Genomic DNA, 284,554 nt, shown 5'->3' on the forward strand with positions numbered 1-284,554 from the left:
CACTGTGAAAGTGTTAAGAGCAGAGCTTGGAAATTATCAGCTGGTCTGCAAAGCAGGACCATGGTAGGACCTGAGAAATAAAGGCCCTTTTGGGCATTAGGACGATGAGATGCATGGCTTTGTGTTCAGGGAGCAGCAGTGGGAATGGGAGACACTAAAACCTGTCAAAGACAGGCAAAAGCAAACACTTGCCTAAATAATTCTCAGTTGTTCCAGCTGCTCTCCATTTAATCACATTGACTTCCCTTCGTTAAGGGCCTCTTGAGCAGAGAAGTCCATCACTGGGAATGGAATCAGACATCACTGAGCTTCTGGTGAGCAGGCGGGGTTCATGGCAGACTCTCTGCTGTGACCCCACAGCTGTGCCCACTTTCAGGACAGCTTCCAGGGGACATAATTCTGCTTGCACCATGCACAGTGTTTAGCTGGCCAGCCACACACCTTACCTGTTGCATGGAGCCTGGGAGAACAAGAAAGCAGCATCGTAGCATTGTAACCCATTGGTCGGGTGACTCCTCTGAAGGTGTTCTAGAATATTTAAGTGTATTTTGTTATTATCACGCACAAAACCCAGGTTAAATAGTTAATTAACTTGTGAAGCAATACAGCATCTTCACCAACTCATAGAAGTGCTGGTGGAAGGAACCTCTGGAGGTCTCCAATCCATCCACTTGCCAAAACAAGACTTACGCCAAAAGATTTCCCATGGTTTTGTCTGCCTGAGTCTCCAAAACCTCCAAGGATGGAGATCCCACCACGTGTCCAGGTCATAAGATTTCTTTAAACAAAGTTCTGGGTTTAAAAAGAAACTCAAGAAGCGGAAGAAAACCAACCAAGGTCCGCACAATCATCTCAGCTCCTTCAGTCCAGCCCTTGCATTGGCACTTTGACCCTCCAGTTCCATCCAGTGTTTGGCTCCAGAAGGAGCTCTGCTGTCAGCAGCACAGGCTGCTGTAGGATGAGAGCCAGTTAAACATCTTGGCCTGTCCCCTCTGTTCCTCTGCCTCACTCCTGTCACAGCGTCCAACACCTCAGCCTGGCACAAGAGGGGGAAACAGACTGTGGAGCAACGTCCTAAGGGCTGGGATGGAGAGCAGAGCCTGGCCTCAGTCACCACCCCGTGTCCCCAGCCAGACCTCAGCCAGACCTGCTCTTTCAAAGCTTACCAGGACACTCTCAGCACCAAAGGTCCAAGATGACCTGAATACCCCTGACAACACATGAAAAGGAGAATTGGGGCCCGTTAACCCAGCTGAGTCCAGCTGGCCAGGAGGTGAGTGCTGCAGGCACTGGTTCACTCCCAGTGCTGTGCTCTGCAGGCAGGACACTCACTTCTCCTGCTGGCACCTCTGCCTTCCCTTCGCCTTTTTGTCCCTTGTGTATAACATCAGGTGGGCCAGAGAAGGATTTCTTGGAGCATATGACACCATGGACTGGAAGGGCAAGTATCCAGCTCTAATTACACGATGAGCAAGACCCAAGACTGTAACCAGAGCAGCACACCACAACTTCAGGGCTTGTCTTATGCAGCTATCACTAAGAAATCAGAGGAGGCAGCACAGAGCTGAATTTATCTGTTTCACTTTAATTTCTGCCATTTGGTCAGCCAGATCCCTCCCCAGAACCCATGACAAGCAAGAAAACTGTCTCCAGCTCCCCTGGAAAAGGTCCTCAGCCCCCCTTCCCTGCGGCGGCTGCGTCGTCGCGGGTGCTGGGGTGACGGCAGACGGCGTGAGCTGTTTATCAGCTCTGAACACGTAGAAATTTCATAACTACAGAGGAAACGGGGGCGGCACATTGTGGAATGGGGGAATAATGGGCTGAAAGAGGCAGCGGTCTGCCCTGCAGGGATGGTCCCCAGGGCAAAGGGTGCACAACTTGTCCTAGATTTTTTTTTCTTTTTTCTTTTTTTTCCTGAGATTCAAATGTATAATTGCAGGAGGGGACAAGGGGGAAAATGAGCCGAAGACTCGTAACTGCAGAGGCCGGTCCCTGTGAGCAAAGGGCCACATGTCTCCTTTTATCGCCAGCCATAATTCCCTCCTTGGCTCAAAGGCGGCTGTGAAAAGAGCAGGACTGGTTCAAACTTCCTTGGGGTCTCCGTGGCAACCAGCCCTGCAGGAGCCTTTTCTTCCTTTCCCCTCTTTCCTCTTTTGTTGTTGTTGTTGTTGTGTCATTAAAACTTCCCGGATTGAATCCCCACCAGGCTGCTCTGCAGGCAGAGCTCCAGACCTCCTGCCTGCCTCCAGCCAGCTGCCCTCGCCTTTTCTCATCCCCTGGACCAGCTCAGACTCAGCCCAGTCCAAACTCAGCCCCAGCCCAACAAAGCCCAGTCCCAGCTCCAGCTCAGCAAAGCCCAGCCCAGCTTCTCCCCCGTTCATCCCTCCCCAGCATTTCGTCTTCTTACAGAACATCCTCATGGTGATCAAGCAAAACTTGTGAATCCCTGATCTTTCAGGCTGGGCTGTCTCAGGAGGGCTCAGGACAACCCAGACCCGGCATTGCTGCTCTGCCGTGCCGACACGTGGCTGAACCAGGCCAAGTCTGAGCAGAGCTCCTCTTGCATCAAGTGTTCAGGCACAGCGAGGGCTTCCAGGGACCTGTCAAACACTGTGCCCATGGACAGTCAAAGTCTTGGCCACACACAGCAGTGCCAGATCCAGCGCACGCCTCATACCCACTCTGTGAATGCAGGTGACAACCCAAGATGCCAGGAAGACTGAGGTCTGTGCTATCAATCCCGACCTTTGGCAGGATAATGAGCACCTGGGGTGCATCTCCTTGTGTAAAAATGCAAAAATATATTGTTTATCCCTGCTTTGTGTTGGTTGTGCTGGACTATGACGCTTCCCTGTTGGCATGCTCGGGACTGGGGTGTGAGTAGATGGGGACATTACAAATGGGCACTGCAGCCTGTTCAGGTGGAAAAGCCCCAGTAAGAAAAAGGTCTCCAGTCCAGCATTGCTCCCCTGGCACGGCTGGCCAAACAGCCCAGGAGGTACGCAACGTTGACATGAGTGCATGCAGCTCCTTTTGCTCCAACAGCACAAGCACTTGCCTGCATCAGAGGGCCCCGTGATTTCCAGCTACATCATGGAAAGTCATAGCCTGAAGCAAAAAATATCTGGTCTCATTTTTTACCATGTATTTTCCAGCCTCCAGGGTATTGCTAGGCTGGAGTCCCGGGGAGGAAGGAAGGGAGAGGAATGACTCTGCTCTCTTTGCTCTCCACTCCTTGCCCCCGTCCCTGGGATGCATTCCTGCAGGTGTCAAAGTAGACAGAGCTGTCTTCAAACAAGCCCAAGACCTGGGGCAGAGTTTCTTCATATGCTCAGCTAGTCCAATTAGTCAGATTTACTGCAGTTGTGAAAGGCATCTCTGCCTCTCCCTTAGAGCAAGGCTGGCCTCAAACACAAGGTGTAAAATTGCCCTGTGCTACAGAACTTCAGAGAGACAATGTGCACTCACTGTACAGTGCTTTTTATAATGGACACGCTTCCCAGAAGTGTCTCGGACTTGCCTTGAGGCTGCTTCCCAACCAGCAAAGCCTTGTCTACCTATGACCACTGGTCCACACATGCTTAACCACCCTCAATCGTCTAGTCTTGCTCACATTCACCTGTGTGTAGACCACATACACATACAATGGCTTTACACATACCCAGCCATTCTACTCATACTTCACCTGTATCCTTATCTATCACTTCATAATGATGAAAAAAATTACATCAATGTGCAAGAAACCCTTCTGAGACCTTTTCCACTGGGCGTTAGCCTGACAAATCTGCTCGGGTGAAGGCTGAACGGAATCCTAGAAGTTGTCTGGGAATAATTGTCCCACTGATAACTGGTGGCTGATGGGACAGGTGCTCTATTCTACCAGACTCACATCTCCCATTACTTCAGAAGACAAGTAGGGATGACTTGGACAGAGGAATAGAAGGTTAACAGAGAAGACTTCAAAGCTTCATCACAAGTACTGCCTCTTTTTAAGTCTATTGCTGAAGTAGTGTCCCCACTTGCTGCAACATGGTATGACACTATTTCAGGCAAAACTGTGCCAATCAAACATAATACTTACGTTGTTTTATGTACTGAAGTTTGAAATGGGCTTCATTGCTAGCTCCGTGTTCCAAGTTGTCATAGCCACTAAACAAAAATGCATCATTAGGTGACTTTCTCAACATCTCCATGGCAAGACAGTGTGATCTGAAAATCTAACCAGAGTTTGAACTGTGAGGTGCTAAAAGAATTTAAGCAAGTTCCAGTGAAAGAAAGAGGTTTTTATTCAAAGTCTGTGACAGTTTCAGTCCAATGGCACCCGGCACTGAGACAAGGTGTCCTTAGAGAATTTCTGACTTACTGGCAATGGTGGAGGAACCAGCACTCAGCATCTCACTTCACATATTTCCTGTGACCCCCCTGACCATAGAACAAGATATATATGAATAAAAAGAAGAAAAATTAAACCATGAGAGGCACTATTTATCATTCACTCTGCCCTTCACATGCAAGGACGGAAATTCCAGTTCTGCTCATACGTTCAGTAGTAGTGGTGCTGTTAATAAGAAGAAATGTTTTGATTATTAGGTCTGTGATTCATAGCTGTCCCTTGATGTTCTAGCTCAGGTCTGCACAAACAGAAGGAGAGACACTTTCCTCCTGAAGGAAACAACAGGACACACATAGAAGCAGTTATTTCCCATGTTTTACAAGCAAGAAATACAGGGACAGATAAGGAACCTTAGCCATCAAATCATATGAGGAGTCATTGGTAAAGCTGAGAACACAACTCAGGTTTCCTGAGTTTGGATATGACATCAGGCACTACAGCAGCTTACTCCACCAGAGCTGCAAAAATGTAAAATGAGAAGTCTCAGTCCTTAACCACAAGATCTTCTGGGATATTGCAGCAAAAGTTTGATTCGTAGGAGTTACTGTCATCACTGGAAGACAAAATATCCTGAATGCAGGATTTCTAAACCGTGAGCTTAGAATATTTTAAAAAAAAAATACATATATATATATATAAAAAAAGAGTGTTGTAAGGATATTTTCAGGGGGAAAAAAGCCATAAAGCTATTCCTAAAACACTAAAAACAATGCTAAAGGGTTTTGCTGAACTCAGAGCTTTCTGTTACCATCTCCTCCACAGCCATTAGACCTCCTGCTAAAGCCTGACTTTGCTTCATTGCTGTGTCTTCAGCAAAATAGAATTAAAAAAAAAATAAAGTAAAAACAACATCATGGTGCTCATCTGAACAGCTGAAGATCCATTTTCCTATGACAGTGGATACTTCCCCCTGTGGCCACCTCTCCTGTAGGAACCTACCACCCTGACACATCAACTGCTCCACCGGACTTACAGGCAGGAAAACGTGAGAGGCACATTCCCTCCACCCCGCATCAGCCACGAGTTTTAATACATAGGTGTTTTTGGACTAAACATGGACATGAGGTACCTAACAGGAGTGAGAGGTATGCAGGCTTGTCTGTGCAATGTCAACGTGCTGGAGTGTACACCCCCTGATCATTGGTGACCGAGCACGTCAAGAAGATACCTGGAAATAATGCTGTCCAAAGAAGATCAGAGGTCATGGAATACTCATTGAGGTCCTTCTTTACATCACGTGGCTCAGGTGTCAATATGGGATTGCTGTTGCCCCATAATGACTGCCTTGGTGTGCCCAGTTAACATGAACTGAGATGAGAAGAACCAGAAAGCACAGAGTCTGTTGGAGCCAGAGGGAACGTAAGGATCTAGGAGACAGGAGATTTGGCCAAGAAAACTATGGAACAGGTAAGTTTAGAGAGAAATGTTAGGGTTACCAGTTGTACGTTAGCAACAAACACAACTCTCAGCAACATGCAGGTTTTGAGTAGTTTAAGGTGGGACTCATACAGCTCATTCATGCTTTTGGGAAGGATTTCTTCAGCTCTTTACATTACTTTTTCGTAATGGTTTACTCCAGGACTATTGGCTAGAGCCATTGAAGAAGAAATTCGCTATTGTGCCTCCACTTCAGATACTAAGACCAAAATTTAGGTCTCCAAAACAGCGAACTGAAACCCCCTAAAGGATCATGGTCTGGAGGGATCCACCTTCTCAGTTTCTGTTTCTGGCCATGCCTAGAAGTTCCCAAACATGCAGTTCAACATCTAGCACACAGCTAAGCCACCCTCCACCACTGAACCGGAGTCAACGTGCAAATCAAGTGCTCTGATACCATTGCTTAGTGCTGCACCAATGGACCACAGGTCATGTATGTTCCATGCCTTCCCCAACACACTGAATCATGCATCTAAACCTCCTCTGTCATGTCATCCTGGGTCATCCATCTATTGCCCTTTGCTGTACAGTTTGAGTCATTCACATCACATTGACCATGGGGTGATTCCACCAAGGACAGGTCAGCTCACACTCATCAGTGAAACACACAGTGAGAACAAACCCAGGAGACTCCATGGTCCCATCACCTTCCCCAGGCATTCAATTTCTTCCTGCTGGTGGAATCTGATGGACAAAGGAAGAAAGGCTAAAAGAAATAAAAGTGACAAAAGTTAGAGCACCGAGGGGAAGGAGAGGCATGTTTCCAGTGTAACTACAACGCTCCATTGCTGCAGTGTCTTTAGAATAAACCAAAGGATCCCTTCGGACACTTTGGCACCTACAGTGGTTGAGTTTGCAGTGGTTTGTGTGTTAGCACAATACAGAAGGACCTTTATACTGACATTGAAAAGGCAACAAGACTTTTCTTGCGCGGCCAAACCTCTAGTTTCCTCATTTTTTTTCATTTCTGGGCATCTTGAAGCAGTCTATAAGAGTCAATATTGCCAAACTAGACAGACCAATGTGATTGAAAAGACCCTCAGTAAATAAAACTGTCAGTCAGCAGCACAAGAAGGTATCTATGTGTGAAATTTTGAAATCACAGTCTTTTGGGTAACTGTCATTTGCGCTTAGAAATTACATTTAAAATTAATGTTTGCTGTAGAACCTATAAATATTTGTTCAGGCTAGCATGAAATATCCCCAGGATAATTTTAGCATGTACGCATCGGATTTTCATTTTGCAGTAGAGAAGACTGAAAGTAAGTCTGTCCATTTCATAGACAACCTAGTCTTCATCCCCGTGAGATGGGTCATGCTCCTGGGTGAGATATGCCTGCCATTTTAAGGCTTCAGGGATCTAGGCTGACACAACTGAAGACACAACTGAAACCTGACATTGTTTTTCTAGTCATCTTTCTACCCATTTCAGTGGGAAAAACTTAGAGCCAAGAGTCACTGCAAGTCACACATGAACAGGGTTGGAGACAACAAGTATCTTCTACTTAGCTGCTGGACAATGTCTGGAAGAGGCTATGAAGTTGGTGAAGGTTTGGAGGGGAAGCCGTATGAGGAGCGGCTGCAGTCCCTGGGTTTGCTCAGCTGGAGCAGAGCAGACTGAGGGCAGAGCTCATGGGCTGCAGGTTCAGCAGGAGCAGGAGGGGCAGGGTGAGCTCTGCTCTGTGACAGTGACAGAGCCCAGGGAACGGCAGCAGATGAGCCAGGGAGGGTCAGTGGGACATGAGGAAAAGGTTCTTCACCCAGAGGTGCTGGACACTGAACAGGCTCCCCAGGGAGGTGTCACGGCCCCAACCTGACAGTGTTCAACAAGAGACTGGACAGCGTCCTCAGACACACGGGGTGACCTGTGGGGTGTCCTGTGCAGGGACAGGAGTTGGACTCCATGATCCTTGTGGGCCCATCCAGCTCAGGACATTCTATGACTCCATAATTATATGATTCCACTCACAGGATCCCACAGGATCTCCACGCCAAAGCAACTGCAGACACACTCAGGTCACGGCCTCTTCCCAAAAGTTAGGACAACAAGAATTCCTCATGATGATGGGACAAACAGATCATGATGTGCAGAGCAGACAAAGAGAGCAATGGGTGGGTGAAGTTAAAAGGTGTGGGAGGACAGGGAACTTGTGAAGCTTCGTCAGACACCTGTCACAGCCTATTGAGAGCATGCCATCGATTTCAGTCTGCTTGGGATCAAATCTTTACCAACAAGCTGCTCATCTTTCACAACCTGTCTGTGGCCACATCAATATGATGTTGGGAGGTTACTAGGGTGTGGGTTGGGTGCTTTAGCATCTCTGCAGCACTTCCTGAGGCAACAAACACTGAGATCTCTGCCCAAGGCACAACAGCAAATAAAATCTCTGGGGTTTGGGTCTTGGGTCACTTTCCCCCACTTGACTGTCTGCAGAAGCAGAATTTTGTAGCTTGTTTTTGGCTTGATTTATAAATCCTAGCATCCAGAAGTGGATAAAGAGCACTTCGTAATGCTCCTCAGCATCTGATGTACAGGAACATCCCAGCCACCAAGACCTTGATGATGGAGAAATCCTTTTTCTCTGTTGCTGTCTGAGTGTCCACCCACAGTCCAACCAGTCATTCAATTCAGAATCCAAAAGCTCTCCTCAGTAGGATTTCTGCAATGTTAGGGCTTCTTTGTCCTTTTCTGTGGGATGCCAGTCAACTGTAGTATCACCTCAGCTATCTTCAGTCCTTCCTTTGCTGCCTCTTTAACAGTTCAACATGGTAATGATGAAAATGTTTTTGCTCAGTGCTTTTAATCCTTATTCTGTTTGTGCAGCTCCAAAAAGTTGAACAATAGAGATACAAGTCTGTGTAACAATTTAAAGTCTGCTTTTGCTAGATAGACTTATAGATTCTTTAGTGGCTACTCACGTATTCCATCACTTTAACCAGTGAGTTAAAAGTGCCTATGATCATTTGCTGGCCCTGGACCCAGAGAGACAGGGACACAGGACCACCTTCATCCATCCTGCTAAACTCAACCTCCAGAAGGGGTGCATCTCATCTTAAGAGTCTATTTGGAACAGTTTCTGTTCCACACTAACCCTAAATTGTGAGCAATATTCCTTCAGGTCTGCACAAGTTGGCCAGGCCAAGCCCATGCCAGGTTCTGTGCTTCATAGCTAAAAACATGGACAATGAGTTCAAGATCTGGGGAAGATTTCCAGGTAGGGCCTAATTTAGTGGAACAAATAAAGTCTGTCTCCAAATGCTCATTTGAAAACCATCACTTTCTTGAACACAAGTGATTGTTTCAATAAAACATAGCTGGGTGTCAGGTAAGAGATTTGCCAGGATAGACTACACCAAGTATACCTCTTGGGATTTGAGATCACACCAGAAGAACAAGCCATGTTTAACATCTATGATGGGTCACAGGGAGCTGGGAAACCCATTGCACTAAGCCTGGAGAAGCCTGGGTTCATAGTCCTTGCAGTAGATGCAGAGACTGATGAAGAGGTGCAGAGGGACCAGCGGGAGGATGTCATCTCTTGGAGGCATGATGGCCAGGAAACCAACTACCATTTATGAAAACAGCTCCGCACTGAGTGTCCAAATACACTAAAATCTATAAGAACGGGGAATCCAGAAAGACGGAGGCGTGAGGCATGCCAGTAATTAGACAGCAACAAGGAATGTGTTTGTACCCAGGGCTTTAGTATCAGGAGAAGGTCTAGAACTTTCAAAACCAAGAGATGCACCAAGCTGCCCAAGGTGGGACCTTGGGCCTCTGTTAGAGCCACTGATCTGCAATAAATCGATTTGCTGGCTACTCCTAAAGCACCTCATCTCCAAGTGATTGCAAACCAAGCAGTTCCACTGCAGGCAACAGAGCCGGGACTGTCAAGTGCTCTTCAAGAGCAAAAGCACCTTTTTGGGCTTCTCTTTGTCCTGTTCTGTGGAGTCATCCCCTGGGTCTGCTACTCTGGCACAACAGCTCCTGCAAAAACAGCATCTCTGTGCAGTAACAAGGATTTTCAGGGAAAATCTTTGTTGGGTCTATTTGCAATATGCAGCCTCTATAAAGTGACAATGCTTGTGATTTTTTATTATTATTATTATTATTATTATTATTATTATTATTATTATTATTAGTGTGGTTTTTTGATAATATTTTCATCTTTTGGCACCCAAAGATGTACTTCACAAGAAATTAATTAACAGGACACCTTCCCATCTGTCTGCTCCACTCTCACCATGACATGGCATTCTTTCCTCAATAGAAAACCCAGCTGCCACTGTTTCCCCGCTCCATCCATCCATCCATCCATCCATCCATCCATCCATCCATCCCACCCACGCGCTTTCAAAAACCTGGGCAGTGTGCAGATTTCATTTCAAGTTTATAACCGGCTCTGCCCGCATGCCTCACATCAACACTTTCAGAGGGTTATTCTGCCTCTTTGGTGCTCCCATTATCTCCGTCTCCAGCAAGGGTTAATGTTCACCTCCCTTTCCATCCAAAGAATAAGTTGCCTATCTCACCCCCACCGTGAGATTAAGCGCAATCGCATTCACCCTTCGTCCTTACCTTGCAAAGTCTTGGCATGCCAAGCCAGAAGCAGGGTCTGTGCATCCTGGGTTTCTAAGTGAAATTTAAAAATATATATATATAAATATAGATAGATATATTTAAAAAAAAAAAGAAAAACCACAAAACTCCAAAAATCTCACTGCCCAGCGAAGTCTCCTGCAAAGAGGGTTGGTCTGTGTTAGCGAGGGTTAGGAACAAAGTTGTGGGGTGGAGGGGGAGGAGAGCGTGATTGACAGCCCTGAGCTGAGACTCATCCCTCACCTTGGGCCATGCGGTCTGATTGGCTGCCTGCTGACATCCCCAAGCCCTGCACTTTTTAATAGACGCTTTTGGATGATCTACAGGGAAAAGGCTTGGAGAGGTGTGTTTCTGACAAGCCAGAAAGTCACCCGCACTACCAGGGACTTTGTTCAACTCTTTTTTTTTGTTGTTTTTTTGTTTTTTTTTCTGTAAGGAGGGGGATTCATTCTTCGCACTTAATGTTTTTCTGCAAACTTCGCTGAGATTTTCCCCTTGGACTAATGGATTACCACCTGCTTGGACTAATTTTATCTTTTCTCTTCAATGGCACAAAGGTCTTAGCCGGTTACCCAATTTGGTGGTAAGATTTCTTCCCCCCCCTTCCCTCGTTCTATGATTGATTAATGAATTAATTAATTATTAGCTATGGGATTTGTGTGTATGCGTGTCTCTTCCTTTTCACCCTTCGCCCTGCTGAGCTGGCCACGACCGAATGTTCGATTCTTAGCATAATTTCTTCAGATTTGGCTGGTAATTAATGACAAGTTTGGGGATTATTTTTAAAGGGCAATGTCTAGGCTTCCCTTTGCACAAATGGAGTCTTCCCCACCACTCTTAATTTCTCCATTTTCGTCAGTGTAGCAATAGGCATTTGTTTTCGATGTGAAAGGATGCGTATTTATTTCCTTGTGCAATAGGAATTCTGTCTGTTGCATGGCTGTGTAGCAGGTATTTTCTTCCTTTCCACTAAACTGTAATCGATCCTTTAAAGAAAACATTTAATTCTATTTTCTTTTTGGCTGCTGCAGTTTTTGGACTTCTTTCTCTTCTTTTGTTGCATTCTGTCTTGTGAATTTAGTCTGGCAAATAAGCTGAGAACGCAAATGGCACCTGAGAAAATATGCATTGGTAAAATTCCTCAAATCATGGATTTTGTTGTTTTTAATTACGGAAATGTCACTTGAATCCTTGCACCAACAATAAAAATATTTTTTAAAAGAATTGGTTGTATCCTATAACGTGGTTGATAAGAAACCTGAGTTTCTTATTTTAAAAATAAATATAACAGTACATAAAGAACTACATTAACAAAATACAACTGGAAGCACTTTAGAACAAAAAATACAGAATAAAACATTTCATGTCATTTAAAAGCAGCAGACAGCGAGTTGCATAACAGAATATTTCGGTTAATTTATGTGTTTATCATGTAGGATTTCTCGCTGGAATCTGTCTTGTTAAGTTTCTGTATGTGCCAGGTAGGGTCTGTGTAGCCTCATGATCCATAGGGCAAAGAGGGAGATGTTGGAATTTGGTGCTACTGAGATTCTTGGGTTATTTTCACCTTTCCAGAAAAGTCTATTTTTTTTTATTATTGAATTAGATCCTTTCAGTGCCAACATGGAGATGGAAAAGTGGGAGTGAACTTGGAAATGGACTGCCATGTCTGCGAATATTTAGAAATCAGAAGGGAGAAGCAGCATTTTCTTTAATAATTCACTTATTACCGTGGACTTTGAGAATGAAAATGTGCCGTTCCAGTAGAGAAAGACTGTGAACACAATGAGAAGTCCACGCTCAGGAAGCATTTAAAAGCCACCCAGGTTCATGAAATGGCTAAATCACAGCATGTTTTCCCGAAGAATTAGATTATTTCCTCGCCCTGAGTGTGGCTGCGTAACTTCAGCATCCACGCCTGGGGCAGCTGAGCCAACCGAAATATAGACAGTGTCACTTTGATTCCTTACGTCCCTTTTCTTCTTCATCTGGGCACCAGCGGGTCTGAATGGGGGTGGGTTGTGGAACAGGTCAGGATCTAAAGACAAGGATCTGCATGGGGCAACGGTACCCGGTGGTGACATCAGCTCTCCCAGGGTCTCATCAGCTCCTGACCTGCCTCAGGCTTTGATATAAATCGGGATTTAATGCCTGAATCAAGGAAGGTTTCAACTCTCGGAGTGAGGAACCGAAATCTTGACAAAAAAGGTCCGTGAAGCGAAAATGTCCCTGTAGGCAAAACGTCCCTCCCTGTTTTCAGGAGAGGATGCTGAGACAAGTGTATGCCCCATGTCCTTGCCTTGTCCAAAATCCCTTCAAGTTCACTCAAAATGAACAATACAGAGGATACGTCACATGTGAATAGCAGGGGCATGGCAAGCAGCATCCATGGGGAAGGAGGGAGCTGAACAAGCTATTCGCAGAATTTCATTCAGTAGATCCGTGCCTTGCGTATTTTTTGGACATTCTGTCAATACCAAAATTCCAGAGAGTCTCTGTCACGCTGAAGGGATGTGACAAGATGCCCCACGTAGACATCGGAAATGTCAGGGATGTTAGGGGCTTCTTGAAGGCCGAGGGACCAGAAGGGCAGAAATACCTGGGCCAGGGCTCCCCAACTGCTCAGGCAGACAACGCTTCCCATAGCACGCAAAATCAAATACCGCTTTCTATCCTGCTGAAGGCCTTGAATATCTGCTCTGTGGAGCTGAGGTCTTGCCTACCATGTGCTCTAGTATGATGTGATCCACACTCTTAAGAAAAAAACATCCTCTTCTGGTTGTCTTCCTGATTCTCTGATCTTCAGGCAGAGTTTAGGGGATGAGTCCCACTCCCAGGGTTAAACACGCTCTGGAACAGAGGGAGGGAAGCAAACATGGGGCACAGTGTCAGCCCAGGGTCCTGTGCTGGGTTCCTGCACTTCTCCAGGCCAGGCTGGACCTGAGATCAACCAGTGCTTCTTTACCCTTAGTTAAACCCATTTCTCCTAAACATGAGACCTTCAGGAAGAATACTTATCTTGCAGGATCCCAAGGCTGCCGACAGATAGTGCTTGGTCCTGCTGGTGCAACCATCCTGAGTGTTTTTCTACTGTGTAGGGAACAATTTGTTAGCAAAATCAAAACAGACTATTTCTGGTTTGGGGCATAAATGGGAAAAAGGGTTATTCCTGTAGCGGAAAGTGTCTGAATGCACCGAAGGGAAAGAAGTGCAATGAAAACAGGGTCTCAGCACCTTGTAAATGGGTTTAGGGTTGGCTGGAATAATCCAGCCGCCCCCCAGTGCAGTCAGACAATAGTTGCAAGCACAACATCGATGACAGCGCAGTGCAAGGGATAAAAGCAAAAAGATGAAGCTGCTGAGGGTTTGCACTGAGTTGTATTTTTATTGAGGCACCAGGGAAGGACACTGGCCATCCGGTTATGTTACCTGGAGAGAGCATAATGTGACAGCAACCCTCCAGCTTGCACGCTGTCACGTTGGAGGGTGGATCCAGACCTTGGCCTCAGTGGTGAAATGTTATATACCCGACAGTGAGGCTCAAGCTATCAGCTCTTGGCATGGGGAGCAGTCTGGACCGACACCTGCAAAGGGACAGATTTCAGGGTGCAAACACACCTGCAGCATCCAGGCTCACTGGTGGCAGCGGGAAGGTGGAACCACTGGGCTGCAAAGCCAAGACAGGGGGTTGCAGTCCAGCCTGTTTGGTTGCTGGCAGCTCCTTGGCATCATCCTGTCCCTGAACAACCAGCATCTTCCCAGGCAATGCCTGAGCGTGGTCCAGGGGTGGCACAGACTGCAGATGTAACCTTCAGTGAGCAGGGCTGGTGTTTTGCCATAGGTGTAGCCCTTCTTCACATGCTTCTGTCTTATTACAGCAATGAAAAGGAACAAACGGGGCACAGATGGGAAAAGGTCATCTAAATGCTGCCTGCGAGAGTGCTGGCAAGAGCAGTTGAAGCCAACAAAAGCTTCCTCAGTTCTGTGTCCAGCACTTATGCTTTCTGAGTTACTACGGCTAAAAGAGCGTCAGAGGAGAAAGGGATGTGGAGATGTGGTGAGGCCATGGAGACCAGGACTGCTGCTCCTCCTGACCCTTCAGGGATGGCACGGGTGGAAGCAAAGTAGGCAGCAGTCATGGGTCATGCCAACAGCCCTTTTCAGTGCCTGGCAGAGGGGATGGTGATGACACCAATCACACCCGCAGTCATTTTTTTAATCCCAAATACCCTAATGACAGAATGGACAACAGAACACGTCTGAGTCATTGGGTTGGGGGGGAACGAGGTGTGAAAGACTGCTCAAAGCAGCATATAGACAGACTGATGGATGGGCCCAGAGCTTTCTGGTAACATCCTAAATCTAGATTAAAATCTAGCTCATGGCCAGAGCTGTGCCAGTGCAGGCCAACAGAGATATTGTGGCCCGGGAAACAGCTTGAAACCACTGCCAGTATGATAATACATGTGCAGGGGCTGAAGAAGACAATCAGGGAGACTACTCCACCCATGAACTGAGAAGAAACACCAAATGCTTTCTTCTTCCATAAGTGTAATTCACCAAGAAGTCTTGAAAACCCCTGGTGTGTCACTAGTCTGGAGAAAGGAGACAGATTTGAAGTCCTTAGTGTAAACAGGGACTAAAACATTCAGCCCCACTTCTCTCATGATTCCTCAAGACACAGTATTAACAGATCACTGCCCATAACTGTGACTCTCACCAAGTGCATCTTCCCATCCAGCATTCGTTGGCATCTAAGCAGACAATTTGGCAACTGGAAGAATGGCTTTGTCCATCATGTATTATTAAATTTTACTTCTATCCCTCAGAAATGTTTTCAGGGGATGCTGGAGGCTTTGGCAGCTGACTGAAGATCCCAGTGGCCTTGGGCCCCTAGCAAGAGGCAGATAGAAACTTAAAAACATGTTCTCACTGGTCTCACAGCAGCTTCCTCATTAGGAAAAACCTGTGTGTGAAAACCATTTGCATGTAGATGTGGTCTGAGTTGACATGTAACTCGTCTTCTTTGGCTTTCAGTGTCTCACCTTGCTGGGATGAATGGGACACTTGATTCTCTTGGCAGTCCTTATTTTTCATTTTCTGGAGGTTGAAAACATTTATATCCTGTAGCCCTTGTTTTTTCATAGGCATCTGCCCCTTAAAGCTTTATTTAAAAGGAATAAGATGGCAGTAAGGCATCAGACTATGAGAGTGGATTTCCTGATGCAAATCCAGCTGCTGTATCGCTACAAAGGAAGAAAACAATCCCACGTAGAGATTTCCTACAGCTTAAAATGTAGCCAGTTCTGGAGAAAGATGACTAAGTTAATGATGGAGCTTGTCAGTGGCAGAGCCAACAGCAGCTGCCCTGCAAGTCCAGAGGTGCTGCTCTGGCTGCTGCTCTGGCACACGAAGCCAAAGCTGCTCCACCAGCAGCCTGCGCTGGCATGTGAAGCTCTGAACTGGAAGAGCTGACGCATAGACCGGGCGTCACCTTCTGCTGACGCCGCTGGAGGGTGTCACAGCCCGCTCCCCAGACGTGACAAAGCTCTGCCTGCCGGGGCGGCGGGTGAAGCTGCCTGGGGACGCAGTGACGGCAGAGGTGGTGAGGAGAGATGCTGGGGTGACGTGTGACTGCTCATGGAAACAGCTGTCAGTAACCAAATAGCTGCAAGCATTCAGGATCTTGTGGTTTCAAAGGCTGTCTTCAGCATTCTCCACAGCCAGGCATGGTCTGTGGGGATCCCTATGCCCACCTTGCCAAATGGGATGGGTAGTCCATGCCATGAAAGAAAGAGCTTCCCACAGTCAACCTGAATTTGGGATGGGATGGGTAGTCCATGCCGTGAAAGCAAGAGCTTTCCACAGTCAACCTGAAATTTGGATGGGATGGGTAGTCCATGCCGTGAAAGCAAGAGCTTTCCACAGTCAATCTGAAATTGAGATGGGATGGGATGGGATGGGATGGGATGGGATGGGATGGGATGGGATGGGATGAGATGGGATGGGATGGGATGGGTAGTCCATGCCGTGAAAGCCATGAGCTTTCCACAGTCAACCTGAAATTGGGATGGGTTGGTTAGTCCATGCCATAAAAGCAAGAGCTTTCCACAGTCAATCTGAAATTGGGATGGGTTGGTTAGTCCATGCCGTGAAAGCCATGAGCTTTCCACAGTCAACCTGAAATTGGGATGGGTTGGTTAGTCCATGCCGTGAAAGCAAGAGCTTTCCACAGTCAACCTGAAATTCAGATTCATTGTCTGTCCTGTACAGCAGACACACGTGGGCAGCCCCAGTCATTGCCAAGGGAGCTTCTGAGGATGTAAAGCCCGGTGAACCTCAATGTGCCCGGCTCTTGGCAGTGTCAGCTTGGCCAGGCAGCACCTCTGGTTGGTTTTCCCTCTCCTCTGCATGGCAGAGTGTGGTGCAGGGGAGTCCTGAGATCAGTGACAGCTTCAAAATGCTACTAGAAGACAACAGTAAAGAGCAGTAAGAAATCTACACATGTGCCTAAACATCAGGAAGCCTCATTCCTTCGATTGAGGTTGAAGGAACTGGGGCTGTTTGGCCTTGAGAAAAAGAGGCTGAAGGGAGATCTTATCATTGTCTACAACTGCCTGAAAGGAGGCTGTAGCATGAACAGTGTTGGTCTCTTCTCCAAAGTAGCAAGTGATAGGACAAGAGGAAATGGCCTCAAGTTGTACCAGGGAAGGCTCAGATTGGATATTAGGAAAAAATTCTTCACTGAAGGGGTTGTGAAGCACTGAAACAGGCTGCCTGGGGAAGTGGTGGAGTCACCATCTCTGCAGGGGTTTAAAAGGTGTATAGACAAGGTTCTCAGGGACAGGATTTAGTGCTAGAGTTTGGGTTATGGTTGAGTGTGTCTTCCACCCAGAATGATTCCACGATTCTGTGAAAACTAACCACTCATATCTCCTGGAGTGTCCCAGCCCCAGGGATACACTCTGTCCTGCGGAGCCAACACAAGCCTGGAGACAGATGAACATAAGGAGAAGGGCTTCAACTCACATAAAGACTTAGAAGTGTTTCTGCCATTAAGCCAGAAATCTCTGTTACCATTCCTGTAACTAAATTAAGAAGTAAATGTAAGTGGTCATAATGAGTTTTTAACAGGTTGTTGCAAACTGATTGATTTTAATTTGAATCCTTCATTAACAGCAGCATTTGACAAAGTGAAGCACCTGCCTAAGGGACCCCGTGCAAGAGCACTGCAAATTGAGGGAGGATGCTGCAGGGAGTGGAGCATCTCCCGTGTGAGGAAAGGCTGAGGGAGCTGGGGCTCTGGAGCTGGACAAGAGGACACTGAGGGGGGACTCATTCCTGGGGATCAATATGGAAAGGGGCAGTGTCAGGAGGATGGAGCCAGGCTCTGCTGGTGACAACCAGGGACAGGACAATGGGCAGTGGGTGCAAACTGAAACACAGGAGGTTCCACTTAAATTTGAGAAGCAACTTGTTGGGGGTGAGGGTGGCAGAGCCTGGCCCAGGCTGCCCAGGGGGGTTGTGGAGTCTCCTTCTGTGCAGACATTCCAACCCGCCTGGACACCTTCCTGTGTAACCTCATCTGGGTGTTCCTGCTCCATGGGGGGATTGCACTGGATGAGCTTTCCAGGGCTCTTCAACCCCTGACATTCTGGGATTCTGGCCACCTGGTACTCTTAGCCCAGGGCTGGCTTTGTCATGTTGGAGATGCTGGAGGCCATCAACAAGCAAATTCACATACCAGCCATGGTGAATGCTGGCTTGCTTCCCCAGCTGTATGTAAACGCACATCTTGATGTGGTCAGGTAGACACTTTGTACCCCAGTGGCACAGCCGTGTGTACACAGGCGGGGAAGCAGTGACACTGGTTACCAGGGGGAATATGAACCCACCGTTGTGCTCAGCCCAAAGCAAATGTTGGGCTACGCTGGGAGGAGTGTGCTCAGCAGATTGAGGGGAGCTGTCACCCTCTGTTTGGCATTTGGGGCACTTATAATACTGTGTTGGAAAGTGGCTCTCCCCCGTCCCCATCTCAATAAGGACGTAGAGAAATGTGAGAGCAGCCAGTGGGTGTTTAACAGATGGGCCTGGGGCACATGGCTCACCAGGAAAGACGATGAGACCTGAGCCCATTTAGTCTGGCCAAGAGGAGACTGAGGGCTGTTCAACAGCAACCTATGGATTCCTGAAGGGATCTTACAAATATGATAGAGCAAATATTTCCTCTGTAGTGCCAAACAATATAGAAAAGGGCAATTGCCACAGGCTGGGACTCCAAATGTTTGTGCTTGCATGAGGAAACTGCTTGCTGCAGGGTGTCTGGAGTGGGGTGCCTGTGGGGGTGAGGAGGGTCCCTCCTTGGACATTTTCAGGACTCCACTGCGCAACGTCCTGGCCACCATGGCTGGTGCTGGGGAGTGTCCGACTCTGAACAGGTGCTTGGACCAGGCACCGCCAGGGAACCTCTCAGCCATGATTTTGGTGAGATACCCTTTGCTGAGACCAGCAGCAGTGCTACAAAGATGCAAAGTATCAGACAGGTCTTGGATCACTCAGTCCACAGTGTATGTCTAATGGGCAATGGGACCTTCATTAGCACCCTGAACACAACTAAGCAACTATTGGGGGCAGACTTCTGAGCAGGACCTGTTGTGAGAGGACAGGGGGTGATGGTTTGAAAGTAAAGGAGCGAGATTCAGGCTGGACATGCGGAAGGAATTGTTGTCCCTGAGGGTGATGAGAGCCTGGCCCAGGTTGGCCAGAGAGGTGGTAGCTGAACCATCCCTGGAGACATCCCAGGCCAGGCTGGACGGGGCTCTGAGCACCCTGAGCTGGTGAAGATGTCCCTGTCATGGCAGGGGGGGGCGCTGGATGAGCTTTGAAGGTCCATTCCCACCCGAACCATCCTGTGATTCTGTGAACTCTCATCCATGTGAGAAATGGCAACATACAGCCCAACACACAGGTACCAAGGAGAAACCCGATGGTCACTCATGTCACTCCTATATATGCTACACATCTTCTGTGTCCAGATATGAGTCATTGTCACTCCAGAGAGTTCATGACAGGTGTTTAGCTAATGCTTTCTCACTGCATTTGTCCTGGCTATGTTGCTCTCCAGCTCCTGCACCACAGTCACTGCTCACCTGGGTGTGTGAGCCAAGGAGAGCTGCAAGAAAGCCTTCAGCCCTTCCTCCCTGCAGGCACAGCATGGACCTGGGCAGCTTGAACCCTCAGAGGACATGACTCTAACATCACTAAATCACTTCTGACTTTTAAAATATATTTCTGTTATTTAGTTGACGCTCTGAAGGCATTTGATTTGCCCTGATGTCCTGGAGACCCCGTGCACACTGCCCACATACCCAGCAGGGCTGGTAACCAGGAGGTAGAAGGTTATCTTCCACCTGACGTTGGTGACAGGGTCTTGGTGATGCTCATCAGGCCTTTCCACTGCCAACTCAAGCAGTTCAACCTAAACTAGTGGCTGGATTCTGTATGGAAAGGCTGGAAAACATCCAAGTAGCCCATTTTAAAGAACTAAAAAGCAAACCTTAAATATGAAATAATAAAGATTAAAGAATTGTGCTGTGTGTTGAAAATATGCTGATAAAATGCACAGCACTTTCAGTTATCTCTGTCAGCTATTCAACTGAAAAACGTCTTCATCTGATGTGTGCTACAAATCTCAGTTTCTAAGGCTTACCAGTGATAGGCCAGTCACCTAGAGATACATGTCATCTACTGTTCAGAGAAGCTGTTGGTCCATCTGCCAACAGAAATGTCAGTGTGAAGAGGAGTGCAATACCCCTCTTGCACCATGAGAAGCAAGCTGTATAAATCAATGTATGCTTATCATACAAAAATCATCATCACTTGGGTTAGCAATGGTATTTGTTTAGGTATGTCTCACTGCTGGCACTCTCAGCCTTGTAGATCCAATTTGCATGAGTTGTGTTGAGCCAAAGTAGTATCTATGGCAATTTGGCTCAACTTGAGCCTGTTCTGAAATTTTTGCCAGGCCTGAGTGAAAGATCCTAGGCACATCTAGTAGGAATCTTAGCAGTTGCTAGTTACTGTCTTCCTGTGGACTGGTGTTTGGCTCGTTTTAAAATGTGATGGCATATCAAATATGGAATATTTTTGAGCATTAAAATAGAAAATATTCTGGATTCAGAGTCCAGCCATTCACCAGTGTGAACACACCCAAAGTCCTCGATTGAAAGTCAAGGCCTTTGTGCATCAAATGAATCCTGAATTATCATTTTTATAGCATTGTGAAGCTCATACTGAAGGCTTTTTGAAAATAGATTCATGGATTTTATTTGTGTCTATATGGACAGGACCTTGTCTCAAGAGATACAGTCAAACATGGAAATAAAAATCCGGTAGGCTGACATTCCTTCTTTAAGCACACTCTTACTCTCAGTTTTCCGAGAGCAATGGCTCTAAATGGAACTTGTAATGGAAATCGTGCCCAAGCTGGCATAGTTCTGAAAGATCATAAGGTACTTCTCAAAATAATTGTCTATGGCAAGAGAATTGTAATGGGATTTGTCTCCTGGAAGGGTAGGATCCTGCTGTATGCACCTCACCAAGGCACCGTCTGCACCTGATGGAAACACGCCACCTCTCTATAAGGCAGACCTGCGGAAAGTCTGTCTTAGGTCTGATCTAGGGAAGAATGAAATCAGCTGGTCCCTTTCTTCTGTTGGTACATGGAGCCCCCCAATGACTGCAGACTAGACACCTGTTTTCCACAGGCTGTTGTTGGGATGAGACAAATCTGATGCTGACCAGCTCCTGAATAAATCCATAATCTCGTTCTTCTTCAGTGCCCAGTACCACTCAGTGGATCAGTGATCTCCCTAAAGGATCTGAAATGGGAAGGGCGTGTTAGGAACTTGGCTGTGTAATTTACGTATCCCATATATAGACAGTTATAGCTCATATTGTTTATACTCAAAGTTTGATTTTAACCTTCTATTGGCAGATACAATCTGATTTTTGCTGACCTGATCTGAGGTTCATTTTGTATCTACAAATGGAAGTCTTTTAATATCACTCAAGTTTGGAGGCAATATTATCATGATACTGAATGTAGTGAAAAGCTTCTGATATAGAGGGGTATCAAGTGATATTATTTAAGTTTGTTTAGTGGAAGTTTCAGGGTAAAGACCGTATCAGGAGTGTGACATGGTGAAAACCACATCTTAGGACTAACCATGGGGCACAGGCTGAGAAACATTGTGTTATAGTTAACAGTGTCTGTGCATGTGAATTTACAGCTTTTCCTATTATAACACCTGGAGAGAAATCTTAGGACAAGACATGTCTCAAAGGTCCCCTCTCTCACAGCCCAGGAGCACTGTGTTTCTTACTATTTACCCTGGACTATCTACCAGGACTGTTAGTGTAGTCACTTTGCCATGTTTGAAAATGTGAAAGAACGATGCTTTGGTGAGCAAATTTGCCATGATAATGGAGCCAAACTCTTTCTAATTCCTTTTCTAGAGATGGGGTTCCTGATCTGCTGATTTGCTAATTTGTCTTTTTCACAATTCTCTGAACCTGCCTGGGTTTAATTAATCCTACAAATCTGATCAAGTCTAACTGGCATCTTTCCCAGTACTTACACCTTTAATTTTTGAATGAGAAACACTTTCTTTGAACCACTCAACATTGCATTTGCTCAGATACTGGAGCTCTTCCTCCACCTTTTCAGCAAATATAGTTAAAACTGAAGGAGTTAGTGATAGCTGATAAACTCTTGATTTTTTTATTTTGGCCCCATTTCTGTCTCATAGTCATTCAGTTTTCCTGCAGTTTCTTTCTGGCAATTGTGAAGAGTTATAAATAAGAGATTCAAAGTGATCCCTGAAAACTGTCCCGGGGGCTTTTTGCAGCTCCAGTTCAGCCCTAACAAGTGCCACTGAACTCTTTACTCCCTGTTCCTCTCCTCCCCTTGGACATGTCTGCACAACAGGTCGCTCCATCTTGGATAGTTACCTTACTGACAATAGCACATTTTCAGGACAGGTTTTACCTGCAGAAGTCTAAAATAAGTGCTTCTTTTGCTCCTTGGACTATAGTGGCAGACCAGGACAATGGTCTCAGCCGAAACGTCTGCAGTCCATCAGATGAATCCCATCATCTGCATGTACAACACCGCTGGGTCCAGACTGCAAACCCACAAAATTACTTATTTTCTTGTAGGATTTACCATTTCAGCCTCCAACCCAGATTTCAGCCAATAGCACAAAAACTCCATGCTCCAGCTGTGCAGTTTCCTCATCGCTGATCTGGTTTTCACCTGATTTCCCAGTATGTGCTTCCCATGATTGTTGATGCTTTCAATAGTTTTGTTTTTCTTTCATTTTTGTGCTGCAAAGTATTTTCAATTGTATTTTTAAATTCTAACTGATTGTACTTCCTCTGGCCTAATTATCCCTGGTAACAACCAAATCACCTTTAATAAGTTTTTAATGAAATCCATCTGATTTATTTTTTACAAGTAGCTCATGTGGTACACCGAGTTATGGTCATCAGTTTATTTTCTACTTTTCATTTCAGTTTGCTCATTTTTCCCTGCAAATCTCCTAAAAATGAGATCTCCAGAAATTAAGACCTCATTTGTGGCATTTGTGTGGCAAAGCCTGTTGTTTCTGTTTGGTTAAGTGAGAAAGCTGAAAGAGTCTGGGAGCTGATATAAGCCCTTACAAAAAAGGAGCATTTGCCTCAAACTAAGGCAACAGTGGTGCAATGTTCAGGATTATGGTTTTGGAGACTTAAGTTCTACCAAAAGCCCTGAAGGAGTCTCACCCCATGTCTGCTGGGGCCGTGTCTGCAGTCTCCACAGTCTTATCATGAACAGTGGCCTCATACCTTGGGGGCAACCCTTATTCAACCCTTGATCAGATAAATGAGAGTTTGCACAAAAGCAGTGCAGGGAGAATTAGGAAGAGCCAGACTATAGGGAGACACCTTGGTGATAGCACTATCACCTGCACACTAAGTGGTGCAATTCTTTAAGTTCTTTTAAAATCAGCCTTTTATACCCAGAGGACACAGATGAGTCTTCCTAGGTGTTCAGAAATGATGTTACTCTAACACAGCTGTTTCCAGAGCATGGCCATGGTGGTGTCTCCCACCACAATACTAATGCTAATCCACTTGCCTAAACTGCAATAATGGCTTTGTTTAGTCCCACCTTAGAGGCTGAGCTCAACGGATTGTAGTTACATTCATAACAAAATGATCAATACAGTATCCACGGTCTTAATGGTCTACAAGTCCTTGGTGTCCAGCCCTGCCTGAGGTTTAGTTGTGCTTCTCTCTTGTTCCATTCATCCCAGCAGCCTTGTAACCCAGGGACTGTGAATCATGGCTTGGTGACAGCTGGGGAGGCTTGTCCGTGGGTTTGCTGAAGGAACTCGAGTTCTACTTTGAGCTTTTAGACCTTGGTTATTAAATGTGCGTTGTTTTTTCTGCACGGGTGCAAACCATACACAAACTGGAAAAACAACTTTCTTCTGTGGTTTTGAATATTGTGAATTCGAGGCTCGCTGGTAACCCATGAAAAATTAACAACGTGGTGTAGAAAATCTCCTTTGAGTACTGTAATGACTTACATTAGAAAACTTTTCTGTAGGAAAGGATGTAGATGTTCAAATAACGTTTGCTTGGGGGTGGTGTTTTCAGCCTGTGTTTCTTGAGTCATATGAGGCTCCAGTGAATGAATCTTCAGTAATAAGTCAACAGCCCATTCTGTATGGCCTTACACATTATATCACCTAATAGAAGGTCCCCATCCCTCCACCCAGTTCCCCAAGAAAAGGTGTAATTTTTTCATATTGATTCTTCTCTACTCCTCTACTCTAGGAGAAGAGGATATTTCCCATAACTCCAAATCAGATTATTGGTTTAAAGATATGGAAAAGGTAATTTTTTACATTGGTAAGGAGCTGGCAATAGAGTTTTGCTAGGACATACACTGTCCAACATATTGAAAAGGACTGTAGTGGGGGAACAGTGATGTGACGAGGTTTGCAAACGTAACACATTGCTCAGGATGGCCCAACGTAAAGGTGACCAGAGAAGACAGGAATGGATGACACTCAATGGATAATAAAAAGGCAGATCCACTGCAAATTGGGAAAACAATCCCAAATCTTCACAGCTTTGATATAGGTTAGACTTTCTATTACAACCACCTTGGAAACAGACATTATTAAGAACGGTTCTTTGCAGTTGGTGGGTCAGTGCTCAGTAACCAACATGTGCAATTGTACAATTGTACAAGCTTTGCACACGGCTGCTCTTTCCCTTGCCCAGATTTTTGGGACCATGTTGTTTGAAAGGTGATAGAAAAGATCTGTTAGGAGCTGTTGTTGGATTTGTTCTCAAAATGGAAAATATCAGCATGCCATTATTTATTTTACTATTGCGTCCTGGGGTCTGTTTGCAATCTGATCATTGCATTTCCCAAAATTGTGATAAAATGAGAAAAGTACATAAAAAAGCCAACAGCAACAAGGAACTAAAAGGGCCTTCATACAAGGATACAGTATTCAGATATGCATCTTGGAGAAAGACAATTATGAGTGAATACAATACAGATCTTGCAGATAATGAATGATGATAAGAGTGTGTCTAGGAAAAGATGTTTATTTCTCAGGATATAAGAACCTGTTGTGGGTTAACCTTAGGCAGCTCGGCACCACAGAGCCACTCGCTCCCTGACAATGGGATGGGGAGATAATCAGAAGAGTAAAACTACAAAAACTCATGGGTTGAGAGGAAGTTTCATAGATAAAGCAAAAGCTGCATGCACAGGCAAAGCAAAATAATGAATTCATTCAGTACTTCCCATTGCCAGGCAGTTGTTCAGCTCTTTCCAGGAAAGCAGTCATTGTGGTTAATTGGGAAGACGAATTCCATAACTCCAAACGTCCCCCACTTCCTCCTTCTTTCCCCAGCTTTTCAGTTAATTTATCAGACAGTGGGACCTCTGCAGCATGAGTCACCTCCCCAGCTGATGCTCCACATTTCTGCCTTCTTGATAGTCCATGATCGCTTCCAGGATTCCTGGGTCATCAGGGTTTCAAGCCCGTGATCAGTGCAACCCACCAACTCCATGTAGTGCCAGCTGCCCCGTGCAGAGAGGACCCTCCCGTTGAACATCCAGCCCAGCAATTGAGGTGCCAAGAGCAGCGGTGCTTCAGCACCAGGCACTTTTGAAATGGCTAAAAATGCTTCACCAAAGTCTCTTTCTCATTTGGAGAGTGTAAATCAGGTTTCTCACATCTTGTCCTGTCTGGACTGGTCAAAGGGCTACTGCACAAACTGTCTCCTGATTAATTGGTTCATAGGTTTATTGCTGCTTCCCGGTGAAATTATTTCCCCTTGAGTTTAAAATTAAGAGAAAAAAGTGTGCAATTAAATTGTGGAACTTTTTCACAGTAAGGACTGTGGAGGTTATATATATATATATATATATATACACCATGGGGTGAGAAGCAGTTTCAAGAAAATTACTGAGAATCACTCCACTGGTGGTTCTTAAGCACAATATTCCAGAGATAGCCTTCAGCTCAGGAAATCCCACAGCCCATCACGGCTGGAACCTGCACATATGGGGTAAAGCCATCTTTTACCCTTGCCTTGTTTCTCATGGTGTTTCCCTACATGGCTGAGATGGCTTGTGAAGGAGGCAGAACACTGGCCACAGTGACCTTTGGAGCAGACTGAGCGTGGCAGTCAGTTCAATACTTTCTGCAATATTCACGGTAGTTTGTGTCTCACATCTTTCTGGAGCCCAGCATCCCCAGCTCTGAGTCCCACTTCGCTCTCCATGGAAAGAGGATAGCAAAGGCAGAACTTTTCACCACAATAAACCAACAGGACTAATTCCAGATCTGGTTTCCAGAATATACAATTTGGCTTTTCCATGTTGTATCTGACACAAAACACTTTAAGATCCAGTTCATCCAGGTGAGACAGAACTGGGTGCCTTAGTTTCAGCTCTGCTGCCCAGGATGGATAGAGCCGAGCTTAGTGTGAGACCATGGCAACCACTGCCTCCTCCTAGGTCAGGGCACATCCTTCTTGGGGTAACCTCAGGCTGTTTATAGGAGCAGAATCACCCTTGTTATCTTCAGTTGTGGTCTCAGGGCACAGTGAAGGACTCTCCAAAGAGAGGCAGCCAAGCTGTCCACCTTAGATCACACCCCAAACTACGGAACAGCTGGGTGGATGTAGTCATTCTCATCCACAGTGTCCAACTGGATGTTCCCATAGCACCTGAGCACTGGGCAGATGCTTTCCAGTGCCAAAGTTGCTCGCTCGTAGTGGGTAATTTCCAGACAGTTGTCACTGACTATTTATTGAGGTTAGCCGCCACCAAGGTGTCTCCAAAACAACACCCCAAACTGGAGGCATGTGGAGAGGGCTCGGCTGACCAACGGGGATTGACCAGCATCCCCACTGGCCTGGGTGAGGAGGTCTCCTTTCCTTCCCTCAATTTCTGTGATGCTCCATTCTGCATTGAGTGTCCCATCACCTCCTCCTTCCTGGTAGGAAATGTTTCCCTCCATTGGTGCCAGCTTTGGGAAGGAGCAGGAGAGGAAGGCGAATCTGGGTGGGGGTTATTGCTTTGCTGGGAATGCCTCGCAGGCAGCGCTGGCAGCAGAAGGGATGGGGAAGGGGCAGTGGCACTGACAAATGCAGTGGCCTTGGTTGCTCATGGTGCATAAATAAATCTACCGTCCTGCCAGGACTCGCTGGTATGGAGCGAGCAAGTCTGCAAACGAATTTCAGCATCTCTCTTTAGAGGAAAGATTTTTCAGGGCTGAAAATCTTGCTGTGTTTATTGCGGCCACAGCCTGGAAACCTCCATTTGCATATGCAAATCATATGCATTTATGTAAATTCCTGGGCGAATAATATTATCACAATCTCTGCAGAATAGGTTCTCTCCCATGGCAAATCACTTGATTGTGTTTTCTAAACTGAGAGTGACATTGCTTTGACCAGGCATTACTGAACATAACATTTATATCTGATACATGGGACAATAAAGGAGCCCTGTTCCCGGACACACACCCTTGTCAGCAACTTTATTCAGGCTGTGTTTGTTAGGAGGAGAAGCAGACTCCAGCTCCCAAGCCCCGTTCCTCCCTGCCCCCCCATCTTTCCAGCATTTGCTGGCAAAATAAGCCAGAGCCGAACCGTGTGTGATGCCAAGACAAAGGGGTGGAGGCAGATGCCAAATCACTTTCAAGCCCATGACAGAGCCCTGAGTCACCCAAACTGGAGCAGCTCTCCCAGAATGGGCTCATCTTACAAAAGTGCTGTTGCTGCAGCAACACTAATCCACACGCCGGTGGGCAGAGAGATAATGCGAGGGATGCAACCGCAGATTCGTTTGCTCAACGCCATGCTTAGACAAGGGGAAATTATAGTAATTTAGAGGGATCTGTTTGCCCTGTTGTGAAGCCCTTTGTTGTGGGGACTCCTTGGGCAAAGGGTTTCTGACATTGGAGGGAAATGGTCTTGGTGCAGGTGAACAGCTCAGGTCTGACCCCAACCTCTGGCTGGGCAATCCCACAAAAATGAGAGGAGGGATTTAGAATTACAGGATGGTTTTGGTGTAATGGACATTCAAAGCTCCCCCAGTGCCCCCCCTGCCATGAGCAGGGACATCTTCACCAGCTCAGGGTGCTCAGAGCCCCGTCCAGCCTGGCCTGGGATGTCTCCAGGGATGGTTCAGCCACCACCTCTCTGGCCAACCTGGGCCAGGCTCTCACCACCCTCAGGGACAACAATTCCTTCCTCATGTCCAGCCTGAATCTCCCTCCTTTACTTTCAAACCATCACCCCTTGTCCTATGGCAACAGGCCCTGCTCAAAAGTCTTTCCCCATCTTTTTATCGACCCCTTTCAAGTACCAGAAAGGCCACAATAAGGTGTCTCCAGAGCTTTCTCTGTCAGTTTGACAAAGCTCCCTCCTCTATTTGGGTTGGGAGAGGAACTTCTCCACAAGGCCACTTGAGGTCCAAAGGTCTCAGCTGGACTGTGAATCATATCCAGTCTGATCCAAGGAGCATTCAGGTCCTGTCCTTGGATCCCCCCAGCAATCACTCATGTCACCAGCAGGCTCCAAAGCCATCAGTGCTGCAGCCATGACCCCTCTCTGCTGACCCTCTTGTCCTGCTCTGCTCCAAAGGTCCTTCTAGGGCCAGGGAGGCAGTGTGGTCACCATCACCAGATCCTGGTAAGTGGGGTAATACGAAAAACATACGCAAACGTGAACATTGTCTGATTGAGTCAATTGAGGAAACACCTCAGGAAGTTCCACAAGATTTGGAGGTGGGTTAATTGTGCCTCTTGCTGCCCGCTCACTCACCCCACAGTCAAGCAGGGCATTAAAGCCATTTGTCACAGTAGTGGGGCTGGAATTGGACTTTGCCAGGGCTCAGGCGTGCCCAGCTCAGAAAGGAGAAGCAGGTCTGGGGAGGAAGCAGCAGTCACTCAACAATAGCGAAAAACAATCCTAAGAACAGAGTGGCTGGTGATGTGTTAGTGTGGAGACACGGAGCATGGTGGATGTGGATGGATCATGCAGAAAGAGATGGGCTTCAGGGGAGTAAAGGCAATATGGACACTGCAAAGAGGGTTGACAGTAGCAAAGGACATGTGGCCAGGTTGTCCCTTCAAGGATGTGGGCACAACAGCTGAGGATAACGGGAGGGGACAAGGCTCATGACACAAATGGCAAGAGGTGCATGAAGACCAGGAGAAAGAAACATTACAGTACCTGAAATAGGGCTTGGAGGCAGAGAAGGAAGGGAAAGGATGGTTGGGAAAAGAAAAGCAGAGGCGTTGGTGACATGAGAAGGGATAGTTAAGATTACAATAGGAGGCAAGAGGGTTGCAATGAGTAACAGATCAAAGGGAAGGAGGAAAGTCCACGGCTGGGAGGTTTGTGGAGGAAGAAAGCTGTGACTGAGTGAAAGGAGTGTGAATGGAAGACGTTTTTGGGGTGAGACCTTCTCCCATCAGAAAGATAATGTCTTTTAGGGTCAGATTTTCAACAGTACCCAAACTGGAAACAACAGCCTTTCTAGGTCAGGTATTAAAAAAGCATGAGGTTAGGACATTTGAGATTTTTGCCTTGACAGTTCCCATCTCAGGAGTGACCAGGGAGGACACAGGAAGGAAAGAAGAGAAATGAGAGATGGGGAGGAGGGTAAGAAGAACTGCCCCAGCATTTGTGCTGGCTCTGGACAGGCACATGACAACTCCAGCTCCCAACTGCCTAAGAAATCTCAACCAGGCAAATGGGTAGGAGCGATTGCAAGAATCATTGTCTCTGTGGCAATGGCATTCAAACCATCTAGTATATCCTTTTTCTCTTTGTGGTCTTTCCCCTTGCCACCCCACCCTGTGTCTCTCCATCCTCCCCTCATAGCATGATGAATCCCAGGGGTGCATCAGTCAGATTTGTCCCAAAAGCCCCACAGCGATGATTTTGGTCTTTCAGCATTAAACCTGTGGTATGTTGCTAAAGAATTGAGTATTTAGTCATAGAATCAAGGAACAGCTGAAGTTGGAAGTGGCCGCTGGGGATCATCTAGTTCAACACACGTGCTCAAAGCAAGGTGAAATAGAGCAGGTTGCCCAGGACTGTGTCCAATTGGGTTATGAGTATCTCCAAGGATAAAGTCTCCACCAAGCTCTCATGTAACCTGTTCCATTGTTCAGCCACCCTCACAGTAAAAAAGAATCTTCATATGTTCAGACAGAATTTCATGTGTTTCGGTTTGTCCCCGTTGCCCCATCACTAGACTTTAGAGGCATCTCACTGCATCTTCTCCACTGTCTTCCACCACTTAAGATCTCTCCAGGGCTTTATTTTCTCCTGGCTACACAGCCCCAGCTCTCACAGCCTCTCCTCGTATGTCAGATGCTCCAATCCCAAAACATCTTTGTTCCTCCATCAGCTGTACAGATGTTTCACAGCTCCGCACAGGCCAAGTACATCATTTAAATGCTCCTTAGTCCCCTCACCTGCCCACACCGTATCTAGGATTGCAAGACAGAGCTAAATGTTCACTGCCTGGACCCCTTTAACTCCATTCCTTGTGTCATCCTCTGAATCTGCTCGTCTTAATAGAAAAACTCCTTCTTGCCCAGAAGCTCAAATGCCACTTCACTTACTGACATATAACTGACCTGCACAAGCACTTGTGTGTGCAGAGGAGGGTGTACTGTGGTGGTACTCACAGTGGTACCACCAATAGTGGGACCCAGCTCATCCCTGGGCAAGTCTGTTGTCTGAGCATTATTATTTCTGTTATAGCCAAACCCTCTCTGAGCAATGAGAAATAAACAGCACCGTCCATGACCATCAAGATTTTCTGAGTTGCTCTGTGAATAGTGGGCAGGCTTCTGGCTTTCACAGGGCATCGCGGTGGATAAGGTACACGTTCCTGTGCTAGCTTGTGTGAGAAACTTCTCTGTGGCTTTTCTAACAGCATATTGGCTTCTCCTGCCCTGCCTTTTAGAAGATAATGCACCCTTCATGGTTTGTGCTTGCAGTCTCATCCAGCTCTGTTGGGGGTGAAAAGTCAGCAAGTGCCATCTGAGCCAGATGTGTAGGCACGATTTAAAACCAAGTGTCTAGACCACATGTCTAGACTGCAGTCCAGAGAACCTCATCGAGAGCTAAACAGGTAAAACAGGTCAGTGGCTCATGTTCTTAAAGCACATGATTTTCCTCATTTGTTATGAAGGGAGCCTGAGTGACTTGCTTAGGTGGAGATGGCCATAATGGGGACACCTAAGGGTTAGTTCACTATGCCAGCCATCTCTTCAACATGAATTGATCGATGAGGCATCAGTGCAGGTGGGTCAACCTCCAGTCTCAGGTGCTTTTCATGCAGTGCAATGGAAAGTAACTTCCCATATGTGCCTGTTCTCTGTTGACTGGAGAAGGAACCAGCACAACCAGCTGCAATTTTGACAACTTGCTTTTAAATATCTACAGTTGGGAGAAAAGCATCCATCACTATGAACTTCACAGCCACACTCTGAGTGGGTGACCATGCCAGGCTTTGTCAGTGCTCATCGAATCATAGAATAATTTAGGTTGAAGGGATCATTTGTTGGTCTCTGATCTGGATGACCTACTCAAAGCAGCCCCTGACCATCGTGGTGGTCTCCACTGGACTCCCACCTGTATGTCCATGTCGTGCCTGTACTAGTGAGCCCCAAACTGGACATGGGATTCCACATGTGGCCACGCAAGTGCTGACTAGAGGGGAAGAAGGGTAACAAATCTACATTTATTCAGGGATTCCGGTTGGCCGTTAGGAAACACTTTTTTCTCAAGGAGATGGCACAGCTCTGGGACAGGTTCCTGTGGAGGTGGGCCATCTTCACCCTTGGAAGTTTACAAAATTTGGCTTGTCAAAAGCATCACCAACATACTCTAGTATTGGTGGTTGCTGTACTTCAAGTCTGGTTGCCCTGCATCTACTTTCTAGTATGAAAAGTACCCCTATTTGTTGTTTTAACTAGATGAAAGTCATAGACCTCAAACTGAGGGGATATGAGAAGTTCTTAAATTGCTCTACAGCAGTCAGACTACACGTTCCAATTGTTTCTTCTGATCTGTTAATTAAGGATTTTCTGGATGTTGTAGTATTCTTCTCTAGAGGTCATTTTAAACCATTTACCAAATGCAATTATAATCTGACAATCCTACTTTATACATACGTGCAATCTTACAATATCTCATTGTTGCAGGGAAATTAATATTAATTAATGCTGATAGACTGAGTGGTTTTATAACCTCCTTCTTCCAGCCTTGTTATTTCTTGCTTTTGCCACTTAAGACACTGCGATGTCCAGCAACACAGTAATTCTGCCTCTAAAAAGAGCTGCTGGCAATGAGGGGGTTATCTTCTTATGCTGTGCAATTAAGACTCCTGTGCATAAGTCATTTAACAACCAACCAACATCTTTGTCGTCCTTGTCTCTTCCTTCTGTGCTTGATACAAGCATATTACTTTCATTATTTCTTTAGCTATCAACACGCTTTTAGGGAACTGGAGTGATGTTCGCTACTGAGTAATTCAGTGTGACTTGAGGAAGAGTTTATATTTGTACAATGAAGAACATTCCTGAGGATCAGGAATCAGTTTTGTTTTACTTAGGAGTCTTCTCACTCCAACAAAGTGCAACAGGAATTTAGTACAAGTTGCAGGAATTCCTGCCCAGGACATAATTTTGCCATAGTATTTTCTCAGTAATGGTGCGTAGCGCTCTCCATCGTCTTGTGAGAAATTAATCTCTGCTTCTCGGACAAAAAAAACCATGGATCTTCCTCAGATCTACAGCAACATCAGCAATGAGCTGTTGTTCCAGCACATACAGGTGCCTGGACTCCTCTTAGGAGTGCACAGCCATGTACTCCTGGCTCCACAATCCACAATGGTCCATATCACCTAAAAGGAGACAAGCGAAATCCTGATCTGACATCGATCTCCTATACAAATGGCTTTACCCACTTGGGAAAGATTTAAAAGCAGCTGTGCAAATGGGGTTGAAGATGCTACTGGCCCAGCTTGATACACAGGACTGCTCTAGGCCCTGTAGCATAATTTGTGTCTGCTCTTGAGCCATTAGGACTCAAATTCCAGCTGAGACTGTGAAAAGGGTGCTGAGAAGACAAAAACTGCAGGACACAGGAGGGAACGAGCCGGTCACCTGGGGTGGTGGGAGCAGCTCCCAGCTTTCCACTGGTGTTTGCAGACTGGGGCAATACTGCAGCATCATGTGCCATTGCACTGGGAGGGTGTTCAGCACAACCATTTGGGGAACCCAGGATCCTTCCTCCATCCCCTGCACTAGGGACTCTCAGTTATCATAATGCTATTTCACATTACTGAGTTGGCTTAAAATTGTTCCGTACAGTACTCCTATGTCCTTCCATGTGCATCACCTGATAATTTAAGGGCATCTTAATGAATGCTGATGGAGGAGTCAGCCTTTGTTTAGAGAGGGAATCACAAAATCACACAGAATCCCAGGATGTCAGGGGTTGAAGGGCCCTGGAAAGCTCATCCAGTGCAATCCCCCCATGGAGCAGGAACACCCAGATGAGGTTACACAGGAAGGTGTCCAGGCGGGTTGGAATGTCTGCACAGAAGGAGACTCCACAACCCCCTGGGCAGCCTGGGCCAGGCTCTGCCACCCTCCCTGAGAAGAATAAGGAACACTGATTTCCCCGGAGCCCCCCCTTACACTACAGCTGGATCCAAGCTCCTCTAATGCTGCCCAAGCGCATCCTCCTCCTTTTGCTGCTTCTGTCAGTGCAGTCACTACTGATATGTGCAGAGCACCATTACGGCAGAAATCACAATGAGACACGGGCCGTGTGGTCACGAATTCAGAGGACAGGGGAAAAAAAACCCTCCTTGCAAAGCCAGGCAGGGCTGTGTACTGCAACCACTGAATCCAATCCTTTTACCCCAAGAGTGAGGAATTCATTTGTATTGGCTCAAACAGTTCTTTTCAGAATTTGAAGACCCTCAGAATTACAGAATCTGCAACAAGTGTTGGACATTTGTCTTTTTCTTTGAAACTTGTGCCTTTGCATTCTGCTGGTCTGAATTCCCACTCACCAGCCATTGTCTTGCCCTCTTCTGCTGGACGGAGTGTCTTAATCTTCCCCTTCTTCTCACTGTAACTAAATAATCTCTCAGAAGTCTTTCCAATAGACTAATCAAACTGTCAACATAAGCCACTGCCTCAGCTCACTGCTATTGCTCTTTTGTCCCCTTTCCATGTTTAACATCCTATTTACAACAAGAAGGAGGCTTAAAACACTCCAGTTTCTGCAGTAATGGCTGCAGCATCCTGTGCTCTTGACCGAACAAGGCAGCACACACTTCACCAGAACTCAATGAAGGCAACAGAAGTACAAAACCATCCCTAATATACCCAGGAAGGAAGCCGTAGGCAAACCTCAGAGCCTGGGAGCTGAGTAATCCAATTTCATAAACATGACACTGACTTCTTTCCCCTTGGATGTCTTATTTAACTTTGCTGAATGTCAAAGGAGATGGTTGCATTCTCATGGAGATACCATTGTAGATGGCTACGACTCACAGCCCACACCAGCTTCATTAAAGTGCTGTGTGGCTGTTGCGTGAGCAGAGAAGTCACATTTGTCACCAGGCATTGACGTGCCCCAATAGTACATGTGCACTGCAGTCTTGAGTAGATGCTCTTACATCAACAGACGTATCAAAAAGGGGTGTTTTGTGAAAGGTGCAGGCCAGGCCCCAGTAGCATCAGGGGTATCCTGGGCTGCTGCCCATGGTTTTGGTCAGTGCCAGGGAGTCACGATACCTTAAGCCTGATTCTGGCTTGAGCCTCATCTTGGAGCTGGCCACATCCTAACTCAGTTCATCCTACTACTTCCTAACTCAGTTCATCCTACCTTCTGCCTCAAAAATGGGGGAAAAGAGAGGTATTGTCACTGCAAGGGGAAAGCAGAGTGCCACAGAGGGCAGCTGGGCAGCCACGGGCGGGTGGTGGCCTCCAATAAGATCATTCTTGAAGAGCTTTATCCTTTGGCATTCTGCAGTATCTTTTGCCTTTTCAATAGGTATTCATGGGCTTAGCATATTCCAAATGTAATTGCATTACCTAAAGGATGTACACTGAAGTTCAGATCAGGTGTCCTCCAGGGGTTTTACATTTCTTCAGCCAAATTCAGCTGATTTCCACCTAAGGGATGAGCTCCGTGATGCAGCAAAGTCAGTCTAACAACTCACCCATCTCAGAAAGGGGCAGACCTGCTGTTCCACGTCCCTTTGCCAGCACCTGGTGCTCCCCACCAAGCACTCCCCCACCCATTCCCTTGTGTCAGGTGTGGCATCTCTTTTGATCAAAGACAAAACCAATTTGACTTGCTAAATTGTCAGAACACTAACTCAGCAAAACCAAAAGCAGAGTCAGTGGCAGGGGGAACATCTGGGTCTTGGGTCAGGACAGGTGAGGCACTTTATTTTATTTTATTCCAGCCTAGCTACAACCTGGACTGTGAAAACTGCCCTGAGTAGTGGCAGAGGGGATGCAGGGATGTGTGTGATGGGTGGCAAGCTCAAACATAGGAGTGCAGCTCGTGCCATGCCTACGGGACAAAAGAAGATAAGGAAAAGAAATGAATAAAACAACAAGATTTAATTCAGTTCATGTGGCAAAAATCTCACTGCAGATCTTGATCAGATCTTGGAGGTCTGCCCTTGGCCATTCTGCTCTGTAGTCAGCCTTTACCCAGTAAAGCCCACGTGCATTGCACTGGGACTCAAAGGTGGGTTAATCTCACCTAATTTGAGAAGTCCTTCCCTAGTTCTCTGTGAAGTCAATAGAGTTTTTCTGGACTGTGATACCTCACCTCTACAGTAACTTGACATGGACTAGATCAACTGTGCCCTATCACTGCCTGCTTTTCTCCACCAGTTACCCAGGAATTCTGGATTACAACCACCCGGGGTTTAAAGTGGAGAAGAGAACCTGGTCCCAGTGACAGGGAGGTCACATCAGTTTGGCATCAGCCATGCTCAGGTTAGGAGGAAAGTTAAGAAATCAATGTCTTCTGAAACTCTGACACTGGGTAACAGCACCAAACATGTCCTGGCCCTTGCACTCATCTCATCACCCAGGTGAACCTTCACCCATCGAAGCCACTTCTGGTCTTAGTCTGGACCTGTTTGTACTGGTAATATTTGCATAAAATCTTTCACATCAAAGAACTTAAACTCTTCTGGTAGCAATCCCTGCGAGGCACTGATCCCACCCAGAGCCCACAGACCTCGTTGTTCCTGCCCCACAGACCAAGTGGTGCACAAACGGATTCACAGTAATTCAGCCACGCTCAGGTTAATTGCAGCATTCTGCACATTTCAGAGCTGGCTGTTAATTTTCCATGGTCCTGTCTGAAGAAGGATACTTCTCATAGATGATGGTTGCCATCTCCAGCCCATCAGAGGACACAAGATTTGAACAAGTCTCTGCAAACAGGCTAGTGTGTGAATTTGCTGTGTCCAGCCAACAGCTCTCATGCATGTGTAAACATGAGGTTGTCTTCTGGTGGAAATGCAGCCTGCTAGTTTGCCTTGGCAGCAAACACAAGGAATGGGCGGATATCACTGAAATGCTGACCCAAAGCACAATCGTGCTGTAGTTCTCTTGTAGCTTGTGTCTGTGTAGCTGTTGAGGTACGGATGTTTGCAATTTTCATCCTGCTCCCAGGAGATGTGCTCGCCCATCATCCTCCCTCTCAGTCCCAGGTTGTGTCCTGTCCCCCTCATGCAGCCCCTGCCAGCATTGTCCTTCATGTCATGCCACCAAGGGGATGGATTCTTCCCCCTCTGCCCCAAAATCGGAGCCTCTTACGCCAAGTCACAGCAGAGCTGGTGGCAAGGGACACTTATGGGTCTGTAGTCCAGCATCCCTTGGAGCAGAGCCATCCCCAGCACCATCCCAGGGCAGCAGGGGATTTGCTGAGCTAAACCCCACAAACTCCCATGGATGAGACCCCCTCCCACTTTGCTGGGCACCTGGAATGGGAATTTTTACTAATGCCCAACCAAAACTTCCACGCTCTACCTGTTTTCCTTTATATCATCCAGTACCACTGGGAAGAGTTGGCTCCATCACATTTACAAGTGCCCTACAAGTAGTTGCAGGTTGTTATTAGACAACTCTCAGCCTCCTTTCCCATATACTAATCCAGCCCAGCTCTGTCCACCTCTACACAGCCGTTCAACCCCTGACCAGCATGGTCACATCTCTTGGACACTGTCCACTTTCTACACATCCCTGTTCACCAGTGGATCTAAAACTGGATGCAGAGTTCCCAATCTGTGTCACCACCACAAGGACAAGTGGACAATATGTGCTGACCCCACACTGACACAGCTCAGTAAGTGGTTTGCCTTGTTGATGTTGAGAGAAACCACTGATTTGGGTTCAAACTAGGCATGTTCAGCCATTTCACCGTAAGAAATTGTGAATGAAACTTGTATAAAGAAACAAATGGTCCCCAAAAAAATTCAAATTATTTAATCAAGAGTTTAAAACACGTTTTAGTGGTGCAAGGTTAGGGGTCTGTGGAGCAGGGAAGATCTTGTTGTTGACATGCTGGAGAATCTACACTGAGCATTGCTCAACACAGCTGGGTGGACGGTAGCACAGTCTTCTTGGGCAGCATCACATTAGCATGGAAACCTGATGGTTTTGCAGGCCAGTGGATCAGGAATGGTTGTGGGATCAGAAACAGCAGTAAATGTGAGGTTTTTCACCCTGGAAGAGCTGAATCCTTTTCACTACAATGATTGTGGTGAAGTGTGAAAAGGAAGAAGTGTGACCAGCAGGTTGAGGGAGGTGACTCTCACCCTTTACTATGCTCTCGTAAAACCCCATCTGCAGTGCTGCGTCCTGCTCTGGGGCCCCAACATGAGAAGGACATGAACCTGCTGGAGCAAGTCCAGGGGGGGCCATGAAGATGACCAGAGGGCTGAAGCACCTCCCCTGTGAAGACAGACTGAGAGAGCTGGGGTTGTTCAGCCTGGGGAAGAGAAGACTCCCAGGAGACCTGATTGCGGCCTTTCTGTACCTAATGTGTGCCTACAAGAAAGCTGGAGAGGGACTTTTCACAAGGACCTGTAGTAACAGGACAAGGGGTGATGGCTTTAAACTGAGAGGGGCAGATTTAGATTAGATATAAGGAAGAAATTCTTCCCCATGAGGATGGTGAGGCTCCGGAACAGGTTGCCCAGAGAAGCTGTAGATGCCCCATCCCTGGAAGCGTTCAAGGCCAGGCTGGACAGGGCTTTGAGCAGCCTGGTCTGGTGGGAGGTGTCCCTGCCCATGGCAGGGGGGTTTGGATGAGATGCTCTTTAAGGTCCCTTCCAATCCAAACCATTCTGTGATTCTATGAAAACACCCTTCGCAACTGGACACCTTCAACTTCTATTCTGCATTTGCTCTTCTCCTCTCAACCCCAAAACTCCCTGAGTCTTTGAGCAAGAGCTCAACCACTCTCTGCACCTGCTCAGATTGATAGCAGGCCATTGCTTCCTCCCACGCGCACCAGAGTGGGGCTCCCTGGGGTGCCGTGCGTCAGGGAGGTCTGTGAACTCCCTCTGAGCCTGTTCCAGTGGTTTCAGAGCACAGGGGTTCCTATGACACGTTTTGCTCAGGCCAGACCCAGGGGCACTGGTTCATCATATCCAGGAGCCGCACGGGCCAGCGCTCACTGAGGGTCAGGTCTCACATTTGGAGGTGTTTTAGATGGAGATTATGGCATGGCAGTAAATAAGTTCTTCCTGTGTAAGATGGCTCCTTAGCCTAAGGGAGGGAACGTGACTGCAAACAAGAGTCAACCTCACAGGTAGAGCACACCAGGCTTCAGTGGGGGAAACACCAGGTTCACAAAGCCTGCATGCTTGGAAGCAACTTCAGAAAGAGATGGTCCTGCCCCAGAATGACTGTCCCACCACTGGGACAGCACCCTGAGGAACCAAGCCTGTATCTCCTTGTCAGAGACAGGGTTCAGCCAGGCGTTTCTCACACGCCGTGTGCTCATCCCAACCCAAATGTGCTCAGCTGAAGAAGATCCCACGGGCTCACCCTGGTGTGGGTGTGAGCTCCTTGTGGCTGCTCGTGACAATCAGTCCAGCAGAACTGAATTTGGAGATAAGCACCCCTCTGCCATGTGAGCAGCAGCAGACATCTGCAAAATTCAGGCATCTGAGAGGGTAAAGGTAGCACAAATTATTTGGTACATCAGTGGGAGATTGAAGACAACACATCTGGGGCTCAGACATTGAAAAAAGTTACCACACCATCCATGTCTAACTCCTACTTTCAGCTAAGAAACCACCTCATGATATAAGCCCTGACCAAATGTTTGGGTTTTTTAATTATGCATCTCCCCTTCACCCTATGTGTCCCTACAGCTTCGTTAAACCTGCCCAATATGGATGCACGTTATAAAGGTAAAGAGGGAAACCACATCCCACTGACGATACTGACTTTTATAGAAGAAAATAAAACACAAACAAGATGATGCTCTTTAGGAGGGATGCTCTGTGGTTACTGAGCATCTTTTGGCAATGTTTTTCATGGTTGAAATCACAGAATGAGAAATACATAAAATGATGGCAAATACCCCTGAGTGTAAACACTCACAGAGACCCATCCACACTGAGCAGGGCAAGCTGCTCCCCAGCTGCCCCCTTCCAACGCTCACCTTGATGCTTCCTTGAGCCTCATCCTGGCTTTTTCCTGCTCTGGCTTTCCCTTTTTGCCATATCACTGCACCCGTTAACTTCCTTCCCATTCATGTCTCTCAGGGATTAAATGCTCAGAGTTTAAAATAAACCAGCCTCTGCCAGTCTACCTACAGGACGAGCCTCTTCCCCCTGCTCTGCCGCCCGTGCGCTCGTGGGCACTTGGTTTTCCTGCAGTGATCTGGACAAGGCTTCTTGAGCCTTAGGAAACTGGCTGGGGACCCCCAACTCAGGGACCTCAGAGGGTGGCCTGGCCAGCCCCGGCATTGGCATCAGGAACTGAGCCAAGAGCTGAGATCACCCGTTAGACTTTGAGTGGCCAATGCAGGGTCTTTGCAGGTCACTCCTTCCCTTTTCCAACAGACTTGAGGAGGGGATAAGTCAGTGAGGACTTTCCAGATGGCCACACAACCACTGCTGGCAGTGGCAAATCCATCTAAAAAGTCTGTTTCCACCTTTCTTCTCGGTCCCTTTTAAGTCTGGAAAGGCCGCACTAAGGTCTCCCTGGAGCTTCTCTTCTCAGCTGAACACCCCAACTCTCTCACCTGTCCCCCAGCAGAGCTGTTCCAGCCTCGGGTCATTCCTGTGGCTCCTCTGGCCCCTCTCCAGCAGGTCCATGTGTGTCCTGTGCTGAGGACCCAGAGCTGGACCAGCACTGCAGGGGGGGGTCTCACCAGAGTGGGGCAGAGGGGCAGGATCAATTCCCACCTGTTGTCCACACTGCTGTTGATGCAGCCCAGGTTACAACTGACCTTCTGGGATACAAGCACACATGGCCAGGTCATCTCCAGTCTTTCACCCACCAGCACCACCAAGTTCTTCTTGGCAGGGCTGGTCTCCATCCTGGTATCCCCAGCCTGGATTGATAATGGAGGTTGCCCCAACCCATGTTCAGGACCTTGCACTTGGCCTTGTTGAACCTCATGAGGTTCACATGGGCCCACTTCTTGAGCTTGTCCTTCTGGATGGCATTCTATCCCTTAGGTGTGTCAACTCCACCACTCAGCTTGGTGCCACCTGCAAAATTGCTGAAAGTGCACTCGATCCCAATGTCTATGTCATTGATAAAGACATTTAAAAGTACTGATCATCAAGTCCAACTGTTAACACTGCCAAGTCCACCACTAGACCAGAACTAGACTAGACTAGAACCTCATCTCCACATCTTTCCAACCCTCCAGGGATGGTGACTCCAGCACTGCCCTGGGCAGCCTGTTCCAGTGCCCCACAACCCTTTGGGGAAGAAATTGTTCCCAGATCCAAACTCAACCTCCCCTGGCGCAACTTGAGGCCGTTTCCTCTGCTCCTGGTGCTTGTTCCTGGGGAGCAGAGCCCGACTCCCCTGGCTCCAAGCTCCTTTCAGGCAGTTCAGAGATCAGAAGGTCTCCCCTCAGCTCCTGTTCTCCAGCTGAACCCCCCAGGTCCCTCAGCCGCTCCATCACACTTGTGCTCCAGCCCCTCACCAGCTCCATTCCCTTCTCTCCACTCGCTCCAGCACCTCAAGGGTTTTCCTGGCGTGAGGGGCCCAGAACTGCCCCAGCATTGGCGGTTTGGCCTCCCCAGGTCCCAGTACAGGGACGGTCGCTGCCCTGGGCCTGCTGGCCACACCAGTGCTGGTACCAGCCAGGATCCTGTGGCCTCTTGGCCACCTGGGCACACGCTGGCTCATGTTCAGCTGCTCTCACCAACACTCTCAGATCCTTTTCTGCCGGGCACTTTCCAGCCGCTCTTACCCGAGCCTGGAGCGTTCATGGGGTTGTTTTGACCCAAGTCCAGGACCTGGCACTTGCCCCTTATTGAACCTCAGACAATTGGCCTCAGCCCATCAATCCAGCTGGGTAGATCTCTCTGCAGACCCTCTACCTTCCAATAGATAGACACTCCCACCCAGCTTGGTGTCATCTGCAAAGTTACTGAGGGTGCACTTGATCCCCTCCTCCAGATCCCACAGGTGTGGGAACACCTGTGTCCTGAGGTGCTTGGGGAAGGATTAAGCCCTCCTAGAAGAGGTTGCTGGAACAGGGCCCTGCAGCTGCAGGTAGGAGACAAACCATAGAGAAGGCACTACTGGGTTGCATGGACAATAAAAATTACCCAGGACCTACAGGGGTATGAATACCCTGAGCTGTCTCTTCGGAAGAGCTCTCAGTGGGATGCTTAGCCTATTTCTAAGCAGTCACAAGTTTGGGAGTGATTCCGAGGTGAACTTTTGCCTTTATGAATGTTTTAGAAAGGTTTCTAGCCCTTAGGTGTGACTAAATTAAGGGAGAATCTTAATTGGACAGAATCTGGCCTTGTGGGCTGCTGAATTTTATGCAGATCATGCAATTTATACACAATATTTAATGAGGTAATTTTCAAACACATCAACTGGAATAAAAGCTCCTGTGTTCAAGAGGTCACAATCCCACTGGTGTGTAAAGTCTACAGAGTCTTTTCAGAGCAGTAACACAGCAAAACCTTGCACCCATGCTCATGTCCATGGGACTCGCCCTTGGATGGGGATCAGACTCTAATGCTTAGGCAGTTGAACCTCTTTTTAAAAGTAAGAAAGAAAAATCCTGTCTGTTTTGTAGACCACACAAATGGTTGCAAAGTTCAGTCAAGAGTCTGGGGTAACGGTAATACACATGGGCCACCACTCTACAGAAAAGCTCAACACTCAAGACAGGTTCAGTAGAGGTTAAACAGTGTGTGATTTATGAGCAAAAGCATGGGATTCATTAAAGTTATCCAGCTCCCCAGTAAACTACTATGTTCCTTATTTGAATTCTGTCATCTTTTTGTCTGATCTCCATATTCACTCAAGACCTGGCATTTCTCAAGCTCATACGTGCATATATATTGCATGCTTTGACTTGCAAAAATTTCCCTCTTGCTGCTCTTGATCTTCAGACAAACCCAAGAATTTGTGTCTTACCCTGTTCACAAAGGGCTGTAGTCAGCAAATTACAAGAATTAAAATACATTAATATTCTACCAGGTACTGTACCCCCTCAAAGGTCAGACAGCAGAACAGAGTCAGAACAGAGGCACTTGTTCACCTCTAAGGACACCTCTGACAAAGTTGGGGTGAGCTTCATGATCTCTGAGTGTAGAATCATGGAATAGTTTGGGTGGAAGGGACGTTCCCAGCTCCCCCAGTGCCCCCACTGCCATGAGCAGGGACATCTTCACCAGCTCAGGGTGCTCAGAGCCCCGTCCAGCCTGGCCTGGGATGTCTCCAGGGATGGTTCAGCCACCACCTCTCTGGCCAACCTGGGCCAGGCTCTCACCACCATCATCCTAAAATAATTTCTTATGTCCAACCTAAATCTACTCTTCTTCAGTTTAAAACCATGACCCCTTTTCCTAACAAATGAACATCTGCCGCTCGGTAAAAACACTTTGGCCATTGTATCAGGCTGAGCCAGGCAGAGTTTAAAATGCACCATAATGAAATGAACAGGGTCTGTCTCTCCAGCTGGGAGGATTTTATTCAACCTCTTTATTGCAACCTCCGCTTGCAATGATTTTGCACAGCCCTTTACTCACCTGAGAAGCAAGTGTGTGTGTGATGGTGCCTCTGCAAGGAAAGGGGGAAAGGGCAACATTTGTGAGAGCTGGGAAAGGCTCATCTAGCACTAAATAAAGAGAAAGAGGCAGCATGAAAACTCCTGGCTCCCGATGTGCATTTCAATGTATCACCCCTGAACCACTCTGCACTGCAGAACAGTGGGATGCCAGCCTGTACAATTGTCCATTTTAAGCAGAACATGGCCCAGAACTGGAAAATGCCAAATATGTCTAAAAATAGTACAATGAAAAACCTTGCAGGCAGAGAAAGGTTTTCTCCAAGACAGCGGGTGGCAAACAAGATCTGAACTGTGATCTGGTTTTCTCCTGCTGATTCATAGTTTTCCCAATGCATTGTAAGAATTGCAGGATAGATATGGGGCCTGGACAAGACATTAGAGGGCACAAGCAGGACAGACGTTTGCCTTGTGACATTATGCAGCAGTGGGAGGAAATATCATGGTTTAAAAGAGCCTCATTTCTACCAGATCCTTGGAGCCCTCCAGGAGTGTTGCTAGCTGTGGCTCTCAAGGTATTTAGGAAGAGCGGTTGTTATTTAATTGATGCAGAGAAAAAGAGAGAAGGTGATGGTGTTGTGACCATCCAGCACTCACATAGCAAAGCCCTGAAGGGACCTGGCTCTTAGAATCACAGAATCACAGGATCATTTTGGTTGGAAGAGACCCTTTAGATCTCCGAGTCCAACCATAACCCATCTCCAGCACTACCCCGTGTTCCTGAGAACCTCATGTCCGTCTGTCCAGCCCTCCAGGGCTGGTGACTCCAGCACTGCCCTGGGCAGCCTGTTCTAATGCCCCACAGCCCTTTGGGGAAGAAATTGTTCCCACATCCAACCTCAACCTCCCCTGGCGCAACTTGAGGCCGTTTCCTCTGCTCCTGGCGCTTGTTCCTGGGGAGCAGAGCCCGACCCCCCTGGCTCCAAGCTCCTTTCAGGCAGTTCAGAGATCAGAAGGTCTCCCCTCAGCTCCTGTTCTCCAGCTGAACCCCCCAGGTCCCTCAGCCGCTCCATCACACTTGTGCTCCAGCCCCTCACCAGCTCCGTTCCCTTCTCTCCACTCGCTCCAGCACCTCAAGGCTTTTCTTGGCATGAGGGGCGCAGAACTGCCCCAGGGTTGGTGGTTTGTCCTCCCCAGGTCCCAGCACAGGGACGGTCGCTGCCCTGGGCCTGCTGGCCACACTGTTCTTGATGCACACCAGGATACTCTTGTTACAGTTCTGCTCCAGCTCTGGGACAAGAGGGAGCCCAAGGAAAGCTGAGTCTGTGAGCCCATGGTACTCACTAACCTGCGTGTCCCATAGGCACAGCGGTTGCTGTGACCTCCCTCCATCACCGGAGTCACCACCACCAGCATCTTCTGTGCAACGCTCACAGCTGTGTATTTCTGTGTGGATCTCCAGGTGCACTGAGGGCTCCAGAGATGATAACGTAAAGCTCTTTCTAACAATTTTGTCAAGGGAAATGGCAGAGTGAGGTACAGGATCCCTATGGCATGTCTACACTTTTGTAGGAGATCCCTCAGGAGGGGCAAGAAGAGTTGCAACACAGGGAATGTCCAGCTCTGTGGCACAAGATGCACCCTTGGAGACACACAGATCTATAGCCTGGAGCTCTCCTGCCACAGGGCTGGTGGTGTCCTCGATAGGGTGGGAAAAAAGAAAAATTGCTATTCAGATTCATCTGCTTGCAGCTGCTGAGTTTAGAGCTACAATACAGTCCCTTAGCAGCACATCCCAGAAATTTTCTCCCCATATTTGTAAGTCAAAAGCTGCAACACTGGCCTCAGGTAGCGATAGCAAGCACAGATGCTGCCCCGCTTTGGAGCTCGTTGGAGGTTGTAGTACACCTGTCACACAAATGTCGATGTTTTCTAGGGCTGAGATAGGAAAATAACCCCAGGTTTCTGTCTGTCCAGCTGGGCTCCCAGGATTCATGAAAGATGGCAACAAGTTTATGGGATTGCAGAAGGAAGGGGAAGGGGTGGCCACACCAGATTGTTTCCCAGGAAGCTGTTGCTCTCCTGGCACTTTCCTTTTTTTTAATTATGAAAGTGGAATGTGAAATGTGTGACCAAACCCTCTGGATCAGCCCTGCACACACAGCAGAGGAGGGATACACCTCTTCCCAAGCAGAGCATCACCCCAGCGGAGATTTCAGCCCCTCTGCTCCACGGAAGGAGCAACTCATGGAGGTGGGTCTCTGGCTGGTAAAGCCCAGCTGGGGTGGGCAGCCCAGTCCCAGGGGCTCTGAGCTGTGCCACTTCCAGTCTCCTGATGAAGAAGAAATGTCCTACCAGCTCTTGCTCTCACTGGCAGGAAACCTTTCTTAGTGTTCATCCTCAAAACTCCTTTTTGTATATCTTGGCACAGTTCTAATCTGGCTAAATTCTGCTACTCTCAAATACTGCCGGGTCTAATTTCTCTTGATACCGTGTGTCTTTCCAACCAGCAGCCCAAACAGAAGATGAGTTTGCTGGCCATCTCTGTAGGAAGGATGAAGCTGGGAGGGTGGGCACAGTATCTTCCACGCTGAGGCAATGGGAAGACATGAGTCACCTCTTCAAGATGCCCCCGCCAGCAATTGCAGAAAGGGAATCTGCTCCAAAAGCTCACGCCAGACCAATGGGAACCACAGAGAGTCAGCTCGAGGCGGCTGGATCCACGGCTCTGCTGTGTCTGGCACTATCAGATGGGAACAAAAGGAGTCACTGGCCTGACAGACAGTGTCGGGACTCCTGAAGGATTTAAGGGATTAGGCAGAGAAAGAGAAAAGGGATTTCCCATGTGTTTGCCATGGGCACTCGTGCTCCTTGTGTTGCGCACTGCACTCGCGCGCACACACAAAAGCCTACCTTTATGTGCACATCTGTCTGCTCACACTTGGACACGCGGCGATGAAAGGAGGCTCCAGCCAAGCAGAGCTGTCTCGCTTTTACAGCTCCTGCCCTCGCGTGTGCGAGCTGATGCTGGGAAAACGTGTCCATCACCTTCCATGGGTAAAGCTGGGGCAGTGGAGCCAGGATACGAAGTGGCTGTTTCCCTTTGTTATGATGGGAAAAGCACAAGGTCAGGCAGCAAGCAAGGATGCTGGCATTGAAAGGAAGACAGGGGAGTGTGGGGTCTGTCACTCCTGCAGTTGGCAGCCTTGGAGTTGTGTTTTGTGCTTTAAAAATTGTTCATGCCCTCCGTCTAGCCCAAAATTTCCGCTGTGATACCTCCTCTCTTAGAGTATTTGCTTCCTCCCCGTTAGCACATGTGACTTGTGTGTTAGAGCCAAGATGTGCCCTGTGGGTCCCTGACCTGGATTTCAAATAGGTTCTGTTTCATCTTCACATCTCAGCCATCATATAAGGAAATTGTTGGTCCATGAGACCCAGGAGGTCAAAGCAGAGCTGCAACACTTCAGCCACAGCACCCTGACCTGTGTGTCTTCCCAGGACTACCGGGTAGACGGGGCTGATGGGCCAAGAGGAATAAGATTTCTGATATATGTCTAAGAGGGTTCAGCAGTGGGAAAATCACAAGTTCATTGACATGAGAACAAAAAACAAAATTAGGTGATTAATGGAGACAAGGTGCTCTCAGTAATCATCAACAAGAAAAATGAAGAGCAGACACTAAGGAATTATGGAGACCTTGCAAGAGAGGAAGAAAAGGTGGGAAAGCTTGGACTGGGTCATCAAAAGCAGAGAGATGCCTGTACCTGGGTAAGAAACGTCACCAGCTGGGTGTGTGACCACGTGCAACCAAGAGCAGCCTCCACCCTCCCCAGGGACTTCTCTCATGGAACAGATCACAACTCCAACCTCAAAATAGATGGACCAAAACTGAATGCACATCTCTGGTCATGCCTTCCAGGCAGAGAAGTCTGTTGTGAGATGGCTTGGGGGTTTGAAGAAGGCATTTGACCAAGTCTGGTTGAATGGGAGGAGGGATCCTCACAGGAGTTCCTCAGAACATCGTGGGAAGCCCCAGCTCTTACTACCTTGGGGCCACTGCTGCTTTATGTGGGCTCCCTGAGGGACTGAACTGCTCATCCACATAAAAAAATTAAGACAGGTTTAACAGGTGAGCTATGGCATAACTAACCTGCATGTACGGCATGGTGTGGAGCTCATGGCCAGCACACCAGGCCAACCCTCCACCACCACTGCTGTGAGAAGCTGCTGCTGCAGGTACATCCTTGTGAACTCTGACACTGACTATGAACTTCACCTCCACCACTGTGCAACCCCGGGCAGGAAAAAGCATCTCACAGCGTGTCACCCCCGAGGCTGCAGTCTGTCTGCGAGACGGGGGCATTGTCCATCCCCGTGCGTACGGTGAGTAGGAAGACCAGCCTGTCTGAACAGAGAGGTTCGGCTGGAACTCAGCAAGGAAAGGAGAGTTTATGACCTTTGGAAGAGGGACATGTGACTCAGGAGGACTACAAAGATGTCATTATGTTATGCAGTGAGAAAATTAGAAGGGCCAAAGCCCAACTAGAACTTAATCTGGCTACCTCTGTAAAAGGCAACAAAAGTGTTTCTATAAATACAGGAGCAACAAAAGGAGAATGAAGGAGAATCTCCATCCTTTGATGCGTATGGGGGGAAAAACACAGTGACAAAGGATGAGGAAAAGGTCGAGGCTGAGATAAAGCCTCCTTTGCTTCAGTCAACCAGTTGTTCTGCAGGTACGCACCCCCTGAGCTGGAAGAGAGGGACGTGGAGCTGAATGAACCCACATAATCCAAAGGGAAATGGGTGGTGACCTGCTACACCACTTAGACACACATGGGTCTATAAGGCCAGATGGGATCCACCCAAGGGTGCTGAGGGGTGCTCACCAGGCCACTTTCCATCATTTATCGGCAGTCCTGGGAGGTCCCAGTTTAATGGAAATTGGCAAATGTGACATCCATCTATAAGAAGGGCTGGAAGGAGGATCCAGGGAATTAAAGGCCTGACCTCAGTGCCGGGGAAGGTTGTGGAGCAGATCATCCTGAGTGGCATCACAAGGCACATACAAAACAATCAAGCAATCAGACCCAGTCAGCATGGGTTTATGAAAGGCAAGTCCTGCTTTACCAACCTGATCTCCATCCTTGACAAGGTGACCCACTTAGCGCATGAGTGAAAGTCTACTTGGGTCTTGTCTACCTGGACTTTAGTAAAGCCTTTGACACTGTATCCCACAGAGTTCTCCTGGAGAAGCTGTAGCTCATGGCCTGGGTGGGTGTGTCTGTGATGGATAAAGAACTGGCTGGATGGCCAGTCCCAAAGTGTTGTGGTGAATGGAGCCAAATCCAGCTGGTCACAACTGGTGTCCCCAGGGCTCAGCATTGTGGCCAGTTCTGTTTAGTCTCTTTATCAATGATCTGGAGGAGGGGATCGAGTGTACCCTTAGTAATTTTGCAGATGACACCAAGTTGTGTGGGAATGTCGATCTGCTGGAGGGTGGGATGGTCATACAGAGGGATCTGGACCAGCTGGATCGTTGGTCTGAGGCCAATTGTCTGAGGTTTAACAAGGGCAAGTGCTGGGTCCTGGACCTGAGTCACAACAGCCCCATGAACACTCCAGGCTCAGGGAAGAGCAGCTGGAAAAGGCCCTGGGAGTGTTGGTGAGAGCAGCTGAACATGAGCCAGCGTGTGCCCAGGTGGCCAAGAGGCCACAGGATCCTGGCTGGTACCAGCACTGGTGTGGCCAGCAGGCCCAGGGCAGCGACCGTCCCTGTGCTGGGACCTGGGGAGGACAAACCGCCAATGCTGGGGCAGTTTTGGGCCCCTCATGCCAAGAAAACCCTTGAGGTGCTGGAGCGAGTGCAGAGAAGGGAATGGAGCTGGTGAGGGGCTGGAGCACAAGTGTGATGGAGCGGCTGAGGGACCTGGGGGGTTCAGCTGGAGAACAGGAGCTGAGGGGAGACCTTCTGATCTCTGAACTGCCTGAAAGGAGCTTGGAGCCAGGGGGGTCGGGCTCTGCTCCCCAGGAACAAGCGCCAGGAGCAGAGGAAACGGCCTCAAGTTGCGCCAGGGGAGGTTGAGGTTGGATCTGGGAACAGTTTCTTCTCCAAAGGGCTGTGGGGCATTGGAACAGGCTGCCCAGGGCAGTGCTGGAGTCACCATCCCTGGAGGGCTGGACAGATGCAGAGATGTGGTGCTTAGGGATGAGGTTTAGTGACTTTGCAGTGTTTGGGTAACAGTTGGACTTGATGATCTTAAGGCTCTTTTTCAACCTAAATTATTCTGTAATTCTATGATTCTATAAATCCACCAGCACATCAGCTCAGATCAGAGCTGCATCTAGAGGCTGATGTCTATCATGGTGGAACCACGGTGGTTCAGTTTCTACTGGGAGCATGTGCACAGATGTCAGGACAGCCTGGTACGTGTGGCATTGACATGACTGACCCCAGAGCAGCCCCTCTCCAGTAAATGGTGATCCCTCTTCTGATGAACTTGACAATGGACAGGACACTTCCCACCTTGTGCACAGTTCAGAAACCCTCACTCAGTGTTGCCTGACAGCTGAGAGACCCCAACCTCCAGGTGTTCTGTCCTCAGATACAGCTCCTTGCAGGTCCTTTGTCAGATCCACCAGCCCCGTGGGGATGTCTCAAACACTTGGGAGTACATGGAATGGCTCTGGGTTCCTCCATGTGAGGAGCTGAGTCCCTCCTTCTGTGCCACAAAGGACCAGAGTGTCTCCTGGTGTGAAAGCCCTTTTCACATTGTTGCTATTCAGTAGGAAGTCTCTTATTTTCTTATGAAATCCCTCTTTTCAGCACTTTATCTCCCTCAGCTATTGGTTCACCTTGGCTCATCACATTCCCGCTGGGACTGTCGCAGGGACAGGATGGGCAGTGCCGGCTGGTGTCCCAAGCGTCACGCTCTCGTCTCTCGGTTGCAGGTCTCTCGCTCTAGGTCAGCAGTACAGCTCCCTGGGGTCCCAGCCCATCCTCTGCGGCTCCATCCCCGGCCTCGTCCCCAAGCAGCTCCGCTTCTGCCGCAACTACATCGAGATCATGCCCAGCGTGGCCGAGGGCGTGAAGTTGGGCATCCAGGAGTGCCAGCACCAGTTCCGGGGCCGCCGCTGGAACTGCACCACCATCGACGACAGCCTGGCCATCTTCGGGCCCGTCCTGGACAAAGGTAAAGAGCGAAGCCAGGGGATCGTGGGGGAACGGGTTTGCCAGGGTGGGTAGAACTCTCACCTCTCCACTTGGCTTTTGGACACACCATGAGTGTCTCACTGGGACATGTTGAGGAAAGGGTCAGATGTCCCTAATTTCAACACTAATTTCTCCAGTTCCTATTTTCTGTTGGTTTTTTGGTGTGTTACATTGAGAGGGGTAATGTGAGAAGGGTCTGCTTCCATCACGGGAGCTCTCAGTAGGGCCAGGTAGGTTAAAGAGCAGGAAGGGGAAGGTTTAGCTCCATGAAAGCTCACACGCCATGGAATCGTGGGCTCCATCCTCCCTGCCCAGAGCAAGCAGCACATTCAAACAACAGGGCCCAGCAGACCCAGGGGAAAAACCAGGGAGAAGGGTTGTGGTCAAGTTCCTTGGGACCAAGACAAGTCTGCAGCATCCCCTGCCTTCCCCAGGAAGCCAACAGGCCAGATTTCCCACTAACACTGAGAAGCCACAGTTGGAATTCTGACCATGTTTAGCTGGGATTTCAACACAGCTTTTCACAAGTGAGCCCAAAACTGTCCGAGCTGAGAACAAACGGGAGAGAACCAATGTAATTTCCCTCTTCTTTCTCCAAACACACGTGCTTGCTCCTCTTTATCACCCCCTCCTCAAAGGCCAACTTTCTAGACCCACAGGCACACTGGAAGCACGTTAATGAAACATGATAAAGTTGGGATTGCCAATGAGGTCACAGCCTGGGCGTTACACTGAGAAAAGCGAGATGTTGGGCCCCAAGACAGCTGGGCCTTCAGCCAAACATGCCCTGAAAGGAGGGTGCTGGGGGACATTGGCGACCAACAACCTACCTTATGTCTCAGATGTCCAGTTAGCAAACCAAGACCTTACATTAAAAGGCATTCCCATGAAACTGACTCACGTGATGGATAAGAAACGTGCCTCCCCTCCATCCAGCCCCATGGATTTTGTTGACTCCACGCTGAGTTCAGCACGAGGGACGTCTGCAGATATCGTCTTGGTTTCACAGCTCCGTAAATGCAAGCAAAACCATTTCCAAAGCTTAACTTCTTCGGCACTGACAAACATTGAGTCTCTGTAGTCCAATTAAGCCTGTTTATCTAAAAGAAATTATTCTTTCCAGTGACACTTTGGAAATGGGTATCTTAAGGTACAGTCTGTCAGAAAATTGAGATATTAGGGATGAAAGCCAGGACATTAGATTGTTTCCCAACAGTCTCCTGGCATGTGCATATCTCCCAGTGAATCTTTCTTATAAAGCTGTAATATTCTGCATATAAACAGTTCATTATATTTTTTTTCAAGCCTCAGCCTTCTAATAATGGTACAGCTTCCTGAAACATCAGCAGTATATTTCAGTGAAAATGACTCATTTGGGTTAAAGTGATTTCTTGCAGAAATCAGGATCATAAAGTCATATTAGAGTGCTAATAGGGACGTGAGATTCAATTCCCTTCTGTTTCACCAGGATGTATTTTGAGTTAGCTGCTGTATTTACTGTCAAAAAATTTGTCACCAAGGCTTGCCCAAACTTCAGCACCTACAAGATCTGAAATTTTCCTAAAAACTATAATTAAAAGCTACTGTAAAAAATTTCAAACACGTTATGAAAGAACTGCTATGGCATTCAGGCACTGAATATCTCTCACCACCATTTCTGTCAGCATGAAAGCACTGAAAAATTGGATTTGAACCATCCTCCCCATAATGAGCAAACTTAACTTTGAATTTATGAAGAATATTTTAAGATCCTTTCAGCTGCAGACTAGAGCAAAGACCCATGCATGGACATGCCTCAACACTGCTGTGCACTCCGGGCTGACAACGTAAAATATCACCCATAGCTCTGAAACTCTTCTGACAGATGGAGAAAAATTATCGAGCACATTTGTTATACAGCTCTCCCGATCAAACCCTGACGCATCGATACTCTCCGAGACAGCACTGTCAGGCAATTAGCTTCAAAAATGTATTTATTATGGTGTCTCAGTAACCAGTAAGTAGAACAGTTAAAAATAAACAGTATCATCTGCAAATAGCGATACATCAAAGTCCAACCCATTTGATTGTGGTTATTATTTACTTTCTAAAATGTGCTAATGTCTTTTCACCGCTGCCTCGAAAATTAATGAGCGGAGACGGGGTTGGTCTCATTTCATCTATGCAGGAATGTCTAACACCAGGAAAGCCTTTGCGATTCCCAAAGTTCGCTTTCTCAGCTGAAGGAAGAGAGAATGTTGGCAATAAATGGTCTTTTCTCCGGCCCTGATAGATCTCGTTAGCTGTGATGAATCTGGGGAGCAATGCGGCTCATCCCGGCTTGGGGGGATGGGGTCGCTGGGCACTCCTGTCACAGCATCAACTGAGCTGTGGCCCCGTTGTCCTTGGTTGCAGCCACAGCAGAAATTGAGGAGTTTGAGCCCAAAACCTGGAACTGGGATCTGCGATCACCCCGGCCGCGTGTTTTACATCTGTCCCAGCCCTGAGCCGTGTCAGCTGTGGCTGTGCTCACTCCTTGGCTTCCAGGACACATGGAGGGGTGTAACCCCATAAACTAAGAATCATTAATTCATAGTGAGACTCAAACTATGATGAGAATCACTCTTGCAGTTTGCGCTGTGCATTAGGCCGACAGGCATGAAACACTAAGCCCAAAATAGCCAGTATTTAAGCTATGATAACTACCTGGATGAAATCACCTCTAAGTATCAAAGAGCAACATTTAGGTTAATCTCATCTACTGCTCCCTTAGGTAGATTGAAGTTACTTTGGAAAAAACTTCAAAGGCGTAGTTCTCGCTACAATAGCACGGAAGAATCATTTCTAATACAGCTTGAAAAGAAATTGAGGATAATTTCATTTTAAAGGAGTTGCAAAAACGTTAATCACAGTTGCTTCAATTCAGAGATTAGTCTGAAGAGCGACGTGTGGGAAAGAGAGGGACCCTCTCACGGCACAAGGGTTCAAGCCTTTCTTGGTTCCTCTTGGGCACATCACCCGGCGCCGAGGGCTGGTGTCAGCGCGGGAGCCGGGGGCATCGCCCAGCACCACCTGCAGGGATCCTGCCTCCGGTCCTGCCACCACGTCCTCGTCTCACTGCTCTCACCAGCTTCTCCGTGCGCCTCCCATCTCTCCTCTCGCACCCTCTTGCGCGGCTGCAAACTCAGAGCAAAGCCATAAACAGCAAATACAGCACAGGGACTGAAGCGGGGGCTGCTGAACACCCCCCTGGCTTAGCCCTCCGCCTGGCCCAATTCCCTCCCCGGTGCCCTACCCAAAATTCAGACAAGGTTTTTGCATGAAACGTGTGGCAGCTGTAGCTGGTGAGACTTTGGTTTCCTAGGGCCGCTGATTATCTTCCTGCAGGTTTTCTTTTGTGCGTGTCTTCTCCTAACCTGGGCTGTGGAAAAAAGATTAAAAAAAAGAAAATAACCCCAGAATGTGGGGTAAGATCATGTTTTTACAAGCAAATTCTCCAAGATGATTTATACTGCAGGTGTGCAGTCTGGGACAAGGAGGGAAGAAAAACCTGCTTTCCCCCCTCTCTTTTCTCCCTCCCTTTTCTTTTTAAACTAAGGTCAGTTTTTATTAAAAGACAATGTCTCTTCCAGCCAAGTCCTACCCCAAAGCCAAGGTTGAGCCAACATCCAGGTGACTTACTGCTGCTCCGCATGGGTGAGCAATTACCATTCTCTGCGTCGGTGATAAAGACTGGGATTTTGGTTCAAGTATGGTGCCCCGAAAGAGCTGTCTGTGAGTGCAGGAGGCAGGAACACCCCACAGGCATCTGGAGACCAACTCCTGAGACAGAGAAAAGGTCCCTGAGCTGCAGGCAGGACGGGACCTGCAGGAGCCTCAGCAAGATGAGACATTCCCCCACATCTTGAGCGAAGGGGAACGGCTCTTCCCCGGCCACCTCGCAACCCGACTGCCCTTGGCTCTCTCTCCAGCAGGACCACAGAATCATAGAATCACAGATGGTTTGTGTTGAAGGGACCTTCTCAGCCCCCCCAGTGCCCCCCCTGCCATGACAGGGACATCTTCACCAGCTCAGGGTGCTCAGAGCCCCGTCCAGCCTGGCCTGGGATGTCTCCAGGAATGGTTCAGCCACCACCTCTCTGGCCAACCTGGGCCAGGCTCTCACCACCCTCAGGGACAACAATTCTTTCCTCATGGCCAGCCCAAATCTCTAGTTTAAATCTAGTTTCAAACCCTCACCCCTTGTCCTATCACAACAGGCCCTGCTCAAAAGTCTGTCCCCATCTTCCTTCTTGGCCAATGTAAGTATAAAAAGGCCGCACTAAGGTCTCCCGGAGCTTCTCTTCTCAGCTGAACACCCCAACTCTCTCAGCCTGTCCCCCAGCAGAGCTGTTCCAGCCTCGGATCATTCCTGGGGCTCCTCTGGCCCCTCTCCAGCAGCTCCATGTGTGTCCTGTGCTGAGGACCCAGAGCTGGACCAGCACTGCAGGGGGGGCTCAGCAGAGCGGGGCAGAGGGGCAGGATCCCCCCAAACCTGCTGCCCACGGGGCTGGGGATGCAGCCCAGGGGATGACCGACCTGCTGGGCTGCAAGATGCTACCAGTTCTCCAGAAAGGTCCCTCCCAGCCCCATTGGGGCTCCAGCCTTTGCCAGCGGCGCCGGCCGGGGCCACGTCTCGCCGTGCGCGGCTGCGAGGAGCGCGACGGCCGCGGGGCAGGTGCAGGACGCGCAGCTGGGCCCGCGCTGCCTCTCGGGGTCCTTGTGTGCTGGGCTAAGCCCCTGACACGAGCTGTGAAAAGGCAGACCCGCACCACGATAACCCATGGCTTTTCTCAGCCATGACACTCGCAGTCATTTGCATCTAAACAGGGGTGTGTGGGATCAGGGGCTGTCTTGATATAAACTCAACAGCTTAAAGGGAGGGGGAGGGAAAGGAGAGAGGGAGAGAGAAAAATAAGCCTATACTGATGAGAAAGAGCTAAGCTTCCTCCCCTACTGTGAGGCAGGGCGAGCGATACCATCCCAGCGCCGCAGTCGTTTCAAATCGCTGCCGCATTCACACGCCCTTTAGCCATTCTGATCCGGTGGCGGGGGGCTGGGGAGAGCCATCAATAGGGATTTCCCAGCCGGGCTGGCGGGATTGGAGGGTGACGGCAGGACAGGGGAACATTGCCCCGTTGCTACGAGGTGCTCCTGGGGAATGCCAGTGCTCTGTGCCGTGGGTACGCTGGCCGGCGGAAACATTCCGTATTATGCTGGTAATACAGTGTGACACCGCGGGAACAATGGCAAATTGAGTGTCCCAGCAGGTAACGGGCCCGGCTGGGAGACAGTCGCAGTGGTGCACTGTCAAGACGGCTCTAATCCTCCCTCGCCAGCCCCTCCCCTGGTTCTGGGAACGCTGCTCCCGCATTTCGTCTCTGGGAAATTCTCCCGGCTCCTCGCCCAGGCCCAGGGGAGGATTTCAAGGCGTCTGTGTGCGCAGCTCGCTCCCCCCGGCCCGGCACCGCGCCCAGAGCTCGCCGGGCAGACGCGCGGTCACGGGGGTGCCGGGGCAGCTGGACAGGGCTGCGGCCCCCGGCGCGGCTTCACGGCGTCTGTGCCCGCGGCAGCACCGGCCCCGGCGCAGCTCCCGCCCCAGCATCCGCGCTCTGAGCAGGGACTCACAAAACACGGCTGCCCATCCCGTGCCCGTCGCTCTTTCACACCCGCGGGATGGAGAGCGAAGGCATGTCAGCACCGAGAGCGGCTCGTGTCCTCCCCCTCTGCCCCCGAGCTGTCCTGGTCTGAGGCCAGAAGGGCTCGCTGGCTCCTCTAATCTGATCTGCTTTAGATCACAGGCCACCCAAAGAGCCTTTGTCAGGCCGAAACGCTCCACTTGGAGCAGCGATCTCCAACCGGTGGCCCACAGCCCCCAGTGGTCCCTGTGTAAGCTGAGGGTGGAAGGTACCTAAGGAAAACCTCCGTAGGTAGAGGCTGGATCTCTGCTGGCACATGAGAGGTGGGGAGGGCAAGGAGGGAAGAGTTTCAATTAAAAGAAACTAAAAGCCATAGTGTGGTCCCGCTGGCAGTGACAGGGTTGAGCAGCCCCGGTTTAGGGTCACGTTTGGCACCTAGAGCCGAGTTCCTCACGGTGCAGCAGAGGAGGGACGCGCGTCTCTGCAGCTGGCACGTCCGCACGAGCTGCCTCTTCTGATTGCCAGTACGGGGTGAAATCCGGTGGGTTTGAGACTCCTGATTTTTGGATACTACATCCCATCTCTGAAAAGAGGCCAAGGAGCAGGACCTGGTGCAGCAAAGACCTTCCTGGAGCACGAGGCGAGAGCGGGTGAGGGGTGCGCAGGAGCCGAGAGGACGGGTCATGGCTCCTACTCGGGACAAGGGGAGAGTCTCCAAGGTGGTCTGAGTCGGGGGAACATTCTGGCTTCATCCCACGTCCACTGATGACTGTCCTGATCATTTGGTGCAGCTACACCCACCAGGCAGCCGGGACCACCTGCAGCAGCGGTTCCCCAGCACCATGGCCCCTGATCTTCAGCACCTCCCCGGTCTCCGGCCACAAGGCTGGATGGGCTCAAACATCTACTCTGAATTGAAACACCTAAAGTCTCCATCTTTATAAGATGTCACGCAGGGTTGAAGCACTGCAGTGTCATTCACCAGGGTGCTGCATGTCTGCAGAATGCGGCACACCGGGACACATGGTTCGACCAGAGAGACTCTGAATCAAAACTCGTCCCCAAGGAGAAAGTTGAGTGAGATGTTATTTTGCACGTGATTGGGAAAGTCTGTATTTAGTAAAGACCTGCTCAAGTCAGTGGCCAAACTCCTGTTGATTTCAAAATGAGTAGAATTAGTACAACACTGCCTGCCATAAATAGAGATGATAGAGATGATGAGATAGAGATTAGAGATAGAGATAGAGATAGAGATAGAGATAGAGATAGAGATAGAGATAGAGATAGAGATAGAGATAGAGATGATAGAGATAGAGATGATAAAGATAGAGATAGAGATACAGAGATAGAGAGAGATAGAGATATAGAGATGATAGAGATATAGAGATGATAGAGATAGAGATAGAGATAGAGAGAGAGAGAGAGAGATGATGAGATAGAGATAGAGATAGAGATAGAGATAGAGATAGAGATAGAGATAGAGATAGAGATAGAGATAGATAGAGATAGAGATAGAGATAGAGATAGAGATAGAGATAGAGATAGAGATGATAGAGCTAGAGATAGAGATGATAGAGATAGAGAGAGAGAGAGATAGAGATAGAGACAGAGATAGAGACGGAGATAGAGATGGAGATAGAGATGAGATAGATAGAGATAGAGATAGAGATAGAGATAGAGATAGAGATAGAGATAGAGAGATAGATAGAGATAGAGACAGAGATAGATATAGATAGAGATAGAGATAGAGACGTAGATAGATAGATAGATAGATAGGTAGATAGATAGATAGATATAGATAGATAGATGATAGATAGATAGATAGATAGATAGATAGATAGATAGATAGATAGATAGAGACAGATAACAACAAGGAAGCTTTAAGACCATCCTGAGCAGGGCTCTGTAGCTCAACAGCCAGGCCACTACTGCAAGAACCCACACTCCAAGTCCAGGGACCAAAGTTTCTGTCAGAAATTCTGGCAGAATTTGTTTCTCCTCACCTTTCTGGAAAGAGGAATCAAACCCCAGCACAGATGGGCAGCCGGGCTGGTGGGTGTAATGGACGTTTCTGGAAAGACTTAACAAATGTTGCTCTTCAACCACAATAAAATGGAAGTTTTGCTTTCTGCAAGCACTAAGGAGTAAATATAGAGACCATTAAAAGCTACTTGAAGATGGAAGTCAATGTGAGCAGAGGAACAAATTGGATGGGCTTTAATCTGGGTTGAATATGCAAAGTTGTTACCATTGTCCTGCTTTCAAACCAGTGGAAGAGCCACCCATGAGAGCACCAGCAAGAAGACCAGGGCGGTTCAGAGCACGTCACAACTTCTGCAACGATCTCCTGAAGAGTTAATATACCAGGACGTACAACACAGGAAACACCCTTTCCATCTCACCATGTTTTGTCCACTCTCAGACAGAACACAGGACTCCCAAAAACATGTAACTGAACTCACAGACCTCACAGTAGGGAAACGCCACCATATTAAGTGGGCAAGGTCATATCCTTCCGTCCCCTCTAAAGCCAGGTCTAGGTGTCCTCACAGTGCTGGTATTTTGTGCTTCTAGTATCTCAGAAGTTCCGTCTGGTCGTAGCAGAGCAATAAAATCTGCTTTGACGGCTCCACGGCCACTGTGGGTGTGGGTGTGCGGTTTGGAACAGCCCCTACGATGCCATTTCAGGAGACTTTCAACTCTGGGCTTGGGTCATTTCCATCCAGAACAGCCCACCCTGAATTAGATGTTCCTATGTTCATGGCAACCACCGTGTGGTGGAGGGTACGGTGGCGGGAGGGTTTGGGTCACGATGAAGAGCAGCAGGTCCCTGGTTTCAGGCACTTGAGGCGAGTCTGGAGGCTCCAGGCACAGAGCAGGCGGCTCTGGTCTGGTTTCCCACCCATCCCACGTGGCCTTGTCCTGCGCAGACCCGGCTGCCTATAACATCCAGCCCATGTAAACATCTTTATTACTCCTGGTGCTTTCCCCACACCCACGTGCATTTTGGCTGCTGCCGCCCAAAGTCCAAGTCAGGGCCCCGCAGAATGAGCAGGGAAGGGAAGGGATTGACAAAGGTGAATACTGTCGCAGGTACCCAGAGAGGTGGTGGCTGAACCATCCCTGGAGACACCCCAGGCCAGGCTGGACGGGGCTCTGAGCACCCTGAGCTGGTGCAGATGTCCCTGCTCATGGCAGGGGGGGCAATGGGGAGCTGGGAATGTCCCTTCAATACAAAGCATCTGTGATTCCGTGATTCAATGACAGTTGGAAGAGGCGATGGACGGAGATGCTCCAGTTCAGCAAACCCACTGCACCTCCACCTTCACGTGGATTTTCTGCTTTGTCCCCACCCCCTGCCCGGGTATCTTTGTTCTGCCGAGACATTTTCTCTATCTGAGCACGGAAGATCCACACATGTTCCCAGCTCCCAGCCCACCTGGGCATCCTGGGCAAGTTACTTCATCCTTTCTTCAGCATTCAGCGCTTTAAGGACTTTCTCCAGCTTTGCTCCTTTCGGCCTGTCAAAATCTATTGATGCCGATAGTTAGAGACTTGAGTTTCATCTGTTGTCCTCCAGGATTGTTCGGTAATTAATGACCAACTTCCTTGTTATTGTCACACTCTCCACTGGTTTTATTCTATTGCTGTAAAGTCACTAGACGTAGTTTAGTCTGGATACATTTAACAGTAATTACTCTCTCTTAGGCTTTTTCTGCCATCACCCGTCCTGCGTCACCTGAAACCTGTCCCCGTTTCAGCACATGTATGAGCTTCTTCATCTCCCCTTGGACTAACTCCAGCCATGGAGTCCCTCTCTGGGCTTCCAGACCAGGAATTACTCCCGTAATTCTCTTCTGAGGCCCCTCAAGCTCTCACCAACACTTTGTGCATCCAAGATGAATCAAATCCTGCACCCGCTGTATCTTCATTCGTGACACACAGAGCTGGAATCACTTCTCTCCCACCTACTTCCATCTGCATCCTCCAAAGGGCGACACCCGCAGCACCCGGTTCAGAAAAAGTTAATTGAAAAATTAATAAAATAACAACTTTTTTTTGCTTTTTAATGAGGTTTAGGTGATGCTGAAGGGGGTTGGGAAGGAAAATAAAAGTGTTGCCTTGACCGATAACCCCATGACTCTGTTTATCTGCAGCCACGCGAGAGTCCGCCTTCGTCCACGCCATCGCGTCGGCCGGGGTGGCCTTCGCTGTCACCCGCTCCTGTGCCGAGGGCACGTCCACCATCTGCGGCTGTGACTCCCACCACAAGGGACCTCCGGGAGACGGCTGGAAATGGGGGGGCTGCAGCGAGGACGCCGACTTTGGCGTGCTGGTGTCGCGGGAGTTCGCGGACGCCCGGGAGAACCGCCCGGACGCCCGCTCGGCCATGAACAGACACAACAACGAGGCCGGCAGGACGGTGAGTGCTCGGAGGGGACAGAGCTGGGGGTGTTGGTGGGGACGGCCCAGTCTGGCTCCCCATGACGTAACGGGACCACGATAACGCCCGGGCACGAGCTTTCAAGGGTTATTTTCCAGGGCGCAGCGTTTCCACCCCCCAAACAGACGGCTGGGGGTTGAGAAGAGCTAAACACGCCTTGATTCCAGTGCAAACATCTCCCACGTCACCCTGTAGAAACCCAACTCAACCGCCCAAGACCCCGGGTCAACGGCAAAGAGCATGTTCCACCCAAGCTGCTCTTTCCTGTGTGCTCCCTGTTGTAACCTTGTCCCACCCAATGAACCGTGGGACCAGATGATCGTTGTAGGTCCCTTCCAACCGAAATATTCCCTTCTGTTCTGCTGTCAGCAGGTACCTGGGCCACCGCCCACTCTAGGTCATTGGCAAACCCAGCGTGCCTCAGCTGTGTTACAGGGAAGCTGTTCAAACGGTGCTTGAAGCAAACACTAGATATTGCCTTTCCACACCCCTGCAGGCAGAGCTGGAAGGGTAGAAGCTTGAAACTCTAACTTGTGTTGACGACAGTTTCCTGTTTAAAAAAAGACTCCATATATATATATGAATTTTAGCAAAAATCAGTGATTGTTTTGCTCCACACAAAGTTTCTGAGGTTTCAGCATCATGTCCTTGTATTCACAACTTCATTTACTTTCTAGTGCAAACTGCCAGACTCGGCGCATAAAACGAAGGGTTGTTACCAAAGCTGGGACAAGGGGGTCAGTCTGCATCTACATGTGTCAGAGATGTTCTCCAACCCTCAACTTAGAGAATCAAGAGGGGTTTGGGTTGAAGGGACATTCCCAGCGCCCCCAGTGCCCCCCCTGCCATGAGCAGGGACATCTTCACCAGCTCAGGGTGCTCAGAGCCCCGTCCAGCCTGGCCTGGGATGTCTCCAGGGATGGTTCAGCCACCACCTCTCTGGCCAACCTGGGCCAGGCTCTCACCACCCTCAGGGCAACAATTCCTTCCTGGGCTCTGATTGTCCACACACACACACACACACACACAACGATCCATTGAAAGGGTCAGACTTTGGGATTAGATTGGATTGGTTTGGACTGGTTTGGATAGATGATCAGAGCAGCTGCCCATCTCAGGTTTTTCCAGCGCAACGTCCCTGTCTAGAGATGTTTCTGCCACACACCCAAGCTCCCACACACTTACAACCAGCCGACGCTTTCCAGACTAAGCTCAGATCAGACATTTCAACCCAGGTAGCAAAAGCGGGCAACCAAAACCAAACGCTGGGCATCATAAACCCCTGCTGACCTTGTTTTCTCTCGCCCGCACAGACCATCCTGGACCACATGCACCTGAAGTGCAAGTGCCACGGTCTCTCGGGAAGCTGCGAGGTCAAGACCTGCTGGTGGGCCCAGCCCGATTTCCGGGCAATTGGCGACTACCTGAAGGATAAATACGACAGCGCTTCTGAGATGGTGGTTGAAAAGCACCGTGAATCTCGGGGATGGGTGGAAACTCTTAGGGCCAAGTACGCTCTTTTCAAGCCGCCAACGGAGCGGGATCTGGTCTACTATGAGAACTCCCCCAATTTTTGCGAGCCCAACCCGGAGACGGGCTCCTTTGGGACGAGGGACAGAACGTGCAACGTCACCTCCCACGGGATCGACGGCTGCGACCTGCTGTGCTGCGGCCGCGGCCACAACACCAGGACTGAGAAGCGGAAGGAGAAGTGTCACTGCATCTTCCACTGGTGCTGCTACGTGAGCTGCCAGGAGTGCGTACGCGTCTACGACGTCCACACCTGCAAGTAAACGTGGGTAGGTCTCCAACCGACGGGACGTTGCTCCAGAGCAGGGCCGAGGGGCCCATGGACCCTGTGACCAGCCCCTCCATGGTGGCCTCACACTTCAGAGGATGGTATCAAACAATCCCAGTGCCCTTGGTCAAGGCAGATACCCCAACATAGCCCAAACCAGCGCTGTGCGGAAGGATCCCAGCATCTCACCCACACGAGGTGGTCCAAGGCTGGACCCAGCGCTGCAGACACGTTAGATCATCCATTCGCTGACTTTTTTTGGCATGACAGCCTGTCTGGGGAGCAGCGGGGACAGCGCAGGTCCCGCGGGGCACAGCCACGCCAATGTGCTGCCAGTGCCCCCCGGGGTCTGGCCCACGGAGGTGCCAACATGGGGCTTCAGGGGGAAATTAATCTTATGCAGCGAAAGCCGAGCAGATCTGGGCTGCCCTGCCCGGCGCGCGGCCACCCTGGTGCCAGCAGATGTGGCGAGGAGGAGGAAGGAGCCAACCCCTCCATCACCGGCCAGGCTCCCTCCTGCCTCCTCTAGGATGGAGGAGAAACAAACCCCTCTGAGCACAGGAACGGAGCCTTAGAGCCGCCTCTCCTCCCACCTCTGCCCGCTCTGCTCCCACAGCCCCAAATCTTCTCCTTTAACCCCCTCAGGGGTCAGCAGGACACCGGAGCCCAGAGCTGATCCTCTGGCATTTGGCCCACGAGAGGTGACAGTGGTGAGGCCACCACCCCTCACATGGGGACGAGCTCCAGCCGCCTCCTGGCCCTGCAGCTGCCACAGAGGGTGTTCTTAAGGACCTGGGCAGATCCGCCCCATTGATGCACCTGTTCACTAATTGTTCCCTAATACGACTTCATGTCCCAGAGTGAGCCCAGAGCATCTCTCTGGGACAGGGTACCCGGCAGGTGAGCTGCTACACCAGCTCCGAGCGTCAGTAACGGACGGGGAGACAGAAGCCACGGCAAGGGGTCATTTCTGCCCAGGCTTCCTCTTCAGCCTTTCCCCTCCAGACTTGGTCAAACCATTTCCAGAGAGACAAGGGCAGAGGGGACAGGAGAACATCATCCACCAGCACAACCCCAGGCAGACCCTCTTCTCTTCTCTTCCTCTTCTCTTCTCTTCTCTTCTCTTCTCTTCTCTTCTCTTCTCTTCTCTTCTCTTCTCTTCTCTTCTCTTCTCTTCTTCTCTTTTCTCTTCTCTTCTCTTCTCTTCTCTTCTCTTCTCTTCTCTTCTCTTCTTTCTCTCTTCTCTCTTCTCTCTTCTTCTCTTCTCTCTTCTCTTCTCTTCTCTTCTCTTCTCTTCTCTTCTTTCTCTCTTCTCTCTTCTCTCTTCTCTCTTCTCTCTTCTCTTCTCTTCTCTTCTCTTCTCTTCTCTTCTCTTCTCTTCTCTTCTCTTCTCTTCTCTTCTCTTCTCTCTTCTCTTCCCCTCCCCTCCCCTCCCCTCCCCTCCCCTCTCCATCTTCTCTCCGTCTTCTCTCCATCTTCTCTTCCTCTTTTCTCCTCTTCCCTTCCCTTCCGGGCCCCACATCCCACAAGCCACCTCAGCGCAGAGGAATCAGTGCTTGTCCCTCCCCAGGCCACGTCCCCTCCTCAACCACATCCCCCACATCTCGGGCTGGCATCCTCATGGCATATCAAACCTTAAATATTCTCTCTGTCCTGGTGGGCTCCTCTGCAGGTGACGAGGAGCAATAACCACGTTCCAACACGGCTCCTCACGCACCAGTGATTTAACACAGAAATAAGTCCAACCCACTAAAGCTGTGTCTTTACTCCCCCCACTTCTCTGTCCCTGGGAAGAGCAGCGCACGGCGCCGCAAAGAGCAATAAAACGGGTGCAAAACGCCCGGGGTGGAGCACAGGACACGGTCCCGACCCCGACCCGCGCTGGAGGGAATCGGAGCCAAGTTCTGGGTCTGAGGAGCCGCCGGGTCCAGCGGCCGCGGGAATCGGAGACCCCAGGAGAGCCTCGGGAACCCCCGGCCCAGAATGAGCTCTTCCAATATGCATTCTATTTAAAACTATATATTAAATCCTGTGTCTGGAAAGACTCCAAGTACCTGACTTCAAACAAAACCCCTTCTTTGTTTGTTTGGTTTCGTTTTTGTTTTTTAATCAAGAAAAGGTATTTAATATTAAATAGAACATTTATTGCCTTGTAATTATTTTACTGTAGCCAGGTATTCTAGCACTGAATGGAAGATCTTTTTCCACCAATCTGCTGTATCCAAAGTTTTGTATAAAGCTGTAGAAGTCAATTTCTTTTTTATTTTATATTCAAAAAATGTCTCTTTTATAAGCATTATTTATTATACAATGTATATACTTGAGTTAACTAAGATTATATATTATATAAATATATATATTTGGAGAAAAATATATTTCAACTTGCTTTTTTTTTTGTGGTACGTCATTAAAGAGAAGGTAAAAAAACCACCAAAAATAAGCACTTGTTGGTTGTGTGTTGCCTCTGGAGGTGCCTTGAGTCCTGCTGGACACTGCGGGTGCTGGGTCGGCATCGGCTTCTCAGGCACAGGGACGGTCACGGGAACGCAGGACGATGATGGCAAAACGCAGCAAATACGGGAGATTTGACACCCGAACGCTAAGGTTTTTATCTCTAGAGCATCACCGCACCGTGCGCGGACAACTCGGGATTAGTGCTTTGAAAGGGGCTTTGGACTCCATGTCCTCGCCCCGCTGGCGCTCGCAGGCTGGCACTGAATCCCGTGACGGTTTGGACAGATGATTAACGGAGCGGAGCATCTCCCGTGTGAGGAAAGGCTGAGGGAGCTGGGGCTCTGGAGCTGGACAAGAGGACACTGAGGGGGGACTCATTCCTGGGGATCAATATGGAAAGGGGAGTGTCAGGAGGATGGAGCCAGGCTCTGCTGGTGACAACCAGGGACAGGACAAGGGGCAATGGGTGCAAACTGGAACACAGGAGGTTCCACTTAAATTTGAGAAGCATCTTGTTCCTGGTGAGGGTGTCAGAGCCTGGCCCAGGCTGCCCAGGGGGGTTGTGGAGTCTCCTTCTGTGCAGACATTCCAACCCGCCTGGACACCTTCCTGTGTAACCTCATCTGGGTGTTCCTGCTCCATGGGGGGATTGCACTGGATGAGCTTTCCAGGGCCCTTCAACCCCTGACATTCTGGGATTCTGTGATCCAAATTTTCTCATAAAAAAACATCTCCAGTCCATGGATAACATGGATTAACAACACTTTTAAGCGCCTTTTTCCACAGCAATTACACCCATCTGAAGGGTAAAAAAAAACCCAACAAACTAAAAATCGTTCTGTATTTCTACCCTGATCCCCAATTCCTACACAAAAGTGACACTGGCCCTCTCGCAGAGCGCTGCCCCGCACACCGCGCTGCTCGTGCGCAACGTCCCAGCTCCGCTTGTCCCCGCGCGCTGTGGAAAACCCCGAGGAGCACAAACCCAGCCCCGAGCTCGACAGCTTCACCAGCTCCCGTGTCCATCCCGCACCCCAAACCCACCCCCAGCGCTCTCCAACACATTTGACTCTGGTGAACAGCTCAACTCGTGTCACAGTTACGTTTATGGAAGGTTCGGGAAAAAGCAGCAACAGAAGGGGATGGAGAATTTGGTCCTTATTGCTAAAGGCCAAAGTTCTATCTGCAAAGCACAGGGCGCCGTAGGGAGGACGTGGCGAGGAGAGGGTGCCAGAGTCATCCTCTTGTGCCACCTGCAGGAAACACCTCGGGTGGAGCCCTCGGGGAGGCTGGAACGGGCGGGATGTCACACCCAGCAGTGTGACCGCGTTTTCCAGCGTGTCCTTGTTCAAGTGTGACATCCCTGACTCACCCACACGCACACGTGTTCATCTGTGGGGCGTCCGCAGCACCGCGAGGTCCAGAAACCTCTGGAACTGGACCAGAGGTCTTCACAGGCAGCTCCTTCAAAACTCAGCACAGGTTGGGGGACCTGCTGGGAGCAGCTCTGCAGAGGGACATGGGAGTTCTGGTCAACAACAGGGTGACCGTGAGTCACCAATGTGCCCGTGTGGCCAAGAGGCCAATGGGACCTGGGGTGTGTGAGGAAGAGTGTGAGCAGCAGGTCAGGGAGGTGAATCCTCCCCCTCTGCTCTGCCCTGGGGAGGCCACATCTGCACAACTGGGGCCAGTGCTGGGCTCCCCAGGTTGAGAAGGACAAGGAACCACTGCAGAGAGTCCAGAGAGGGACACAAAGGTGCTGAGGGCTCTGGAGCATCTTTGTGATGGGGAGACACTGAGAGAGCTGGGGCTGTGGAGCTGGAGAAGAGAAGCTGAGAGGGATCTGCTCAATGGATCAATATCTCAGGGTGGGGGTCAGAGGATGGACCAGACTCTGTTCAGTGGTGCCCAGCGCCAGGGTGAGGGGCAACGGGCACAGACTGAAACACAGGAGGCTCCATCTGAACACAAGGAGAAACTTCTTCCCTTTGCGGTGCCAGAGCCTGGCCCAGGCTGCCCAGAGCGGGTGTGGAGTCTCCTTCTCTGAGACATTCAAACCCCCTGGGATCCTGTGTGATCTGCTCTGGGACCCTGCGTGAGCAGGGCTGGGGATCTACAGGGATCCTGCAGCCCAACCAGCCTGGGATCCTGTGAAGATGAGCCCTGGTCACTCATCCAGGCCAAGGGTCCATTCCATCCATCCCTGCTCAGGTACAACCTGAACACCCCTCTGGCCACCAGCAGCCCAGGAACAGCTTTGCCACCTTCACGCTGCACATCAGCCCACACACCCACCCCTGCTCCACCGGCACCAAAGACACAGATGTCTCCCAGATCATCACAAGTAGTTGTGCTTTTTATTGTACCCATTGAATGTGCAATTAAACCAGATATTTATTCATCAATATAGTTCTGGACAAAGACACAATAAGGTTTACATCATTCGCTCTGAAATATAAGTTAATGTCTGCTGCTGTCACTAGGACTGGCAGAGGACAGAAAGGAACAAATAAATCCACAAGATCGTACACAAAATGAGAGGGAATAATAACCACTGGGACTCGCAACGTCATCACAACACAACAGCACTGCCAAAGGAAAGGAAACCAGAGCGCAGTGACCGAGCGCTCCACACGCGCTGAGGACGGCGCCGTCACCGCGGGCACCGGGAGCACCGCGCCGGCACGAGCTGCTGCCCCGGCCAGCGTGCCGGGTCTGGTTTAGGAAGCTACACTGACTAAGAGCTCATAAATGGCTTTGATTTCACGCCCCACCAAACTGAGGTATGTTCCACGAACCTTATTAAACGTGTGGAGCCAAAGAGCCAGCGGGAGCAGCCTCATGCAGCCGTCAGCAGCACCTCACCGACGTGAGACGTCTCCTGGAGAGGGACCACGTAGCAAAGTTGGGTACATTCCTTTATTTCTGTGCAAAAACATGGCAATGCGCCCCTCGTGCATCACAGAGCTCGCCTTCCTCTCTGTCTCTAAGGAGGAATCTCTACCTTTGGTGACACGGCAGAAAAATGGGATATAACGAGGCTGGTTCACACCAAAGCTGCTCACAAAGAGCTCCCAGGCTGCAACCAGCATCTCTGGAACTGCTGCTGATTTAACAACAAGCTTTGATGCCTTAAATACTGGATTTGGAAGTTTCTGATCAACACCCTTCCCGTCCCTAACGCCACCAGCCGGTCGCTCTCACGGGGCCACGAAACACCTGGGGAAACATGAGCACAGGTGTGAGCACCCAGGAGGTTCTGGAGCTCAGTTATCGTGGCGCTGGTTTTCGGCTATCGGCCCGGGAGGATGGCACAGCAAGGAAGTGTTCATCACAGCAGGATAAGAGAGCAGGACTTTAACACAGCTTCACCACAGACTGTCAGGTTTTATTGGAAATCAGGGTTGTTTCTCCTATCATAGCAACTGGGTGCTGGACACTAGTGAGCGTGAGCTTCGAAACTTACAGGACATTCCCCCCATGCGAAAATCAAAAGCGAACGCGGCCTGGCCTGCACAGAGACAGAAGCACGGTGTTCTAGAAGACACTTCCACACGACACCAGTATATTAAAGACGAAGAATAAAGATACTGTATTGCACTAAACATGCAGATTCCACGTTGGGCTCCTGGAAGCAGGGGAGTGTTTCACTTTGTCCAGTGTGTTGAAGACAGAAGGGTGAAGATCCCAGTGGGTATTCTCCAGGTTGGTCACTTTTCCAGCTGTTGATCCTGCGCTTCGTCCACCTTCAGTCTAGGGTAGGAACTCTTGCAAAAGAAGCCAAATCCATCAAGAAAACATGCACATGGATAAAAGCATCAAGCACACACTGGAACCCACTTGCATGGAGCCAGGACAGATCCTGCTGTGAGCTTCCCCAGCACAGATTCTGCCCTACATGTAATACAAAGTCATTTTCTAGGAGATGCCACTGTCAAGACCGGGCTCAACTACTCCCTGTGATACCTACAGGGGAAAGAGCAGGACATGCTTCTCTCAGACAGGAGACATACAAGAGATCAACGTTCCAGATTTGAGATAGACAGCTGGATTTTATCTCTAGCAGAGTCTCTTCTGATTTACTTTAGTTTAAGTGGTCCAATGTCTCATTTAAATGTTAAAGTCACCGGTAAACTGAAAAAGCAGAGAATTCAGGCATGCAGGTTCTCAAGAAGCCATCAGGACCTCCCCCCTCCCAAAACAAGCAGTGTATGGCTGTAAGAGCTGTTCTGTGAATACAGGAGGGGCCGACGACGAGATCAGATCCGCTACCCTGCAGCTTCCCCTCCAAAACACGCTCATTTCCGAGTGGAGAAGGGAATTTTAAACCGTGCTTTAAAATAAAAGTACTTACGTTCCTTCTTCCCTCAGAAGAGCCAGGAATTTTTTCACCCGATACTCAGGATCCATCTAAACACCAAACAAAAGAGATCTCCATCAGTGCCACACGACCTTCCAAGGAGCTCAACAGGGGAATGAGGCCACAAAGACACCTGGAGATATGTGTGTGTGTGTGTGTGTGTGTTCACTGCCCGAGCACCGGCCTGGCCAGAGACCAGCCTGGAACACACTGCAGATGTCCTCAAAGATGGTTTTCCTCTGCCCAACTCATCCCTTACAGCTCCAGCAGCCCAGGAGGAGCTGCGCCTGTGGGATCACACACAAGAGAAAGGGAATCACAGCACGAGGTGTCCAGAACTCCCAGTACCAACTTGTGTTGTGGCTCCGTCAGGCAGCAACACCCCCAGATCAGCCCTGACCCTCCCCAGCACTGGGATGGAGACGACAGGGACGCGGGAGGAAGGACACGGACTCAGGCCACCAGCAGAAGACACTTGGTGTAACTGCATCAGCACAAAGTGGTTGACCCTCCCTAACGTGAAAGACCCCACGCAAATTGCCGTCACGACACCAAGACACAGCAAGTCAGGACCATGAACATCGGAAAATTGGAAACTGTTGATTCTCAGAGTATCTTTGTGTTGTATTTTCTTATCCTTGAGAAAAGGAGGCTGAGGAGAGACCTTATCACTGTCTACAATTATCTGAAATGAGGTTGGAGGCTGTTGGTGTCTTCTCCGAAGTAACAAGCAACAGGAGCAGAGGAAACGGCCTCAAGTTGCGCCAGGGGAGGTTGAGGTTGGATCTGGGAACAATTTCTTCCCCAAAGGGCTGTGGGGCATTGAACAGGCTGCCCAGGGCAGTGCTGGAGTCACCATCCCTGGAGGGCTGGACAGACGGACATGAGGTTCTCAGGACATGGGGCAGTGCCAGGGGTGGGTTATGGTTGGACTCGATGAGGTGCTTTACCAACCAAAATGATTCTATGATTCTATTACAACAATTCATTTGGCCTAGAAACTCCAGCTTCTTTCTGCAATCTCCATCAACACGTTGCACCTTTAACACGCTGCTGAAAAGACAGCGGATTCATTCTGAACACGTTCTGTAAATGTTGCTCTGAAACTGGCTGGTTGTGGGACCCCAGCTCTACCACCCACTTGGTAACAAACAGGCAAGTGCTGTACTAAGGCATAAAACTGGGGCTTGTCCTTGGAGGGGAAGCAAAAGTTCAGCTTGTGCTCCCCCCAGAGGGGCAGAACAAGGGCTCTTGAACTCCCCTACCCTGTTTTATATTCCTAAAGGAAAATTTCCATCAGTTCCACATGTGAGGAAGCCACCTATTTACAACCGTGACCGCTGCAATGGAGGGCAGAGAAACGTCTTCAAAAGCAGCTTAGAAGAAAATAAATCCTAAAACAACAACAGTATCAGCAGTGACACATGCAGGCAAGAAACAGCCCATGAGAACTTCTGCTTTGTGCTAAGAAAAGCCTGAAAATGTACAACTCCCTATCACTTTGAAATACGTCAGCGAGGCAAATACCTCAATACCAACTACTGCGCTATTTTTAGACCAGAAAAATAAGTTCACTCAAACCGGATGATTTAAAGGAACTTACTGAGGATCTCTGAGCTTCTCACTTTGGTTTTCATCACGCACAGGAATACAGGTCACGCTCCGGAGCCCGTGAGACACCACCCAGCGCAGTGCTGGAAATGTCTGACGCGGAGGTGCTGAGGGACCCCTGTGCCACATCACGGGTGACCACAAGGACAGTGTCCACACCACCCGCTGGGCTAAATCTTCTCCACAGTCTTTCCCAGTCAAAACTCAGATACACAGGAAAAGCGGAGCTGTCAGTATGTTGCCCCCTTTCTACGTGAAGATGTGGTACATAGAAACATGGGTTAGCGGTGGACTTGGGTTAAGAGTTGGACTCAATGATCTTAAAGGTCTTTTCCAACATAAATGGTTCCATGATTCGACGTTTCTATCAGAAAGGCTGAAGACAACTGGAAGAGGAGGGCCACACGCCCCCAACACCAACCGCTCGGGAGTCCCTCTCCCTGGGGAAGCCACAGGTGTCACCCACACTAAGAGTAAGGACGTGACTCTCACCCGGCCAAGGGTCTCACATCCTCCCCATCCAAAGGTCTCTGCTCTGACCTGGGGGCTGATCCTGCCTGAACAGGTTGGACTAGATGGCATCCTGAGGTGCATTCTGACCTCATTCATCCCACAGGCCTATGACAGCTCAACCACCTCTCTTCCTTTATTTCTGGATGTTTCCAGAATGGCCGGTACTTGATGAAGGTGTCACCACCCAAACAAAGCGTCATTTACTGGCAAGAACAGACTAAATACCTGGGACAGCACAACAGACCAAAAACTGGTTTAACTGCTGGGCTGAAGGGTCATGATCCACGACGTGAAGCCTGGTTGGAGGCCAATCACCAGCACTATGTGCCAACGGGAGCCAGTATCATTTAACCTCTTCATTAACAGGATTTGGGGACAGAGGGCACCTTCGGAACATTTATAGGTGACACAGAATTGGGACGTGTGTTTTGCGCTCTTGATGATGGTGCCATCATTCAGAGAGACCTCGGCTGGATGGAGATACGGACCGACACGAGTCTCACGTAGTTCAACAAAGGGAAATGCAAAGTCCTGCAGCTCAGCAGGAACAATCCCAGGCACCAGTATTGGGGGACAACTGGCTGGAAAGGAACTGCACAGAAAAGGACCTGAGGGTCCTGGAGGACAAGCTGAAGGTGGAGCACCAATGAATGGGCCCTTGTAGCCAAGATGGCCAACGGAACCCTAGGCTAAGTAAGGAGGAACATTGGTACCACACCATGGGAGATGATCCTCCCGCTGTTCTGAGCGCTGGTGACACCACACCTGGAGGACAGTGTCCAGTTCAGGGTGCCCCAGTAAAAGAGAGACAGGGACATGAAGATGGAGCCAGGCTCTTCTGGGTGACAACCAGTGACAGGACAAGGGGCAATGGGTGCAAACTGGAACACAGGAGGTTCCACTTAAAGATGAGAAGCAACTTGTTCCCGGTGAGGGTGGCAGAGCCTGGCCCAGGCTGCCCAGGGGGTTGTGGAGTCTCCTTCTGTGCAGACATTCCAACCCGCCTGGACACCTTCCTGTGTAACCTCATCTGGGTGTTCCTGCTCCATGGGGGGATTGCACTGGATGAGCTTTCCAGGGCCCTTCAACCCCTCACATTCTGGGATTCTGTGACAGATCAGAGAGAGTCAGCAAAGGGTCACAAGGATGATGAAGGGTCTTGAGCATCTGTGACCTCAAGAGAGGCTGCGAGAGGCGAGATTGCTTGGTCTGGACTAGAGGACTTGCGCCTGGGGAGGGAAGGGTGAATCTCATCAATGTGTATAAATACCTGATGGGAGTAAAGAAGAGAGAGATGCTTGCAAGTGGTGCCCATGGACAGGGCAGGAGGCCACAGGCACAAACTGAAATGTAGCTCCACATAAACAGAAGAGGAAGCTTTTCATCGCGAGGGGGGTCACACACTGTTAGGGACTGCCCGTGAAGGTTATGAGGTCGCCAATCTTGGAGGTATTCAAGACCCAACTGGACATGCCCCTGAGCTCTAGTTGATTGTGCAAGGGGTTGCACAGAAAAAGACCGAAAAAATGCCATGGGTGCAATGAGCAGAGTGGATCTGTTCAGTACCTTCCTGCTCTCTGTGACATTCACCCAAAGAGGAGGTCACAGTCTACCCTACAGAACCAGAGAGCACCTGCATGGTGAGCTAGATGAAGCGCTCGATCACAGCAAGTCCTGGACACGAGGTTCAAAAGTGGCTGAAACGTCAACCTCAGGTTACCCAGACAGACAAAACAAGCCCAGGAACCAGAGCTGCCAAGGCCAAGCTTAAGCAAAAAGCATCACCAGTGTACACACTCTCAACAAGCTCCAGACAACCCATAGAAGAAAGGGATTGGAGGAAAAGAATGAAATTCATTTCATCTTTGCTCCTGAGTAGAAAAACGCTTCTGAGAGGGATCCCTGGCCTTCTCAAATAAGACACACGACGTTTTTGTAGATACTGGCAATAAAGACGTCTGCTCCTCAAAGGACTTCTTCAGGAGTTACTCAAGTGGCAGCCCACCAAGTCCTCAGATTTGACTTCTCTGTGGTCCAAACTCACAGACAGATGCTCCAAGAGAGAGCTGGGAAATGAAGGGCCGAGATGTGGACCTTGCTGGCAACAGTTCAAACCCCAAACTTCACCCATCCCTGTCCGAGCTGGAAAGCAGCGGCTCCCATCCAATGCTGGTGTTAAGAGGGTGGTGAGATGTCTGTAATCATCTACATACACACTTTCTGAAGGTCTGAGGTGGACTAGATGACATCCTGAGGTCCTTTCCAACAAGAAGGATTCTGTGAGTCTAACACCTTAAGGATTCTGCGAATCAAGCAAAGCAGTGAAAGGCAGGTTGATGGCCAGAGGAACCGCAGCTCCCTCCTCACATACCCACGCTGTGCAGAATCACTGCTGAGGCCCAAAGGCACAATCTGCACAAGTACAGCAAATGGTTGTGCTGCTGAGCACACCGAGACCAACAGGCTGTTATATGAAACAGCAAGTCAAGGGTCAAGCCGCTTTTCGCAAAGGCCACAAAACCAAGCAGTTTACTCAGTAAAGAATCTTTCGCATCTCAGATTGAGCCAAGGAGCACTGAGATGGAGCGACGTGTGACTTCTGGCCATCGACAGAAAGTCACCAAGAACAGCCAAAGGGCCTGGCTCATGCTAAGATCACTGACCTCCCTGAGCAAGAGTATTACCTGCCTGCAAAGATGGTCCTGTTGTCAGGAACTTGGCGAGACCTTAGAAACCCATGGAAAATTCATCACAAGCAGGAAATAACATCAAAGGACCAATCAGATAGATCTGCTAAAAAAACCAACAAGATTGATATATATGAACAAATCTCTTCCTTTCATTCCTAGAAAATTTGTACTAATGCAACAAGCCAAAACTCAAACGTGCCAAGGCCAGTGTGGTGTTTCCCAAATCTTTACTCAGACGTGAGAAAGTGGCCACGGTAAAACACTTGGTCCATAATCTGTACTGACACGGTCTCTACAGACTCTTTGGGAACAGCATCTACCTGCAGACACACCATCTTGTCCAAAAGATGACAGCAGGAAGCCAAAAGGCAACAAAGAGGCAAATTTGATCAAATAGACAGCTGTTCCTTTCTAGGTGATGCAGTGTCCCCTTAACTAAAGTAGAATTGTAAAGACTTCATTTATGTTCAGTCCAGAGAAGAGGAGATGCTCCGGTACGACGTGCATGGCCCTGGGTAGCACAGCGCTCCTGTAAACCTGGCAGCAAATCCTCTTAGTATGTCCGGATACAGTGTTCGGTTTAAAATAGCACAGTTATGTGATAACCTTTCAAAAGAACTTTGCGTGCAAGTTAAAATGCATTACAAACAACTTAAATTAAGTTTTATTTACGCTAAACAGAAGTTACCAAACCGGGAAATACCGGAGGTGCAGAAAGGGGCTTTCTGGAAAGCTGCCTGGCTAATTTGGGTTCCGACGCCAGACCGTGCGCTCTGAGTGTGGCCAGCGAGGTCCAACAGCAACAGGACAGGGAAACAGAATGAGCCGACGGGACCAGCCCTCAGCGATGGAAAAAGGCGGCTCGTGTCCCCAGCGGCAGCCGACAGCGCTGAGAGGTGACCCAGGAGCTGCAGCTCAAAACCAAACCTCTCTGGACTCAGGTGGCGAATTGTGAGTGTGTCCATGTATCAACGGCAAGAACAAAACATCACACCAGGACACCCAGCGTATACGAGATGACCAGAGTACGTGACACTAAATATGAGGAGTTCGGCATTAAAGAGGCCCAGGAATAGCAAAAATAAGTTTGAGGGGAAATTAAGCTGCCAAAAAGTGTGGGTTTGCAAGGCTCGTAAACAAGGCAACATAGCGACCCCAGACACAGGTTCATGGTTCTCCGAGAAGGAATTTCGACACTGCGAGACTGGTTCAGCAAGACTTGAGCCCGAAACAGACTGAAAGTCATTCAAACGGCTTAAGAATACCTATGTCTAGCATATATTGGCTTTACTAGTCTAATAAAACAAAGAACACAGTTATGATGCAGTGACAGCAGAGAAAGAAACTCGCTGTACACTTTTTGCAAATAATTAATTCACTATGGGATCTAGTCAGCTGAATTTGAGAGATTTCAGTCATCACTTGGAATTTTTAAGGGATTTCAGATTCAAACCACTTTCTAAAAAGCTGTGGTACAGCTTGGTGAAAGAAGGAACTCGTCTTGGACTTGTCATTTGGTGCAATTCTGCTTTCCTGTAAGAGCCAAACCAGTTGTCTCTGTGGCCTTTCAACGCGCTCAGATACGAGTGTTCCCCTATTTAGTGAGAGCCTTTATCACCCTCCTGTATTTATAGCAGTTCAGCAGATGGAGTCACATAAACACCCCAGACCTTTTGGAGCAGGACTTCTTCATATTTAGCTGCCATCTGCTATTACGCAATCACCTGAATTGAGGGCAATAACATAAGTCACCTTGAGACCAACAGAGAGCAGCAAAGGTGGATCATCGATCATCTACACTGGCGGTCGCAGTCCTTCATGTCTCATTTCTTCGAGTTGTCAGGAATGGCACAAAGTCACATTTCTGTCTTCTCTCAGCCTTATTGGCCACTGAGTCACATACAAAACGGCACTGGGGAGGCCAAACCGCCAATGCTGGGGCAGTTCTGGGCCCCTCACACCAGGAAAACCCTTGAGGTGCTGGAGCGAGTGGAGAGAAGGGAACGGAGCTGGTGAGGGGCTGGAGCACAAGTGTGATGGAGCGGCTGAGGGACCTGGGGGGTTCAGCTGGAGAACAGGAGCTGAGGGGAGACCTTCTGATCTCTGAACTGCCTGAAAGGAGCTTGGAGCCAGGGGGGTCGGGCTCTGCTCCCCAGGAACAAGCGCCAGGAGCAGAGGAAACGGCCTCAAGTTGCGCCAGGGGAGGTTGAGGTTGGATGTGGGAACAATTTCTCCCCCAAAGGGCTGTGGGGCATTGGAACAGGCTGCCCAGGGCAGTGCTGGAGTCACCAGCCCTGGAGGGCTGGACAGACGGACATGAGGTTCTCAGGACATGGGGCAGTGCTAGATTTAGGTTATGGTTGGACTCCATGATCTTGAGGGTCTCTTTCGACCAAAATGATTCTGTGATTCTATGAAAACAGTTGGTCTGATTAAAATAAAGAAAACGCACAAGACCGTTTACCTGCCTGCGCAGGGTGATGCTGGGAACAAGCCTGGGTCAAGCATTTGCACCCACGCTCCAGATTCAGAGCTGCCTATAATTTACGCAACCTTCACCTTCGGTTTTGAGAAGAACCAACATTTAAGGTCAAAGCAGCAAAAGCAAACGTCCTGTGTCAGAAGCAGGAACCCACTGTCAAGGCTCAGGGACCCGCTCTGCAGCAGCGCCAGGCCGTCCCTGCAGGCCTGCACCCCCGAAATACATTCAATACATGTGAGCAATGACTTACCGACTTGCCTGTAGGTATGGAATTAAAAGGCAAGGAAGAAGAGGAAAAAGTAATCTAGATAAATGACTTTATTCCCTGAGGTGACATCCAGTCAGAGCACATCCTCGGCGCTGTGCAAGTTTTAACAGAATCGCGAACAGCAAACAGAGGGATACATGACTTATATGCTGCTAAACCACATGCCTCTTAGCTTATGCTCAGCCTCTCCGGGAAGATCTAAGGACGGTTCGCTCAGCTGCACTAAATCCATTTGATGTGCAAAGCGAGCGGGAGCGCGGGGGGAGCAGCCGGGCGCTGGGATGTCAGCGGGGGGATTACGCCGCACGCCACGGCCCCGCTCGGGCGGCAGACGCTGCGCAGCACGAGCCGGCGCAGCTCGCAGGGGCGGCTGCAGGGGAGGGGGAGCAGCCGCATATTTCTACCCTCTGCAATTATGTTCTTTAAAGTGCTGAAAGTGGAAAATGAAGAGAAGAGCAGCTGAACAGCCTGACAGATTTATCTTCTTCAGGGAAAGGGCATATACACCTGCCCAGGCACCTTTTTTTTAAATAAATCCTAAATGATTGCTATCTGCAACCTTAACGTGCCGGGGGTAGAGAAGAGATTTCGCGTTTCATGAAGGGTAAGGGAATCCAATCCCTCTGGTTGCCAGACGCCTGGTCCGAGCAGCCCATGGGCGCCGTGGGTTTTGAAGGTCCCTCTGCAGACCAAGACCCGGCGACGTCTTTGTTCAGAAAATCCCGTCTCACCGCAGCTCCTTTCTCAATCAAACTCATTCAAAGGCTCCCAGAAGTGAGAACCTCCCCGACTGTTCTACCTACCCCATCCTTCCTGGACCAGAAACGTTCTTACCTGTAATGACATTTCTATCAGCATCAGCAGCTTCTTGATGCCAATCCAGACGGGCTTCCCTTTGACATTCTGTGCGATGGTGCTGCGCTCCTTGTCTTTGAAGTTACCCAGGAGCTGAAGGGGGAAAAGAGTCAGAACTAAATCAACAACAGGAGGTTGGCAGTAGGAACAGTGCTATCTAGCTCAGGGAAATGGGAATGAGAAACTAGAAAGCATTTTCTAGCTTAGAAATCTGTTGCAATATATCTAGACAAGGCAAGATTATTTTATTCCATCATGGCTCTTGCCATAACATCTCTAATGGAACAGTCAGTGATTCACTTTTATCATCTGTTCCAGGTTTTCTCCAGATCAGAGTTTAGGAGGAACACAGCGGCTCAAGCCACAATAAGTTCTCAAAATTGCTTTGGTGAAATTATCATTGTAAGTTCGCACAAAAGATTTGCCTGTGAAGTTTATTTTAACAGCCTTCAATACCCATTACAATTTCCACTATGGTGCAGAATAAGAAGCCATTAAGGGCACAAATTTCTGAAGAACCTGTCATCTCTTCGGCACCAAACGCCTTCATTTGATGCCGTTCCAACCAGAACCCTCCAGGCACATCCACTTTAAGCGTCCCAATTATATTCATTACTCACTTCCATGCCCTGGGAATCTTTCAATCCACTCCACAAACTTTTTCCCTAGACCTACCAGTCTTTAATTTATTGTATGAAAAAGTAATCCGGAGAAGCCTTAGAACTGTGATGTTATGACACTTAAGCGGGACGGTGTTCCCAAACACAGAGCTACTGCAAAATCCCTATTCCCAGCAAATTTTGAGCTTGTATTTTCAGACTTGAACTGTGTGTCACCTCCAGAGCCTCCATGAGCTGCTCCCCTGTCGCGATGTTGGGCACGTGGATCGTGGTGCTGAAGGCGTTCAGCATTTCCATCTCCTGCAGGACGTCTTTGCGGCTGGTGGTCCCGATGATGAGGAGCTTGCGGCCCTGTCCACACAACGGAATAAGCGTCAGGAGAGGGAAAACGAGAGAGGAACCAGCCTTGGGAAGCTTCGGCTAACTACAAATGAAAAATGGTAAATGGCCGTGTAAAAATACAGCTGAAATTAATAGGATTAAATATCTCAGTAATAGAAGTCGTTAAAAATCAGCCACGCAAGACTGTTCAAGCCGTGCTCATCAGCATTGATACCACGATCCATCCTTTACTTGTGTTTTAGAGTCCTCAGCTACAAAAGGCTACGAACTCATGGAAATATGAGAAGTTGTGGCCCCAAAGAAACAAATAAACGCAATCCCTTTGTCTCATGAGCGAGTGTGCACTGTGGAACAGGACCTGTATTGCCCATGGCACCTCAAGCGCTGGGTCCATCCTTCAGCCGGGGTCTCCATTAGGAAAATACAATCCAGTTACAAATACTGACATATTGATGTTATCAGTACATTACAGGCATCAGTAAACATGTCATCTTGCTAGTACTGGTGATAAGCATTTATATTAAATCCATAGTTTTTGTTTCACTCAATATGATTTTGGCATGGAAAGAGAAATGCCTTTTTGTGAATGTCAGATTAAGTCAGATTAATGCCCCAAAATTACGGTACACGGATACACCCACACTCCCAGCTCTTCCTCCTCACCTTTCCTTCCAAATTCAGCATTAGGAACAGCTGAGGCCTCATTAAATTGAAAAGCACGAGCAAAGCAAAGGCTGAATTCCAGATGGGGGAGTTTAGGAGCCCTGTGGGTACAGTGAATTCTCTGCCAGTGCACAGACAGCACCGATGGTCCCACCGCTCACACCTGACAGAGCTGGCTGTAATTCCCACCTCCCACGGCCGGTGTGGTTGTACAGACAGTCGCACGTCCGGCAGCCCCTGAGCTCAAACCCACAGCAACCGCAGGAACTGGTTTATCAATAACAGAGCAACGAATGGGAAACATCAACCACCAACAAATGAGCTTCTGCTCGTCCGTCTTGCAGGTGCCACCTCAATGCTACTCCGATTTTACCACGCAGGGTTCGGACACTGATAAACGTTGGCTGATGGATGGAGCTTTTGGGATTCTCAGCGTGATCGGTCCCTTTTCCAGCTCAGAACACGGGGAACTGACCAAGCATCCTCCTGACCTGCCGGACTGTCCAGCCATTCGCACCGTTCAACACAAAACTGTTCATCGTGGTCACTAAAAACCCAAAACCTCTCCCCACAGAGCAGCCAGAATTAATTTCCTACGTGCTTCGCATTCTTTTGGCAAAGGATAAAAACCTATTCAAACTTAACACATCTTGGATGAAGATGATGCATCTTGGTAGCGTTTGTCTGGTTTTCCCCAAGTGCCGTTGTGTTCACTGGTTTGTTGTGTTTGATGACACAAGGATGACAAGGAGAAAGCACCAGAAGTGGTAACAAACTCAAGTTTTTAGCCCAAACGAGCAGAAGGAAGCGATGGTTGGAACCAGAGGTTCACAGCAAGGCCCTGGAGGGAAAGCCCGGGCAAGGCCTGGGGTGTGAACCATCGTCTGCAGCTCCGGAGGCACCAAAATCACCAGCTCAGCCACCGCTTTACAGGGGGAATCCTCAGAAGCTGGGAAATTCAATGGGGAAAAGCAGCCAAATGCTGGACTGACAGCAGAAATCACAGAATCACAGGATGGTTTGGGCTGGAGGGACCTTCAAAGCCCCCCTAGTGCCCCCCTGCCATGAGCAGGGACATCTGCACCAGCTCAGGGTGCTCAGAGCCCCGTCCAGCCTGGCCTGGGATGTCTCCAGGGATGGTTCAGCCACCACCTCTCTGGGAATCTGGGCCAGGCTCTCACCACCCTCAGGGACAACAATTCCTTCCTCATGTCCAGCCTGAATCTCCCTCCTTTACTTTCAAACCATCACCCCTTGTCCTATGGCAACAGGCCCTGCTCAAAAGTCTGTCCCCATCTTTCCGATCAGCCCCTTTTAAGTCCGGAAAGGCCGCACTAAGGTCTCCCTGGAGCTTCTGTTCTCCAGCTGAGCACCCCAACTCTCTCAGCCTGTCCTCGCAGGAGAAGAAAAGGTTACATTCATTTGAAGAAAACATTATATGAATTTGCTGTAATTGTAGGGTGAGGCAGTGTCTTCTATTAGACCAGATCACAGAGCTGGGAAATGAAAGTCTTTCTGAATTCGGGTCACAGTGAAACAACTGCCACGTTGCAGAATGGGTGAGGGGACGTTGTGGCAGAGCGTGTCATGGTGCGTGGTATCTGTTTCATTTACAAGCCATTCATGTTCGTTTTGGAGGCTTATCTGTGGAGCAAACACTATCATAGTTTCTTTTGACTGTCATAATATGGTGGTGGGTGAATTAGGTGTTCATCCCCATTAGATTGTATCCTATGGCTACAGGTCCTGCTCAAAAGCCTGTCCCCATCTTGGCCCTGTTTAAGCCCGGAAAGGCCGCACTAAGGTGCACGTCCACTCAGTGCAGAGCAAGCGAACAGGATTCAATCCTCACCCCTACAAGGAATTCAGAGCTCCCTACGCTGAGGACCTCAGAAAGCCCATCCCGTGCTCGTTTTCAGCCACAGCGCTGAACAGACTGAGAGAAATAAATTATTCTCAGCAATGGAGAAGATTTTTACCCACGTGAAGGCAAAATTTCAGTGATCTTTATCTTTGGAAGGGGCTGGTAAAACAGTCTAAACAGGCTTGGAACCTGCGGAGTCCCCAAGAACTGGGGTACAAACACCTCGGACATTTGTGCTGATTGTAGCACCCAAGGCCAAGGTTAAAAGGTGCCTCTGACTTGCTAAGATGCACTTCGGATAACAAGGGGGACAGAGATTATCAGTACATTTGATGGAGAGAATTTCATTTCAATTCTGATTTACTCTGCTGTCACGGTCACTCTGTATTTCCTCAACACGTTGTCCGCGGTGAGTTTTAGTTTCATTCATAAATAAGGCTGATATATCTGATATTATATATGCTATAACTTAGTAAAAAGTACAAGCCTCACAAGGAGAATTTCTGCTATTTAAACAAGTCGTGTACATGCTGATAGGAGCCATTGAACAGTTTTCTCATTATACAGGGAAAGCATCAGGGTACAAAGGATGCCAAAGACAGACCAAGAGCAGAACCGAGACCTCCAAACACGCACCAACCCCATCTTGCAAGCACAAATCCGCACCACACCATACAAGATAGAGAAATTCTTTTAAAAAACCTGTTTATTATTGTATGTAACTCTCGAAATGCAGAACAGCTTGGGTAAGAGATTGTGTTAATAAGTTAGCAGTTAGCAATAAGACAAGGGGCCATGGGCTTCAACTCTGCCAGGGGAAACTGAGGCTGGAGATTAGGAATCAATTCTGCGCAGAGAGTGGTCAGGCATTGGAATGGCTGCCCAGGGAGGTGCTGGACTCACTGGCCCTGGAGGTTTTTAAACTGAGATTGGACATGGCACTTAGTGCCATGATCTAGTGAATGGGCTGGAGTTGGACCAAGGGTTGGACTGGATGAGCTCTGAGGGCTTTTCCAACCCAGTCCATTCTGTGATTCTGTAATAAGTTTCCCTGTGAATCTGAAGCATTTTAGGGGAAAAAAAAAAAAAAATCAGCTACAGCCAGCAAGGCAGAATCTGTTCCCAAAATACAGTGAACAGCGTGTGCAGCAGATAAATCACCATGGAGGGAATAATGACTTGCAGAGAAACTGCGTGAAGGTCACCAATGTGGCCGTGGGGCCAAGAGGCCAATGGGACCTGGGGTGTGTGAGGAAGAGTGTGAGCAGCAGGTCAGGGAGGTGAATCCTCCCCCTCTGCTCTGCCCTGGGGAGGCCACATCTGCACAACTGGGGCCAGTGCTGGGCTCCCCAGGTTGAGAAGGACAAGGAACCACTGCAGAGAGTCCAGGGAGGGACACAAAGGTGCTGAGGGCTCTGGAGCATCTTTGTGATGGGGAGACACTGAGAGAGCTGGGGCTGTGGAGCTGGAGAAGAGAAGCTGAGAGGGATCTGCTCAATGGATCAATATCTCAGGGTGGGTGTCAGAGGAGGGACTAGACTCTGTTCAGCGGTGCCCAGCGCCAGGGTGAGGGGCAACGGGCACAGACTGAAACACAGGAGGCTCCATCTGAACACGAGGAGAAACTTCTTCCCTTTGCGGTGCCAGAGCCTGGCCCAGGCTGCCCAGAGCGGGTGTGGAGTCTCCTGCTCTGAGACATTCAAACCCCCTGGGATCCTGTGTGATCTGCTCTGGGACCCTGTGTGAGCAGGTGGGGCTGGGGATCTGCAGGGATCCTGCAGCCCAACCAGCCTGGGATCCTGGGGTTCTGTGTCCTTCTGCATTGGTGAATCCATGCTTGATTATAACAAGTTTGGGATTTCATCAGAGACAAACACATCTTGCCAGGAGAGGATTATTAACAAGCAGCACAGAAATGTCACCAGTGCGTTTTACCTCCCGTAACTTCAGGTGCCCACGTACAATCTCATTCTCTGCATTTCCTTCTCAGTTAATGGAGCCCAGATGATTCAAACCTCCCCCCAGAAAGGCCGCCCACGCTCTGGACTCATACAGCAAACATTTCCTAAACGCCCGGCTCGCTTGTAGAAAACCAACCCGCCAACAGCCACGTTTAGTCAGATAAATCCCAAACCTGCTGTAAATCAGGCCAGCGGGCAATCACCACACACACGAAAATGACTGTAAATGACTTATTGCTGTTTAGGAAAGCCACAGGAATTGGGCATTGTGGCGAGTTCTGTGACAACGCCAGCTCGACGCTAAACCTTCCTCAACAGGGAAACACTCGAACGTTTTTAGAATGGAAAGGATTAAAAGTTCTTGTTCTACTGTACAAATCCGGGGTGCTCTGTAAGAGCTCGTCATTCCACACACAACGTCAAATACATCACCCAGCTGGAGAAATCAGAGGAAAGGAATAGGGATGGTCAGAAATCCAGAATAAATTCGCTAAACAGACTCTTGGTAATGGGCAGATCCCTCTCAGCTTCTCTTCTCCAGCTCCACAGCCCCAGCTCTCTCAGTGTCTCCTCATCACAAAGATGCTCCAGAGCCCTCAGCACCTTTGTGTCCCTCCCTGGACTCTCTGCAGTGGTTCCTTGTCCTTCTCAACCTGGGGAGCCCAGCACTGGCCCTAGTTGTGCAGATGTGGCCTCCCCAGGGCAGAGCAGAGGGGGAGGATTCACCTCCCTGACCTGCTGCTCACACTCTTCCTCACACACCCCAGGTCCCATTGGCCTCTTGGCCACATGGGCACATTGGTGACTCACGGTCATGAAATCATAGATGGTGTAGAGGAAATGAGGGGGGAATAATGGCTGTTTCTCAAGATAAAAACTAGGGAGCACCGCACAAAATTATCAACCATTGGTGTGGCAGAATGCAAACCCCCCTCTCTCCCCCTCCCTCTTTCAATATGGAAGGACAGACACATCTCCCTCTCTGTGCTGCTTGAGGCCGACAGCTTCTTCTGTCTGACCCCAGAGCCCCTGGCCAGGGCCGTTAACAGAGAGGAGAAGGGAGCGCCGAGGCACCAGGAGCCGCTGGGCGCCCGCGGCCAGTGTGGGGGTGTTTGGAAGCTTCAGGGGCACCCACAGCCAGTGTGGGGGTGCAGAGAAGCTTCTGGAATGCCCACAGTCAGGTCTGATCAGGCTATAAAACGGGATTCTCGCCGAGGTTCCGCCCCTTGCGCGGATCTCTGGGAGTTCTGAGCTGAGCCGCTGCCGCCAGGAGCCGCTGCCCCCGGGACGGAGACTCCGCTTGCCTTGCGCCACGGCTGTGAGGAAATGAATCCGCGCAGGATTGCGAGTGCATCTGCTTTCCGTGTGCATTTGCACGTGTATTTATACTTTCTGTGCACATTTGCACATGTACTTTCCATGCTCAATACGAGCACGTGTATAAATTAATCCTTGCAGAATCAAGAGTGTATTTTCCTCCCGTGCTTCCACATAAGCACGTGTAATATTCCGTGCATATTTCCACGTGGATTTCTCCTCACAGGATTGTGAGTGTATTATAAATTTACCCTCACAGGATCGCAAGTGTACACTTTCTGTGCTCAATACGAGTATGTGTATCCCTTTAAAATGACCCCACACCGTATCAGGCAAGTGTGGACTCTTCCCGGACTCAGGGCGGCTCCAGCACTGTTCTGGTGAAGCCACGTGCATGCACACTGTGGACCGCCTGTTGTATTAGTTGCTGCCCATTAATGATTTCCTCAACTGATACCCGAACCTGTATTCAATTCACTTTGGAGTGCTAAAACTCTGTTTTTCACCGGTTTAATAAAAGTTGTTTTGGACCCTGCTGTCCCTTAAACCAACCTCGGGGGCCTCCGTGACAATCGGTTTTAAACTAAGAAAGGGCGTTTGTTTTCGCCACGAGGAACGGCAAAAGCTGACTGCAGTTCAAAAGCAACAGGCCGGGTTCAGAGAGGTCAGATCCACCAGCGATTTTCGGGTTTCCCGTTAGGATCCGCGCTCAGGACCTGAACAGTCGAGGACCGAACGGCTGAAAACTCCGCAGAACAGGCGGCGACTCCGCAAAGTGGCGCTGAATGTTTTTCAACAGCTCCACCCAAAACACACGGATCTTTATTCCTTGTTTTCTTCAAAAGAAAAGATGCACTTCAACTTGCCACCTTTAAACCGGACCCGCTGGAAAGCCAGTTACCGTAAAACAAGCCTGATCCTTGCTGTATCAATTACTAAATGAAGTGTCAGGAGTCCCTCATACTTTTCAAGGTTTCAGGCAACTTGCTCAGCAAACGGGTGGAAAGGTACGAGTCAGAAATGTTTTGCCCCGGGCGTCAGCACAAAAGCACGAAAAGCCGTCGAGTCAAATCCGACAACACAAACCCACCGTGTTTGTTCTTGCTGGTGTGAGATGTCCTGCTAACGTGCCCTCGTTTCCAGAAATATTCCCATTTTCCATCCCTGATTTCTACAGCGCTCACCACAAAGGCCACGTGTACAGTCTGTAGATGAGGATTCAAGCTCAGCTTCTGAAAATCAGCCACAACATGAGTAACTACCAGGTGAGGAAGATCTTGGCTTTTCAACAGCTAAAGATCATTTGGCGTGTGACTCGTTACCGGGGATTTACAGAATCCGAGAATCCCAGAGTGTCAGGGGTTGAAGGGCCCTGGAAAGCTCATCCAGTGCAATCCCCCCATGGAGCAGGAACACCCAGATGAGGTTACACAGGAAGGTGTCCAGGCGGGTTGGAATGTCTGCACAGAAGGAGACTCCACAACCCCCTGGGCAGCCTGGGCCAGGCTCTGCCACCCTCACCCCCAAACAAGTTGCTTCTCATCTTTCAATGGAACCTCCTGTGTTGCAGTTTGCACCCATTGCCCCTTGTCCTGTCCCTGGTTGTCACCAGCAGAGCCTGGCTCCATCCTCCTGACACTGCCCCTTTCCATCTTGATCCCCAGGAATGAGTCCCCCCTCAGTGTCCTCTTGTCCAGCTCCAGAGCCCCAGCTCCCTCAGCCTTTCCTCACACGGGAGATGCTCCACTCCCTGCAGCATCTTGGTGGCTGCGCTGGACTCTCTGCAGCAGTTCCCTGTGCTGCTGGAACTGAGGGGCCACAGCTGGACACAAGATTCCAGGTGTGGTCTCCCCAGGGCAGAGCAGAGGGGCAGGAGAACCTCTCTGACCTACTGACCACCCCCTTCTAACCCACCCCAGGTCCCATTGGCTTCCTGGCCACAAGGGCCCAGTGCTGGCTCATGGTCACCCTGCTGTCCCCAGGACCCCCAGCTCCCTTTCCCCTACGCTGCTCTCTAATAGCTCGTTCCCCAACTTACACTGAACCTGAGGTTGTTCCTGCCCACATTCAAGACTCTACACTTGCCCTTGTTCTATTTCATTACATTTTTCCCTGCCCAGCTCTCCAGCCTGTCCAGGTCTCTGATGGCAGCACAGCTTCCAGTGTCACCCACTCCCCCCAGCTTGGTGTCACCAGCAAACTTGCTGACAGTCACTCTGTTCCCTCATCCAAATCATTGATGAATATATTGAATAATCCCGGCCCCAGCACTGCCCCTGATGCTCTGCACTGGATCCAGGCCTTAACTGGACTCTGCCCCATTGACCACGACTCTCTGGCTTCCTCCCAGTTCTTCCACCAGAGATCAGACACAGACACATCACTCAAACTTGGATTCATTCAGCTGGGTTTTCGGCAATAAAATTGCCCCAATTTGGAGCCCAAGGTCCCCCTAATGACAGGGACAGCAGTGGAGGTGCAGCTCTCACCCCATTGCCTTCTACAAGTGGCCTAACCCCACATTTCACCTCTCCACTAATACATTTTAATCTGAATAAAGGACACGATCATGATGGGATTCAAAGAGCAAAAGAGGAAATAGTTTTAAACTATGTTTTCAAGCGTGATGAGATTGATTTTCCTAGCACAGTATTCACTTCCCAATGGGCGCCATGTTATTGCGTTGACTACTGAAGAGAAACTGGAACATAAAAGAATTAAATAGGCTCTGCTACAAGCAAATGGAGACTCAACATGTCAGAGGAGGCTCAAAGTACAGAATGTCAGTGAATCTAACGAGCCCTATGCAAGGGGAGAAGAGGGAAGCTGGAACTATGCAATAACCGAGCATCGGTGGACACCAAAGTCCACTCAGCTTCGGACCCATGTACATTTTTGGGGTATCAACAATTCCTCCCATATAATGGGAGAAAACACAGTTCCCCAGGTTTACAAGTCTAAACGTAACATCACTGTTGATGGGAGTTGCTGCCAATTCACACCGAGCCACGCGGAATCAGGACGGCACCTGGGATTATCCCAAACATCATTATTCCCTTTCTCCCCACCGTCAACTTCTCAAAAATCGGCAAAATCCCGGAGGGGAAAGGGGTCGGGGCCTCTGGTGCAGCCCAAGGGCACCCCAGGAGCACCTCGCTGAGCCCGACACCCCGCGGGACGTGCGGCCCAGCGCCGGGCGGCCGATGCTCCATCAGCCCCGAGCCCACCGTCGGCTTTTGAGGGGAGCCAGCGGGAAGCACATGTGAGCCGGGCGGGAGCGGCGCCGGCCCCGTGTGACTCTGCATGTAGATGAAGCAGCTTCGGCTCCCGGAGCCGCCGCCGCCGAGTTCTCAGCGAAGCCGCTTTTCTGCCGCCGGGCTCCCCGCTGCGACGGCCCTTTCAGGCTTTCCATCCCCCAACAAGTCTCTTCTCCCGCACAACACAGGGAAACTTGATTGGAATAAAGACCCAAGAGAACATGGTTTATTTTCTTTCTCTCCTTTTTTTTTTTTTTTTTGGAAAAGCTTTTTAATTGGTTTTAAAAAAGATGCTAAACAAAACGCAGCGTGTTTTCAGTCTTCTTGAACCAGCAGTAATAGACACCACTGTTTAAGCATTACGGAGTGTGAGCTGTGACCGGGAATTTAAAGTAAACTCAGGAATGTTTCTGGTTTCTTTACAATCTAACGTGTCTACTCTCAAAACTTCTGCACGGCACAAACAACCCAGAAAACCAGAAGCTTCAGGTGTTTGCCCTTTGCACACCCTGTTAAAGCAACACAGGGAGAGGGGAGTCTGGGGAGCATCGTTCATACACCAGTTCAGAGATACATACACCTCGATGCATAATTAATAAGATTTCAGCCCAGAAACGCTCCTCTTGCACGCACAGCCCGCAGTGATTGTACATTGAAGCCACTTGCAAATTAAGAACATTCTGCGAGCGATGTGACGACAGCGGGTGAATACAAAATCTGGGCCAGGACGGGAGCAGTGGAGCCGCTTCCCTGTTCCCGGTTTTCAGCTTTTTAAACCAATTCTGTGTTTCAGGCGCCTCAAAGCAGGAAAAGGGTGAAGACCCGGATTGCTCTGCAGCCTCAGCTGGAGCATCCACTGTGTGCAGGGCTGGGGACACGGGATAAAGGAGATAAAGCTACTGGGGAGTGCCCAGAGGAGGCTATGAAGGTGGTGAGTGATTTGGAGGGGAAGCTGTGTGAGCAGTGGCTGCAGTCCCTGGGTTTGTTCAGCTGGAGCAGAGCAGACTGAGGGCAGAGCTCATGGGCTGCAGGTTCAGCAGGAGCAGGAGGGGCAGGGTGAGCTCTGCTCTGTGACAGTGACAGAGCCCAGGGAACGGCAGAAGATGAGCCAGGGGGGTCAGTGGAACATGAGGAAAAGGTTCTTCACCCAGAGGTGCTGGACACTGAACAGGCTCCCCAGGGAGGTGTCACGGCCCCAACCTGACAGTGTTCAAGAAGAGACTGGACACCGTCCTCAGACACACGGGGTGACCTGTGGGGTGTCCTGTGCAGGGACAGGAGTTGGACTCCATGATCCTTGTGGGTCCCTCCAGCTCAGGACATTCTGTGAGTCTAAGCTGTGTAGAACAGGGATTGTCTCCCTGGCATCTCTTAACACAGGGACATGTCCAATGTCCCAGGACGCTCAATTTTTACAAGGAATGAACTTAAACCATGAGTCAAATCCCACAGAAACTCGACTTGGTTTGACCTCACGGAACACGTTAGTACCCCGACGCTCTTCATGCACATTTAAGGCCTGTATCTGCACCTCAAATTCCAGCAAGCCCCCTGAAAACAGCCATCACTTCCTAATAAATTGCTTCCCAAGGGAAGAACTCATCCCTGAGGGAATTTGGAAGGGTGTTGATTAACCACTGGTTTATCTCCCATGTGGGTCCCTCACTTAAGCTTAAAATCCCCAAGAGTCTCCATGCCCAAATTCAGTCTTTTTTGCAGTAAATACAGCGGAAAAGGCCTTTTCCTGCAGGACTCAACCTCTTATACACCCTTGGGTCTTTTTAATTAAAAAGATCCCCACGTGCCACCATTATCACAGGGAACTCACCAACAGGCAAGAGGGAACTCGATCATCGGAGCTGCCAAAGCAGGTCAGCCCAAAGGGTCTAACACACTGTGCTCATTTCCACAGTAACCAACAGTGGACACTTAGACAAAAAACCCTCTCATCATCAATCAAACAGTGACATTTCCTCAGAAAACTCTCTACCCTCCAACAATTTATGGCTTAAGTCACCGTAATATTGGCTGTCAAGCCAAAGTCTTCCAGCCTCAAGGGCATTTCAGACATTGCAGAGCACAAATCTCCAGCAACATGCATGAACTTGGCAAATATCTGAGAGCCTCAGTCCTGCGTTCGGGAAAAAGCATCTCACAGCGAAATACATTCAGAGGACACAACGGTAAAACGAACAATTTCATGTTTTAAGAGCCTTCGACAACCAAATCAAATCCAGTTGTTTTTTCCCCTCTGGATTAATGGGAACAATCATCGCCCGCTACTGGAAAATACCCAACAATAGGTTATATGAGAATATAACCTATAGAGGTTATATAAGAACACAACTTATATCAGTTATATGAGAATATAAGGTGTATCTCAATGATTACATGAGACAGTGACGGTCAGAAACGCTGTTCTGTTCCAACCTATGCGAGAACAGAACCCCAGGGTTACGGTACAAACCTCACGTGGCACAGAAAACTCACCGGGAAGAAACAAGTTAATGGTCACAAGGGAATTTCAGGGCTTGTGGTGTCACGGTTTAGTTCAAAGTTGTGTATTTGAAAGGTCCTTTCACCAAACCCTCTAACAGTAACAATACTGACACGTACTTTATGTTTCCAGGATGTTAAAAGTGACCAAAAATGGTGTTCATGCAGGCTGTGCTTCTCTGCCCTTCCTGACACCAGCTTCCAAGGTTCTCCTGTTATTAGGGTGTTAATTATTCACGCGGGTGCTTCGCAGCACGCAGCAGAATCCCAGTGAACGACGGCAAAGACGGCAAACGGTGCCTGTTTGTCTCATTATCACTTGTGATGTTCATAGACCTCACCGAGGCGGAAAGCGCGAACAGACAGGATCAGCGAGAGAGGTAAAACCCTGAGCTTTCCTCACCCGTTGTAATTAACGCCTGATCATTTCCAATTAAAACCATCCACAATCATACGTTGCTCAGAAATCGATTTCTACACAAGGAGGGAGCACGTGGTTGGGCCAGGGATTGATTCGGACCGAGCCGTTCCTTAGTTAAGCAGAAAGCAGGCTTAAGGTTAAACTTGGGGAAGGTTAAACTCGTTTCCTTAGTCAGCATTTCTAGGGCTAACTGCAGCAAATCCAGCCTTAAGTAATTAGATAATGAAAGCTGAGCCCTTTGTGGTTATCCTAGAAATGTCTAACGGAGGGAATGGCGGCAGGCCGGGATTAACGTGACTGAATCAGAGACAACGGCGCTAATACCACGGGCAGCACAGCCGCGACCAGCCAGACCCAAACCCCACACAAACGGGGCATCTGGCCCCCGATCGCTCTCACCTGCGGGGGGGCCTTCTTCAGCAGCACGAGGAGCGCTTGCAACACCAGATTAGAGAACCGCGGTCCGATCGGGACATAATCTGCAATGAAAAACGCATTTTAACGCCCAGCACGTGCACATCGAAGGCACCGTATCAAAACCAGTTCAAGGCTCCAAACGGTGCCAGATCATTCCTTTCAATACTGCAAATATCTCAGTGTTTCTGCATGGCGCCGTCACTCGCTCCCATCACCCCAACTCACCCAGAAGTCTTTCAATGTCGTCCACGACGACACAGCTGAGCTGGGACTTGTAGGCGTCATCAAAGATCTGAAAAACAGCAAAACGACCCATTGGTTCAGCTTCACTCCTTTTCTATCTGTGCTAAGCTATACAGACTCCTATAGCCTGCGTGTAAAACTACTTTTTGCTGGAGTATGATACAACCACAAAAATCCTTGATCACCGTAAGAGGCAACAGATATAATTCTAAAGTTATGTTGTTCACTCATTCTTACAAAATTCTGCAGTGTAGGGGAAAGGGACCTGGGGGTCCTGGGGACAGCAGGGTGACCATGAGCCAGCACTGGGCCCTTGTGGCCAGGAAGCCAATGGGACCTGGGGTGGGTTAGAAGGGGGTGGTCAGTAGGTCAGAGAGGTTCTCCTGCCCCTCTGCTCTGCCTTGGGGAGACCACACCTGGAATCTTGTGTCCAGCTGTGGCCCCTCAGTTCCAGCAGGACAGGGAACTGCTGCAGAGAGTCCAGCGCAGCCACCAAGATGCTGCAGGGAGTGGAGCATCTCCCGTGTGAGGAAAGGCTGAGGGAGCTGGGGCTCTGGAGCTGGACAAGAGGACACTGAGGGGGGACTCATTCCTGGGGATCAAGATGGAAAGGGGCAGTGTCAGGAGGATGGAGCCAGGCTCTGCTGGTGACAACCAGGGACAGGACAAGGGGCAATGGGTGCAAACTGGAACACAGGAGGTTCCACTTAAATTTGAGAAGCAACTTGTTCGTGGTGAGGGTGTCAGAGCCTGGCCCAGGCTGCCCAGGGGGTTGTGGAGTCTCCTTCTGTGCAGACATTCCAACCCGCCTGGACACCTTCCTGTGTAACCTCATCTGGGTGTTCCTGCTCCATGGGGGGATTGCACTGGATGATCTGGCCAAGGGCCCAGTGCTGGCTCATGGTCACCCTGCTGTCCCCAGGACCCCCAGCTCCCTTTCCCCTACGCTGCTCTCCAACAGCTCATTCCCCAGCTTATACTGGAACCTGGGGTTGTTCCTGCCCAGATGCAGGAACATTACATTACATTACATTTTCCCCGCCCAACTCTCCAGCCTGTCCAGGTCTCACTGGATGGCAGCAAAGCCTTGTGGTGTTTTTGTGTTTTCCCACCAAAAAAATGAATTCAACTTTCTAAATACACGTACACACAGAAATTCAGGGCCTACAAAGGGCAGAAAACACGATCACAAGTGTAATTCACTTTTCTGTCCACTAGACAACATATAATGGGACTGCGGTCAAGCAAAAGAGGAGGACACGTCAGTACCTTCTTCATGGCCTGGCACTTGGCCGTTTCAGAAAATCCGATCATCTTATCAGGAGAGCAGATCTTGATAAAGGGAAAGTTGGATTCTTCTGCTATCTTTGCTGCTAGAGCAGTTTTCCCACTGTGGGGGGGACCTGAAATAAAGGACAAGGGTAATGAAAGAACAGGGGAGAAAACAGCTCTGGTCAGGCTCAGCGTGGGTTGTATTTTTAACGTCATCCAGAGGGATCTGCTTCTGGAAATGAGCTTTTTCCTACTTGCAGAAGGAACACACGACTCCCAGTGCAATCCAGTCCTCTGAAATCAATGCAATCATTGACCACATACAGACAGATTTGCCATGAACACGACACGTTTTGTCGGACGGGCCACTGCACCAAAGCCAGTACGTGTTTGTATTTGCCAGAAACTTCTCGAACTACATTGATGCCCCTTCTCAACAGGATTTCTGCAGGTACGGTGGCAAACGAGTCACCAGCACGACCGCCAGGTCAATACTGACACGGACAATTTGGTATTTGCCTCAATTCACACCAGAATAAGTCAAACAGAGGCCAAAGACACATCTTAATCCACACACCCAATACAAACCAAGCTGCAGCACAAGCAGCTATTGTGTCCAGTGGTATCTTGGCCACTCAGAATTATTCAGGGGATCAATCCACAGCTCATTTCAAAGCTACAGACCACTGAGAAATAGTGGAACCCCCCATTTTTTGAGTTCAGGAGAAGAAAGATGGAAGCGCTAAATAACAAGTTCTACTCCAGTATCCATAATGTAGATATTTGAACTAGTTTTTTAGGCTCTTTGTAGGCAATAGCAGCCCAGACAGAGGGAAATCCCCCCCATCTGTGTGCGCAGACCAGCGGCTGTTTGAACTCAGTTTATTGCACGGATGAGCTCTCCAGTGACCAAGAGAATTCAGACGTGTAACTCAGCCAGAGGGGTTCGCACTGTAAACACCCACCTGTGGGTTATTAACCGGGCACATTCTCCATCATTCCAAGAACAAGATTTCTCTTCGGCTGAGAAGTCGGTTTAAATATCTAAAGCAATTTCACCCAAGGAAACTGAAAGAGACCAATTCTATTTTCCTCCCATGTGCAGTCACAGAATACGAGAGATGATCACTTGGACACTCGACAGGAATAGCTTAAAGAAGCCACTAGTGGTATTTTGTATGAATGTTTTCCTTCAATTTACCTTCCAGAAGGACGCTGACCAAAGGAGTGCGGTCACTGTTCTTGGTTTGCTGAACAAGCAGCTCCCCGTCATCCAACACCCTCGTTACCGGATCGCCCCACTTAATAATTCCATTCATGATGTAGCTCGCGTAGTCTTCCTGGTTGGTTCCAAACGCCTACATTAAGAGACGGAATAGCTGGTTTACCCAGAAGTTTTGCAACACATCAGAAGAACAAGAAATAAGAGTCTGGAAGAAGCTTAAGTGACACAGTTGGTAGTGGAAGACCCACTGGTGACAACCAGTGCACCAGAGTGGTTGAGGTTGGATCTGAGGAACAATTTCTTCCCCAAAGGGCTGTGGGGCATTGGAACAGGCTGCCCAGGGCAGTGCTGGAGTCACCAGCCCTGGAGGGGTTTAAAAGGTGTTCAGACGAGGTTCATAGAGACACAGGGTAGTGCTGGAGTTGGGCTATGGTTGGACCTGACAATCTCTTCCAATCAAAATTATTCTATTCTATTCTATTCTATTCTATTCTATTCTATTCTATTCTATTCTATTCTATTCTATTCTACCCTATTCTATTCTATTCTATTCTATTCTATTCTATTCTATTCTATTCTAATTCTACTCTACTCTACTCTACTCTACTCTACTCTACTCTACTCTACTCTACCATTGCAGTTCAAAGGACTGAACGCTGCTGGGGGCCGTGCACATTCAGAAGCATCTTTTCACGCACCCTCTAAACAAATTCTAACCAGCGCAAGCTGCCAATGAGTTCTGAATTCCCACCATTTAAAAACAATTCTCAAAAATGAGGCTCAAGCCTATTTGGGTCCATATTAAATCTGCCATCCTGGAGCAGCCTAAAAGGTAGAGCACAGACACAACATGGAGAAGAAATTCCAAGTTGCTTGCTTTATTTGCTCTACTCCTTTTGATGAGTCTTCCGTGCCAGACAAGGCCCACAGCAGAGCCTCAGCACTGCGCACCAAGCACCGCTCATCCGATCCTGATGCCTCGTGTCATTAACTACACCGGGCGACTCTACTACGGGAGTTACACGGCGCCTACTCACCGGTTTGATGTCGTTCTCCAAAGACGCAAAGAAGTCTCCTCTCGTCACACGCAAGCTCTCTGCCTTCTCCATATCCACTTCCACTTTGTTGCTGGCCTAATAAAGGCAATTAAAAAAAATTGAAGCACAGCAGAACCGCACACGACCACTTATTAATATATAGGTTCCCTTTATTATAGGGAACCATTCTTTCCATTTAGAGTCTGTAGAAACGATTCTTCGTTCTGCAGTTTGGATGCTGCGTGGGAAAGGTGTGAGGCTTCCTTCATGGTGTGACTTTGCTCAGAGAGACAAATTAAAGTTTGGGGAAACTCAACTCGGAATCCACCCATCCCACCTTCGGCAACCGAGGCAAAAATAAGAACCATTCACACATCTCTGATTCAGGTGGTTTAGTTTTCTATTCAAACCACACACTCTTCTCTCCCTACAAGAAAGGATTGGTAAATATTAGATTTCTTTCTGTTTTATCTTTAATTGCTTTGCTGCAACCAAACCCATGAATCTTCCCAAGGCAGCGCTGTGGGTGTTACTTGGAACCACAGAATCCCAGAATGTGAGGGGTTGAAGGGCCCTGGAAAGCTCATCCAGTGCAATCCCCCCATGGAGCAGGAACACCCAGATGAGGTTACACAGGAAGGTGTCCAGGCGGGTTGGAATGTCTGCACAGAAGGAGACTCCACAACCCCCTGGGCAGCCTGGGCCAGGCTCTGACACCCTCACCACGAACAAGTTGCTTCTCATCTCTAAGCGGAACCTCCTGTGTTCCAGTTTGCACCCACTGCCCCTTGTCCTGTCCCTGGTTGTCACCAGCAGAGCCTGGCTCCATCCTCCTGACACCGCCCCTTTCCATATTGATCCCCAGGAATGAGTCCCCCCTCAGTGTCCTCTTGTCCAGCTCCAGAGCCCCAGCTCCCTCAGCCTTTCCTCACACGGGAGATGCTCCACTCCCTGCAGCATCTTGGTGGCTGCGCTGGACTCTCTGCAGCAGTTCCCTGTCCTGCTGGAACTGAGGGGCCACAGCTGGACACAAGATTCCAGGTGTGGTCTCCCCAGGGCAGAGCAGAGGGGCAGGAGAACCTCTCTGACCTACTGACCACCCCCTTCTAACTCACCCCAGGTCCCACTGGCTTCCTGGCCACAAGGGCCCAGTGCTGGCTCATGGTCACCCTGCTGTCCCCAGGACCCCCAGGTCCCTTTCCCTTGCACTGCTCTCTAACAAAACACCTGCAGTTCCTCAGCTCACCCTGCACTCTTTTCCAAATGAAAAGCGGCACCTTTTTCCTTCTGCCATTCCCGAAGCATGCAGTTACACTTAAAAACTAACGGGGAGCAAATCCACAGCACGGACAGACCCAGTGCAACGTCCTCTTGTAAATCACCTCTCAGTCACAACAACAGAGGCACCACCAGGAGCGGAGCCAGGAGAGCGTTCGAGTTTGTGAAAAGCTGGAGACTTTATGGAGATGTTGCAGGCTTTAGTATTTCTGAGTGTGGTCGAAGCTCCGCGATGCCGAGCAGCTCCGCTCACCGGGATTATTTGTAGATCCACAAGTCCATTGATCGCCCTGGGCAGCAATCAGGAATTAAATGGATTTCGAAGCAATTTTCCCGCTCGGCAGCGCACAGACTCGGCTCTCACAGCCTGATCCCGCCGGGGTGGCCACTGAGGATCACAGTATCACAGTATGTTTGGGATTGGAAGGGACCTCAAAGGATCATCCAGTGCAATCCCCCCAAGGAGCAGGAACACTCAGATGAGGTTACACAGGAAGGTGTCCAGGCGGGTTGGAATGTCTGCACAGAAGGAGACTCCACAACCCCCCTGGGCAGCCTGGGCCAGGCTCTGCCACTCTCACTGAGAAGAAGTTTTTTCTCAAATTTAAGTGGAACCTCCTGTGTTCCAGCTTGATCCCATTACCCCTTGTCCTATCATTGTTTGCCACCAAGAAGAGCCTGGCTCCATCCTCATGGCACTCACCCTTTATATATTTATAAGCATTAATGAGGTCACAATAAGGATCCCGAGCCGGAGATACCGGAAGAAGGATCAGTCACGAGAGGGGCAGAAGCTGATCTGTGCAAAGCAATCCAGCTCAACGGCAATTTTTAAGTAGCGCAGAAATGAGGAAAAAGATCTTAATTATTTTGCAAAGTGCAGCCTGGAAAGGTTTTGGTTAAGTTCTGAATTTCCCAATTATACCATAGCAAGCTTCTCTAGATTCCAAGAGTCATTTTCATGGAAAGTTCCCTGAGTTTTATAACACCACCTGCTTCTACCTGAGACCATAACGGCCCTACATGATCTGATACAAAATAAGGAGTATCAAGGGGTTTCTTTGCCTGAGAACAAGGTGATGGGCGAGTCAATAACTCAGACCCTCAAAGACACGTCTCGGAGACGTCCCGTCCTGATCGACAAGGAGAGCGCTTGGGCACAGGAAGGGAAGAATAATGATTAAAATAATGACATTACGCTTGTCTTGTAGAGCAGCAAATGCAGCTTCTAACGAGCAGCTCAGGAACCCAGACCGGCCAGTAACACCCTGACAAAGAATTACAACCAGAGATGCTGAAGTGAGAGTCGCATCGCAAGAACAGAACTACAGGATGCCAGCGATACCCAAGCAGTGGATCCTTGCAGAGGGAAGTGAAGGCACTTGAAACTCTACTAATATATTCCTGAAGTTGTTTGTATGCTTCAAAATCGGAGGTTTTCCTTTTCTAACCTTTAATGAGTTACACATCTTCATTTTTAACACACGCGCTTTGACAGATTAGCAGAGAGTTTAAATGATTCAGAAGAATAATGCCCCTTGATTTCCCATCTTCTGCTTCTCACAGGTGCTTCTGGAAACTAGGTCAGGCCTATGATGTATATTTTAAACTTTACAGAGAGAATGAAACACCTTAGTGCATCGCTTGGCTGAAGGCGCCTGCAGAATAAACAATAAGACTACCCAAAACCACGATGTCAAAGTGTTTGAGGAGAGAAACAAAGCGTGGCCGCTTCACGTTTGGAACGTACATACATACATAACGAAGCCGTCGATCACGCGCCGAGCGGAAGGAGACGCTGCTCTTTGCGTCCCCGCGTTGGCGTGTTCTCGTCTCCCACCGTGACATTTTAGCACGACAGGGAATAAATACATCAGAACACCAGCGGGCCCCAAACTCACCCAGAATTCCAGCACAGAAATAACATCGACTATAAGCAAAATTAATTACTTAAGGAAAATGTTGCAAAGGGATGAAAATACCTCCAGAGGTGATGATTATTTTTCTGGGGGGACAGAACACATGAAAATTGGAAACTGTTGATGTCTTTGGTTTTTTTCTATGTGAAACAATAACTTTTAAAGTATTATGGCTATAAAACAAAAATTAGCTTCATATGCAAGGCTGAACAGGCTTTTAACTTAAAAACAAACCAGCGCTGCGGAATTGATGCTGAAGACCTTTCTCAGCAGTTCTTGGCCACCGGAGCTGTGTCTTTCAGCCTCCTCCTTCACAAACTAATCAGCTTGTATTTCAACACCATCAAATACTGTGGTTTGCATCTGGATTAATAATAACCTGACATTTCCCGGTGCTTAACCGGCATCTGGTTGAAGATCCACCCACCCGTCTCCAGTGGACACGGGGAAGCGAGACGATGCTCGTCGGGACGGCAGGAGCTGAGAACTCGACACGTCTCTGTGGCACTGAGACCATCGCCAAGCGAGTTCTGCTTTGAAACGGGAAACATCACACAAGCTACTTCTGAGTCCCACCAAGACTTTAGCGCCAGCGACATCTTGGAGCAAAGGTTCCTTCCATGGCTTGATCCTCCACACAACGCACGTCGCCTTTGCTTTGCTCTGATGGTCCCGCCGGTGCCGTTGCTGAGTTGTACTGAACTGTCACTCCCCAGTCCCGGATTCCAGCCCACTCCTGATTTCACACACTCTTCAGGACCTTTCACTGTATTTTTTGCAGGCTGAGAAATCCTGGTCTAAGCATCTTGCCAATGAAACCGCCCATAGCTCCGAGGTCTCCTGCTGCCCTTCCATACCTGGTTCTACCAAAGCCTTCCCAGGACCATCCGAGTTCAAACACACCCAGGACTTCACCCACGACGTATCCACAGCCTCACCTGTGCTCTGCATTCCTGTCCTCACAAATCCTAACGTTGCATTTGCTTTTTTCAGCGATAATGACTGAGCTGATATTTCAGGATCATCGTAACTCCAAGGACTTGACCCCAGGTCCGTCCCCATCGCTGCTTTTACCTTCCTGAAGTTTCTCTCCTTGGTGTCCACTTCGATTCACTGACAACATCTTGTGCACTCACATTAATTCAGATTCCTTCTGCAGATTTCCATAGGCAGCCTTTGTCTTTATGACCACAAACCAGCGCTGAGCTTGTAACCTCACTTTTCCTCACTCTTTAGACATTATTTTTGAACATATCGAGCTGCACAGGCTGCAGAGATCCCTGTGTGATGGGCAGGTCTCACTTCCACTTCTCATCTCCTGGGTCCAACCCATAAACTGAGCTCAAGACTTTAAGTTTTTATCAAAACAGGCTGACAAACCATCATCTTCCGCTCCCACCAAGCTACACAAGAGCCAGTCGGTGGGCAGCAGGTGGAAGAGGTAAATCAGAACCACGTTAAAGCCCAGCGAAAAGCTGCTGTCCACAGGAATTTCACCTCCTATGGTGTGCTGACGCCACCACCCATTCAGAAGGAAATTTTCAAGAAAAGACTCCAAACATGATTATTTTCCCCTTTTTTTGCCGCAGTGAGAGGCGCCAGCACTGACCTTGATGTGCCTGTTCATAGCAGTCGACTGAGCGGCTCGAACTAAACCTTCTAACTCGGCACCGCTGAAGTTTTTGGTCTCGACGGCCAGCTCAGCGATGTCCACGTCCTCAGCCAGCAGCTGGTGCTCCCGCATCCGCACCGTGTGGATGTGGAGGATCTGAAATCGGCCCTTCTCGTCTGGCAAGCCTGAGATTTAAACAGAACTCACGTCATTTGGCGCCTCAGCACAGCCAAAGCCTTTCCCCCTCCTCAACCATCCCACCTCCAAAGGCTCTTTCTCATTGTGAGCAATTCATTCTTGCAAGGAGAATATCTGACAATGCTTTTTGTTTGAGCACATTCAATCACACTCATTGCCTAAATTGATTAATATCGCCACCAAATTGCAGAGGAAAAGTGAAACGTTTGGTTTCTCCCCTCAGGGCTCCTCCGCGTTGGTTGCTCTCAGACTTGCACACCAGAATTCACCTCATGCAAAGACAATGTGGTCGGTCCCTTGGAAGCCCTAAACCCAGATCCCACATTGAAATCATCATAGAATCGTGGAATTATGCACTAGTTTGGTTTGGAAGGGACCGTGAAAGATCGAGTCCACCCCTCGTGCCGTGGGACATCTGTCTCCAGACCAGGCTGCTCAAAGTCTTGTCCAACCTGACTTTGGACACCTCCAATGGTGGGGCAACCTCAGCTTCTCCGGGCAACCTGTTCAGTGTCTCACCACTCTTATCCTAAAACATTTATTCCTTATATCCAAACTAAACCTCTCCTCTGTCAGTTTAAACGCACCACCCCTTGTCCTATAGCAACAGTCCCTGCTCAAAGGTCTGTCCCCATCTTTCTGATCGGCCACTTTTAAGCACAAAAAGGCCGCACTAAGGTCTCCCCAGAGCTTCTCTTCTCAGCTGAACACCCCAGCTCCCTCAGCCTGTCCCCAGCAGAGCTGTTCCAGCCTCGGATCATTCCTGTGGCTCCTCTGGACCAGCTCCAAAGCGTCTACAAGGAATTGAAGGACTCAGTAAAGAAACTGTGCTTTAGGGATGAAGATAACAGGACCAGAGGAAACAGCCTCAAGTTGCGCCAGGGGAGGTTGAGGTTGGATGTGGGGAACAATTTCTTCCCCAAAGGGCTGTGGGGCATTGGAACAGGCTGCCCAGGGCAGTGCTGGAGTCACCAGCCCTGGAGGGTTGGACAGACGGACATGAGGTTCTCAGGACACGGGGCCCCTCAGTTCCCTGCCCTGCTGGAACTGAGGGGCCACAACTGGACACAAGATTCCAGGTGTGGTCTCCCCAGGGCACAGCAGAGGGGCAGGAGAACCTCTCTGACCTACTGACCACCCCCTTCTAACCCACCCCAGGTCCCATTGGCTTCCTGGCCACAAGGGCCCAGTGCTGGCTCATGGTCACCCTGCTGTCCCCAGCACCCCCAGCTCCCTTTCCCCTACGCTGCTCTCCAACAGCTCATTCCCCAACCTGTACTGGAACCTGGGGTTGTTCCTGCCCACATTCAAGACTCTACACTTGCCCTTGTTCTATTTCATTACATTTTTCCCTGCCCAACTCTCCAGCCTGTCCAGGTCTCTGATGGCAGCACAGCTTCCAGTGTCACCCACTCCTCCCAGCTTGGTGTCACCAGCAAACTTGCTGACAGTCACTCTGTTCCCTCATCCAAATCATTGATGAATATATTGAATAACACCGGCCCCAGCACTGCCCCTGAGGCACTGCACTGGATCCAGGCCTCAACTGGACTCTGCCCATTGACCACGACTCTCTGGCTTCTTCCCTTCAGCCAGTTCACAGTTCACACTAAGAACTTGCTCTACAGGTTCAACAGTTCCGCAGTTTCCACCCAGGAACGATGTGGTGCCACTACCTGGCTCCTTTAATTCACGAAGTTTAGCATCCATGCCAACCTGGTGAACTGATCACACTAATATATATATTTGCCTGTAGCTGTGAGGTTTATTGCAATCCACAGCTTGCTTACCAATCTCCATTTTCACCTCCAATCTTCCTGGTCTCAGCAGAGCCTCATCAATCAGGTCAGGTCTGTTGGTCATCCCTAAATTCAAAGGTAAAACCAAAAATCAGCATTATCTGAGCTTACCAAGTGGGTCTCCCACTCCTGAATACAGCCCATAGAGTTAACAAAATACCTCAAAGAGTCTCAAGAAAACAGATAAAAGGTGCTAATCTCCAGAAATATTAGAAAAGCTTTGATTAGTTCATAGCGACGGGATCAAAGCTGGATGTGTGATTATATCTGCAGGGGTCCCGGTGTCACAACAGCCAGAGAAGCCCCTTCACTCCTTCACATGTAGACACAACGATGCACATCATTCCTTCCAAGATTTTGCAAACTTCGAAACACTCGCTATCAAAAGCTAAAGGAGGAAATAGTTGAAAGCAGCATTATCTGCTGATTACAGCATCAACTCCCTCAAAATCTGCTACTGACGTGCGTTAAACCGCAGTCATTCCGTTCGGGTTAGTCCAAACAGATTCAACACCAGCAACGATAACACGGGTGACCCTACATGAGCAAAATATAGAAGTTTCCAAGCGCCATCATACCGATCACGAGGATGTTATTGAGCTGCTCTACGCCATCGATTTTGGACAGCAACTGGTTGACGACGGTGTCGTGGACGCCGGTGCTGCCCGCCATGCTCCCTCGCTGCTTGCAGATGGCGTCGATCTCGTCGAAGATGATGATGTGCACGCCGCTGTTCGCCCCGAGCTGCCGGGGAGAAAAACACGTCAGGAACGGCACACGTCAGCGAATGAACAAAACAAGAGCATCTCAACGAGCTCCCCCATAGAGATATAGAACGCTGACACCTCCAAGGGTCAGTATCACAAGTCAGAGATGTATCGGACCCTGGTTTTGAGGAACATCAGAAAAGGAGGTGGCGGGTGGGTTTGGCCCAAACGCGGGACTGATGCTGGGAAGGGTCGCGGGGTTTTGCACCAGGAGATGGGGCTGAGCAAGAGAAACACCAGCCCAGAGCGGGACCACAAAGGACCTGGGCAAACCCCCGGGAGGGAGAGGAGAACAAAGCACTTCTGTGGAGAGATGGGAAACACCCCTGGCTGCGCTGAGCTCAGAAAACATCGCCACAGGAGCTTTGTTCTTCATATTTTTAAGGAGTCCGTTCAGTGCCAACGAGGAGCAGAAGTGCTCGTTGCCAGGTTCGCTCAAAGGTGAGGCTGTCGCAGCTGCTAAGAGAACAGGATACTTTTTGTGACCGTCTTATGAAGCTTTTTCCCTTCAAATTCCACCTCTCAAACATCTTTTGTGGCCAGTGGAGACCACGTTAGCACCGGGTGAATGTGCTGGCAATCTGCCCCCGCCACAAGTCATTACAATACCAACCTTTCCGAGACCTTTTTAATCTCGCAACTTGTCATCGGGACCATCCCCTCCAGCCAACATAAACTCTATTTTAACAGGTGTGTTATTGCGAAGGAAAAGCAGCTCAGGGCGTTCAGTAATAGTGCAACAACCAGAGAGAAGGAGATTGGTTACAGCTCTATGGGCTCCCATGCAAAGCCGATTTATTGATTAATAAATCTTCTGGAGGAGAAAATTAAATGATTTTAAGCCACTAGCAAAATCTGCAGGCTTGGTAGGCGTAAATAAAATTAAGAGATACAATGTCCTTGGCTGAAGTCGTCTGAAAAGATGTCCCTATATTTAATTGTGGCTTGCCTAAAATCCTATTTTCTTTACTAGAAAATCTTATCGCGATTAAGTGAACCACAGCAGATTAAAACTACAGCAGTATTTACACCTTCAAACTAAAGACTGGGCTTTGGAAAGCCAGGTAAACTAATGGATTAAAACCATGAGAGTTTGGAAAAAACACAGAATCTTTATCTCTGCTTCTAGTTTCAAAGATTATATTGTCTAGTTTTGAGAGACTATTCTCATCCCTTAGGTTTTGGCTAAATTGATGATGTATTGATTATAATCCACTTCAAGGATTATAAAATACTATATAAAATATAGTATATACTAATAAGCCCGTAAGCCAAAATGGGAAACTGCGGAAGCTTATTTGAAATTCATCCCATGTTATGTGCCACCTGAATTTAGGAGCAGAAATCCAGACAAACTGTCTCTCCCACAAAAAGAGACAAGAGAACTCACCCTATTTTAGCAGTCCCGTTTTCCAGCACTTTCTGAGCGGAAACACAGAACACCAAGTGCGGCAGGACGGGCCCTGCTGGGTCACATCAAAATAATTCTGCATGGAATTTGAGCAACACTAATACCCCCTGACTTCCAGCGAACAGCTATAATCACAAGCTAAGCAGTGACTCAGCCTTTGAATGCAAGCAGCAATTTTCTGATTATAAACCTCCTTTCCGGTCATCCTTCGGGCACGTCCATGCCGCCCGTGCTACTTCTCTCTGTTTGCATTACCCGTCTTTGCTCTTCTTCTGCATCAGCAAACAGCTTGCGGATGTTGGCCTCGGACTCGCCCACGTATTTGTTGAGGATTTCAGGCCCGTTGACGACCTTGGGTTCCCTGGCGTTCAGCATCTTGCCAATCTGTCTGGCCATGAGGGTTTTACCGCAGCCCGGAGGTCCGTACAGGAGGATTCCTTTCACGTGCTTGCAGCCTGGAACAAGGGAGAATGAGGTTAATAGAGCGATTTGAGATGGAAACAGCGATATAGGGACGAGGGGAGCGCTGCTGGCAGGAGGGATGTGATTTGGGGGAAGCGCGTTGGTCTCAACGCTGCTCGGTGCCTTCACCAGGGACATTCAAATTGCCAAACTGGAGCAGAGCCGTTCCAATGATCTAGAAAGGCATATCAGGGATGGGAGGGTCATTAGGGGCAGTCAACATGGCTTCACCAAGGGGAAGTGGTGCTTGACCAACCTCATTGACTTTTATGAGGACATAAGATGGATGGATGATGGCAGAGCGGTGGACGTGATCTGCCTTGACTTGAGTGAGGCATTGACACAGTCCCCACAGCATCCTCACAGCTGAACTGAGGGAGTGCGGCTGGATGAGCGGGGAGTGAGGTGACTGAACTGGTGAAGGGAAGAAGCCAGAGAGTCGTGGTCAATGGGGCAGAGTCCAGTTGAGGCCTGGATCCAGTGCAGTGCCTCAGGGGCAGTGCTGGGGCCTGTGTTATTCAATATATTCATCAATGATCTGGATGAGGGAACAGAGTGACTGTCAGCAAGTTTGCTGGTGACACCAAGCTGGGAGGAGTGGGTGACACTGGAAGCTGTGCTGCCATCAGAGACCTGGACAGGCTGGAGAGCTGGGCAGGGAAAAATTGAATTAAATAGAACAAGGGCAAGTGTAGAGTCTTGAATGTGGGCAGGAACAACCCCAGGTTCCAGTGTAAGTTGGGGAACGAGCTCTGGAGCTGGACAAGAGGACACTGAGGGGGGACTCATTCCTGGGGATCAATATGGAAAGGGGCAGTGTCAGGAGGATGGAGCCAGGCTCTGCTGGTGACAACCAGGGACAGGACAAGGGGCAATGGGTGCAAACTGGAACACAGGAGGTTCCACTGAAAGATGAGAAGCAACTTGTTCGTGGTGAGGGTGGCAGAGCCTGGCCCAGGCTGCCCAGGGGGGTTGTGGAGTCTCCTTCTGTGCAGACATTCCAACCCGCCTGGACACCTTCCTGTGTAACCTCATCTGGGTGTTCCTGCTCCATGGGGGGATTGCACTGGATGAGCTTTCCAGGTCACTTCCAACCCCTGACATCCTGGGATTCTGGGATTCTGTGAAATTGCCAAGAAAAACACCCCACAGAGCACAACTGCTCAATACAAGATAGTTTCTATTGACCACGTGCACTCCTTTCTCTCTTTTTTGAGTTTTTTAAGCATTGAAATGAAGTTTCAAGGAGAATTTTGTTACGAGGAGCATTGATCCCGACCAAAACCCCAGAGAGCGACACGGCTGCACTGCCACAGCACGAGAATAAAGCTGAACAGTTCTTCTGGGCTCCTCTGCAGATCAAACATTTACTATAACAAAAATCAAGAGAAATTCATTAGTCAACTCTCAGGCATCTAGAAGTCAAAACCACCAACACCCCACGCTGTCAGTAAAGATGAATTCCATCCAGGAACCAGCGATGCGTGGAGAAATGAAAAGCTCCGCCTGTCGAACGGGTGTCACGACGCGGGCTGTCGACGTGCTCGGCGGGGAACACGATCACCCGTGCACCGCGCGGCAGGACCGCGCCGATGAGCGATGCTTGGAAGGGAAATCCCGAGCAAAGCGCTGCTGGGGCGGCACAGAAAACCGAGGGGCGAGTCGGGGCACGTGTGCGCAAACGGCCCTGGGGGCGTCCTCAAACGGGCAGGAAAATCACGCTGCAAAGTATCGTTTTTCCGTAATACACCTTCCAAAATGAAATACAACCACAGAGGCCTCGTTTTGTTCCAGTTTTCCTGCAATTCGCAGTCTCTCTACTAGAAGGAGGTACAGCCTAGTGATGATATGCGACACTCTCCTGTAGCTTCATATCCTTATCCATGATAAGAAAATAGACTCAAGTTGTGCCAGGGGAGGTTGAGGTTGGATCTGGGGAACAATTTCTTCCCCAAAGGGCTGTGGGGCATTGGAACAGGCTGCCCAGGGCAGTGCTGGAGTCACCAGCCCTGGAGGGGTTGAAAAGGCGTTCAGATGAGGTTCTCAGGACATGGGTTAGTGATGGGGTTGGGTTATGGTTGGATTCTGATCCTGAGTGTCTGTTCCAACTGAAATGATTCTGTGGTTCTATAAACCTGTGTCCCCAGCCCTGCGCGCAGTGGATGCTCCAGGTGAGCCCCCGTCGCTTCTACAGCCCCAAAGAAATCTTAAATTCTTGAAAAGCGCAAAAATTCTCCCCTCTTCTGCGTGGAAACAGCCGCAGCAACGGGTGACACAGTCTCACCTCCCATAGAGGCAAACTGGGTGAGAACTGGGTTACTGGGGAAATGAGACTTTGGACAAATGTGCTCAGAAAGTCATCTAGATTTCCCTCTCGTCCTGTTCAAACTCCCTTGCCATGAGAAAGTATTGAGTGCCGGATTTTGCACCTGGGACACGGCAGCCCCGGCTGTACAGACAGACTGGAGGACGAGCTGCTGGAGAGCAGCTCTGCAGAGGGATCTGGGGGCTCTGGTCTGTGGCCAGTTGAACATGAGCCACCAGTGTCCCTGGAGCCAAGAGGGACCCGTGTCCTGGTGCATCCAGCACAGCACGGCCAGCCGGGCAGGGAGGGGATCGTCCCGCTGTGCTCGAGCTTCACCTGGAGCATCCACTGTGTGCAGGGCTGAGGACACAGGTTTACAGAACCATAGAATCATCTCAGTTGGAACAGACCCTCAGGATCATCGAGTCCAACCATAACCCAACTCCAGCACTAACCCATGTCCCTGAGAACCTCATCTAAATGCCTTTTAAACCCCTGCAGGGATGGTGACTCCAGCACTGCCCTGGGCAGCCTGTTCCAATGCCCCACAGCCCTTTGGGGAAGAATTTTTTCCTAATATTCAATCTAAACCTCCCCTGGTGCAACGTGAGGCCATTTTCTTATTATGGATAAGCAGATAAAGCTACTGGAGAGTGTCCAGAAGAGGCTACAAAGTTGGTGAAGGTTTATTTGGAGGGGAAGCCGTGTGAGGAGCGGCTGCAGTCCCTGGGTTTGTTCAGCTGGAGCAGAGCAGACTGAGGGCAGAGCTCATGGGCTGCAGGTTCAGCAGGAGCAGGAGGGGCAGGGTGAGCTCTGCTCTGTGACAGTGACAGAGCCCAGGGAACGGCAGAAGATGAGCCAGAGAGGGTCAGTGGGACATGAGGAAAAGGTTCTTCACCCAGAGGTGCTGGACACTGAACAGGCTCCCCAGGGAGGTGTCACGGCCCAACCTGACAGTGTTCAAGAAGAGACTGGACACCGTCCTCAGACACATGGGGTGACCTGTGGGGTGTCCTGTGCAGGGACAGGGGTTGGAATCCATGATCCTGTGGGTCCCTCCAGCTCAGCACATTCTGTGATTCTTTGATTCTATCATCTCTCACCTGATAAATAAAACTACAATAAAAAAGCTCAGCTACTCATCCCACTAGAGCAAAAATCCTGGCTCTGGGCCCCGGCCAGATCCCGAGACAACCTGACGACCACCCGAGCACCCAGACCAGCTCAGCCGGGTGCTCCACGCTCCCTTTTTAGCAATTACTAATAACACCACACACGTGTGGCCCCCAAATCTGAACATCAAGGACGTCACTGGCCACCTGCTGCAAGACTCAGTTGCCACAAAGGGCAACATTGAGCACTTGGCCTTCAGCAGGTGGAAGAACATTCCCAAAACCACAGCAATTAGTTCCTATTCAAATAAAACTGCCACGAGCTCCGCCAGCTGAGATTTCCCCATATAGCGATGCTCACCTGGCTAAAATTCTAGTTTTAAACACAAGCAGGACTTTATTAAAATAGGCAGGTGATGACAAACTCCAAATGTTAAGCCTGAATCACAGTGGGGTCCTGTGCACCACGCAGGAATTTTGATTAAGTTTATCTCCCCTTCGCTGATTTTGCCAGCGCAGCCCAAATGTCAATATGATTATGAGAAGCTTATAAACACCAATTATTAGCAGTGCAGACATGTCTAACTCGTTAAGCTTTAGGGCTCCGAATCAAAGGTCATTCCTGTAATGTGATGCTTAATTATGCAATTTAATGACGTACAGTTAGAAGCTGAATAGGTGTGTTAATGGGAACTAAAATATACCAATATGGGAAACATTCTGCACAAAATATTTTAGTAAAATTGTAAGAATTGGTAAGAATGGAGAGTAATTAGTGTTACCTAGAGAAACCAATTGTTAGTGTTACCTAGAGAAATCAATTATTAGTGTCACCAAGAGAAATCCATCACTGTTGTGAATCAGGATGTAACTTACCCAGGGACTACGAAGTTTATTCATTCAACTCGCTCTATACACAAGAAATGTTTCAGTACAACAAGGATTTTCTACTTGGGAGTGTAATTTCCCTTTTAATTACCATCAAAGCATTCTGGTGCGGTTGTATCATTCAGAGGCACCTATGGGGAGCGGTGGATCCTGAGCACGGCGGGAGATGTTTATCTCCGCACATCAATCTCCAAGTGGTTCCATCAGGGGTCCCAAACTCCATCTGGTAAATGGGTAAAATCCCCCAAAAATCCTGTTGGGTGGGATTTCCCCCTCTCAGCTTCATTGCAGTCGACATCGCTGCCTCTGGTTCACTTACCCACCACCGACTGAAGGAACTCGTTGCTGCTTTGAGTTCAAAGCTGAGACAGGCACAGAGCTGCGCCTAAACCAGAACGGTTTAGTTTTAGGCACAGAGACAGGCACAGAGCTGCGCCTAAACCAGAACGGTTTAGTTTTAGGCATAGAGACAGGCACAGAGCTGCGCCTAAACCAGAACGGTTTAGTTTTAGGCACAGAGACAGGCACAGAGCTGCGCCTAAACCAGAACGGTTTAGTTTTAGGCACAGAGACAGGCACAGAGCTGCGCCTAAACCAGAACGGTTTAGTTTTAGGCACAGAGACAGGCACAGAGATGTGCCTAAACCAGAACGGTTTAGTTTTAGGCATAGAGACAGGCACAGAGCTGCGCCTAAACCAGAACGGTTTAGTTTTAGGCATAGAGACAGGCACAGAGCTGCGCCTAAACCAGAACGGTTTAGTTTTAGGCATAGAGACAGGCACAGAGCTGCGCCTAAACCAGAACGGTTTAGTTTTAGGCACAGAGACAGGCACAGAGCTGCGCCTAAACCAGAACGGTTTAGTTTTAGGCATAGAGACAGGCACAGAGCTGCGCCTAAACCAGAACGGTTTAGTTTTAGGCATAGAGACAGGCACAGAGCTGTGCTTAAACCAGAACGGTTTAGTTTTAGGCATAGAGACAGGCACAGAGCTGCGCCTAAACCAGAACGGTTTAGTTTTAGGCACAGAGACAGGCACAGAGCTGCGCCTAAACCAGAACGGTTTAGTTTTAGGCACAGAGACAGGCACAGAGCTGCGCCTAAACCAGAACGGTTTAGTTTTAGGCACAGAGACAGGCACAGAGCTGTGCTTAAACCAGAACGGTTTAGTTTTAGGCACAGAGACAGGCACAGAGCTGTGCTTAAACCAGAACGGTTTAGTTTTAGGCACAGAGACAGGCACAGAGCTGTGCTTAAACCAGAACGGTTTAGTTTTAGGCATAGAGACAGGCACAGAGCTGCGCCTAAACCAGAACGGTTTAGTTTTAGGCACAGAGACAGGCACAGAGCTGCGCCTAAACCAGAACGGTTTAGTTTTAGGCACAGAGACAGGCACAGAGCTGCGCTTAAACCAGAACGGTTTAGTTTTAGGCACAGAGACAGGCACAGAGCTGCGCCTAAACCAGAACGGTTTAGTTTTAGGGCAGTTTTCTTGATCTGCCAAATCACTTGACACTGCGAAGACAAGAAAATCAAGTCACTAAGTTGTTCCTGGGTCTTCAATAGACACAAATGTAAGGAGGTGATCACTCGATCGACGGATCGGACGTCTATCGATTTCAGATGGAATGTGGTAAGAATGAAAATAAACCTGCTTTAGAGAAGCTCCCAACGGAACGGCTGTGGCTACAAAAACACAGCTCTCGGGGAAAGGGATTTTGATAAGAATATACACAAACCACACCAATCTTTAAAAGAAGTCATTACCGCAGAAAATACACACCAACGACGAGTAAATGGCTCTGCCTCTCAACAGCCGAGCTACAAAACGTAGTGAACTGAAGACTAAGATTATCCAGAGCTGTTGGCTAATTGTGCAACACAGCAGCTGATGTTTACGGCCATTTCCCACCTGGATGTTAACACCATCAACCTCCAGTTCTTCCATATTTTGGGATGGAGCTGCATCACTTCTGCCTGCTCGGAAAGTCAACGTGATGTGATTTGTGAAGGGAACACTTACCACAGAGCATTCCAGAGCCAACACACGGCACCCTATTGGGGTCCCCGGGGTGGCCCAGGGCCGGGGTTTCCGGCTGTGATTGAGATTCCTGTTAATTAACAACACAACCGCAGCCCCGTGAAGAAAAAGCCAAAGTCCCCTCGGTACCTTGTGACAATTCCAGCCACTAACGCAGAAATTCCACGTAGCGCATTGGGGGTAAAGCCCCTTTCTTCCACTCCTGCACGTTTCCACCTTCCTGTGCTGGAATAGGAAGCGTTTTCCGCCCCCGGCCACGTGGGGCGTCGGAGCCGTGTCTCTCACATCCCTCCCGCTCGTCTCTTTCCAGCGCTGAACATCTTCAAGCCAATTCGCTCCGTACAGAAGCTTTTCTGGTTCGGCCATCCTGATGCCTCCTCCAAAGTTGTTCCAGTTTTACCGCATCCTTTCTGATGCAAAGACCAGAAATTCAATCTGTGAGCAACCCACGGATTCACGGTGGCATCGTTTTGTTCTGTTCTGTGGAGTGTTTCATATAATTCTTCTTAATAACGATGGAATTCAAGTAGGAATTGACTGACCCCTACTGTGCCTTCGAGCAATTGTTTTTGCAGATCTATAACCCCAAAATTTGGCTTGAGTGGAAAAATCAGCACAGCCAGCGCTTCGCAAGCTGTGATTTTCATGCACATCATTCTTCACTGATCAACCAGAGGTTTCATCTGTGGTTTTATTACCGAGTCGCTCAGTCTTGGCAAGTCCTGCAGAACCACAGAACAGCCGGGGCTGGAAGGGACCTCTGGAGATCATCTGGTCCAATCCCCTGCACAGAACTGAGCTGATCCCCGGGAACAAGCGCCAGGAGCAGAGGAAACGGCCTCAAGTTGCGCCAGGGGAGGTTGAGGTGGGATCTGGGAACAATTTCTTCCCCAAAGGGCTGTGGGGCATTGGAACAGGCTGCCCAGGGCAGTGCTGGAGTCACCATCCCTGGAGGGCTGGACAGACGGACATGAGGTTCTCAGGACATGGGGCAGTGCCGGGGTGGGGAACGGTTGGACTTGATGATCTTGAGGGTCTTTTCCAACCAAAATGATTCTGTGATTCTATGTGCCTTGTGCTCACAACTCTGTGATCCCAACAGCTGAGCCAGTTTCCAGCCCACCGTGCTGCCCGCTTACCCAGTCTGTCTTCCATCAGTTTTTCTCCACAGCTTTTATGGGAGACAGTGTTGAGAGACTTAATATATTTGAGATAAACACCCACAGCTCTCCCCTCACCCCACAAGCCACTCATTTCATTGTAAAATGCTATCAGGTTGGTTACACAGAATTTCAGCTTCACAGAATCCCAGAGTGTCAGGGATTGGAAGGGCCCTGGAAAGCTCATCCAGTGCAATCCCCCCATGGAGCAGGAACACCCAGATGAGGTTACACAGGAAGGTGTCCAGGCGGGTTGGAATGTCTGCACAGAAGGAGACTCCACAACCCCCTGGGCAGCCTGGGCCAGGCTCTGACACCCTCACCCCCAACAAGTTGCTTCTCATATTTAAGTGGAATCATGGTGACTGCTCACGATCACCTTCTCCCCCCTCATTTGTTTGGAATTGGTCTCCATAATTAGTTGCTCCATCACCTTCCCACACACCGAGGGTGAGGACAGGGTTGCAGTTCCCGGCTTCTCCTGCTTGGAGTGACGCTGCTTTCTTCTGGTCCTCAAGAACTCCTGATTGCAATAATCTTTCAGAGAGAACTGAGAGCAGCCTCGCGATGACCTGGAGCAGCTTCCACAGCACCCACAGCTGCGTCCATCAGACCCCAATTCAGCCTTTGGTTCAGCTTCATTTCAACGCTCTCCGTTCCCAAGTCATCCCCGACCACACAGGACAGCAGAGAACTGCAGAACGTCACCGTGACTCTCCTCCCCGCTGGGTGCGGACCTGCTCTGCCTACAGTCGTTCCCTCAACCATTTATCCAGCCACACGGGACCTCTCCTCATGTTATTCGCTTCTTCACTTCATGTTTCTACAATACGGGGAGTGTTTGGATGGGTTGGAGTCAATCTCTACGGCTATAAGGTGAGGGACAACACAAATGTCAGGGAGCTCTCAGCTCTTCTCCCCAGGGAAAACGCACCCAAAGGTCCTTTTAGATACGTGGAGGAAGAGTTAACTGAGCACATTCAGCTTCACAGGCCACAGGGAACCACGTGAACCGCTGGACATCGTCCTCAGACACACGGGGTGACCTGTGGGGTGTCCTGTGCAGGGACGCGAGTTGGACCCCAGGATCCTGTGGGACATTCTACATCCTTCAGAGAGAAAAGAGCAATTCATTTCACTTCATTTTGTAATTGCACTAGGAGGAAAAGATCCAGGAAAGAATTTGTCTGCTTCTCCAGAAATAAGAAGAGCCAACAACAGAAAACACGATGTTCAAATGCTTTTTTACACAAACCTCATGTGTTATACGGCAGCTAATAATATTAATATCAGTGACAAGCGGGCGAGATCTGAGCAGGGAACAGGAAAGGAACAAGAGAGCCCAGGAGGGTACCAGATGTTTGCAGATAATCTGGACATGAATCTCACCCAAGAGCACTCGGAGCAGCTGAAACCACCTCAAAGCCACCGAGACCCGTCCAGAGTGGGTGAGACACCGGGGGGAAGGACGAGAACGTCACACCGGTACGAAGGGACAGGACCATGAGGGTGGGTCCTTTTCAACCTCAACTGCTTCCTGATCGTGTGGTACAGACCTATCACCAACTTAACTCCTGGAAAATCATGGTACAATGTCTTTTTTAGTAGGTAGAAGAGAACCAGGATACAAGAAACAGCCTAAAGGGGATTGAGACCATCATCTGCAAATTTGCTGCTGACACCAAGTTGGGAGGGTGTGTGGAGCTGCTGGGAGGCAGGAGGCTCTGCAGAGGGGTCTGGATAGACTGGAAAAATGGGCCGATTGCAATGGGCTGAAGTTCAACAAGGCCGAGTGCCGGGTGCTGCACTTTGGCCACAACAACCCCCTGCAGCTCCAGGCTGGGCACAGAGTGGCTGCAGAGCAGCCAGGCAGAAAGGGACCTGGGGGACTAATGGACAGGAAGCTCAACATGAGCCAACAGTGTGCCCAGGTGGCCAAGGAGGCCAATGGTGTCCTGTCCTGTATCAAACCAGCGTGGTCAGCAGGACAAGGGCAGTGATCCTTACCCTGTGCTCTGCACTGGGGAGGCCACACCTGGAGTGTTGTGTTCAGTGCTGGGCCCCTCAGCTCAGGAAAGAGATTGAAGTGCTGGAGGGTCCAGAGAAGAGCAACAAGACTGGGGAAGGGACTTGAACACGAGCCCTATGGGGAGAGGCTGAGGGAGCTGGGCTTGTTTAGTCTGGAGAAGAGGAGGCTCAGAGCTGAGCTCAGCACTCTCTAGAACTACCTGAAGGGCAGTTCTAGCCAGGTGGGGATTGGGCTCTTCTCCCAGGCATCAGCAATAGGACAAGGGGCCATGGGCTTCAACTCTGCCAGGGGAAGGTGAGGTTGGAGATTAGGAATCAATTCTGTGCAGAGAGAGTGGTCAGGCATGGGAATGGCTGCCCAGGGAGGTGCTGGACTCACCGGCCCTGGAGGTTTTTAAACTGAGATTGGACATGGCACTTAGTGCCATGATCTAGTGAATGGACTGGAGTTGGACCAAGGGTTGCACTGGATGAGCTCTGAGGGCTTTTCCAACCCGGTCCATTCTGTGATTCTGTGATTAGATCAGCCTGAGCCACTCGCCTCCCCCTAGGCAAGGGCAGGATGGCACACACAGAGGGTTTGACAAAACAAGCAGAGCAAAAAAGGGAGATTTAGACTTTCATGAAGATATAAATACATCTTAAACATCTTCATAAACATGTAGGAAAAACAGGCTGAGTGACCTTAAGGGCAGACGAAAAGCGGATGGAAAAGAGTCCCACAAACTTTAAAGCACAACGAGAAATGTTCCATCCTGAATTTCCTGGTACGCGGCGCTTTTATTAACACGGTGGGAGATGGAACAGAACGCGCCTCCTCATCTGCGCCTTCCGAAGCCAAGATCTACAAACACACTGACGGGCAGGACTAAATTCATTTGAAAACAACGTAACTCGATGCACAAGTTTCTAGACTGGGGTAGGAATAATTAACTGTATGCTGCAGAACAAATAAAGAAACATCACACTGAGGATTATAAACAGCCCAAGGGACAGACCGAACCTGCCAACAGACCTGGAGCTGACGGGTAACTGAGCAGTGAAAAATGGCCAAGAGAAGAGAAACGACACCGGTCGGTGACCTCGAGGTGACGTGAAATGCTTTTGGAACCTGAGAAACACAAACGTGTGGAAAAGCCTCATCCAAAACCATCCCCGAAATAAACAATACCTGAGGAACGGCTGCAAGAATGGGAACAAACACCTGGAAAATGCTGACGGTAAAGATGCTCCAAGCAGTGGAATCGCTGTCGTGGGACCTTCCGGCACCTCAGTTACGCGTGACACCCATTTTTCATTAAAATTATCCTATTTTAAGAATAGAGCAGATGAGATCCTTTCCATTATTATTCTTGTCTTTTAGTACTTCAAGAACATTAATGTATTAATTTTTAAGATGGTTTAAAAGACAAGGCTCCGCGGGCAAAAGCCAAGGAAGAAAATAATACCTGAGTATCCGATAATTTGAGCATTCGTCTTGTGTTTTGTTAATACTCCACATTTATACAGCAAGAACAGAGCACGGAAACCACAACTGATCCCAAAGGTCAGAGCACAAGATGGTTACTCAGATATAGAAACTACGTTGGAAAAGTCTCATTTAACCTACTGATGGTAACAGGAGAGGATGGGGAATGCGGGTTCCATTTCACAGGTATATAGCAGAACTGCCAGGACAACAGATATTTAATATATAAGGGTCATTAAGAGAGAATTTCCTCTGACCTATAAGACAGCCCGCTGCCAGTAAGTCAGGAACAGGAACATTCAGGCTCACTGCTGGGGATAAACGGAGCATTTAAGAGAATAAGGGAGCGTTTGGGTCCAAACAGAAAATATTCTATTAAATCCCAGAATCCCAGAGTGTCAGGGGTTGAAGGGCCCTGGAAAGCTCATCCAGTGCAATCCCCCCATGGAGCAGGAACACCCAGATGAGGTTACACAGGAAGGTGTCCAGGCGGGTTGGAATGTCTGCACAGAAGGAGACTCCACAACCCCCTGGGCAGCCTGGGCCAGGCTCTGACACCCTCACCCCGAACAAGTTGCTTCTCATCTTTCAGTGGAACCTCCTGTGTTCCAGTTTGCACCCATTGCCCCTTGTCCTGTCACTGGTTGTCACCAGCAGAGCCTGGCTCCATCCTCCTGACACTCCCCTTTCCATATTGATCCCCAGCAATGAGTCCCCCCTCAGTGTCCTCTTGTCCAGCTCCAGAGCCCCAGCTCCCTCAGCCTTTCCTCACACGGGAGATGCTCCACTCCCTGCAGCATCTTGGTGGCTGCGCTGGACTCCCTGCAGCAGTTCCCTGTCCTGCTGGAACTGAGGGGCCACAACTGGACACAAGATTCCAGACGTGCTCAGCATCACTATTCCACATGGCCTGAGGCAGCGAGGTCTCCTGGATGGCGCTAAAACCGAGCGACTTTTTATTTCAAGGTACCTTCCTCAATTCTCAGAGAAGGTTTTATTTCCACTTGGTAGATTATTAAGATTGTTAAGAGTCAAGTATTGGGTGTTACAGCATCTCCAGTCGATGACTGTGAAGCTGCAGCCTGAAAAGCCACCAGCTTCAACCCATGGAGGTCCCATCATGGTTCCAAAGTGACCGTCCTTGGCATTCCCGGACCTGCAGCACATCCAGCAACAGGGACCTGACCTCGCTCAACACCAAACCCTGCAAATGGTTTTAGTGGCAGTATTTTTCACTTCCAATGGTATCTGTTCTCTCCAGAGCCGCACAAGCCCAAATCCCCATGGCGGAGGCGGCAGATCCGCGTCTGGGAAAAGCGTGGGCAGAGAGGAAAGTCAATTGTCCCATTTTCCAGCGCAAGGTTTAATGACCAGCTGGAGCTGAGCTGTGATTTCCTTTCTTGGCTAAACCAAAGACTGTAGGATCGGAGCAGCATTTACACCCTCGAACAGTATGGTTAACTAATGCCGTGCTCCAAACCCAGAGCATTCCTTGGAAGTTCGATAAACCACATGCAAACTGCGAGCGATTTCTGCAGGGGCTGCACCAGAGAGCAACAAAATCCTTTTGTTTTCCCCTTTTCCCAATAAATTACACACAAAGGTGAACAGCTGTCACACTGACATTTCAGATCTGAAATATAGTTACGAACAAGTTATAACTAAGACAATGAATGGCAGAAAGTTGTGTTTTGTCACATTTCAGATAAGCTCTTTAGCCCTGGGGTTAACCAGAGCTCCCGAGCCCTGTTTGGAGTCAAACTGCTTCCTAGAAAAGTGTTTCTTTGTGTAGCATGTGTGTAAACACGCACAAGTAAGGCTATATGTATTTACACAAATAATATGGCACGCCTTTAATTCATTGCCCAGGGTAATCAAAATATTCGTGGTCCTTCAGAGAAGCTTTTTCTTCCTGTATTAAGCAACACCGGTTAACGAGAGGAACATTCTGAGCGGCAAAGTGGCTCCACGGGCTCACCCTCCTCTGCAGCAAAGTCACCAGCGCACAGCGGTACAAAGCACCCGGTCACCAGGTTAATTCGGCTAATTCAGGTTAATTCAGCTAATGACAATACCAAGGGAACAGAATCAGAGTCTGACACGCGACTTCTTAACTGCCAGGGATGTGGAATACGGGAAGCTGCAGCAAAATGCAAAGAAGCTCTAATTATCTCTAGTCTATTAACGTATTTCTCATCACAGCCACATGACACCAACGAGAATTCACAGAATCCCAGAGTGTCAGGGGTTGAAGGGCCCTGGAAAGCTCATCCAGTGCAATCCCCCCATGGAGCAGGATCACCCAGATGAGGTTACACAGGAAGGTGTCCAGGCGGGTTGGAATGTCTGCACAGAAGGAGACTCCACAACCCCCTGGGCAGCCTGGGCCAGGCTCTGACACCCTCACCCCAACAAGTTACTTCTCATCTTTCAGTGGAACCTCCTGTGTTCCAGTTTGCACCCATTGCCCCTTGTCCTGTCCCTGGTTGTCACCAGCAGAGCCTGGCTCCATCCTCCTGACACTGCCCCTTTCCATATTGATCCCCAGGAATGAGTCCCCCCTCAGTGTCCTCTTGTCCAGCTCCAGAGCCCCAGCTCCCTCAGCCTTTCCTCACACGGGAGATGCTCCACTCCCTGCAGCATCTTGGTGGCTGCGCTGGACTCTCTGCAGCAGTTCCCTGTCCTGCTGGAACTGAGGGGCCACAGCTGGACACAAGATTCCAGGTGTGGTCTCCCCAGGGCAGAGCAGAGGGGCAGGAGAACCTCTCTGACCTACTGACCACCCCCTTCTAACCCACCCCAGGTCCCATTGGCTTCCTGGCCACAAGGGCCCAGTGCTGGCTCATGGTCACCCTGCTGTCCCCAGGACCCCCAGCTCCCTTTCCCTACACTGCTCTCTAATGGTTCATTCCCCAATTTAAAATGGAATCAATTCCCACAGTCTAAATCTTTCATCGTGACATACGGTCACAGCCAAGGTGTCGGCACCACAGCCATGAATAGATTTGATAGTTGCTTCAAAACGTATTTCAAAGCAGGGACGCCGGTCCCTCCAAAGAGCAGCGGGCAGCAACATTTCTGAACTGGATGTGAGTGTCCAGGTAAAAGCTTTTATTCCTATAGCAAACATCTTTTCTCTCTCTGCAGAGCAGCTAAACATTTAACAAACTGAAGATTTTATATTCTCAAGCTCAGGCAGAGAAGTCACAACTGCTCACGGCCACAGAAACCAAGATCAGCCCCCAGAAGGTCTTGGCTACCGGATCGATACCAAGTGAAAAGGCAGGAGAGAGAGAAAATCGTGCACTAATTGGATTCGGCCCACAGGGTTTCTTCAGCGTTTCTCCATAAGTGTCCAAACCTCTGAGAACAGACCTAATGCACTCACAGGGCTGTTTGACTCAACATCAGTTCCACGAGCCCTGGAAACGGAGACACTCGACACACACACAGGACGGATCTTCGGATGAAAATCTGTTCTGTAATCAAAGTCTTGATTGCTTCATTTGTGGGGAGAAACGTAAACACACACACAAATTACACAGCTCCACATTCCAAGGTTAATACGACCCCACAGAGATTATGTTCAGAGAACGAGGACCAGCTATAACATCCCCAGACACTTCACGTGACAAAATAAGATACCTGCAGCTGCGGATTACTTACTAAAAATTAAAACCTGTACCATTTCTCTGCCTGCCAGCACATGTTTACAAAGTAATGGGGCTGCTCTGCCTTCCCCGAGCCCAAAACAAAGTTATATTTAGAATCTGTGCTTTTATTTCACAAACTCCAAGACGTGCCTGTGCGTCCTCTCCAGCATTTCAAACCTGACCCAGCACAGATCGCACCAGATGCTGGATTTGTTGGGCTAACGCTGTGGACACGGGTTTATAGCAGAACTGCCAGGACAACAGATATTTAATATACAAGGGTCATTAAGAGAGAATTTCCTCTGACCTATATAGACAGCCCGCTGCCGGTAAATCAGGAACAGGAACATTCAGGCTCACTGCTGGGGATAAACGGAGCATTTAAGAGAATAAGAGAGCGTTTGGGTCCAAACAGAAAATATTCTATTAAATCCCAGAATGTGAGGGGTTGAAGGGACTTGGAAAGCTCACCCAGTGCAATCCCCCCATGGAGCAGGAACACCCAGATGAGGTTACACAGGAAGGTGTCCAGGCGGGTTGGAATGTCTGCACAGAAGGAGACTCCACAACCCCCTGGGCAGCCTGGGCCAGGCTCTGCCACCCTCACCACAAACAAGTTGCTTCTCACATTTAAATGGAACCTCCTGTGTTCCAGTTTGTACCCATTGCCCCTTGTCCTGTCCCTGGTTGTCACCAGCAGAGCCTGGCTCCATCCTCCTGACACTGCCCCTTTCCATCTTGATCCCCAGGAATGAGTCCCCCCTCAGTGTCCTCTTGTCCAGCTCCAGAGCCCCAGCTCCCTCAGCCTTTCCTCACACGGGAGATGCTCCACTCCCTGCAGCATCTTGGTGGCTGCGCTGGACTCTCTGCAGCAGTTCCCTGTCCTGCTGGAACTGAGGGGCCACAGCTGGATACAAGATTCCAGGTGTGGTCTCCCCAGGGCAGAGCAGAGGGGCAGGAGAACCTCTCTGACCTACTGACCACCCCCTTCTAACCCACCCCAGGTACCATTGGCTTCCTGGCCACAAGGGCCCAGTGCTGGCTCATGGTCACCCTGCTGTCCCCAGGACCCCCAGCTCCCTTTCCCCTACGCTGCTCTCTAATAGATCATTCCCCAACTTACACTGGAACCTGGGGTTGTTCTGCCCAGACACAAGACTCTACACTTGCCCTTGTTCTATTTCATTACATTTTCCCTGCCCAACTCCCCACCCTGTTCAGGTCTCTGATGGCAGCACAGCTTCCAGTGTCACCCACTGCTCCCAGTAACCATGTATTTCATTCCTTCAGACACTCCATGTACAGCGTTGGGTATTCACGGTGTTTCTTTGTCCCTCTCTAGCCAAATAACAAGAGTATGAAAGACACCGGGGAGCAAACAGAGAGGAAAAGGCTTTGTTAGGCCGATGCCGAAGCGACCACCACATTACGGCATCACGATCGCAACGCGTCGCACTCACCCATTTGCTCCACGATTTCGGGCGGAAAAACTCGAGAAGCAAAAGCCCGTCGGAAGATATCGGAGAATTCTTTGTCGAGGCCCCCGATGCCCATCTTCTCAAAATTCCAGTCTGGGTTGATGATGGACTGGCGGTTCTCCTTGGTCTTTGATTTACCTACAAAGGAATAAATTGTTATGAACATGTTGTGCAGCAGAATTAGAGGAATCAAACATCGCTCTACAACACGGTGTCCAATTCATTTACACCGGAGACCCATCAGCCTCGCGGTCGCCTCGGAAGGGCCGAACGTCATTGAAAATGACGTTCGGCCCTTCCGAGGCGACCGCGAGGCTGATAAGAACCCACTATAGATGCCTCTGCACAACATTGCTGAGCCACCACAAAACCAGCCATAACATAAAATACAGAGAGAAAGCGAAGATTGAGGTGATCCTCGACTCACGCAGAGACGGGATATGTTGTATTTTCTCATACTTACACGGTGCTTTACGGAACTGGCCCTGGGGACCACGATCTCCCCTAAACAGCCAGTCCTGCCAAACCCCCACTGTGGATTTTACCGATTCATTCCCTCCCCAATTCTAGAGATACTTCAAATAATGAGTTAGAATCTGGACATCAGTAAATACACTAAATAAAAGTTCACGGTTGAATTAGACCGCTGCTCATCTTGGTCTAAAAACACAACTGGGATCGACACTTCAGTTCCTACCACAGCAAAACAAGAACGTGTCTCTAACACACACGTTAGGGACAACCCGGTGGAAGGTGCAACGTGTAGCACTAACACAGTGAGCAGTGGATTCCCTGTTTCAGTGTATTTACCGCCCCGAGCAGTGGATTCCCTGTTTCAGTGCATTTACCACCCCTGAGCAGTGGATTCCCTGTTTCAGTGCATTTACCACCCCTGAGCAGTGGATTCCCTGTTTCAGTGTATTTACCGCCCCGAGCAGTGGATTCCCTGTTTCAGTGTATTTACCACCCCTGAGCAGTGGATTCCCTGTTTCAGTGTATTTACGTTCCTGAGCAGTGGATTCCCTGTTTCAGTGCATTTACCACCCCTGAGCAGTGGATTCCCTGTTTCAGTGTATTTACCACCCCTGAGCAGTGGATTCCCTGTTTCAGTGTATTTACCACCCCGAGCAGTGGATTCCCTGTTTCAGTGCATTTACCACCCCGAGCAGTGGATTCCCTGTTTCAGTGTATTTACCACCCTGAGCAGTGGATTCCCTGTTTCAGTGTATTTACCACCCTGAGCAGTGGATTCCCTGTTTCAGTGCATTTACCACCCCGAGCAGTGGATTCCCTGTTTCAGTGCATTTACCACCCCTGAGCAGTGGATTCCCTGTTTCAGTGTATTTACGGTCCCTGAGCAGTGGATTCCCTGTTTCAGTGTATTTACCGTCCCTGAGCAGTGGATTCCCTGTTTCAGTGTATTTACCACCTCAAGCAGTGGATTCCCTGTTTCAGTGTATTTACCACCTCAAGCAGTGGATTCCCTGTTTCAGTGCATTTACCACCCCGAGCAGTGGATTCCCTGTTTCAGTGTATTTACCACCCCGAGCAGTGGATTCCCTGTTTCAGTGCATTTACCACCCCTGAGCAGTGGATTCCCTGTTTCAGTGTATTTACCACCCTGAGCAGTGGATTCCCTGTTTCAGTGTATTTACCACCCCTGAGCAGTGTATTTATGTGTTTCAGTGTATTTACGCCTCATTCTCCACTCCAGTCTGAGATCAGACGTTCCTGCAGAGCTGAGCCTGCACTCCCCCCTTCTGGCAGCATCCAAGCACAAGAAAACTCTCTCCTGTTCCCAATCAATCTCTCGCACAGGACAACTCTTCACACCCACACACGCCAGGAGGAAGATCACGGGTCATTATACGGTTCTGATATTAATTAAGTGAAATATCCCTGCTTGCTCTATGCAATAAGTTGTATTAGGTTGACACTCACCTCAAGCTGTGCCATCAAAACACAGTAAAAAAACCAAACGGGCTGTAATCACGTAATCACAGGTGTGAACTAATTGTCCGTGTCTGGTGCTCTTAAAACCCACATCCTTGTTAATACGCTTAATTACAGTCATGTACAGCTCGGCCCATGGAGCTCTGATGGGGGTTTTCAGTGCAATGTCTGGTTGTACTTCCAGATGAAAACATCTGGGTAAGACATAAGATACGTGGCTACACAACAGCCTCGTGTCTCCCTGTTTTTTGGAGTGAGTGAAGCAGAACAGAACAGATCACAGAATCGCAGCCCCAGTCTGAGGGAGGACGGCACTTGAGGGCACCATCAAACCTCAGCATCTGAGGAGCCTCTGCTGCTCCTGCACCGCTGAGGGAGACAAATCCTGCTCTCCCAAGTGGCCGCTCCCCTCACCTGTTCTATTTCTGTGCCAAATCCTCAGCGTACTGAGCATTCATAGCCAAGCAGAGCTGTGCTTTGAAGCCCATTGCAAGAACAAGTATTAAAGCTCAAGCGAGGGCTCAGGTGAGCTGGGCAGGTCCACTGGTCCTGTCCCCCTTGTCTGTGCGAGAGCAGCAGCAAAAGCGCACGGACCCAGGGAGAGAGAATAGCAGAGGAAAGGTTAACTAAGAAACAAGAGCAGGACACACCAATGGTTCCCTGGTGTCTTTGCACATCAAGATTCCGTTTGTTGAGGTTTTAGAAACCGTCTCTTGAAAAGAAAGCTCATTGTTTTGCGAACGATCTTGCTGTGTAAACGGTTTGTAGTTGTTACCGGTTCCTGAAGAGCAGGACTCTGAGAAGTCACGACGCTGCAGTGCTGTCCAGATCTGACCCCTCGCCCTCAAGAAGAGATCTCGCTAGAGATGGGATTTTCAGGTGCTTTGCATCCTGAAATTTTCAATACACTTTCAAAAAAAGTTCCCAACTTCCTATTTCCATGGGGTGTTCATTAGAGGTGTTGGCGTTAGTGTCTCTGAAAATACCATTTTCTGATGTTTAAAGAGACAAAATATTTCAGCTATTACGAGCTGCTGCTGTTCCATGGTGCCTTTCTTGCCCAGGCCTGGGGTGCACGGTAACTCCCCTGCTCATCCGACTCCATCTGCTGTTGTTGGAATCTCTCCCAGTCACGCTCTTCTACTCAGAGCCCTGTCTGTTATAGATACGCCGTGGTGATAAACGTGGTGATAACGCACAGAACTGCTCCGGTACAGCTGTGGAGCTTCACACTGGGAGGACGGGGATGTTTAAGAGTCTTGAGCACCTACAAACTGCTTTCTACAGGGTGTGACAGGTTCCTAAGGCATCGCATCCAGTTGTGTCACCTGCTGGTTTAGACACCTGGGACACTGTTGAGGTGCAGTTTTCAATGGATTAGGTCAACTCATGTAACCAGAAAACCAGATTTTGAGGAGTAAAAGTCTCTGAGGGCTGAAAAGCAGTGACAGAGCCCAGGGAACGGCAGAAGATGAGCCAGGGAGGGGCAGTGGGACATGAGGAAAAGGTTCTTCACCCAGAGGTGCTGGACACTGAACAGGCTCCCCAGGGAGGTGTCACGGCCCCAACCTGACAGTGTTCAAGAAGAGACTGGACACCGTCCTCAGACACACGGGGTGACCTGTGGGGTGTCCTGTGCAGGGACAGGGGTTGGAATCCATGATCCTGTGGGTCCCTCCAGCTCAGGACATTCTGTGACTCTATGAAACTTCACGCATCGTTTATGGCTTTGGATACAGTGGCACTTACCGATCAGATTGAGAGAGGAGTTCTCCGCTTTTTCAAAGGCAACTTGACTGTTTCCAAGAACCAAACCAACCTCAATCTGCAAAGGGAGGGAAACAATAACATTAAGCTGTTAGGTTCAACTTCAGATTGTTCCTTAGGTATCACCAAGCACATCTCAGAGGGTGAGAAACAGCAGCAAAAGCTCCACAGCAAAAGTAATTGGGAAGAATGTGAAATACCAACACCTCTAAAACGAACATCACTGAATGCACAAGCTCATCAGGTGAAATAAATAGGGTTTTGAAAGTTATTTGTTTAGTTCAAAACCAACTTATTATTTTATTTCAATGAGACGTGGCAAGTAAAAAAGAAAATAAAATCCTGTGCTTTCTACAGATGGAAAAAGGAAAACTGGGCATATCTAGAAGATCAAAAGGCTCAAGAGAGGATGTTTCCATGAATTAGCACATACAAGGATTATCTTTTGGTCTTTATCTTCCCCAGCTCTGCACTTTAGTGGGTGCAAACTGAGGAAGACAAAGAGCAAAGAAACCCACCTTCTGCTTTTTGCTTGCTCCCGACTCCCCTTTGAGAATGCTGGGGTCCATGGCCTCCATGTCCTTCACCAACAGGCCAAAGAGTTTGTCATTAAAGCTGAACACGAGCTGTGGAAAGGAGAAGCAGAAGGGGATGTGAAGTCATTCAAAAGCTAAAGAGGGTTTTGACAAGGCGACCAAGATTTGAAGAGGTCTGAGGTTTCCCGTCCAACAAATCCCACGCAGTTTTTACCTGGTCTGGTGTACTGAATGTGTCCTTTTTGTGTCCCATACTTAAGAGTAACAGATTAAAAGTAGCAAAACATGAAGTCAATTGGAAAAACTCAAAGCATATTTCTCCTTCCAAGAAAAACTGCTCTTTCCCCCACTTTTCTCCCCACCTAAATGTTCTAGATCATCTCTCAACATCTTCCTCTCACTTGAAATATTGGTGTTAAGCAAGGAGAACAATTCAGCTCAAACCTTTCTCATCTTTTGCATTTCAGTTTGACAAGGACACCCCAAAACCAGTGCCAGAGTAATGAGGGGCAGCACGAACAGCACGAGAAGTTGGGATGTTTAAGAGTCTTGAGCAGCTACAAACTGCTTTCTACAGGGTGTGACAGGTTCCTAAGGGATCACATCCAGTTGTGTCACCTGCTGGTTTAGACACGTGGGACACTGTTGAGGTGCAGTTTTCAATGGATTAGGTCAACTCATGTAACCAGAAAATCAGGCTGCCCTACACAATCTCTTTCCTGCAAGATGATACTTTCAACTGATTTAAGATTCAGACCCTGTAAACTACTGAGAGAGACAAAACCTGTCCTGAGAATATGGCAAATTGCAGATGTTCGCAAAGGCAGAAGCCCAACTGCTGCAGAGCTAAAAAGACTTAATTATAGGGACATCAGCATTCCGAAATCCCCAAGTCAAATGTTCCATGCCAGTTTTACTGCTGGGATAAATGTTACAATAAAATAGGCTGCACTCAAAAGGTGCTGCTGAGAATTCATTAAAACTGGTGTTTGTTTTGATCTTCTATAGAAGGAAAACCAAAGTCACTTCTTGGAAGATGGCAGGAGCTGCCCTGCGCACATCCACCCAAACCACAACAGAGACAGAACCCGCCAGCTCTCGCACCTCGGGATTCTCCTCACAAAGGTTAATTTCACCGAATCCACTGGGTTGGAAAAGCCCTCAGAGCTCATCCAGTCCAACCCTTGGTCCAACTCCAGTCCATGGACTAGATCATGGCACTAAGTGCAACGTCCAATCTCAGTTTAAAAACCTCCAGGGCCGGTGAGTCCAGCACCTCCCTGGGCAGCCATTCCAATGCCTGACCACTCTCTGCACAGAATTGATTCCTAATCTCCAGCCTCAATTTCCCCTGGCAGAGTTGAAGCCCATGGCCCCTTGTCCTATTGCTGATGCCTGGGAGAAGAGCCCAATCCCCACCTGGCCAGAACTGCCCTTCAGGTAGTTCTAGAGAGTGCTGAGCTCAGCTCTGAGCCTCCTCTTCTCCAGACTGAACAAGCCCAGCTCCCTCAGCCTCTCCCATAGGGCTTGTGTTCAAGTCCCTTCCCCAGTCTTGTTGCTCTTCTCTGGACCCTCCAGCACTTCAATCTCTTTCCTGAGCTGAGGGTCCAGAACTGAACACAACACTCCAGGTGTGGCCTCCCCAGTGCAGAGCACAGGGGAAGGATCACTGCCCTTGTCCTGCTGACCACGCTGGTTTGATACAGGACAGGACACCACTGGCCTTCTTGGCCACCTGGGCACACTGTTGGCTCATGTTGAGCTTCCTGTCCATTAGTCCCCCCAGGTCCCTTTCTGCCTGGCTGCTCTGCAGCCACTCTGTGCCCAGCCTGGAGCTGCAGGGGGTTGTTGTGGCCAAAGTGCAGCACCCGGCACTTGGCCTTGTTGAACTTCATCCCATTGGAATCGGCCCATTTTTCCAGTCTATCCAGACCCCTCTGCAGAGCCTCCTGCCTCCCAGCAGCTCCACACACCCTCCCAACTTGTCAATGGTATCAATCCCCTCATCTAAATCATCAATAAAGATGTTAAACAGGACTGGACCCAACACTGACCCCTGGGGGACACCACTAGTGACCGGTCGCCAGCCGGATGCAGCCCCATTCACTCTCTGGGCCCGGCCTTCCTGCCCTATTTAGACAGGGAAGATTCTAAACCCCCCAGTGAAAGTCACAATGGTTCAACTGCTCCTAAATAAACCATTCACCCAATAAACCATTTCTACCTATTACTCACAGGCGTCCTTTGTCAGAGCCAGCGCTGACACATTCCTCAGGATCTCACACACAGGTAAAATAATATGAACACACACACGGTCCTTAGGGACATTTTAGGATCAGAAGCAGCCGCACCTGCTGGCCCACGGAGAAGGCCTGGCTGTTGAACTGCTGGATGAACTCCGCTGCCATCTTGTCCGTGTCGTAGGGGTTGGAGTCGATGCTCTTCTTCTGCAGAAAATCGATCTCGATGGTCATGGTGCCGATGCACTGCTTGGCCTTGTCGAAGGTGTATAAGGAAACTTAAAAAAACAACCAAAAAAGGGCATTTCAGAACAGTGAGGTCAGCCCCTAGTATTTTAAACATGCTATAGGTTTGGCAATATGTGTTCTTCCGTTTTAAATGAGAATAAAACTGAATATATTATTTCTGATAGAGAACATTCTGATAGAGAACATCCTTATTTCTCTAACATCCACAGAATCATTTCAGTTGGAGGAGAACCTCAGGATCATCGAGTCCAACCATAACCCAACTCCAGCACTAACCCATGTCCTGAGAACCTCATCTAAACGCCTTTTAAATCCCTGCAGGGCTGGTGACTCCAGCACTGCCCCGGGCAGCCTGTTCCAATGCTTCCATGTTCCCTACAAGAGCAAAGATACAGCACATGCACCTCTTTAAAAACTCTTTTAAAACAGCTCAAACACCATCCAGGCTGTATCTACATCTAAGGGTTTGGATGACAGCTTCAGAAAGCCCAAAAGCATCGCAGAATCCAACTTCCAGCCCAGTTGGGTTGCAGGATCTCTGTAGATCCCCAGCCCAGCTCTGCTCATGCAATAGTGATAGGCTGGAAATGACAATTTAACTTAATATTCTTCTGTTTGTTACTCATTCGTGATGTTTCCTGTACTGTAGGAAATATTCTTTGCATCATGATGTTTCTTCTGAGAAGTTTTAGAGAGAGATTCGGTGGAGCGGGAGAGCAGCTGAGATTAAACCTTCCTGCGCCTGCCAGCGCTGCCCTGGGCTCTGGGGTTTGACGTGTTTGTACCCAGAATGGACCTGCTCTAATTTCAGTTTTCTGAGTAATATCAGGAAGAAGTGACATCTTCATTCCACCCTCATTGCCCCACATAGTCTCTCTGAGCCAGCCCAGCAGGACACAGAACCCCAGGATCCCAGGCTGGTTGGGCTGCAGGATCCCTGTAGATCCCCAGCCCTGCTCACGCAGGGTCCCAGAGCAGATCACACAGGATCCCAGGGGGTTTGAATGTCTCGGAGAAGGAGACTCCACACCCGCTCTGGGCAGCCTGGGCCAGGCTCTGGCACCGCAAAGGGAAGAAGTTTCTCCTCGTGTTCACATGGAGCCTCCTGTGTTTCAGTCTGTGCCCGTTGCCCCTCACCCTGGCGCTGGGCACCACTGAACAGAGTCTGGTCCATCCTCTGACACCCACCCTGAGATATTGATCCATTGAGCAGATCCCTCTCAGCTTCTCTTCTCCAGCTCCACAGCCCCAGCTCTCTCAGTGTCTCCCCATCACAAAGATGCTCCAGAGCCCTCAGCACCTTTGTGTCCCTCCCTGGACTCTCTGCAGTGGTTCCTTGTCCTTCTCAACCTGGGGAGCCCAGCGCTGGCCCCAGTTGTGCAGATGTGGCCTCCCCAGGGCAGAGCAGAGGGGGAGGATTCACCTCCCTGACCTGCTGCTCACACTCTTCCTCACACACCCCAGGTCCCATTGTGCCCACACGGGCACATTGGTGACTCACGGTCACCCTGTTGTTGATCAAACTCCCAGGTCCCTCTGCAGAGCTGCTCCCAGCAGGTCCCCCAACCTGTGCTGGTGCTGGGGGCTGTTCCTCCCCAGGTGCAGGACCCTGCACTGGCCCTTGTTGGACTTCATCAGGTTCTTCTTGCCCAGCCCAGCCTGGCCAGGTCTCTGGATGGCAGCGCAGCCTCTGGGGTGTCACCCAGTCCTCCCAATTTGGGATCAGCAAACTTGCTGGGGGTGCACTCGGTCTCTTCATCCAGGTGCATCCCCAGAGCAAACTCACTCCCCTGGACTCCTCACCGCAGCACCAGCGCCTCAGCCGCGCTCAGCTCTGCACCACCAAGCAGTGACTGTGTCTAAACTGACATTTAAAGCGCAGTTTTCACATTATTAGGCGAACAAGCCCAAGAGAGCGCCCTGGCGAACCACTGCTTTTATGAATACTTCTTCCTACCTGCACAACAGTTTTATGAATCCTTTGTACTCAGCAGGGAGTCATGCGACATTTAGTCATCCTGCATAAAATTACTGCGTTATTTATTTTAATAACGTTTGCACATAGTCATTAAATTTGTAGCAATGTCTAGTACAATTACAACCACAAATCTGCTCTAACAAGTTATCACGCTGAACATAGTGTTTATTTCCCCAAATAACTTTGGTACCAAAGAGCATTTCTCTATAAGCCAGTTGGCACATGTCACTGATCAGCAACCAAACGAGGGTCAGAACCAAATTAATTTCTGGGTCTACAGGTGATTCTTCATTTTAAAAAACAAACTAAAAGCAGCCAGCAAGAAGAAACGGCTTCCAAGCAAGATCTGTGCACGGAGGCAAACAGAGCCGCTCCGACTTGTCGCTACGGAAAAGATCCACAGACACATGAGACTCAAGTACGGATCAAGTGTTATACAGAACATTCTAACCAGTTATTAGTGAAAACACCAGCGCTGCTCACAAAGCTCGTCCCTCCGGCCATCCCGAGCGCGCTGCTGCATCGGGCAACTCTTAGCACTAAAACTTCCCCAGTCTCAACACTCAAATATAGACACCAAGAACACCCCCGATGACAAGAGCTGTTTTCTGTTAGCTGGTAAATGTTCTGCAAAGCCACAAGAACAGGCTGCCCAGGACGTGTTGGGTGTTCATGTCAAGGAACAAGCGCCAGGAGCAGAGGAAACGGCCTCAAGTTGCGCCAGGGGAGGTTGAGGTTGGATGTGGGAACAATTTCTTCCCCAAAGGGCTGTGGGGCATTGGAACAGGCTGCCCAGGGCAGTGCTGGAGTCACCAGCCCTGGAGGGCTGGACAGACGGACATGAGGTTCTCAGGACATGGGGCAGTGCCGGGAGTGGGGAACGGTTGGACTCGATCATCTTGAGGGGCTTTTCCAACCAAAATGATTCTGTGGTTCTGTCTGCATGTGGACGCTGATGCCGCACACAGAGCTGTGCTCATACACCAGCAGATGTCTGACGGTAACAGTCAAAATAATCCTCCAGGTTCTGCAAATGCTGAAAGACTGAACGCCTGCAGCCACAAGAGCGACTCCCTTTCGCTAACGAGGGCCCCACGTTACCTGAAGATCTAAGTTTTCCAATTCAGTTTGACTTCCATGTGGAAACACAGAATTCAGCTTTTATAAATACACATCATGACCGTGCTGCCGTCTGACTTACCGTCTATCTCCTGCCCGATGGAAAGTCCAGCCCATTTTCTCTGCAAAAACAAGACAAAGACTTTAGAACAAACGCCCTCGCAAAGTCGCATCCTCGCTCAGAAAAACAGGCTCATCCATGAGAACCCTGAAAAGCAGCAAGAAAAGGGCAGAACAGGATCTTACAGAGACCCTCAAATTAACAGGAAACAAGTAAACGGGGAATGATTTCTATTAACAATTCCTTTCTCTGACCTCAGATCACACAGGAAAGGCTGTTATACATTCCATCAGCATTTTAAAAGCTTCAATCTATCTACTTGTTGCTGGAAATTGTTGTAATGTGCTTTAAGTTATAATGTTATCGAAACCAGAACTTGTTCAGAGAACTAGTGAAAATGGAACTGCTCGAATTCTTTAGGTGCTTTCAGGTTCCTCTAAATAGATTGTGCAGCACGGAACCGCAAGAGAAGTGAGAAATGGTTCAATAATGATGTGATGCGAAAATCTGTGACCTTTACTATGGTAAAATTCTGTCTCGAATATTGGAAGAATGGTCCTTCTCCAATGGCTCCTGCGCCACAGACGGGCCGGCGGGGGCTGACAGGCCCACCGCTATTCACGGTCTCTCAAATATCTGAGCCTTAGAGAGGCAAGAATCACACAAAATAGATAAGTAGCATTACACAAGGCTCTGGTTAAGATCGCGTTTGAAATGCTGTACTTTATGGTCATTTATGTTTGGCTTTTTATTTGGCAGGGACAAGTGAGAAAGAAGGAATACAATGACCTTTACTCCCCCTCCAAGATGTTTATTGTCCAAGACAGAAGTCAGGCTTAAGGAAATAATCTCCTTGGCACAACAGAGATCAGCCTGTTGGAAACCAAAGCCCAGCGCAGGAACTCCTAGGTGTACTTACCGGTATTCCCAACAGGCTGAAAACAAGTTACGTTTCTATATTTAATCTCAGGCTTTACTGCTTTCACTGTTCACCTGCGAGTGCAGGAACAACCTTCCCCCTTCCCTGGATGCTCCGATTCTTTAGCAAACGATACCCAAACTGGCCTGTACCTGATGCACCAGGCACCGCTGACACCGGCACAGGAATGGTGACGGGCACTGGTTACACCGGCGCAGGAATGGTGACGGGCACTGGTTACACCGGCGCAGGAATGGTGACGGGCACTGGTTACACCGGCGCAGGAATGGTGACACCAGTGCAGGAATGGTGACACCGGCGCAGGAATGGTGACGGGCACTGGTGACACCGGTGCAGGAATGGTGACACCGGCGCAGGAATGGTGACAGGCACCAGTGACACCGGCGCGGGAATGGTGACAGGCACCGGTGACACCGGCACGGGAATGGTGACACCGGTGCAGGAATGGTGACAGGCACTGGTTACACCGGTGCAGGAATGGTGACACCGGTGCAGGAATGGTGACGGGCACTGGTGACACCGGTGCAGGAATGGTGATGGGCACTGGTGACACCGGTGCAGGAACGGTGATGGGCACTGGTGACACCGGTGCAGGAACGGTGACACCAGTGCAGGAATGGTGACGGGCACTGGTGACACCGGCGCAGGAATGGTCATGGGCACTGGTGACACTGGTGCAGGAATGGTGACACCAGTGTAGGAATGGTGACGGGCACTGGTGACACCGGTGCAGGAATGGTGACACCAGTGCAGGAATGGTGACGGGCACTGGTGACACCGGTGCAGGAATGGTGACACCTGTGCAGGAATGGTGACGGGCACTGGTGACACCGGTGCAGGAATGGTGACACCAGTGCAGGAATGGTGACGGGCACTGGTGACACCGGTGCAGGAATGGTGACACCAGTGCAGGAATGGTGACGGGCACTGGTGACACCGGCGCAGGAATGATGACGGGCACTGGTGAGATCGGTGCAGGAATGGTGACACCGGTGCAGGAATGGTGACGGACACTGGTGACACCGGCACGGGAATGGTGACACTGGCGCAGGAATGGTGACAGGCACTGGTGACACCAGCGCGGGAATGGTGACACCAGTGCAGGAATGGTGACGGGCACTGGTGACACCGGCGCAGGAACGGTGACACCGGCACAGGAATGGTGACACCGGCACAGGAATGGTGACGGGCACTGGTGACACCAGCGCAGGAATGGTGACACCAGTGCAGGAATGGTGACGGGCACTGGTGACACTGGTGCAGGAATGGTGACACCAGTGCAGGAATGGTGATGGGCACTGGTGACACCGGCGCAGGAATGGTGACACCAGTGCAGGAATGGTGACGGGCACTGGTGACACCGGTGCAGGAATGGTCACACCGGTGCAGGAATGGTCACACTGGTGCAGGAATGGTGGTGGGCACTGGGGACACTGGTGCAGGAATGGTGACACCAGTGCAGGAATGGTGGTGGGCACTGGTGACACCGGTGCAGGAATGGTGACACCGGTGCAGGAATGGTGACGGGCACTGGTGACACCGGTGCAGGAATGGTGATGGGCACTGGTGACACCGGTGCAGGAATGGTGACACCTGTGCAGGAATGGTGACGGGCATTGGGGACACTGGCGCAGGAATGGTGACGGGCACTGGTGACACCGGTGCAGGAATGGTGACAACAGCGCAGGAATGGTGACGGGCACTGGTGAGATCGGTGCAGGAATGGTGACACCGGTGCAGGAATGGTGACGGACACTGGTGACACCGGTGCAGGAATGGTGACACCGGTGCAGGAATGGTGACACTGGTGCAGGAATGGTGACGGACACTGGTGACACCAGTGCAGGAATGGTGACACCGGTGCAGGAATGGTGACACCAGTGCAGGAATGGTGACACCAGTGCAGGAATGGTGATGGGCACTGGTGACACTGGCGCAGGAATGGTGACACCGGCGCAGGAATGGTGACACCGGCGCAGGAATGGTGACGGGCACTGGTGACACCGGCGCAGGAATGGTGACACCGGCGCAGGAATGGTGACGGGCACTGGTGCTTCCGCAAACCCTGGGCTGGGTTTAAACCCGCCAGGTTAAGCCTATCACCAAATTTCACCCAATTGCAGTTGGGATCCTCCCTGTGGCTCAACTCCTGTGTTCACAGGGGTGTTTTCTGCTACGCCTGTCACGCTGCACAGCCCATCACCTTCTGGGCCCTGCGATACTCAACATTTGTCACGGCTTTTCGTCTTTAGGCCTAAGAGCTGAGATTGCTGCAGAATGAAGGTGGTCAAGAACCTCATGTGCATAATAAACATACAACAGACTTTCTTGGGGTCTCAGATATTTAAGGCTTCGGGAAATACTGGAAACTGAATCCCGGTGCCAGGAATACTGAAATTAAACACTCACCTCCCAGCAGCTCTAACACTTAACACCACAGTCGCTTTTTAGGGGTGAGCAACCCACCTCAGTCCATAGCAAAAGAGCTTTCCTGGGTCTATAATAACTACTGGAACCTACCAAAAACAACCCTAGAGCACGAATGCATCTACATGAACCTTGTGATACAAATATCTTCTGCTTTTCATTTTTGGGCCTCACTCAACATCCTCTTCACCCACCAATCTGGACAAATCTGCATTTGAACAAGATGTGAAGGAACAAAAAGGTGTTTGGGGGCTTATGCCCAGACACACAGAGACTCTATTTCCACGCAGGAAATTACAACAGCATTAAATCAGGGATCGTGGTTGCCGCAGTTTTACGTTTTGTGACCCACCGCCTAAGCCAGTTAAAGGCCACAAAGTTCATTTTGCTGTCTATAAGTTAATTGTATCAATTATTTATTCTAACCATCACTTCACAGGTGTAACTTGACTTAATTAAGAAAGAGAAGACAAGTTCAATCTATTCAATGCATTATGTTGCACTTTCCATCTGGCAACACCAACAATGGAACTCCTGCGGGTTTTAAAAGATCAGAATAGCAAAGAAAACCTGTTAAATCGGAAACAATACAAATCACAAAGAACAGCAGACACCGCTTCGGCTTTTCTTTCTGATATAGTTTGTTTCTGGTGTATTTTACAAAGGTTGATTTACACCTTTTCTAGTATTTTTATCCCACCGTGCGCTACAAATAGATCGAAGCAATAAAAGCAAGTTGCTTCAGCTATAGTAAAAGTCTCCTTGAACTTTTGCTGTCAGAAATCAATCTGTAGGATACGTTTATACAGACATCTCCCTCCGGTCAGAATTGGTACCTTCAAGCCTGATCTTGGAAGAGATTTTCCTTATTCTATAGCGAAACAGTAAGTTAAACCATATATTAACGGTACCTGGGGCAAGCTGAAGGCGATGCTGCCAGGAACAACCGAGGGATGCGTTCTCAGCGTGAAAATGTACTTGTGGTTGGGAGAAGTCTTCACAACGACGTGTCTGGGAGAGAGAGCAAAGGGTATTTCAGTCTGACATTGAGCATCGCTGCCGGTGCTGCGATAATTCAAAGGAAGAAAATGTATCTGGTCCTATAAAAGCAAAAAGAAAGGGTTCAGAGCTGCACCGCGACGCTGGTGCACAGGAGTCTGCCCATCAGAGATACAGCGTGACCTGAAGACACTGTACTAATAATTACCTTGTACTGATAATTGTACTAATAACTCCCCTTACCTCAAGAATTACAATATGCAAACATGAGATAACCAAACTATAAGCATAAAGGTCAAAGCTGCTGTAGCAAAAAATCAACTCTGGTTTCGTATCTCAAGCATCTAACACCAAAGCATTAATATTTTACCCCAGTCTAAGCAGTAAACCCCAGCGGTGATTTCAACAGGAAACAGCTGCAAAGTCTGCACAAGGATTTAATGTGTAGTTTAGAAGTTTGATGGCAGCAGAACTTCTGTATATAAATAAAACCCCATGGGCGCTGAGGCTGATCCTCCTCCCCAACAGCGACCGGCAGCTCAGACGGCACCTGAAGGTCAGAACTGTTATAAAATCACAATATTGTATGTGCCTCCTGTCGCTCTCTACGCTGAATCGTCAGAAACAAAGAAGCTCCAAAGCTGCTCAAAGTCCTCCCCAGACTACGCCGGGCAGCTCTGACCACGTGAAAGGCGGATTCACCTTTGGCGTAAGAAAGCAAAAGCAAAGGCAGGTGGATTTGTGTGCGCTGGTGGCAGAGGTGACAGCGGAACCAGCTTCCACCTCATGTTCTTCTTCTCAGCTGCGGGCACTTTGACACCCCTGGGTACAGGAGCCACCAGCTCACGCGACCTGGGGTGTCCCCTCTGCCCCACGGCCAGAACCAAAGGGACAGATGAGCTGGGACACCAGACAAGGCCCACGGTCCTGGGAACCCGCCCTGGCAGTGAATGTATTCATGGAATCATGGAATGTGCTGAACTGGAGGGACCCACAGGATCATGGAGTCCAACCCCTGTCCCTGCACAGGACACCCCACAGGTCACCCCGTGTGTCTGAGGACGGTGTCCAGTCTCTTCTTGAACACTGTCAGGTTGGGCCGTGACACCTCCCTGGGGAGCCTGTTCAGTGTCCAGCACCTCTGGGTGAAGAACCTTTTCCTCATGTCCCACTGACCCTCTCTGGCTCATCTTCTGCCGCTCCCTGGGCTCTGTCACTGTCACAGAGCAGAGCTCACCCTGCCCCTCCTGCTCCTGCTGAACCTGCAGCCCATGAGCTCTGCCCTCAGTCTGCTCTGCTCCAGCTGAGCAAACCCAGGGACTGCAGCCGCTCCTCATACGGCTTCCCCTCCAAACCTTCACCAAATTGGTGTCCCTCCTCTGGACACTCTCCTGTAGCCTTATATCCTTATCTATGATAAGAAAATGGCCTCAAGTTGCATCAGGGGAGGTTTAGATTGGATATTAGGAAAAAATTCTTCCCGGAAAGGGCTGTGGGGCATTGGAACAGGCTGCCCAGGGCAGTGCTGGAGTCACCAGCCCTGGAGGGGTTTAAAAGGCGTTCAGACGAGGTTCTCAGGGACATGGGTTAGTGATGGGGTTGGGTTATGGTTGGACTCAATGATCCCGAGGGTCTGTTCCAACCGAGATGATTCTATGGTGCTCATGGTGCCGCCATTCAGAACGACTCGGACAGGGGGGAGATACAGACTGACGCAAATCCCAGCGAGTTCAACAAAGGAAAACGCAAAGTCCTCCAAGTGGGGAGGAATAACCCCGAGCAGCAGCACAGGCCGGGAGCCAACTGGCTGGAACGTGGCTCTGCAGAAAACGACCTGAGAACAAGGAGTCGAAGGTGACCCAGCAACATGTCCTGCAGCAGGGACGGCAACGGCATCGGCTGCGGGAGGAAAAGTGTCACCAGCAGGTCTGGGGACACCATCCTTCCCCTGAGCGCTCCTCCGGGGACTGTTCCGCTTTAAACTGAGTAGCAGATAAACCAGAGCAGCCGCCCAGAAAGCCGGGACTAAAATCAAGAGCTTTCACCACTGAGTGTATCAGCCTGAGTAACTCCAATTAATATCAATATACAACCAAGTGGAAAGCAAGGTATTATGTTGCAGAGCGTTAATCAAACATGCCTGGAGGCAAATTTAAGTCCCAGTTACGCTACTGGAATATGTCATCAGGAAATACGCGGGATAACAAATAACATCCTACTAGAAACAACTCGTCAGCCAGAAAAAGACCCAAGATCGAAGCTGCTTAAGACAGAACTGGATCCTGGGCACTGCACTGTCTGGCTCAAAAATATCATCTTTCTGAAATAAATCCCCAGCCAAGGAGGAAGATTAGGAAAGGTCAAATCCTGAGAGGTTCTTTGAGAAAAGTCTCCAAAAGGCAAAGGAACAACCATGTTTCTTCTCCAAGACAGCAGGAGCAGGCGGTTTTCAACAAGCTATAAGTAACCTGAGTATTAAGAATGTTCAAAACAAGGCAATAGCGGGAAAAACTAAATGCATTTTCCTACATGGATGTTCCCCAGGAAGGAGCTGGGAGAGCTCACACAGACACAGGGAGGAAATCTCAGCCACATCAACAGCTTCTGCTTATTAACGAACAAAATGAGTCACCAGGGGCTGATACCTCCCAAGAGCTGGAAGGGAAGGAACTGTGGCTCTAACACGTGTAAAGCCTTGGCTGGAACAGCGAGCAGCACAGCGGAGCTGACGGCGGATCATGAGCAGAGCTCCTGCCACGGCCCAGGAAACTGCTGGTAAATCCCCCGACCAGGCTGAGCAAACCAACAGAAAAACATAATAGGTAATTTAACCTGGGTGTCCGTTAGTTTTCATACTCGTGAATTACAGCATCATTTTGGTTGGAAAAGACCCTCAAGCACATCGAGTGCAACCGTTGCCCACCCCCCGCACTGCCCCATGTCCTGAGAACCTCATGTCCGTCTGTCCAGCCCTCCAGGGATGGTGACTCCAGCACTGCCCTGGGCAGCCTGTTCCAATGCCCCACAGCCCTTTGGGGAAGAAATTGTTCCCACATCCAACCTCAACCTCCCCTGGCGCAACTTGAGGCCGTTTCCTCTGCTCCTGGCGCTTGTTCCTGGGGAGCAGAGCCCGACCCCCCTGGCTCCAAGCTCCTTTCAGGCAGTTCAGAGATCAGAAGGTCTCCCCTCAGCTCCTGTTCTCCAGCTGAACCCCCAGGTCCCTCAGCCGCTCCATCACACTTGTGCTCCAGCCCCTCACCAGCTCCGTTCCCTTCTCTGCACTCGCTCCAGCACCTCAAGGGTTTTCTTGGTGTGAGGGGCCCAGAACTGCCCCAGCATTGGTGGTTTGGCCTCCCCAGGTCCCAGCACAGGGACGGTCGCTGCCCTGGGCCTGCTGGCCACACCAGCGCTGGTACCAGCCAGGATCCTGTGGCCTCTTGGCCACCTGGGCACACGCTGGCTCATGTTCAGCCGCTCTCACTAACACCTCCAGGTCTTTTTCCAGCCGCTCCTCCCCAGCTGCAGCATCCATGGGGCTGTTGTGCCCCACGTGCATGTTTGGAAACGCATATAAATTATTCAGCAAGGCTCCTCACAGCCTTTTCTGGCGCGAGATAAGATGGATTGTCTTCCCATGTGAAAAGCAGAATAAAAGGTAAGAATAATTTGTTAGCTCTCAACATAGAAAAAACAATTGCCATTGAGATAAGCTGTGCTGGTTTCCTCCCGGACTTGTCCCCTTCCCCTCCTGGGTGTTTCCAGCACTTGTTTCTCACTCCAAAATACACTGGGAGATGTCATGGGAACTTAAGTCAGTGTAACTCATCAAACCGAGACGGTACTATAATAACACACTGCATCACGCGGCACAGAACACTGACTCACGCCTGCCCGACTTGCAGGATGCAGAAAATGAAGCATAAAAAGATGTACAGTGGCACCCTGGGGCTGCGCCATCCCCCCCATCCGGGGCCGAGCTCCCGGCCGCACACCGAACGGAAGCGTGAAGGCAAAGCCCTGAGTGCAAGCGCTACCAGAACAGCCTGTGCCGCGGCGAGGGCGGCACGAGCCCAGCCCGCTGGCCGCGGAGCACGAGAGCCGGCCGCTCGGCGGATCTGCAATGCAGCACCACCGCTGCAGCCTCAGCAGCTGGGCTTCTCCGCACCCTTCCACTTCTCCAAGTGATTTATAGCATCTGCTGGCAAAGCAAACATACGCTGCTCTCTTTCTGAGCCTCGATTTCTAGAAATAAGCAGCTCTCTCGGGGAGAATCAGCCCCAGATACGGGGTGTTTCTTCCTCGCGCTTCCATACAGGCGATGAAAGAGAAGCAGCTGGTGCTGCCGGTCTGGAAGCTGCGTGTCCCCAGGACATCCATATCTGAGGAAATTAACATTTCTATAATGCATGAGGTACAATGTTCAGGTATTTTCGCAGTGAATCACTTTAAAAAAAAATCTACATCATAGGAGGAGAGCAGGACACTGCTCCGTGCAAGCAGATACTTTTTGCTGCTTCTGACTCCCAAAGTTGTGCTGATTTAAGGTTGGTTTAGGTGTTTTCGCTTTGTTTTGGTGTTTTATTAAAGCTCAGTCTCTCACTAGGGAACAGCACAGCTCTCCAGGGCAGCACAAAATGAATCAAGTCTTAAATCACATCATCCCCTCGCTCCCTGCCGCTTCCTTCTCCGTCCCCAGCAGAACCCACCCAGGCCAGATATTTCACGGGAAGGCCCCAACTGCATCATTTAATATCTTTTTTAACTTTTTTTCCCCATTTTGCAAACCAAACCTTCTGCTGCACATGATACTTTCTGCAAAATTCATTCCTTCTGTTCACAATCTACATTTCGAAATCTTTAAGAGCTGCTATACAGTTGCAGCAAAGCAAGGAAACTAATTATTTCAATTGGATTCACAGAATCCCAGAGTGTCAGGGGTTGAAGGGCCCTGGAAAGCTCATCCAGTGCAATCCCCCCATGGAGCAGGAACACCCAGATGAGGTTACACAGGAAGGTGTCCAGGCGGGTTGGAATGTCTGCACAGAAGGAGACTCCACAACCCCCTGGGCAGCCTGGGCCAGGCTCTGACACCCTCATCCCCAACAAGTTGCTTCTCATCTTTGAGTGGAACCTCCTGTGTTCCAGTTTGCACCCATTGCCCCTTGTCCTGTCCCTGGTTGTCACCAGCAGAGCCTGGCTCCATCCTCCTGACACTGCCCCTTTCCATCTTGATCCCCAGCAATGAGTCCCCCCTCAGTGTCCTCTTGTCCAGCTCCAGAGCCCCAGCTCCCTCAGCCTTTCCTCACACGGGAGATGCTCCACTCCCTGCAGCATCTTGGTGGCTGCGCTGGACTCTCTCCAGCAGTTCCCTGTCCTGCTGGAACTGAGGGGCCACAGCTGGACACAAGATTCCAGGTGTGGTCTCCCCAGGGCAGAGCAGAGAGGCAGGAGAACCTCTCTGACCTACTGACCACCCCCTTCTAACCCACCCCAGGTCCCATTGGCTTCCTGGCCACAAGGGCCCAGTGCTGGCTCATGGTCACCCTGCTGTCCCCAGGACCCCCAGCTCCCTTTCCCCTACGCTGCTCTCTAATAGCTCATTCCCCAACTTACACTGGAACCTGGGGTTGTTCCTGCCCACATTCAAGACTCTACACTTGCCCTTGTTCTATTTCATTACATTTTTCCCTGCCCAACTCCCCAGCCTGTCCAGGTCTCTGGATGGCAGCACAGCCTTCTTTTAATCCAATCTTTTAATCCTTCTTTTAATTCCAAAGCCTTTCTGTGTGGGCTGAGCTGAAAAATTGATGTGTTTTCCACCTTTTTCACAAAAGTAAAACCCCAAGGCCGCTGCTATCGGTCACCACTGAACTGGAATTAAAGAATCCAAATTGTTGTGCCCACAGTCTGGTTTTCCTTTGTTCTTGTGCACAAAAAGCCCCGGAACGAGAGTTTCTGCTGACTCCGTTCACTCCGAGACGCTGGGAAAGCGAGAAGATGCCCCCGGTAACACAATTAAATGACAAAAATCTGCTTGAAATGGTCCAAATATTCTAAGTATGTAACAGGAACGGCAGCAAAACAAAACAAAACAAAAGGCCTGAAGTCCAGCATTAAAATAGTGATTAAAATAGTAATTATCATTATTTAAGCAGATCCGGTTCCCGAGGAAAAAAGCTTCAGAGAAAGACTGACTGGTTTTTAGTCTCTCCAGCTCTAAGAAAGAGGCATATTTAAAGTTTTGGTCTCGATGGAAGTTATTTAATAACCTATGGTATTCAGCCTCCCAAACCCCAAATTACCTTCCACCTTCATGCAAATTTTGAAAACAATTCCTTCTCGATTCCAAGTCGAATGAGCGAGAATTCACACTTACTGCCCAGAGGGAAAGTCCTTCTCGTTCACCACGGCGCAGTTGGTCAGCGACAGCTCGTCCGTGGGACATCTCGCCGCTTGCATAGGCTGCGAAACAGGAGAAGAAACTGTCAAATACAAACCTAGTTTTGCTTACAAAGGCAAAGCCTCCAAACCTTTGCAAATCCATAAAGCACAAACAGGTCTCACGAGCGTTAACGCGCTCGGGGAGCACAGTCGCTGCATGGACAAGCTCCTCTCCCTCTTCGGCGTTTTTCCAGATGCTTCTATTTGGTGCCGATGTTTGTACCCAAAGCTCTGTGCTTTAGTCCTGTATCCCTCCAATTTTTCAGCATATCTAGGAAAAATACCTAAAAATTACCTAGAAAAAGCCGGCAAGGCAAGTGTTAAGTTACTAATGAGGCTGAGGGGAGATCATCTGATCTCCAAACTGCCTGAAAGGAGCTTGGAGCCAGGGGGGTCGGGCTCTGCTCCCCAGGAACAAGCGCCAGGAGCAGAGGAAACGGCCTCAAGTTGCGCCAGGGGAGGTTGAGGTTGGATGTGGGAACAATTTCTTCCCCAAAGGGCTGTGGGGCATTGGAACAGGCTGCCCAGGGCAGTGCTGGAGTCACCATCCCTGGAGGGCTGGACAGACGGACATGAGGTTCTCAGGACATGGGGTGGGGAACGGTTGGACTCCATCATCTGGAGGGTCTTTTCCAACCAGAACCATTCTATGATCTACGCACCCCGGTGCTCCTGTGCACCCCCTCACCCTGCCCCGCACCAGCAGATAGCAAAGCGTTCGCTGGGAGACGCATCTTCCTGAGAAACAAAATACTGGGATATTTTGCAAGCTGGTGAGGCAAAACAGCCCAGAGACAACCTAGTGCCACTACCACCTGGGCAGCTTTTCACACCATCCCACACAGCATCCGCACAGACAAGCACAGGATGAGCACACGATGAGGGTGGGTCATGAACTGGCTGGATGGCAGAGCCCAGAGGGCTGTGATCAGCTGTGCAGAGGTCTGGTTGGGGTCCTGTAGTCAGTGGGGATCCCCAGGGTCAATACTGGGTCCAGTCCTGTTCAACCTGTTCATCAATGACCTGGATGAAGAGACCGAGTGCACCCCCAGCAAGTTTGCCGATCCCAAACTGGGTGACACCCCAGAGGCTGCGCTGCCATCCAGAGACCTGGCCAGGCTGGGCTGGGCAAGAAGAACCTGATGAAGTCCAACAAGGGCCAGTGCAGGGTCCTGCACCTGGGGAGGAACAACCCCCAGCACCAGCACAGGTTGGGGGACCTGCTGGGAGCAGCTCTGCAGAGGGACCTGGGAGTTCTGGTCAACAACAGGGTGACCGTGAGTCACCAATGTGGCCGTGGGACCAAGAGGCCAATGGGACCTGGGGTGTGTGAGGAAGAGTGTGAGCAGCAGGTCAGGGAGGTGAATCCTCCCCCTCTGCTCTGCCCTGGGGAGGCCACATCTGCACAACTGGGGCCAGTGCTGGGCTCTCCAGGTTGAGAAGGACAAGGAACCACTGCAGAGAGTCCAGGCAGGGACACAAAGATGCTGAGGGCTCTGGAGCATCTTTGTGATGGGGAGACACAGAGAGAGCTGGGGCTGTGGAGCTGGAGAAGAGAAGCTGAGAGGGATCTGCTCAATGGATCAATATCTCAGGGTGGGGGTCAGAGGATGGACCAGACTCTGTTCATGGTGCCCAGCGCCAGGGTGAGGGGCAACGGGCACAGACTGAAACACAGGAGGCTCCATCTGAACATGAGGAGAAACTTCTTCCCTTTGCGGTGCCAGAGCCTGGCCCAGGCTGCCCAGAGCGGGTGTGGAGTCTCCTTCTCCGAGACATTCAAACCCCCGGGATCCTGTGTGATCTGCTCTGGGACCCTGCGTGAGCAGGGCTGGGGATCTACAGGGATCCTGCAGCCCAACCAGCCTGGGATCCTGGGGTTCTGTGTCCTGCTGGGCTGGCTCAGAGAGACTATGTGGGGCAATGAGGGTGGAATGAAGACGTCACTTCTCTTCTTCCTGATATTACTCAGAAAACTGAAATTGGAGCAGGTCCATTCTGGGCACAAACACGTCAAACCCCAGAGCACAGGGCAGCGCTGGCAGGCGCAGGAAGGTTTAATCTCAGCTGCTCTCCCGCTCCAACGAATCTCTCTATAAAACTTCTCAAAAGAAACATCATGATGCAAAGAATATTTCCTACAGTACAGGAAACATCACGGATGAGTAACAAACAGAAGAAAACTAAGTTAAATTGTCATTTCCAGCCTATCACTATTAAAAAAAATCAATGCAACAAATTTTGTGGACGTGTTCTCCACCTTCCTTTTTTTTGTCCCTAAAGTCAAAGGATCAATCCCATTTCAACACCAGCTGTTTTATTTTCTTTCCCCTCCACTATTATCATGAATCAGCAGCTAAAATCCCCAAACCCCACTCTGGGCCCAGGTTGCCCCGTCCCGTCATGACGCAGCGTGTGCGGTATGGGGAGGAACCCCAGTCCCGTCCCACACCCCGACCCCCCGATTCTGCAGAATTATTCCACAAAAAAGGGTGAAAATTAGGTTCCAAATTCCCCCAGAAGTAGCGAAAAGGCTGGAAAAATCAGGATTTCTCTGTCACCAGCTATAGGCTGCAGAATGTAATTTGGAGGAAAGCTCAACTTGACCTTCCAGGCTGTTATTTTTAGCATCAAAGCACAACTATTTTCTTTGTCAGATACAGATTTGCCGGCGCTGCAACAGAAACTGTTTGTCAGGGTCAACCAGTGGCCCAGAGCAATTCAGGAAGGATTTTCTCCTGAAACAGCCTCGAACCCCAACAGCGGGAGCAGGAACCGCCCCCATCCCACCGCACATCGCAGCGATTTCCCACGAGCCACCAACCTCTGCCCGACCCCCCGGTCGTTTGAGACGAGAATCCAAGAAAATACATCAAATCCACTCTTCATGTTGAAATGTAAGTCTCCTGGAGTCCCTGCTATTTAGAGGACTAATTCATTATTTTTACTCAATAATGCTCAGTTTCCCATGATGTGGTCAGTAGGTCAGAGAGGTTCTCCTGCCCCTCTGCTCTGCCCTGGGGAGACCACACCTGGAATCTTGTGTCCAGCTGTGGCCCCTCAGTTCCAGCAGGACAGGGAACTGCTGCAGAGAGTCCAGCGCAGCCACCAAGATGCTGCAGGGAGTGGAGCATCTCCCGTGTGAGGAAAGGCTGAGGGAGCTGGGGCTCTGGAGCTGGACAAGAGGACACTGAGGGGGGACTCATTGCTGGGATCAATATGGAAAGGGGCAGTGTCAGGAGGATGGAGCCAGGCTCTGCTGGTGACAACCAGGGACAGGACAAGGGGCAATGGGTGCAAACTGGAACACAGGAGGCTCCACTTAGAGATGAGAAGCAACTTGTTCGTGGTGAGGGTGTCAGAGCCTGGCCCAGGCTGCCCAGGGGGTTGTGGAGTCTCCTTCTGTGCAGACATTCCAACCCGCCTGGACACCTTCCTGTGTAACCTCATCTGGGTGTTCCTGCTCCATGGGGGGATTGCACTGGATGAGCTTTCCAGGGCCCTTCCAACCTTCCTTCCTTCTAGTATTCTGTGATACATGTGATATTTTCAGCCTTGATACAGATTTATCCACCTGAATCTGAAGCAGAGACTCCATTAGATATTCTTGTAATAAAAATAAATAGGAATTCTGAGATACACAACCCCTTGGGCGCTTCACACACAATAAAATAAAAGGCGTTCACCACTATATCATTTCTCCTTCACTTGCAAGGGGACAGTTTTCTGAAGGGCATGCCCTGATAAACGCATTATGCAGGATATTCCTGGCGAGAACCAAACGCAGAGCTCCCGGATTAAACCTTTTTACAGCACCAGTCCTCAGCTGCATTTTTAATCCATAACAAATCGCTTCCTTCTCATTCCCGGCGAGCGCCTCGTGCATTCGCCTGCCTTGTTCTCATCTGCGAACATGCAAACTTTGCTCTAAGGAAACGCATAAATATAACAGAACACGTCTCAAATCCAGCACCATGTGCTGATGTGCACTCCACGCTATGACAGATACACAGCAAAACCTCCTTGGGTACCAGACACATTAAATAACGTGGCTCTTCTGCTTGGCCAAATCCCATTTCTCTGTGGGCGACTCCCAACACTTCAGATGGTGTCTATAACCTGTGCCCTGCGGGTGATGCTCCCCTCAAGCTCCATTCTGCAGAACTTCACTACATTATCAATATCCAGAAGTGTTTTTAACATAATAGAGTTCATACAAGAAGCACAGAATGGCTGGGGTTGGAAGGGACCTCTGGAGATCAACCCCAATTATTCGGTGATTGTTGCACGAGCTTTATTGTGTTAAAACCACAAAAAGGACGTGGCTCAATGGACACGGGTTTTCATGAGTGCCCACGGGACAACTTAAGGAAATCTGATCATTTAAAGATGGTGATTAAACTGGAAAACACCCAGAGCAGCAGGAGGAACACCCTGTTCCAGTGAATGCAGGGGTGTCCTCTCCCCCTCCTCTCCCCAGTGCTCACATGGGTTCTCTGCCGGCACGAAACATGAGAAAAAGGGCCAGGGGTGGGTTAATGGTCGGACTCAACGATCTTGATGGTCTCTTCCATCCAAAACGATTCTATGAGTCTATACATCCCAGTGCTGCGGCTCACAGGACCCTCCTCTTGTCTATCCCAGCAGGACACCAGCGCTGGCTGTTCCTGAATTAGTTCTTCTGGCATAAATGCAGCAGTTCAAAGCTGCCCCGTGCACCACCGGCGCCTGGACGGATGTCACACGGCAGCGGCAGCTCTGCCAAGGACACTTCAAGCTCTTGCATTTTGAGTTCAGCCTCCCGGGACTCCTGGAACCTGCAGCCTCTTTTCTCTCCAACACTCCCTTTGCACATCACACGTCGGGAGCAGAGGAAACGGCCTCAAGTTGCGCCAGGGGAGGTTGAGGTTGGATGTGGTAACAATTTCTTCCCCAAAGGGCTGTGGGGCATTGGAACAGGCTGCCCAGGGCAGTGCTGGAGTCACCAGCCCTGGAGGGCTGGACAGACGGACATGAGGTTCTCAGGACACGGGGCAGTGCCAGTGGTGGGTTATGGTTGGACTCGATGATCTTGAGGGGCTTTTCCAACCAAAATGTTCCTGTGATTCTATCTTTAAGAATATTTCTAAGAAATCTTCAAGTATATTTACACAAGCTAATTTTAAGCTAACTAGCGGGTTACTGTTAGCAACTAGGCAAAGGCAACACGAAGCTCAGCTCCAGCAAACACCACCTGCTGCAGTTACCCACTGTCCACACCGCTCTGGAGGTGACCCACACACATCGCCACAGGTTGTGGTTATGACCATGTCCACAGGACAGTCAATATTAGGCTGAAAGTAGCAAAAAAAGTATTCCCTGCCTCCAGTTCATGTTCTGGTTTATGCAAGAACGAGACTCCAAGAACAGCAAAGTTCTGGGCAGGTGACCCCACATCTAAGACAGGATCTTGTTCCTACAGCACCCTCAGGCAGAGGCGCCCACCAGCCATCATCCATCCCAGAATCCCAGAGTGTGAGGAGATGGAAGGGCCCTGGAAAGCTCATCCAGTGCAATCCCCCCATGGAGCAGGAACACCCAGATGAGGTTACACAGGAAGGTGTCCAGGCGGGTTGGAATGTCTGCACAGAAGGAGACTCCACAACCCCCTGGGCAGCCTGGGCCAGGCTCTGACACCCTCACCACGAACAAGTTGCTTCTCACATTTAAATGGAACCTCCTGTGTTCCAGTTTGCACCCATTGCCCCTTGTCCTGTCCCTGGTTGTCACCAGCAGAGCCTGGCTCCATCCTCCTGACACTGCCCCTTTCCATCTTGATCCCCAGGAATGAGTCCCCCCTCAGTGTCCTCTTGTCCAGCTCCAGAGCCCCAGCTCCCTCAGCCTTTCCTCACACGGGAGATGCTCCACTCCCTGCAGCATCTTGGTGGCTGCGCTGGACTCTCTGCAGCAGTTCCCTGTCCTGCTGGAACTGAGGGGCCACAGCTGGACACAAGATTCCAGGTGTGGTCTCCCCAGGGCAGAGCAGAGGGGCAGGAGAACCTCTCTGACCTACTGACCACCCCCTTCTAACCCACCCCAGGTCCCATTGGCTTCCTGGCCACAAGGGCCCAGTGCTGGCTCATGGTCACCCTGCTGTCCCCAGCACCCCCAGCTCCCTTTCCCCTACGCTGCTCTCCAACAGCTCATTCCCCAACTTACACTGGAACCTGGGGTTGTTCCTGCCCAGATTCAAGACTCTACACTTGCCCTTGTTCTATTTCATTACATTTTTCCTGCCCAACTCTCCAGCCTGTCCAGGTCTCTGATGGCAGCACAGCTTCCAGTGTCACCCACTCCTCCCAGTTTGGTGTCATCAGCAAACTTGCTGACAGTCACTCTATTGCCTCATCCAAATCACTGATGAATATATTGAATAATACCGGCCCCAGCACTGCCCCCTGAGGCACTGCACTAGATACAGGCCTCAACTGGACTCTGCCCATTGACCACGACTCTCTGGCTTCTTCCCTTCACCAGTTCACAGTCACCTCACTCCCCGCTCATCCAGCCGCACTCCCTCAGTTTAGCAGCCAGGATGCTGTGGAGACTGTGTCATGCTAATAAATCTGCATCTGCAGAGATCAACTCCAATATTCCTTCTGTTTGTCAAGAGCAAAGTGAGAGCACACCCTGACAAACCCTGTGCTGCAAGAACAACGTGAAGACCCCAGCTCTGGATTTACTACAAACAACAGCGTTGCCCCCACTCCTCTGCCACTGAGCTGATGTTAACCACGAAAACCCAGCACCGGGAGGCCCAGCGACACTGATGTATTTTACAAAACAAAAGCCGTCCCATAGAACAAGCAGCTTCACAACAGAAACAACCACCATAACATCTGATCTTTCAGGGGTTTATTTTCTAAGTTGCATGTTCCTGCACTAAAATACGACACTGTCCTTGCACTTGAGGAGAGCTCAGCCAGCACACAACGCTGTTATTTGGATACTTCATACCCACATACAAACGCCACCTTCGCTCCTTTTGAATTTCAAGACAAGCATCTGAAGCCAAAGCAAAGCGCTGCTGGGGAAGAGAAGGAATAATCACATCTCTTGAACATTACACATAGTACGCTATGCAAGATGGTTGCGTGGGCAAGCACACAGCACAAAAACACGTTTAATATCGGTGAATTGTTAGAGCTGATGATAGAGAAAGCTGAAGAAAAACATGTTTCCATTAGGCAGACCCCACAGGAGGAACGTCGGGTACAGAATGGAAGCGCAGTGCTACCTGTCAGCTAAACCGCCACATGCTACAGCGGGGACGTTCTGCATCCAAAACCGCTCATTTAATTTCCTAATCCTACCCAGGAGATTATGGAACAGCTGCTAAAGTTGAGGCTGGTTTTGTTCTGTGCTATTTCTACAGGGTTTCTACAGACAAATTGTTAGTGTTTCATGCTTAAAATTTGTGTAAAACATATAGATATACATGTACAGGCATAAGGACACGTTTATAACTTCTGTCGTGCAGATGCTGGCAGACAAGTGTTAGGATACCAGCAACCCCAGTTTGCTCTGCAGAGCCCAGTTCAGCTGCACAGGAACGGGATCCCAGGCCAAAAACACCCAAACTCGGCTGGAAGAGCCACCAAGCACCACAGGGCCACCAAACCTAAAGCTTCGAACCCAACGAGGGCAAAGAACCCGTGCAGGGGTTATTGTGGGGAAGAAAGTTCAGTCTGTATTTACTAAGCTCTCTTTGAAGAGTTTTCCCAAGTCAGCACATCTGGCATCTGTGAGATCAGAGGATCACAAATACGCCTATTTTTCTATTATTCTCTAGATATTTTAGCTCTTTTTATTCTTACATGATAATAGCATAGAAGCTCTGGCTGAGATCAACTCTTCACTGCGTTAGTCTCTGTATAAGCACTTAGGCTTTGTCTAGATGCAAACCTCAAGGGGTGATGCACCTATAACATGTCACTGAACACTTCCCATATATTTGAGAAAACTAAACCAACATTTGCACTGATAACTGTTTAAACACAGCTAACAGACATTTAATTCCAGATCTAGCTAGAGCAACATACATGTCAGTCCCCCAGGTGTGAGGTGATTGAGCTCTAGAACTCACCAGACAGAACAAAACTTCAAGAACTCCATTATTTGTGTCCCTTCAAAGTTGTCACAGTCAACCTCACAGTGCCACAACAGTGACTTAAAATACAAAGAGATGAGGCATATGGCACATTCTCCCAGCTCAGCTCCGGGACATTAACCTGTGATGCAGAAGAGAGAGGCAAAAGCAAGCACGAGGGGACTGCTCACGTCTTATGCTGCCATATTCCTCCTGTAATGATCATCTAAAAATGGTCTTGGCTTAAACCAAATAAAACATATTGAATGGCTCAGCTGATGGGTAGAAAACACCAGCACCAAATCTTTGTCGTACGTGTGAACTCTGGGTGTGGATGAAATGATACTCAGCTAGGGAATACCTTGATGAGACGTCTACTACTCCCTGAAAAGTCTGCATCGCTTCCTTTCTCCACCTACCGCAGTCCCTTGTTCTTCTCCAAAACTGTTGCAGAGCTGCCTCTGAATTTTGCACAGTGGAGCTGTTGGACAACAAACAGTAATGACAACAAAATCTATAATTTAAGATGTCCTCTCCTGCAAGGGACTACAGGCTGCACAAGAGTCAGGAACTTTGTTGTCTTGGTCTCAAAGATGTGAGCCGGGCTGGTGGCAGTGCGGTTGACACAACAGTGTTGGATGGCAAACACTCGTTCACCACTAAAAGTCTGCAAATAACATTAGTTCGACCACTGAAAGGATGAATTATGATACCGAAGGAGCTCTGCAGGTGAACAGGGAGCTGATGACGATGCAGAGACCCTACGTTACCCAGGGTAATGCTCCTGACGTGCACAGAGCGCGGCCGATATCTGAAGAGCCACAGGGCCAAGTGACAGCGGAACCAGAGGTGACCATCACAGCTGGAAACGGGGGCTGCGCACAGCTGGCAAACCCAGCACCAGCGGCTGGGCCAGCAACAGCGTGCAGGGAGACGAATGGAGCTCTCAGCACAGGGAAAGCCCGGGGAGGATTATAATGACTTGCTAAATACACACTATGGAGCTGAAAAACAACCATGCACTAAAGGACAGAGAAATTGGTATAAAATGATCACTGACTGGCAGTTAAGAAAGGATTCTGAACCAGCAGAGGGAGCTGGCACTGTAACAGTATATAGTGGGAAACAGTAAAGACAAGAGCAAAACTCATTTAAAGAAAGGATCTGGTTAAAGGAATTACAACGTGATACAACAGGGATGAGTCTCAGCAACAGACACTCTAGAAGTTGGGTTTCTACAACTAACCAAAAAAAAATCATCCTAAAGCAGTAACTAGTTTGCAAAAGGTCTTTCTGAACACCTGAAGAAAGATCCTCCAAGTTCCGCAGCACGGCTTGTACAAGAGGAGATCCAACACACACACACACACACACCCCCGCGGCTCCATCGGCCTCCAGTGTGCTGGGCTGGAAGCTTTTATACTTGTGGGGAGGGAGCTGCAGCCTCTCTACAGAACGAGCTCATAAATCGCAAGTTTCTTATCCCATTAAAGGAGGAATGCATTAGGAAAGCTAAAATCTTAATTAATACTTGCATTTTTGCAAAGCCAGGGAACTCTGAGCAAGCCAAGAGCAAGACAGACTCAATGCAGAGTCCACACAAGTAACACAGATGAGACGCACGTCTCCTTCCCCAGGTACAAATTACAGAATCATTTTGGTTGGTAAAGCACCTCAAGATCATGGAGTCCAACCATAACCCACCCCTGGCACTGCCCCATGTCCTGAGAACCTCATGTCCGTCTGTCCAGCCCTCCAGGGCTGGTGACTCCAGCACTGCCCTGGGCAGCCTGTTCCAATGCCCCACAGCCCTTTGGGGAAGAAATTGTTCCCACATCCAACCTCAACCTCCCCTGGCGCAACTTGAGGCCGTTTCCTCTGCTCCTGGCGCTTGTTCCTGGGGAGCAGAGCCCGACCCCCCTGGCTCCAAGCTCCTTTCAGGCAGTTCAGAGATCAGAAGGTCTCCCCTCAGCTCCTGTTCTCCAGCTGAACCCCCCAGGTCCCTCAGCCGCTCCATCACACTTGTGCTCCAGCCCCTCACCAGCTCCGTTCCCTTCTCTCCACTCGCTCCAGCACCTCAAGGGTTTTCTTGGCGTGAGGGGCCCAGAACTGCCCCAGCATTGGCGGTTTGGCCTCCCCAGGTCCCAGCACAGGGACGGTCGCTGCCCTGGGCCTGCTGGCCACACTATTTGGGACACAAGCTGTAGGGAATCACATCTCCACACTCACCCAGGCACCAGGTGAACACGGTGTCACACACACACCCGCTACCAGCCGGCACAGAAGCCAAAACAGTTCAAAATTTGCACGAGAGAAGAGCTCCTGTCACCTCCAGAATCATCCGGGGTTGGAAATGAAACAGGGAATGTTCTTCCCGTGTTGTTTTGTGCCTGCAGCACCAGTAACTTCATTTTCTCATCTGATAACAGACTTATCGACACATCAAAGATGGTCAAGCCCAATACTGGGTCAGCAGTACAGACACCAACCAGCCCTCACTGGCAATTCTTATACACAATATACACTGAACACATTTCCCAGTTTCTTTATAAGAGCAGACGCGCTCCCCTCGTGGACCTGGGCGCTAATCTGGAAATTAGCTCCGTCTCAGCCCATAACAGCCACTTTGTCAGCACAGAAGTGCCCATCTTAGCAAGGAGGATATTGGTTTTTGGGGTGGTGGCTGCCGCTCACCCTTCGTTTGCAAACTCTACAGCTAAATTAATCCAAGGCTGCAATGGGAGCTTTGTAATTCAAATCCTCACCTACCCGGTGCAGTTAAGACACACACTTCAGCGTGAACATCAACTCCACCTTCCAATTAAGCAAGAACAAGCCAGAATACGTGCATTTGTAATTAACACATCCACTTTGGGAGCGGATGTTGTCTCACATTTCTTCCACGAGCCAAGATGATCAACAGTTTAATTACAGGGAATTGCTGCTTGTCATGTCTCATCTAAACCTGTTTTAAGAACGCTTAAAGGGATGAAACGTTGTGCGACTGAGACGCTCGCCGGGGACACAAGGCACAGGGTTCTGACACAGCGGCTGGGAGGACACACCGATATCTCCCCATTAATTTAGAAAAGTTACTCAATAACAGCGACACAATTAAATATATCCCTTTAAACCTGGAATTTGCCTTGTGCCGGGCTGCGCCTGGCACTAAACCGCTTCAGGACACCGACTCGTGTACCAAACGCTACCCAATTACAAGCGGTTTGTGTTTAAGATGTAACACCTTGCAAATACTTCTGTATTTTCTACAGAAAAATCATGTCGCTTGACACAACTCCAGGCCATGAATGACTCCGGATTTTCTGACAGGAGGTCGCTGCTTTATTGCATCCCAGGAGACGACAGAAACGCATTAAATCTTTCTGTGGTGCAGACACTTGACCTTCCTGAACGGAGCATCTGACATAAATACACACAACGGAGCGTCCCAGCGCAGGGCCAAGGCAGAACGACACATCCAGCCTTGATTTAACACACTCAAGTATCAGCAGTCGGCTCAAACACGCAGACACTGCACTGAAACCTTCTCTATTCGCTGTAGCTCTTTGATTGAATCTGTTCACAGATCTGCAACACAACCATCCAGCTCCTGGAGATCAAGAGGAACTTGTGAGGATGGGCAATATGGAAATTTAGCCACGAAACTCCCGTCTACACCAAAGAACTTCCCTGATTGGAGGCAGCGTCCTGACATCTCTCTGAACATCGTCCTTCCCATAATATACTGTGCTTACTATATCACAGTATCACAGTATGTTTGGGATTGGAAGGGACCTCAAAAGCTCATGCAGTGCAATCCCCCCATGGAGCAGGAACACCCAGATGAGGTTACACAGGAAGGTGTCCAGGCGGGTTGGAATGTCTGCACAGAAGGAGACTCCACAACCCCCCTGGGCAGCCTGGGCCAGGCTCTGACACCCTCATCCCCAACAAGTTGCTTCTCATCTTTAAGTGGAACCTCTTGTGTTCCAGCTTGATCCCATTACCCCTTGTCCTATCATTGTTTGCCACCGAGAAGAGCCTGGCTCCATTCTCATGGCACTCACCCTTTATATATTTATAAACATTAATAAGGTCACCCCTCAGTCTCCTCTTCTCCAAACTAAAGAGCCCCAGCTCCCTCAGCCTTTCCTCACACGGGAGATGCTCCACTCCCTGCAGCATCTTGGTGGCTGCGCTGGACTCTCTGCAGCAGTTCCCTGTCCTGCTGGAACTGAGGGGCCACAGCTGGACACAAGATTCCAGGTGTGGTCTCCCCAGGGCAGAGCAGAGAGGCAGGAGAACCTCTCTGACCTACTGACCACCCCCTTCTAACCCACCCCAGGTCCCATTGGCTTCCTGGCCACAAGGGCCCAGTGCTGGCTCATGGTCACCCTGCTGTCCCCAGCACCCCCAGGTCCCTTTCCCCTACGCTGCTCTCTAATAGCTCATTTCCCAACCTATACTGGAACCTGGGGTTGTTCCTGCCCACATTCAAGACTCTACACTTGCCCTTGTTAAATTTCATCAGGTTATTCCCCACCCAGCTCTCCAGTCTGTCCAGGTCTCTGATGGCAGCACAGTTTCCAGTGTCACCCACTCCTCCCAGCTTGGTGTCACCAGCAAACTTGCTGACAGTCACTCTATTCCCTCATCTAAATCGTTAATGAATATATTGAATAATATTGGCCCCAGTACTGCAACGCTGCTCACAGCCACCGCTCCAGGGCTTCCCAAAGCTTGTCCCCACCAGCTCCCACCTGGATCAAATCAACAACAAATCACATCCTAAGGACACAGAACAGGGGATGAGAAGAGAGAAGGTCTTGCTGTGCTATTAGCAAACAAAAAACCAACGTATTTAAGAAATTCACATTTCAAGTGACCCTCCAAAGGATTCTGTGATGTTTTACCGATGGGAGGTAGCACCGACATCTCCCTCTTGCGTTGTGTTTTTTGGGTACACACTCCTTCTGCAACACTAAGCCAAGAAACCCATTGCAGTTAATGGAAGCTGACAAGGTCAGATATCCCGTGGCCACAAACACTCGCACAGTCGTCAGGATTTTATTCTAAATAATTCAGCGTGGGTTTTTATACCACAGAAATCCTGTAAGAAGGACACAAGTCCACTCACAATGATTTCACAATTGCAGAAATTATCTCAGAAACCGAGGTTCAGGTTTCATTTTCTCCCCTTTCCCTAGAACGTCGCTAAAAACCTATTTCTTCGTGTAACATATTAGGAAAGACTAAAAAAAGACAAGTGATGATAGAAGGCCCAGTCCCACACTGCAAGAAATAACCGAGTTGATTCACAAACGTTCCTTTAGTTTCCCGATGATGCCTGCGCCCATGAAGGCTGATGCCATATGGTACCAGAAATCAGGCTTTATCAGTTTAACCCAAAAACATACAACCCAATCCTCATCATTATAAAGTATGTAACATAAACCACCTTGGGATTGACCGTAAGGAGCAAAAGGCAGCAGGCATTAGTCCAGCAATGTCTTCGGCAGCATGAAACCCCGAGGACGCAGCCTGTGCCCCCAGTGCCACCTCATTGCAGCAGATTGGGCAATTTGGGCCATTTCTGCGCAGGTCACAGCTCTTCTGAGGAGGATGGAGCTGTGCTGTGAGGCAAAGCAACATACGCCGGTACCTGAGTGAAACCAGAACAACTTCCAACCCCACACAGAGGTGAATCTCTTTCGAGAAGCAAACAGGTGAGCGTCTCCTGTCACCGGGTTAACGGCAATACCACTCCAAAGGAGCTCCAGATAGCGAATAAAGAAAAATTCAAGTTGTTATACCACACAAACAGCAATTCTTGCTAATCATCATGAGCTGTTAGACAAGTTAGGATGGGAGGAAGAAACGGCCTCAAGTTGCGCCAGGGGAGGCTGAGGTTGGATGTGGGAACAATTTCTCCCCCAAAGGGCTGTGGGGCATTGGAACAGGCTGCCCAGGGCAGTGCTGGAGTCACCAGCCCTGGAGGGCTGGACAGACGGACATGAGGTTCTCAGGACATGGGGCAGTGCCGGGGTGGGGAACGGTTGGACTCGATGATCTTGAGGGTTTTCCAACCAAAACGATTCTGTGATTCTAAGCTGCACCTATTGCAAACCTTTAATATTCCTTAAACAAAAAGCCACCAGTCTGACAGGGTCATCACCAACATCCGCGCTACCAAACCAACATCCAGTGCGCACAATTTCCTCCCTGCAGACAGACAGACCGACCAGCGTCCTGCCAGCTGGCGGCAGTGAGGCTGCAGGCACAGCTCTGAGTCATGTCCTGCGCCGCTTCTGTACGGAGCTCTTCAGCCTGGTCCAGCACCAGCAGAAACGCAGCTGGTTCAGGATTAACAGCTCGACAGTGGCTGGAACAAGGCAGAGAAACCACCCGGCCTTTCTACACACCTTTGAGAACTAATTCCTAATGAGGGTCAAATCAATTAGCTACAGACAGCACGAATTAACCTCCAGAGGTCCAGTCTCGGTATAGGGGATCAAGCCCGTTCCCTCTCTGCAGCAGGCGCTGATGTCTCGGCAAGACTCAGGGCTCTGTCTGTGCGCTCAGGGATCACCACGCAGAGAGATACAGAATAAATTATACCAGAAACAGCCATTATTTCTAATCATCATAAACTGTTTTTCCTGTAAACTTCAATCACCATTAATCACCGTCTCTTCCTTCCCCTTCCAGTGCAATTAAGGGAGTAGAGTAACATACCTGAAATGGCACGAGGCAATTAATAAGATTCAGCTTAGCATTTGCCTAAATTATTTAGAGCGTTACTAGAAGTTTAGAGATTTTGTCTTCTACACCAGGGAAGCCATTTATTTCTCTCTGTAAAAATGCACACACACAAATCAAATCACACGAGTCTAATAAAAGAGGCCAGGCTCTAAATTGCATTGCAGGACATTTTTTCGGGCCAGAAGGAATCACCAAAGCTCCTTCTCCGAATTCTACAGGTTTAAGCACCTTTTAAAGATGCTGACAACACAACAACATCAGTGTTGCAGTATCAGCCCTACCTGTTGCACCCAGAGATATCACACACCCCCGCCCTCCCTCCTACTGCTCCGTATTTACACAGACAAGGGACACGATGGCTCCGATGTCACATCCGAACCGCCTGCTGTCACCTGCCCACTCCGACCCCGCAGCCCAACCGCAGGAGCCCACGTGCAAGCTGGAGGGCGCAGGCAGCTTGTTCGTTACTTTAATTGCCATTAACAGCATTCAACACACTGCAGGATTGGATCGAGCTCAGAAAATGACACAAAGCGCCTTGCTTGAGAACTCTCTTCACAGCATTAAATAACCTGAAAACACTGAATACATGAAAACACTGAATAGTAAAGAAGCTTCCTGGTAACCCAAGGAAAGCATCACCCCATCAAACTGCCAGATCACGAGACAATCAGGCTCCAGCCTTATTCTTAAATTTGCATGAACCTCCCCTTTCCTCCCCCAGGTTTCCAAGCTGGCCAAGCAAAGGGACAATTTTCCAGGTGTTTAATACACAACAGCTCACAGCAGCAGCAAAAAGTTGGGGCTGAACCCCCTCCTTCCTCCCCACAGTCTCCACCTCCAGCACTAAAACCGCTCATTAAGCCTTCCCAGCACCCAATGAACCCATCAAACTACACACAGTTCTCTTTGTCGACCTGGCTCGCTGGGTCGGACGGCGAGTGGGGGGTCAGACAACAGCACCGCAGCCAGATGGGTTTAGACTACAAGGAGTCTCAGAACGACGTCCGTTATGGCTCAAATGATCCTAAAAGCACAGGGCTCCTGTTTCTGGCAACAAAAAAACGCTCGTCAAAACACACAGATCTCTCCTGGGTTGGCTGCAAAGGGTGAGATGAAGAGAAAAGGTGCGAGGGAGAAAGTATGAGTGCATATGTGGCACAGGGACAGCAGGAAAGCTCTAAATAAGAGAGACTGAAAAACATGGGTTTATTTCCTCAATTAATCAGCATTTTAGAGGCAGCAGTTGGGCAGACCTGCTCACCTGTGCCGCACCGCTCATCACCCGGCCAAACGCCTCGGCGCTGCACCGCACCACTGCACCATCTGCCGCTCCAGCCGCCAGACAAACCGTACCACGGAAAACCGGGAGAAAAACAACCTATTCCCAAAATCTCAATCACTGAATTGTTTGGCCAAGACAGAAGATGTCAACCTGGAGCAGATATTAATGGAAAATGTGACTTTCACGAGCATGACTGAGCTGATAGCAAAGAGGAACCTTAACTGCATCTGCAGCACTTGTATAGATGGACACCTGAAAACAGAGGGGACATACAAAAAGTGATTTGACAGACAAACCTGTTCCTACACATCTTAACGCCTTTTAGCCACTTGCAGATGTTATCTAAGCAGTCACTGATAAGGGATTTTTTCCTTTTTTAAATAAATATGGGATAAAACCACTGCACAAGGTGAGTGTGAACACAATCTGGACACATATCACGACACAGTGTTGCTGAGCACAGGGCAGGAGTCTCCGGGGTCTCAAACAACCAACAAACCTGCCCCATAGCATCAAGGGGTCACCAGGGCCTCACAGCACCCCAGGGGACTCCAAAACCCTCCCGCACCCCTTTTGAGGACAGGGGGTCACGCAGCCTTGGGGAGGCCCCTCAGGGAACCGCACAATCCTGCCCCACAACCCAGGGCACCAAGGGGTACCCCCAACCTCACAGCATCCTTAGGAGACCCTGTCTCACAGTGAGAGGGGTCCCCACAGCCTCACGGCACCCCCAGGACACCCAAAATCCTGCCCTGCATCCCCCAGGGCCACTGCAGCCCCACAGTACCCTCGGGGAACCCCAAATCCTGCAGTAGCACCAAGGGATCCCTTGGGCTTCAGAGCACCTTGAGATGACCACATGATCCAGTCCCACACCCCACGGTCACCCCAGCCCCACGGGGATCCCTGAGGGATCCCCAGAAGCTCATCCCACAGCACCGAGGCAGCCCCACAGCCCCCTCAGGACACCCCAAAATTGTCCTGTACACCCCATGAGAACAAGGGGTCACCCAGCCTCACTCAGGGAGCCCCAGGGCACCCCACAGCCTCACAATATCCCCACAGAGGGGTCCCCACAGCCTCACAGCACCCCCAGGACACCCCAAAATCCTGCCCTGCATCCCCAGGGCCACTGCAGCCCCACAGCACCCTCAGGGAACCCCAAACCCTGCAGCAGCACCGAGGGGGTTCACCTGGGGCTTCAGAGCACCCTGAGTGACCATCTGTCCCACACCCCACAGCCACCCCAGCCCCATGGGGCTCCCGAGGGATCCCTAGAAGCTCATCCTACAGCACCGAGGGGGCCCCACAGCACCCCGAGGACACCCCAAAATCCTGCCACACACCTCATGAGGCCAGGGGGTCACCCAGCCTCGGGGAACCCCATAACCTGGAGCACCAAGGGGTCCCCCCACCCTCGCAGGATCCTTAGGGGACCCTGTGACACAGCCCACAGGGAAACGGGTCACCAGGGCCTCACAGCAGCCCAGGACACCCCAAAACCCTGCCCTGCACTCCGCAGGGCCGCTGCAGCGGCTCAGGGGACCCCAAACCCAACACACACTCGGGAGAGGTCACCCCGCTCCTGAGGGAACCCCCGCCCCGCCGACCCCGGCCGCACAGCACCTCCGTGGGACCCTAAACCCTGCCCCACAGGGGGAGCAGCCACCTCAGCCTCAGGCACCCCCAGGGCTCCACACACACCCGGAGCCACCACCGCCTCACAGCACCCTCGGGAGACCGCGCTCCCCACATAGGGCTGAGCGACCACCCCGGCAGCGGAGCTGCCAGAAGCCAGCGAACCACCCCGGCGCCCAGCGGGCAGCAGAAGCGGGAACGGGACAGCGGCGGAGCCGGGCAGAGCGGGAAGGATCGATCCCCGCTCCCCCCTCACTTACCCGCCCCGCCATCTTGCCGCAGCCACGTCCCGCCCTGCCGCCGCCAGGGGGCGGTGCAGCACAGGCGCCGGCGGGGGGGCGGGGCGGGCGCCTGAGTGACGGGACGCGGTGACCCCTCCCTGCACGGCCGGCGGTCTCGGATTGGCCGCTCCACCCGCAACATTCAGGCATACCGCCCGCTCATTGGTCTAGCGGCGGGGAGGGGCGGGCGTTCAGATGGGAACGCTGTTGTGATTGGCTGGCTGGGCCGTGCCGCGGTTCTCCCTAGGGCGGCTACGTCCTGGGCTCACGGCCGGCGGTGACGGGCCCGGCGGCGCCGTGAGGCGGCCTGACCGCAGCGGGGCGGCCCGGAGAGCCGGGCGGGGCTTCCGACACTGCGTGCTGTCCTGGCCGGGGAGCGGGGTGGGTCAGGGTTTGTCCAGAGGAGGGGGCGGCGGGCAGGGTGGGGCTCAGCCGGGCGGGTGAGGGGTCAGTGCCATCAGAGACCTGGGCAGGCTGGAGAGATGGGCGGGGGGAAGTTTAATTAAATACAACAAGGGCAAGTGTAGAGTATTGAATTTGGGCAGAACAACCCCAGGTTCAGTGTAAGTTGGGGAATGAGCTATTAGAGAGCAGCGTAGGGGAAAGGGAGCTGGGGGTCCTGGGGACAGCAGGGTGACCATGAGCCAGCACTGGGCCCTTGTGGCCAGGAAGCCAATGGGACCTGGGGTGGGTTAGAAGGGGGTGGTCAGTAGGTCAGAGAGGTTCTCCTGCCCCTCTGCTCTGCCCTGGGGAGACCACACCTGGAATCTTGTGTCCAGCTGTGGCCCCTCAGTTCCAGCAGGACAGGGAACTGCTGCAGAGAGTCCAGCGCAGCCACCAAGATGCTGCAGGGAGTGGAGCATCTCCCGTGTGAGGAAAGGCTGAGGGAGCTGGGGCTCTGGAGCTGGACAAGAGGACACTGAGGGGGGACTCATTCCTGGGGATCAATATGGAAAGGGGCAGTGTCAGGAGGATGGAGCCAGGCTCTGCTGGTGACAACCAGGGACAGGACAAGGGGCAATGGGTGCAAACTGGAGCACAGGAGGTTCCATTCAAAGATGAGAAGCAACTTGTTGGGGGTGAGGGTGGCAGAGCCTGGCCCAGGCTGCCCAGGGGGTTGTGGAGTCTCCTTCTCTGCAGACATTCCAACCCGCCTGGACACCTTCCTGTGTAACCTCATCTGGGTGTTCCTGCTCCATGGGGGGATTGCACTGGATGAGCTTTCCAGGGCCCTTCCAAACCCTGACATTCTGGGATTCTGTGAGTGGGGACAGGCCCTGGATCAGCACAGCCTGTCCAGTCTTGGAGACACCTCTTGGCCCTGAGCAGGGTCCCCACAGCGCTCAGTGAGTCTTTGTGGGATAAAAGGGAGTTTAAATCTGTGGTACTGCCCCAAACAGGCGGTGCATCGATATAAAAGCTGCTCTAAGTGGGCTGTGCACCACACCCCAGGGCTCACCCTGGTTTTGGGAGTAGCTTTCCATCCAACAGCAGCAGGTTTACACTAACAGCACGTTTTTATGCTGTGTGCTACAAATTCCAGGTGTGTGCAAGCCTGAGCGCCAGATGATGGGAGCTCAGAGCTGCTGCTCCGGTCCCTCAACACATCAACACCTGGAGTTCACCCCATGCTTTGGTAGGGCAGGTTTGGGGCTCCCAAAGCCCCTTCCCAGCCCTTCACTCACAACGTGGGTGTTTTCTGCTCTCGCAGCTCCTGGTGCTACACGGAGCTGGTGCAGCCTGGTCCTGCTGGAGCGCATCCAGAACATTTGCAGCAAGGCTTGGGATGTGGGGCCGTACGGGCACTTGCTCCTGGGGTTGGGTTAAAACGGTGTTTCATTCTTTAAAGCAACAGATCATATTGGATACACTGGTGCGGAGAGATGGAAATAGCTTGTTCTTAGAGCTGCATCCCCCTGTGTAATGTTCTGCAGGAGAAATTCCAATTACAGTCTTCAGTTCTGAGGGAGGGAGGCGGCAAACGCCGCACTCCACAGCCGGGTTCAATACTGTATGGGGATATAGCAGAAGATTTGGCAAGGAGGTTGGTTAAATGTAAATACGCTCAAGTGACTTGCACCTGTCTGTAGAAAAAGCACATATATCACACTAATTGTTTTACTGACCTTGTGTGCTTGATGAGCAGAACCTCTGTGTTAGATAACACAGGCCTGTGGGATACTCCAGGCACATTATCACTATGAGATTCCTGCTTTGTTGTGAGAAAGAGCAGGAGGCTGCACCTGCCCAAAGCCTTGAAATACAGGCGAGCTCAGCAGGCCCAGTGAACTGACCAGCACCTGCGTCCCCGCTGGTGTCACCTCTGCATGGGAGCTCAGGTGCGACCTCGGAGATCCCCCAGTTGAGAGGGAACTAAAATAAAACCTGCTCTTTGCAACACATTCGTGGCCTCTGGCTCTTCTTGCAACATGCCCGCGTATGTGCACACAAATACTGTCGCCAAAGCCGACCGCAACAGCCTGGAAATCAATCCAGGGAGCGAGCTTTGGCGCATTAGCAACCTGTTACAGCAACTTCCCGTGCGGGGCTTTGGCAACATAATAAAATATTAATATTGATTTTAACTGCTGGTTTGCTGCCTTGAACAGGTAACGACGTCAGCTGGAACCCCGAGGGGAACGTTGAGCTCGTGGAAAAGCAGGAGGTGGGCGCTTTATCGCAGCGGTCGATGCGTCAGGCCACGGATGTGCAGAGTGTGAGCGCAGGACTCGGGAGATAAATCGGGTCGATGCCTCAATCTGTTGTGGGCAGGTCAAAACAGTGCAAGGATTCGGTTTCTCCCGGTGAGACCATGTTCTTCCTGCGCACACCACAGCTGAGTGGTTTGTCTGTTTGTCTTTGCCCCAACAGAAATCGCTGTCTCTGAAAAGTGGTTAAATGTTGCACAGAACCCCTTGATTTTGGGTGTTTTCTTTCCTCTGCAGCCAGCAAAGGTGTCTGGCCTGGAGGAGTCTGGTGCTGCTGCATCCCCAGCAGTGACCTCTGGCTGAATGATGGAATTTGAGGGGGATTCTCACTGCTCTGAGCTTCCCAAATTTGCTGTGTGGCTTTGGAGGTGTCTCTTGGCTGTGTTCCTGTGTTCCACCAAAAAAAACCAGGGAAAATAAATGGGGAAAAAAACAAAGGAAGGGGGGAAAGAGCAAAGGAAAGCAAAGCTCCCCAAACCAAACACAACAGTCACGTCCCCAAATGGAGGGAAATAAAAGAATCGCAACACAAATGCTCACAGTTCATTGAAAGAATTACGCCTCTATCATTGATTACCTGCGTACTGCCTTTATCCATACAGAGGTGGCAACAAAAGTGATATTCCTAGATTCAGTAAAAGCAGCTTGGGAAGTGGAAACACAAGCATGGCTGGTTTCAGTGCTTTTTGGTTTTCCTTAGGCTTTTTTAGTGAAAACAGCAATATTCATACACTCAGCAGAGTAAAGCAGCAGCAGGGTGACAAGGAAACAAGGGCTGGGAATGTAATGAGGCTGCTGCTCCAACCAGGCTCCCTCATCCACCAGGTTTCCTATAGTTTGTCATTCCAACCCAGGGCCCTAGGTCACCCCTGGCTCTTGGCTCCCGGGGGGCTCAGCCCAGCAGGTGTCACCACAGTCCAAGGCCGGGGCCCCGTTCTGTCACCGGTGACGGGCAACTGAGTTTCATTTGCTCCTGTGGGCCATGCACAGGACTGTGGAGCACGGGGCAGTTCAGCCTCGGACAGCCCTGTCCCCGCACAGGGACGGGTGGCAGCCGAATCCCAGAGTGTCAGGGGTTGGATGGACCCTGGAAAGCTCATCCAGTGCAATCCCCCCATGGAGCAGGAACACCCAGATGAGGTTACACAGGAAGGTGTCCAGGCGGGTTGGAATGTCTGCATAGAAGGAGACTCCACAACCCCCTGGGCAGCCTGGGCCAGGCTCTGCCACCCTCACCCCCAACAAGTTGCTTCTCATCTCTAAGTGGAACCTCCTGTGTTCCAGTTTGCACCCACTGCCCCTTGTCCTGTCCCTGGTTGTCACCAGCAGAGCCTGGCTCCATCCTCCTGACACCGCCCCTTTCCATATTGATCCCCAGCAATGAGTCCCCCCTCAATGTCCTCTTGTCCAGCTCCAGAGCCCCAGCTCCCTCAGCCTTTCCTCACACGGGAGATGCTCCACTCCCTGCAGCATCTTGGTGGCTGCGCTGGACTCTCTGCAGCAGTTCCCTGTCCTGCTGGAACTGAGGGCCCAGCACCAGACACTGAGGGCAGCCTGGGCCACTAAAGCGACACCAACCCCTCCCGCTGCAACCGCGGGCTTTAATGGTCCCGACGCTGTCTCCGGGTGAACAACGCCTCCTCAGGTTCTCATTGGCGGGAGGGGCGAGAGAGGTGATTTTTCATTGGCTAGATGTTGCCCGCTAGCGGCCAATAGAAATAGCGCTCCCTTGCAACGGGCCTGGCTGCGGGCTCTCCCCGTTTAATAACCGCGTGGAGAACAGAGCGGGTCACGCGGCGCGGGGAGGTGCGAGGAGGCCGAGCGGCTCCTCATTGGTTGGGCTGGCTGAGGTGTTGGCCAATCCCCTAGAGAGCGCGGGGCGGGGCGGTGGTTGCCCCCGGCGCGAGGCTAACGGCCGCGCTCGCCTCACCGGCCCGCCATGGCCGCGCGCCGCCGGTAGCTGCCGCCGCCGGCCCGGGGTCGCCCATGGAGGTGAGAGGCGGGCTGGGGACACGCTGGGCTGGGTAACCCCTCCTGTCAGGAACACAGCGGGCGGTCGGAGCTTGGCCAAGGCGCCGGCGACCGCGGGGGGCTGAGGCCAAGGACGGCTTTGCGCCTTCCCCCGCCCCGTGCGGCCGCGACCTCCCGTGTGGGGCCGCCCAGAGCTGGGCCTGTGCTGTGGTAACGGGCCTGTGGAACTGAGGTGGAAAGTGTGAGGAAAAGACTTGTGAGTGTCCTGAAAAAGTTCAATTTGGGGAATAAATGAGCATTTGGTGGTTGGGGGGTGTCGCAAACCTGTAGGAGCTCCTTGTACCTATAGGTTTCCTTGTTGAGATCACAAATGACATGAATGAGGGGATAACTGAGGAGAAAATGTGGCATAATTCATATGAAAAATAGCGCTCTGCATCACACTAATTCTGACTTTACATGTCCGCTTACCTGCAAAATGTGTCTGAAAAAAATGATGTTGCTGGGTCAATGTAATTGCAGTATAAACTAGAAGGAAGATTGTGCTGTAGCCACAGGTGCTGGATGCTGGGTCTGTTTTCTTCTTAGCTATAGAAAAACACCTTTTTAGAGAGGGGAGTTCATTCAGAATACTTAGAACACTAGTCCTGTGAATCTCTAACTTCTTCTGAATTTAATAAGCGTTTCAAAGGAGCTGCTGTGGCGATGTGTTAAGTATTATGGGCATAACTTCACTTTTTCTTATTTGTGAGCTGAAGGGTTTTTAACGAGTCAATTTTATTTTAACTCTAAATTTTCCTTGTGTTTCCGAAGAAGGGAAGACACCAAACTTTTTGTTTATTTTCATTCCTCGCTCCCACTGGTCACCTGTTCCTGAGCACATCCAGGTTGGCGAGGAGATGGACGTTTCTCAGGTGGAAGTTGCTTCTCCCATAGTTATAGAATGGGTCGGATCTCCACCATAGCTCCCAGTGTGTGTATTATGACAGAATTCCAGCTCATGAAATCTGAAAATGCACATCCGTGCATTCACGTGATGTAAATTATGCAGTAGGAACAGTGTTGAAGGGAGGAGAGGTGTCTGTGATGTGTGGGAGGTTAAATGGTGATGAAAGGGATGATAATTCTCGCCCTTCTGTGGCTGGTTTTCTTCCGTCCTGGTGTAAATGGAGAGAATGCAGGTTTCCACTGAACTTCCCCTGTCTCCAAACACCTTGTGAATGAATTTCTTGTGGTTCGTTGTGTTAAGCTTTTCTCAAAGGGTAAATAGGAAAATGTTCTAATGTCAACACGTTAAAATAATTCTTTAAAAACTCAGATGGAGCAGAATCCACAGGTAAAAAAAGTGTTAAAGCAGTTAAAAGTTGATATAAAATCTACACCTGTGAGGTCTGTGTACCAGTCGCCAGTGGGTTCTGGGGATCCATGTCAGGGCCAGTGCTCTTCAGTGTCTTTATAAATCACTTAGACTCAGGACTTGAGGGATTGCTTAGCAAGTTTTCTGATGAAACGAAATTAGGGGGAACTGTCAACAGTCTGGAGGGCCGAGAGACCTTGCAGAGGGATCTGGACAAATCGGAGAGCTGGGCGATCACCAGCTACATGAAATTCAACAAGGGCAAGTGCCGGATTTTGCACCTGGGACACGGCAGCCCCAGCTGTACAGACAGACTGGAGGACGAGCTGCTGGAGAGCAGCTCTGCAGAGGGATCTGGGAGCTCTGGTCTATGGCCAGTTGAACATGAGCCACCAGTGTCCCTGGAGCCAAGAGGGACCCGTGTCCTGGTGCATCCAGCACAGCACGGCCAGCCGGGCAGGGAGGGGATCGTCCCGCTGTGCTCGGGCCTCACCTGGAGCATTCACTGTGTGCAGGGCTGGGGACACAGGATGAAAAGGAGATAAAGCTACTGGGGAGTGCCCAGAGGAGGCTATGAAGTTGGTGAAGGTTTGGAGGGGAAGCCGTATGAGGAGCGGCTGCAGTCCCTGGGTTTGTTCAGCTGGAGCAGAGCAGACTGAGGGCAGAGCTCATGGGCTGCAGGTTCAGCAGGAGCAGGAGGGGCAGGGTGAGCTCTGCTCTGTGACAGTGACAGAGCCCAGGGAACGGCAGAAGATGAGCCAGGGGGGTCAGTGGGACATGAGGAAAAGGTTCTTCACCCAGAGGTGCTGGACACTGAACAGGCTCCCCAGGGAGGTGTCACGGCCCAACCTGACAGTGTTCAAGAAGAGACTGGACAACGTCCTCAGACACACGGGGTGACCTGTGGGCTGTTCTGTGCAGGGACAGGGGTTGGAATCCGGGATCTTGTGGGTCCCTCCAGCTCAGGACATTCTACAATTCTTTGTATACTTATGTCCTACTACTTTTTTTTTCCTTCTCTCATACAGCCCAAAGTTGCATTCAGAGGCGGCAGTCGCTGCTGGAGTGGCGCAGAAGCCAGCGGGAGGCTGACAGATGCATTCAGCAACGTAATGACAGGCTCTGGCTCACTCTATGGTTCCTACAAATCACAGGTGCAGTGGATTATAAACACATTTTTCATATCTCTGCAAGAGTTTGGGTTGCTTGTAAAGTCACCCTCCCTGGAGGGGTTTAAAAGGCATTTAGACAAGGTTAGTGCCGGAGTTGGGTTATGGCAGGACTCGATGATCCTGAGGGTCTTTTCCAACCGAAACGATACTATGATAATGGTCACAAAGTATTTCTTAAATGGTTGATTATACTGGAAATGTAAATCACCACATTTGCCTTATTCATAATCAATCTTCATCATAATGTTCAGCAGAAGGAACAGTGACTTTTTGTAATACAGTCACAGATGAAGCCATACGTGGTGTTCAGTACTAGAGTGTTGACCGTGTTTTGTTCTTCTGTTAGCATAAACAATTGGAAACAAAGTGAGGAGCAAATTACTATTTCTACAAAACTGTGAAGCCAGAAGCAACAGCTTTAGGTATTATAACAGGTGTTTCTGTGGCACATCCCAGCCATAGAGTCCAAACGTTCGTATAAACCAGCCTGCTGAGCAGGGGGCCTCTTGGTCTGACCCACAGAACATGTCAGGACAGTGAAGTATGTCGGCTGTCTTTTCCTTTTTACCTTTCGGTGAAAGTTTATGGCTATGAGATAAAAGACCCAAATGAAAACTCAATCCCAATACGTTCAAGAACAGACCTGTCACTTACTTTATCCAAGACTTGTATGGTTTGGCTCTTCCATGGCCTTGAGTATCACAGTATCACAGTATGTTTGGGATTGGAAGGGACCTCAAAAGATCATCTAGTCCAATCCCCCTGCTGGAGCAGGAACATCTAGGTGAGGTCGCACCAGGAACATGTCCAGCTGGGTTTTGAATGTCTCCAGAGAAGGAGACTCCACAACCCCCCTGGGCAGCCTGGGCCAGGCTCTGCCACCCTTACTGAGAAGAAGTTTTTTCTCAAATTTAAGTGGAACCTCTTGTGTTCCAGCTTGATCCCATTACCCCTTGTCCTATCATTGTTTGCCACCGAGAAGAGCCTGGCTCCATCCTCGTGGCACTCACCCTTTATATATTTATAAACACTAATAAGGTCACCCCTCAGTCTCCTCTTCTCCAAACTAAAGAGCCCCAGCTCCCTCAGCCTTTCCTCATAAGGGAGATGCTCCACTCCCTTAATCATCTTTGTTGCCCTACGCTGGACCCTCTCCAGCAGTTCCCTGTCCTGCTGGAACTGAGTCCAGCAACCGGACATCTTTCTGTGCTTACAGAAGCATTTCACAGACATGGGGAACTGAGACGTTAAGACCTGTCTGTAGTTAGGCAGAAGCCTTACTGGAAAATAAACTTGGGTTGTGTGTCACTTCCTTGTAGCTGCAACACTGCTTTGCTCGTAAAGGAGTATATCATGTATCTTTAACATCTAACCCTGTGAAAACACCGTTATTTCTTTCACTTACTAAGAGCTCAGAAAGCATATCATGTTTAAACCAAACAGGTAAACGCTCCTTTTCGCTTCAGCTGGGTCGCAGACTTTTCCTCTGGAAGGTTCAGATTGGATATTAGGAAAAATTATTCTTGGAGAGGGTTGTGAAGCAGTGGGACAGGCTGCCCAGGGCAATGGTGGAGTCACCATCCCTGGAGGGGTTTAAAACACATATAACGAGGTTCTCAGGGACATGGATTAGTGCTAAATTAGGTTATTACTCGATGATCCTGAGGGTCTGTTCCGATCGAAATTACTCTGTGATTCTATGAATGGCATGTAAGTTTTCTTCAGAAGCTTAAATAACCTGTGATGACTGGTTATGTGGGATGTCTCCTGTTGTTGATCATTAGAAACTAGTGCAGATATTCTAGGCTGACGTGGCCTGAAATTTTTACTTGCATATGCACCGGGCAGTGGTCACCAGCAGGAGTTACCTACAGCATTGTGTCAAAAGAACGTGGTTTGCTTGGTTCTCATGCCCTGGTTACCCCGGGGTGAACTCAGTTCCAACTGTGCAGAACGATGAAATGATAATTTCATGTCTTGTTCTACATAAAATGCAGAATGAAGAAAGCGTAGAGCTACCTCAGACCTACAGTTCTTCCCTTTCGACATCCGAGTTCTCTGCACCGGTGGACACTTCGCTTTTGTACACGCCGTGGTCAACCTATGGAGACGATCCCAAGCAGCCCACTGTGTCCCAGGTCAACGTCAAGTCCAGGTACACACAGGGAGAGAACATGTGTGGTGATGGGTGTTTAATTTAACTTACAAAATATTTTGCATAATTGTTTTAATTAATATACAACTCATTTTCAGGATTCAGCCTGAAAGGAATGATTATGGCAGTGAAACAGATTTATATGGACTCGTGTCAAACATCTTGGATGAACAAGAGAAACCACAGCCGTGTTGCACTGAGGGGTGAGTGTGTTGCAGTGTGAACGCTGCTGGTGTTCTCTGACAGAACTGCCCTCGCTGCTCTGTGTCCATGTTCTGTTACTCAGCTTTGCATCTGCTGCTGGCAAGTCCTTGCGCTTTTTACAGTTTCCCTTCCTTCTTCCTAATCTTCTCATATTCTGCTTGTGATACTTGAAAGCTTTTCTCTAGGTACTCAAATTACATGGTAGCTTCTGGCTTTCTGGTATTCACAGGACTTTTTAATTGGCATTTTTAAATAAGTCCTTAACAAGCATTGTGGGAATGCTGTGTTCAAATTAATAATCTTGGATATATGTCTTGGGCTATTCTTTTTACATCAAGAATGAATTCAGACTTTAGGTTTCTTTCTTAATTAATTTCAATTCACATAAAGAATATGTGAAACACAAAATCGTACTCTTTCCCACCTTCCTGAGCTGGCAGGAGAGAAGAATTCCACGTGAAAGGAATGAAAGGAATGTTTCATCTTGTTAGTGCTACCAAAGCAATATTTGCATATATAAATGTCAGATGTATTATGTCTATATTCTAGAAACTTGGCACAGAAGGGCTCCAGTACAGCATCCCTGGGATACTTAAAGAACTTGCTTTTTTTGCCAGAATCTGAGTGTTGGAGCTCTGAGGGATGGGAAAGGGAATCCCGTTCTCAAGGTTCCCACCTGCTCTGCTATTCCATCTTCTCCCAAAGAATTCCAAGGATTTTTGTATGTGGGCTGAGTTACGTGACTGAGATGATGGAAAACTGTAGAGTCTTGATCAAGAGAGATCTTACTAATCCCTTTGCTTCAGACAGCTACGGTTGGATTTCTCTGTTCAGCGCTGCTGAATTTGGCAGTGACTGGAATGGCTCTCAGGCACAATTCTATTTTTTACTTAGTCCACCTTCAGTTTTCCTTGATAATCAGGGATTGTTTGTCCTGTGTTAATCCACAGTAATTAGTGGAAGGAAAGGAAATGTGCCGAGATGCTTATTCTTGGTTGACCTGCAGGAAGCAGTGTAAGGCAGCAGAAAACACTGGCGGTTCTGAAGCAATAAGGTGCTACAGAGCAGCGTTTTGTCGGGAGTACCAGGGCTTGGAAAAGCCGCGGATGGTTTGGGAAGTACGGTTATCTTGTTATTAACCAGGTGGTGACAGGTGGTAAATCTCTTGATGGGACTGGCCGTCCTTTGGTGCATACACATCACTTGGGGCGTGAAGGCATCAGATGTAGTTCCGTATGGGTGGGTTTAGACATGACAGAATTGGTTTTCTCATCTAGTTAAGGGAAACTGCGATGATGACACTAGTGGATAAAAAGGCATCTTTGAACCAATCAGGAGAAATGATTAGGAAAGAACTGACTTTTTAAACCTTTTTCTGCATTTGGGAATGGAGGAGAAGCACCATGGATGAGAATCTAACTGTGTATTTCTTGTTTTCCAAGGAGCTGCCCTTCCAGCTTGAAGTCAGTGTGGCCCGTGAACGCGAACAGGATCGCAGACCACCCCGACCTGTTGCCAGAAACTAAACGACCGGTTGTCGGAGCTGTCTCACAACAGGGGTTTTATGGTAGCGAATCTGTGTCTGCTGCTGAAAAACAGTTCTCACCAAGTGGAAATCTTACATCGCAGCAAAAAGTAGACGACTGTTATCGTGGGTTTACCGGCACAAACCTTGAAGAGCAGTGTTTATACCCTCCCAGGAACGATCATGCCAACTGCTGCAACATGCAGACTAGTGAGAATATTAAGACAACACCCGTGTATCAGAACTATCCGTACCTAAAAACCACCTTTACACCCCAAGTCGGGTATTCAGAAGTGATGAAAGACTTGGGAGCCGATGCTTATTCTTACGGAAGGGAGAAGGTGTTTCCCAAAGGAGCAGATGTGCAGTTGCACCAAAAGCGGGCAGAAGCGTTTCTTCCGCAGTTTCACAGATATAACGAAAACACAGATTATAGTAGATACACCGAATATTCTCATGCTAGTAAAGCTAAGCCTAACAAGAGCACCAACTGTAGCCTCCAAGAAAATAAAAAGTTAGTAAATGGAACCATTGAGGCACCGTCTCTGGACACAGAGCCCTATACTAAATTATTTCAGGTTAAATCAGGAACTCAGAAAAAAATAGAAGACACAATTTCCGATCAGCAAAACTTTGTATTTCCCAAGGCTGCAGGACTTCTAGCAGAAAAACAGTTTGCAAATGAAGCTTCATTCTGCATGGATTTGGGGCAAAAATTTGAATATGGACTAAAATCTTTTGCAGCTTGTCCAGGGAATAGTGACTGTGCAAATGGTGCAGAGAAGCAGCAGTTTTCCAAGGCCGATCTTCAGAACTCTGAATACTGTAAATCCCTCCCGTTAATGCCAAACTCAGCAAACCCTTCAGCAGGTGCGAACGTGAGGCCAACGTGGATGAACCTTCAAGCTAAAACCGTAGCTTCGGTCCCATTTCAGAACCCAAGTCATTTGCTGAAACTGAATAGTCATTTACCTGCTTTTCCAAAAAGTTCCAGCCATTCTAATGATTTCTTTCCGTTTTCATCATCAAATTTCCCTTTAAATAGTAATTTATTTCACAAGTACTGTCAGGATAATCCTTCAGTTTTTTCAAGTCTTGATTTTGGTTATAACACTGCAGAACGAGCTTGGTCTGCGGCCTGCATGGAAGCACTGGTCAGGGGCAAAGAAGAGAACCTCATCGAGTATTTAAGTGAAAAGAAGTTAAAGCAGCCAAATGGCTTCTGTGACAATTATTCAGCTCAGCAGTTTGGGATCCTTGAAAACATGAACAAACACCGTTTCCAAGTGAAGCCGCAGAGCGAGCATTACGACCTGGAAGGACAAAAACACGCCGAGGGGTTGTTGCAGAATGTGTATCAAGATTTAGCGGAGTCTCAGGGTCAGCTGAACCTGCGGCAGGGCGGTGGGGACAGTAACGCCGTCAATCCCGTCGCCTGCCTGCAGCCTCCCAGCTTTCCCAGCAACGGCATGATGGGCGACTTCAGGCGGAACCAGCAGCTCGCTTCCGGCACGTTCCCCCTCAGATCCGCTCGCCTGCTCGGCCGTTCCGTTGTCCCGCTGATGGAGCCTCAGGACTTGGTCTCCCGCGATGATTTAAAATGCTTCTACCCCTATTTTAATGATAAGATGTACGGGGACGGTTCTTTCCCTGGTTTTGTCCCAGCGTTTGGATTTCAAAGGCAAGTTAAAACCCGTAGTGCGCCTGCCAGCGAACTTCATGTTAGACTAGAAGAATGTTATGAGCAGTGGAGAGCTCTGGAGAAGGAAAGAAAGAAGGTAAATGAAATAATAAACTGAATTAATGTGCCATATGACAGGTTTGCTGTAGATCTCATCCTGCTCAGTCCAGTTAGAGATTGTGGGTAATTCTCACTGTTATGAATTGAAATGCTTAATAGGACTTCAAAGTTAAGAGTTCCCTGTATATTTGGCAGTGAAAACAGAAGGTGTGAATGTTTGTAGCCTGGTCAGGAACACAACTAATGTATTGAAAGTTGTATTTGAAGCAGGAGTCCAGTGAGTTTTTCAGTCCCTGCGCAGGGGCTGGAGAAGGTGTGTTGTGTGACTGACAAAGCCACGGTCCGCTGTTCTTAACACAATAAATACAATGCATCTGGAAACTTTGAAAGTAAATCCAGTCGTTACATTTTGAATCAGGACTAAACTTTAATCCTTTCAATAATGAATTCAATTCCTTAAGCCCTACACTTTTAGTTCTTTCAATGAGGTTTTTCTCACCTCCTGTTTCCTCGAAGGTTTAAAACTAAGATGTATTTGAAGAGGCTTTTTTTCCCTCAGAATTGGAGGCTGAAGAAGGGTAATATTAAAACACCTGAGCTAAAAGCTTCGGGTACTTGTGTATGGGCTCGAATTGAGGAGATGGATGTTGAGGGTTCCATAGAAACGTGCGACAGAGAAAGAGTTGACGGGGATGCAGTGGAGAAAATGAGGCCGCAGTTCTATGAGGATCCCACTGCAAGACAAATTAAAAATAGATTTAGCTACATATTGGTGGGGCTGTTGCAGAGTGACGAAACAACAGGGGGAAATTGAAATTTGAAGTCGTGCAGTCGGGTTTCGAAGTAATCTTCTGATGGCTGAATAAAATATTATTCATTTTAACAACATTTTTTTAAAAGCTTCCTGTAGTTATATCCCTACAAAATTTAGGTTAATTGCTGACTTAAACCATTTTCTTCTAATTTAGGGGGTGAGGTCCCCATCTCTTTGCTCATTCTTTTTGCCTTGTAATTCTAACTTGCCTTCATTTTATTTACAGGCAAAATTAGTACAGGCTGTAGTCAGAGTGTGAGGAGACATAGCGCTTCTGAAACACGTTCTATTCCGTAATTACTTTAGTTGAACTGCTTTGAATAAAATGGTTGTTCACTTCAAACAGGTGATTGTCTTCCCAAGTGATTAAATCCTAAATGCCTGAATCCTCATTATCTGCTTTAAAAAAAATCCCAAACCCTAAGGGAAAGAAATAATACATCTGATGTTTTTTCTGGTTTCTGTAATAATGCTCATTTGGCAGCTTTACATTCTTCAGGAGATAATTCTTTTGTTTGCCTGCAGACTGAATCAGCTCTCGCTAAGAATTTCCAGGGGAAAAAGGTTTCCAGTGCGAACAACACTCCGATTCCAAGGCTGACATCGAACCCATCAAGAGTTGATCGCTTAATTGTGGATCAGCTACGTGAACAAGCCAGAGTGAGTTGTAGGACTTAATAGTTTTGGGGTTGTTTTTAACTTATCACACAGAACTTAGAGTTCAGTAGATGTTCAGCTTTTCCCAAAATAGCTTTGTTCTTTAATGCTCTGCAGGGAATAACATCTCAGGAGTCTTTGCTGGAGTATCTACAGCTCCGGTTCGCTGCTGCTGTTACCAGGGAGCCCCCGGCACCGCTGGGGCTCATGGTGACACCGGCCATGCCAGGACTGGGGTTCCCAGCACAAAACCTGCCTGAGACACCAGAATCCAGTTGTGTAGTCCAATATCTGCACAGCTCTAAAATGTGCTTGCCAGCTTGGCGGAGAAATGTTCACTGTAGATTTGTAGACCCTATTAGAGGTGGTGTTTGTGGGGAAAAAAGGAAGTTTGTATCAATTTGATACATATTTGCTGGAGAATCTTGTGGTTTTTTTAATGCGGAATGGTTATTTGTTGCACCTTCAGCCTGAATTTCTATGTTATTAGTTTGCTGCTTAAGCCAATCAGTTTGTACCCATTGCCCCTTGTCCTATCACTGGTTGTGACCGAGAAGAGCCTGACTCCATCCTCATGACACTCATTTATAAACATTAATGGTCACCCCTCAGTCTCCTCCAATTAGAGCCCCAGCTCCCTCAGCCTTTCAAAAAGTGAACAGAAAGTTGGTTGTGTACAGAAAGCCCAGCATGATCTAACCTGCACTCGTACAGCAAGACAGACATCTAGATTCAGGCCCCCTTGCAGAACTGTGGCCTCTACCCTTGGGTTGGATTCTGCACAGTAAGATCTACTGATATCGACACCCCATCAGGATGGAGATTTACTCCCTAGTGCCAGTGCGGTGCAAATGCGAGCTCATCAATAAAGTCCAGATCCACTCAGTTCAGCCTGTTTCAAGCATCCTCTTCCTCCCAAAGGAGGATGTGAAAGGACTAGAAAGGCATCAGTGGCTACGCTTGGCTGTGAACACCGTCCAACACCCAGCTCACAGCAATCACCATGAGCAGCTCCAGCTGAAGGCGAGGAGAACCAGGACAGCCGCAGAACAGCCGTTAGGGCAACAACTGAGGCCACCAGGCTTCCTCGCCTGTAGGGCGAGCGTGCCTGGTGTGTTCTGAGCTCTGTGTGCAGGATTGTGCTGCTTCAGGAGCTGCGGCGTGTGCAGAACTCTGCGAGGGAGAGCAGAGAGAGCAGGTGGACCAAGCAGAGACAGCTCTTCTGAGGCCGAGAGGCCAGAGCTGGGGTGTTCACGCTGCAGGAGGAGAAGTGTGTGCTGGAAGCGGGGAGCTGAGGCCTGTCCCTGCGAGGGGATTAACGCAGCATCCGTTCTGGGAAATGCTGGTTCTTGGAGGAGCTGGCGCAGCTGAGCTCAGCTGCCCTGGGCAGGGGTGTGAGCAGCAGCTTTTCCTATTGGCCTCATGCAGGTGAACTAAGCCATGGAGTCACGGCTGAAATGCGTCTGCAACTGCCTGGTTTTGCTTGTAGGGTGAAAAACATGTTGGTAGGCTCAGTGTTTGCTTTTTAAACTACTGTTTTATGAACGCCAAAAGAAGAACAGTGTTAGGATTATTCCGCTATCAGGTGGCTTGCCTGTCCTTGTCTTAGTACTTTAAAATTGCACCTAAAAAGGGCTTAATCTTCTCCAGGCATTTGAGGAACCAAACTTCGGGGTGTGGAGCCTCAAACACTTGTTAGGTAGCAACCAAAAAGTAACATTTGAGATGCTCAGAAGCACAGTGAGGCTGTTGAACCTGGATTCTAACATCAAAAAGCTCAGTGGTGGCCAAAGAGAAACACTGGTACAAAAGTTCAAGTGGAAGTTGAGCTGGCTGAATCTGGGATTAACTCTTCATAGTGTGCAGCATCTAGTTAAATCATCTTGGTGGTCACACACCATGCAAATTGTCATGGAACGTCTCCTGTTACGCGGTTGTCTCAAAGCTTTATATATCCATTGTTAACTAGTAAGCTGGGTGTGCTAAAGTTTGGGTATTTGAGCTTTGCTGTTGTGCTGTGCACACCCGGGTATCCTACAGCTTTGGGTTTGGAGAAGAAGAAATCCTCGGTAAGAATTTAACTCCTTCCACTGTAACTTTATGAACTGTTCTCAAAAGGAAATATTGGTTGTCATTAATCTCTTCTTCTAATCTAGTTAATTGTCTTGTAAGTCTAGCTGAGTGTAGTTTGAACTCCTGTAACGTGTAAAATGTTCATTAGGTTGTGACTTTACTGGGAAAAATGGAGCGTCTTCGCAGTTCTCCCCTTCACGCCAACATTTCCACTGCTCTTGAGAAGCACCTGGAGGTGATTCACGTCGTGCAGTCGCGTAGGAAGGATGAAATCGTAAATGCTTCCAATCGGCAGAGGCAAGGAGCGCCCAGGTGCCAGGATGACAGAGGTATAACCACACTTAGGTACTTTCTTAAGATAGCTGAAAAATTCTACACGTATCGCAGGTCTGTTAAATAAAGTGTGAGGGGTTTTGTATTAAAGTCCTATATTTCAGTGTGTAAAGCAGTGAGGAAGGCGGAGTGTGGGAGGTGTAGATGGTGGTTTTGAGAGGACACTAAAGCTGGGGTTTAGAGATAAATGGGTCAAATCAAGTTGGAGTGCATTTATTAAATGAATACGTTAGAAAGCAATGAAGAGGTAGTGGGGTTTTCTTTTGTGATGCAGTTTGGGACTGGAGATGATGTTATGTTATTGCCTCTTTCTTCTCCCCGTCCCTCCCACTCCTGTTCTCGTCACCCTCCAGCTCTGTCCCTATTTCTGTGTAGAACTTGGTGCCATCTGTGACTCGACAGCCTTGTGTTATTGATGGATTTCCTCTTCGAGCATGTTCTGTCCTAAATCGACATAAAACACAATCTTTGGGATGGATACACAAAAATATACTGGTGTGAACGGTTTTATTCTTAATGGTATCCAAAATATGGAGAATATTCAGCTTAATCTTTGACCAGTGCTCGGGCAGAATGGCAGATCCCCTCCTACATGTGAAGAAGAATAAATTCTGCTGCCGTTGATGCTCTGACCTGCTTTGTGTTGGAAACTTGCTTAATTCTCAGAGCTTCATTCTGTTCGCTTCCTGCCTCTCCTTCAGCAACTGAATTTGATGGATTATTTTACTCCTTTGCAGTGTCCCATCACTCTCTAATTCTCAAGTTTACCTCGAAATATACATTATAACGATTTTTCTTTTCACCTGTTCACCCTTATTCCTGTTTCTCTTTACCTGCATTGAAGATGATGTGACTTGTTCAGAGCAGAGCGGGTGGGTGTGTTAAAACCCATGAAAATAATCATTGCTGGCTTTACTGGTGCTGCTGCTTCACACCAGTGAGATCTTTGGGAAGGAGAAGCTGTCAGACCTCATGGTATCTGTCTTACCAGACAGGACCTGTCTGTGTCCTCTACCCAGGAAGCTTTAAACAAAATCCAATGAAGTTCTGGAGGAGAGAATGATCAGGAAAAGGGTTTTAGGGAGTGCCGTCCGTCACCCAGCCAACCATGGAGCTGCCTGACCAGAGCTCTGCTCTGAGCCTGCCCTACATTTAGTTTACAGGCCCTTTGAGGAGGATGTAGGTGTTACAGATCATCTTCAAAGACCTTCGTAATGTCTGTCTGCATTCAGCTGGAGACTTTAAAACAATTCTAACTTATTACTGGCGGGTTTTCCCCTCACCTGGTAGTGACCCAAATTTCAACCACTTCTTACAGCTTTGAGATGCACGTTATGTGAACGTCACTTCTTCCTTAGCTTCTTCTAGACAGTCCATATGACACCATTCCTGTGGTCTCTTCCCGATTCCACAAAGTTTGGTGCGGAAATTGGAATTTTGAATACACAGGAGCTTATAATCACATCTTCCTGCTCTGTCCTGTATTCCTCTGGAGTTTTCTGTCCAAATTACCTTCTCAAATACTTTGGATGGCTGATATTTGTGTTGGACAAGTGGATTTTCTCCACCGTTACCTCTGTCAGTTTTCTGTACCCAGCTGGTTGGCTGTGGGAGCGACAGAGGAGCTGGGGCAGGAGGGGGCGGGAGGGACGGCCCAAAGGGTTCCACAGAAACCAGCCCCTACCTGGGATAGAGAAGAATTTGGTTCTTCACACGCAGGCTGGAATTGAAATCAAAGTATTATCTAAGTGCTGTTGAATAATTGGACCACTGCACCACTTCTCTTGAGCTGAAAGTGGTGGCTTTTAGCAAATTTTTGCACATCTGTAGGCATTAATAAAATGCCATAAATGAGCTGTTCCTTCACCTGGCTTAAGAATTTCATGGTGAGATGGGCAAAGGATCCGCTGGGTGGGTCTGGGGGGGCTGCTGGGAGCGTTTGGTTCGCACAGGACGGGGGAGACGCCTTCGGTGTGTGTGAACACGGAACAGCGGCACAGCCAGAGCTCCTGCTGACAGGTGACGCTGCCGAGGAGCTTCAGAAAATAAATACCTAAATTCCATATGCTCTTTGTACGAGGGCCTAAAACTTTCTTAGATTCAATTTTTATAACCTTACAAAGAGCCAGACACAAAATCCAACTCTAAAAGGGCCGACAAGTTGTGCTGGTTTGAGGTGAATGAATCCTCGATGAACAGACTCGCTGTGATATAATAACGACTAAAACGCCGTTTCCTCCCCGCAGACGTCTTTGCTCTCGCTTTAGCCATTAAAGAGATGAGCGTAGCAACGCGCAAAGCGCGGACGACTCTGTGGTGCGCGTTCCAGATGACCTTACCGAAATCTCCGCCCGCGAAACCGGAGCAGGAGAAAACTCTTCAGGAAGTGGCGCAGCCGGAAGGAAAACCGGGTGAAAACAGCATCAACCAGCGCACTGAGGCGAACAAGCACTAACCAACCTGCGGCCTGTGTGCGCGAGAGGTGACACGCTCATTCTTTTTAATTACTTGTAAAGTTTGAACGACTAATATTCCTATTTAAAGCTGTATCTTGAGAAAGTTGCATTTGCATTAAGGGCTCTTGGGTTCTAAACTGTTGGCGTGACAGGCAGCGTCGCTATGTTGGAAAGGCAAACTGGTGAATGTTAACTTAAAAAATAATCAGATTACTTAAGTAACACCTTGGCTGTTAATTAATTTCGGCAGGTGAACCCTGGTGTACAACTCTTGCGATAAGTTGTTTTAGTTTTGCTTTAGGAAGCACGTTTTAAAATAATGATTCTTAAAGACTGGAGTCGTAACGGGGTGTCCGCTCGGTATCAGAGAAGATTGTGATGTAAAAATGGTTTCCTTATCAAACTAATACCTGGAGACAGGAGGAAAAAAAAAAAGCTAAGAATACCCAATATTCGTGTAAAATTAAATATTTAAAATATCAATATTTATGAATTTGAGATTTTAGAATCTGAGTTTTGGAAGGGAGATGCACCAGGTTCTGCGGAATGACTGGAATGGCAGAATCGCTGTTGTGAAACCATGCAAGTTAGTAAACGTCTTCAAATCATTTGGGCGTGCTCTTGGGGGGAGAAATAGACAAAAAAGAACCTGTTTTAAAGTATTTAAACATAATCAAAATATGACATGCACAAAGGATGATCCTCTCAAAAGTTGTGCAGCATCTGAAATAATGAGCCTTGTTTTTAATACCCTCGCTTGAAAATTTGAGGAGGTATCACAAAGTTCTGAAATTCGGGTTTTCTTAAAGTTCAGTCTTTTCGCTGGTTTGGTTTGAAATTTGGTTGGCGTATTTTAGACTTATTAGTTGACCTCTGCGTTTTCGACAGCTCTTAATCCTTGGTGTTTATCTGCGTTTCTTAATCTGTATGGAATAGAAGTAACTTATTTGCTGATCCAAAACAGTCGCATTATGTGGCTCAGGAGATCCGGGGTTTTAACACTTGTAGCATCGCGTTTATAATGTGTGGATTAAATTTATTCAGCTGTCCTTGCCTAAATACCCTGATATTTTAAATGTCTGTGTTCTTCCTACTCGTGGAAATCGCACCACATAAATTGTCGTGAGATGATGTGAGAAACTGAACGAGAATGCAGCAGAGAGCGGAGAAACTGTGTCGATCACTGAAAGGACCGAAATCCTGCCGGGGGGAGTTTGGGGCAGGAGAACGAGGTACGATCCGCACAGCACAGGTCACTGCCTGAACGTTTGTTAAGTTGAGCCTAGGATGCGTTGATGTTAAAAGCAAAACTGTACTGACTTAGTCTGGTAGGAAATAAATGAGCTTTTGTTGAAGAGCGGTTGTTGTGCGCTTGTCTTCATGGCCTCGGTTCCTGGAACTGGATCTGTTAATTGTCATTTTCAGTTAATTATTGAGGTCTGGTCGGAGGTTGTTGGAAGAGTCAGCGATCACTAGGGCAGATCTGATTGAGTAGTTAATTTATTGAGCTCTGATAAATAAATCCAGATATGTAAAATATTGACTAAGTACAAGTGGATTGGGGGTCAATGCTCTACCGTTTACTAGACATAAAGTCAGTATGGGATATAATAATTGTGTGAGCTTACACTACATGACTTAAATGTTCCATGTGTGCAAGAAAGTCACTTACCAAGCCGGGCTGAGTCGGGATCCTGGCCTGGAGGGTCACCCTGAGCGACCCCCCTGCTCACAGAGACAAGACCCAACGGACCCGCTGGCTGCGGAGATGTGAACTGGGTCACAGTCGTTTTCTGCTGTGCTCACGCAGGTTTGGTCGTGTGTCAGCTCAATCTGCGGCCAAACCGTTTGTTTGGGTGCTGAGCTCTCTGGGACGCCCCGTGCAAGAGGGTTCCCATCGCTCAGGCTGAGCATCTGTCCGGACCAGCAATCTGTGCGTTCAGACAGGAGCGTGTCCATCACAGCTGGAGCACAATGCGATACCCAAATTACTCCTTTGTAGGGAGAAATGAGCGTAACTTAGATAAACCAAGGGAAAAATGTCATTAGTGCACCGAATCCAGTGGTGAATTTTTTTTCCCCTGTAAGTATCTCATTCATTACAAGCTCTGTGCTGGTGGAAGAAACTTTTGCTGTCATTTCAGTATCTGCACTAGAAATCTCAGGAGTCTGGAGTGTCCTGCTCCACGGATGGTTGTGGTTCTGCCCTGGGGTTGGACCTTCCCGGCTCCCGTTCCCTGTCCCCACAGGGGCCTTTAGTCACTGGCCGGACACAAGAACCACACGCCCTGTGCTGGGACGGGGAGCCCGGGGGTGAGCGGTACCGGCAAAGGTGACAAACCGGGCTGGGACAGGGAGCCTGGGGCTGCGCTTGTGACTGCGCCCTGGGGAAATCCAGACATGCTGTGGAAATAAAACAGTCTCCCTTCAGAAATCCAACATGCTGTGCTGAGTGGGCAGGTTTTGGGGTGGTGCACAGGCACAGCCTTTCATCCCTCAGCTCTGGAGCCTGGCAGCTGGCAGAGGGGGTTCAGGGACTGTAGTGAGCAGGTCAAGGCAGCTGCATCCTCTGCACCTTCACAACCCCAGGTCTCAAGACATGAGCTGTGAAAAGCTCTGGGGTGCTGACAGCCACACAGGGGCAGCTCCAGCCCCTGGTGCGTGTTCCGCTCGGCAGTCGAGCTTTGGGGAAGCTCAGGACCAGGTCACTAGTGCCAGTGTCAGAATGTGGGCGGGCGGCTGGTGCTGCCAGAGCAACCGCGGTGCAAGTGGAGGTGTTGGCTCACCCTGGAGACCCGCCTGTGTGCAGGGGCTGAGCCGCAGCCCCGGCCCTCAGGCAGCCCCACATCCAGGGCTGCCGAAGGGCTCCGGCTCACAGAGGAAGCAGGATCTGGCCCGTGGTGCTGGGGTTTGTGACACTGTCCCACCACAGCCACCCCCGCTGCCCCATCCCAAAGTGGCAGCTGCATGGGCCACCCTGAGACCCTGAGAGAAGGTGACAGAGCTGGTGAGGGGCTGGAGCACAAGTGTGATGGGAGCGGCTGAGGGACCTGGGGGGTTCAGCTGGAGAACAGGAGCTGAGGGGAGACCTTCTGATCTCTGAACTGCCTGAAAGGAGCTTGGAGCCAGGGGGGCCGGGCTCTGCTCCCCAGAAACAAGCGCCAGGAGCAGAGGAAACGGCCTCAAGTTGCGCCAGGGGAGGTTGAGGTTGGATGTGGGAACAGTTTCTTCCCCAAAGGGCTGTGGAGCATTGGAACAGGCTGCCCAGGGCAGTGCTGGAGTCACCAGCCCTGGAGGGTTGGACAGATGGACATGAGGTTCTCAGGACACGGGGCAGTGCTGGAGTTGGGTTATGGTTGGACTCCATGATCCTGAGGGTGTCTTCCAACTGAAATGATTCTATGAAACAGTGCTGCAGGACCTGGGGGACAGGAAGGCAGCCCTGGGGACACACACAGCGCTGGGGAGGGAGGCACCACAGCCTCAGAAAATGAGCTGTGAATAAATTAGGACCAGCACCGCGGCAGCAAGTCTCCCCTCAGAAATAGTGCTGTGGGGTACAGGGAAACGGAGGATGCAGGACAGGTCAGAAGGGAGCCCCAAACTGCAGTCACCAACGTTCGCTCAGACAGAGAGGAACCTGCTTCTTGGCCAACCAGTTTTATTATTCAATCCGGAGCTAAAGCACTGCGACACACGCTGGCAGCAGCAGCTGAGCGGGAGGCAGCCCCTCGAGCAGGAGCTGCGGAGAACACACAGCAGCGCGGGGGGACGCACAGCGGCTCCTCCTTCACGCGCAGGTTACGGTAATTAGTGTCACAGAAAAGGCTGGAAGCAGCAGGTACCGAGCCCTTTGGGGCGAGAGCAGCGTTCAGGTGAGAGCGACCGCTGTGGCCACTAACGCACCCACCCCGGCAACTGCTGGAGAATAACAGTCAACACGGACCCACACGGAACATCGGGAGCACCGCTGCCCAGCCACCGGCACCGAGTCTGAAAACAGCATTAAGGACTCAACTGTTTCGCTACCGCTGCGGCTGATGCTCAAACCAACGCGGCGTTTCCCTTGCGAGAGCGCGTGGGTGACGCAGTCTCAGAGCTGCAACTCATCTATATTTCATAGCGTTTCCTTTCTCCTGCTGCACAACAGCACTTGACTGAGATCAGCTCCAACCCGGCGCCCTCGGCTCAGCCAGAACCAAGACAGAGCCTTGTTCTTGGCAGCAAAAACACAGCTATTTGTAAATACATTTTTCAAGGCTAGTGTAAATAAATTCACATTCACCCCATAGCAGCATGTTCTTAGTTACACGTCAGAAAGGGGCTCTGCTGTTCTCGAATCGTAACTCGCTGTTGCTGCAAACCAAGGATGCAGCCAGCGCGGAGCCTCCCTCCAACATCTCGTTCTGCTTCGCTTCAAGTGGTTAGAAGTAAAAATCCATCAATTTTTAAAACACGGACAGAATCACTTCACCGTTCTTTGGTACAGACATTGGCCACAATAACCGACTGGGACATGACAGCACAAGCACATGGCACGTTCGGGTTTAGGAGGTGCTTGCAATTTCTTTTCTGCTATGTTAAAAAAGAAAACAAAACAAAGGAAACGCCACTCGCCAGCCACGTGCCCAGAATTTCTGCTGCTTTTGAAACACACACCATATTCGTAATTGATTTTACCCTTCGAGAGTCCATCTGGAAACCCCAGCTATCGCTTCCGCTCGCCTTTTTGTGTCCTTTTCTTCTCCTTCTCCTTCCGCTCCTGCTTGGCCAGCTTGTCCTTCTCGCGCTGCAGTTTGTCTTGCTCTTTCTTCTTCTGGAACTCGTCTCGCAGCAGCTCCCGCTCCAGCTTCCTGGCGTTCAGCACGTCCTCCACGTTGGTGTTGCGGAACAGCGCTGGGCCGCGTTAAGGGCAGACAACGCTCGGGCTCTGCAGCTCTGAACTGGACCCTGGTTCTGTTCTCACAGTATGTTTGGAATTGGGAAGGGCCCTGGAAAGCTCATCCAGTGCAATCCCCCCATGGAGCAGGAACACCCAGATGAGGTTACACAGGAAGGTGTCCAGGCGGGTTGGAATGTCTGCACAGAAGGAGACTCCACAACCCCCCTGGGCAGCCTGGGCCAGGCTCTGACACCCTCACCGGGAACAAGTTTTTTCTCAAATTTAAGTGGAACCTCTTGTGTTCCAGCTTGATCCCATTACCCCTTGTCCTATCATTGTTTGCCACCGAGAAGAGCCTGGCTCCATCCTCGTGGCACTCACCCTTTATATATTTATAAACATTAATAAGGTCACCCCTCAGTCTCCTCTTCTCCAAACTAAAGAGCCCCAGCTCCCTCAGCCTTTCTTCATAAGGGAGATGCTCCACTCCCTTAATCATCTTTGTTGCCCTGCGCTGGACTCTCTGCAGCAGTTCCCTGTCCTGCTGGAACTGAGGGGCCACAGCTGGACACAAGATTCCAGGTGTGGTCTCCCCAGGGCAGAGCAGAGGGGCAGGAGAACCTCTCTGACCTACTGACCACCCCCTTCTAACCCACCCCAGGTCCCATTGGCTTCCTGGCCACAAGGGCCCAGTGCTGGCTCATGGTCACCCTGCTGTCCCGAGGACCCCCAGGTCCCTTTCCCCTACACTGCTCTCTAATATGTAATTTCCCAACCTATACTGGAACCTGGGGTTGTTCCTGCCCAGACACAAGACTCTACACTTTCCCTTGTTAAATTTCATCAGGTTACTCCCCGCCCAGCTCTCCAGCCTGTCCAGGTCTCTGATGGCAGCACAGCTTCCAGTGTCACCCACTGCTCCCAGCTTGGTGTCACCAGCAAACTTGCTGACAGTCACTCTATTCCCTCGTCTAAATCGTTAATGAATATATTGAATATTATTGGCCCCAGCACTGACCCTGAGGCACTGCACTGGATACTGGCCTCCCATCCCCTTCACTTCTGGTTTCCTCACAGGTGAGGAATTTAGGAATGAGAAACAAAAGGAACGAAAAATAACAAGGTACAGCTTCCTCGAGTGGCTTCGCTGCAGCTGTGTATATGACGTACATTTTTACATTAATGTGCGTGTAACCGCAGCTGCTCCCTCTTCCTCACAACCATCAATAGTGTAGGGACAATAATTGAGGTGTCACTTTTAATTACGTGATAGAACCTGCCAGCTGGTGAGCTCAAGGAACCTCCCAAATTAGAGTGTTGAGAGAGGTGGTCCTTGTTCAGCTCTTCAGGCCTAACGAGTTTCAAGGTAATTTTGTTTCTCTTGCACTTTTAGTAATCCCTGAGGTGATTTACCTCTCCGGACGCCAGTTAACATTAAGCTGATGTTGTGGGATAATTATCCTTATGAATAAGAGCATTCTGTGAAGCTTCAGAGAGGGTGGAAAGGGCAGGAAGGGTCTGAGCTGTGCGCACAGAGCAGGGAACCTCTCATTTCATTCCAGGCAAGGTCAGGATATGAGAAAACATAAATGAGTCATCAAAAAGGTGGCCCTGAAGAACCAGGGAGTATCAACACCGAGTAGGAGCGATGGGAAACCCCCCGGGGAAGCTCAAAGGATACATTTCTCTGATCCAATATTCGCCGCTGTCGCCGTCGATCCATCCTGTTCATCCTCACCGGTGAGAGAATTAAGGAAATATGGATATCAGGAATGAATTTGTACCTCTCTACAGTCACAAAACACGTCAAATAACAGTTTTATTGAGCGGTGAGGAACAAGCTGAACCCCCACATGGACAATTGAGGACCAGAGGAGCACAAACCCCCCGCAGATCCCACTGCGCCAGGGCCGGTTCCCTCCTGTTCCAATTTTGCTCCCCAGGGAAGAGTTTGCTCCTCAGCTCTACAGGGGGAACTTGAAACCCCTCCACTCTACACACACGCTCTCCAAAGAGGATCTTTTCAGCAGATTTCTTGTCAGAAAGAGATAAATTGAATACATTTACTACCACGCAGGGTTGCTGGGAGGTGATTTGCTCCTGTTCTGCATCATGCCCGGGCTGGGCAAACCTTCCGCAGCCCTCATGTGTTGGTGGGGAGCGTGGAAATGGCAGAGAAATGTCCCCAAAGGAGTGTCTGCTCATGGAACCCCCAAACCGGGAGCTTCCCAGCTTCTTCCCCATGGAAGTTGTTCTGTCAGAGGATCACAGAATCATTTGGGTTTGAAAAGCCCCTCAAGATCAGGGAGTCCAACCGTTCCCCACCCCAGCACTGCCCCATGTCCTGAGAACCTCATGTCCGTCTGTCCAGCCCTCCAGGGATGGTGACTCCAGCACTGCCCTGGGCAGCCTGTTCCAATGCCCCACAGCCCTTTGGGGAAGAAATTGTTCCCACATCCAACCTCAACCTCCCCTGGTGCAACTTGAGGCCGTTTCCTCTGCTCCTGGCGCTTGTTCCTGGGGAGCAGAGCCCGACCCCTCCACCCCTTATGCAGCACGAAGACTGAAAACTCTCCCCAGTTCTCCCCACCAGCCACTGCAAAGACATTTTTAGCAAGCCCTTCAAAGCAGTGAGTCTCATTTGGCTCAGGAAAAGGATATTCCTCCTCGTCCGTCACGTTGGCGTACTGGGCCAGGAGGGCGGCTTTCCTCTGCTTCTCCTCCTGCGACACCTCCTTGGGCTTCACCACGATGCGCGCCTGCTTCTCCATCACGCTGGTGAGCGCCTGGATCTCGTCTGGCGAGGAGAAGGTCAGAGCACCGGTCAGGCCCCGCTCGTGCCACCCGCGGTCCCCAAAGCGCCGTCACGGGCTGTGTCTGTCTGTGGGGAGGCAGCCAGCCCGGGGGACAAGTGCCTCAAGATAAAGGGAGAAGCTTCACCCCAAAATACCCCCCTGCTCCTCCCAGGAGCCTCGTCCCACGGGGACCGGTGGTGCCGTCACCGTGTGGAGCGCGACAGAGCGGCTGTTTTGGGGAATTCAGCCCAAAACGCGGGCACGGGAGCTGCTGAGCTGTCGCGGTGACGTGACACCGGCTGCCGCCGTCACACACGATCCTTCCTGCATCAGGGGGAGCTTCCCCATGAAACTCTGAAATCAGTGAGGCAATGCAAACCCGTTTCACTCCAAACTGCATTATCTTCTGGGTAAAAGTGGCCAAATTCAGTTAACCACACACTTAAAACCACTTTTAATAGAAATTACGAAAACCCACAGCGACCAATGGGTTTAATGCTCTTTCTCTTCTCCCTCCCCAGGGAACAAACAGCTCATTTCCCTTTTAACACTTAACGCTGCCCACTTCTTAAAATGACATTTGGGGTTTGGAAGGAATTTCATAACTTATCCTCAGGATTCTGTTTTTCTAACTAGATATTGATTTCACCAGGAATTTGAATTTCGCCTTTTATGGAATGCCAGTGAAACAATTAAACGCTCATGTTTTTAACGAGGACACGTCCCGCTGCCTTTCTTCTGTGACAACAAAAATCCCCGTGGGTATTGACACTCTGCAGCTCCAACCGCTGTCCCCAAAAGAGGGATTGATATTATTTAACGCACGGAACAGCGGAATTTGGCTTCAGTGAATCCTGAAAAGCCGCCGAGCTGCTGCGCGGTTCATCTCCAGAGAGGAGGGCAGCGATATTTGTGAACAGCTGAACTTTAGATATGAAATATATAAACGAGGCCTCACAATAAGCGCTCGCTGTTACTAAAATTACAATATTGTTTGCAACCCAAACCACTAAAACAAAACTGCGGAGGCAAAAGGGATGTTACGTTGTCGGTCCGTGCAGCTGGAAGGTTATTAATGGATCCTTCAAGCAGGGGGCGACTTGCTGGTGCAGCAGAGCAGCCCCCCCAGGAACGAGGAGGAGGGAGATGAATTCGGAGAGGGAACAACAAACCAGGGGTTGTGTATGTGACTGGACAGGAGCAGCAGCCTCAGAGCTCCCCCTACGTTTATGGGGGGCAAAAATAGGGCAGTTTAAAGAGATTTTGGAAAAGGAAAATCAGGATGTTTTCCTGATGTGCACTGGGACCTTCTCCTGGGTAAGCAGCGGCAGCTCCAGCGCTATAAAGACATTTCCTTCTCAAACTGGAGTAAATTTACATAGCGCAGGCGTTTTACACCATAACTGCACGTCCTCATCGCTGCATCATTAGTGTTTAACCGGGAGAAAGCCCAGGTGTGTTGCAAAAGGGAATTTAAAAACATATATATATATGAATGAGCTTTTTGTCTGCAGGATTATGAGCCCAACGAGCAGAACGCTGGGGACAGCCGGCAGTGAAACTACTCATCCTCGTTTTGTGTTTCAGGACAAATAAGCAGCAATGGCAATAAGAAACGAGTCGGATCTGCAAACGTATTGGTTTGAACTCCTAACGGGACCAACACCTTGATAAGGTCGCACAAATGATGCGGCACTACCTTCTTTCTTCTCCACGGCGTCAACAACCTGAGACTCAGCCCACTTCTGGACCAGCTCCCTGCACACATCGCTCAGGAGATCTTCCTCCTAGGAGAGGAAAAGAGACTTCTCAGCCTTGGAACAATGTCGGTCTGCTTTAAAAGAGCACGAATCAGACACAAGAAATACCGAGAATCTGAAGTGATAGAGGTGTTCACACAAAATCTACGCGTTGAACGCACACCTGGGACGGTACAAATCGTGTAACACACTTATTGTTGACACAGCTCAGGACCGAGAACCACGAGGCGTCGCGGCCACCACCTCCAGCTCTGCCCGCACCGGGTGACGCCCCCGTGTCATCGCGTTTGCTCCTGCCTGTGACAGCTCTGGCAGCAACACCGCAGGCACGCAGCGGCTGTTCAGGTGCAACGAAACGCACTCGGGGACTCTTTGCTCTAGAAATCTGCGGCCCAGCCTCATCTCTGCTCTGGAGCACCGTGCTGCAAGGGCTCCTCTGAGAATGAGAAACACGGAGCTGAGACCAGCGTGGTGGTGCTGACAGGACCTGGGGTGTGTGAGGAAGAGTGTGAGCAGCAGGTCAGGGAGGTGAATCCTCCCCCTCTGCTCTGCCCTGGGGAGGCCACATCTGCACAACTGGGGCCAGTGCTGGGCTCCCCAGTTTGAGAAGGACAAGGAACCACTGCAGAGAGTCCAGGGAGGGACACAAAGGTGCTGAGGGCTCTGGAGCATCTTTGTGATGGGGAGACACTGAGAGAGCTGGGGCTGTGGAGCTGGAGAAGAGAAGCTGAGAGGGATCTGATCAATGGATCAATATCTCAGGGTGGGTGTCAGAGGATGGACCAGACTCTGTTCAGTGGTGCCCAGCGCCAGGGTGAGGGGCAACGGGCACAGACTGAAACACAGGAGGCTCCATCTGGACACGAGGAGAAACTTCTTCCCTTTGCGGTGCCAGAGCCTGGCCCAGGCTGCCCAGAGCGGGTGTGGAGTCTCCTGCTCTGAGACATTCAAACCCCCTGGGATCCTGTGTGATCTGCTCTGGGACCCTGCGTGATCTGCTCTGTAAGGGCTGGACAGAGATGAGGGTTCTCAGGACACCGGGCAGTGCCAGGGGTGGGTTACAGTCAGACTCAATGATATTAATAGTGTCTTTCAAACAGACTGACTCCGTGACTCTACAACCCCAGCTGCTCCCCCGCCGCCCCCGGGCTCACCCCGGCCCGCCCGCCGGTGCCCGGTCCCCGCCGCCTCGCCCCTCACCAGGCAGGCGGCCAGGACGCCCCGGAGCGCCTCCAGCCGCTCCTCGTCGCTGTCCTCCCCGCGGAGCAGCCCCTCGATGTACGCCCCGTACACGGCGCGGTCCAGGCCCAGCGCGTCCAGCCGCCCCCCCAGCCAGGCCGCGAACGCGCCACCCGCCGCCTGCTCGCCGGGCGCCGCCATCTTGGACCCGCGGCCGCCGCCACCGCGCGTGCGCACGGGGCCGCCCGCAGGAGAGTGGGGGGGGGGACGGCGGCCGCGGGGGACAAACTTGTGGAGGTGCCTGCGGGAGAGCGGCCGCGCTCAACAGTTACAGAGGCGGTTTAGTTGGAAAAGACCCTCAAGATCATGGAGTACAACCGTTCCCCACCCCTGGCACTGCCCCATGTCCTGAGAACCTCATGTCCGTCTGTCCAACCCTCCAGGGATGGTGACTCCAGCACTGCCCTGGGCAGCCTGTTCCAATGCCCCACAGCCCTTTGGGGAAGAAATTGTTCCCAGATCCAACCTCAACCTCCCCTGGGCAACTTGAGGCCGTTTCCTCTGCTCCTGGCGCTTGTTCCTGGGGAGCAGAGCCCGACCCCCCTGGCTCCAAGCTCCTTTCAAGCAGTTCAGAGATCAGAAGGTCTCCCCTCAGCTCCTGTTCTCCAGCTGAACCCCCCAGGTCCCTCAGCCGCTCCATCACACTTGTGCTCCAGCCCCTCACCAGCTCCGTTCCCTTCTCTCCACTCGCTCCAGCACCTCAAGGGTTTTCCTGGCGTGAGGGGCCCAGAACTGCCCCAGCATTGGCGGTTTGGCCTCCCCAGGTCCCAGCACAGGGACGGTCGCTGCCCTGGGCCTGCTGGCCACCCCAGTGCTGGTACCAGCCAGGATCCTGTAGCCTCTTGGCCACCTGGGCACACGCTGGCTCATGTTCAGCTGCTCTCACCAACACCCCCAGGTCTTTTTCTGCCGGGCACTTTCCAGGCATTCCTCTCCAGCCCGGACCGTCCATGGGGTTGTTGTGACCCCAGAGCAGGACCCGGCACTTGTCCTCTTCGCTCCCCACACACCGGCCCCGCCCGCCCCGGGAGCGCCCAGCGCGCTGTGCCGGCTTCGCGTGTCCCGGCGTGTCCCTGCGCGGCCGCCGTCGCGGCGCCGCTCGGGGCGGGGCGGGGCGGGGCGGGCGCCCGTTCAAACGGCGGCGGCTCCTCCCGCTCTCGGCCATGGCGGCTCCGGGCGCCGCCGCCCCCCGGCCGCTGCGGGGAAAGTCCTTCTACCTGGACCTGCCGGCCGGGCGGAGCGCGCGGGAGCTGGCGGAGGCGATCGGGCGGCTCGGCGGGGTGAGCGGCACCGGGGCTCCCGGGGGCTGAGGCGGCTCCGTTCCCTCCCCTCACCCCGCTCCCCCCTCCTCTCACCCCGCTTTCCCCCCCCCTCACCCCGCTTTCCCCCCCCCCTCACCCCGCTTTCCCCCCCCCCTCACCCCGCTTTCCCCCCCCCTCACCCCGCTTTCCCCCCCCCCCCACCCCGCTTCCCCCCCCCTCACCCCGCTTTCCCCCCCCCCCTCACCCCGCTTCCCCCCCCTTCACCCCGCTTCCCCCCCCCCTTCACCCCGCTTCCCCCCCCCCTCACCCCGCTTCCCCCCCCCCCTCACCCCGCTTCCCCCCCCCCTCACCCCGCTTCCCCCCCCCTCACCCCGCTTCCCCCCCCCTCACCCCGCTTTCCCCCCCCCCTCACCCCGCTTTCCCCCCCCCCTCACCCCGCTTTCCCCCCCCCTCACCCCGCTTTCCCCCCCCCTCACCCCGCTTTCCCCCCCCCTCACCCCGCTTTCCCCCCCCCCACCCCGCTTTCCCCCCCCCTCACCCCGCTTTCCCCCCCCCTCACCCCGCTTTCCCCCCCCCTCACCCCGCTTTCCCCCCCCCTCACCCCGCTTTCCCCCCCCCTCACCCCGCTTTCCCCCCCCCCTCACCCCGCTTTCCCCCCCCCCTCACCCCGCTTTCCCCCCCCCCTCACCCCGCTTTCCCCCCCCCCTCACCCCGCTTTCCCCCCCCCCACCCCGCTTTCCCCCCCCCCTCACCCCGCTTTCCCCCCCCCTCACCCCGCTTTCCCCCCCCCTCACCCCGCTTTCCCCCCCCCTCACCCCGCTTTCCCCCCCCCCTCACCCCGCTTTCCCCCCCCCCTCACCCCGCTTTCCCCCCCCCCCACCCCGCTTTCCCCCACACACACACCCCGCTTCCCCCCCCCCAACCCCGCTCCCCCCTCTGCTCTTTTTTTCACGGTCTCTTTATTTTCTCGGTTCCTTCTGATGCCGATTTGGCGCCTTATCGCGATCTCCACACCCCCCCCCGCCCCTTCTCTTGTCCCCCCGTGTCCCCGCTCCCCCCTGTGTCACCAGCTGCTCCTCCCGCCTGCCCGGGGTGGCCACTGGGCCTGGCAGCGGCTGCCGGGTGGTGGCAACGGGTTGTTTGGGCCCGATAGCCCGTTCCAGTTGGGGTCACTGGTCGTCTGGACTTGGGGGCACCTCCCAGTTGATGGCGACCAGTTCTCTGGCCCTGGGAGCACCTTCCAGGCAAGGGAAACTGGTTGCTTGGTCCTGGGAGCCCCTTGCAGTCAATGGCAACTGGTTGCTTGGACATTGAGGCACCTCCTGGGTGGTGGTAACTGGTTGTCTGGTGATGGGAGCAGCTGCTGGTGGGTATTAACTGGTTACCTGGTGATGGGAGCATTTCCCAAGCAATTGTAACTGGTTGTCCGGCCATGGGAAGCACCTTTCAGGTGATGGTGACTGGTTGCTTGGACATTGAGGCACCTCCTGGGCAGTTGTAACTGGTTGTACGGTGTTGGAAGCACCTGCTGGGAGGTACTAACTGGTTACCTGGTGATGGGAGCAGCTTCCAGTCAGCAGTAACTGGTTGACTGATGGTAACTGGTTGCCTGGTTTGCCCATATCCCTCAGGACAGCCTGTGGCAGCTTCATTCTTTGGGGAAGTTGTGGGGTTCTTGAACACCTCCTGGAATTCAACCTCACTAAGGCAGGGGAACAGCAGCTGAGTCTCTGTTCACAGTATCACAGTATGTTTGGGATTGGAAGGGACCTCAAAAGCTCATCCAGTCCAATCCCCCTGCTGGAGCAGGAACGCCCAGGTGAGGTCGCACAGGAACATGTCCAGGTGGGTTGGAATGTCTGCACAGAAGGAGACTCCACAACCCCCCTGGGCAGCCTGGGCCAGGCTCTGACACCCTCACCAGGAACAAGTTGCTTCTCAAATTTAAGTGGAACCTCTTGTGTTCCAGCTTGATCCCATTACCCCTTGTCCTATCATTGTTTGCCACTGAGAAGAGCCTGGCTCCATCCTCCTGACACTCCCCCTTTCCATCTTGATCCCCAGGAATGAGTCCCCCCTCAGTGTCCTCTTGTCCAGCTCCAGAGCCCCAGCTCCCTCAGCCTTTCCTCACACGGGAGATGCTCCACTCCCTGCAGCATCTTGGTGGCTGCGCTGGACTCTCTGCAGCAGTTCCCTGTCCTGCTGGAACTGAGGGGCCACAGCTGGACACAAGATTCCAGGTGTGGTCTCCCCAGGGCAGAGCAGAGGGGCAGGAGAACCTCTCTGACCTACTGACCACCCCCTTCTAACCCACCCCAGGTCCCATTGGCTTCCTGGCCACAAGGGCCCAGTGCTGGCTCATGGTCACCCTGCTGTCCCCAGGACCCCCAGGTCCCTTTCCCCTACGCTGCTCTCTAATATGTAATTTCCCAACCTATACTGGAACCTGGGGTTGTCACGTCGCCGTGTGCTTTTCTCACCCCTTTCCCAGAAGAGCCACCCGGGCCCTTCCCCTGGGCAGCTGCTGTTCGGGTGGATCCGTGTGGCTTTTTCATGGCCTCTCCCCCTTTCTTCAGTGCTGCTGTTGCTCACTAAGTCCTTCTGTCCTCCCCCAAAGCCCTTCAAGAACTGTCATCACCTCCATCACCCAGAGGCTGGATCCAGCAGCTGCTCTTCATCTGTTTCACCTTTCTGTTTACTTTCCGAGGTAGATCATCTCACGCACACCCCAAAACTTCCTTAAACCCTTCAGTGCTACACAGGGCTGGAAGACACTCGTTTGTTTCTCGCTGCCGCTGGATCTCTGCGCCAGGATCTTGTGTTGGCTCTAAAGACATGGGGAAGCTGACTTGTGCTTTTTCCCTTTGTGTAACTGCACCTTCAAGGTGAACTTGCTGATTCTGTCGTCCCCGGACGTGCCATCAGCACTCGGGGACACTCCTGTGGCAGCTCTTTAGCTGCGCATCCTCAGCTCTGGGCACCGTGTGCTCCCAGGGGTCGGTTATTTCTCTCCGTAGCTGCCATGTTACTTGGAAATCAGTTCAGCTTTTGACTACCCCTCCAGTTTTGTATCAAGCATCGTCTTGTGTCACTCCCCTCTCTGAACTATGGTCCACAGGCTGTGGAACTCTGTTTCTCTTGCTCCTGTGGAGACGCTGACTTCAGCTGCACTGTGCGCACCTTCTGTGAAACAGCTCTGCACCAGTAACACCCAACAGGTGCTGTGTGCGCTTCAGGAGCAAGTTAAGGGTGTCTTGTGGCCTTAGAATTGCATGTGGTATGCTGAACTTGGCCTTGGCTTGTGGCTGGTGATACCCCAGAGCATTATTTGGACGGGGAGGTGTTGGTTCTCTCTCTCCTCTGCCTGCAGCCCCGGTGCACAGGTCACCAGTGCGGGTGACGCTGACACGGGCGGCTCTGGGAGCTCGATCCACAGGGATCCTGTAACTGCAGAACCGGCTTGTTCAGCAGCCGCAATTTCAGATGGCTCAGACCTTTGTCTTCCTGCCCTGTGGCTGCTTGTCCCAGCTGTTCATTTTGCTGAACTGTGTTCTGTTCTGAGCACAGAACTCTTCCGCACTGTGTGATGTCCAGGGCCTCTTTCTCAACTATCGCCTTTTTTCTGGAGCCATTGCTGGAGTAGTAGGTAACGGTGGGCAGCACCATGGAACGCTCGATCTGGAGGTTCTGATGATTGTTTGCAGTTTATCTCTGAGGCGCGAGCTCTGCAGGTCCTGGGATCTGTTCTCCTTCTGGGAGAGAGCAGTGAGGGATGGAAGAAGGAACTATGTGTGGAGCTGATGGGGTTCAGCAAAAGGCCGTAGTTCTTGTCAAATCCTGGGGGCAGTTCTGGGCCCCTCACACCAGGAAAACCCTTAAAGTGCTGGAGCGAGTGGAGAGAAGGGAACGGAGCTGGTGAGGGGCTGGAGCACAAGTGTGATGGAGCGGCTGAGGGACCTGGGGGGTTCAGCTGGAGAACAGGAGCTGAGGGGAGACCTTCTGATCTCTGAACTGCCTGAAAGGAGCTTGGAGCCAGGGGGGTCGGGCTCTGCTCCCCAGGAACAAGCGCCAGGAGCAGAGGAAACGGCCTCAAGTTGCGCCAGGGGAGGTTGAGGTTGGATGTGGGAACAATTTCTTCCCCAAAGGGCTGTGGGGCATTGAACAGGCTGCCCAGGGCAGTGCTGGAGTCACCATCCCTGGAGGGCTGGACAGACGGACATGAGGTTCTCAGGACATGGGGCAGGGACAGGGTGGGGGAACGATTGGACTTGATGTTCTTAAAGGTCATTTCCAACCAAAATGCTGCTGTGACTCAGCTCAGAGCTGGACATTTTCACACCTGTTCTGTTCTATCTCTTGCTGCAGGTCACCGAAAGCTTCCTAAGCAAAGAAGTCAGTTACGTGGTTTCCAGCAACAAAGAAGCAAAACGTGACAAAGCTGGAACTCGGACTGAAAAGCAGAGCAACGTAACTTCAGAAGATGCAAAAACAAGGAGCCCAACACCTTCTACCTCCAAAGTGAACCATTCCAGACCTCAGCAGAAGCCACCAGACACCGTAAGAGCTGTGAAGGTTTAGGCCACCTCAAAGTTTGACCCAAGGGACCTATTACGGAACCCCAGGCTGGCTGGGTTGCAGGATCCCTGTAGATCCCCAGCCCTGCTCACGCAGGGTCCCAGAGCAGATCACACAGGATCCCAGGGGGTTTGAATGTCTCAGAGCAGGAGACTCCACACCCGCTCTGGGCAGCCTGGGCCAGGCTCTGGCACCGCAAAGGGAAGAAGTTTCTCCTCATGTTCAGATGGAGCCTCCTGTGTTTCAGTCTGTGCCCGTTGCCCCTCACCCTGGCGCTGGGCACCACTGAACAGAGTCTGGTCCATCCTCTGACACCCACCCTGAGATATTTGTAAGCATTCAAGCATAGAGTAGAATGTGAGACCAGTGTTGGAAGGTAAAGTTGTTCCTGCTCTGAGCAAATACCTTGAGTGGTTTTTTGTTTGGTTGGTTGTTTTTTTCCCCTCCGTTCTGCCTGTTCATATCCGCACCCGTGTTCCTTGTATCTGCGCATCATTGTCCGCACAAATGTGCGTGTCACAGCTTTGAGCTGTAAGCAAGGATATCCGCTCATGGCGAACAGAGGCTCGGCTCCTTCTGATGCACAGATGTGTCCAGAAAATCCAGAGAAACGCAGACAAGACAGAAGCGTTGCACACTCGGGCTGTGCGCTCCCAGATACAGGTGGGGCAAGGCCAGAGTAAGCTGGGAGGAGACCTACAAGGGCAGCTGGCAGGAAGGTTTCTATAGGTCTAGTGTAACCTATTTGCCAAAGTCACTGGCTTGCGAGTGAGCTTCGGTTCCCAGGAGCAGCTGGCGAGGACGCCGGTGACCCCGCGGCCCGCCGGGATGTGGCAGCAGAGCTTCCCACAAAGCTGCCGCTTTCGTTTGGCTCACGCTGGAGAATCCGCTGCTGTTCAAGAAAAGCTGAGCCTTGGCTGAGCAGCCGCTGAGTGCGGACCTACCGGGTGCCTCTGCGGTTTGCGTTCCCTGGAAATGCTCAGCTGTGCTGGCTGAGATGAAGCCTTGGCCGGGCTCCCCGCCCCAGCACAACACGTATTGCTGGAAATCGCTTCCCGGGCAGCCGCGCTGTCCTTAGTTTGCCACTGCCTGGCAGCTCTTTGCTTTAACACCGGACTTGGCTTCTCTCTGCAGGCTCTGGTCAGCAGGGGGAAGGAGCTGCTGCAGAAGGCCATGAAGAACCAGGTGAGCAGCGCGTGGACGAGCGTTTCTATAGCGGGGGATGCTCAAAGCACTGCTGAGCAGTGCAGAACCAGCGCCAAGCGCTTCTCCAGAGCCCCTGCCTGCTGAAGGCAGCAGGTTTTGGGGCTGGTAACAGTGTGAAGCAGTTGCTTGTGGCTCTGCAGAGTATTTTGCTGCTCTTCATGGAGCCGTGTCACCTCTCTCTGCTAGTTCTTCTAAGGCCTGTCCCTAGTGATATGGGTCCTCCACACAAGAGGATTATTAATGTAGGACCCATTGTTAGATTAATTTTTAGCCTAGAAAGAAATAAAGCCACATAGCTGGGGCAAAACTCCTTTCACTGATATCACAAGCAGCCAAAAGAATCTCAGTGCTCACTTAGAAGTTCATGCGATAGCACGGATTAAAATTTTGACCTAGATGCTGCTGTTAATTTGGAGTAGATAAAACATGAGCTCGAACCTTTTCGGCTGTGCCCTGATTTTAATAACAGCTCCACAGCCGTCTGTCGGTTGGGCAACGGGACAATCTCTCTGCAGCAGGTTTGGAGCAGCGTGTGCTGGCGCAGCCGCCTCTGCTCCGAGCCAGGCCATGCCAAACCTCTCTGTTCCACAGGACGCCGGCGGCGGCAGCAGCATCCTCGCCAGCGCTCGCCTGTGGGGCGTCCAGATCCTGCACGTGGACCGTATCCTTCTCCGGACGCTGGGACGGAGATGCTGGGAATTGGGGGTTTTTGAGACAGGTGGAGCAGAAGGGATGGCACAAGAGAAGGAAGAAATTTAAAGCGATACCATGAACTTGAGTGTTGCTGTGCTGGCCACAGCAAGCGAGGTCTGCGCTTCAGAAGCCAGAACAACCTTTATGTCTGGAATCGCAGAATCATTTTGGTTGGAATAGCCCCTCAGGATAGAGTCCAACCATAACCTAATTTAGCACTAACCCATGTCCCTAAGAAACATGCTACTGTCACATTTGCGGTAGGAAACACCGAGCATTTTGTAATATACTGAAGCTGTATTATAAGAAAATGTTGGTAGGTTGGTCAGTGCATTAATTTGTTCCAAAAAGACCATTTTTACTAATTGACCTGGAAGTACAGATCACGCTAATGGCAGGATTTGGTCATTTTTAATTAGGAAGCACTGATGTTTGAGGATCTGTGCTGGAAGGCGCTTCCCGTCTCGGTGATGGATGGGGAGGGGGTGACAGGAAAGACAGATGGTGAAACTCTGATTCTAATAATAAGTCTGGAGTAAAAGGCACCCGAGCACCCGATGACAGTGACATAGAGCTGTGGCCGAGCCCGTCTGGATGGAGGGAGCGGCTGTCGGTGCCCGTTTTGGAGCAGCTGGTGCCGCTGATCCGCAGCAGGGCTGCAGTTCTGCGGGGTGTTCAACTGCCAGGGGCTGCTCTGCGTGCTGCAGAGTTCCCGACAGCGTCTTGTTTCTGTAGAGGCTTAAAACCAGCCTCCATCTCTACTAAAGAGCAAAGCGGGTGCTGTCCCTCAGAACCCTCCTTTTTGAGTGCTTTCTGGACAAATTGGCTGCGTGGGGCTGATGCTCAGGTGCTCCGTGCTTGTCCCCCGTGCTGCCGGGGAGTGACCCTCGTGCTGCGGTCAGTGGAGGGGAACATCTCACCTTCTAGAGTGACGGTCAGCAAGTTTGCTGGTGACACCAAGCTGGGAGGAGTGGGTGACACTGGAAGCTGTGCTGCCATCAGAGACCTGGACAGGCTGGAGAGCTGGGCAGGGAAAATGTAATGAAATAGAACAATGGAAAGTGTAGAGTCTTGAATCTGGGCAGGAACAACCCCAGGTTCCAGTGTAAGTTGGGGAATGACCTATTATAGAGCAGCGTAGGGGAAAGGGAGCTGGGGGTCCTGGGGACAGCAGGGTGACCATGAGCCAGCACTGGGCCCTTGTGGCCAGGAAGCCAATGGGACCTGGGGTGGGTTAGAAGGGGGTGGTCAGTAGGTCAGAGAGGTTCTCCTGCCCCTCTGCTCTGCCCTGGGGAGACCACACCTGGAATCTTGTGTCCAGCTGTGGCCCCTCAGTTCCAGCAGGACAGGGAACTGCTGCAGAGAGTCCAGCGCAGCCACCAAGATGCTGCAGGGAGTGGAGCATCTCCCGTGTGAGGAAAGGCTGAGGGAGCTGGGGCTCTGGAGCTGGACAAGAGGACACTGAGGGGGGACTCATTCCTGGGGATCAATATGGAAAGGGGCAGTGTCAGGAGGATGGAGCCAGGCTCTGCTGGTGACAACCAGGGACAGGACAAGGGGCAATGGGTGCAAACTGGAACACAGGAAGTTCCACTGAAAGATGAGAAGCAACTTGTTGGGGGTGAGGGTGTCAGAGCCTGGCCCAGGCTGCCCAGGGGGGTTGTGGAGTCTCCTTCTGTGCAGACATTCCAACCCGCCTGGACACCTTCCTGTGTAACCTCATCTGGGTGTTCCTGCTCCATGGGGGGATTGCACTGGACGAGCTTTCCAGGTCCCTTCCAACCCCTGACACTCTGGGATTCTCTCGTTGAGCTTTGGCTCTTTGACATCCCACCTGCACAGAGATGTTGTCGTACACTCGACAGCTGCTTCGTGCCATCTCAGGAGCGAGGAAGCGGTGCCAGAAGACGGAGGTAACTGTCTGAACTCTGGCCGGTTTGAGCTGCTCGGGATCCCTCAGCAGCTCTGAGTGATCCCTCCAGCTCCTCTGGTGCTCACGGGCCGATCTCCTGGGTTTTCACCCCACACTGGTGCTTCTGTTTATTGATGGAGAAGAGCACATTCAAAGAGCTTTTCCTTTTTATAAAGAGGCGCTAAAAGCAATGAGAATGAGGCAGCTTTTAGTTATCAACACCCTCTGTAGCACAACTGATACTGAATTGGGCTGGTGAGGGGCTTGGGGTAAAACAAAGATCATACGTGGTTAGTGCGCTGGTTTTCTGAAGTATTTGTAATGGGTTGGAGGGGTCAGGGAGCAGACAGGGCGTAAGATCAGAGACTAAATCATATTTAAACTAACTCGAGGTACCTTGGGAGACAAAATATCAGGAGGAGGTGATAGAGTCTCTGAGGCGGGAGAAGTGGTGGGTGAGACTCCTGCAGTCCTGCTGTGCTGCTCTGATCAGTTATTACAGTCCTGCCTGCGCTGGCTCCCGTACTAAATTTGTCCCTTTTTCTTTAGGCAAAATGCCCTGAATCGGGATGGAAAGCTCTCAAAGGTAGGCCTGACGTTGTGCTCCTATTCCCACCGCGGAGCTGCTCGAAGAAGCCGCGTTTATGATTTGAAAATCCATCCAACACTCCAGCAATCCAAACCGTGCCAAATGTCAGGGTGCTTCCTCTTGAGCGGGTTTGTCGCTCCTCATCGCAGTCCAGCTGCAGCTGGGATGTTCTGCCTTTGATTTCGAGCAGGGGTTTTTAAACCCCCCCGAGCCGTTTGCAGCGCAATCGCGAGGCAGCTGAGAGTTCTGGAGAATAATGCATCCTACATGGAGAGCGTGTTCCTCCCAGCCCACTCACTTCTGTGCTGCTGAGACACCCATCCAGGATAACGCTTCGAAACGAGGAGGGAGCGGGGGGGGAGGAAAATAGGTTCTCATCTGCAATTAGACGAGAGCCAATTGTGGTTCTGAGATTGGCACTGCTGACGTAAGCTCATTATTTGCGACTTGTGTGACTTTGCTCGTCACAGTCGTAGCTCAGAGCAGATTCCAACCTGGATTCTGAGTGTGATACTTGGGAGGTTATTTTCTAGTTTGGGGGGTAAATAAAAGGCTGGGAAATATGTTGGATAAGGTGGATCGTGTGCTGCAAGCTCTGAGCTCTTCCCTGTGGCGCATCCTGAACCCTGCCTGGGGACTCGTGGTGCCAGCTGAGCCGTTTGTCACCGCTCAGCGCTGCCGGGAGAGCTCAGGACCTGAGCTTTATGTGGGGCCCTAAACGTGGCCCAGCTTTCGCTGAGCATTTGGCAGCGTTTACGTGGAAATAATTGATCTTGTACTTAAATAGCTACTTCAGTGACATAAGAGCACATTTGATGCTAGCTCAGGATGCGGCTGGAGGAGCTGAGGACAGGTGGACTCAGCCTTTCTGGAGAAGCAGGTTGAAATTTCTTTGGAGAAAACAGCATTGAGTGCCAGGGTCGCGAGAAAACAAAGCGCGTTGCCCTTCAGAGGCAGCGGGGAGCAGGACGGGTTCGGTTGCAGGGTCAGGCAGACACCCTGTGGGAATACCTTGGTGGTTGTTTGTTTCTTAACCAGATCCGTGCTCAGATTTCCAGCCCGAGTGTAACGTTATCGCTGGCTGGTTGAACAAACCCGCGACACGGGAGGGACCTGGCAGCCCCTTCTCCCAGCCTGGCTTCCAAAACCTTTCCCTGAAAGTGCTGCAGAGCCTTTCCCTGCTCTCTTAATGTACATTATGCCTTGATATGCATTATCTCTTAATATACATTATGTAGGAAGCGTAGCTGCTGGTTGCCCTCCTCAGGGACCAAGGCCAGGCCAGATATTGCTCCTCAGCCTGTTCTTGGCCCTGCAGCACCTTGGTTTGCTTCCAGCAGCTCGTACCACTCAGACTCAACCGTCCTGGCCTGAGCTGCTCTGAACTTGGAGCTCTCGTGGGAAGACAGATGGAGAAAAAGACGTTGGGAGGGTGGATCATAGAATTATCTCGGTTGGAAGAGAGCCACGGGATCATCAAGTCCAACCACAACCTAACCTAACTCTAGCACTAAGCCAGAGTTCTGAGCTTGGACGACTGCAGTTTGTTCCTTATAAACTCATCTCTTGTGCTTGGCAGCTTACGTTGAGGATGCGTGACAGGTTTTTGTAGGATTCGAGGTTTGGGGTCAGGCTGATGAGGCTGAACAGCCCTTCAAGACATGAGGGGCTTTGCTGGGTGTTCTCTCAGAGGTGGGAACAGTCGCAGTTGGGCTGCATTGAGGGTTTGCTCACCCTAGTAAATACTGCGGAGGTGAAGACTGTTGTAGGTGACCCCAAGAGCTGTTTTGGCTGCGTTAAGCCATCACTTGGCACTCGCCGGTGTCAGAAGTCCTGATGAGCTTGGCTGCGTAGCCCAGTTCTGTTGGGGAATCAATGAGCGAGTCGGGATTTTGGCTGGGCCAGCTGCTAACCGGCTTTCTTTCCAGCAGGAAAACTGAAGCCCCCATTTCTGAAGATTGAAGACGAGAGCAGGTAAATTACATCTTTCTAAATGTCACACCTGAAAAGCTCCGGGGCTCCCAGGGAGCCCTTTCCTGGCCTGATCTGCAGGGAATGTTCTGGCCTGAGGCTTGGGCAGGTTCTCTGCAGACCCTGGTGCACACCAGGCGTTGACCCTCTCGTAGGGGGAGGCAAACGGAGTTTAGAGAAACAATCTTGGGGCTCATATGTCAGCAGGGGGGAAAAGGTGCTAAACGAGACTTGACAACAGAGTTTACTTCTTGCTTGGGTTCCATTTCTGATCCTCAGTGGGTCACTTAATCTCCTTGAGCTCTCTGAAACGCAGGAGGTCAGGGCTTGTAACTTGATTACAGCATCAGCACAAGAGGATCTGATCTCCGTGGTGTTTCAAACTCTGTAACTCTAACGGTATCCAGAGTGCTAATTAATTGTCCTGAAAACAACATTTAAGGCAGCTGCAGGGTCAAATATTAGGGTTTTTACATGCTGCGTGCAATAAAGTGTGGAGAGAGAGATGTCTGGGCACCAAAACCTCCCCGTGCTGAAAATACTGCGCTGGCTGCTGCTCACGTGCCTCAGGGGCAAAGGGTGGGTGTGAGCTGAGCAGGCAAACCTGCCCTGTCCAGAGCATCCCCCAGCGGTGCCAACGCTGGGAGTCGGGTTTAGTATTCCAGTGACAACTGGGAAGTCTCTGGAACAGCCAAATGAAAGGACAGCGATGGGCAGCATCCCATAAATGAGATGGGCACCTTCAGCACTTCGGAGGGAGAGAGGGAGAGCTCTAACCGTGCGATGGCTGCTGCATGTCTGATCCCTGACCTGCTGCTTTCAGGCAATTCCGACCCTTCCATCACCAGTTCAAAACCTTTCCCGACCTGAACTTCCAGGCGCCCAAAAGCTCCAGCCCATTCGAGCCTCCAAAAAGCCTCTCGAATTCTTGCAGAACCAGGTAAGTTGTGGCTCCTTCTGTGCAAATTTTAACCCAACTCCTCTGTTGACTTCAACCCTTGCTGGTTCCTGAGATGTAGAGAATCACCCTCTGGATGTGGACAACAGGAGCCTGGTTCTGGTTTGGTGCAGCACGGCCACCACGCGGGCAGCTGGAACTGCTGGCGCTGTCAGCGAAGACGTTTGTGTCCTTGCAGGGCCGCCGAGGGCTGCCCGACACGCAGCGAGGGCGAGAAGAGCCCCCGATCCACAGCGGTCACTGTGCCCAAGAAAAAGAGGGGATTTTGTGAGTGCTGCCAAGAGACCTTTGAAGAGCTGCACCAGGTAAAGGCTCCACGGGGATGTGGTTCCTTGCAAAAGTTACGGGGTCTGCTCAGTGGCTTCATTAATCGTGTCATGCCTGTTATCAGTATGAACCATTTTGGAAGGCAGGGGGGTTGTTACGTGCTACGGACATGAGGAAGGAATTGTTGTCCCTGAGGGTGGTGAGAGCCTGGCCCAGGTTGGCCAGAGAGGTGGTGGCTGAACCATCCCTGGAGACATCCCAGGCCAGGCTGGATGGGGCTCTGAGCACCCTGAGCTGGTGAAGATGTCCCTGTCATGGCAGTGGGGCACTGGGGGCGCTGGGAAGGTCCCTTCAACCCAAAATATTAATGATTCGATGATACAGCCTTTGTGGGATCAGCCTCGTAGAGAACCACAGTATGTCTGTGCTCTGCCCTCCTGGGCTGGGCAAACAATGGTTTTGAGGATTGAGCATGACATGCATCTCTGGGGCTAAGAGGGCCTCGGGAATCACCCTGTTACGTGACCCTAAGGTGGGAAGCCTATTCCAGGGCAGCTGGGGGGCACGTGGAAAGAGGGGTTTTTTATCTCCTGGAAGATGTCAAACTGTGGCTTTCAGAGCCCAACCTCTGACACTAGGCAGTCGGTATTTGGAGCGTGGTTCTCAGCCTGCGGTGGGAGGCCGTGGGCTGCTGTGCGATGGAGACACCAGCTCCTCGGCAGCAGGTGTCTATGGGAACCGAACGCTCGTGCGCGCAGCCAGGGGAGCAGCGGTGCCTGCGCTTCCCAAAGCCGCTTCCAAACAACAGCTCGACCTGGTGAAAGGGCTGTTTGCCCTCTGGTCCGTTAGGCTGTGGGAAGTGGCTGTTGCTGCCAGTTTCCCTCCTGTGAAAGGGTGAGTGTTGCTAAACAAGCCTCTGCCGCTTCCAGCACCTTCGGAGCCCCCAGCACAGGCGGTTTGCGCTGGACGACTCGCAGTACGCCGCTGTGGACCGAGTCATCGCGCAGCTCACCAACGGCTTCGTGGAGCGGTCGGACAAGTAAGTCTCTGCGGATCTGGTGGCTCCTGGAGCCGAGGGGCAGCGTGGGCTCACGGGGACGCGGCCCGCGGCTCCGCGCTGCTCCGTAACTCACCCAGGGAAGCGGCTCTTGGGGAACAGGGGCTGCAGCTGACTACAGGACCAACCCTGCACCTGCCCCGCAAGGTTTAGATGAGCCACGAGACACATGAGTTTCTTTGAGTTTCTGTGGCTTCTCTGCTTCAGGGAGCTCCTCATGGACTCCCAGTGCCTGTTAAACTAGAAAGGACAGCTGGGTCCATCTCTTCCGTCCCTGTGCGGGATGCAAACCCCGCTGCTCTGTAGCTCTGTGGGTTGCTGATAGATCCCTCACGCTGCCCGTCTCCTCTGCCAGCAGCGCTATTGCTGTTTGCTGAGCTCTAAAATGTCTGGCTGCCTCTGGAGCAAGGGCTTAAGACATCCTGTACTGCAGAAAACGCTTCATCTCCTGGGAGGGAGGGTGCTGCCGGGCCGGGAGACAGCGAACACTGACTGATGGTTCTCCTCAGGGTGCCGCGCTCCTGCCTGGCAGATGAACACTTAGTGCCTCAAGCACAAGGTACTGGCGGAATTGAGATACTGGGAAAGGAAAAGCGGCAGCCTGAGCACGGTGCTGCGGAACCGTTCATTGGTACGGAGCGTGATCACGGCCTGAAGACCGAGGGACGCTGCCCTCGCCTGCCTGGGGATGGGGCGGGTGATCCCAGCGCAGGAGCGGGGCTGTGGGGCTGCGCTGTGGGGCTGCCCAGGGGGGTCTGTGGCGCTGTGGATGAGGCTGCGGTGGGGGACACAGATCTGGGTTTGCCTCCCCAACGATATGAGTCCCCCAGCCTGGGTCAGGAGCCACGTGCTTCTTCGTCTCAATGTGATAAGCAGCAAACTCTGGGGTCTATCGGCCGTCCCCTGCCCGGCTGCAGGAAACGCCGGCTCTCCAGGCCGAGCAGCCAGGGGGAAAAGAAGCCCAGGCTGGAGCTGGGGGGCGGCCTCTATCCAGGTCAACACCCGAGCCCAGCAGACAGTGCGACGGGCACACGGGGTGTGGGACAGACGTCCGAGCCCGGCTGGCCCGCTGCGGGGGCTGGCGGCGCGTCCCCGAGCACGGAGCTCTGCAGCGGGACTTGTAGCTCCCTGGGCTTGGAGCTGAGCCCGCGCGGGAGCCCTGAGGACCCTGCACCCGTGTCTGCGGGCTCTGCCGTGGCAGCGGGCGCTGTCAGCGAGCGTGGCTGCGTCGGGGCAAACACGAGTTCCCAAAGGAAGCAGCTGGGAGGAGAGAATGAAAACACACCCCGAAATGAGAGTAGTCCTGACCCGGGGAGCACAGTGAGCCAGACCAGCTGTCCTACTGGCCAGCTGCCCTCTGCAGAACCGCCTGTGGCTGGAGGCAGATGTTGCTGCTCGCTCTGTGTCAGAGCAGCAGAAAAAATAGCACCCGGAGTAGCCGACCTCGCAGGACACGGCGCCGAGTGCCCCGGGCTCCTGCCCCGCAGCGCCCGCGCTGACCTCAGCTCCAGCAGCAGCTCTGAGTCAGACTGGGACGTCCAGCTGCTCTCCACGCTCACGGGTGTCCGGGACAGCAGGACGCAGCCTGTGGACAGGGACTTGCTGCAGAGGACTCATGTCAACGTGAGGGACAGCGGGTACGAGTCCCAGCTCTGCTCGGTTCTGAAGCAGAAATCGGAGCTTGCCTGGGCGGGCAAAGAGGACAAGAACTGCCGGAACTGCTGCACGGAAACCAAAGGAGCCTCTTTCCCCATATTCGAGACCTTTCTTGGCAGCTGGACTAGTTAAAACCACCTCCTGGCTGTTCTCGGGGCCCTGGGTTGGAGCTGTGAGGTGCCTGGAGAGGGATTTAACCCCCACGCACCGGCCAGGACCAGCCGAGAGCCGCGTGAGGCCCGTGGGCAGCAGCCCCGGCTGCTCTGTGGTGGATCCCGGTGGCTGACATGGTGGCTTCACTGTCCTCGGCTCTGATGGGGACTGGGATCTGCCCTCCTCTGCTGGTACCATTTAGAGCCAGGAGCTTCCTCCTGTAACTCATGGGCTGCTGAGAAGATGGTCTTTCTCTGGCGGCATCGTCTCCAGGGTCTCCGGCGGCATCATCTCCAGGGTCTCCAGGGTCTCTGGCAGCATCATCTCCAGGGTCTCTGGCAGCATCATCTCCAGGGTCTCTGGCAGCATCATCTCCAGGGTCTCTGGCGGCATCATCTCCAGGGTCTCTGGCAGAATCTCTATCTCTGGAATGATTCCTTCAGCAGAAATATGCTCTTTGCCCTCCCGAACAGAGACCGCAGCCTGTTCCTCCTCTTGCCCAGTCCTTGCAGGTGGAGAAACAGTGGAGAGGAGGCCCTAGGGGTGAGATCTCTGTTCATGTGGTTTGGGGGCTCGCCGGATGTCTCTGATTTACAGGTGTCCGTAACTGGTACTGGGTTTTTAGAGTGGGGATTTTTTAATAAACTTTTTGAAATAAAATGTAAATGCGGTCCTGCTGCTGTGCGCTGGCGGGAGCGGGGCTGCTGGCTCGGGCACCGCTGGCCTGGAGCTGTGAGAAGTGTCCATCAGCAGAGGGCAGGTGGGTCTGGGGGTGACGGGGACACCACTGGTGGCTCTGGTCACATAGTGTCACCCCGTGCCTGCTTTGCCCCAGGGATGTGCTCAGGAAGCTGCTGTACCCACCACAGGGATGGTCACAAGTGGGGTGGCCCTGGGTACAGAGGGACATGGAGACACTGGAGAGTGGTCAGGGGAGACTGACCTCACTGGGACATGGGGACAAGGAGAGGGATGGACTGGGCTGGATTTGGCCAAGGAAAGGCTGGGGGATGTCTGAACAGCCTGGGACTGTTGGAGACATCCAAGTAGGATGGAGCCAAACCCTTCAGAGGTGCTGAGCCTCTGAGGTCTGGGCACCCGGAGCAGAGTGGTCTGTCTGTCCATGGGGATTTTCAAGCCTTGACTGAAGGACAATCTTGAAGCGAAGGCCACAGCACCTGGATGAGGCAGATCTGCTGTGAGCAGGAGGTGGGACGGGAGACCTGGGAGGTTCCTCCAGTGCAACAGCCAGTCTGGGGCTTGTCTTTACCAAACACAGACGCTACACGGGTTCTGAAGGGCTGAGCAGAGTGTTGTGTCTGGGCAGGAACAGCCCCAGGTTCCAGTGTAAGTTGGGGAATGAGCTATTAGAGAGCAGCGTAGGGGAAAGGGAGCTGGGGGTCCTGGGGACAGCAGGGTGACCATGAGCCAGCACTGGGCCCTTGTGGCCAGGAAGCCAATGGGACCTGGGGTGGGTTAGAAGGGGCTGGTCAGTAGGTCAGAGAGGTTCTCCTGCCCCTCTGCTCTGCCCTGGGGAGACCACACCTGGAATCTTGTGTCCAGCTGTGGCCCCTCAGTTCCAGCAGGACAGGGAACTGCTGCAGAGAGTCCAGCGCAGCCACCAAGATGCTGCAGGGAGTGGAGCATCTCCCGGGTGAGGAAAGGCTGAGGGAGCTGGGGCTCTGGAGCTGGACAAGAGGACACTGAGGGGGGACTCATTCCTGGGGATCAAGATGGAAAGGGGCAGTGTCAGGAGGATGGAGCCAGGCTCTGCTGGTGACAACCAGGGACAGGACAAGGGGCAATGGGTGCAAACTGGAACACAGGAGGTTCCACTGAAAGATGAGAAGCAACTTGTTCGTGGTGAGGGTGTCAGAGCCTGGCCCAGGCTGCCCAGGGGGTTGTGGAGTCTCCTTCTGTGCAGACATTCCAACCCGCCTGGACACCTTCCTGTGTAACCTCATCTGGGTGTTCCTGCTCCATGGGGGGATTGCACTGGATGAGCTTTCCAGGGCCCTTCCAACCCCTGACATTCTGGGATTCTACGAGCAAAGCTGCGTCAGGAGCTGAACCACCCCAGGTGTGGGGCTCTGCTTGGCCATGTCCTTGTAGCCACTCACTGTCCCAACCGGAGGATAATCCCTGGCAGAGCTGTAGAAACCAGCTCAGTGAACCAACTGGCCGATGCCTTGGTGTGCTCAGTCTGCTGGAAGGAGTCACTGGTGTCTCTCGGGCAGCAGGAGGGCTGGCCCGGCCACAGAGTGACCCAGGGACGCGTCACTCCAGCGGGGTGGATGTGGCCAAGGCTCAAGGTGGCCAGTTGTCCTCCTCAAGGACTGGGTGGTTTCATGGCAGCGTTGCTCAGGGGAGTGGGCAGTGAGCAGTGACCTTAACAGAGAAGGTGTTGGGAGATGAGCTGAGGATGAGGATGGGCGTCCTTCACCAAGCTTGGCCCTTCCATGGTGGGGAAGGGGTCCCTGGTTGCTGTTTGTCCACTCCTTATGTTGGCCAGTGACCTACATCATAGAATCATGGAATCATTTCAGTTGGAAGAGACCCTCAAGAGTCCAACCATAACCCACCCCGGCACTGCCCCATGTCCTGAGAACCTCATGTCTGTCTGTCCAACCCTCCAGGGATGGTGACTCCAGCACTGCCCTGGGCAGCCTGTTCCAATGCCCCACAGCCCTTTGGGGAAGAAATTGTTCCTAATATCCAATCTAATATTGGATATTTTCTAATACCCGATTGCCATGGGTGTCCCCACTCTTGGGGCCTGTGTGAGCTGCCTTGTGGACCCTCAGGGGCTGTTCAGACCTTGGGTCAGATACACTCCCTGTCACCGAATGCAGACCCATCCGTGGAGCCCCTGTCCCCTTTGTCACCACAGTGCGGGGACCGCGGGGGCTGGTGCCCCTGCAGAGCAGCGGCTGGTTCAGCTGAGCTGCGCTTGGTGCCGCACGCTCCTCACCTCATTTGCTGCATTTGGGCTAATTACTGGAGGCAAAGGCCTGAGGGCAGAGGTCGGGGCTTTGGGCGCTACCGAGCCCCACGGGAGGGGATGTGGGGCTGATGGGGGCCCTGGAACCACCACAGTGTGGCCAAGGAGACAATCGGCGTTTCCCGGAGCCGGTTCCCCTGCAGCTGTGACAAAACCTGCGTGGGAGGCGCTTCCCCCCACACGTGTGTGTCAGCCCCCGTGTGTGGGTGATGCTGAGGGGTGGATGTGACCCCCAACGTGACCGTGGCCCTCTAGCAGCTCCTCTGCTGCACCCAGGCTGGGATGGACCTGCTGCCCGTCCATCCTGGAGCTGCTGCAGGCGTCGGTTCATTAAGGCTCCTCAAAGCCTTGATGATAATGAGTTGAGCGGGAGAGGAGAGGGGCTGGGGTTTGTGTCCCCCGGTGATCCGTGCCCTCTGCACACCCCTGTCCTGCCTCCCCGCCCACCCCCAAGTGCTGCTGGCCCCCAGTTTTGCCCAGAAGTGATGCAAACGAGAGCTGCTGGTAACGAGCGTGTTTTGGTGGGTTTTGGTGGGTTTTGGTGGCGAGGGGCCCGTTGCCGCGACTCGCTGCTGAAAACGCTCAACAGGCTCCCAGCAAGACAACCCCGGCAGCCTTGAGCTGCAGAGCTACCACCGGGCACCCCGAGGCTTTTGTCACCCGTGGGTGCTGAGTCCTGCGGAGAGAAGGGAGTGGGCGCAGGGGCTGGGGGGTCTGTGGGGAGGGGGGACACGTGCCCGTGTGGCTCCTTGATGCCCCGTGGAGCGGGGTTGGGTGCTGGCGCACCAGGATCCTTCCCCTGGGTCCATCGTGGCCATGGGAGGTGCTGGGAGGAGGAGGTGGGTGCAGTGATGCCCCCCAAAATATGCGAGGACCCCCCGGTGCTGGCTGCCCTGGGGAGGGGCTGGAGCCCGACCTGGGGCAGCAGGGGACGGGTTGACCTGGGGTGGTGACACAAAATGGGGCAAAAAGGTTTAGAAGTGGGATGAGTCGTGCTGGAGGAGGATGAGGGATGCGAACCGGGGGTGCAGGACCCCAGCTTGGTCTTTTGGGGGCTCCAGGGCCTTCCCGGGGTGGTGGTGTCTGGGGTGGGGGGGGGACGCCCAAGTGCCTCGAGTGCCCCACTGCCCCGGGGCACCGTGGTGGCCGAGCTGTGCCCCTTGTCCCCTGGTCAAACGCTGGCAGGGGCTTCACATGGCATTGGTGGGGACGCCCAGCACTCACCTGGAGACAGTCAGCACCCCTGGGGACAGCCAGTGCCCCATGGGGACACCCGGCGCACCTGGGGACACCCAGCACCCCTTGGTGACACCCAGCACCCCCTGGGGACACCAAGCAACCCCTGAGGACACCAAGCACCCCATGGGGACAGCCAGCACTCCTGGGGACACCAAGCACCCACCTGGGGACACCAAGCACCCCATGGGGACAGCCAGCACTCCTGGAGACACCCAGCATCCCATGGGGACACCAAGCACCCCCTGGGGACACCCAGCACCCACCTGGAGACACCCAGCACCTCCTGGGGCACCCAGCGCCCCATGGGGACACCAAGCAAGCCCTGGGGACAGCCAGCACCTCCTGGGGACAGCCTTGAGCAGGTCCAGGAGCGGAACAGGAGGCTGATGGTCTCCAGGGCATCCCTGTCCCACCCCCGGCCACATTTCTGCCACAGGGGGACAGGTACTCCCTGTGCTGGTGGCACTGTTGTCACCTTGGGGCTCAGACCTCCCCCATGCCCCCCAGGACGGTCCCTGCCATGGGTGTCCCCGGCGGTGTGGGGCTGGGTGTCACCCTCCCGTGGTGCTGTACCCCCACCCACAGCGGTGTCCTGCTACAAGATCAGCAGCAGTCCATTGGGGTTTTTTCCCCCAAACCCCATTCCGTTACCCCCAGGTGGGGAACTGGCCTTGCAGCACCCACCCGGGGGCAGCTGGGGACCAAGTGCCAGCTGGGGGGGGTCAGTATTGGTTGGGGGGCTCGGTATTGGTTGGAGGGCTTCAGTCCCAGCTGGGGGCTCTGGTAATGGCTGGGGGCTCAGGTGCTGGTTGGGGACTCTACAAGCTGGAAGCCCCAGTGCTGTCGGAGGGGCTCTGGTACTGGCTGGGGCTCTGGGATCAGTTTGGGACTCAGGATGGGGTGGGGGGTCTCCAGTCCCAGCTGGGGGCCCAGTACTGGCTGGGGGGACAGTACTGGTGTGCTGGGGTTCTGTCTGTGCTGGCTGGGGGCTGCTACTGGCTGGAGCACCCCAGTCCCAGCTAGGGGTCTGTACTGGTGTGGGGAAGTCCTGGGGGGGTCAGTACTGGTTGGGGGGGTCTGGTAGTGGTGGGTCGGGGCCTTTTACTGCCTGGGGGGCTGGGTACTGGTAGGGGGTCCAGTATCAGCTGGTGAGCCCAGTGGGGGCTGGCAAGGCTCTAGTACTGGGGAGAGATGTGGTACTGGGGGGGGTTCAGCACTGGAGAGGGATGCGGTACAGGGGGCTCCGTTATGAGGGAGGGTTGTGGTACTGGAGGGCTCCGATACTGGCTCGGGATGTGGTACTGGGGGGGCCTGGTACTGGGGAGAGATGTGGTACTGGGGGGCTCCAGTATCAGGGAGGGTTGTGGTACCGGGGGCTCCGGTACCGGGCAGAGATGTGCTGCTGAGGGGTTCCAGTACTGGGGAGGGATTTGGTACCAGAGGGGGTCCAGAACCGGGGAGGGATGTGGTACTGATCGGGGGGTCTGGTACCAGCTGGGGAGCCTGGTGGGGCTGGCGAGGCTCTGGTACCGGCTCGGAATGTGGCACCGGGCGAAATCCGTTACCGGGGCGGGATGTGACAGCGGAGTCCCCGGTCCCGGGCAGGGATGTGACACCGGGGGGCTCCGGTACCGGGGCGGGATGCGATACCGGGCTCCCCGGTGCCGAGCAGAGATGTGACAGCGGGGTCCCCGGTGCCGGGGCGGGATGCGACACCGGGGTCCCTGCTCCCGGGCAGGGATGTGACAGCACGGTCTCCGGTGCCGGGGCGGGATGTGACACCGGGGGTCCCCGGTGCCGAGCAGGGATGCAACACCGGGGTCCCCGGTGCCGGGGCGGGATGCGACACTGGGGTCCCCGATGCCTGGGCGGGATGCGACACTGGGGTCCCCGGTGCCGAGCAGGGGTGTGACAGCGAGGTCCCCGTTGCCGGGGCGGGATGCGCCACCGGGGTCCCCGGTGCCGGTCCGGGCGGTGCGGGCTCTGCAATGCCGCGGGGCTGCCAGCGGCGCTGCGGCAGCCGGGGCGGGGGGACACGGGGGGCGGAGCGGGGCGGGCGCTGCCGGTGCCGGTGGCGGCGGGCGGGGGGCGGGGGGGGCGGCCGGGGGGGCCGGTGCCGTGTGCGCGTGCAGGGGCGGCGCTCCCGGCCCGGCGGCCGCTGCTGCCCGGCCCGGGGCGCGGGGAGCGGCAGCGCGGGCAGGACGGTCCCCGGCTCGGCGGGCCCGGCGCGGCCGCGCTCGGATTATGAGGGAGCCATGAGGCCGCTGCGGGGCTGGCTGCTCGCCGCGCTGCTCTCGCTCACCCCGCGGGCAGGTAGGTCCCGGTACCGCCATCCCCGGCCCCGCCATCGCGCCGCTCCCGGTACCGCCCCGGTCGCGCTCCCGGCCCCGCCGCCGCTGCGGCTTTTTCGCTGCATCGACACATTTTTCCGCAGCGCCGCCCCGCAGCGCCCCGGGAGGGGCCGGGTCCCCCCGCACCTGCCGCCCCGCGGGCCCCGACCCCCGGCCCCCGGCCCCCGGGGTCCCCTGCCGAGGTGGCCCCACCGCAGCCCCTCATGTCCCCGCTGGGATGGTCCCCGTATCGGTGTCTCCTTGGTGTCCCCCCCCGGAGATGTCCCTATAGGGCCCTCCGTGTCCCCTTGGGCTGTGTCCCGTCCAGAGGTGTCCCTACACCAGCGCTCCTGTCCCCTCAGTGTCCCCTCTGAGGGGTGTCCCCATAGAGGCTCTCCATGTCCCCTTAGGAGGTGTCCCCTTACCAGCCCCCCGTGTCCCCTGGATGTCCCCTTAGGAGGTGTCCCCATCGCAGCCCTCCATGTCCCCTTGTGTTACGTCTCCGGACTGACTCCCTGTGTCCCCTGGGTGTCCCCTCGGGATGTGTCTCCATCCCTGCTCTCCCTGTCCCCTGGGTGTCCCCTCCCAGGATGTGCTGCCGTGCCCAGCCCCCCCCACCTCCTCCAGGTGCAATGGCGTTCACAAGTCCCCTCATGTCCCCTGGGTCCCCCGTGTCCCCTGGGTGCCCCCCTCTGGGACGTGTCTCTTTACCAGCCACCAGTGTCCCCTGCGTGTCCCCTCCAGGACGTGTCACTGTATCTGCGGCCCCCTGTGCTTCCCCTCCGTCATGTGTCCCCATACTGGTCCCCTACATCCCCTGGGCACCCCACCTTGTGCTTCCTGAGTGTCCCCTCCTGACACTCCACCACACCTGGGTGTCCCTCCTGCATCCTCCAGCCATCCACCCCGGGACATGTCCCCATACCCACCCTCCATGGCCCCTGGGTATCCCCTCCAGGACACGAATGTCCCCTTTGGGATGCAATGCCACACTTGGGTCACCCCTGGACCACGACCCCCATCCCTCCTCATCCCCAGCACCCATGTCCCCAGTTCTCATGTCCCCATCCCTCTTCATCCCCATCCCTCCTCACGCCCAGACCCCTGTCCCCAGCTCCTGTGTCCCCATCCCTCTTCATCCCTATTCCTCCTCATCGCCAGCACCCATGTCCCCAGTTCTCATGTCCCCATCCCTCTTCATCCCCATCCCTCCTCACCCCCAGACCCCTGTCCCCAGCTCCTGTGTCCCCATCCCTCTTCATCCCTATTCCTCCTCATCGCCAGCACCCATGTCCCCAGTCCTCATGTCCCCATCCCTCTTCATCCCCATCCCTCCTCACCCCCAGCCCCCCTGTCCCCAGCCCCTGTGTCCCCATCCCTTTTCATCCCTATTCCTCCTCATCCCCAGCACCCATGTCCCCAGTCCTCATGTCCCCAGCCCTCTTCACACCCGGCCCCTATGTCCCTATCCCTCTTCGTCCCCAGCCTCCGTGTCCCCACCTCTCCTCATCCCCATCCCTCTTCATCCCCATCCCCCGTGTCCCCAGCCCGCGTGTCCCCAGCCCGCGTGTCCCCAGCCCCCGTGTCCGTCCCCAGCCGCGGTGACGGGTCCGTGCGGCAGGTCCCGCGGCGCAGGCCGGCTCGCTGCCGCGCAGGCCCCCCCGCGCCGGCTGGCAGGACGGGCGGGTGGCTTCCCAGGTCACCCACCCCAGCCGGCTGGTGGGACAGAGCGCGGGGGGCGAAGTGCCGAAGCACCAGCTGGACACCAGGGTCCGGAATGAGTCGGGAGGAGGAGGAGGCCCCGTAAGTGAACCAGACCCCCCCCCCCCTCTCTCTTTCTGGGGTCCCTGGCTGGGTGGGTGACCCCCCCGGCAGCTGCTGGCACCAGCCTGTCCCTCCCCAGCACACGTGTGGGCAGCGGCATCCGAACTGGAGCCTCCAGCCCCTGGGGATGGTGCGGCCACCGTCCCCACAGCGGGGCACCCGTGTGCGCCCCAAAATCCCGTTAAATGTGGGTATGGGTGCGTGTGGGCGTTGGAGAGATGAAATGGGAGCGGGACGGCAGGGAGCGGGCAGGGAGCGGGCAGGGAGCAGGCAGGGAGCGGGCAGAGAGCGGGCAGGGAGCAGGCAAGGAGCGGGCAGGGAGCGGGCAGGGAGCAGGCAGGGAGCGGGCAGAGAGCGGGCAGGGAGCAGGCAGGGTGCGGGCAGGGAGCGGGCAGGGTGCAGGCAGGGTGCGGGCAGGGAGCGGGGAGGGAGCAGGCAGGGAGCGGGCAGAGAGCGGGCAGGGAGCAGGCAGGGTGCGGGCAGGAAGCAGGCAGGGAGCGGGCAGGGAGCACCAGGGAGCGGGCAGGGTGCGGGCAGGGAGCACCAGGGAGCGGGCAGGGAGCAGGCAGGGTGCGGGCAGGGAGCATCAAGGAGCAGGCAGGGAGTGGGCAGGGAGCACCAGGGAGCGGGCAGGGAGCACCAGGGAGCGGGCAGGGAGCGGGCAGGGAGCAGGCAGGGAGCAGGCAGGGAGCCGGCAGGGAGCGGGCAGGGAGCCGGCAGGGAGCGGGCAGGGAGCGGGCAGGGAGCACCAGGGAGCAGGCAGAGAGCGGGCAGGGAGCGAGCAGGGTGCGGGCAGGAATCAGGCAGGGAGCAGGCAGGGAGCAGGCAGGGAGCACCAGGGAGCGGGCAGGGAGCAGGCAGGGAGCGGGCAGGGAGTACCAGGGAGCGGGCAGGAAGCAGGCAGGGAGCGGGCAGGGAGCACCAGGGAGCGGGTAGGGTGCAGGCAGGGAGCGGACAGGGAGGCAGCAGACAGGGCTCCTGGGGAATGAGCGGGTTCCTGGCTCCCCAGGCCACACGGGAGCAGCCCCGCGTGTCCCAGCCGCTGCTGTCCCCAAACCGCAGCCGTTGTCCCCCCTCACCCGCATCGGCCGTGACCTTCACCCCGGGCAGGCGGCTGCCCTGCCCCGCTTTTCGGGGAGCCGGCACCCGCGTCCCGTCCGGCACGGGGAGGGGTTGGTGCTTTCAAAGAGGCGCTGGCGGCTGCGGCGGCCGGCGCGCATCGATCCCCCGTCCTCGCCGGATAAAAGGCGAAATAATGAGCTGCAATTGCCACAAAGGTGATTTAAACCCAGCATTAAGTAAAACCATCGGACGCCGGGAAGTGCCGGGGCGGCGGGGCCGCTGCCGGCCTGGCGGGTTTTCGGGAGGTGTTAAGCCGGGACGTGGCGGGGGATGGAGCGGCTGCGAGCCCGGGGGCTCCGGGTCGGCACCAGCAAAGCCCCGGGAGCCGCTGGACACGGACCTGGCTGGGACGGGCTCTCCCCAGGGTGCTGCGCGGTGGCAAAGTCCTTGTCCCCCTGTCACCGTCCCGAGCGGCACCCCGGGCCCGGCGAGGGGACAGGACCTCGGGAGGGGACAGGATCCCAGGAAGGGACAGGGCGCTAGGAGAGGACAGGCCCCCGGCAGAGGACAGGACCCCCGGGAGGGGTCAGGACCCCGGGAGGGGACAGGACCACCAGGAGGGGACAGGACCCCGAGAGGGGACAGGACCCCGGGAAGGGACAGGACCTCGGGAAGGGACAGGACCCCCTGGGAGGGGACAGGACCCCCGGGAGGTGACAGGACCCCCGGGAGGGGTCAGGACCCCGAGAGAGGACAGGACCCCGAGAGGGGACAGGGCCCCGGGAGGGGACAGGACCTCGGGAAGGGACAGGACCCCCTGGGAGGGGACAGGACCCCCGGGAGGTGACAGGACCCCCGGGAGGGGCCAGGGCCCCCGGGAGAGGACAGGACCCCGGGAGGGGTCAGGACCCCGGCAGGCGACACGACACCCGGGAGGTGACAGGACCCCCAGGAGGGGACAGGGCCCCGGGAGGGACAGGCCGCTGGCGCTGGGCGCTCAGCCGTGCGGCGGGTCCGCCGGGTCTCGGGCGCCGCAGAGCGCGGGCGCTGCCGCAGGAATTGGGTCAGGAGCGGCGGCGCAGCCGGGGGCAGCGCTCCCGCAGCCCCAGCGCGGCTCCCGGCGGGTGGGCGATGGGCCGCGGTGCCGCCCCGGCGCTGCCGGAGTGAGGATTTGGGTGCAAAAAAACCCAGCATTTTCTTTATGTTGAATTTTTGCGGATTAAAAATAGAAGTACGCCTTTAGAGGCTGCGTATTAGGCTGGGGTTTTTAATCGTTTTCATTTGTAATTTCCGTGGGGGGCGCTGACGGCTCCGTCTCTCCGGCAGGGGCTGCACCTGGCACAGGTGAGCTTCGTGGTGCACGCCTTCGGCTCGGCCTTCACCCTCGACCTGCGCCTGAACCAGTGAGAGCACGGGGGTCCCAGCGGGGTGGGGACACCCGCCGTGGGGCTGGGGACACCTGCCATGGGGCTGGGGACACCTGTTGTGGGGTTGGGGACACCCGCTGTGGGGCTGGGGACACCTGCTGTGGGGTTGGGGACATCAGCTGTGGGGACGGAGACACCCACTGTGGGGTTGGGGACACCCGCTGTGGGGCTGAGGACACTTGCTGTGGGGATGGGGACACCCACTGTGGGGCTGGAGACACCAGCTGTGGGGATGGGGACACCCGCCATGGGGCTGGGGACACCCACTGTGGGGATGGGGACACCCACTGTGGGGCTGGAGACACCAGCTGTGGGGATGGGGACACCCGCCATGGGGCTGGGGACACCTGCTGTGGGGCTGGGGACACTGTGGGGCTGGGGACACCTGCTCTGGGGCTAGGGACACCCGCTGTGGGGCTGGGGACACCCACGTGGGGCTGAGGACACCCACGTTGGGCTGGGAACACTCACTGTGGGGCTGGGGACACCCGCTGTGGGGCTGGGGACACTGTGGGGCTGGGGACACCCACGTGGAGCTGGGAACACTCACTGTGGGGCTGGGGACACCCGCTGTGGGGCTGCTGCTGTCCCCCCAGCAGCGGGAGGGGGGGGTGAGGCCTGGGGTCCCTGGGATGGGGTGGGTTGTGCAGGGTCATCCCAGCTCATTGGGCTGCAGGTTTGGGGAGAAGGGCTCGTGGGGTCCCACTGCCCACCCAGAGCATCCCATGCCGGGTGGTGCCCCGTGCGTGGGTGGGTGAACCACGAGGTGCTGCTGATGGGTGCTGCCGCCCCCCTCCTCCTCCTCTTCCTCCTCCTCCTCCTCTTCCTCCCCACCCCGCGGCCTCTCACCCCCCGCTCCCCACAGCCACCTCATCGCCTCCCACTACGTGGAGCGACACATCGGCGTGGGCAGCAACGGCAGCCACAGCACGGTGAGCTGCGTGCCGCGCTGTGCCACGCCAAACCGTCACACCGTGCCAAACCGTCACACCGCGCCAAACCGTCACACCGCGCCAAACCGTCACACTGTGCCATGCTGTACCATGCCATGATGTGTCACACTGTGCCGTGCTGGACCGTGCCATGCTGCGCCATGCTGTGCCGCTCTCTGTCACACGGTGCTGTGCCAGCTCTGGGGTTGCGGTGGCAGATTTCTCAGTCCAGCAGAGGTCCAGGATCAGATACCAGCAGCTCAGCATCTCCACCTCCCCTGTCTTGGGGTGTCCCTGTGCCCCTGGGGTCCCCCAGCCCCTGGGGTGCCCAGCCCATGCATTGGGGCGCTGCCCCATGGGTGATGGGGGGGATCCACCTCCTGTGGGTGCTGCTCAGGGTGTTTCAGCAAGTGCTGCCCGCCCCGCCTGGGGCAGCGCTGGGTGCCCACCTGGGTGACAAATGCACCCCAGGGGTGACAGGCAGCAAACCCCAAAGCCCCCAGTGCAGGGGCCTGGGGATGGTGGGGGGACGGGCGGGGGCGCGGGGCAGCGCGTGGGGGCTCAGCGCCTGTCCCCCGGCAGGGCGCAGGGGAGCACTGCTACTACCAGGGCTGGCTCCGGGGGCAGCCCCGCTCCTTCGCCGCTCTCTCCAGCTGCCACGGCCTGCAGTGAGTACCCACACCCCGCGGGACGGCGGGGCCGGGGGCTGCACCCCTGCGCCCCATCACCCCCGTCTCCCTTTGCAGCGGGGTGTTCTCGGACGGCCGAGCCACCTACCTGATAGAGCCCCAGGCGGGCGCCGAGCACGGGCAGGTGAGCGGTGGCGCCTGCGCTGTCCCTGCCTCAGTTTCCCCACTGCAGCCCAAGGGGTCTGGCTGCAGCTCAGGGACAGCCATGGGGACGTGGCTGTCCCCACTCCACGCTGTCACATCCACGTGTGGCCGTGACATTCGTCTCCTCACGGCAGGGCCTTCGACCACACGTCGTCCAGCGTGTCCCCAGCTGTGCCCAACCGGGTGAGCCTTTGTGTGGAGCCAGCGCTCATCCCCAAGAGCTGGTGACAGTGGCCTTGGTGGCCCCATGTCCTATGCCCTGTCACCTCTGTCCCTTCCCTCCAGGCTGCCTCTTCCCTGCGCTGAACCAGCACCTCGCGGGCGGGTTACCAAAGCTGCGGCGGCGGCGGCAGGTTAGCGGGGACACCGGGAAGTAATGGGGGACAAGGACACTTGACCCTCGTTGGCCTCTGAGTGCCACTCATCCACGGTGCAGCTGGGCTGGTCGCTGGGTGCTGGGGACACATTGGCAGGACACGGGCTCAGGGATGCTCCGCAGCGCCGGTGGCACTGCAACCCATTCCCAAGCCCACCCAGCTGGGTCCTCCAGTCTGTGCACCCTAAATACCCCTGGGGGGTCACAGGCAGCCACAAGAGGGGTGACAGCCCTGTCCTTGTCCCCTGGCGGGCGCATCCTCACCCTGCGCTCCCACCCAGGTCCGCCGAGCCCAGCACACGGTTCACAGCGAGACCAAGTACATCGAGCTGGCCGTGGTGAACGACCATCAGCTGGTAAACGGGGGGTCCTGCGGGTGGGGTGGGGGTCACGGTGACCCCCTCCAGCCCAACCTGTCCCCTGCTGCCCCCTCAGTTCCTGCAGCTCCGCAAGTCTGTGGTTCTCACCAGCAACTTCGCCAAGTCCGTGGTCAACCTGGCTGACATGGTGAGAGGGTTTGGCTCCCGGGGGGCTGGTCCCCAGGGGATTTGTCCCGCAGGGGACTGTCCCCACTGGTGGGTTTGTCTCCAGGAGGGTGGCCCCTGGTGGGCTTGTCCATGGAGGGGCTGGTCCCCAGCACATGATGGGTTTGTCCCCAGTACTTGGTGGGTTTGTCCCTGGTGGCTTTGTCCCTAATGCCATTTGTCCCTGTGGGGCTTGTCCCTCAAACCCGATGGGTTTGTCCCTGGGGGGATTGTCCCCATCGCCTGGTGGGCTCATCACCAGAGGGTTTATCCCCAGCTCCTGGTGGCTTTGAATTGCAGGGAACTGTCCCCAGCACTGGTGGGTTTGTCCCAGGGTTTTAGTCCCCAGCACTTGGTGGGTTTGTCCCTGTGGGAGCTTTGAGTGTGGGACTGATGGGTTAGTCCCTGGTACCTGGTGGGTTTGTCCTTGGGGACATTGTCCCCAGCTCCTGGTGAGTTTGTCCTCAGGGGTTTGTCCTTGGCACCTGTGGGTCTGTCCCTGGGGGACGTTCATCCCCAGCACCGTCCTCTTGTCCCTGCAGATCTACAAGGAGCAGCTCAACACCCGCATCGTGCTGGTGGCCATGGAGACGTGGGCCTCGGAGGACCGGATCCGCGTGGGGGAGGACTCCCTGGAGACCCTCAACGAGTTCATCAAGTACCGGCGCGAGGGGCTGGTGGAGCAGAGTGACACCGTCCACCTCTTCTCGTGAGCACCGCGGCCGCGTCACCTCCCCGGGGCCGGGCGCCGCTGTCCCCTGTCCCCACCATCCTCTTCCTCACAGGGGTCGGACGTTCCAGAGCAGCCGCAGCGGCGCCGCCTTCGTTGGGGGCATCTGCTCACCCACCCGCGCCGGGGGCGTCAACGAGGTGGGTGCTGCGAACCCGCCAGGAGAGCGGGCTGGGGACATGGGGGGTCCCTGCAGTGACAGCCCCATCCCTCCCGTGCAGTACGGCAACGTGGCGTTCATGGCGGTGACACTGGTGCAGACGCTGGGGCAGAACGTGGGCATGATGTGGAACAAGCACCACACGGCAGCAGGTACCCGGCACCCCGGCAGCGGGATGGGGACAATGAGGGGACCCTGCGGTGCCACCGAGCTGGCGGTGGGACAGCCGGCACCCCAGCCCCTGTCCTCTCTCTCAGGGGACTGCCGCTGTCCGGACCCGTGGCTGGGCTGTATCATGGAGGACACAGGGTGGGTGCCCGCTCGGGGTGGCGCTGCCACCGTCCCCCGCGTGCCTCGCGTCACCGCAGCCAGCGGGGACGTCGCCGAAGGTCCTGCCCTGTGTTGGGTGACAGCCGTGCCCGGCGGGGTGGCGCAGGGGGGGTGATGGTGGCCCCCGCCCCGCAGGTACCACCTCCCGCACAAGTTCTCCCGCTGCAGCATCGACGAGTACAACCAGTTCCTGCAGGACGGCGGCGGCAGCTGCCTCTTCAACAAACCCCTCAAGGTAACGGCCCCGTGACCTCCCCACAGTGACCGTCACAGAGTGGGGAGCGATGTCCCGGGGGGGCTCTCAGGGTCCCTTGGGGCCCGCGGTCTCCCCAGCCTCTGCCATGTCCGAGGTCACAGGGCTGGTGCCAAACCCAGTGGGGAACAGAGTCAGACCCTCGCCCTTGGTGGCAAAACACAATCAGTTTGGGGGTCCTGCTGTCCTCCTGGGGATGTGATTCCCAAAAAGAGGGGACCCACAGCACCCAGCTTGGGGACCCCCTCCCAGAGCTCTTGTCCCCCTTCTCCTTGGTCCCAACAGCTCCTGGACCCTCCGGAGTGCGGCAACGGCTTCGTGGAGGCGGGCGAGGAGTGCGACTGCGGCACGCTGGCGGTGAGCGGGGCCGGGGGGTGACATTCGGTGACGTGCGGCGCTGGGGGTGACGCGGTGCTGACTGCTGTCCCGGCAGGAGTGCGCCAAGAGCGGGGGCAACTGCTGCAAGAAGTGCACGCTGACCCACGACGCCATGTGCAGCGACGGGCTGTGCTGCAAGGGCTGCAAGGTGAGGGGCTGAGGGGCCCAGCCGGTGTCCCCACGGCTGCGGTTCTGTGCCGGGGTCCTGTGCCGGGGGTCCTGACGCTGGTCCCCTGGCGCAGTACGAGCCGCGCGGCGTGTCCTGCCGAGAGGCCGTGAACGAGTGCGACATCCCTGAGACCTGCACCGGGGACTCCAGCCAGGTGAGCCGGGCTGTGGGGGGACACGGGGGGACACGCCGTGGGGCTGTGTGGTGTCACCTGTCCTCTGTGTCCTCCCCAGTGTCCCCCCAACCTCCACAAGCTGGATGGGTACTTCTGCGAAAACGAGCAGGTGAGTCCAGCCCGGCGTGGTGGGACACGGCCGTGGGGCTTCGGCAAGTCCCATGGGGCTTGGGCACATCCCATGGGGCTCCAGCATGTCCTGTGGGACTCCAGCATGTCCTGTGGAGTTCAGCATGTCCAGTGAGCTCAGGCACGTCCCCAGGCTGGACACATCCCTGTGTGCTCAGGCACATCCCATGCGGCTGTGACGCGTCCCTGTGGGCTCCAGCAGATCCCCACGTGCTCTGGCACATCCCATGGGACTCAAGTATGTCCCCATGGAGCCTGGGGACATCCCCTGGGCTTGGACACGTCCCTTGGGCTTCAGCAGGTCCCTGTGGGCTCCAGTGTCCTGGTGCTTGGCCATGTTGGTAGTTGCAGCCACGGCCAAGCCTGCACACGTAGCCGGGGGTTTGGGGCGAGCTGGATCCCCAGCAGCCATGGTCCCTGAGCCCTCCCTGGGCACCGGTTCATCGTCCCCACGCTGTGCGAGCCGGGCTGCGGTCCCCGCGCCACCCACCTCCCCGTGAGCGTGTGGCCTTGGCCCCTGGACCTGGTCATTTTTGCTGCCCATGTGCTGCTGCCCTGTGCAAACGCACCCGCAGTGACGGGCCCCGCCGGCCGCGCTCGGCCATGCGCACTGTGCAAACCTGCCACATGCACCGTGAAACCTGCCACATGCACCATGTAAACCTGCCACGTGCACCATGAAACCTGCCACATGCACCGTGAAACCTGCCACATGTACCATATAAACCTGCCACATGCACCGTGAAACCTGCCACATGCACCGTGAAACCTGCCACATGTACTGTGCAAAACTCCCACATGCACCATGAAACCTGCCACATGCACCGTGCAAAACTCCCACGTGCACCATGTGAACCTGCCATGTGCACTGTGCAAAACTCCCCCGTGCACCGTGCTTGGGGCCCCGTCCCGTGGCTCCCAGGTCCCTGCAAACCTGTCCCCTGCCCGTGCACGGTGGGGTGGTGGCCCTAGGGCCAAGCGTGTGTGTGGTGTGGGGTCATTGTCCCCCTACCCGCGTGTGAAGCCCCCCCAGCCCCGTCACCCCCTCCCTGCTCCCCAGGGCCGGTGCTATGGCGGGCGCTGCAAAACCAGAGACCGGCAATGCAACGCGCTGTGGGGCCGCGGTGAGTGCCAGCCCTGGGGGCCTCTGCCAGGGCAAGGGGGGGACAGCAGGTGACAAGCGGGTGACACTGGTTTTCTCGCAGGCTCGGCTGAGCGCTTCTGCTACGAGAAGCTGAACGTGGAGGGCACCGAGAGGGGCAACTGCGGGCGGGAGGGCCTGGGCTGGCTGCAGTGCAACAAGCAGTGAGTGACCCCGTCCCCTGTGTCCCCTCCCGGGTGCCACCCGCCCGCGCCGGTGACGCCACCACTGCCTCGCAGGGACGTGCTCTGCGGCTTCCTCCTCTGCGCCAACATCTCGGGCGCGCCACGGCTGGGCGAGCTCAGCGGCGAGATCGCCACCACCACCTTCTTCCACCAGAACCGCTACGTGGACTGCAGGTGGGTGCCGGTGCCGTGGGGACAGGGACGTCCCCGGGCCGCGCGGGGTCCCGGTGTCACCCGTTGTCGCACAGGGGAGGCCACGTGCAGCTGGTGGATGGCTCGGACCTGAGCTACGTGGAGGACGGGACGCCCTGCGGGCCTGGCATGTTGTGTCTCGACCACAAATGCCTTCCAGCCAGCGCCTTTAACTTCAGCTCCTGCCCCGGCAGCTGGGACGGGAAGATCTGCTTCGACCACGGGGTGAGGGACACAGCTGGGGACAAAGGGGACAAGGGGGGCGTCACGGCAGCAGCGCGTGACACTGTCCCCTCGCAGGTTTGCAGCAACGAGGGCAAGTGCATCTGCCGGGCGGAGTGGACGGGGAAGGACTGCAGCGTGTACGACCCCATCCCCGAGCCGAAGCCAACGGGGGAGACCGAGCGATACAAGGGTCCGTGTGCCCCATGGCGGGGGGTCCCCGAGTCCTGGTCCCCATGGGCTGGGGTGTCCCACTTTGTCCCCACCCACCCTCAGGGTGGTTGGTGTCACCATCCTCCCAGTGCCACCATCCCTCTGGTGTCACCATCCCCCCAGTGCCACGATCCCCCCAGTGTCACCATCCCCCTGGTGCCACCATCCCCCCAGTGCCACCATACCTCCAGTGTCACCATCCTTCCAGTGCCACCATCCTTCCAGTGCCACCATCCCCCTGGTGTCACCATCCCCCCAGTGTCACCATCCTCCCAGTGCCACCATCCCTCTGGTGTCACCATCCCCCTGGTGTCACCATCCTCCCGGTGACACCATCCTTCCAGTGCCACCATCCCCCCGGTGTCACCATCCTCCTGGTGCCACCTTCCCCCCGGTGCCACCTTACCCCCAGTGCCACCATCCCCCTGGTGTCACCATCCCTCTGGTGCCACCATCCCCCCAGTGTCACTATCCCCTCGGTGTCACCATCCACCCAGTGTCACCATCCTCTCAGTGCCACAATTTCCCCGGTGTCACCATCCCCCTGGTGTCACCATCCCTCAGTACTGCAGCTCAACTGGGCACCACTGGGTCTTGTCCCCCCTCTCAGGTCCCCGCAGTGCTGGGGCCGTGTCCTTGTGTCCGCTTCGCGCCACTGACGTGTGTCCCTGTCCCCTCTGTCACAGGTCCCAGTGGCACCAATATCATTATCGGCTCCATCGCGGGGGCCGTGCTGGTGGCTGCCATCGTCCTGGGGGGCACAGGCTGGGGATTTAAGTAAGTGGCCACCGCATGGCTCGTCCCCTCTGCTGCTGTCACTGGCCATGTCCCCCCCATGCACTGCCACCATGCCAGGGCCAGGTCTCTGGCCTCTTGAGGACACCTCGGCCACCCCCTCACCAAGTCGGGTGTCACTTTCATTGTGGTCCCCTGGGGGTGAGGGATGCCTGGTCCCCATGTCCCTGCCTGATCCCCGTGTCCCTGCCTGGTCCCCATGTCCCTGCCTGGTCCCCGTGTCCCAGCTTGGTCCCCATGTCCCTGCCTGGTCCCCGTGTCCCAGCTTGGTCCCCGTGTCCCTGCCTGGTCCCCATGTCCCTGCCTGCATGTGGCATTGGGAGGGGTCACTGTCACCTTGCTCAGCCCTGGCCACGTCTGTCCCCAAGCATGGGGTGGGGAGTGTGTGCACGTCTGCTGCCTGTAGGCCCAGGGACATGGGGGGGACACAGTGGGGGACACAGTGGGGGACACGGCGGGGACAGGGGGGTGGCACTAACGCTCCTCTCCTCTCCCCCCGCCACCCCCCAAGGAACATCCGCCGCGGAAGGTACGACCCGGCGCAGCAGGGAGTGTAACCATCCCCCCCATCATCTCCTCCTCGTCACCGTCACTGTCACCGTCACCGTCCGGCAGCCTGACGGCGTGGGAGCCCCGCTCGGGCCGTCTGTCCGTGTCGCTGTGTGTCCGGCCGTGCTGTCTCCATCTCTGTGCCCCCTCCAGCTCTAAAGAGGCGGCGGGTTGTGGGGGGGGCCCGGCAGCAGCCCCCCCCGTGCTGGCTCTTTTCGGCTCAGTGTCCCCCCATGTGTCCCCCCAGTGTCACCATCCCCCACTAAACGCACCCCCACTTCTGTGTTGCAGGTCCGGGGGGGCCTGAGCGGGGCCGCTTTGCCCCCCACACCCCCCCCCGCCAGCGCCTCATTAACAGCAATTAAACGGGGAGAGTGCAGCCGAGGAGGAGAGCGGGGGGGGCGCTGGGCCCCCCACCCCGACCCCCACCTCACCGCCATGAATGTACGGGCACCCTCGGCCCCCCAGCACTGGGATGAATGTACCTGTGGGGGTGAGAGGGACCCCCAGCCCCACATCCCCCCCATCCTTCCAGCATCTTCCAGCTTTGGGGTCTGAGGCCCTCAAACGGCAGCCCAGTATAGCCCAGTATAGCCCAGTATAGCCCAGTACCCCCAGTGCAGGGCCTGGGAGCCATGTGACCCCCCACTCCAGGTACCACATCCTGGGGGGCCAGGTCTGCACCCCCGGATGTCCCCACCCCAATATCATCTCCCCTACCATGTCAAGGCCACGTGTCCCCGGTGTCCCCAGCAGTGGGGACGGGCACCCATGGGTGCCAGGCTCTCACCCTGGGGCCGCTGAAGCCCAAACTGGTGGCACTGGGGCAGGTGACAGCAGGGCCCACCCTGGGGCTGGGGACAGGGTGAGTCCCGGCCGGTGGCACTTAGGGCTGAGTGGCACGTGCTGTGTCCCCCCCATCCCCATGGCAGGTGGGTGGGAAGTGTCACCTCGTCCCTGTGGCACATGTCACCCCACGGGGTGGCTCCGTGGGGCCACCCAACCCACACGGGCCCCTTTCACCACCGGTGACACTCAGTGTTGTAGGGGGGACACCGCTGGTGACACTCAGCAGGAGATGACAACCTGTGTCACCTGCATCCGCTCCCTCACCCAGTATCCCCACATGCCACCATGTCCTTTTGCTGCAGGGGTGACTGAGGTGTCCCCAAGGCCAGCCAGGGCCAAGGACACGGTGGCCTCAGTGTTGTGTGACAGCCCAGCTGGACGCCTGCAGCACCCATGGGTGCCTCGGCTGTGGTGTCACCAGACAGGGGACAGGCCAGCAGCGTGCCAGGGCGTCAGGAGGTGACCGCAGGACATGGGGTGGCTGGGTGTCCCCAGGCTTGGCTGGGTGGCTCCTTGCATGACATCAGTGATGGGCTGGGGGACACAGGGACCTGGGGCCACCGTGTGCACGGGGGAGTCTGGACCAATGCGCTTACCCCCCACCCACAGTCACCACAATGTCCCCACAGCTGTCACGGCCACAGTGCCGGGGTTGTCCCTGCGGTGAGGGGACACCTCTGTTTCAGAGCAAGAAGCCACCGTTGTCACTGGGTATGGGGGCATTATTATTATATATATATAAATATTGGGGTTTTCTTAATGATTTTAATGCTGTAAGGTCAAGCGGTGCCACTGGTGCCGCTGCGGCCGCGCCGGGGAGGGCCCATGGCCAGGACAGGGGGGGTCCCCAGTGCTTCCAGAGCCCCCCGGGACCCCCAGCGGGCTGCACCCATGGGCCCCGTCCGGCACGCGGTGGGGGACAAGCACACCGGGGCGGTGACAAACCCCCGCCCCGCCACCTCCCCGCCAGCCGCTCGCCACCCGCACCGCTCGCTCCGCGCCACCGGGACGGGCCCCGGGTGTGGGCGGGGGCGCCGCCGCCCCCCGAAACGCCCGCGCCCTGTCCCCTGCTTTGCACGCGCTGGGGACGCGCCGGAGTTGCCGATGCCGGAGCCGCCGCAGGCTCCTCGCTCGGCCCCGGGATCCTCCTGCAATGTCGCAGAATTTATTTACAATAAAGATTTGGAAAAGGACGGGGGTCCTGCCTTCCTCGGGGCGGGAACACGGCACGGGGCCGGCACCAGCTGCCCCGGCGGCACCGTGAGGATGCTCCGGTCCCTGGGCCCTTCGCCTCATCCCACCGACACCCTCCTCGTGTCCCTCGCTGCGCCCTGGCCTGTCCCCAAGGGCTGGGACTCTCCTGACTTGTTTGTCAGAGTGGGGATCCCGCCGTATGGAGACGATGGCACATGGCGAGTGCCACCGCGCTCTCCCTGGGGACCCTGCCGCGCCGCGGTGACACGTGGCTGCTCCACGTGCCGCCACCGAGCTGCTCAGTCCTGCACCTGCCCCAGTGCGAGGACACGGCTCCGTCCCCGTCCCACCAGTCACACCAGTCACTGTCCCAGCATGGGGATGTTGCACATCTGTGGGACACAAGAGTCGTTACTGTCCCACTGCAGGGACACGTGGGCAAGTCCCTGTCCCCAGAGGGCACCCTGGGCTGGGTGAGCTCTGCACTGGGTCCTGGCTTCACAGAGGGGCGAGCAACCCTCAGCAGATGTCCCCAACTGCCCATGGGGACCAAGGATGTGTCCCCCACTCCCAGAGGGACCCACAGGGACATACCATCTTGTCATGGGGCCAGCCCAGGCCAAGCTTAGCCAGGCCTGGTGTGGCAAAGCTCAGCTCAACTGGACCAACCGGCAGAGCCAGAGTCCCGCTTGGTACAGCCAGACCAACCAGCACATCAGCTGGAGAACAGGAGCTGAGGGGAGACCTTCTGATCTCTGAACTGCCTGAAAGGAGCTTGGAGCCAGGGGGGTCGGGCTCTGCTCCCCAGGAACAAGCGCCAGGAGCAGAGGAAACGGCCTCAAGTTGCGCCAGGGGAGGTTGAGGTTGGATGTGGGAACAATTTCTTCCCCAAAGGGCTGTGGGGCATTGGAACAGGCTGCCCAGGGCAGTGCTGGAGTCACCATCCCTGGAGGGCTGGACAGACGGACATGAGGTTCTCAGGACATGGGGCAGCGCCAGGGGTGGGTTATGGTTGGACTCCGTGATCTTGAGGGGCTTTTCCAACCAAAATGATTCTGTGATTCTATGATCAGCCACGAGAGGGCTCCCCCAGCCCAGCCCACGCCTGCACGGGCAGCGCTGGAGCTGCTCCGACATCCCCGAGATGCTCCAGGGCCACACGTGTCCCTGCGGTCCCTGCGCTGCCAGGAGCTCCCTGGGTGCTGTCGCGCTCACCGGGGCCCGTCCTGGTTCCGGAAGGGTCAAGCCCATTGTTGAAACAATCACCATCACCCGCTTGCTCTGTCCCACACGCGTGGGAAGGTGCTGGAGGAGCCTCCGGCCATGGCAGCGAGTGCAGGGTGAGCACGGGCTGAGCTGGGGGCCGTGGCAGGAGACACCCCCATCCCCACAGCCTGCTCAGCCGCGGCTTCATCCCCTGCCAGGGCAATGCTTGGAGCAAACAGCGCCGCTTTCCCCACTATGCTGTGAGCCCATCACAGTGGAGATGTCTCTACTCCCTTTACGGATTGTAGCCGCGGATTTGCCACTGGCCACGACCGCGGTGCAGCTCGGAGAGGAGCTATTTCGGGTTGGTGTCTGGATACCAGCGCGCTGAGTGAGCCAGGAATATTCCAGATGCACGGGCTGTTTCTGCATCTTGAGTTATTCAGGGCCCTCAGGGTCCGGAGGGGAAACTCCAGGAGTTTGGGTCGGCCCAGCTCCACTCTGCAGCTGTGGGGTCACACAGGACGCTCACCCCTCACTTTGGGCAGGTCCTGCCCCGGCACCGCTGCCTGTGCAGCATGGTTGGGGACAGTGAGGAGCCACAGAGGGCTTGGACGTGCCCGGCACACGGGAGCTGCTCCTTGGCCAGCTGCCCCGGACCACAAAAACCACAAGAAGCAGCAGAATCCAGCGCCCAGAGGAGCCCAATGTCCCAGGAGGTCTCTTCACTCCATCACAAACTTCAGCTCCTGTTTGGCTTCCTACATCACATCAGCAGCTCCTCAGCCTGGGAGAGGAGCTGCCCCGGGACGCGGAGCACAGGCTGGATGCTGCACTGGTCCCACTGTCCTCAAACTCCTTCTGCTGATCCCAACCCACCAGTTTTATCAGAGAACAAGAAAACCAGAGAATCGTAGACTGGTCGGGGTTGAAGGGACGTTCCCAGCGCCCCCAGTGCCCCCCCTGCCATGACAGGGACATCTGCACCAGCTCAGGGTGCTCAGAGCCCCGTCCAGCCTGGCCTGGGATGTCTCCAGGGATGGTTCAGCCACCACCTCTCTGGCCAACCTGGGCCAGGCTCTCACCACCCTCAGGGTAACAATTCCTTCCTCATGTCCGACCTGAATCTCCCTCCTTTCGTTTCAAACCATCACCCCTTGTCCTGTCACAACAGGCCCTGCTCAAAAGTCTGTCCCCATCTTTCTCATTGACCCCTTTTAAGAACAAAAAGGCCGCACTAAGGTCTCCCCGGAGCTTCTCTTCTCAGCTGAATACCCCAACTCTCTCCCCTGTCCCCAGCAGAGCTGTTCCAGCCTCGGATCATTCCTGTGGCTCCTCTGGCCCCTCTCCAGCAGCTCCATGTGTGTCTGTGCTGAGGACCCCAGCTCCAACATTAACCACATCACCCAGGGCAGAAGCCACCATCTCCCATCTCCACCCCGGGTGCCGAGGTGCTCCCTGCTGACACTGCGAGGTCGGCATTGGCTCCTGCGCTCCCCCAGCTCCCTGACCCCCGTGTGACATGTCCCCTGTGACAAACACACCTGAAAGGGCCCGTGGGGAGCAGGGTTGGGGACACATCTGGCTGAGCAGCTGTCATGTTCTGAACTCAAAGACTCATCATCCGCCCCTCTTTTTGCTGAAAACAGCAACGGGCACCTAAGGGTGGATCCTGCCAATCTTAGATACCCGCGATGGGGAAAAAAAACAATAGTAAACCCCTCATTGTAAGTAAACCCAAAGAAATAACAAAACCGACTCTTCCACAGCCGCGGCCGTGTCTGTGCCGTTACATAACGGGAAGCACTTGAACTAAAATACCTCCGCTCCTTCGTCTCGGAGCTGAAGGCTGACCATCTGGCTGCGGTTTCCCAGCGATAATCTAACGAGGCAGGTCTGGCTTTTGGGGTGCACACGAGGAAGAAACTCGTCCCGGCGCCCCCGGACCGTGCGGCCGCACGTGAGCGGCAGCTGGGGGAGCAGAGGGAGCCGATGCGCTTTGGGATCCCGTGCTTCGGGTCGGGTTGTGAGAGCAGAGGAGACGTCAGATGGTGGGGAGGGACGTGAAGTGGGAAATGTCCTGAAGGGGCTTTGCTTTGGGGGGTGAACCACAGATTGGATTTTCAAATCGTAAACGCGGCTTCTTCGAGCGGCTCCGCGGTGGGAATAGAAGCACAACGTCAGGCCTACCTTTGAGAGCTTTCCATCCCGATTCAGGGCATTTTGCCTAAAGAAAAAGGGACAAATTTAGTACGGGAGCCAGCGCAGGCAGGACTGTAATAACTGATCAGAGCAGCACAGCAGGACTGCAGGAGTCTCATCCACCACTTCTCCTGCCTCCTGCCTCTATCACCTCCTCCTGATATTTTGTCTCCCAAGGTACCTCGAGTTAGTTTAAATATGATTTAGTCTCTGACCTTACGCCCTGTCTGCTCCCTGACCCCTCCAACCCATTACAAATACTTCAGAAAACCAGCGCACTAACCACGTATGATCTTTGTTTTACCCCGAGCCCCTCACCAGCCCAATTCAGTATCAGTTGTGCTACAGAGGGTGTTGATAACTAAAAGCTGCCTCATTCTCATTGCTTTTAGCGCCTCTTTATAAAAAGGAAAAGCTCTTTGAATGTGCTCTTCTCCATCAATAAACAGAAGCACCAGTGTGGGGTGAAAACCCAGGAGATCGGCCCGTGAGCACCAGAGGAGCTGGAGGGATCACTCAGAGCTGCTGAGGGATCCCGAGCAGCTCAAACCGGCCAGAGTTCAGACAGTTACCTCCATCTTCTGGCACCGCTTCCTCGCTCCTGAGATGGCACGAAGCAGCTGTCGAGTGTACGACAACATCTCTGTGCAGGTGGGATGTCAAAGAGCCAAAGCTCAACGAGAGAATCCCAGAGTGTCAGGGGTTGGAAGGGACCTGGAAAGCTCGTCCAGTGCAGCATCTCCCGTGTGAGGAAAGGCTGAGGGAGCTGGGGCTCTGGAGCTGGACAAGAGGACACTGAGGGGGGACTCATTCCTGGGGATCAATATGGAAAGGGGCAGTGTCAGGAGGATGGAGCCAGGCTCTGCTGGTGACAACCAGGGACAGGACAAGGGGCAATGGGTGCAAACTGGAACACAGGAGGTTGCACTTGAAGATGAGAAGCAACTTGTTCCTGGTGAGGGTGTCAGAGCCTGGCCCAGGCTGCCCAGGGGGGTTGTGGAGTCTCCTTCTGTGCAGACATTCCAACCCGCCTGGACACCTTCCTGTGTAACCTCATCTGGGTGTTCCTGCTCCATGGGGGGATTGCACTGGATGAGCTTTCCAGGGCCCTTCCAACCTCTGACATTCTGGGATCCTGTGAAATGGGAGAAACCCAATACCTTGAGTTTGCTCTGACTAAACTGCACAACAAAATCCCCAAACGCCCTTTAAGAACCCATCTCCGCTGTTCGGGACACTGACTGCTCTGCCTGACATGTCTTTCCCAGCTCAATGTGTTACCCCAGGCAGGGGCCATCCAGCCACCGCTTTGTATCAGCATCCCCTGCACGCTCGGGTTCCCATTTCTGTGGCCGGTGTGACCCGGAACCCACCGGCACCGCGGCACAGCCGGTGTGACCCGGAACCCACCGGCACCGCGGCACAGCCGGTGTGACCCAGAACCCACCAGCACCGCAGCACAGCCGGTGTGATCCAGAACCCACCGGCACCGCGGCACAGCCGGTGTGATCCAGAACCCACCAGCACCGCGGCACAGCCAGTGTGACCCGGAACCCACCAGCACCGCGGCACAGCCGGTGTGACCCAGAACCCACCGTCACCGCAGCACAGCCGGTGTGATCCAGAACCCACCGTCACCGCAGCACAGCCGGTGTGATCCAGAACCCACCGTCACCGCAGCACAGCCGGTGTGATCCAGAACCCACCGGCACCGCGGCACAGCCGGTGTGATCCAGAACCCACCGGCACCGCGGCACAGCCGGTGTGATCCAGAACCCACCGGCACCGCGGCACAGCCGGTGTGACCCCGAACCCACCAGCACCGCGGCACAGCCGGTGTGACCCGGAATCCGCGGCTCCAATCCGGGTTCAATGGGGTTTAATGGGTAACCCCCGTGGGCCCGTTTCACCGCGCTGGTGCAGAGACGAGGCCGCTGGGCTCTCGGTTCCACCAGCATCACCATCCCCGTGTCCCGCCTGTAACTGCAAGCACGTGAAGCCCTTGTTAGCTTAAATTAAACCCCAGGAGTCAGGGTTCTGAGACCGGCAAGTGAAATCGGCATCTGACAAAGAAAAGGCTCCTTTTGCCTGTTTTCCTGAGCTTTGCTCCCTATTCCTCCTTCGGAATTCGTAACTACGAGCCAGCAATTCATTAAATGAGCTCTGAATCTCTCAAGATCTGCTCCCCGGGGTGTCTGCAGCACAGCGGTTTATGTAACGAGCTCCTCACCCGCTACCAGCGTTCTGGGACCCCCGTCATAACGGGGATCTGCTCCTTCCTTACCAGACGTCAAAATAGGTGCACAAACAAATGCAAAACGCAGCGTTGCAGAGGGTCAAAACGAACATTCGGTTAAACAAATAACCAGGTCACTCCATAACGCCGCTGGTCCTTGTCAGCAGGAAAAGGCGCTGAGAAACCAGACCTCGGAGCCACCGGTTAAACCACGGTTGGGTTCCACAGCCCTTGGATCCGCTGAGCTCGTCCCCTCCCATGACCCCCCAGCAATGACCTGAATACTCAGGGGTGGCGTTATGGAACAGACGGACGGACACCGGAGCCGTCAGGACAGACAGAGTTTTCTCGGATATACCACGTTCTGGGGGACTGAGCTGTAAATCTCCCCCGCTGTTCCGCTCCGGATGCTCAGGACCAAGCGATTGGTTTTGTACCCACCACCATGGTCCCCGATTCATTTTGTAAACTCATTTTCCATCCACATTCAGCACATTCTGCATCATAAATTCACCAGCTCAGTCCAGCCCTCATTTCCAGAGACCCTCGCCACACATTTCCACACCTCTTTCCCACCTTCAGATCACTTATATGTGTTCATATGCACCAAGTTATCTATTTTCTCATGGAGAACATGGAAAACATGCTCCTGGGGAACCAACGTGTTCATCTCACGTGCTGTGTTCCCAGAGAAATTCCCTGGATCAAACTGATTTCCAGCAGCTCCCCCTTTGGAAACGTTAACAGGTTTAGCGCCAAATGCGGGGACTAATCAGCCCTGGTTTAACTGAGTCGTGCTTTACACGTTGGATAAACCACTGCCCATGCACACCAGCGGTCTCCGGTGCAATTGCAGTCAATGCAAACACCCGAAGCATCGCTACAACACATTGAGTTTGGGTGTGTTGTATATAACATCAAAATACACGTGACGATGAATCGGTTAATATTGAAACACCGGAGAGAACAAAGAAGTGTTGTTATCAGCAATACCAAAAGTGAGGGGAATATTGTTTCAGAGCCTGGAGTAATCACGTTTAATTCGGGTATCACGGGGCACATCCTCTTGCATTCGCACCCCAAAAGGTCACAGGGAATAAGAGCCAAAGGCGATGAGAACTGTGGTTAAACACATACATACTGACACCTGATAGTATCGATGTATTGCCAAAAACATTGTCCAACGATACCCTGTTTCTCCAAAAATAAGCCCTACCCTGAAAATAAGCTCTACCCTCAAAATAAACCCTACCCCAAAAATAAGCCCTACCCCAAAAATAAGCCCTACCCCAAAAATAAGCCCTAGCGTGATTTTTCAGGGTTTTTGAGGATGCTCAAAATATAAGCCCTACTTCAAAAATAAACCCTAGTTACAATTCATTTAAAAAGTCAATTTATATAGTGTTCAGGAAGCTATATGCGTGAAAAAGTAATAAGTTCTGGAGCAAAAATTAATATAAGAACCTGTCTTACTTTTGGGAAAACAGAGTGGTAGATTTTCACGTGATTCCGAGTTTATGGAAAAAAAAAGATATAAAAAGCAGGCAAATATTCATTAATAGGAATATTGAGTGTCTGCTTATCAGTAATACGTGGGAGGAAAAATAACTCGCTCAAGTCACAATATGTCATTAAATGAGGGCAAGACGAGAGCTGAGGAGCTGGCGCGGTGCTTCCCAGTCCTGCTCTGGTGCTTTTCCTCAGCCATCAACATGGAATTTATAGGATGATAATGTCATGTTGTAGGAAACAAAATGTCATTCTCCAAGCGATGATATTTGATATTTGATACTGATATTTGGAGTCTCTGATACAGAGAAAACAAACGGGAAACCCCCAAGGAGCCCCCGAGCTGCTTTCTGTGCTTCTGTAGAGTCACAGAATCATTGTGGTTGGAAAAGCCCCTCGGGATGATGGAGTCCAACCATAACTCATCCCCAGCACTGCCCCATGTCCTGAGAACCTCATGTCCGTCTGTCCAGCCCTCCAGGGCTGGTGACTCCAGCACTGCCCTGGGCAGCCTGTTCCAATGCCCCACAGCCCTTTGGGGAAGAAATTGTTCCCACATCCAACCTCAACCTCCTCTGGCGCAACTTGAGGCCGTTTCCTCTGCTCCTGGCGCTTGTTCCTGGGGAGCAGAGCCCGACCCCCCTGGCTCCAAGCTCCTTTCCTATCTGGATATTTGGACCCTCTTTTTTTGAGTGCATTAAGGCACAAGGCACTCTGTGCTCCTGTTAGCAAAAAGGACACATAACCACGGACGTAGCTATATGCGGTGCTTTTATTCCAGCGCTGGGAAACCAGGGGTTCGCACCCAAAGCTTTGACCACCGATTCAAAACTCACTACATTTATACAACTTAGTTACATACATATTCATCACAACTCTTAACAACCATTAGCATATTCCACACCTATTCTAACACAAACTGTCTATCTAAGTGATGCTAAGTAACATTCGCATGTTTATCAGCTATTTCTAAGTTACCTGTTTTAAGAGAATATGTCATAAATTTATGTCAATTTGAAGAATAGGGTATGGTTATATAAGACCATGCCTGAATGCACATCTCCCTGGACACAGCCCGAAAACTTCAAAATAAGGTAAAAATCTTGGATACAGCATCTCAGATCCAGTTTACTAAACCAAGAATCTTAGATACAGTTACATAGTTTACAAAACTAAGAATCTTAGATGCGGTTTGCAAAACAGAAAACTAATTCAACCATAAGAAAACTAATTTCAACTATAAGATGCAAAGCTTATTTCAACTATAAGATGTAAAAACTAATTCAACTATAACACTCCCATCTCTCAGTTTGTCCAGAGTCCCTCTCCGGAGGCATCGGCCGCCGCACCTTTCCCATAAATTATATAAGAGGAATCTCTGGAATTTGTGCCTGAGACTGTGCTTTGGGAAACCTGGAGCGAAGAAGCATCTTTAACTCCTCATCACCTGCTGCGGGTCCCCACGGTGGGACTCGGTGAACTTGGTCCCCCCGTTTCACCCGGGGGGATGTGTCCTCACCCCCGTTCGTGCCGTCACCGCTCGTGCGTCGCCCCCGGTTTGGATCTCAGGGTCTGACGCCACCCGGGACCCGCCTCACCCGGCCTCATTTGCTGCTGTTTGAGTTTCCTCGGGCGGTTTCCCGGGGGGAAGCGGGTGCCGACGCTTCCCCTCCGCTTTAATAAACCACTAATTGTAGCGGCTCCCGCGGCTCCGCGCCTGCGAGCGCTGCCGGTTCCGCCCCGTGCCCAGCTCGTTGGGATGCGGGGGCACGGCTGCGCTGGGTAAAGTTCAGCGCACGCAAGCGGAGCTGGTGAGCGCGCTCGGGCTTTTCCCCAGCGACCCCCACTGAGCTTTTGGGGGGGCCGTGGCTGCGTGTCGGCAACGGGCATGTCAGCCCCGTCCTGCTGCCGCCATCCTGTCCTGCTGACACCCCCTCCTCTGCTATCACCCCCTCGTCCTGCTGCCGCCATCCTGTCCTGCTGACACCCCCTCTTCTGCTATCACCCCCCGTCCTGCTGCCGCCATCCTGTCCTGCTGACACCCCCTCTTCTGCTATCACCCCCCATCCTGCTGCCGCCATCCTGTCCTGCTGACACCCCCTCTTCTGCTATCACTCCCCATCCTGCTGCCGCCATCCTGTCCCGCTGACACCCCCTCTTCTGCTATCACCCCCCTGTCCTGCTGCTGCCATCCTGTCCCGCTGACACCCCCTCCTCTGCTATCACCCCCCATCCTGCTGCCACCATCCTGTCCTGCTGACAGCCCCGTCCTGCTGCTGCCATCCTGTCCTGCTGCCACCTCCTCTTCTGCTATCACCCCCCATCCTGCTGCCACCCCCCTGTCCTGCTGTCACCCCTTGTCCTGCTGCCACCCCCCATCCTGCTATCACCATCCTGTCCTGCTGCCACCCCCCATCCTTTTGTCACCCCTTGTCCTGCTGCCACTCCCTTGCTCTTCAGGGTGTCACCGGGGCTGGCCTGGCCTCGGGGTGCCCGCTTTGGGGGTGGCGGGTGACCGGGGCTGAGCTGGGGGTTGAGCCCCCTGGGTGGGCTGCGTGTTGGTACCCACCCCAGAGCCTGGTGCTTGGACACAGAGTCCTCCCGTGGGTGGTGATGTCCCCACTGTGGGTGCTGATGGCCCTCCACGAGTGCCTATGTTCCTCCCATGGGTGTTGATGTCCCTCTCATGGGTGCTGATGTCCCCCTGTGGGTGCTGATGGCCCTTCATGAGTTCTGATGTTCCCCCTCTGGGTGATGTCCCCTCTGGGTGCTGATGTTCCCTGTGGGTGCTGATGTCCCTCATGGGTGCTGTGTGACACCAGCCCCAGCATCACCCCAGCACCCCCAGACCCTCCCAGGTCCCACTCCCAGCCACCCCCACCCTTGGGGACACGCTGGCAGGACACCCCGTGTCCGTGGCGGTGGCATCGGCAGCTCCATTGATGGCCGTGGAGGGGGCAGCGCGTGTCCCAACGTGGGGGGGACGCCCTGGCTGAGCCCCTTGCGCTCGTGACGTGGGTGCTGGGGGAGACCCAAGGGTGCTGGGGGTGACTCAAGGGTGTCCCCAGCATCCCCACATTCCCCGTCCCCGCTGTGTCCCCGTCCCCGCGCCGAGGCCGCCCCCGCTCGCCGCACCTCCCACCATCGATCGGGGCTGTGTGAGCAGCGACCCCCCCGCGCCGCACACCCCAAATATTTACCTGCTGCAAATGGGATCGATGGCGCTGCGGCTGACGGGGACTCGTGACAGACGAGCGGCCGCCCTCCCGCTGCACCCTGTCCCCAGTGTCCCCCTCCCGCTGCACCCCCTCCCCAGAGCACCCCATTTCCAGTGCACCCCGTCCCTGGCACCCACCAGGCAGGTGGGGGTGCAGATGTCCCAGGGCTGGCAGGTCCCCCCACACGGGGCTGTAGGGACAGGGTGACATCCCCCAGTGGGGACTGTCCCCAAGGGTGGGGGCCCCAATACCCAGGGGGGATTGGACTCCAAGGGGGGGACGGATGGGGAGGTTGAGTGTGGTGTCACCACATGGCATCAGTGTCACTAGTGTCACTGCACAGCTCCTGGCGTCACTATCACTGCACGGTCCCTGTGTATGGCACAGTGTCACTGTCACTGCACAGCCCCCGCTGTCACACACCCCGTGCAGTGACACTGTGGGGGACAGCGCCTTCCCCACCGTTGGGTGCTGCACCCAGCCCGGAGCCAGCTCTGCTGCCGCTGTCTCAGCAGAGATGTCCCCTGGGGTCACCACGGGGGGGACACCCCCAGGCTGCTCCATCCCTGTCCCCCCATCCCTCCCAGCCCCACCATCCCCAAATCCTCCCGACCCCCACACGGCCCCTCCAGCCCCGCGGTTTTCAGGTGCTGCCCCGTTCCCACACCGTGTCCCCCCGGCTGTGACTTGAGACGTGGCTGTGACCCCCGGAATGTCCCCCGGGCTCCATCCCCTCAGTGTCACCGCAGCCGGTGTCCTCGCCGGGATTCATCCCGCTCCCGCTTCCCATCGTGTTCTCCCGGCATCGAGCCCCGCGGCGCATCCCCGTCCTGGGGACGTGTGACACCAAATAACCCCAAACTCAGTATCAACCCCAAAAAAAGCCGGGGGTGGGGGAGCAGGAGCCCTGGCACAACCACCGTGCGTCACCCTCAGCTCCGAAAACCTCCAAGCCGCGAGTGCATTAAACACAGGAGCCACTTGCTGTTTTTTCTCCAACCAAATGGTTTAATATTAATTTTTATTCTTTTTTTTTTTGGTCTTTTCCCGAAAGGAAAAGGGAGATGGAGTCCTGTGTTTGAGACAAGGTTCTGCATCCGAAAAAGGAGTTGAGGTCTTAGGTCTGGGCTGTGGTCCCACATCCGAACCCAGAGCTGGGTCCCATGTCTGAGCTGAGGTCCCACATCCCAACCCAGCCCCGTGGTCCCACGCCTGAGGGTGCTGGCCCGGGGAAAGGCTCTGAGCGACGCTCGGAGAAGCCACCTCCATTTGTGACCCACGGGTGGGGACTGGGGACACCCTGAGCCACCCGGGGCTGCGGGCGGTCCTGCTGGCTGCGGATGAGCCGGTGCCCTGGGTGTCCCCTGAGGCGGGTGCCGCGGTGTCCCCTGCGCAGGTGCGGGCCAGCGCCATCGCGCAGGACGCCGACCAGAACTACGACTGCGCCAGCAACAGCGTCATCCTGCACCTGGACGCGGGGGACGAGGTCTTCATCAAGCTGGACGGGGGCAAAGCCCACGGTGGCAACAACAACAAGTACAGCACCTTCTCCGGCTTCACCATCTACTTGGACTGAGCCTGGACCCACGGAATAGCCCTACAGCCCCACGGCATCACCCCACAGCCCCTGCAAGCTCCACGGCATTGACCTCCAGCCCCTCAGCCCCACGGCATCACCCCATGGACCCCCAGCCCCACCGTGGACAGGACGTGGCCCAATTAGAGGTGACAGCGGGTGCCCGGGGCCACCGGCCACTGCTGTGGCTGCGCTGGGGTCAGAGGGCGGGAGCCATTGGGGACACGGGGGGGGCCCTGGGGACAGGGTGCAGGTGTCCACCCCCAGCACCCCGCGGGTCCTCAGCGCTGGTTCCTCAGCGCTAATTAACGGGAGGAGGCGGCCGCCGGGGAGCGGGGGCTCGTTCTGGCCGCGGCTGGCGGGGCTGTTGGCCCCAGCTCTGAGGAGGCGGCCGCCATTAAGGCTGCTGTGGCTGCCGCCACCCACCCCGGCTGGCACTGGGGGGACTCCGGGCCCCTCAGCCCCCCGGGCCCTTGGCTGGTTCCTCTCCAGCACACACCGCTGGAACCGCCGCTTCTCCCGCCCTCAGGGGCCGCCCCGGCCCGGTGCCCACGGCCGCCATGGGGATGGGGCAGCGGGAACGATGGCGGCAGCGCCGCAGGCGGGACGACAACTGCCGGGGCACGGGCGGGAGGCTTTCTGGACACTGCAGCCCAGAGCCGCGTTCTCCACGTGCTCTTCTTGCACGTCCGGGCCCAGAGCCGAGTCCTCCAGCCAGCACCGTCCCCAGCCCCAGTGCCCCCCGCCCTCCTGGCGCTGGGCTCCCCTCCCGCGGGCACCGTGTCTGTGCTGCTCCACGTGTGGCCCCTGTCCCGGTGACCGAGATCGGGCCGCGCACCCCGTCCTGCACGTTGTGGACGAAAACATGATCGTCTTTGATCCCTGAGCCAGAAATTACACTCCCCATAAATTGTCCCCCTGGTTTCTCAGCACTGTCCTACACACACCCACCAGCTGATTTCCATTCCAGCCAGGCCGTTCCCCGAATCAGCAGGGCCGTCACGGCTGTGCGGGGAGACGCGGGGCTCTGACTGTCGTCTGGATCTGAAGCTGGTGCCGTGCCCGCTGCTGCACGCAGGGGGAAATCCAGGTGTCTGGACACTTTCCCAGCTGGGCTGCTCAGTGGGTGCTGGATCCCTGCCGGCCTGAATCCATTAGTCGTGCTGGAAATCTGCCGTTCCTGCTGCTGCCTTTGCCTCTCAACAGCCAAACTGCAGCCTGGGGAGGACGTGGGACCAGTTTCCGGCATCTCTGTGGCACCTCCAGACTGTGCAGGGGAACTCTGGGGGGCTGAGGGGGTTTAGGGGGTGTTGGGGGATGTGTTTGTTTCTTCTGAGAGATGTTTAGGGGTGAAGATGGGGAAGTTTTGGGTGATGCAGCCAGGTGAGTCTCACCGCTGTGTCCCTGTGCCGGCTGGGAGCTGGGATTGGCACCAAAACCCGAGCTGGATGCTGCCCCCAGGTTGTGTCTGAGTTTGCTGGTACAGTCCCCAGCTGGAGTCAGGGCTGGGGCTGCGCTGTGTGTGTGCACCTCCTGGGTCACGCTGGGCTCTGGGTTGCCATGTTGTCCCTGGGAGACCCGACCAGCTGAACCCTCTCGCTCAGCAAGTGCAGGAGATGCTGATTTTCTGTAGCTCTGTCACTCCCTGTGAGATCTTTCTGTGGCTTTGCTCCTCGTGTCATCAAGTGTTTCACTTGTGTCTTGGTGTGTTGAGCAACTCTCTTCCCCCAGCCCGACCTCGTGGCCTCTGTAATCCACTTCACCTTCCTTTATAAACACTGGAACTGGAGATGCTAGATCCAACCAACAACCCCCTGTGTCTTGTGGAGCCACAACCTTGTCCCAGGGACTTGGGGGGTTCAGCTGGAGACCAGGAGCTGAGGGGAGACCTTCTGATCTCTGAACTGCCTGAAAGGAGCTTGGAGCCAGGGGGGTTGGGCTCTGCTCCCCAGGAACAAGCACCAGGAGCAGAGGAAACGGCCTCAAGTTGCGCCAGAGGAGGTTGAGGTTGGATCTTGGTTATTCAGCCATCACACACTCCAGCTGCCGAGATGGAACCCTCAACACATTTCGAGTGGCCGCAGCGATGGCAGCCACGTCCCTGTCACCAGCACGTCCCCCTGCTTGGAGCAGGACACACGGGTCACTCCTCCTGCCCTCAGGTCATCTCCCAGGGTGTTGGTCATGGTATGAAGGGTCTTTTTAAGGGAAAATTCCTGGCTTCAGGCATCCTTCTGCTTAAAAGGCACGTGGAGAAGCCCCCGTTCATCCTCATGAGATACCAGACACATTTCCATCCCCAAAACCATCGCTGGCAGCCCAAGCACAGAACCACTGACTGTGCAACAGAGACGCCCTCCCAACACGCCTGCGGAGCTGCCTGCACTCACCACGCCTCTGTCCCCGAGGTCCAGGGCGTCCCAGGTGAAGCCCTGGGGCAAGGTGTAGGGCTCCTGACGGATATTGTCTTTGTCCGGCTCCACGGGACCGTGGGTGTTCACCACTTCTCCTGGAAGAGAGAGCAGGAGCCATGGAGCAGCTTTCTGCTGTTTGAGGCCAAGTCCCCACGACACCTCAATCTGGTGACCAAGGTGTCCCACTCCCCCAGCGCCATCCCCCAGCCCAGGTCCCCAGCGCGGGCAGCCGGGGGTCACCACTGCATCCCCTCGTTTGGGACGTGCCACGTGTTCAGTGTGACACGGGGGCAGAGAAGCAAAACTGCTCTTCCGTGGGAAACGGCGGAGCTGATCGGGCAGCAGAGAAGTGACCACACTGCTCAGAGCTTCAGAGCTACGTCCTCCAGGTCCACATGCGACCACAGAATTATGGAACCATTTATGTTGGAAAAGACCCTCAAGCTCATTGAGTCCAACCATAACTGAAACCTGGCACTGCCCCGTGTCCTGAGAACCTCATGTCCGTCTGTCCAGCCCTCCAGGGCTGGTGACTCCAGCACTGCCCTGGGCAGCCTGTTCCAATGCCCCACAGCCCTTTGGGGAAGAAATTGTTCCCCAGATCCAACCTCAGCCTCCCCTGGCGCAACTTGAGGCCGTCCCATCGCAGAGCGACTCTCTCCTGCCAGCGCTGGCCCCGGCACTTGCCAAGCGTCAGGGTTTCCTTCCCACTGCGCTTCAAGAACAGCTGCAGCGAACAAGACAACTTTTGTTGCAAAACCACCGACTCCTAAAGCCCCTGATCCAGCCACGAGACGCTGGGTTGAGCTCCGGCTTTCTCGGGGCTGTCAACACAGCGGCATCGCTTGAGCGCTGCCAAGAGAAGCGAGCCGCGGTAATTAGGAATTCCTTTAAAAAGGGGCTGAAAAGGTTTCCAGGCAATGAGGAGGTGAAGAGAAGCCCAGAGCAAGAACTGCCCCCATCACACCCCCAGGGCGGCTTCCAGAAACGCTCACCCTTGGCCGTCCCCTCTGTTGTGAGCAGGTGCTGAACTGCTCTGAAATCCAGCCCGCAAATCCCACTGGGCTTTTGTTACCCGACCCCGAACAGCCTCGTGTGTGTGACACCGAGTCCAGAGCATGTTCCTGCATGGGGAAAAGGAGATGACAGGACAGGATTCCCCACCTTCAGAGGGACACGGCAGCTCAGGGGTGCAGACGCTCACGAGCTCTGTGCCTCCTGAGCTCTCCTGGCTCAGCCCCAGTGCCGGCCCGTGCCAGGGGCTGATGTGAGCCCAGCAAAACAAAAATGTGGCAGCTCAGCCCATGGAGCTGCTTCCCCGAGTGGCTCTGAGCCCCATCGCACCCCAAGTCCCCTCCCTGGCAAGGAGCCCTCGCTGGGCAGCTCCAGCCCCCAGACAGGGGAACCGGGCAGCTCCACGTCCCCCAGCACTCAGCAAGGGGACAGATGGCAACACCCGCATGAAACGTGGGCACAGAGGGCTGGGGAGACCCAGCTCAAGGGCTAAAGACTGAGATTAAGGGATACCCAAATGCAAGAGGCATCAAATCAGTGTCAGAAATTGCTCTACGTCTCTCTCAACGTCCCCAGCTGCCTGCACAGCTCTCGGTGGCCGCTCGGTTTGTGACACTGAACGCTAGACAAGTGTCACTGATGCCTTTGAGGCCCAGATAGCACAAGGACTCGCTTGCTGGCCAGACAACAGCTTCTCTGTGCCTCTTTGGGCTTTGTTAAGCAGCCTGGGGACCACAAGGCCTCTCCCAAGGAGCACGGAACGGCGAGGGGCTGTACGTACCCAGCTTGGGCACCGGCTGCGTGTCCCAGAACTGGTAGCTCCTCTTGCTGGCTTCCTCCATGGTTTTGGCAGGGCCCTGACCCACCGAGAAGAGCTCGATGGCTTTTTGAATCTCCTGGATCCTCTCGGCAGGTAACGAGTTCACCTGAGGGCACAAAAGGAAGGTGGAAAGACAAGATGAGGGAGCTGAGCCAGCAGGTCTGTATTTCAGCTCCTCATTAGGGGAAGCAGGAGCTGAGCTGCCAGGAAGGGTTGGGCAGGGAGAAAACTCGCTCCCCAGCCCAGACCGTCTCACAACCCTCTGCGGCATGGACAAACCCTTTCACCACACACCTACACCTGGTTTCTAGGCACTCCTGGGCCAAAGGGGTAGATGAAATGCCTTAAAATGCCCCAGAGCAAACCTCCGTGCTTTGCTGTGGCTAAAACCTGCACAGGGACACCCCGGGTCACCCCCACCTGGCGTCTGGACTTTGTGCGGTGGCTTTTCTCTCCCTTCAGCCTCCTCTGTCTAAGCCAGATCTGTATCTGCAAAGCGCAGCTTCCAGAGGAGTCCCTGGCACCGCGGACCAGGGCAGGGTGGAGAGGCTGAGTGAAGATGAAGGGCCCTTCCTCCTCCTCCTCCTCCCCAGGCAGAGCTCGGCAGGTGAATTCACACCCCCAGCTCCTCCCCGATTCCCTGTGAAGTCAGTTTGAAACACTCAAAGCCCCAATTTAACGCTCTGCACGGTCAGAAGGACAAAATACTAGAAATATTCGGATGGGAACCAGACCCTGGACAGAAAACAGCCTCTGTTGATGTGCAGATCTGTGTGTGTGTGTCCCCTGCCACAGGACCAGAGGGGACAAGAGAGGTGACTGGCAGCACCACGAGGGACAAACCTTGAGGGACAAATGGTCCCTTGCTCCTTCCTGAAGCGCTGGCTGCCAGTCAGGACCAGACAAAGCCAAGAGGGGTAACACAGGCTGGGAAATTACTCTAAACTGTAAGATTTTGAGCAGCCAAGTGCCTAAAACCAGGAGCGGGAGACTCTTTCCTTGCCCTAAGGGACACGGGAGAGGTTCAGGACAGGGCTGGCCGCCGTGGGGACAGTGACGCGGGGAAAGGGTCGGTCACCTTCACCGCCTGGTCCTGAGCCTGGTCGGGCTGATCTCCTCCTTTCTCTTTCTTCCGTTTGGGTTTCTTTTTCTTCTTTTTGGCTCCGCTGTCATTTGCTGGACTCAAGCCGCTGGGGGATAAAAGAAACATCATTAGAGCCTTTTTTCAAAATAAAACCCAACATTTACAGGGTTTTCAAAGCTCTCTAAAGGAAACACAAGCTCCCTGCTCTGAGTCCAAGTCTCCACGAGGAGGAATATTCAGCACATGGGGGGCGCAGCCACACGTCCCATCCCTGGAGACATCCCAGGCCAGGCTGGACGGGGCTCTGAGCACCCTGAGCTGGTGAAGATGTCCCTGCTCATGGCAGGGGGAACTGGGGGGGCTGGGAAGGTCTCTCCAACCCAAACCATGTGTGATTCGATGTCTTTGCTTTGTCACATCACCCGCTCAGCCCCACGTGCCCAAATCCACCCCGCGGAGCAGCCGGGATGCCCAGCTGAGGGATTTTCCTCCTCCCCGAGCCCAAGGACGGATGTGGGAGCAGCAAACGCTGCTCCAGCCTCGGAGATCCGGCACCGCAGCGGGTCCGGGCACCGCGGAGGGGCTGGTGGCCAAGGACACTGCGCCAAATGTCACCCACCGGCAGAGGTGACGCTGCAGGGACACGGGCGGCTGTTACGTGGGGAAATTATTATATTGTTGTGGCAGAGCTGGAAAAACGAGACTTGAGCAGCAAATCTCTTTGGGAGCACAGGGTGGGGAGCACCCGTAGCAGGGCAGGGCTCCCCAGGGACACGAGGCACCCCCGGACATCCAGGGGACGGTCACCCCAAAGCAGCCACGGGCGTTAAACCCCGTGCCCAGCCCGGACTCACCAACGGGCCCGTCCGGCAGTGACCTGACCCCGCACACGGGACAGGAGCCCGTCCCCGCACAGCGTGCGTGACCTCACCTGGTGGCAGCCCGACGCGGGACAGGCCGTGTCACCGCTGCGGAGCTGGGACACCCCAAACCGTCTCCAAAACAGGGTCACGGGTCAGGTGGAAATTCAGACCCAGAGATGGCTGGAGCGGGACCGAGCGGAGGGACGAGAGGGGACGAGATGGGGACACGGGCCCCGGGCACTTTGCGAGCACGAGGGACCTTCTGCAAAGCGAGTTGGGGGACAGCGCGTGTGTCACCAGCGTCACTCAGCTCTGTCCCTATTGACGGTGACAAGTTTGTTTTGCAGGAAAACCGCAGCACCTTCCCTCTTCTGTTTCTGCCGAGGACGATCACCCGTGTCTGGCTCGATGGGGAGAGGACGGAGCGATGGAGAGTCCTGGGCGGGAGCATCAACCGACACCTCCACCTCCTCTTCTCTCCCCAAACCTCAGCTCGGGGATCCAAGCTGGTGAATTTTTTACTCTACGACACAGAGGCGGCTCCTTCCTCGCACCCCAGACCCGCTGAACGTCTTTACAGACACAAGAGAGCGGAGACGAGGGCGGAGCAGAGAAAGGGAAGAAGAAACGCGCTGGAAAATACATGGGAGCAGCGTCCAGTTATTTATTTCAGCAAGGCCAGGAAAAGGAGAGAGTCGGGAGGGGAATGAGATTGATAAAAGTCCCCCGGTTGAGCAGCGAGTTCTGAAACCAGGGAAAGCAGACTGAGAAATGGTTTTGGGGGAGATGAGGCGCGGGGACGCCTGCGGACGGTGACGCTCGCGGCGCAGACCCAACGTGCCACCAGCTGTCACCCGCGGAGCAGCCGCGTCTGGTCTGCAGGACACGGAGCAGCTGCGGGGGGAAGCTTTTCCTCCGGACAAAACCCCAACAGATTCCCCTTCACCAGCAGCGCCCCAGCTGAAACAGGGGACGCAGTGTTTGCCGAGCACGGGGACCACGCGTCGCGCAGGGCGAGCGGCTCCGCAAACAGGGGCTCCAGGAGCAGCCCCCTGCTCTCCAGAAGCGCTTTAAGCGCTCGGAGCGGAGCAGAGAGGCCGCAAAGCCGCAGCTCTGCGGGGATCGGCGCCCCCGGCGCTGCCGAACCCTCCCGGGGGGGACATTCACCTTCCCCCCGCCCCGGGAAAGGGCTTTACCTTCACCCACCAGCTCTGATGCGACAGCAAAAGTAATTACAGCAAAGCGGCGCTGACAGCGCTATCGATCGCGGTGACAAATGCGCAACGTGTTACTGCTTTAATTCCTTGCAGAGCAGCGCGGGCGAGCGCTGGATCCACAACCAGCTGGGCCGGCCGCATCCCGGCCCTGGGAGGAGCAAAACCATCCGCTGGGAAGCTGTAATAAACTCCTCCAGCTGGTTTCTCACCAATTTTAACAGCACAAACCGATGGCGCGAGGGGGGTTTGCGGTCACGACCGAGGGCAGGCACTGGACACCGTCCCTTCCAAGGGAGACGGACGCGTTTTCTTGGGTCACCTTCGCTTTGAGATGCTGCAGGTGTCAGATGCGACAAACAAAACCCTCCCCAGCCCCGTGTATTCAATCGGCGTCGCTTTGCTCCATAAATCAGAGCTGCCGAGTCTCAGCTTGCCACTAATGAGTTCGGCCCAACTCATATCGCCTCACACCCGACGGGCTCGCAGGTAAAAGTGCTCCCTGATTTATGACCAAAGCGGCGTGACCTGGAAGAAATCAGGGGCGGGAGGTGGGACGAGGTTTTGTGTTCCAGCTCCAGCCAGGAGGCGAAAACCGATCGGGCAGAGGAGTCGCCAGCAAAGGAAACAGAGGAAAATGATGGAAAACCTGATGCTGTGTCTCGCTACACCTGGGGAAGCAACGGTTATAAGTATTTTCTATTTGAAGGCCCGCTTAGGAAAGCTCCAGCGCAGCTGCAGCCGCTCAGACGCTCCCTGAATTAACAGTGACGTCCCCTCGTGTCCCGGGATGAGTCAAACCCCAGTTCCCGCAGCCGATGTGACGGTGCAGCCGGTTTCCCGGGAAGGGTGAACCCGTCCGCGCCCGCAGCGTTTCCCCCGCGTCTCCTCCCAGCCCCGGCTGCTCCAGAGATAAAGCGGGGGGAGAAGGGCACGAACCGTCCCGTCACCCCCGGGACGGCCCCGGCGCCGCTTCTGAGCAACGGAAACGCTTTTCCCTTCTCCCGGGAGGCGGCACCGCCGTCACGGCCGTTCCCGCGTCCCCGCTCCGGAGGGGCCTGAGCCCCGGGGAAAGGAGCCGGCGCCGACTTCCCAGAAAATAACACCCAGAACCCCGGTGACCCCAAAATTAGACTTTCAGAAGCACCCGAATGAACCAGCCGGTTTGTTGAAGGCGAGACCCGCTCGGACTGACCGTCCCCCGCCAGCTCGGCCCCTCCGAACGTGGGAAGCACCAGATGTGCCCAGTAACCAACTGATGCTCAGCACCCGCGGATCCGTCACTGATCCTGCAGCACCCCCAGATCCCACAGCTTTATTTGTGCAAAACGGGGAGGAAGGGACAGGGGGACGATGGCGGCTCGGCCGGATCCCGCGGCTCCCGCGGCTCATGGGGAAGCTCTGAGGTGGCCCAGGGGCTGTGGCAGCAGGACCAGAGCGTTATTTCCCACGGCGCACGTGCTGCCGCCATCAAAAAGCATCTTTTGTTACAGAAATGGAAGCGCCGCGCTCGGCGTCTCAGAGCGTCTCACACCCGAGGCGGCGAACGGCACCAAAGCTGCCGGTTCTTCCTCAAAACGCAAACGGGAAACGCGGATCCGCACACGGGCTGGCGCGGTTGGCAGTTCCTGCGCCTCGAGAGGCGTCGGATGAGCCGCAGGAGATTTCTGCTCCCGATTTAGGCACCGGAAAATCCTCCTGCCAAACCTGGGGCTAATCGGGCGCGATCCTCGGGCTGTAATCTCCTCAGGGCTCTGCCCGGGCTGCGCGGGTCCCGAGGCACAGACACCGTCACCGCGCTGCACCCGACACCAACAACGACATTTTCCGTGGTAAAACACAGGCGAGTGTCCCAGGAAAACCCTCCTGAGGGGTAACGCAGGCAGAGGAAAGCAGGACAAGCACGGCAGCGGGATTCTTTTCACTTGGGAAACCCCCTCGGACGCCGCAGCCAGAGCGGTGCAGCCGCTTCCCAGCGCCAGGCGGAGGAAACTCAATTCCTCTGTCCCGGCCTTAAAAGGAAGGGAAGTTTCACCCTCGCTAAGTGACGCTTTTATGTTTTAAAGCTCAGAGCCAAGATCCAGCGACAAGATCCCATGCGAGAGCAGGACGCGGAGCCGCCCGCAAACCTGCCCGGACTGCGGGCACACGGACCAGAAACGCTCCCTCGCCCCAGCGCGACGGGACGGCACAAAATCAACAGAACTGACGTGCCTCAAGAGACAAAACCTTCGCCTTGCCCACCGGTTCCTCTTCTCCCTCCAAGGTGGATCCCCCGGGAGGTTTTGGGGCGACAGGAGGTTTCCCCGAGCGCTCCAAAGCCTCCCCGGCTCGCGCTTGTTATCGCTGCGTCCATCAGTGACGCTTTGAATGATGTTTCCCGAGCGATCTGAACTCCTATGTACCATTTTATACTGGGCATTTCCCAGGCTGCCCGGTCAGCTTGTTGTGCTCAACGCTCGCCCCAGTAGGGGCAGGTAATCACGTTTTGGCTCCTCGGGGCTGCGATGCCCACGCAAGGATACCAAGAGGGCTCAAGAACACACCTTTTCCTGGCAAAGGGCGGCCTGCAGCGTCGGGCTGGGAGATAATAGTGATTAAGCACCGCGGCTCCTTCTGCTCGGCTCTGCTTCCCACAAACCTAATCATGTCAGAGGGAGAGAAAAGGAAAATCTCCCCCAAGCACGGCTAAACGTATTAAACTGAGACACGGTGCCACAGCCGCGAGGCAAATAAAATACAAACGGGCATCTGTGCTGTCATAAAAAAAGCCTCTGTGATATTTCTTCCGTGACCTTTTATTCTCTTTGCTCGCTGGACGGGCGGGACGGGCTCCAAAAGCTGCCGAGGGAGGGAAGAGCTGCTGGAGCCGCCGGGCTCCGCGGGGCAGGGCTGGGAAAGCAGCCGCGGGGGCACCGGGCGAGCGGGGAGAGGAGCCGGCGAGGATCAGGGAGAAAAGAACGAGGTGCAAAACCTCTGGAAACATGGGATGGGGCGCAAGCCCCTGTTGACGTGCCCGGCCGCACGGAAACCTGTCAGGAAGGAGGATGAAGCCTCCTGGAAGCCACAGGCATGGCCAGGCAGCGCTGTGCCTTGTAATTAATGCTGTGAGTAATGTGGGTTTACGTTAGGGATCGGAGATCTTCCCTACGCAGACAAGGAGCTGCCGCACCGCGTGTGTTGGCTCCCGGCCTCATTGCTGCTATTGCACCATTTGGCACCTCTGGAGGCCGCGCTCCTCGAACCACAGGACATCAGCTGAGCTTTGGAAACCCTGGGCTGTGTTCAGAATCAGAGAATCACAGGATGGTTCGGGTGGAAGGGACGTTCCCAGCTCCCCCAGTTCCCCCCTGCCATGACAGGGACATCTGCACCAGCTCAGGGTGCTCAGAGCCCCGTCCAGCCTGGCCTGGGATGTCTCCAGGGATGGTTCAGCCACCACCTCTCTGGGAACCTGGGCCAGGCTCTCACCACCCTCAGGACAACAATTCCTTCCTCATGTCCAGCCTGAATCTCCCTCCTTTACTTTCAAACCATCACCCCTTGTCCTATCACAATAGGCCCTGCTCAAAAGTCTGTCCCCATCTTTCCAATCAGCCCCTTTTAAGTCCAGAAAGACGCACTAAGGTCTCCCCGGAGCTTCTCTTCTCAGCTGAACACCCCAACTCTCTCCTCTGTCCCCCAGCAGAGCTGTTCCAGCCTCGGATCATTCCTGTGGCTCCTCTGGCCCCTCTCCAGCAGGTCCATGTGTGTCCTGTGCTGAAGACCCAGAGCTGGACCAGCACTGCAGGGGGGTCTCAGCAGAGTGGGGCAGAGGGGCAGGATCCCCCCAAACCTGCTGCCCACGGGGCTGGGGATGCAGCCCAGGGGTGACCGACCTGCTGGGCTGTGAGCACACACGGCCATGGCCGATCTCTGATCCCTCAGTGTCCCCAAGTCCTTCTCCTCAGGGCTGCTCTCCACCCCTCCATCCCCAGCCCGGATCGACACCCGGGGTTGCCCATTAGGATAACGATGGGTTTGCAGAATCCTGGGCTCCTTCCAGACCGCCGGAGCAGCCGCAGGAGCCCACAGGCTCCCGGGAGAGGGACAAGGCGCCCAACGTGTCACCCCCGGTGCCACCGATGCTGGGACGGGGACAAGGCTTGTGCCGGAGGCCCGGGGGAACGTGGGGAGACACGCCCTAGCGCAAGGACACGCGGAGCTGCGAACTGGGCTCATTTCTGCCAAAAAAAGGCGCTGACGGCCCCTCTCCGGCCGCCCCGCGGAACCGCGCACGACGGGCCCGATCCCGCCCCGGGACACGCTCCCACAACAGGCGTGAATGGAGCCAGCGGGACCGCCCCCCCGCCAGAATGACGGGCAGCTCGACCAATCGCAGCGCGGGATGCCGCTCCGCGGCCAATCAGCGCGCCCGCGGGGCGGGGCGCCGCTCACTTCCCGGCCGCTGCCCTCCTCAATGGGCCCGGCCGCCGCCGCGCCGGGCGGCCTGGCCGCCGCTCACCCCCGGTTGGAGCCGCGCTCCGCCTCGTTCTCGCAGTCGCTGCAGTGCTCGTGGTCGTTCTCCTCCGCCGACGGCCGCGGAGGCCTCGCCCGTGGCCGCCTCGCTGCTGTCTCACTGTCGCCATCTTGAAACAGGGCATGGGCGCCTGCCGCACCCCCGCAACAAGGCGCGCTGCGATTGGGCGCCGGGCCGCGGGGCATGCCGGGACGAGTAGTCTGCCCGGGCATGCGGGGGCCGGCCGGCGCCGGGACCGGGACCACAGTTCCCGTCGGCCTTTGTGGGCGTCCCGGGGCCGGGCTGCGGGGGCGGGAGCGCTCTCACACCGGAGCAGCCGCGCGGGGCCGCCCGCCGCGGCGGAGGGCTGCGGCCGGTCCTTCCATCTCCCGTCCCCCGCTGAGGCCGCGGTGTCTGCGCTCCCACCCGCTTCCTGCCCGAGAGGGCGGATCGACCCCAATGAGCGCAGCGCCGATTGGTTGGGACAGGGACCCCACTTCCTTTCAGCCAATAGGCGGGCGGGACACTGCGCTGCGCGTGAAGCCGGGCGGAGGGTGAGTGGGTGAGGGCGCCCTGAGGGGACCCGCTCCGGCCCGCGCCCCCGGGGCGGTTCATGGCGGCGGCGGCTTTTTCCGCAGCCCCGTGACGAGTGTTCCATGATTTGCCTTTTAATCGCAGCGCCCTCGAGCCGCACACCCGGCGGGTCGGCGCTCCGGGCCCCTCCGGAGCAGCAGGAGCTCGGGGCGCTTTGGGCGCCGTCCCGCCCCGCGGTGGCTCCGGGTCCTCCCGCAGGGCCCCGTTCCCGCAGCTCGAGCCCCGCGCTGTTTCCCGCCTGAGCCGCCTCTGGGCTCCCGTTCGGGTTCCGGCTCTGGTTCCGCCGGCGGGGCAGATACACCGGGAATCGGCGCCTTGGGGTGAGCGCTCTGGCTCCCGTTCCGCCGGCAGCCCGGGCCGGGCGCTCCGCCCCGCGCCGTCCGGACCGAGCGCGTCCGGGGTTCGCGCCGCGGGTGTTTTCGGTTATTTCTAAGTGACTTGTTTGAAGAGAATGTGTCATAAATCTTTGTCAGCTAGAAGAATAGGGTACGGTTATATAAGACCGTGCCTGAATGCACATCTCCCTGGACACAGCCCGAAAACTTCAAAATAAGGTAAAAATCTTGGATACGGCGTCTCAGATCCAGTTCACTAAACCAAGAACCTTAGACACAGTTACATAGTTTACAAAACTAAGAATCTTAGATACGGTTTGCAAACCAGAAAACTAATTCAACCATAAGAAAACTAATTTCAACTATTCGATGCAAAGCTTATTTCAACTATAAGATGTACAAACTCAATTCAGCTCTAACAGTTCCGGAGCCGGTCCCGGCGCAGCGCACGTTCCGACCCCCGGGGCCGGTTCCGGACGCACCCGGCGCTCCCGCCCCCGGCGGCGCTGCCGGCAGAGCCGGGTCCGGGGCGGCGGGAACCGCGGCTGCGGGAGCCGGTCCCGCTGAGGCCGAAGCGCCGCGGTCACTGCGCTCCAACCCGCGTTTGCTCCGCACGGGCGGGGGTTTGTGTGTCTGTAAAACGCCCAGCGAGGCGGCCGCCCCAGGGCTGAGTGTCCCCGCGGTGCCGGCAGAGGGCGGATGAAGCTGCGCGCAGCGCCGGGTCCAACCCGCTGCGGTAGATCCGGCAGCCGCTGAACCGCCCCGAGCCCCCGCCACTCGGGACCCGCCCCGGGGGCCGGAACGCGCCCGCAGCGCCGCTGGGGTTTGCGCCTCCTCTCGCAAAGCTCCGCTGGTTGTTGCGGGCGCCGTTCTGGTTCCCTTCGAGCTCCCCTCGTTCTGCTGGAGTTGCCGCATCTGTCCGCCCGGCGCCGCGGGAGGAAAAGCGCCCGTGGTGCGGCCGCGGGCTGCGGCGGCTCCGGCAGCTGCGGGAGAAGCGGCGTTGAGACGCTGCCGGCCGGTGCCGGGGCTGCTGCGCCGCCTCCTGCTCCTCCCGCTGCTGAACTGCAGCTGCCACAGCACTTAGAGCTGCTGGCGAACTGCGGTTATTGGAGAGGAGGTCGTAGTGTGGAGGGTGATGGTCTCTTCTCAGCCCTGGTGCTGCCCCATGTCCTGAGAACCTCATGTCCGTCTGTCCAGCCCTCCAGGGATGGTGACTCCAGCACTGCCCTGGGCAGCCTGTTCCAATGCCCCACAGCCCTTTGGGGAAGAAACTGTTCCCACATCCAACCTCAACCTCCCCTGGCGCAACTTGAGGCCGTTTCCTCCCAATGAAATAGCTGGTTTCTGTCTGGTTATATCTTAAGAAAGGTCAGTCCTTCCGAACTTTCTCACCCGAACTGCACAACGTGCAAAGCTCAGCACGTCCCATTCGCTGCAAACATCCACCGAACAACCACGCACGTCTCAATAATCTTAGAAAGTCACCTTGTAGCTGGTGAGTTATGCACCCGGCATCAAGAATTCCTGAATTACGAATGACAAGGATGGTGTAGTTGTTACACGATTGGAGCTACACTGCAGGTAGAAACACCGAATGCTCACCTTAAACCTCGAAGCTTTGCTTCCAAATGGAAACCTGCTCTGCAGAGATGATCTAATTCATACTTGCAATACCTGGGATGAAATAAGTCGCGTTCTCCTCACTTCAGAGCAGAGGTGGAGCTGTCAGCCCAGCGCTGGGTTGGGGACACGTCTGGGCACACAGTGTGGTCACACTGGCCCTCAGGCAGCGGCGCGGGGCTGGCAGATGTGACCCCGGGAGACGTGTCCTCTCCGAGCGGCAGCTGGAGGCCACGTCAGACACCCCGAACGTCTCGGACAGTGCCAGCGTCTGCATGGGCAATGGAACCACGTCTGGGGTCACAGAACCACGTCTGCGGTGATGGAACCATGTCTGGAGTCATGGAATCGTGGAACCATGGAACAGCGTCTGGAGTAATGGAATCATGTCGGGTCATGGAACCACGTCTGGGGTCATGAAACCACATCTGGGGTCACGGAACCGTGTCTGGGGTGATGGAACCGTGTCTGGAGTCATGGAACCACGTCTGGGGTCACGAAACCATGTCTGGGGTCAAGGAACCACGTCTGGAATCACAGAACCACGTCTGGAGTCAAGGAACCACATCTGGGGTCACGGAACCACGTCTGGGGTCATGGAACCATGTCTGGAGTCATGGAATCATGTCTGGGGTAATGGAACCATGTCTGGGGTCACGGAATCATGTCTGGGGTCACAGAATCATGTCTGGGGTCATGGAACGATGTCTGGGGTCATGAAACCACATCTGGGGTCACGGAACCATGTCTGGGGTGATGGAACCATGTTTGGAGTCAAGGAATCATGTCTGGGGTCATGGAACCATGTCTGGGGTCAAGGAACCACATCTGGGGTCACGGAACCACATCTGGGGTCATGGAACCATGTCTGGGGTCACGGAACCACATCTGGGGTCATGGAACCACATCTGGGGTCATGGAACCATGTCTGGGGTCATGGAACCATGTCTGCGGTCACGGAACCATGTCTGGGGTGATACCACATCTGGGCTGATAGAACCACATCTAGAGTAACAGAACCACATCTGGGCTGATAGAACCACATCTGGAGTGACAGAACCACATCTGGTGTGATAGAACAACCCCCTGGGGTGACGGAGCTGAAGAGAAGCTGCCAAATTAATGTATACTGTGTTGAAGTTGCAAAGGACGTACCCATCGTTAACCAACAGACACGGCAAATGCCTCCTGCCTGCCTGCCCAGCGAAGGGATGTTTTCCAAGCCTTAGATTCTCTTGCATGACGAGCTAGAGACACGAGATGAAGGGATATATTGTTTAGAAGCAGAGCACTTGGCTTATGTGTAACTAGAAATTAATAGGTGCATTTTAAGTAAGAAACTAATCAATTCCTTATGTAAGTGAGCACTAATTGCACTTGTGCGAAGAGCTGCCAACGTGGGGAAGTCAATGAGCGCACACCTGAGAGACCCCCAGAAACCCCCGAAAGAGCCTGTGGTACCGGTCAAAGGACGTGAGATGGCAGCAAAGACTATGAAATAACTCTCTCCATCTGATGTTTATGTAACCATTGCCTGGTACAGGTGTTGTGTGTTAAAGATTCCCCAAAATTGTAATGAATATGCAATAATTGTGTGGATAGAAGCAATGCAAGAGCATCCAGGTGCTGGAGCACTTACAGTGGATGATCCCTAGAGCTCCCCAGCGCTGTCAAATAAAGAATGAGCGTAACAGTAGAATTGACTCTGCTGTTCTTTCTCTGTTTCAGAACCATGTCTGGGGTGACAGAACCACATCTGGGGTAATGGAGCCATGTCTGGGGTGACCGAACCACATCTGGGGTGACAATCCCAGCTGTGACCTCAGCAACTCCCGGCCTGTTCCCGAGCACCAGACCCACCGCAGCCGCCCCACGACGGCTTCTCCGAGACCATTTCCCACGGAACGTGTCGCCGGTGCCAGCGCTGCAGCCATGACCTGCAGCCGTGCCCTCTTTTTCGGTCAGGGGTCAATGCCTGACGCGTTACAGGATTTCTTGCTGCAAATTTGGCGTTAAATTAAAGCTCCTGCACTTTGAAACACTGAAGCACGTGCTCAGCTGGATGCCGGTAGCGCCACGCTGGCTCCTAACGCGAGGTTCAGTGTCCTGAGGTGGTGGAGGGGACAATAGGAGCAGAGGGGACAGTGGGAGCAGAAGGGACATCAGGAGAGGAGGGGACAGCAGGAGTGGAGGGGATAACAGGAGCAGAGGGGACAGCGGGAGTAGAGGGGACAGCGGGAGCGGAGGGGACAGCAGGAGCAGAGGGGACAACAGGAGCAGAGGGGACAGCGGGAGCGGAGGGGACAGTGGGAGCAGAAGGGACAGCGGGAGTAGAGGGGACAGCGGGAGTAGAGGGGACAGCGGGAGCGGAGGGGATACTGGGAACGGAGGGGACAGCAGGAGCAGAGGGGACAGCAGGAGTGGAGGGGACAGCAGGAGCAGAGGGGACAGGGGAGCCGAGGGGACACTGGGAGCAGAGGGGACACTGGGAGCAGAGGGGACAGTGGGATCACAGGGGACTGGGGAGCCAAGGAGACAACAGGAGCAAAAGGGACAGTGGGATCACAGAGGACAGTGGGATCACAGGGGACAGTGGGATCACAGGGGACAGGGGAACCGAGGAGACAACAGGAGCAAAAGGGACAGTGGGAGCAGAGGGGACAGTGGGAGCACAGGGGACAGTGGGATCACAGAGGACAGGAGAGCCAAGGGGACAGGGGAGCCGAGGGGACAGGGGAGCAGAAGGGACAGTGGGAGCGGAGGGGACAGCGGGGGTGGAGGGGTCAGCCGGTGCCCCAGCCCCGCCGTACCCTGGTTGTCCCAGCACTTGGTCCTTCACCGCGGGCTCAGCCAATGCTCCCCGGCCTGGGCACGCAGCCCGTGACCCTGTCCCTGCTTCCCTGTCCATAGAGACGTTGGGATGGACGCTCGGGTACCCGACAGCTGGAAAACACCCGGAATTATCACCGCTGGGTCCTGCCAGGGCCACCGCCACCGATTCCGGCCACGGGGCCCAGGACACCGGGGAGCGGCACCGTCCTCTCCACGGCGTTTTTCTGTAACTCCGAACAACCAGCTTTTTATCAGCACCGAACCCACCTCGCTCCCGGCTTTCCGGCAGTGAGATAACACGGCAAACGGTTCTGAGGCCGAATCCGCAGCGCGGGGACAGCCGGGGCCGCTGCCAAAAGCCACTTTGTGTGTCACCGAACAGACGGGCACTGCGCATCGGTTCGCGCAGGCAGCGCCCGCGCGCTCCTCGGCAAACCGCAGCTAAACGGGTCACCGGGCGACACCGACGCGCTCGTTCATCTGCAGAAACGCAGATTCTCCTCTTTTCCCTCTCAAGGTCTGACTTCCCGAGTTTAGAGATTTCTTCGTTTTATGAAGCGATTGTTCTTGTCACTGAAGAGCAATTCGCACGCAGAAAGGCACAGTCAGCACCGACTGACTCTATGACACTAAACAAGGTCAAATATATATATATATATTCAAATACCCGTCTCCGCTCGCTCACGGGTTCTGCTGGAAGAAAAGAAGCCGTCTCACTCAGACTGGAGTAATCCACTGGATTTAATAGGGTTTTTTCTTCCAAAACCAGAGAATGACAACACAAACCCGAGTTCCGGTCAGTATTTTTTGCCCAAAAGTCCCTTCTGAAGGTTTATTCCGGACATTAAACCAAAGCCAGAGAGCATTTTAAGGTAATGCACGGATCGTTTCTTTGATAGGAAAAATCAAGCCTGATGCTTTGGAACTGAAAATACAGCCAGGAACGTGTAGAGCTTGAACAGACATTGTCTACCAACAACAAACACTCAGAGAAAATGTGCACTTGATACACAATTAAGATGAAAAGCAACAAGTAGTAATAGAAACAGCTCCATTACTTTGTATTTTCGGAATGATTTCAGCGCTGGGATGGGGATATTCTACACACTCTGCTCACTAATGAGAGGATTCTTATTTTTATGTGGGCAAAAGCTGGCAGGACTGACCTGAGATGGTAATTTAAGCGGTTGACGGGTTAGGTTGTTAATTGGGAAAGGGCTGATGCGAACGAACTGGGTTTCTTTGAAGCCACTCGTAGGAAATCGCTGCGGTTTGCCCAGGGAGCAGAGAGGGGACGGGAACTTCACTTCTTGCCGTCCCAAAGCACCGCGAAGGGTCCAGAGCAACGTGACCCCCGGGGAAACTGTGACCGATGGGGACAGTGGGAGAGGAGGGGACAACAGGGGCAGAGGGGACAGGGGAGTAGAGGGGACAGTGGGAGGAGTGGGGAGAGTGGGAGGAGAGGGGACAGTGGGAGCGGAGGGGACAACAGGAGCAGAGGGGACAGGGGAACAGAGGGGACAGCAGGGGTGGAGGGGACAGGGGAGCAGAGGGGACAGTGGGAGCAGAGGGGACAGTGGGAGTGGAGGGGACAGGGGAATAGAGGGGACAGGGAAGCAGAGGGGACAGTGGGAGCAGAGGGGACAGGGGAGCAGAGGGGATGGGGAATAGAGGGGACAGGGGAGCAGAGGGGACAGAGGAGCAGAGAGGACAGCGGGAGCGGAGGGGACAGTGGGAGCGGAGGGGACAGCGGGAGTGGAGGGGACAGGGGAACAGAGGGGACAGGGGAACAGAGGGGACAGGGAATAGAGGGGACAGGGGAACAGAGGGGACAGGGAATAGAGGGGACATGGGAGCAGAGGGGACAGCGGGAGCAGAGGGGACAGCAGGGGTGGAAGGGACAGTAGGAACGGAGGGGACAGAGGAGCAGTGGGACAGGGGAGCAGAGGGGACAGGGAATAGAGGGGACATGGGAGCAGAGGGGACAGCGGGAGCAAAGGGGACAGCAGGAGCAGCGGGGACAGGGGAGCAGAGGGACAGGGGAGCAGAGGGGACAGCAGAGGTGGAGGGGACAGGGGAGCAGATGGGACAGGGGAATAGAGGGGACAGGAGAGCAGAGGGGACAGTCAGGGGTGGAGGGGGCAGCCGGTGCCCCAGCCCTGCTGTACCCTGGTTGTCCCGGCACCGCGACTGGATCCTGCGGCTCCCAAAACACCCTGGCGCTCTCAGACACCTTCTCCACCCATTTCTCCATCGCACCCCCAGCTTTCTGCCAGCAAAGCCCACTCGCTTTTCTCTCCCGACTGCTGTTTAATTAGAGCAGCGCTGTTAATCAACTCCCTCTCACCCCATCTCGCTAGCGACCTGTCCCTGCTCTCCAGCTTTTAAAAAATCACTATTTACACACTGCGCTACTTAAACTGACCCCATGGACGGCGCCCTCAAACTCTTCTGCGTAAAACAAAGAGGTCGCTCCCCTCCCGAGCGGCGGCCACGAGTTCCTGCTGAACACAAACCACAAACTTGGTTTGCAAGCTGGAGACGAAGCGGAGAAGCTGGGGCTCAAAAGGGCAGGTTTGGGTCTCTAAAGCAGAGCTGGGATCACACCTGGGGTCCCAGAGCAAAACCACACTGCGAACAATGCAACAGAACCCCCTGCTTGCAACGGCAAGAGCGCGCTCGCATCCCCTTGGTTTAAATTTAAGGTCAAGCCTGGGCTTAGGAACGAGTAGGGTTCACCTGTGTGCTCCTCAATCCCGCTCCCGAGCCGGCGAGGGCACCAAGGACTGAGGTAGGCTCGGAAATGAACAGTCCCGCTTCAACAGGCCCTCCGAAAGAGATTAAAATGCATGAAAGCCTAAAAAAATAAAGAGAGCGGAGCAAGGTCCTGAATAGATTATAAATAGTAGCAAAACATACCCAGTTCTCAGCATCTCTCGAACATTAATGCGCGTCCCTGCCAAGAAGACGCCGCCAAAGGCAGTAAATACCGCGTTCTCCTGTTCTAATTATAAATTCAAGTTTAATGCCAAAACCACAGAATGCCAAATCGGAGCGGTCTCTCAAGCAGAAATCTAAATTATACATATTGCTCTGTCTGAAGGAAATTCCTCGGACATAATGGAAGGGAGAGGGGTCTGGAATAAGGCGATTTCAGTGATATTCGGCGAGGGCTTGGTGAAAACTCTTCCAGACAGCTCGTGTGTCCTGGCTGGGGGGAGGAAGGTTCTTCCTCCAGTGGAACAAACTCACCGTGACTCCATCGCAGCGGATTATTTTGGAAAAGACAGCAATCTTCTCCAAAAGGTACGGGAACGGCGCCGTGCCCTCGGGGAGCGGGGCGTTATGTAACAACAGGCCTCAAAAAACAGGCACCGCATACATCTGCGGGATTATCGAAGACGGTAGTTTCCATTTACTCTTTGTTTCTGGGTGTTTTACAAGAGTTTGAAGTCTCTTTTCCCTCCTGTTGCATAAAGCTTGCAGGGAGGTCGGAGCCCTCCCCGCGTTACGCTGGTTCTCTGAACACAAATCATCTCGCAAATATATGTTTTTCCTGGAAATAATTTTCCATACGGGGGGAAAATAACCCTGTAATGCATATTAGCTATAGTACGACACTTGCATTTGATAAGGAGCACGTCGTTTTTGTAAAAGACAGAGTCGAGAGCACCGCTCACAGATGGTTCCAACGCTCCTCAGCGACCGGAGTCTCCTCTGTGCTGTGTGTTCAAGGCACTTTGGAAACGCAGCATCGAAAACGAGGGAGAACAAGGAAGGAACTGCGGAGCACGGTAATAAAACTAGCAAAACGCTACCAGCTACCCATTGCTTTCTCCTCCTGAATATAAAAAAGTGGAACATCAGAGATCCAGTGTACAAATACAAAAGAATTGTGCATAATAAATGTACTATAATACTGTACATACAGCATAAACCGTTCAATGAGAATGATTTAAATATACCTATTTGTCTCCTGACTTGGAAGGCAGAAGAATCAAGTTCTCTAATCCCAGAATACACATATAAATCCTTTTCTGAGAGGTCGAATCACTAGCCAACGGTATCCCTGAAAATCAGCAGAGTCAAATATTTACTGAATGGAAGCCATTATTCAAGGGGTTGCTGGTTATGATAAACTTAGGAGCAAAAAAACCCCACAACATCTCAACTGAGCCAACGTTAAATCCAGACAGAGTTCTTGCCGTCTCCGGACTTGCTGCTGGCGCTGCTTTTGTTGGAACCCGCTTTGGATTTCTTCTCTCTGGCAGCGCCGGGGTTGTTTTGGTTGTTGTACGCCTGGATCGCCATGTCCAGGCGCTCCTGAGCCACTTTGATTTCCCTCTGCAGGTTCTCCAGGTCGGCGGGGATGTTTTCTTCGTTGCTGCCGTACTGCTGTTCCTGAGCGATGTTGGCTTTGTTCTGCTTGTAGGCCATTTTGGCGTTGGATAATTCAGTGTATTGCATTTGCTCCGGCTTCACCGCGATGTTGTAGCCGGGAGGAGCGGACGGCGTGTTCCAAGTGAAAGGGTAGTTGTAGGTACCCGAGTCTTCCAGCTCTTTCCTCTTGTTATTCAACGTGTCCCGGATTGTGCCGAAGCCCAAATGGAGCATCTCCCAGACATTCAAAAGTAAACACATGCAGCTCACCCCGTACATGATCAGCAGGAAAATGGTCTTTTCGGTCGGCCTGGAAATGAAACAATCGATTTTGTGCGGGCACGGCCTCCTGCTGCACACGAACACGGGGCTGACCTCAAAGCCGTACAACAGATACTGACCCACCAGAAAGCCGATTTCAAACGTGGTCCTCGCCAGGAGCTGCAGGACGTAAATCTTCATGAGCCCGTCCTCGCGGATCCGCCGCCTGCCGTCGTGCTTGGCCTTGGCCGCGGGCTGCTGCTCTTTGTTCTCCCGCTCGCTCTCCAGCTCTATTTCGGGGTACATCATGGGGTCCTCCTCGTGGTCCTCCTCGGTCTCCTCCAAGCCGCGGTGTTGTTTCCAGCGCGTGGAAAAGCTTTTGCTTCGGATCCTTCTATCGGCTTCGCTGTGTTCCACCATCCGGGCGATTTTATGAATGGCGTAGCCTAAATACATGACGGACGGAGTGGCAACCAGGATGATCTGGAACACCCAAAACCTGACGTGCGAAAGGGGAGCGAAAGCATCGTAACAGACGTTCTCGCAGCCGGGCTGCTCCGTGTTGCACACAAACTTGCTTTGTTCGTCGTAATAAATGGATTCTCCTCCCACGGCGGTCAGGACGATGCGAAACACAATCAACACCGTCAGCCAGATTTTGCCAACAAAGGTTGAGTGATTGTGGATCTCCTCTAACAGACGGGTCAGAAAACTCCAACTCATGGTGGTCAAATAATTTTAGCTGGAAAACAAACCAAACCCCCCAAAGATTTGTGAGTTTATCGGCTTGAGCCCAAACGTGCACACGTCAATCAGAAAACTCTAGAGTTTTACAACCAACACACAAATGTGTTCATAGCGTTACCTGTTATCGGGAAACTCCAGCAGCCAGAATTTGCTTGAAGATGCGACGTCTCTTCCGCAGGCTTTGGAGAAGTCTGCTGCAAAAAAAAGCAGCAGTTAAATGCCATTTCACAAAAAAAAATAAACACGTTCCCAAAGCTGCTCCCAAGCAGAAGAGAAAGATGCGAAAGTATTCCAAATGTTAATAAAGATATTTACACTCAAGCCATGACCATGAGCCAGCACTGGGCCCTTGTGGCCAGGAAGCCAATGGGACCTGGGGTGGGTTAGAAGGGGGTGGTCAGTAGGTCAGAGAGGTTCTCCTGCCCCTCTGCTCTGCCCTGGGGAGACCACACCTGGAATCTTGTGTCCAGCTGTGGCCCCTCAGTTCCAGCAGCACAGGGAACTGCTGCAGAGAGTCCAGCGCAGCCACCAAGATGCTGCAGGGAGTGGAGCATCTCCCGTGTGAGGAAAGGCTGAGGGAGCTGGGGCTCTGGAGCTGGACAAGAGGACACTGAGGGGGGACTCATTCCTGGAGATCAAGATGGAAAGGGGCAGTGTCAGGAGGATGGAGCCAGGCTCTGCTGGTGACAACCAGTGACAGGACAAGGGGCAATGGGTGCAAACTGGAACACAGGAGGTTCCACTGAAAGATGAGAAGCAACTTGTTCGTGGTGAGGGTGGCAGAGCCTGGCCCAGGCTGCCCAGGGGGGTTGTGGAGTCTCCTTCTGTGCAGACATTCCAACCCGCCTGGACACCTTCCTGTGTAACCTCATCTGGGTGTTCCTGCTCCATGGGGGGATTGCACTGGATGAGCTTTCCAGGGCCCTTCAACCACTGACACTCTGGGATTCTCTGTGATTCTTTGAGGCTGAAGTCTCCAAAACAGAGAGGTTGAAAACTAAACTCCTTGAGATTTTATGGGCACTGTTGGCCACGTCCCGCCACTAAAAACAAGATTTATTTTAACTGCACCGGGGAGGCCAAGCCCTGGTAAAGCCCGAAGCTCCAACTGTTCTGTGCGTTCAGTCTCTTCGGGAAGCTAAAAATCTCCCTTCCGGGATCAGAAAAGCCTTTAGTATGCATTTCATGGTGGTTTTTTTTTGGAGAGAAGGGAAATCTAGTTTAAAAAAGTTACCTGTCAAACATCTGAGAGGAGAGATTAGATGGAAATCAATATACATTTGCAATTGTAACAGTGAAAAACCCATCCCAGGGCTGGCAAGGCTGTGAGGTGTTGGAGTGAAGGGAAGCGAGTGATGCTACGGGCCCACCTGGAGCAAAATATTGAGCACAGAACTGCTTGATGTCTTTATAGCGCAGGAGATCTGACATTTTCCAGTCCTCTGATAACGTCAAACATGCGCTAGTAATAAAGATTTGTACAGAGTAACGTGTGGTCAAAGGTCTCTGACCAGAACTGGACGAATCTCCCGCACTCTGACCTGAAAAGTGATTTATTCTTCACGTGGAGGAGTTCCAGGAGGATGAAGGAAAAGTGGTATTTGCAACTATTCGACTTTTCCATACAACTCCAGAGCTGTTCGCAGGGAAAATAATGAAATCTGGCTGGATGCAATCAATACAGAATTAAAGGATCTACATGTAATCCCCTCCTGGTGAAATTCAATGTTTCATTGAAAAGGCAACAGCACACACAATGTGGATGAGCCGCATAGGACATTTGATTTATTACTTCACGAAAAAGAATAGCACAGCGGAGTATTAAAAAAGCCCACGTTAAGTGAATGAAAAGTAACAAAGATCTCAACAAGTGATTCCCATATTAAAGCAATTGGATGCAATGACAGCAAGTTCTGCGGTGACCGGGCCGCGTTCTCCCCAGACAGATGGAAAACGGCTGCGGCCAAAACCTGTGAAGGGCACAGAAGTTTGCGGGCAAATAAAGATCAGAGACACAGATTGCTGGAGAGGCTGCGTCCAGCAGAACAACCCACAGCTTCAGCTGAGCTTCGTACAAGAAGAGCAGCCTTTACTTTGTGTATTGTTTAAAGGAGAGAACAAGGAGACTGATCTTACCTCCTCGTTAGCAACACAGCACTCGGCGCCCGCATCCTTCACAACTTGCTTAAACATCCGACGGGGAATCTATTTGTCTCAAAACCAGCCGAAGAACGGGGAAGATGCCTAAAAGTGAGAGATTGAGAGTTCAGTTTGTTCAGCTGGGAAACATGGGATGAAAAGGAAGGATTACGGGTCCATCAATCAATCTAGCGGCTGTGAACCGAGCAGGCAATCAATCCAAGGCTTACGGTCAAAGCTGTTCTTTCTATGCAATCGTAACATTGTGCCGTAAACAGGATTGGCTGAAAAAAGCCTTATTTTAACAGGAAAAAAGGCGAGAGGGTTCCAGTCCCCACACAGCACGTGGCTTCACACTCTGAACCCCCATTTCCAAAAGGCACCCGAGTCCAGCTCTGCACCCCCGAGTTCTGCACTGAGATGACAGACGGAGCTTCAGACGCTTGTGTGTTCGGTGTTTGCGGGGGGTCCCTCAGATGAGCCCGGGGTGCCCTGTGCGCCCACAGACTCCGAAACGCTGAACGAAAGAGGCAAGTGAAGCCCAAACTTGGGTCACACCAAGCTGAGCCGCCTGTCCCATCGCCAACCGCAAGCAGGTAACGGGACACACGTAATTCATCAGTTAATAACAAGACTAAACCCGCATGAGCTTAAGAAGGGGTTAATTCTCACCCACTGGATACATGAGGGGTGAACTCCTTTCTAAAAGTAAACTACGGAGTAAAACTGAAATTAATTCGCTACCGTGGCCAGTGTGAATTTGGAACAAAGGCAGGAACCAGCCTTTACGTTTTCAGATTCTGTCCACGTTTATTCATCCGCAGTTCACAACAGAGAAGCCCAAAATCAGCGCCAGTTTCAATAAGAGAGGGGACAGCAAATCTCTACTTTTAGATGAGCTGCTGCCTTGACATCTAATCTCACAAATACCATTTTCCGTTGTGTTTATCAGCTTTTCAAGGTGTGTTTTCTACCTGCACCCGCACACCGGTGCCTGGCGCATACCGGACTTCGCCGCCCGTACCGAGGGAGACGTGGGGGGCTCAGAGCGGGATATGGCGAAACGTGGCCAGTTTTGGACCCGGCTTCGGGAGAAAGACAGAAACACACACCCTGATTGCACCGGTTATATAAATACCAGCGTGACAAACCCACGGACAGACGCTGGCCGCACCGTCGCGCACATTTAGGTTCATCACAGCCTTCAGACGCAGCAGACGGCGTTATCAGACACGTGCTGGAGAACCAAGGCTTCTGTCAATTAGAGAGTTCCGGCTGCGGAGATAAGTTGCTGAAAAGCTCTGATTCTCTTCAACAAGAAAGTGTCACTTATTCTAAATTTAGTTGCAGCCCGGAGCGGAGCTACAGACACAAATATGGGCGAATTCACCGGCAGGAAAAGAACTTGTCTTTAAGGAAATGTTTTGGCTCAACCTGCCATTAAACCTTAATTTCGCTGGGAATGTCCAGCCCATCCAAATGAAACACAATAGGAAAGCAGAAAGTTCCAGGCAGAATTAGTGAAGTGGCGATACCCCTCAGTTCGGTACGATGACCCAAGGTTAGAGGCCGCACGTTTCTGCCTTTACAACACACGTACCGCAGGACGCAGACACCCAGTCACCTTCACCCAACGTACACTCGGCGGCTCCCGGAGTTGTTGTTCCTGCAACATTTAACTCAATAATTTTCCATTGTTTGAAATAAAAGCCTATGGACACTGACACGCGTCTGAGAAAGGCAAAATGTCAGCAATTTCAGCTAATTTAAGTCATGCCAGGAAGCGCATTTGAAAGAGACTTTCATTCCTTGTATTTGTCATAAGTTCACCCGGCACTTCCAGCCGAGGAGGCTCCTGTGGGAAATCTCTCGAGTTATTTAACGTGGCTGTTGTTCACGTACCCACAGAGCGGACAGTTTCTCACACGTGGAGCTTCCCCGCTCCAGCCTGTGTGTGGGTCTGAATGTGAATTTAAACAGGGGACTAATCTCACCTCGTTTCGGTTTTCCCATGTAAGCGTGATGGGCAGTCGGGGAGGGAAGAACCGCACCTCGGAGGAGCTGTTTGCTGCAGCAGCCAAATCCTGCCCTGGGAGGAGACGGTGGCAGCGTGAGAGGGACAGACAGCGGGACAGGATCAATGGGGGCGGCTGGAACCTGGTGAAATGTGCCCAGCAATGTCTTGACTCAGAGATGTACAGCACCCATAGGGCAGCGCAGCGCGCAATCACTGAGTTTTAAGAGAAGCCTCACTCCATCTGTCGAATCTCAAAAGACTTCAGAATGTACGACATCGGGACTCGTTTCACCTCATTCCATCAATGACATGAACAGCGGTGCTGAGCGCAGCCTCAGCGAGTTTAGGGGTGACACTGAGCTCAAGGGTGCGGCTGAGACAAGGGAAGAGACACAGTCCAGAGGGATCTCCGGGGATTGGAGGAGCAGGACGTGAAATCCATGAGGTTCAACAAGGCCAACTGCAACCCCAACATCAGCAGAGTGGGGATGGATGGAGCGGGAGCAGCCTCATGGAGAAGGACTCGGGGTACCAGAGCTTAAAGAACTGGACAAGACGTTCACTTGAAGCCCAGAAAGTCAGTCCTGCCATGGGCCAGGTGGAGGGAGCGGATTCTGTGGGGTCCCCAGCACAGGACACACATGGAGCTGCTGGAGAGGGGCCAGAGGAGCCACAGCAATGATCCGAGGCTGGAACAGCTCTGCTGGGGGACAGGGGAGAGAGCTGGGGTGTTCAGCTGAGAAGAGAAGCTGCGGGGAGACCTTAGTGTGGCCTTTTTGTGCTTAAAATGGGCCATAAGAAAGATGGGGACAGACTTTTGAGCAGGGCCTGTTGTGATAGGACAAGGGGTGATGGTTTGAAAGTAAAGGAGGGAGATTCAGGCTGGACATGAGGAAGGAATTGTTGCCCTGAGGGTGGTGAGAGCCTGGCCCAGGTTGGCCAGAGAGGGGGTGGCTGAACCATCCCTGGAGACATCCCAGGCCAGGCTGGACGGGGCTCTGAGCACCCTCAGCTGGTGAAGATGTCCCTGTCATGGCAGGGGGGGGCACTGGGGGAGCTGGGAACGTCCCTTCAGCACAAACCATCCTGTGCTGTCCCTCCGGCTCGCAGGACTCTCCAAGTGACCTCCCCAGCACAGCTCACTGGTCACCACCTGCCCAGCTCAGCCCTGGGGGTTTGTGCTCCAGCCCCAGCCGCGCTGTCCCTGAGCAGCAGCGCCCAGCGGCGCCGCAGCCGGAGCTCTCGCCTGTCTGCATTTCCACAGTTCACCAGCACCTCCTGTGTCAAACAGCATATGCAGGAGAAGGACCTTGTAGCCAAAAGGCAGCCCCTAAGGGGAATATATTTACATGAAGGCTTGTTTTCCTCCTTCAGAGATATCCTACTGTGTCATGCTAATGAAATTTGATTAATTTATTAATGATCTCTTTGTTTTGTTTTTAAGCAGTTTAAAAAGATGTTTGCCGAGCAGAAAAAAACACAATTCAAGAATACATGGCAATTCTGTTGATAATCAAAAGAGGTTTCATGCTGCGTGAAACTGAAATTGGGCCCACAGGCTAATTAAAATAGGATTTAAATTAGGATGAATGAATAATCAGCATTATTCATTCCAATCTCATTTACATTGAAATGTAAGAAAGCGCATGATTTTCAATTATTTTTGAGGAAGCATAGGGCTTGTTTTCAGTATTTTTTAACCTGAAATAATGAGTGAGACTTTGGTGCTCAAGACAGAAGGTTGTGGCCAGAGCCAGGCCCGAGCTCAGCGCAGATCCTGAGCACCATGCTGCAGGAATTCCAGTGCCCGTCCTCCCGACCAGAGAAAAAGGACACGGGATCTTCCCGAACACGACAACTCATCGCTCCCACCTCTCCGTCCTTGGGGATGGCGGTGGGTTCAACCACCACCAACTTCATTCTGCTTTTCAGAAGTGCTTACAGCAGCTGGGACTTTCTGGACGACACGCAGCGCTTTTTCAAGGGAATATTCCATCATCCGGCATTTCTCACGTGGCAAACAGCAGAGAGCGGTTCTGAAAAAGCCCCTGCGTCAGTGTCAATTTGGAAACAATCTCTGAACGGTGCATTCAAATACCAGGCTGGCTAACGAGGTTCTGCTGATCCCCCCGAGTCTAAAAAAACCCTTGTTGAATTATGAGACCGCAGATCCTGTGCAGGATATAAATAGAACTCTAAAAAATACGGGTAAGAGGTAGAGAAATAATAAGATTCTTGCGCTGTCAAAAAAATACAGATGTCAAATACGTATGTTTTTGAAAATCAACATACATATACCCACCCGAGCATCCAGCTCCAAGATAAACTGGAATTTGTAGATAAGACACGAACCTCCAGCAGCCTCAGCGTGCCCTCTAGGTAACGCTAACATGGAAAGCCAAGTGACAATTTTAGCAACACTCCCCCGCAGTGACACGATTCAAATGAAATCGCGGCGTTTCGTGCTGGCCAGAACCGGCGTTTACTGCACCTCCAGCAATGATGCTCCCGCACGAAGCGTCGTCCCCAGGGCAGACACCCCGGAGCTCGTGAGACCCCGACTTCAGAGGGACAGCGACCGTGGGGACAGCGCGGACACCCCGAGGACACGAGGAGCTGCAGGGTGACGCGGGTTCGTCTGCGAGCCCGAGCTTGTAGAGACAAGAGGCTGAGCCGGAGAGTCTCTGTTAGCTCAGGAGATTTTGGGAGCCCTGCTTTGGGGTCTGTGTCAGCCCGAATCCCTTTGTACACGCTCAGCAGTCAGGATCCCTTCGGATCACCGGAATGAGGTGTACCAGCTCGGAGGCTGGTACCGAGTGCCCGAGTTTGGCATTTCTGGAGTGACTCCTTCTGTGCAGACATTCCAACCCGCCTGGACACCTTCCTGTGTAACCTCATCTGGGTGTTCCTGCTCCATGGGGGGATTACACTGGGTGAGCTTTCCAGGTCCCTTCCAACCCCTGACACTCTGGGATTCTGTGTCTTGCGACAGAGCTGTCAGATGCTTAGCAAACCTGAGCAGGCTGCTCTTCAGCCCTGTCCTGCAGACGTGAGGTACAGAATTACAGAATCCCAGGCTGGTTGGGCTGCAGGATCCCTGTAGATCCCCAGCCCTGCTCACGCAGGGTCCCAGAGCAGATCACACAGGATCCCCGGGGGTTTGAATGTCTCAGAGCAGGAGACTCCACACCCGCTCTGGGCAGCCTGGGCCAGGCTCTGGCACCGCAAAGGGAAGAAGTTTCTCCTCGAGAAGCAGAAGCCGCAGGTGATGCCTGCGCTGGTGATGTGAAATGTAATGATGGAGAAAATAAAGCGGTCAGCAGATCGCAGGGTGAGACGCGGTGTGCTGTCTGACAGTCTTTGCAATGAAACCCTCGATCCTCAGGGCGGCAAACAGCAATCAAACTCCACCAAAGCCCGGTGGTACCAGCACAGAACTGGGACTCATGTTTTGTGGCACAAACGATCCCCGACCCTTCAGAGCTCAGCCTGTGGGTTGGGAATAACCCACCCAGTGAGGAGCTGCTACCCTAGAGCTCAAAACCAACCTGTGAGTTAACTGTGCCCAGGATCCGCAGCCCATTCCCTCTCCCATCTCCCTTTTCTGAAGCCTCACACACCTCAAAGTATTTCTCTACAATGTAGTTTGACCCTGCTAAGCCCAGATGGTTTGAGAAGCCCTGGTACAAACTGATCTTATCCAGCACAACTCACCAACCCAGCATCGCTGCACTTGTTCCTCGCTACGCAAGAGCCGGTAACGTACAGCAAAACTCCTTCCTCACGTAATTTAGCCGGACACTGAAAACAAGGAATTACACAGTAGGTACATGGCGATGTATTTTTTTTTGCAAAGAGTTTGCATCTGAACTTCAAGTCATACAAGAGAAACCACCAAACACGGCTGTTTAGAGACCAAGGCCATGTGTTTAACCAAAACCTGAGCTCTCGGATTGCCAGGCTGTGTGCAGACAGCACGGCCAGGGACTGCTATCTGTACCCTTAAAAAATAAAGAGCAGGAGGGCATCTTCGAGACTGTTCCTACCAGGTGCAGCGACCATCAGACTGGGGGAGCGCGGTGTCAGTGTGGATTCAGGTCCACAAACCCCTCTCGACGGTGAGCTGTCAATTGTCTCTTCCGCTCCAAGCGGATCCCGCAGGCTTTTCCACGAGGTGACCGTACACGTACATCTCCCAAACACCAAGGAGTTCTCTCTCTTATCCATTTGATAAGACACCGTGTGCTCCTTAGCTCGGGGCTACTAAACCCTGGTTCAGACACATTAAGTGTCACCGCTTGCCAAAATACCGCGGAGATCAAACACACCGGATGCCCAACAAGTCCCATGCTGCAACAGCATCACCCATTTACTTTAGTCACTTATTTACATTTTGAAGATACTTAACCTCTAGGTACTCTAAGAAACGTAGAATATTCTGCCAATCGGTAGCTCAAACAAGGCCAAATACCAATTCTCTCTCCTGCAGGTTGGCAGCTCCATGTCCAGCTGGGTTTTAATACCTCTGAGGACAGAGACTCCGCAGCTCTCCAGGTAACCTGCTCCTGCGTCTGACCACACTCACACTGAACCAAGTTTTTCTTCTGTTTAAGTGGAATTTCCTGTGTTTTAGTCTGTGCTCACCACAATTCCCTGGGTACGACTGAGAAGAGTCTGGGACGACAGCAGCAAAGCGATTTTTCCTCTAAGAACGAACATAATAGAGGAGGGACAGGTTACAAGGAGTTGAAATACATGGAGACCTGAGATTCTGCATGTTCACAGCGCGGGACGACTGCCCGAAACAGTGCGGGCTGCTGCTGGGTACTCACCCTCCCACTAGCATCAGCATGATATAAACACAATACATTATTAAACTATTAAAAATGTTGTACTGTCAACTATCGCATCTGTGTTCTCAGCAGTGATTTTAACAACTATGGGCAATGGAAGGGTAAAGATGGAAAAATGCAGTGAGGATGACAGCAAAAAGCAGGTTATTAAGTGACCAGCACCACTGCGAAGTGACGGAGCGCGCTGGTGAGCGGGGCCGGGGTTACTGCGCACACGTACCAGCAAGTCCCACCGATCCGGCTCATTTCAGGCTTGCAGACAGCAAAGGGACAGGAACTGCAGGACGGTGTCCGGCTTCACACTCTGCAACACCGTCACACAGGGTGCACCCCGAGACACGGGGGACAGCGCAGCCCAGGCACAGAACAACCCGTGCACTCTAAGGCACCCGCAGCGCGATGCCCGCCCTGACGCCGCAGACACACGGACGGGGACATCTGCACCGAGACCCGGAGCATGGCAGTAAGAAGGAAAAACCCTATTTTCCCGGCCAGAGCTAAAAGGCCTCCGGTGCAAACCGCAGGACACACAAGCACTGTTGTGGGTGACACGCACAGCAAAGCGGAGGAACACGTGCTCCCGGAGAGCAGCCGCCGAGCGCTCGGGCGCTTACCTGGGTGCCTGTCTCTCGCAGCGAGTCTCGGCGACGCCGTCTTTCCTCGCGTGCCGTTGCAGTCAAGCAGCAGAGATTTCCCTGTCTTGACGCGATTAGCGATTTGAATAACCACAACACCCCTTTAACTACTCCTGACTCCTCTGCAGCCAACAGCACCTCGGCGCTTCCCCATCGGGCTCCTCCTATGTGCTCAGAGGGATGAGCATCAAAAGAGAATGACACTCCGGAGGCAGCTGACCCAAATATCACTCTCGTGGCCATTTCGGGAAAGGAGAGAGAAGCCAAAAGAGAGCAATTCTGTCGGCTCCTGTACGTCAAAATGCTCTCACTCGGCTGAGCTGGATACAATCTAATGGGGATGAACACCTAATTCACCCACCACCATATTATGACAGTCAAAAGAAACTATGATAGTGTTTGCTTCACAGATAAGCCTCCAAAGCGAACATGAATGGCTTGTAAATGAAACAGATACCACGCACCATGACACGCTCTGCCACAACGTCCCCACTCACCCATTCTGCAACGTGGCAGTTGTTTCACTGTGACCCGAATTCAGAAAGACTTTCATTTCCCAGCTCTGTGATCTGGTCTAATAGAAGACACTGCCTCACCCTACAATTATAGCAAATTCATATAATGTTTTCTTCAAATGAATGTAACCTTTTCTTCTCCTGCGAGGACAGGCTGAGAGAGTTGGGGTGCTCAGCTGGAGAACAGAAGCTCCAGGGAGACCTTAGTGCGGCCTTTCCGGACTTAAAAGGGGTCCATAAGAAAGATGGGGACAGACTTTTGAGCAGGGCCTGTTGCCATAGGACAAGGGGTGATGGTTTGAAAGTAAAGGAGGGAGATTCAGGCTGGACATGAGGAAGGAATTGTTGTCCCTGAGGGTGGTGAGAGCCTGGCCCAGGTTGGCCAGAGAGGGGGTGGCTGAACCATCCCTGGAGACATCCCAGGCCAGGCTGGACGGGGCTCTGAGCACCCTGAGCTGGTGCAGATGTCCCTGTCATGGCAGGGGGGGCACTGGGGGGACTGGGAACGTCCCTTCCACCCAAACCATCCTGTGATTCTCTGATTCTGAACACAGCCCAGGGTTTCCAAAGCTCAGCTGATGTCCTGTGATTTGAGCAGCGCAGCCTCCAGAGCTGCCAAACGGTGCAATAGCAGCAATGAGGCCGGGAGCCAACACACGCGGTGCGGCAGCTCCTTGTCTGCGTAGGGAAGATCTCCGATCCCTAACGCAGAACCCACCTGCTGAGATACGCAGGAGCAGAACGCTTTGCAGACCCCTGGGACTTTACACAACTCCGCATTTCTTTAGGAGGAGAGCACTGAACTCAGGAGGACAGCGGCTGCAACATCTCACCGCTGGTACCTGTACGGCACAACAGCCTGTGAGGACGGCGCTGGGAACACCAACAGCCAAGGACAAGTGTCTCACCATCGGAACCACTCTGGCGGTGACAGCGCACACGGCCACACGCTGCAGACACTTGTTCCAGGGGCAAGGGGTCCGCTACAACACCAGAGCCGCAAACGGGAGCGTGCCAGGCGAGCGCTCGCTCTCCTGCTGCTTCAGCTCCTCTCGAGTGCCACTAAACTGCGGAAATAATTGAAGAGTTTCGTTTCAGTAAAGCGCTTTTAAGTACAATTTGTGTTGAGAAAGGGAGCGTAGTAAATCAGAGCAGACTGCTACACCGGCATGAAAATGTGACTCCAGCTTGAGTTCGACAGACTTAACAGCTTTATTTTGCCAAAGATAAAATTTAGAATATAAATACTCACGTAAATTCACTAAGTTAATTATTTGCTGAAAAAAAAAAATGATTTCCTAGAGTGAAATAAGTAACTCAAAATGGTGATTTTCTGAAAGACATGAATAGTTTTCTCGCTGACTGAACTCCCTGCGCTCCGCCGCACAGCTGGGAGGACACACACACCAACGGGGGTTTTGCCTTCTGAGAATTGCTGCAAATAATTCTGGTTTATGAGAGGAAGCTGCAAGGCCTTTTCCCACCACGCCTCACGGCACAGCGCACCGCACACTTCACCAAGCACAGCGCAGCAGCAGGGTCGGCTTTTGCCACCTGACTGCTTTCCATGGCCATGGATTTTGGACTTCTTATCAACGTAGATTATTAAAATTAGCAACAAATTGAAGGAAATTAGCCTCCAAAATGCATATAAACTGCTTAAGCCAGGCATGCAACTTGATATGAGGGTGCAAAGGGACGGGGCGACTGTACATACGGCTCTTTGGTCCTGCTGAAGATGGAAAGAAACACACCGAGACACTCCAGGGACAACTCTGGGCAACGTGACAGAGCCAAGTTCCCTCGGGGTCTTATTTCCCAGCTTTCAAGATTTTAGGAGGATGGTCACATCTTGTCTGTCACCAAATACTTTCACGCTTGTTCTGTGCGTGTTCTCTTCAAGCTCCAAACAGAGCGTCACCACCATTTAGCACGACCACAGGGAAATCACGACTCGCTGGCTCGACACAAAGCACGAATTGGTATAAACAGGCTCGCAAAGCGCTGGCCAGGTCAGTGGTAAGGCCTTAAAATATCTTACTTAGAAAAATAGCTAGAACACCAAAGATTGTAAAAAAAGTCTTATATAACAGAACCTGTATGAACAAAATCTCCTTCCAGGGAGCAACTGGTGGCCTCTGCTGGCTTTGGACAACCCAGTTCGGTCCCAAGCCTGGCGAAGGCCATGCTGCGAGTTTGGATACAGGTGATTTCCCACCTGCACTACCAGAATAAAACATTCATGGGAAAATGCAAACTAGAGACAAAAAAACATTAACAGTCTAGATTGCATTAGTGCCAAATGCAGACAGAGCACATATTCAAAGATAATCACCGACTATCACTTCACCAGTTCTCTGATGGGTTAAGTCACTGGTATGTGGAAGGCGCTTGACCATTTTCTAATGGAGAGGTGGGCAGATCTGCTTGCAAAAACACTCTTAACACAAAAGATACTAAAGCACCTGCTGTACGGCATCACATTCACAGAAAGAAAAGCAAGGTAGTTCCTAAGAGGGAAGCACTGATTGATTGGGGGATTCTCTCACTAAGGCAACTCGTGAACTCTGCCCAGTTCACAGTCACAGGATGGTTGGAAGGGACCTCAACGCCCATCCAGTCCAAGCCCCACCATGAGGAGGGACGTGTGTCACTAGACCAGGCTGCTCAGAGCCGCATCCAGCCTGAACCTGGACACGTCCAGAGATGGGGCGTCCACAGCTTCTCTGGGCAGCCTGTGCCAGTGTTTCACCACCCTCGGGGTAAAAGGTTTCCACCCAATGTCCAGTCTAAACCTGTTATCTGTCTGTTTCAAACCATCACCCCTTGTCCTGTCACAACAAGCTCTGCTCAAAAATCTGTTCCCATCTTTCTTATGGGCCACTTTTAAGTCCGGAAAGGCCGCACTAAGGTCTCCCCGGAGCTTCTCTTCTCAGCTGAACCCCCCAACTCTCTCACCTGTCCCCAGCAGAGCTGTTCCAGCCTCGGATCATTCCTGTGGCTCCTCTGGCCCCTCTCCAGCAGGTCCATGTGTGTCCTGTGCTGAGGACCCAGAGCTGGACCAGCACTGCAGGGGGGTCTCACCAGAGCATGGCAGAGGGGCAGGATCCCCCCAAACCTGCTGCCATTTGTCCCATGACTAAAATAGCTTCTCCCCATCACTCTGTTACCACTTCAGATACTGTTAAGTGAAGATTTTTACCTGCAAGTTTCTTACTCGCACCTTGAGGAGCCTCCCTGCAGAAAGTCACCACCAGGAGCACGTTCATTTCTCAACGCTACTAAAAGAGATGACAATGCCACGCAGGAAAAATTAATTGACTTCTTTAAACACCTACTCACAGAATCAGAGAGAGACCGGCTGCCTTGCCAGCCCATCTGTCTGGGGACTCGGTGACACTGGCTGACACTGAAGTGACCAGAGAGAAGGTGACAGGACAGAGAGCCAAAGGAACTGTAATGGGTTAGCAGGTGAAACCCCTGGGGTGACATTCGGGTGACATTCACCAAAGAGGTTAACGGAGCTCAGAGATGAACAGCCAACCTGGTTATAGCCTTTCTTAAAATCGCTTTGATACAGGGAGGCAAGAGTGATGCCAGAACTACAATAAGGGTTGCGAAAATAACCTGGTAAACTGCAGGCTCCAAACTCAGCAATCACAAAGGGCTAATTAGACAACATCATACAGACTAGAATTAGCGGACAATTGATATATCTGTATAAACACAATATACTAGGGAAGAAAAGAGACTTCCAGCCTCATAAAAGGTACCAGACTGCCCAGACTTTTAGATTTGACAGTCTCTCTCATCAAACGCTTCTTGTAGGGACACCAAAGGGTGGTACACGGACCACACCGGGAAAGGGACTGTCCCTGCACAGATAAACTGGGTGAAAGATAACGAAGAGTGGGAGTAAATGGTCATTTCCTGCGAGGGAGGGACCGAGGGACATCCCAGCGGAGTTTCACAGGCCGGGACGTGCGCTGGACCAGGACGGTGTTTGAGTAAAACGCAACAGGGAGGTGAGTGGGACGTGCCCATGGGTCTGGATGGGAATACTCAAGGCAAAGAAGATAAAGAACCATCAAGAACAGGTGAAGGACCTTATGGATCCAAGTAACCTGGTAATAAAATGGCAGATGAAATTCCACATAGATAAAGTGATGCAAACATTGAATTAAATCTTGATTTCACACTAAAAAAATGTGCCCTGAGATGGCCTCAGCAAGCAGGGGATCTCGGGGCTGTCAGCTGCTCTGTGAAAGCTCCAGCACCGCTCGGCATGGGCCAGAAAGCCAAGAGCATTTAAGCAGCGTTAGAGCAGGACAAGCGCATGAACAGCACCTGCTGCTCTGACACCGCAGCTCAACCGCATCCCGGCCACGGCGCACGGCTCCGGTCATCATCACCATCCCCTGTCATGGAAAAAGAACAGAACTCTGTGGAGAAGACATCTGGGCTGGCTCGTGTGGGAAGAACGGTGGAAAAACACAAAGGCTGAGAGGGGGAAGAGATCAGGGAGCTGTAAAATCTGGAGAAGCACAGAGAAGGAAAGCCCCTTAAAAACTGAAATAAAGACACAGTGCCTCACCCGATGGGTAAGTCACAGAATCCCAGAATGTCAGGGGTTGAAGGGCCCTGGAAAGCTCATCCAGTGCAATCCCCCCATGGAGCAGGAACACCCAGATGAGGTTACACAGGAAGGTGTCCAGGCGGGTTGGAATGTCTGCACAGAAGGAGACTCCACAACCCCCTGGGCAGCCTGGGCCAGGCTCTGCCACCCTCACCCCCAACAAGTTGCTTCTCCTCTTTCAGTGGAACCTCCTGTGTTGCAGTTTGCACCCATTGCCCCTTGTCCTGTCCCTGGTTGTCACCGAGAAGAGCCTGGCTCCATCCTCCTGACACTGCCCCTTTCCATATTGATCCCCAGCAATGAGTCCCCCCTCAGTGTCCTCTTGTCCAGCTCCAGAGCCCCAGCTCCCTCAGCCTTTCCTCACACGGGAGATGCTCCACTCCCTGCAGCATCTTGGTGGCTGCGCTGGACTCTCTGCAGCAGTTCCCTGTCCTGCTGGAACTGAGGGGCCACAGCTGGACACAAGATTCCAGGTGTGGTCTCCCCAGGGCAGAGCAGAGGGGCAGGAGAACCTCTCTGACCTACTGACCACCCCCTTCTAACCCACCCCAGGTCCCATTGGCTTCCTGGCCACAAGGGCCCAGTGCTGGGTCACGGTCTCTAGGCGGAAAGCAGTCAAAATGCTGAGACGGGTTTCAAACATGCTTCTGTGTCAGAAACAGGACTGGGACCAGGCAGACGCCCAGTCCGAACCCGTGTGGCTGTTCTCACGGAGCGGGAGCGTCTCCCCAGGGCTGCAGTACAAGCACGTCGATGAATCAGCTAACAGAGACGCTGGCGGGAGCCGAAAGGGAAAGAAATCGATAGCTCAGGTTCTTGATCGGTGGCAGTCACAGCCAAGCGGTAAGCAGTGTTTACTTGTTGGACAAACCTCTCCCAATTGCACACCTGAAGGGCAGCAACGATTTATTTCTGCCGATGACTCTCCAGCACAGTCCTCAGGGAATTGGCTTTTGCAGACGCCCGGATCGATAAGGTTTAGCCACGGATTGTAAAGAGAGCAAGAGCAGGCTGAGAATATAAATCAAGCTGGGTATGTGCAGAAGAGGACATGCCAAGTGAACTCCAGAAGGAGCAAAGACTTTATAAGAATCAAGAATAATTTCCATATGGCTACACGGACTATCACGGCATCCTTTCTTCCGAACACTTCAATTTTATTGTTTTAATATCACAGTTTCCGCTATGAAAATTCTTCTCCTTTTAAAAATAGTTTAACTATGAATTTGAGTCTCAGCTGAGTAACTCTCGTGAATAAATGTCTGTTGTAACTAAAATTCAGTCATTTCTCAACTCAAATAATTTTACCGTGAAAATCAGATGTTTCAGTTTTTAGGAGGAGATGGTGGATGCAAGGCAGCACACCTGCAAGACATACATTAAGAACCTTAATTATTTTTATGCCAATTAAGAATATATTAACGCTGGGAGCAGCCCTTGCCTGCCCAGAGGTTCCTCTAAGCTCAGTCCCCGGATTACACGGTGTTACTTGTCAGCGCTGGATCCGTAACCGAGCCAAGACTTCCAGGAGTTAACTCACCCTTGAGGTAGCATGGAAACCATCTACACACAAGAAATACAATCGCCCTTCCAGGCTCTCTGCTATTTCGGGCACGAGAGAGATACAGAACTTTACAGATAATACTTGTTATAGTTGAGCGTGCGGGAGCGGGAGACAATGTCCTGATGCCGCAAGCAGCATCGCTCATCCCATAAACCACGTATTCCCAAGGCCAGACCCAAGTTTAGACCCACAAGTCATTAGGTTTAGACCCAGACGTTATTTTTCCACATTCCTTCATCAGTTGAGCTCAATCACAAAGTGGAAACTGGCTCCGACGCGTTGTATTTTTTGGGAGGGCTTTGGGGATTTTTCAGAGACGCGCTACACACAGGCACCTATGAGGCAAATAAAACACCCCCAGGAAAGCGGATTAGGGGATGAGCGGAACCCAGCAACGGGTGCTCAAAGGAAAAGCACAAAATGCGATTTTTAGCCACCGCTCCAGCTTCGCTGAACGCGACATTCGGACTAAAAAGAACAGTCGGCGCGATCTGCCGGTCATCCATCTGGATGTCTGCTCTCGGTACTGCAACGGGATCTCAAACCAGGTCAGGCACACACACTCAATTGTTTTCTGACAAATTTGTAACCAAAAAGGTGGAACTAATAACCGTAAGAGGCGAAAGCCGGTATCATGTCCTTATTTAGGCAAAAAAGCTGGCTGACTCCAATGATTTTCATCCAAGCAAGGTAACGGGGAGAAATCCTTCACTCCTGTGTAAAAATGTAAATCCCAGCTCAGTGAGGCATTTAAGCACATGCCTAATGTAAAGCTGGAAAGAAATCGTGCTAATAACCCTGCTGCTTGCATATTCACAGTTAGACACGGGCTTAAGTACCTGGATGATCTGGAAATATCCCGTAGCCCCTGGAAAAGAGACTAAACCAGGCTGGTTCGTGAATTAATCACAGTGGCATGAACAGAACTGCTAATATTAAACTGGGATTGTGTGTGTGTGTGTGTGTGTCGAAGCATCTGTTCAAGTTTAGGCACATAAAACATTTTTCAGCCCAATGACTCCACGGGGAAATGCCTCATACATCAGCTCATCTGACTCAATTTTTCCATCACATTTCCCTTGATACAGTTTTGTCCATAAATACACTATTAGTGTTTTTTTTTTTCTTCCAAATATAGCTTTTTATTTATAGAGTCAGAAAACCTTGTAACTTGGGTTATTACTTAGAGCCTCAGGTTTTTCTTTGCAATGTAATCATTAAGGAATTATTAGCTAATAGTGAGGTAGGGATCTGAGTCACCTACACTTGCAGGAATACCCGTAGCGTCGTAACCGCCCAGCCGTACGCTGCCGTATGTCAATTTAGCCCAGAGCACATCCAGGAACTTTCACATTAAAACCTTTGACACAAAAGACAGCCAAGTTTGTAAAAATCCAAGCCAGAACTTGCAGACAGTCCACAATTTGGGGACAACTGTGCGTCACTGCCCGAGCGGAGATAACGATTTATATTTATGGTATGAGGAGGTCAAATCTAACGTCGCCTTCTTCTTCCCCTCTAAGGAGCATTTTGAAGATAAATTCATTTTTGTGGCTTTTAACAGAAAGAAAGCAGCTACCAAAACTGTGACGAAGAGCGGACAGCGCATCATTTAGATATTTTTAAAGTATGGGTTTTTTTCAGAGGGAGAATTTAGACCCTGAGCAATGCTGAATGGAGCAAGTGAAACGCGGTTTAATAGAATTTGACCATTATTAGCCGCAACGTGAGCCAACAAAAAAATAAAGCACAGCATGTTATTACACGACACAAATACAGGACAGTGGGATTCCAGCCCTGCTGCTCGCGGGAAGCGCGACGACCGGCTGGAAAGACCGATAACAACGTGGGGTCCTGCAATAAAAAATGGACTCACACAGCACGGCAAATGGGATCGTTTCCCTGCACGGCCAGGGCTGATCGGGCTGTGATCCAGGGGGGTGTTTTTGGAGACGCATCCGTAATTCCGGGAGCCTGTGCTGGGCAGGGATGCTGGGACGGAACACGCTTCTCCGTAAACAGCAGCAGCGTTAAGGAAAAGCAATAGGGAATATTAATGGAACTTTTTTCACGGGAATAATTGACTTCCTATTGACCACATTAAAAGTAAATAAATCCGGAGCACAAAGCGCAAAAAACAAAAGCTGGAAACAGGGTGGGAAGAGAGGATCACCGTCCTCCTAACAAGCCAGCCAGCCCGTCCCCTGGGCCAGACAACAAAGGGCTTCATTATCTGCCCTGGATTTTACTCCAACTATTTAATGATTGTTGCTCTTGTCTAAATTTATTCTCTATTTCTGTAGAGAATCCTGGCTGAGCAATAAGGCTCAGGCACAACCGCCCGCACCTCGCTGTGCGCTGCCGCTGTTTAAAGAGGTGGAAAAATCTCAAGTGGAAATTAGGAATTAGTCAATTAGGAAAGAGCCACAACATTGTCCCCCTCTGCCCAGTTTGATGTCGAAAGTGAAGCCACCAATTGATTTGGGGACTTTTCTTAGCCACACGACCCCTCACAGGTACTAACGAGGGGAACACTGGCAAATCAGGTCGGTGCTTTCAGCATTAAACGACTCCCCACAGCGATTCTGGGTTGGTTGTTGGTCCTACACACAAATTCAGAAGCGCTCCAGGGCTCATTCTCAGCAAAAAGCGATGGAGTAAGAGAGTTTGGGGTTCTTTTCTAGACTTACAAAAGTCGCTGCCAGTCAGTAAGTTACCAAGTCAACAAGTCTGTGTTAGAATTCATCACAAACTTTCCATCAGCGATTAGATTTCCCAGTTTCTAAGACTGTTTTTCCTCTCAAATCTTGTCCTTGTCGGTTATAAACCACACAGATTAAAGCCAGAAAAAGACCTTCTAGTAAGACAAAGTTTCACCTACGCAAGTTTCCAAACCTTTTGAGGCACAGAAAATTCTTTAGAAAAACCTGTGGCTACAATCAAAACTGCACAGCACTAAAATCTTCACTAAATTCTTAAAATTGGTCTAAACTTGCCTTGCTCCACCTTTGTCCTCACAAAAATAAGCTGTGATAGAGTTTTCTTTTAACCTTTGTCAGGAGACGGACGGGACCGCAAGTCCTCACCGTCAGCACGGCTTCCGACGCTCTTCTATAACAGTCTGTGACTCCGATTTTGCAGTTATTTACAGATATTGGCATCACTTGCAGGTTATCTGTGCTGACTTGGACGCCTGCTTCAAAATAACAGGGAAAAATAATCACTAATGAAGGGCTATGAATATAGATAGCAGGTATTTAATGACGATTTGTCATTTATAATCGTGTATTCAGACCTAGGAGTTGCTTTACAAAAGCAAAAAACAATGGTGTTGCATCAACTAAAGAAATAGACAACATTTTCTTTAAAAAAACCTATTAGCAATAATTCGATAATCCAATGCATCAGCAATAATACAAACTTGCAATCCTAGTCTTAGAAGCACTAAAGGTTGTCGCGTTGATAAGGGTACAGGCAGTCATTCCGATTTTAATAACCTTTCACCATTCTGAGTGAACTGAAATGTGATGAAGGCGGTTTTAGAAGCCGCTGCAAGGAGGAGAAGCTGGAGCCACAACAAGCAGCACCACAGTTGAAATAAAAACAAAGAGGATCTTGTAAAACAAGTTTAACTTTGATCTGAAACACAAACCTTCCAAAATCTGGGTCAAAGCGCGGTAACGTACGTCCCTTGCTGTTTTGTCCCATTTCAGTTCAGAAAAAATCACTCAAGTCACCGTTTTCCCCTCGCTCCGGGTCCCATCCTCTTACCTCGCCCGCAGACATGGGCAGAAGCGTCCGGGCGCGCGGGATCCACTCAAACCACCCGGCGTCACTGTCGGGAGCTTCTGCCGCTGCCCAGGGGAGGAGGAGGCCGGACAAGCAGCAGCCCAAACGTCACACGCCGAAACCCGCACCGGGTCACCCCACCCACCGCCGAGCCCCCACCATGGGGACAACAACCCGCGGCCCCCCTGCCCCTGCGGAACCGCAGGAACTAACGTGGGGACTGCTGGAAATACGGCACTTCCAGCTGTTCGCAGGCGCGCGGGGAGAATAAGGAACAGCACAAGGCGGCTCAAATTACCTGTGTGTTTGGACATTCGTTTTCTTACATATCCCACTTTGTAGATTGGACTTGACTTGTTCCCCCAAGAAAGCACAAGCGTAACTTTAGAATATACTTGGAAAGAATAGAAAACAAGAGAAAAGGGCACTGTTCATGTTCCTAATCACAAGTCCTGACAGAAAACAGCAGCTTTCCCCTCCTAAATGGCCTGAAGAGAGGTGGGGTTTGGTAACCAGACTGGGTTGCTGAACACAACCATGAAATAGATTCAAACAGAAAGGGACAGATTTGTTTTCTACCAATTATCCTCAACTTGCAGTTGGCAGAAGACATGGAAATAATAACAAGAATAATGAGCTGTCTGTCAAATGCGAAGTTTTTGTTCTTCCTCTTGTTTCTAAATACCAACTGAAAATGCTGAGCCCAGGGTTACCAATTGTTGCTCGAGAATCCATAGGGTACATCCATGCCCTAATTAAATCTCTGTGCACCATCTCCTATTTGCAAACAAGCTGATGGTGGAACAAAACTAGCACTTCCCTGGGACGCAAGGTCGCAATGACCAGAGACACTCAGAACTAACTCCTGCCAGGAGAAAAGAGAATTGGCTAAAAAAAACCCAGTAAAAATAACTGTAACAAATGTCGTTCTTGTGAAAGTTTGGCCCAACGGAGCCAAAACTTTCGTTATCCAGTAACAGGGTGGATTTTTCCTCTTCGTGCTCTGCATTGCGATGGAGCACACGGACACGCCGAGTAGCACCTGACGCGGTTAACTCAGGTTATCAACAGCTTTGTAACTGTTTATCTGTTCAAGGAGAGCAAGATGCTGTTTATTTCTTTGCTTGTGTTGGTGCTGCCGTCACCAACACTCGAGGACCGGCCGGGGCGAGGAGCGGGGATGGCTGAGCCGCCTGTGCTGGGGCGCCCACAGCGAGGGGACACACGGCTGGTGTCTCTCAAAGTAAAAAATACCTGCTACTTGGAACTACGATCACAGCAAAAAGCAATATTTCCCACCCAAGGTTGCGCGCTCCCAGCACGCTCGTCCCTAATGGCAGAAAGCTGCGACCGGCGCTTGCATGGCTATACTTGGGGAGGGCACATCAGCAACGCCCAGCCCCGCAATGGGGACACTGCCCATGGGGTGCCCCTGCCCCATGGGGTGTCCCTGCCCATGGGGTGTCCCTTCCCCATGGGGTGCCCCTGCCTCATGGGGTGTCCCTTCCCCATGGGGTGCCCCTGCCCATGGGGTGCCCCTGCCCCATGGGGTGCCCCTGTCCCATGGGGTGTCCCTGCCCCATGGGGTGTCCCTGCCCATGGGGTGTCCCTGCCCCATGGGGTGTCCCTGCGCCATGGGGTGCCCCTGCCCCATGGGGTGTCCCTGCCCCATGGGGTGTCCCAGCCCCATGGGGTGCCCCTGTCCCATGGGGTGTCTCTGCCCCATGGGGTGTCCCTGCCCATGGGGTGTCCCTTCCCCATGGGGTGCCCCTGCCCCATGGGGTGTCCCTGCCCATGGGGTGTCCCTGCCCCATGGGGTGTCCCTGCCCATGGGGTGTCCCTGCCCGCGGGAACCGCCGGGGGCTCCGGAGCTGCGACAGTGGCGGCTCCTCGGCCCCTCGGAGCTCCCGCCTCCCCCAGCCCCGCGGGCCGCTGGGGATCCCGCCTCCTCCCGCAGCGCCCGGCGCCCCCCGGGCTCGGTCCCTTCAGTGACCCGGAGCCCGCGGCTCCTCAGCGCTCCCGCCTCCCCCAGCCCCGCGGGCCGCTCGGGATCCCGCCTCCCTCAGCCCCGCGGTTCGGTGTCCTCAGCCCCGCGGTTCGGTGTCCTCAGCCCCGCGGCTCCACCTGGGGTCCCGCCTCCTCCCAGAGCACCCGGCTCCCTCAGCCCCGCCGCTCGGCGCCCTCGGATCTCCCGCCTCCCTCCGCCGGCGGGCGCTCGGTCCGTCCCGCTCACCCCGCGGCTCGGCGCGCTCAGAGCCCGCGGCTCCCCGCGGAGCCCCCGCCTCTCCTCAGGCCCCGAGCCCCCGGCGGTTCGGTCCGCTCAGCCCCGCGGCTCCCCTGAGGGCTCCCGGCTGCCCTGAGGGCTCCCGGCTGCCCTGAGGGCTCCCGGCTGCCCTGAGCCCCCCGCGGCCCCTCACCCGCGGGCGCGCGGTCCCTCCCGCCGCTCGGGTCCCTCAGCGTTCCCGCCTCCCCTCAGCCGCGCGACTCCGCCGCCCCTCAGGAGCCCCCGGGCCGCTCAGCCCCCGCCTCCCCCGCCCCGCGGCCGCCCGCTCCGTCCCGCCCGCTCCGTCCCGCCCGCGCTGTCCCCACTCACGCCGCCGCCCCGCGCGGCTCCGGCCCATGGTCGCCGGGGGCCCCTGGGCCGCCCCCGCACCCGCCGCCGCGCCGGGGCCGCCGAGCCCGGGCGGGGGGCGCGCGGCGCATGCGCGGAGCCGCCTCCCCCCCCACCCGCGAGCCCACCCACCCGCCACGTGCCGCCCGCGGTGGAGGGGGGGGGGGGGGGGGACACGCGTGGGAGGCCTGGAAATGGGGGAGGGGCGGGAATAGCCGCGCGTGGGGCTGGGGAGGGGACAGGGACACGGCTGTGACACCGAGCGGTGGCCTCACAGAGCGGGGGAGGGGGGTCACCTGCGGAACAGGGACACGGCGAGCAGGACTGGGACAGGGTGGGGATGGGGCACGGGGAGCACGGTGGGGACAAGGGAGCAGGACATGGATGGGGACACTCGGGACAGCAGGAGCGTTATGGGGGTGGAGACAGCAGGAGCAAGACGGGGACAAGGACAGGGAGCAGGACAGGGACACCAGGGTTGGGATGGGGACACTGGGAGCGGGACAGGGGCAAGGACGCTGCAAGCAGGATGGGGACAGGGACATGGGGAGCAGGACAGGGACAGGGGCTCTGGGACAGGGACACCAGGAGTGCGGTGGGAATGGGGGACAGAGGGAGCAGAGCAAGTACAGGGACACTGG

The 284,554-nt window shown here is 52.6% G+C and overlaps 9 protein-coding genes across 11 annotated transcripts; 5 read left to right on the top strand and 4 right to left on the bottom strand.

Annotated features, from left to right (window-relative positions):
* Window positions 1-10,593: 10,593 nt before the first annotated feature.
* On the top strand, window positions 10,594-62,423 carry WNT3 (Wnt family member 3; the record flags this gene model as incomplete). The annotated part of the gene is made up of 4 exons (XM_080359615.1): window positions 10,594-11,013; window positions 50,268-50,509; window positions 60,344-60,609; window positions 61,944-62,423. The coding sequence occupies exons 1-4, from the start codon at window positions 10,934-10,936 to the stop codon at window positions 62,421-62,423; spliced, it is 1,068 nt and encodes a 355-aa protein (XP_080215741.1). The 5' UTR covers window positions 10,594-10,933.
* A 4,923-nt stretch (window positions 62,424-67,346) lies between these two features.
* Window positions 67,347-159,271, bottom strand: NSF (N-ethylmaleimide sensitive factor, vesicle fusing ATPase). Of its 3 annotated transcripts, none has more exons than XM_080360009.1 (21): window positions 159,158-159,271; window positions 141,020-141,105; window positions 134,556-134,655; window positions 130,299-130,338; window positions 126,982-127,148; window positions 124,613-124,720; window positions 124,077-124,152; window positions 120,357-120,512; window positions 104,036-104,235; window positions 102,181-102,346; window positions 101,594-101,668; window positions 99,603-99,790; window positions 94,797-94,892; window positions 93,736-93,892; window positions 92,532-92,665; window positions 91,245-91,311; window positions 91,002-91,081; window positions 78,498-78,632; window positions 77,641-77,754; window positions 69,237-69,292; window positions 67,347-68,649 (listed from the first exon to the last, which is right to left on the bottom strand). In XM_080360009.1, the coding sequence occupies exons 1-21, from the start codon at window positions 159,167-159,169 to the stop codon at window positions 68,631-68,633; spliced, it is 2,232 nt and encodes a 743-aa protein (XP_080216135.1). In that variant the 5' UTR covers window positions 159,170-159,271; the 3' UTR covers window positions 67,347-68,630. The 3 variants fall into 3 exon arrangements, with proteins under 3 accessions (XP_080216135.1, XP_080216136.1, XP_080216134.1); XM_080360010.1 differs by lacking the exon at window positions 159,158-159,271 and adding an exon at window positions 156,892-157,025; XM_080360008.1 differs by lacking the exon at window positions 159,158-159,271 and adding an exon at window positions 156,892-157,025 and having other exon boundaries at window positions 134,556-134,744.
* A 2,336-nt stretch (window positions 159,272-161,607) lies between these two features.
* MEIOC (meiosis specific with coiled-coil domain) lies at window positions 161,608-178,343 on the top strand (the record flags this gene model as incomplete). Its single annotated transcript, XM_080359713.1, has 10 exons — window positions 161,608-161,731; window positions 161,788-161,894; window positions 163,756-163,878; window positions 166,243-166,368; window positions 168,384-168,541; window positions 168,640-168,744; window positions 170,188-172,048; window positions 173,351-173,485; window positions 175,704-175,884; window positions 178,135-178,343. 10 exons carry the CDS (start codon window positions 161,608-161,610, stop codon window positions 178,341-178,343), a joined length of 3,129 nt encoding a protein of 1,042 aa, XP_080215839.1.
* A 3,681-nt stretch (window positions 178,344-182,024) lies between these two features.
* On the bottom strand, window positions 182,025-189,184 carry CCDC43 (coiled-coil domain containing 43). The gene is made up of 5 exons (XM_080359616.1): window positions 188,982-189,184; window positions 187,721-187,808; window positions 185,888-186,023; window positions 184,908-184,966; window positions 182,025-183,240 (listed from the first exon to the last, which is right to left on the bottom strand). Exons 1-5 carry the CDS (start codon window positions 189,159-189,161, stop codon window positions 183,053-183,055), a joined length of 651 nt encoding a protein of 216 aa, XP_080215742.1. The 5' UTR covers window positions 189,162-189,184; the 3' UTR covers window positions 182,025-183,052.
* A 999-nt stretch (window positions 189,185-190,183) lies between these two features.
* Window positions 190,184-205,411, top strand: DBF4B (DBF4B-CDC7 kinase regulatory subunit; the record flags this gene model as incomplete). The annotated part of the gene is made up of 11 exons (XM_080359714.1): window positions 190,184-190,300; window positions 194,648-194,839; window positions 195,992-196,042; window positions 196,655-196,724; window positions 198,599-198,669; window positions 199,218-199,254; window positions 201,189-201,231; window positions 202,052-202,168; window positions 202,365-202,491; window positions 203,383-203,492; window positions 204,020-205,411. 11 exons carry the CDS (start codon window positions 190,184-190,186, stop codon window positions 205,296-205,298), a joined length of 2,214 nt encoding a protein of 737 aa, XP_080215840.1. The 3' UTR covers window positions 205,299-205,411.
* A 6,403-nt stretch (window positions 205,412-211,814) lies between these two features.
* On the top strand, window positions 211,815-224,596 carry ADAM11 (ADAM metallopeptidase domain 11; the record flags this gene model as incomplete). The annotated part of the gene is made up of 26 exons (XM_080359768.1): window positions 211,815-211,872; window positions 213,511-213,692; window positions 216,102-216,178; window positions 217,068-217,134; window positions 217,717-217,802; window positions 217,881-217,947; window positions 218,102-218,150; window positions 218,253-218,320; window positions 218,625-218,699; window positions 218,779-218,850; window positions 219,410-219,576; window positions 219,653-219,737; window positions 219,819-219,909; window positions 220,015-220,066; window positions 220,223-220,322; window positions 220,626-220,697; window positions 220,774-220,866; window positions 220,961-221,041; window positions 221,121-221,171; window positions 222,252-222,315; window positions 222,397-222,496; window positions 222,572-222,691; window positions 222,766-222,934; window positions 223,010-223,124; window positions 223,831-223,921; window positions 224,451-224,596. 26 exons carry the CDS (start codon window positions 211,815-211,817, stop codon window positions 224,494-224,496), a joined length of 2,298 nt encoding a protein of 765 aa, XP_080215894.1. The 3' UTR covers window positions 224,497-224,596.
* Window positions 224,597-236,902: 12,306 nt separating this feature from the next.
* Window positions 236,903-238,890, top strand: LOC308049845 (C1q-related factor-like; the record flags this gene model as incomplete). The annotated part of the gene is made up of 2 exons (XM_080359715.1): window positions 236,903-236,927; window positions 238,162-238,890. 2 exons carry the CDS (start codon window positions 236,903-236,905, stop codon window positions 238,476-238,478), a joined length of 342 nt encoding a protein of 113 aa, XP_080215841.1. The 3' UTR covers window positions 238,479-238,890.
* A 1,810-nt stretch (window positions 238,891-240,700) lies between these two features.
* Window positions 240,701-250,591, bottom strand: LOC308049847 (glycylpeptide N-tetradecanoyltransferase 1-like; the record flags this gene model as incomplete). Its single annotated transcript, XM_080359717.1, has 4 exons — window positions 240,701-240,987; window positions 242,688-242,832; window positions 243,805-243,916; window positions 250,392-250,591. 4 exons carry the CDS (start codon window positions 250,589-250,591, stop codon window positions 240,701-240,703), a joined length of 744 nt encoding a protein of 247 aa, XP_080215843.1.
* Window positions 250,592-259,948: 9,357 nt separating this feature from the next.
* On the bottom strand, window positions 259,949-261,331 carry GJC1 (gap junction protein gamma 1; the record flags this gene model as incomplete). The annotated part of the gene is made up of 2 exons (XM_080359997.1): window positions 261,273-261,331; window positions 259,949-261,149 (listed from the first exon to the last, which is right to left on the bottom strand). The coding sequence occupies exon 2, from the start codon at window positions 261,128-261,130 to the stop codon at window positions 259,949-259,951; it is 1,182 nt and encodes a 393-aa protein (XP_080216123.1). The 5' UTR covers window positions 261,131-261,149; window positions 261,273-261,331.
* Between the last annotated feature and the right edge of the window lie 23,223 nt (window positions 261,332-284,554).

Source organism: Nesoenas mayeri (genome assembly GCF_963082525.1).
Source record: "Nesoenas mayeri genome assembly, chromosome: 26".
Taxonomy (NCBI): Eukaryota; Metazoa; Chordata; class Aves; order Columbiformes; family Columbidae; genus Nesoenas; species Nesoenas mayeri.

Coding starts and splice junctions, on each gene's coding strand:
- NSF (XM_080360008.1), bottom strand. CDS start 141,088: ATGTCCCACGGACGAGCTGTCGCTGACCAACTGCGCCGTGGTGAACGA. Junction 120,513..124,076: donor CTCCTCTCTCAATCTGATCG/GTAAGTGCCACT, acceptor ATTCCTTTGTAG/GTAAATCAAAGACCAAGGAG. Junction 104,236..120,356: donor CGAAATCGTGGAGCAAATGG/GTGAGTGCGACG, acceptor CCCTTGTTCCAG/GCTGCAAGCACGTGAAAGGA.
- CCDC43 (XM_080359616.1), bottom strand. CDS start 189,161: ATGGCGGCGCCCGGCGAGCAGGCGGCGGGTGGCGCGTTCGCGGCCTGG. Junction 186,024..187,720: donor CGCCGTGGAGAAGAAAGAAG/GTAGTGCCGCAT, acceptor TCTCCTCGCCAG/ACGAGATCCAGGCGCTCACC. Junction 184,967..185,887: donor AACGTGACGGACGAGGAGGA/ATATCCTTTTCC, acceptor TAATTCTCTCAC/CGGTGAGGATGAACAGGATG.